The sequence below is a fragment of the Canis lupus genome, chromosome 26 (genome assembly GCF_003254725.2).
Source record: "Canis lupus dingo isolate Sandy chromosome 26, ASM325472v2, whole genome shotgun sequence".
NCBI lineage: Eukaryota > Metazoa > Chordata > Mammalia > Carnivora > Canidae > Canis > Canis lupus.
This window is the reverse complement of record NC_064268.1, coordinates 18,768,481-19,056,838: the sequence shown is the minus strand read 5'-3', so window position 1 is coordinate 19,056,838 and position 288,358 is coordinate 18,768,481. Positions and strand designations below refer to the sequence as shown.

Genomic DNA, 288,358 nt, shown 5'->3' with positions numbered 1-288,358 from the left:
AAGATTAAAGAAGGATACAGAACAGTGTGTTATTTCACCACCTATACCCAAACAGTAACACATGTAATATGTATATAACATTTTTTTTGCAAACAGAACCAATGCACACAGAGGCTTTTTCTAGAGGTTTAAACACCTTGAAGTGACCCTCAATGAATAAAGGATGGGCACTGGTGGATACATACCTCAGCTCCTTCACCCGTCAGTGGAGACAACTGAGAGATGTGGATTGAGGCTCAGTTACCCAGTCATGACCTGCTCATTCACACACACTTGGATTTCCTCCCTTCCCCATTTCTTTTCCCCACTTTTTCACTACACTGCCTGGAATGATCTCCCAAATAAACTTCTTGCACCCAATATTTACCTTGAGGTCTATTTGGGAGGAAACTCAAACTAAGACATTGTAATTGCTTGGAATAGATTGAAAGTAGAATCAGTGGCAGCCTCTGGGGAGGAGAATTGGATAGTTGAGGGCAGGGGTGACAAGAGGGCTTTTCATCATAGAACCTTTGGTATCTTTTGAAATGTGTACTATAGGAAATATTACCAATTGAAAAATAATTTCCCAGTGACACCAATTGATAAATGATATGATTGGAGCCACACAAAGTGTTCTGGGAGCACAAATGGGGCGTGTTGGAAAACCCAAACTTGGCCGGTGAGCACAGTAAACCATGAGCTCTGGAAACTAGCTACATACATTCAAATTCTGGCTCTGCCTACCACTTACAAGTTGCACGACAGGCCAAGTTACTTGAACTCTCTGTACCTTAGTTCCCTCATCTGTATAAATGGGGTTTATAACCATAGTATCTATTTCATAGGGTTGTTGTGAGGGGTATTACACATTAAGGTAAATCTCTTAGTTCATTCAGGCTTCTATAACAAAATACCACAGACTGAGTGGCTTATAAACAACAGAGATGTATTGTTCACTGTTCTGGAGAGTAGAAGTTCAAGATCAAGGGGCCAGCATGGTCAGTTGAGGGTCCTCTTCTGGATCACAGGCTTCTGGCTTTGTTCTCACATGGTGGAAGGAGCAAGTGAGCTCTCTGCAGTCTTTTTTATAAGAGCACTAACCCCATTCATGAAGTTTCCAGCCTCATCACCTAATCATGGCCCGAAAGGCCCCATCTTCAAACACCATCACCTTGAGGGTTAAGGTTTCAACATTTGAACTTGGGAAGACACAAACAGTCAGACCATAGCAGTATGTAGAGCACTAAGAGACCTCGCTGACAATGATCCATCTGTGTTAGTTGGCATTACATTCAGCTATGCAGTTTGATCTTGACCAAGGTCATGGTTTTCCAAGGGAAATTTTCTTTTTTTTTTTTTCTTTTATTCTTTTAAAAGACTTTACTGAGGAAACGTACAGAGGTGGGGACCCAAGGGAAATTTTCTTACTAGGTATTCCTCTCCCAGCAGCCTCCCAAATATCTCCATTCTGTGCATTTGCTCCTTTCAGTAGGAGAGCGTAAACATCCTCTAGGAAACTTCCGGATGGGTTTGCACCATCATCAGATCCGCATGATGGTTGGGCAGAGCCTCACAGAGCCATCAAGGATAATAAAAGCCCCAGGAACCAATCAGCAGTCCAGGCAAGTTGAGAAGAAGAATCCACATTTTGGGCCAAGAATTGTACCAGGCGGCAGTTTTGACAAGAAGCTAAGAATGTGCAGTGGAGAGAGGAATGCAATTGGCTTTGGTTTATGTTGTCTTACAGTTTTTATGTCTGCATTGGAATGAGCTTCCTTTTCTCCCTCTCACTTAAAGAGAACTGCTCTCTGATAATTAAGTGCAAAGTGAGCCAACAGTGTCCACCATGTCACATAAGTACATTTCCAGTTCTTGGTTCTGTTATTTAAAGTGGTGCCATTATTTATTGTACATGGTAATATGTATCTTTGTTCTCTGGTGTCCTCTAGACCCTAAAGCAGAAAAAATGCTTTAATAAAAGTTTGTATATTGCCTCCTTGAGGCTGAGAGGCTATATTATTAAGGATTGCAGAATGGTCTTGGTTTGGGATGTTTTAATGAATTACTGCCTAATATTTCTTTTCTTGTGACACATATATGATTAGTAAATGTTGTCTGCTCACTGATTAACTTTGTTTATTTCCTAATTAGGTTTAGGATCAGCTGTCTAGTGGTTATAGAAATAATTGTTTGATTAATGTGTGGGAATTTACATTTTCATTACACTCCTGAATAAGTTCTGTCCCAATTAGCTCAACGCCCTATGCCGATCTGGGGCACTAGAATTACAGTTTTTACCCATTAAGTAATAACTGTTATATTGATTGGTGATAATTGGGTGCAGATAGTAAATACACATTAGCAGAATTTAAATTATATACCAGTTGGTTCTCTCCATTTGCTTCCAGTTTAGCAAAGTTCTAGAGATGGTTACCTGGGGTTTGGATGGAGTAGGACCTAACATACTTGCCAATGCTTTTTGATCAGTGAATTCCATGAAGTTTCTAGAAGAGCTGTGGAAATCAGTCATCTACTGGAATTTGATCTGAGCCCACCAAGTGAGGATCCCCTTAGATTTCTCTTTAAATACCTTACCTGGCTCACCCTAGTACCTCCCTATTTCTGTCTCAAGAACCATCAATGGCTCCCCATTGCCTGCCATTATAGATTTAAATGTGCTGGCTCGTGCCCAAGAATCTTCAAAATACAATCCTTTCCCATCCATTTATGTTAGGCTTTCTGATATGAATGCATACCCACTCAAGGTATCTCAGGAAATAAGCAAGGATTCACTGGAAGGATATGTGTTGAGTGGAGGTAAGCCACAGAGTCCTTGGAGGTAGGTAACAGGGCATTTCTGCCTGTCTCTGTTTCCCTCTATATGCAACTGTCTTTTTGCCTCTGTGTCTCCATATCTACCTCCACTGTTTCTCTGTCTCTGTCTCTCAACTCCTTTATACACATTTATTCTAGTCTCCTAGTTTCCCACCCAGCGGGTTGGTTTCCCTCTCCCTCACAGCTACAGCCTGCACCTGGCTTTGCTTTGCCGCGGTCCTGACTCAACCCCAAGGAAACTCATCACCGGCTACCACTCCACCTCTCATTTCCAATTCCTGAGGGAGGCATGTGGCCTTGGGACTTCACCATGTGTCAATCATCTGCCTTCTGCTCCTGAATTATTTGCCATAGACTTCTACCAGCTGGGGTAAAATTTACTTCATACATTAAAAAAAAAAAAAACAGTTCCTTGTGAATTTAATATTATTTATCATAAAGGGAATTTTTAATCAGTACCATAAGTGGGAGACAGCATGTTCCTGATATAGACTAAAATAAAAGCATAACAAATTTAAAAATTTAAAAATCTTCTGTGTACCAACTAATATTGTTCTCTGCACATCCAGGGTGAACACCCTACTCCTTGGAAAGCCCTGGACTAGCTCACCTGTTTGAAGCCACTACTCAGTGTCCGCCAGCAGCCTTGGGATTGGTTGCTCCCAGGTCATATGCCCATCACTGTCCAATCAGCTGTGGCTGGGGTAGAGGGCGTGGCCACGGGACAATGCACAGGAGCTGCTGGGTACCAGACTTCAGGGAGCGAGTGGGCTGTTTGAAGTGATAACCTGGCCCAGGACACCTCTGGAAGTCAGGTTTCAAGCCAAATGCTCTACACACACGATTATACTTCGTCCTCACAGCAAGTCCATGGGGAGGGCCATTAGTAGTCATGTTTCTCTGTCCTTTGAAGCCTAACAAAACAGGATAACCCCAAAGGTCCAAGGGAAGCTTGACTTGAAGCCCTGGGAAGGAAGACGCAGCTGCATCTGGCGCCATTCACAGACACTTCCATCAAGAGCTGCATCTCTGCCCCAGAATTCAAGGTCTGCTCCAGTGGCCTCCGGAAAAGGAACTCCTCCCCCCCAAATTCCTGAAAGGTGGAACTGCAGGCAGCCAGGCTACAGCTGTCTGCCAGCGAGGCTTTCCGCAGAGCCCAAAGGAAAAGCGTTGGGTCGTGCTGGGATTGCTGGGAGAACCGCCTGGTGGGGAGACAAGCCCCGTTCCTGGTGGCTGATGCCCACCTCTCAGGACCCCAGCAGACTGGGGTGCCGCCCAGGCAGCGGAGACACAAGGCAGGACGACAGCATTTAACCCAGCCCTGCTCTAAAGGTTATACTGAGGGTGCTCCAGACCACCCCCGTTCTCTCCTCCCCCAGCACAGCCTCCAATTTAAAAAACAAAACACAAAAACACGGTGCTTTGTAAAGGGAGTTGAAAATACTGCGGCCACCATCTAGATTGTCCACCCTGGAGAGGAGACCTGTAGCTGTGATGTTGGCTGCTGTGTCACCAGCACCTGACACACAGGAAAGTCCTTGATTATAATTTGCGAATGGTCGGTGATGCAGAATGTCACTATGGCTGAGCGGAGCACAGCTTCTAGAGTAAAGAGCCAAGGAGGGAGCCCAGAGCCTTCACTTTTAGTAAGGATATGACCAGAATAGAGGGAGTTCCAAAATGGAACAGAGAACCACACAGAGTATCTTTTCTGATGAGATAAAAAATACTGGCTTCCCCCGGAAGGAAACCAGAATCATTTTTAGTTCCCACAGAATTCTTTCTCGGAGGCTCAGCCAAGAAACATACTGTGTAACGCAGTTTTCCAAGAGGAAGAAGCTCTTGCTTTCTTGAGTGTAGCTCACAGTGGTCCACAGGCCATACTCCCCAAAAGGACAGACGCTGGGCCCTGCCCCGTGTGGAGTACAAGTTGACCGGGCAGGTTTTGGAGTCAGACTGCTTGGGATTGAATCCTGGCTCTGACATTAGCTGGCTGTGTGACCCTGGACCATGTGGCTTAACCTTTATGATCCTCCATTTTCCCCAGCTGTGAGGTGGAGATTATAATCATAACTACATTGTAGATATATTTTGAGATAGATGAGATAAGCCATGGGAGACCTCTAGCCCACTGCCTAGCCCTTGTAAGGCCTCAATAGTTGGTAGTGATAAATTCCCACTTCTTCTGGGCCTGCCTGAATTTCTGGATTCGATTGACTCACTCTTCTAAGGGTGGAGAGGTGATATACTGTAACTTTGTATTGCAAGATGGCTGGCTTACATGGGGGAGAGGGTTGGATGTGGAGCAGTGGAGAGGTAGGAAAGGATGTTTTATCCTGGCTTGATCCTAGACCTGGCCCATGCAAGTGATGCTGGTGAAAATGGGCCATAATTGAAACTCAGTATTGGGTAAACAGAGCTGAATATATCATCCCTGTCCTCCAGGAGCACACAGGCTTCTAGAAGCTGAGATACATGTATGTAACCAAAATGGCAGCCTTGCGTGGTTCCAACAACCTGGGCTACCTTATAATTCGAGGTTAGAGTGTTGTTGTAATGTGTCCACCCCCATCAAAAGGTATTAGAATCAGCCTTCTGGCTAATCCTTGGGTGGAGGGTGACTTTCCAGGAGGAATGAAAATATCATTTCTCATTTTCAGGAAGGGACTTATTTTTGTGTTCTAATCATGGGGCCTTTCATGGGATGTCACAGCTTGCTAAAGGCATGGGTTCCTTTTCAATACTTTCTTTATGGTATGCCATGAAAGTTTGCCACATAAAAGATTTTTGAGGATGAGCTGAAAGACGAATGAGGCAGGATCCAGGGCCAGGGCAGGGGGAGGAGTTGGAGGCTGGAGACTTGCAAGATTGTGTTCCATTCCCAAGATTGTCACTCTAATGGTCTGAAGGTGGGTTAGTGCTTGGGAGGGACAGCATTTGAGCCCTAGGGGGACAAGCCTTTTGGCCCAGGGATGGCTCACCCAGCCTGGATTTCCATCATGGCCAGGGAACCAGTGCCTGCCTGGACCTCCAGAACTTTCCTGCTGATAGTCCTGCCAACAGGTAAGTGGCATCAAGGCCCTTCCTATGCTTTGTGCCCTGTTTATCTGCCCTAAAGATACTCACTATGCCTCAGAAGACCCCTAGAAACTCCAGAAATGTGTGGGTACACTTGGAGGAGATCCCAAACCAGCCATTTGGGACTCAACTGAGCACTCAGGCCATCTCAAAGTGTGAACAATGGCTGTCACCCCTGTTGCATATGAAAATGTACTTCAGAAAAACCAAAGAAGGAACACCTGGGTGACTCAGCAGTTGAGCGTCTGCCTTCAGCTCACAGTGTGATCCCGGGGTCCTGGGATCAAGTACCACATCGGGTTCCCCACAGGGAGCTTGCTTCTCCCTCTGCTTATGTCTCTGCCTCTCTCTTTGTGTCTCTCATGAACGAATAAATGAATAAAAATCTTTAAAAAAGAAAAATCAAAGAAATACATGGGTTAATATAACCAAAAAGTCAGAAGGCAGACTGTGGACCAGGTAAAGCTGAATCTAGTAGCTCTACCTTGTCGCCAGCAATCTGATCCCCTGGTTTCTCCTTTCTCTGATTTCCATGTGTTGGCTTAATCTGAACACTGCCTTTCCCTTGAGTTCAAAAGAGGTCTGTTGGAGCCTTTCCTGGGGACCTGGGTTTCCTTATTCATACAGAAGGCAGCTGGAGCTTAATCCCAGGGAAAGGTGCTGGGAAATGGAGTAAAACACCCACCAAAGAACGATTCCACAAAAAGACCAGAGAGCTGGAGTATCTTCTATATATCTACTTGGCTCAGTTGGTCCAGGGCTGCTCCTCCAAGGTGTTAATTCCCCAGCACTTCCTGCAGCAGGCAGAGCAGCCTTCTGGAATCAGGAAGGCCCCTAGGCTCTCCAGCTGTCTGCAGCATGCTGGCTTGGAAGGGCGTGGGGGACACTGGTCAGTGCAGGACTGCCCGGGCCTGTGACAAGGGGCAACCTGAAGGCATCAGTAGAGTCCCTCTTCTGACCTTGGTTCAGCTGGAAGTACATAAAGTTCGTCCCGGTGGCAGTCAGTGGGGGACAGTGAGGATGTTTTAGGAGGGTGGATGGCAGAGTCAGGTGCGCCTTTCAAGACAGTTACACTAGAGGCCAGCTCAAATCTCAGTGTCCAAACCCTGAGATTCTGTGTGGGAATCCTGCCTGGGTCTTGCTGTGTGTGGTACTGTCAGAGAGAGCGTGTGAGTCATGAGCCGGAAGGCAAGGATTTGGCAGGCAGGCAGGACAAGGGTTTGCTGTGGCTTGAGCCTCTCCGTGCCCACTGGAGCCACAGCTAACTGCAAAAAGTCTTTGGGACAGCAGGTATGTAGGCAACCCCCGGAGTCTCTGGGAGCCTCCAGGAGAAGGCAGTCAAGGCTTCATGGGTTCAGCTTTCTTGGGTCCCATCAGGCATTGGATTGGGGGGAAGAATGGCTCTTCTGTTAGGTCTAAATTCATTTCTCCCTTCTCCCACCTCCCTGTGCAAGTGTGTCTGAAAGGAAGACAAAAGGTTTCCAGCCGGCTGTCCTTCCTCTAAGGAACAAAGGGCATAGGAGCTGGGGAGGAGCGAACTAACATGAGGTCTTTATCTCCTGCCCAAAGTGACATGACTTAGGCCAGTGTCTTTGCCTCTCTGGCCTCTTCTGATCTCAAAAGCAGTGCTGTCCAGGAGAGATATTTCATGAGCCACACATGCAAGCCACATGTGTAATTTTCAATTTTTTCATAGTCCCATTTAAAAAGAAGGAGAGGAGTGCCTGGCTGGCTCAGTCAGTGGAGCCTGCGACCCTTGATCTCAGGGTTGTGAGTTCAAATCCCGTGTTGGGTATAGAGATTACTTCAACATAAAATCTTTAACGAGAGAGAGAAAAAAGCAAGTGTGATCAATTCTGATATTATAGTTTATGTAACTCAATATATAGAAAATATTATAATTTTAATATATAACCAATATAAAATGTGAATAATGTGATTTTTTACATTCTTCTTTTTCTACTGAGTCTTCAAAATCAGGCATGCATTTTACATTTACAGCACATCTCAATTTGGATTGGCCACATGTCAAGTGTCATTAGCCACTTGTGGCCAGTGGCCTCTGAATTGGGCAGCAAACATCAGGGTTGCTCAGATCTTGAATTTAGATTGTGGGATCCTTTTTTAAAATTATTTATTTATTTATTCATGAAAGACAGAGAGAGAGGCAGAGACACAGGCAGAGGGAGAAGCAGGACTCGATCCCAGGACCCTGGGATCATCTGAGCTAAAGGCAGGTTCTCAACCACTGAGCCACCCAGGTGCCCAGATTGTGGGATTCTAAGATGGATTGTGCTCTTATTGCAGCAAGAGGGATGGAGGTTAAAAATAGGAGAGAGCTTCGTGTGGGTGTATGTGTATGCATGTATATGCACGCGTGTACATATGTGTATGTGCATATGTATATTGTGTGTGCTTATGTGTGTATGTGTACATGTGTATATATGTGCATGTTTAAGTGTGTGCATGTCCATATGTGTGTGTGCGCACGTACGTGAATGTATGTGAGTCGGGGTGGGACTAAAATGCAGACGCTGGATGCTGAGAAAAGCTGTAGAGTCTTTATTCCACAGAACTGGGTTCAAATCTTGATTCTGCCACTTACTGGCTGAGAGTCTTTGGACAAGTCGGTTAACTTTCTAAGCTTGAATTTCTTTATGTGTCAGACAGTAACGACAGAACCGTAGGGTAATAATGCTGAGAAAATAATATATGTAAAGCACAGAGCCTTGTGTCTGGCACACTTTAAGTAATTATGGCAGAAATTATTATTCCATTGAGGCAAATTTAAAACCAAAATTTCATGCACTGGAGAAGAAAATGTTCCCCTTTTTCTTTCTGTGTGACAAGATACTTTACAACATGGATGGAAAATTTGTGGTACTAGACTCTTATTCTCCCATCATATATCTTGGCAGACATCACCAATCAATCACAGCTTCTCTCCATCTGAGCCTGGGTGGAACCTTAGAAGTCTTCTCAACACAGGCAGCCACTACCCATTGATCTGAATTGGCAAGACATGAAACATAGATGCCATCCCTGCCTTAGATCATTCACATCATCTGGTGGAAGGCGAATGTCAGATCTGGGTGTACCTTTAGTCCCAGCGTCAGGGTGACCCAACCTGCATCCGGTCTCCTGAATCTTGCATTGACTGGACCTTGGGAACCAGCCATCTCTCTGGAATGCCTTCCAGGGCCACACATCTGGGCTAGGGTGGAACCCTGGCTATTTGATCCAGGGAGGCAGGTTCATTTAGCATTCCAAGGGCCCAATTTCTCTTGTGCCAAGTTGCCGGTGGGTAACAAATGACCAGTCATTTCACCAACCGCTCTGCTTCCCCATCATCATTCTTGCTCTGGCCCCAGTCACAGTCACAGAAAGTCTCACCCAGGAGTGCTGTGGAGCCAGCCCATCCATCGCTGGCTGACAGAGGGAAAATCTTCCTGCACCAGCCCAGGGGCTTCTCTCACAAAGATGAGAGAACGAGAGCCAAGTTGACACTCTCTCCCCTAGGAGACAAGACAAAAGAACCAAGAGGAGGTTTAAGACAAATGCAAAGAAAACAGGCCCCATCTGTCTTTGTTTCTTTCTTCATTCTACAAATATTTGCAGGGACCCAGGGCAGTTTTGTGGGACCTGAAAGGAGTGGTTGTAAAGATGGATGGAGCTTGACTTCTGCCCTCAGAGTCTACAGGACACAGGGGAGGCTACAGCAAGTTGATTGATAACTGGAACACCTGATAAATGTGATGAAACCTAAAGGAGGTCACGTCACATCACATCACCCTTGCTGGAAATCCTACATAGGCTTTGGAGGACTTTGAATAAAATCCGATGCCCTGACCTTGGCCTAGGAAACCTGATATATGAGGTCCCACCTACTTCTTGGACCTCTTGACCCACTGCCCTGTACCCATTCTGCTGCAGGTAACAATGGCCAACCGGTCCCCAGCCACTCCCCCTGCCTGTAATGTCCTCCCCCCATCTCCTCTTTGTCAGCTTCTTTTTTTTTATTCAAGTCATTCTTCCAGAATTTCCAGAGCAGCCGCCTCTGATCACACTGACAGTTGCCACTCCTCAGCTTCTGTGACATTATCTTCTATCAATTGTGCTCAGGCCGCTTCTGTCCAGGGGCTAGTTCTTGTTGATTAGTGCCTGTCTCTCCTCCAAAATGGGAACCCCAGGAGAGCAAGGACTTTTCTTTTATGTTCTCAACTACGTCATGTGTATCTGGAGCCCTGCCTGGTAGACAGTCAGTAAAGAGTAGACACGTAGTAGATGGTCAGTAATTGGTAGACACCTAATGGTCAGTAAATATTTGTTTATGTAATGTGTGACTAAGCTTTTAGCTGATATTTTTGAGTACTTACCAGGCATTGTGAAGAACACTCAACATGAATTATCTCATTGTCCTCAATACTGCAGTAAAAGATAGGTGGTATTATTACTTCCATTTTCATGGGAAGGTAAGTCTTCATTTGTGAGAGATTGGCCTACTCCTCCAAGCTCTCAGCTGGTGAGTGGTAGAACTGGGATTCGAACTCAGGTTTGGGTGACCTGAGAACCCAAGCTCTTAAGTGTCTTCCCAGCACTCCTCTTCATGTAGGCATTCCTCTGGCTTAGTTCCTCATCTTTGGCATGGCATGTCCCACTTTGAGGTGGCCTGAAGTGCTCAGTTGAGTCCCAAATGGCAGGTTTGGGGTACTAAAACATTTCTGGAGTTTCCAGGGGCCTTGTGATGATTAGGTAATGTCTTTAGGGCAGCATTCTTACAAGGTAAATGAATAGGGCACAAAACATAGGGGGTTTCTACAGACCCGTCGCTTCAGTATCTGGAGGCTCATGTTTGAGTCCTAAATTGTGGCTGTGGGGTAAGAGGAGCCACATCATATCCCAAAGCCTCCCTTTTGAGATATGTAAGATGAAGGGAGTTGGATGAGGTTGGATTGTGCCACCAAGGCCATCTAGGCCTAGACAATCCTGGCCATTCAGCTCCCACACAAGCAAAGGCTCTGCTGCCAACTTACAGTAGAAACTCCTGGATAGGCCAGCCCCTGGGGTTCCTTTCACATCTCACCTGCCAGCATCTGCTTGATTCCATTTTGCATCGAAACATACATGTGGAATTGCAATAACACCAATCTATAGTTTAAAGTTTAAAACAAATGTTGCTGACTTTTTGTCTCAGTTAATCCTCAAAAAAGGAGAGGCAATAGTTAAAAAATTATTTTCATGTCATTAAGGTTCCATCAAAACAAAATATTTTTCCAACACTTATAGAGAGTGGATCAAGATGAAGGACTTAACACGTGTATCTCTTTCCCTCTTGACCAAAATTCAATGAAAAAAAAAAAAAAGCCTACAATCAGTCTACGACTTTGTGGGGGAAAAAAGGTATTGTTCATGGACCAGAAATTTAAAGTAACTTCAGACATATTTAAATTAGACTGATTAAAGTTAGGACATAAATCTGATCTATGGAGAAGGAAGTCTGGAGAAAGCCATAATCTCTAACCCAGCTCCAAGTTCAGAATGAACACACAGAAGGAGTAAGGGAGACTCTGTGGAGTGATGGGGGATTATTTGTGGGCCATGCTCTGCCCAGTGAGCCTGATTGAGTCCTTCACCCCCTTTACTTTGAGGGCAGTGGAAGTGTGGATACTCTAGTGCATGCTGGTCCCCAGGGAGCTACCTACCCCAAGAGGGACACCAGAGGACAAGTTGCTGACACTCCCCTCCCTGCAGCACGTGTCACCCCCATCCTCCTCAAAGGCAGGCAGCAGGAAATAGAAATATCACTCACAGGCAAGCAAACTGCATCCCAGATGCAAACATGATCAGGAGCCAAGAATCTCAGTATTTGAAAAAAAAAAAGAAACCACTCCTGAAAGAGAAAAATTCTATCCAAGTAAGCAGAGATAACAGAGCCAATAGAAGATGGCAAACCAAATGTGATTGATCAATTTAGAAGGGCAGGACAGGATATTGTATTCCTCAAACAAGAGTGAGGGATTCTGTGATCAATTAGAGTATGTTGACATGAAAAATAATGATAATAGTCACATGGGTTTTTTACATGATTACAAAGATTACAAAAGAATCTCTGCAAATAGTGGAAAATACGGGGGAAAATACAGAACAACAAAGAATCCAAGTCATTCCTATCAGAGCACGGAGAGATAACTCTTATTTTAGTGTCTTTCTTCTCAGTTTAAATATATATGTATAGACGTGAATATATACAAATCCACACATATACTATTTTTCAAATAATTTTTATACAAAAGGCACTATGCTGTTGGTAACGTGTTTTATAAGAACTCCCACACCTAACAATATATTCTGAATATCTTCCCATCATTAACCACTTATCTACATATGAGTTTTAACACATGCTATAACAGTGTATAGATCCCCCCACGATTGATTACCGCAACCCCTTATCTTTGTACAACTAGATTGGTTCCAACTTGTCACACCTGGGAATAAATGATGCTGGGAGAAGCAACCTTGAATGTGAATCTTGGCCCACCTCTGTATGTTTGAGGTGGTAGTCTTCTGAAACCCTTTTAGAGTATGAGGATCATCCTGATGAGAGTAATAGCTAACAGTCACAGAGCATGTTATGTATAGCAAGTGCCACCAAGCTAGTTGATCTGTTTCCAGGCTCCATGTTTGTGCTTGTTCTTGGAACCCACCATTTGGAACCTGGATGGCTGGGTTTAACCACTAGTTAGCCGTGTGACCTTAAACAAATCCTCACAACTCTCTGAGCCTCAGTTATATCATCTGTAAGATGGGGCTAATAATACTACCCAATATACAGACTAATTCTAAGGATCGAGTGAGATAGGACAGGCAAAGAGCACAATGCTTGGGACATAGGAAGAATTCCGGATAGATCCATCTGTCCACGGAGCTAATCAGGAAAGAACATTACTTCTTCCTTCGCACAGTGGGGAGTGCTCAGCCAGCCAACTTGATAATCTCTTTGTCAACCACTGTGCAAGTAGGATTTTTCACTTTTGCTCTTCAAATGTATCTAGTCTGAGGGGAGAGGGGAGGGGGAATAAGAAACTCCCCAGGATTCCCTCCAGCTTCCTGCTGGCTGCAAGAATCCAACAGGAACCTGCTTCTAGAGGGGCTGGCTTCCCATCTGGCTGTAATCACCCGCCTGCCACCCAAAGTGCGAGCACCTCACAAATTAGGGAAATTAGAGGCAACCACTTCAGACAGAGCGCAGGCAGCAGGATGCCGAGTGGCAGCAGAACCACTTGCCGAAGCTAAAATTAACAAGCTTCTTGGGTTGAAGGTTTTAATTAAAAAATGCTAGAGAATTATTTCCCTAATTCAGATACTTCTTCTTAGTAATCACTTTCCTCTGTGCCGCCATGAGATTCTATCTGCTGCTCGTTTAATGGATGTTCTTGGCAGCCTGAGCTGCACAGGACTAGTCCCTGGAGTTTGGGGATGTGCTGTCAGATGTTGTGGGTGTCCTTTGGGGCTCCATCCTGGGGCCCCAGACCTCTTCATGCTGTGCATTCCCTCTGGCCCATCAGCGTCCTCTCCATCAGTGCTGGCCACATTCTGTTGATCCTCCATTGGTTTCATAGCCTGGATGGTCCATGATCTCCCTAGCCACATCCCAGCTGTCTACTGGGAGCCACTACAGGTAGCAATGCATCTAAAATAATCTCCCCCTTCTCCTCCTCCTCTTCCATTTCTCAATTCAGTGCGTAGGGTACTGGATCTGGATACCCAAGCCAGATACCAAAGTCATCTAGGTTCCTGGGACAGACACTGTGCCCCAACCATCTCTCTCATCCTGACCATTCAGGGTACACCAAACAGATTTTATCTGTTGGCGCCTGCAATTTGTGGCCCGAAGGCTACTCTGTCATGTAAATTGGGGCTCAGATGTGATGAGGAATGAGCCTACCCTCCAGAAGCAACTCTCAGCTGATACTAGCAGGAGCTGGTATATAAATACCCCAGCTCCCTTGCAGCCTGAGTAGGATTCCTCTGCAGTCATGGTCTATACTATCACTAGAGCTCCCCAGCAGGATTGGGTGACTTTTGTCTTCAGTGATAGCTGACTAGATCCTTTTACTGGCTACTTTCTCTTCCCCTCTCACCTCCTGACTCTGCTACCTTCACTTCCTAAATGAGACTCTCACTCTTGAATCCTTGTCTCAGAGTCTCCTTGTCATCCTGGGGACCAAACTAAGAATTCTTCTCTCTCCATTGAGTCTTCATGTCCATCCATCTTCAATGGCCTGTCTCCTTCAATATTCTCTCTAATCTGACCTCTTCACTTCCTTCCCTTCACTTTCTGCCTTAGTCCAAGCCACCAGCATCTCTGATATGGACCACTGCCCAGCCTCTCAACCTGTCATCCAGCCCCCTGTCTTGCCCCTGAAATCCATCATATGGATGCATTCAAAGGTGATCTTTGTAGAATGAAATCTGACTGTGCCATGATTTTGCTTAATCTCATCAACTAGACCAGTGTGGCAAATATATCCAGCAATGCCTGCCAACCCCATTGCTGTGACTCACCAGGCTCTTTCTGACCATAACCATCCTAGACAGATCAATATGGGTCCTTTTCACAGTGGTTGCAAAGAAAGCAACAGTAAATTCTGTCCAGGGTGGGTCACCGTGCTTTAAAGGTTTGGGCATAGGCACAGACATCTATATTGTTTCATATCCAATGTTGGCAAATCAAGTGATATTTTTGTAATGACTCTGTGTGAAAACTTCAGAGATGACTTCTTTTTTTTTTTTATTGATCTTCTTGCCAGCTGTCATCACCCTTTAATTGTGTCCCCTCTTCCCTCCTCCCTCCTAGCCTCTCTGACAGATAGATAATAATGATCTGTAAATAAACATGAACATGCACCAGGGGAGCAACTCTTGAAAAGCACTCTGCATGGCAGGAGGCAGACAGACAAGCAAAGCATTGGAGTCATTTACCCCAGTTAGAATCACAGCTCCGGACTTTCTAGACCAGGACTATCCAAGAGAACATTCTGTGTCAGTGCAATGTTCTACATCTGTGCTGTCCAGTGTAGCCGCCAGCCACCCATGGCTATTGAGGACTTAAAGTGTGCTTAGCGCCACTGAGGAATTGGATTTTTAATTTATTTTAACTTTAATTAACTTAAATCTAATATCAACACGTGGCTAGTGGCTACTGTCCTAGACAGTGCAATTTTAGAGGTCCAGTCATGTCACCCCTCTGAGCCTCTACTTCTTTCACTGTCAAATGGAAATAATTTCTCTGCCATCAGGTCAACACCATCTGCTATAACAAACAGGTTCTCTGGCATAGTGGCTCCAAGTTAGAAGTTTCTTTCTTGCCTGTGTAACAATCCAGGGCCATGTCTCTGCCAAGGGATATTCAGGAATTCAAGATTATGGGCTTTGCTTCCTCCAACACAGGATCACAGTTATCCCCAGTCCAGCCAGCAGGAAGGGAAAAACAGCAGGACTCCAGGCTAGGGATTTTATCTTAAGCAATTGAGGTAGCAGTTACACCATCATTTCTACTCTTCCAATCCTTGGCAAGAACTCACTCACATTACAACTCATACCTGCTACAGGAGCTGAAGAGTTAGTCTCCAGCTGGCCAGCTCCGTTCTAGCTAAAACTCTTGCTTTGGGATAAGGAAAGAACACATTTTGGAAGACAGCTATATCCATTGCACCTACTTTGGAGGGTTATTGTAAGGGTTAGATAATATTCTGTGCATAACACAGTACTTATGTATCATTCAGCTTTTGCTGTGGGGAAAAAAAAAACTTTAACACTTAGGGTCTTAGAAAACAACACTTATATCCTAGAACAAGAACCAAGTTAGCTCACAGTTTGGGCTGGCTTCACTTGAGTGGATCTAATCTCAGATGATCTTGGCTTACTCATGCCATTCCAGTAGGTTGCTGAGTTGGGTTGTGCTGGCAGGGGAGCTGGCTGGTCTAGGATGGTCCCAGCTGGACCATCTTGTCTCTGCTCTACTTAATTTCTTATTCTCCAGCTGGTTAGTGACAGAGTTCCAAGATAGTGAGGGAACATGCAAAGGCCTGTTGGGGCTTAGGATCAGGACTGCTCCCCAATCACTTCTGTTACATCCTGTTGACCAAAACATGTCACAAGGCCAATCAAGATTCTGGAGCAGGAGAAGAGACTCCACCTTCTTGATGGGAACAGACGCAGAGTCCCATTGCCAAGAGGTATAGATACAGGGAGGGGAATAATGAGCACCATTTTTGCAAACAATCTACCCTAATTTGGCACGCAATTCATTCAGTAAATGATGCCTAATAGTATATTATTAATCCATGAAGGCAAATGGATTTTTCTATATTGTCCACTCATTGGTTCATTCAGAAATTTATTGAGTATACACTATGATTCAGGCTGTATGCTAAAGATAGCAGCTGGGTTTGCTATGTTGGGCACTGAACTGCCACCAAGAAGACAAGTTAATTTTTATATCATAAAAAGGGAAAAAAATAAACTTCAGAATAAAAGCTGGTTCTCTACTGCTTGGCTCTTGACTGATGCCCAGCTTCCTCTTGTCATTTCCTGGGTACCTCTGATGAAAAGGTAGCTTGTTAATGCTGACCCCCGTTGTTTTGACTATGGTGTGGTCATCTCTCTGGGTCTGGGTGCATTACCAGTGAAGTTTGTCACCGCTTGTGGCTTTGTCTGCTGGAGGGAGGCACTAGAATAAACCTGGATAGATCCAGCATGAACTGACAGTAGCCTTTGGAGAAAGAGAATAAATAGCCCACTGATTCAGAAGGCTATATGAAAGGAATCCTTCTTGCTTCACCGTAAAACGACTTGTCTTGCCTGCAAGATGAATCAGAGGCATAAAGGGTGACGAATAGGAGTGGTTTCCAAAGCACTGGGAAATATCATGGGCCCCACAGTGAAGTTACATCTGGTGACTGCGAGATACATCTTGTGCCCGGTGACATCCATCTCTTCTCTTAGGTAACTGTAGCCCCGGTCCCACTATCTTGCTAACAAACCCAGCATTCTTTTGCAGCTAAGCACCTGTTGGGGACATGTTCTTTCAAAAACTCCCAAACAAAAAGAAAATGCAAAGACTGAATTAAATGCCCAAGGAGGAGACCCTGCAAAAGTAAGCAAGTACTCCAGACCTTTGCCTTACCTCTCTCTCTTGTTTTGGGCAACACAGTGACTTCTAAAAGAAGCACACAGGGACCTTTTGCATCAGAAAAGAATCACTCCTTGGGAAATCTTCTTCCCAATATTTTATTATGAAAAGTTTCAAACCTATGGTAGAGTTGAGAAGAATTTTATCCACCATAAAGATGCTACCACTTAATATTTTATTTTTCTTACTTTATCACTTATCTCTCAATCAACCCAGTCTTCGTTTTTCTGATACATTGCAACCATCAGCACACTTTGGCAGAGGCTTATTAAGACCACAGATGTCAGGAACCCATATCCTGTTCCCTGAATCACTAGCTGGAGCATCTGCGTTTTTCATAAGTATTAACTCCACTTTACAAATGAGAAAATAGGAATTCAGAAATGGGTCAAGGCCTTGTGACCTTAGCAAGTAGGTGCTAATGCCGGGATTTAAACCCACTCAGGGCTGGTATGCTCTGAGCCTGTGCTCTGCCCATTCCACTACAAAGTCTGTCTATGAGGTCTGCTCCTATCAATTCTCCTGGCCTAGAACTGCCCGTTGTAGCAGGAGCTCAGGGCCCCTGGCTTAGTGACTATGTCTGAATTTCCTCAGTGCTTCTGCTCAGAGCATGAGACTGGAGCCAGACCCAGGTATGGAGTCTATGGTTGGGGCAGGGCTCCAACTTTGCTTGTAGCCCTTGAACCAAGAGTTTCTGTGCCTCTTGAAATCTGCAAAATGGGCACAACAGTGGTTTCCAACTCTCAGATTTAGTGAAATGTTCATGGAAATGTGTGAGTGCTAAAAAGAAATAACCTTTATGACGATATTCATGAACAAGTATAGTCTTATAAATCTCAATTTATAAACTCTGGCAGGCACAAAAACAGACTTAATGTTTTTCCTCTGTAACCAAACTTGGTTTTAATTTGGGCTCTTGTTTTACATTAGATTCCTCAAAAACATACCTTAAGGAGAGGATTCAGGTAAAAGTAAAGTCACTTTTGGTGGAAGTGGTCTCAGGAAAATATGATGAAGGTATAGGCAAGTGATACTCCCAAGACAGGGGAGGTCAAGCCAAGCCCCTTGGAGGACAAGCCCTGCTCAGACCTGCAAGGTGCTGGGGACAGTGATGATCACACCTTAGAATGTTCCAGACTGGAGGCACATAAGCTGAAGATTTTTTTAAAAGATTTTATTTATATACTTGGGAGAGAGAGAGAGCACATGTGAGTGGGGGGAGGAGTAGAGGGGTTGGGGACAGAGGGAGAAAGAATCAAGCAGACTCCTTGCTGAGCACAGATCCCAATGCAGGACTCGATCTCATGACCCTGAGATCATGACCTGAGTTGAAATCAAGAGTGGGACGCTTAACTAATTGAACCACCCATGTGCTCAAACTGAATATTTTTATCTCCTTTTCTCTGCCTCTGTCAAGTATTAGTTAAAGGCTTTCCTGGCGCCTTTGAATGCACAGGCCCTTTGGGTTATCTGGGTGGGCAGGGCCTAGGGGGTTCTGGAAGCCTGAGGACAGTCCTGCCCCAAAGAGATGTAGGTTCTGGCCATAGAGAATCAAACACCTGGGGAGTGTGTGTCCATCAAAATTGTAACAGATCTGAGGGATGTAATAGGGGCATGCATAGCATGTGCAATAGACCCCATGCTGCCTCAGACAGAAATCTAGACTAGGTCTCACTGGAGTTACTTTGTGGGGAGGGAGGTGGCATACAATGTACCAAAGTGTGGCAATGAGATAGGGATCATATCCTTCTGTTCTAGTCTGTTCCCTCTGGCAACAGCTGCAACATTCTGACCTGTGTACTCTTGGGGTATCCGCCCATCCGAGTCAGTGCTGAATTGCTGAGTCTGTGTTTCTGACCCCAGCTTAGCCCATAGGAGCTCTTCTGCTGCCTTCACATCACTCTGGGATTTAGGAAACTGTCTCCAGGACCTGCTTTAGCATCTGGGTTCTTCTTCGCTGGCGCTATGCTTTAGCACAGGAACCTCAGATGGGGGAAGGAAGTGTCAGGTTCACATGTCAGGCCTATTCCATGCTGTGCACCAAGAGTTCAGTCTTACCCCTCCTGTCTGCAGGTGACACCCAAGGGAGGGGCTGATGAAGATGACTGCTGCTCTCAGGTACCCCAACCTACATGGGGATCCTTCCTTGGCTTGGGGTTGGAGAGGAGGGTGAGGAGTAGAAGCTCCTTCTCAGGGTCCTAACACTACCTGAGCTCCTTGGTTCTCCTTTACTCTCTTCTTTTTTTTTTAATTTTTATTTATTTATGATAGTCACAGAGAGAGAGAGAGGCAGAGACACAGGCAGAGGGAGAAGCAGGCTCCATGCACTGGGAGCCCGATGTGGGATTCGATCCCGGGTCTCCAGGATCGCGCCCTGGGCCAAAGGCAGGCGCCGAACCGCTGTGCCACCCAGGAATCCCTCCTTTACTCTCTTCTTTCTTGACCCCTGTGGAGCTTCTCAAAAACTAGGACATCTTGTCCTTACTAAACATTCTTCCAAATGGTTCATCGGCAGCCTAAGAGTGCTTCTCAAACTTTAGCATACATTATAATCACCCGGGAAACTTAATAAAAACTGCTGCTTTGTGCAGGTCACAACTCCAGAGATTCTTAGTCAGGAGAAAGGCTTCAAAGCTCTCAAGCCAGGAGCCTGACTGCTTTATTATGTCTGTTCTTCTGTGTCAACTCTTTCTCAGGCAGAGACACCTTGCCAGCCACGTGCCGCCTGAATGTGGGGCAGGAGGTGCTGTTAAGAAATGCAGTCTGGAGAAAAACTCCAGTGAATACTCCAGGGCATGATGCTACTTCATAAGACTTTATCCCAAATCATGAAAGACTTTTAAAAAATTATTATAGGGATCCCAGGGTGGCGCAGCAGTTTAGCGCCTGCCTTTGGCCCAGGGCGCGATCCTGGAGACCCGGGATCAAATCCCACGTCGGGCTCCCGGTGCATGGAGCCTGCTTCTCCCTCTGCCTATGTCTCTGCCTCTCTCTCTCTCACTGTGTGCCTATCATAAATAAATAAAAATTAAAAAAATTATTATAAACTGTTTAATCCTCCACATTGTCCGTGTACAGATATCCCATTGTGATTTTTGTAATTTGGGGTGGTCTTTTCTTTCCCTCCTGTAGTGGCTTCTTTGCCAATTCCTTCCTGCTGTTCTTTATAATGATATGGTGTTAAAAATCCATTTGGCCGTGGGTTCTTCCAAAAACCCGTGCTCATATACAAAATAGATCGTTTGCTCCAAGGAAAGGAGGCAGCAGAGCATAGTGGTCAAGAATGTGGATTCTGGGGGATCCCTGGGTGGCGCAGCGGTTTGGCGCCTGCCTTTGGCCCAGGGCGCGATCCTGAAGACCCGGGATCGAGTCCCACGTCGGGCTCCCGGTGCATGGAGCCTGCTACTCCCTCTGCCTGTGTCTCTGCCTCTCTCTCTCTCTGTGACTATCATAAATAAATTAAAAAAATATTTAAAAAAAAAAAGAATGTGGATTCTGGGGCTGATATCCTGTCTCTGCCACTTTTTAGCTGTGTGATTTCAGGCAAGTTCAATTCTCTGAGTCTTAGCTTCTTCAACTGGAAAATGAGGGTAATAATATCAACCACCACAGAGAGGGGCTGTGAGGACTTAAATGAGCACATGTAGGGAAAGTGCTTAGCACAGGAGATGTGTGGCTGTTGCAATATCCATTATAGCAGGTGTTTCTCGATGCCTGAGGTTTGTCCTAGAAGTTCTCCATTTGGATATCCTTCATTCCCACTTGGGGGATGCAGATGGATTGGGTTTGAGAAGTCTTGGGCATTGGAGAATGCTAGTCAAGGACAGAGGGACAGAGGGACAGCGAAAGGGAGGATTCTAAGCTATTCTAGAGAATGTCCACTTTAGATATTAGACCAGAAGTATCTTGTGGGGTCCCATTGGTTCATACTTGGATTGGTTGGAAATGACATTTGCAAAGTCCAGTATATAGGCAAATGGTGAGGGTGGGCTTAAGTTGGTTTTTAATTTTACATTTTGGAGAAGTCCCCATTTGAAGTCAGGAGAAGGGGCGGGAGGTGTTGAGACCCACTTTATAGCAGCTACCAACTCTGTGCTAAGCTTCCAAGAACTTTACACACATCATCTTGTTTCATCCTGTCTTAGTCAGCTCAGGCTGTTATAACAAAGACCACAGACTGGGCAGTTTAAGCAGTAAGCATTTATGTCTCACAGTTCTGGAAGTCTGGGAAGTCCAAGACTGGGTGGGAAGTCCACGATCAAGGTGGCAGCAGATTTAATGTCTGTTGAGGGCCTGCTCCCTATTTTAGGGACAACTGCCTTCTTGCTGTGTCCTCACATGATGGAGAGAGAAAAGGGAAACAAGCTTTCTCCTCTCTGTTCTTATAGGGGCACTAATACCTCATGAAGACGCTACTCTCATGACCTACTTACCTTCCAAAGGCCCCCATCTCCAAATACCATCTTATTGAGGATTAGGATTTCAACATATGAGTCTGGAGGTGGGGGGACACATCCAGTCTTTCACACATCATTTTATAGCACATCCCTACAACAACAACCCTATGAACGAGGTGCCATTCTGACCCCCATCTGAGAGATGAGGAGGCTTGGCTTAGGAATGGTAACTAACTTGTCCAAGTTCATGTGGCTATTTGGTGTCAGTATAGGATTTGAACCCAGGTCTGGCTCCAGATCCTGCAACCTCTTCACTGCTTTATTCTGTGCTTTCCATTGGCAAGTGAACCCCTCTTCTTCCTCCAAACAACCCTCTAAAGCAGATTTTTTGAGAATCCAATAAAACTCATGGATCCTCATGGATCCTAAAACATTGTAACTCCCAAACCTGTGTCAGTTGGGAGGGCCCAGTTCAATGTCAGTTTCTTCCCATTCAGATGTCTCTCTTAGGGTGTCAGCCTTACCTTACAGTCTTGGGGTGGATAGCACAGGGATCAGAAACAAGCCAAATATACAGGTAAACATTACAGCAGGATCCTCCATCCATTCACTGGGGTTACATTGTCATGACCTTGGCCAAACCATCTGACCTCTTCAAGCCTCAGTTTCCCCCTCTGTAAAATAAAATGGTAATAGTACCTATTTCTAGGTTTCATAGAGTTTTAGTGAGATATGGTATGTGAAGCTTTCACGACAGAGGCTGGAGCATCATAAGCTTTCCGATAAGGATTTGCTGTGATACTATTATTGTTGGCCCAGACACAGTAGTCCCTGTTGCTTTCTCCTTTCTGTTACTCATCACGTTTTTTTGAGTATGTATCTTGCGTCAAGGCAGTGAGCTCTTGAGGGCAGCCAGACCGCTTGGGATTAGATTTCAAATGTATCCCTCTCCAGCTATGTGATCTTGGGTAAGTCCCTTCACTTTCCTGAGTCTCCGTTTCCTTTCCAGTAACAAGGGAATAATGAAAGCACCTGCCCTGCAATATTGTGTGTCTTTGTGCAACATGCTAGAACAGTACCTGGAACACAGTAAGGGCTAAGTAAGTGTTAACTATTACTGTCGTTCTAGCGACTGGCATTATTGTCAGTAATACTGTCCCACTGAGAGCTGAGCTCACAGATTCTGCTCAGTAAATGCTGGTGGGATGACAGGTGCCCCTTCCAGGTCAGACAATCGATGATACTCCAGTCAGTGGGTTTCCTCTTCCTGGGAAGGAGCACAGGTATGTAATACATAAAGCAGCAGACCCAACATCCACCCTGGATGATCTAGGAACAAGACTCCCGGGCGGAAACAGACACTGAAATATGATGCTCCCGGCCCAATAAAATTGTCAGATGGGCTGCTTTGAGCAAGTGCCTGATTAAGCGAATCTAACTGCTGCCGTAGGTTACTCCTCGGCACCATTGACTAGGGGGGAATCGATCGATTGTCTGGGCTGGAAGCAGAGGCGGTGCAGGGAGGTGAGGGTGTCCAGGCAGGCCTCCACTGTCAGAAACAAATTACTTATGTCTCCAGGACTGCCTGGCAGGAGGGTCATAAATCATCGTGGTAATCAATAGCTTGGGGGTAGACAATCGTGAGGCAAGCATGGGGGCTCCAGAGAAGGTGGAAAGACCCAGGTCCCAAAGGGGTTGTATCTGAACAGGTCAGATAGCCCCAAACCCAGCGCTGCTCTTTCTGACTGTGTGAGCTTGGACAAGTCACTTAACCTCATGCACCATTTCCTCATCTACAAGATGGTTCTAGTAATACCTCCTGGGAAGCTTCAGTGAATGAAGTGCAGACAGTCTACCACTGCCCTGTCCACTGTGACAGCCACCTGTGGCCGGCTGAGACCTTGGCATGCAGCAGGTCCAAATTGAGACACACCGCAGATGTAAAAGAACATGCCAGATTTCGGGGCACCTGGGTGGCTCACTGGTTGATCATCTGTCTTTGGCTCAGGGCATGATCCTGGGGTTCTGGGATCGAGTCCCACACTGGGATCCCTCCATGGAGTCTGCTTCTCCTCTGCTTATATCTCTGCATCTCTCTCTACCTCTCTCAAGAGTAAATAAATTATATATGTAAATATTTATATATTATTATATTATATATAATATAATTTATATATATAAATTATATATTTATATATTATATATATTTATATATAAATTATATAAATATATTATATATAAATATTTATATATATATATAAACACAGCAGATTTCGAGGACTTTCCTATGATAATAGGAATGAACAATACCTCTTTAATGCTTTTTCATATCCATTGCATGCATGTTGAAATAATAACATTTTAGACATATTGAGCTAAATGAAATATACCATGAAAACTAATGGCAAATGCTTCTTTTTAGTTTTTTTTTTAATGTGGCTACCAGAAAAGAAAAAGTGGAAAATATCTCAATAACTTTTTATATGGGTCCCATGTTGAAATGATATTATCTCCAATATGCTGCCTTAAATAAAATATATTATTTAAATGAATTTCACCTGTTCATTTTTATTTTTTAAAATGTAGTCTATAAGAAAATCTAGAGTTACATGCATGACTCTCATTATATATCTGTTGAATGACACTGATCTAGTGCTTTCTTTCTCTTATATGTTTTTGTTTCATGAAATCTGATGAGATCCGTGCTCCCCTGGACAAATTACATCACTCTCTGAGTCTCAGTTTCTTTACCAGGCAGAAAGAGAGAAAAGTCAGAGTTAACATTTACTGAGCCTTTATCAGGAACTATTCTGAGTATGTTACATGCATTAGCTCAGTTACTCATCAGAATGACGCTAGGACATAGGCATCAACCCATTTCACAGTTGAGGAAATTGAGGTTCCAGCCCTCATCGAAGTAGTGTAACTAGCAAGAAGAGCCAGGACTTGAACCTAGTTCTATCTTACTCCAACACCCGTATTCTTTACTACTACACTATACTTATTCTTACTCACTTGCTTAATTTAGGGCCAGAAGTATGTCAGGACAGAGGGGCAAGGAGGAATTTGCAAACCCAAGCAAAATTCCTTGCTCAGCCAGCCCTAAGTGCCCTGTATAGTGTCTTCTAAGAGCTGGACAAAGTCCCATTGGGTGGTATTGTGTCCCCTCTCAAGATGTAAGCACTCTTAGAGCCAAATACTGAAGAGCAAGTGGCCCACCTAAGTGGCCTGAGGACCCCCACCTTCCCTAGAGCTGCAGTCTCCCTATTGGCTGAGGAGAGGCTGGGTACTTCTAATCTAAGAGCCAGCCCCAAGTCTTCTCCCACTCACCTCCTACCTGAACATTTTCACAGCTTCCTGAAATTGTTACTCTTATTCCTGAAAGTGACCTTTTCAAATAAATAAGCTGCTTTATTTGCCCTCTTGTCATTGAGTAGGAGGTGCATGTGTTTGTAGTTCTATTTGGAATAATTGCATTAGGTGAGGAAAGTGACTTTTAAGATTTGTATGTATGGGGAGGATGATGGACTCTGGGCAGCCAAGGGGTGGAATGTAGTAGGCATCTCCGTGTGTGAGTACGTGTGCACATACTTGAGCCCTGTACCCCTCTCTCCTTATTCTGTAAACAGCACCATCCCCTTTCTTTAGGGAAATGTCTGTCCCTCCCTCCCCATATCCTGCCACTGAGCCCTCTCCCTCGGATGCCAGGGTAACTGGGTAACTTGGGCTAGGCCAATTAGTCTCTTTCTTGGGGATTTAAATCTTGAGCACATACTCCAGAAACAAAAAGAATGAATTTATTTGTCCTTTGAGGCAGCCCACCATTCCAGCTGCTAAGATTGCTGAGACAGCTCTGGTGACCGGCCTTTCTGTGGCCTGTTGTTTATCTCATATTTCAGTTCTGTTACTTCCATTAACTTCCCAGTTTACCTTCCCCTTGCTTTTAAGCTGGACTCTGTATGCTTTTTTGTTTTAGAGCTGGTCACCAACAGAGAGGAAGGACCCGAACTCTGGATGATCTTCTTTGCCAGGAGGATTGGGGAGGATGGCATTTTGCCGGGGGAGGGTCCCAACATAATGCTAGCTCAGCAGCAGCCTGAAAAATTCAGAGCCCCCCCTCAAGATTTTTGCCAATTTACAGAAGGATTAAGATTTCCGCTTTTCTTGTTTCCACATTTTGTGGTCCCACATCCCTCCTGACATGAAACTCAGCCTCCTGCTTGAGTTCCATGAAAGAAAGAAAGAAAGAAAGAAAGAAAGAAAGAAAGAAAGAAAGAAAGAAAGAAAGAAAGAAAGAAAGAAAGAAAAAGAAAGAAAGAAAGAAAGAAAGAAAGAAAGAAAGAAAGAAAGAAAGAAAGAAAGAAAGAAAGAAGAAAGAGAAATCCAACTGCACAAATTATTTGTGAGGATAGTAGAATTTTCCACAGATTTCAGGCACGGGGTGGAAGACAGGAAAGGTCAACACTGCTTTAAGGAGAACAACTTCCAAATGGAACATTAGGTACCAGGATTTTTCTAACGTCCCTGGATCAACACTTTTTAGGGTTGGCAGTGATGATCAGTGTGATTCAAGCCCCCTTTCCCTTGCTCAGCTCCAGCCTCTCACCATCTGCCTGGGTCTTCTCTGCCTCTCATCTCTTCAGGCTTTCCTAATCTCACTTTCCTCCCCCCTGCCCTGGGGAAAAAAAAAAAAAAGCATCCGTTAGTTTTGTTGCCTAGTACAGAGTCACTTCAGACTTTTCTCCAAAAGCTTTTGGAGATCCGACCCAGGCCTTTGAATCTTACCTTCTGTTCCCGACCCTATGACTTCGGTAGCCAGCTGTTAGTATAATAATATTTTCCCATTTAATTGCGATGATTATTTTTAGCTATGACCACAGGCCAGCACAGGAGCCTTTATCTTAGTGTGTCCCCCTCCTCTGCTCACTGCCTTCCCAGGGCATCACGCCTGGAAACAGGGATCTGTCTATAGTGCCAGGTGCTTGCTGAGAGCATGAGAATAGGTGATGGACATTAGATATCACCATGGGGTGGGGGGAAGGAGCAAAGAGAGAGAGAGAGAGAGAGAGAGAGAACGGATCTGGGGTGCCCAGGTGACTCAGTCAGTTAAGTGTCAGACTCTTACTTCAGCTCAGGTCATGATCTCAGGATCCTGAGATGGAGCCCCATGTCAGGCTCTGGGCTGAGCTAGGAGCCTGCTTGGGATTCTTTCCCTCTGCCCCTCCCCCCTCTCACAAAAGAATGAGAGAGAGAGAGAGAGAGAGAGAGAGAGAATGGCTTCATTTCTTTTAAGGCTTACTTTGTGCCAGGCCCTGAGCCAGGCACTTTGCCCGCATTGCCTTTCTCAGTCTTCATGAGGACCTAGGAGGTGAGGTACCCTCTTCTCAGATGTGGAAACTGAGATTCGGAGGGGCCGGGTGTATCTGGGCCTCCCCTCTCCACTACCTCATCTGTTCCCTGGCTGCAGGTAGAACAGGTTGCAAGCCCCCACCTCCACCCCCGTGTGGCCTGGCCTGCATTCGCCAAATCGGCTTTTGGATCATGTTTGCCCTGCAATCGGCATGGTAATGGCGAGAGCCTAGAGTCCTGCTCTTCACGCTGCAAATTGAATTACATCCATCAGCCGGGCGCCAGCACAATTGTTTCCAGGGCCTTCCCAGCTTTAATTAGAATATTTTTATTTTCCCTGGGAGAGAGAGGACAGCGGATCTCAGCTTCAATAACCTTGCCAGGGGCCAGAATCTGGAACTGCTGGGCTGGTGGGCCATCAGATGGAGCGGCCAGCAGGAGTGGGAGCGGAGGGTGCAGAGTCTGTGTTTCCATGGGGGGGTTGCTCTGCCCCCCCAGCCTCGGTGAGCTGCTGTGATGCTAACAGTGGTGAGAAGGAACCCAGCAGAAAGTGACTTTGAAGAGGACACACACACTTGCATGCATTTGAGTGCACATGTGCATACACACACACACACACACACACACACACACACACACACTTGCTAAGGCGTGAGGGACAAGAGAGTCCGCTCATTGGCTCACAGACTGAAGTCCAAGTGCAGCAACATCAGAAGGACCTCGTGGAGAGGCTGGGGGGGGGGGGGGGTGGGAGGCAACCCTCACGGTTCACCCCAGGCTCCAGGAACCATGTAGCACAGTAGTTGAGGCAGCACTGCCCTGAGAAAACAACACACACTTCACAGGTAATTTAAAATTTTCTAGTAGCCCCATTTAAAAAAGGTAAAAAGAAACAGTTGAAATTAATTTTAATAATCTCTTGTATTTAACCCAGTACATCTAAAAAGTATCATGGAATCAATACAAAAACATTATTTATGAGCTATTTCAAAAAAAGTCTTCAGTATGCTGTGTGTGTTTGACAGGCCTAGCACACCTCCACTCAGACTTGACTGTTTCTGTGCTCACCAGTCATATGTGGCTGCCGTACTGTGGGGCCTGATGCTCTGGGGTCAACCCTGCCCTGGTGTTTGTTTAGGGCATTGCCTAAGTTACAAACCTCTCTTCCTCACCTCCTTTGTCTGTGGGATGTGTGATGATAATGACCTGTAACTCGGAGGTTTCTGTGAGCATTAAATGTAGTAATTCATGCAAACCTTTTAGCAGAGTCCCTGCACATAGTAGGTCCTGGCGTGTCAGCTAGTCAATGGTTCTTCCCAGAAACTAATGACAACCACCATACGGGATGGTGTTAACCAAGCAAGGCCCTTTGCTCGTTCTCTACGCTCTGCATTCTCTACACTCTGCATTCACTGTAAGCCCATCACAATGCTTTGAGGTAGAAATCATTAATATCTATATCTTATGGATGCAGAAACTGAAGCTCAGAGAAGGGCTAGCTTCTGTTGACTGCGCGATGAATCCTTAAATCGGCTGATGAGGGACTTTGTGATCTGTCCCTCTCCACCTCCATGGCTGGGCAGTAGAGTAAAAGCGAGAATGGAGGCTGGACCCAGCTGATCTGGGCTCAAATTCTGTTTCTACCACTTACTATCTGTGTGACACTAGGCAGGTTACTTCCCCACGCTGAGCCTCATTTTCATGATCTCTGAAGTGGGGACAAAGGACTGCATAAGGTCCTTGTGAAGATTTAATGAGTTAATATATGAAGAGTGCTTGCCACAGAGTAAGTAGCATATAAGTATAGGCACTTTTATGATTTTTTATTGATAGCATTTTTCATGATCACCTGTCCCCTCTCTAAGGAGGATTGTTACTAAGGAGTTCTAGCCCCAGATGGACCACATTCTCTCTTTCCACACCGTGGGCTCATTGCCCAGCCTGTTCCTTACATCTGCATTGTGTCACTCCTTTCCCTTATTCCCTTCTGGCTTGTTCCCCTTTTGTCTAGAAAATCGGGACTCAGTCCCCTCCTGGGGCATCCCCTCCCCCCTGGAATGGCTGCGCCTCTTCCCGGGGCAAAAGCTTCAACAGGACAGGAACTGTGGCTGTCACATTGCTCTCTTTTGCCAAATGCAACACTCTTGTATAACCTTGATCAATTTACACAAAAATCCCCAGCACCGGCCTGGCTCGGGGGAAAAGGCTCAGAGCACCTCCGCCCTGAATAAACATCTTCCCAGTCCCTGGAAAAAAGGCAGTGGCCAACCTTTCAGTATTTGGTTCTGCCTGGCTCTTGGTTTATGGCACAACTTGGTCCCTTTTCTCCCTGTGTAACTGGACAAATCACTTTACCTCTTTATTCTTTTCCCTGGACTTTATCAAGGCATGATTTACATACAGTAAAATACACAAATCTTAAGTCCACAGCTTGCTTAATTTTGCCAAATGCAACACTCTTGTATCACCTTGATCAATTTATACAAAAATCCTTCCAGAAGCTTCCCTATGCCCCTTCTTACTCCATATCCTTCCCACAGAGGAGAGTACTCCTCTGATCCCTATCACCATCGGGAAACTGTCTGCCCTGGAACTTCAGGTGCACCAACTTCTACATACATACTCCACGATTTCTGTGTGATTTATCCACGCTGTTGAATGTCTGTGGTTTGTTTATTTATTTATTTATTTATTTATTTATTTATTTATTTATGATAGTCGCACAGAGAGAGAGAGAGGCAGAGACGCAGGCAGAGGGAGAAGCAGGCCCCATGCACCAGGAGCCCGATGTGGGATTCGATCCCAGGTCTCCAGGATCGCGCCCTGGGCCAAAGGCAGGCACTAAACTGCTGCACCACCCAAGGATCCCTGGTTCATTCCTTTTTATTGCTGAGTAGTATTCCGCTGTATAGACCTATAATCACCCCTCTCCCCATTCTCCTATTTGGGAACATTAGGGTTGTTTCCTGTGCAAGTCTTTTTGTTTTCAATTCTCTTGGGTAAATACCTTGGAGTAGAATCAGTCCTATGATAAGAATGAAAAAACTAGGGGCACCTGGGTGGCACTTGGCACTTGGGCGTCTGCCTTTGGCTTGGGTTGTGATCCTGGAGTTCTAGGATCGAGCCCAGCATCAGGCTCCTTGCTCAGTGGGGAGCCCACTTTTCCCTCTCCTCCCTGCTTGTGCTCTCTTGCTATCTCTGTCTATCTTTCTCAAATGAATAAATAAAATCTTAAAAAAAAAAAAAGAATGAGGGATGCCTGGGTGGCCTAGCGGTTGAGCCTCTGCCTTCAGCCCAGGGCGTGATCCCAGAGTCCCAGGATCGAGTCCCACGTCGGGCTTCCTGCATGGAGCCTGCTTCTCCCTCTGCCTGTGTCTTTGTCTCTCTCTCTCTCTGTCTCTCATGAATAAATAAATAAAATCTTAAAAAAAAAAAAAGAATGAGAAGACTCTGCATTACCTTTTATTGGAAACTCACGAACAGATTTCCAAAGTGGTTGTACTCCTTCGTCTTCACGACTCCATTTTTTTCCATTTGCAGTGATGTGGATGGAACTAGAGGGTATTATGCTAAGTGAAATAAGTCAATCAGAGAAAGACAAATACCATATGATCTCACTCAAAATAGATGAACACAGGGGAAGGGAAGGAAAAATAAAACAAGATGAAATCAGAGAGAGAGACAAACGATAGAGACTCTAACTCTAGGAAACAAGCCAAGGATTGCTGGAGGGGAGGTGGGTGGGGAGCTGGGGTAACCGGGTGATGGGCATTAAGGAGGGCACATGACGCAGTGAGCACTGGGTGCTACATGCAACTGATGAATCACCAAACTCTACCTCTGAAACTAATACACTATATGTTAACTGAATTGCATTTAAATAAAACAATTTTAAAAATCAGATTCCTTCCTTTCTGCTGTACCCCTCAGTCATGAAGGCTTTCTAAGGAGGAAGTCAGGAACTTGCAGGCCAAGTGGCTTAGCTCCGGTCATCGTTACTCCCATTTGCTCTCCTGCCGGGTGATTTGCACCCATGGTTGGCAAGTCCTGCGGTCAGGAGGCTGCAGGCCTTGAACGTGGGCACGAAACAGGAGACGGCTCACCTCGCAGGCGCCCTTCCTCAGTGACTCCTCAGCAGGGTTTCATTAACTCCCTGCCCCGAGGCCCTCCAGATAACCGTGATTCTTTGCACATCCTCTGAACCAAGAGGACGGGAGACAAATGGCCCTCGCAGAACAGCCTGCCACCGCCTTGGAGAGGGACCTCCGGGTGCGATCTCGCGGCTGGCATCAACCTCCTTCCTTCCTGGTTTAACTCGGCCAGGAAGGGACATTCTTTTTTTTTTTTTTTTTTTTGGAGGCTTGAAACAACAGAAATTTATTATTTTATAATTCTGGACGTCAGAAGTCCAAAATGGATCTTTTTTTTTTCTTTTTCTCCTTATTTTTATTAACTGACATATCACATAGTATAAATTTTAGGTGTACAACACATTTGATGTATGGATATATTGCAAAATGATTACCATGGTAAGATGAATTAACCTCCATCATCTCACATAGTTACGATTTTTTTCTCTATGATTAGAACTTTTAAGATATACTCTTAATAACTTTCAAGTATTCAATATGGTATTGTTAACTATAGTCATGATGCTGTACATTACATCCCCAGAGCTTGTTTATCTTACCCTTGGAAGTTTGTGCCTTTTTGTTTTCTTTTTTTGTCATTGTTCTATTCAAATTCACATTAGTTAACATATAGTGTATTATTAATTTCAGGGTAGAATTTAGTGATTCATCAGTTGTATATAACTCCCAGGGCTCATTACATCACATGCCCTCCTTAATGCCCATCACTCAATTACCCATCCCTCCATCCCCCTCTCCTCCAAAATAGATTATATATACATATATATATATATTGTTTAAGATTTTATTTATTTATTCATGAAAGACACACAGAGAGAGGCAGAGACACAGGCAGAGGGAGAAGCAGGCTCCATGCAGGGAGCCCAATGCAGGACTCAATCACGACCTGAGCTGAAGGCAGACACTCAACTGCTGAGCCCCCAGGCATCCCCCAAAATGGATCTTAAAAGGCAAAAATCAGAGGCTGTATTCCTTCTGGAGGCTCATTCTTGGCAGAATTTGCAGCTTGTTTCCTGGGGCTTTGGGAAGTGGCATTCTTTGGGCTGTTGTAATCCCGGCTCTGTCACAGTCTCAGCCAGAAACAACCGTTTCCTGGGGATTTGGATTCAGTTGTCAAAGTGGCTCTGGTTTGAAACTCTGCATATAAAACCCAAGCCCTGAAGCCTGTGATTTTGAAGGTGTGTTTCTGTGGGTTTCTGCTGTTTGCAGAACTTCCCATCTACATCTTTTTATATAGGTTTCAGAGGGTCCAGTGGCTCAATCAGATGGGCATTGGTTCAGCTCCTGGCTCTGCCACAGACGATCTGGTGACCTCTGGCAAGCCAATGCCTCTCTTTGAGCCTCCACTTGCCCTGAATTTCAGTTCCTGGAAAGCAGAAGTACTATCAGCTCTGTGGCCAAGATCTCAAATGTCCTGCCCCCACCAGGTAGCCATTCTCCCATTTCCTTCCCTGGCATGGAGTTGGACTCCTGGTTACCTGGAGTGAAAACTTCATTTTCCATCACTCCCCATTGTGTCACTGGAGTAATTCCAGCTGGGAAGATATAAAAACAAACATCACACTCAACTGCCTGGAATGACCCTAAGAGAGAGAAGTGAGCCTTTCTTTGTTCCTGTCTCCTGCCTGCTGACTGGAATGTGGTTGTGATGCAAGATCATGCAGCCATTGTGGACCAGGAGGATAAAGCCACAAGCTGAGGAAGACAGAGCTTCAAGAAAGAAGGAACCCTAGTCATTAGTGTCCGTTCTGGACCCACTGTTTCTGAACTCATTTAACATGCAGGAAAATAAGCTTTCTCCCTTAAGCCATGGTTATTTTATTTCTTGTCCTTGCAACCCATCAGAATCCTAATTGCTACCTGATGTTGAGAGGACTAAATGAGCTCATTTCTGTGAAGATGTCAGCACAGTGTCTGGCTCATAGAAATCATCACTCCATATGGTAGAATATTTGCATTCTTTTAAAGGCAAGAAAGAGGGATCCCTGGGTAGCTCAGTGGTTTAGCGCTTGCCTTCAGCCCTGGGTGTGATCCTGGAGACCCGGGATGGAGTCCCACGTCTCCCTGCATGGAGCCTGCTTCTCCCTCTGCACCCCTCCCCCCGCCTCTCTCTCTATCATGAATATATAAAATTTAAAAATCTTTAAAAAAATAAAGGCAAGAACAAAAGGGATTGGTGAATTGTGGTTGGACAATCTGGGGTATCACTTCTGATTGGACTGAGGTGGAAAAAAAAATTTTTTAAGATTTTATTTATTTATTCATGAGAGACAAAGAGAGAGAGAGAGAGAGGCAGAGACACAGGAAGAGAGAGAAGCAGGCTCCAGGCAGGGAGCCCAACGTGGGACTTAATCCTGGGTTTCCAGGATCACACCCCAGGCTGCAGGCGGCACTAAACCACTGCGCCACCAGGGCTTCCCGAAAAAAGCAATTCTAAAGAGTTCCCTGAGCTGGTGTGTGTGTGTGTGTGTGTGTGTGTGTGTGTGTGTCCTCAGGGACTATCGCCAGAACCTCATAGATGTGTGTAGGGTCTGCTTTGGTCTGGGTAGAGCTGACTCATATCCTCAGGCAACTCCTACTCTGTCTGCTTCTAGACTCTGGTCTCTTCATTTCTAATCACCTGGTCCAGGGCCCCAGCCTGGTAGCTGTGGGCTGTGCTATAATTCCTTAGGTTTTCCTCAAAGCACGGAATGCTCCGCTGATGAAATTGGCCCAAATGATCATTCACTGCCTTTTATATCCAGGAATTAAGGCTCCTGGCATAGCTCCAGAAGAGGCTGGGGAAGGACAAGAAACCAGCCACCCCAGTTCTGATGCCTTTAAAGTAAAAATCTGAAAGCAAAAGCCCTACAGTACCGGGTACAGACATACTAAGTACCTTTGTCTCCCCTGTTCCTGCCAGCTGGGGTGTTTGCTTGGCCCCCAGCCACAATAACAAGGTTCTTACACATTCAGGAAGTGCCTGGCTTGCTCAGTCAGAAGAGCATGCAACTCTTGATCTTGGGGTCATTAGTTCATCCCACATTGGGTGTAGAGATTACTTTAAGATCTTTTTTAAAAAGGTTGTTATGTGTTGAACCCTGCTTTGTGCTAAACCCCTTCCACACACTTTCTCATTTAACCTTGATGTCATACCTGGCATCGTGCCCATTTTGCAGGTGTAGAACAGAGGTTTAGTGGTCAAAGAATATGTCCAGCATCACACACTAGTCTGGAGTTAGGCTCCAAGGCTTGGGCTAACCATGACCCCTCCTTCCTAAATTTGCCTTTTCCCTCTGGATCCCTCTGCCTGGAACTGTGTTCCCAGTGGGTACTAAAGAGGGTCAGACTACCTGTAAAGAGACAGGCAATCATCGCCCTGGGAGAAAAGAATCTCAGACAGGGCTGGCCTCAGAATCCCTCTGTTCTTTCACACTAAGCAAACACTTTCCTTCCAAACAGAAAATGCTTTATCATTCTTTTTTTTATTACAACTATTTATGCTCTTTTAAGACATGCAAATGAAACATAAAGGTGTAGATAAAAGCATGTACTTCCCATCTAAAGAACCATGTACATGAATGTGTATTAAGCCCTCCTGGCTGGGTGTGCTAAAGACAGGGGTGACCAGCAGAGACTTCACGCCTGCTCCCAGGAACTCGTGGCTAGCACCTGGACACAGATCCTTCCAGCTAGCTTTCTATGCAAAGTCACATGACACATATTTTTTTTAAAAGAACAGGGCCATCCTATAGACTTGTCACAATTTTTCTCTTAATATCCTCTAACGATGTCTTTTCCACTCACTTCGTGGAAAGTAGATCATGCAGAGTGTGGATTGCCCAGGGCCATCTGGAAGCAAATGGCTTTGGGTTCGGACTACCCAGGTGAAAATAAAGTTTTCACTCTAGGCGATTATGAGTCCAACTCCAGTGAATACACAAGTTGCTTCCCCTCTCTCTTCCACCTTCCCTATCTATAAAACAAACAGCACTTCCCTTGCATATTCTGTTGAAAAGCAAATAAGATAACACACCCATAGAATAGCACCTGGTACATAGTAAGTGTTTCAAAAATGTTGGACTCCTTCTGCTGTAACTTTATTTTGCTCACAAGCCTAATAGAGTGGTTATATTTTTATTTCTATTTTTTTGAATTTTATGTGCAAGGTGGAGGCATTCATATTTCTTGGCTTATGACACATTCACATTATTGTTTGCAAGCATTTCCCATGTGTCATTCATTCATTCATTCATTCATTCATTTTCATTGATCCTCATGCCCTGTTTTCATCCACTCCTCCCATACACTCCCCATAGGCAGCCAATCTGATCTGTTTGAAGTCCTTTTATTTGTATTTTTCTAGGAAATATGTTTTGTGTGCATGTGTTTTTTATTTACCTAAACGGTACTGCGCTATGGGTTGCATCCTGTTTATTGTTTTCTTTGTGACACTGTGATTTTAAGATCTGCCCATGCTGTCATGCCTACATCTAGGACTGCCACATGGTACTCCCTGGTGTGTGTCCACCATAGTTTACTCATCCATTTATTTAGAGGCAGATACTTGGAGGGACTCAGCATGCTGCCACCACAACACCTTGATCGGCTATCCCCACCAGCCACTCTTAGTGCTATTGATGTGAATATTGATGGTGGTTACAATAACTACAGCAGCAACAACAAAAGAGCACAACTTCATGTTCTGATCATCACCGAGTCTGTGATAATTGCAGTAGCACGACTAATGGAGAGGGAGAGAGAATCCCAAGCAGACTCCATACTGAGTGCATAGCCTGATGTGGGGATCGATCCCAGGACCCTAACTGAAATCAAGAGTCAGATGTCCAACCAACTGAAACCCCCCAGGAGCCCCTAGTTTCTGATTCATTCGGCTGAAAGGATCCTGTCCAACATACCCATCATCCAAGAAAATCAACATTCACATTTTGCTCTATCTCTTCCCGTACTTACTTCTCTATATGTCTATGTTTGTATATGTTTGCATAATAGAGCATAGCATAGTGTAATTTAATATAGTAAATTTGTGATGTTTTAATTTGGCTTATTATCTGTGCAATTTGTTGTTTGTTTCTTCCCCTGCATTTCCCTGTGCCACCTGAGAAGGCAGTAGTGAGTCACAAGCCTGTGGCCTGAGGAAGAAACATTCAGAAGTTTAATTTAAAAAAAAAAAAAATCCTCCGCTGAACCTCTTTTTATGGGTTTCACACCACGAATCCTGTATTGGATTTCTTTCCTGTGTTCACCCTCACCCCTGGCCCTGTCAACATTTTAAAAAGGCTAATGAGTTAGGGACACCTGCATGCCTTAACTGCATGGTTAGGTGTGTAACTCTTGATTTCAGCTCAGGTCATGATCCCAGGGTTGTGAGACTGAGCCTGCCTTGGGCTCTGTGCCCAGCAGGGAGTCTGCTTGGGGTTATCTCTCTCCCTCTCTCTCTGCTCTTCCCCCACCCTCCTTTCTCTAGCTATAAATAAATAAATAAATAAATAAATAAATAATTTTTTTTTTAAAGGCTGATAAGTTGAACAACATGTTTTCCTCCAGTGCCAGTCTTTTATTTAACCTGCTAGGTTTAGCTGGCCTGCCATTTAAATTTTAATGTAGGTGCTCAGTTTTCATTGTTGTTCATGTGGATCCTACTCTACCGGAACAGTATATCTCACTTTTATGGAGTAGATATATATACCTGGCTGCAGACTGGCTTTCTCTAGATCATTCTCTCACTAGATTCCACTTTTTAGTATACACTTGTATTGATACAGTCAACAGATGTTTGTTGAGCACCTAGTATGGTCCTGCCACTGTATTCTCCACAAGGGAAGGCAGATATCAAACAACAAATTGCACAGATAATAAGCCAAATTAAAACATCACAAATTTACTATATTAAATTACACTATGCTATGCTCTATTATGCAAACATATACAAACATAGACATATAGAGAAGTAAGTACGGGAAGAGATAGAGCAAAATGTGAATGTTGATTTTCTTGGATGATGGGTATGTTGGACAGGATCCTTTCAGCCGAATGAATCAGAAACTAGGGGCTCCTGGGGGGTTTCAGTTGGTTGGACATCTGACTCTTGATTTCAGTTAGGGTCCTGGGATCGATCCCCACATCAGGCTATGCACTCAGTATGGAGTCTGCTTGGGATTCTCTCTCCCTCTCCTTCTGGCCTCCCCCCGCTCATTATCTCTCTCTCTCAAAATAAAAAAGAAATCTTTAAACTCATTTAAGTAAGAAAGGGGATTTGTTGTCTCATGTATTAAGTTGAGCGATTTGAAATTGTCTTTGGAAGTCAAAAATTGCCTAATATTGGAATTACATATGGCTCAGTTTGGTAACTGAAAACTCTATTAAAATATTGGCTTCAGGTGTAGTTGAATCCAGGTGCTCAGTGTCAGAAATCTCCCTTGCTATATGACTTAGCTTTCCCTTCTTCTGTGGAGACGGCTTTATTCTCAGGTAAGATCTCCACAGACTAAGGCAAGGCTGGCCACTCTTGGCTTCCAGTCCCTTTGCAGCTTAAGACAAGTTAAAAAAAAAAAAAAAGCCACCCTCTCACTGATCGCAGGGCAATTTCTGGGCAGAACTTTAATTGGCTCCTGGTTGGGTTTGGTTAGGCTCCCTTTCATGAGCCAATCACTGTGGCCAGAGCTGGGATGCTCTGATTGGTCATTTCTGGGTCATATGCTCCTCCCTCCCACCAGCTTGGGAATGGCGTCAGCCCCTAACTACCTGCGTGGAGAGTGAGGTATGTATAGTTTTAGATTTGAGCACTGATATTAGATAAAATGGGAAGAAAATGGCTGCCTCAGTGAGATTTCGATCTTTTCTTTTCTTTTCTTTTTTTTTTTTTGCCTCTCTACTTTTCCTAAATTTCTACACTGAACATGAATTAGTTGAAAAAAAAATCAAGTTATTAGAAAGAAACCCAAAGGTATTGAAAATGGAATTTGGACACAAATGTGGCCTGGCTTTATTCCAGGCCAATAATGGCTTTCTGTGTTATCCCTCCAGGTACGATTTGCATTTTAACCAGAATCAACACACCGTGACTCCGAGGAGAGTGTAATGAAGGAATTTAGGGCACTGAACGAGCCCATGAGACCCCCAAGCCCATTGTCTGCCTTCTCTGGGGCCATATTGCCATGAAATCCGGTTGACCTTGAAAAGCTTTCCTAAGGATTAAATCAATGACCTCAGAAGTGAGGTTCAGCTCTGAAACTCAGTTTCCTCACCTGCCAGATGGGGAGACTGACAGTCCCTTCCTTACAGGATTGCTGTGAGATTAATGAGCCAGCACAGGTAAGCACAGTCCGGAAACAATGGTCACCCCAATTCCTGCCATTCCAGAAATCTCTCTTCCCAGGTAGGCCATGTGGGACTGAGCAAAGCTGAATTCAAAGCCAGCTAAGCCATTTACCAGCCAAGTGGCCTCCCACAGGACGTGAAACCTCATGACATCTGGGTTCCCTCACCTGAAAAACTGGCATAAAATTACTCTCAGTGCAGAATTGAGAGAATCTGGCAGGGTAGCATTTTAATAAAAGAACTTGACCGATAGTGGACATTGAGTAAATGTTTGCTTTCATTCCCTTTCTGGTGTCTTTTGACCTCTTTCCCAGAGGCATCAACAGAAATCACATCCATGTACTTAGAGACTGTGTTTTAGAAATGTATTTACATGTGTGATTGTGATCATTACATAAGGCAGTGAGAAGATAGCAAATTCATGCAGAGTCAGCAAGTTCCTAGACTATGATTTTAAAGATGTTGATTTACTTTTTCTATTTTTTTTAAAAAAAGATACATACCTAGCTATTCTAAATTTTTTTTTATGATAGTCACACAGAGAGAGAGAGAGAGAGAGAAAGGCAGAGACATAGGCAGAGGGAGAAGCAGGTTCCATGCACCGGGAGCCCGACGTGGGACTCGATCCCAGGTCTCCAGGTTCGCGCCCTGGGCCAAAGGCAGGCGCTAAACCACTGCGCCACCCAGGAATCCCATACCTAGCTATTCAAAATGCTAAATTACCAAAGGTGTTCACTTACAAAATTTTATTAAGCATGACTTGGGCTGATATTTCACACCTTGAGTTGTCTGTCCCATCCATTCACCTTTCTTTCCCTCTTACCTTCCTTCCCTCCTTCCTTCTCTTTCCTGCCATCCTCGCCATCCTTCCACCCATCTGTCCATTCATTAATTCATATACTCATCCAATCATTCATCCATATTTCCACTTATACATTCATCTGTCCATCCATCTATCCATCCATCCATCCATCCATCCATCCATCCATCCATCCATCCATTTATCCAGCCACCCACCTACCCATCCATCCATCCATCCATCCACCCACCCAATCACTCACTCATTCATCCCTTCAACACATAATGGATATTGGGTGCCAAGACCTTGTTCAGGACACTGGCCACTCAGTGATAAATAAGACAAACATGGTTCTTGATCTTACAGAACTTACTCCAGGTTCTTGGCAAGTAGAATAGGACTAAAAAGGCTGAGGCTGAGCGCTGCAATTTGGGAAGCTCAGCTTCATCTCTGGGGTCAGGGCAGTCCCTCTGTGACACCAGGCAAGCCACTCTCTGGTGTGGAATCCCCTCACTGTGGATTCCAGCCCTGGGATCCACGAACCACCCAAGAAGGGTCCATTGTGGATGAAGACATGGATAGGGCATTTAAGAGGAAGACTTTGGATGTACCACATGCTTGGATCTTGGCCAATCAACTGGCTCCCTGATCAGTGGGGAGTCTGCTTCTCTCTCTGCTCATCACCCCACTTGTGCTCTCTCTCTTTCTCTCACTCTCTCGCTCTCTCTCTCACCCTCTCTCAAATAAATAAATAAAATCTTTGAAATTAAGTATTTATTTATTTTAGAGAGAGAGAGAATGCACAAGTGGGGGGACAGACAGGGAGGGAGAGACAGAGAGAGAAGTAGACTCCCTGCTGAGCATAGAGCCGTCAAAAGGCTCTATCCCAGGACCCATGAGTTATAACCTGAGCTGAAATCAAGAGTCGGAGGCTTAACCACTGAGCCAGCCAGGTGCCCCCTAAGCTGGTTTTGAAGGCAAAAGTAAAGGAGGGCATTCCTGGCAGCATACACGATGTGCAGGAGCACTGAGAGAAGGCCAAGGGCATTGCCTGCAGTTCTACTCAGGGATGAGATGTAGGACAAGAACAAGGTACATGTATCTGATTCCCACTCTCCCTAGGCACATCAGGCCTTTATTAGCTGGAGAACGCAGACCAGACCTAGCAAAGTTACTCTACACAGACCCATCATGAGCTCTCCCTACCCTGGCTGTAGCTCCATGTGGTGACAGCCTGGACAGGGGCCTTTTTCTGCAAACAGATTACATCATTACATCAAGAGATGCTGCGTTGTGAGCATGACAGTTTTATGGCCTGTAGATCCCCACAACTGGAACCATCTGGACTTTTAAAAGCTTGGTAATGCAACATCATAAAGAAGCCACTGTATGAGTCTCACTGCATGCTGAGATTTAGAGCCAAGCGTTTGCTGTAGAAGGAGCCAGGTCTGATGAGGACTCAGTCTCAGAAGGCTTTAGGCAGAGTGATTTGCTGGGTGGCCCCAGGCAGATGCCTCCCCCTCTCTGGGCTTCACTTTTCCTCCTTTTTTTAAAAAAAAAATTTATTCATGAGAGACACAAAGAGAGAGAGAGGCAGGGGCATAGGCAGAGGGAGAAGCAGGCTCCCTGCAAGGAGCCCAATGTGTGACTTGATCCCAGACCCCAGGATGATGTTCTGAGCCAAAGGCAGATGCTCCACTGCTGAGCCACCCAGACAACCCTTCACTTTTCCTCCTTAATAAACCTGCTTTGGGAATCCCTGGGTGGCTCAGCAGTTTAGCGCCTGCCTTCGGCCTGGGGTGTGGTCCTGGAGTCCCGGGATCGAGTCCCACATTGGGCTCCCTGCATGGAGCCTGCTTATCCCTCTGCCTGTGTCTCTGCCTCATTCTCTCTCTCTCTCTCATTAATAAATAAAACAATCTTTAAAAAAGTAAATAAACCTGCTTTACTCCATGCAAAAGGAGATTTGGAACTAGAAATGATGCACTTGGTCTTTGTTAAACCCTACTCCAAGCCGGTTCTCAAGATCCCAGGGCTTCCCAACATCTTGCCACCCCCAGGTATGGACACTTTGGTTCCAAGGGGCTGGGACGTGATGTGTGTGTCCAGAGTGACAGGGCTGCTCATTGCAGAGTGATCTGCCGGAAGGGAACATAGAAGCATAGCTTCAGAAACACTGGTACACCTTAGGCTCGTGGAGGAAATATTCTCCTTAAAGGCCAAGTCTTCCCTCCATCACAGCACAGTCCTCCTTGCCTCTGGTCCAGGTTTTCAGTACCCAACCTGAAAGAGACAATGAATATACTGCTTTCAGGCTGAGCTGCTAAGTTGTCACCAGGAAAGAAATGTCTGGAGACATTTCCAGGTATGACATGTCGGGGATTTTGGAAGTTTTCCTCTGAGCCCCAGAGCTCAATGTAGGGGAGGAAGTCAAAGGTGAATGATGACAGGCAAGTTGATATCATGTGACCCATGAGGTCCTGTGGCATCCTCCCACAGAGCCAGCAGATTAAAAATAATGATAATACAAAAATATTGTCAATAATACAATTGTGGACACATGGTCACTTTCATGCCTGACTGTATAAACTGGTCCATGTAAGGAAAATTTGCAGTATATATTGAAAACTTAGAATGTACATAGTCTTTGATTCAACTACTTTACTACTATAAATTTATCCCAAGGCAAAAATTGGACAAGTACAAATATATATCTTTATTATAGGGTCAGTTATAACAGTGAAAGCTTGAAAATAAACCAGTGTCTGGCCAGTGAGATTGATTGAGTAAATTATACTTTTGCCCCACAGTGAAATGTATACAGCTAGTTTTTATTTGTTTGTTCGTTTTTCTATGTGCCTGATGTCCTGACATCCTTTTCTAGGCATAGAAATGATAAAGCTATTTCTATTTTGAAAGGTTGGAATATCTGGAACAAAATGATGAAATGAAATGAAATCAAATCTAACCTCCATTCACAGGACTGCTCACTTTTCTCCATACCCATGTTTTTACCCTCAGAGGAGGTTCTTCCCATTCAGTTTCCTGGACATCCCCTTGCACAACGTTTCCAGATCTTTCTGGGGCTTCCAATCCCTGCTGGAACTGAAGGCTTAGTTTTCTTTTTTTTTTAATTTATTTTTTATTGGTGTTCAATTTACTAACATATAGAATAACCCCCAGTGCCCGTCACCCATTCACTCCCACTCCCCACCCTCCTCCCCTTCTACCACCCTAGTTCGTTTCCCAGAGTTAGCAGTCTTTACGTTCTGTCTCCCTTTCTGATATTTCCCACACATTTCTTCTCCCTTGCCTTATATTCCCTTTCACTATTATTTATATTCCCCAAATGAATGAGAACATATAATGTTTATCCTTCTCCGACTGACTTACTTCACTCAGCATAATACCCTCCAGTTCCATCCATGTTGAAGCAAATGGTGGGTATTTGTCATTTCTAATGGCTGAGTAATATTCCATTGTATACATAAACCACATCTTCTTTATCAACTCATCTTTCGATGGACACTGAGGCTCCTTCCACAGTTTGGCTATTGTGGCCATTGCTGCTATAAACATCGGGGTGCAGGTGTCCTGGCGTTTCATTGCATCTGTATCTTTGGGGTAAATCCCCAACAGTGCAATTGCTGGGTCGTAGGGCAGGTCTATTTTTAACTGTTTGAGGAACCTCCACACAGTTTTCCAGAGTGGCTGCACCAGTTCACATTCCCACCAACAGTGTAAGAGGGTTCCCTTTTCTCCGCATCCTCTCCAACATTTGTTGATTAACAAGGCAGGAAGGCTTAGTTTTCTAAACTGCTCTCCCATGTTGTGTTTCATTGTCTGCCTGGTATTAAGGTGAGCTATGCCCATGCCTTACATGCCTTCTTGAACTTGGCTAGACCCATATGTGATACACCTTTGACCCCCAAGGCATGGGTGATTGTAGGGAAGGAATAAATGATGCCTAGGAGCTCCTGGGTGGCTCGGTTGGTTAAGTGTCTGGTTCTTGATTTCGGCTCAGGTCATGATCTTAAGGTTGTGAGATTGAGCCCCTACTTGAGATTCTCTCTCTCCCTCTCCCCCTTCCCTGCTCTCTCTCTCAAAAAATAAAATAACAATACAAATAAATAAGTGATGCCTAGTAAATTCTCTAACATGAGTATGGAGTTTATGTGAGGCACTGCAGTCCATTTCTATACCAAATGCATTAATCTCACTTGACATTCTGGATGGTGTTGCCTTGTACTAGCTCTGTGTCATCATGGTCAGCACCAGCTCCTGTTTGCTGTGATGACTGTGGGGAAGAATCTAACTGTATTATAAATTTATGAAACAGGGACACCTGTGTGGCTCAGCAGTTGAGCATCTTCCTTCAGCTTGGGGCATGATCCTGGGGTCCCTGGATCGAGTCCCATATTGGGCTCCCTGCATGGAGCCTGCTTCTCCCTCTGCCTATGTCTCTGCCATTCTCCCCCCCCTCTCTGTGACTCTTATGAATAAATACAATCTTTAAAAAAAACCCAAATATATGAAACAACCACACTAAAGGGAAAAGGTGCTGATCCAAGTAACTTTGGAAATGTGCAGTCTGTAAGACCAAAGGCAAAAGGAACATCACATAAGCACTGTACTCTAGTTGATAAAGTTGATCTCCATGGGAGTGCAGGCTAACAATTCTTAGATCACTCTACATGTATCATGGAATTGAAGAATTATGTAAATGGATGGTACATGGTGGGAGCCAATCTTCTCATTGTTTGAGTACAAGATGAGCAAGGGTAGGAGGCTGGGTGATTTTTATGGTAATGGATTAGACCTGGAGAGATCAATATGACCTCATATATAGCTTAATATATGTACATATGATTACATGTAGAAATATTTATATCCATGTGTATATACATAGGTTAGTATACTAGCATACATTTCCTTGCTTTGTCCACTGAGAAGGCATAGAAGCAATGACACCCCAGTGGCAACAAGAACATCTAATGCCCAGATTTGGTTTATAACACCATTCTCCTATACAAGGAACCAGGGATCATTGGAAAAATAGTTGACTCAATGACCAGGACTGTAAACACACAAGGTGAGCCTGGAGTATCTTCTGCCAAATTGTAAGAATGTGCTCCAAACTAAAAAAAGAAAAAAGAAAGAAAGAAACTAAGAAGTTGATTGGAGTATGTCAAAGGAACACAGGAACCAACTGAAAAGCTCCCAATGGCCCAAGCTGGAACAATTTGAACAAGATAAATAAAGAATTATTGGATTATAACTCAAAGTATAAAACAAATAGCCATGAGTCCATACTGATATAACTAAATGATTGAATAACTTAATAAAGGGAAGAAAAGACAAATATCCCCTGCAGAAGAATTACAAATAATTTATGTAGATACTCTGTCCTCAAGGAACTCTGCTCCTATGCATGTAACTTGCCTTTAAATTGTACATTCTGGGGATCCCTGGGTGGCGCAGCAGTTTAGCACCTGCCTTTGGCCCAGGGCATGATCCTGGGATCCTGGGATCGAGTCCCGCATCGGGCTCCCTGCCTAGAGCCTGCTTCTCTCTCTGCCTGTGTCTCTGCCTCTCTCTCTCTCTTTCTCTCTCTCTCTACCCATGTTTCTGATGAAGAAATAAATTAAAAATCTTTAAAAAAATGAATGTACCTATTTATAAATAAATAAATAAATAAATAAATAAATAAATAAATAAATAAATAAAGTGGACTTTCTGGAAAGGGGCAAAAGAGTACCCTGACAGTGGAGAAACCTGACAGATATTACCCCAGCCAGATAGATGATCAAGGCCCACATAAGGGTCATATAGCATGTTAATATTATGTACACTTGATATCATGTGATGAAAATTGCGTATTACCTCTGCAGTCTTCATCCCAGAAACCTACAACTCCTGTCAATTCATTAAAAAAAAAATCAGGGGGACCTGGATGGTTCAGTCAGAAAAGCATGCAACTCTGGACCGTGGGGTTGTGAGTACAAGCCCATGTTGAGAGTAGAGATTACATCAATCAATCAATCAATCAATCCTTTAAAATTTTTTTGATACTAATAGAGACCCTCTACAAAATACATAACCAGTACTCCTCAAAGCTGTCAAGGTCATCGAAAATGAGGAAAGTCTGTGAAACCTAAGGACACATGACAACTATATATAATGTGCTATCTTGGGTGGGATTCTGAATTCAAAAAGGAAAGTTGGGCTGCCCCGGTGGCTCAGCGGTTCAGCGCCGCCTTCAGTCCAGGGCGTGATCCTGGAGACCTGGGATCGAGTCCCACGTCGGGCTCCCTGCGTGGAGCCTGCTTCTCCCTCTGCCTGTGCCTCTGCCTCTCTGTGTGTGTGTGTCTCTCATGAATAAATAAATAAAATCTTTTTTTTTTAAAAAGGAAAGTTAGGTGAAAAGTAAGGAAATTTGAATAAAATATGAACTCTAGTTAATAATTATGTATCAGCAGTGGCTCAAATGTACCATATTACGGTAAGATGATACTAATAGGCAAAACTGACTGGGGATATATGGGAACTCTCCATACTCTCTTCTCAAATTTTCTGTCAATCTAAAACTGTTCTATGGGACGCCTAGGTGGTTCAGTGGTTGAGCATCTGCCTTTGGCTCTGGTCATGGTCCCAGAGTTCTGGGGTCAAGTCCCACAACAGGCTTTCCCTGCAGGGAGCCTGCTTCTCTCTCTCCCTGTGTGTGTCTCTGCCTCTCTCTTTCTGTGTCTGTCATGAATAAATAAAATCTTTAAAAAAATAAAACTGATCTAAAAAGTTAAGTCTATCTTTTAAAAAATTACCAATTAGGCATAGATAAAGAATGGTATCTTGGATTTTCTTTTTTTTTTTTTTTAGATTTTATTTATTTATTTATTTATTTATTTGACAGTGAGAGAAAGGGACAGAGAAAGAGAGGGAGAGGGAGAGAGAAAGAGAGAGAGAGAGATAGCACATATGGGAGAGAGAGGCAGAGGGAGAGAGAGAAACCCAAGCAGATTCCATGCTGAGAACAGAGCCCAACGTGCTCAATCGCATGAACCTGAGATCATGACCTGAGGTGAAATCAAGAGTCAGGCGCTCAACTGACTGAGCCACCCAGGCACCCCTTGGGTTTTCTTTAGTTTAACCTTCTTTGTTTACTATTGCACCAAAGCCTTTTCATGTATGTGTTGGCTACTTCTATTTCTTCTTCTATGGATTGCTGATTGTCACAGCCACCAGGGTTTTTGGGGTATTTGTTATGCAGCATTATTGTAGTCATGGCTAACTAATACAATCTCACTGAATTACTACAGCCCTATGAAGTATTATTTGTCAGCTTTCCATTATCCAAATATCCATTTACAGATGAAGAAATGGAGACTCAGAGAGGCTACATAATTACCCAAATTCAGTCTCAGTAAGTGTCACAGGTAAGCTTTGAACCCATATCTGTCTGACTCCAGAATTTACTAACCACTGCCCTATACTGTGAAGTACCAAGTGTGATGATGGCAGGGGGAGGAGAGGAAATCCTGACAACTAGCTAGGTGTCCAGTGATGATCTTTGAATTCTGTGCTTTACTATAGGGATGACAGTACTCCAAAGAGGGGCACCGTGCAGCCAAACTAGAAATGACATAGGAAATCCTTGGAGCACCTGGCTGGCTCAGTCGATGGAGCATGTGACTCTTGATTTTGGGTTGTGGGTTTGAGCCCCATGTTAGGTATAAAGATTACTTAAAAATAAATTTTTTAAAAAGGAAATTATTGAAAGGCTGCCATGGGAAATGGCTCATAAGGGCACTAAACTTCCTCTCCCAAGCAGAGAGACTAGAGTACGTCACTCTAAACTCTGATGAGAACAGCCAAATGGGCTCTCTGGAGGTATGCCTGGAAGAAATATAATTGTCAGACACTAGCAGGCAGTACAATCTCATGTCCTACATTATCATAATTTTGTGTTGGGGCTCTGAAAACTGAAAACTGGAAGGAGGACCTCCTCTCCTCAGAATGCTTAACCAGCATCTAAGCCATGGGGACCCCAATCCCTAGACCTGCCTTTTCAGAGCTTGACTTCAAGGAGCTGGGCTGAAATCTGAAGGCTCTGGGCTCAAGGGGCCAAGTTTGACTTCTCGCTTGGCTGATTATCCTGTGCAGCCATAGGCAAGTCAACTCACCACTCTGGTCCTTGGCTTGTTCGTCAAAAAAGTAGAACCACAGCCCTTGCCCTACTGACCTCACAGAATTTTCCAGAGGATAAATCATAGTACTGACGGCTAACAGTTACTGCACACTCTCCACACACTAGAATTTTGCTTGCATCAACTTACTGAATACTCACAGCAATCTTAATGGGCATGTGCTTATACTATCCTCATTTTTTAGATGGATAAATGGGTCCAGAGGCAAAAAACAGATGTGTTGCTTGTCTGAGGTCACCCAGCCTGCAAAGAGTAAGTCAGAATTTAGAGCCCATCTTGTTCACCAGAGTATGTCACTCACCATAGTCCCATATGATGCTAGAGGGAAAAAATGCTTGAGGGACTCCACTTTCCCTCCACTTTGTCCAGCTTGCCTGGAGAAGCTGACAGGGTGGGCATGGCTACCAGCTGGCTGGCTTGGTCCTCATCACTGGGCGTGCACACAGCGGGTTTAGAGAAGTGAGCTTCAGAGGGAAACCAGCCTGAGTGGACAAAGCTGGCAGAGTGCAAGGCTGAGTTGTAGCAGCTGCCAAAAGTACCACAAATCTGGTGAAGACAGAGACACTGAAAGGGGAGTTTTAGGAAGCTTTGCTCACAGATAAAATCTGTAATCTTCATCCTCTGCCCCTGGCTAAACCTGCAATAAAATCCCTAAGTTTTGTCAATGCCTTCAGAGGTAGATTCAGGTGCTCTTTGGATTTTGACAGCCTGAGACTGGCCATAGAGGGGCCAAGGAGACGGCCCCATCCTGAGCTGCTTGGCATGAGCCCGCTTCAGGCCCAAGACAATCCCAGGGAGTCCACAAGCTGCAGCTTCCAGGAATTCCAGCTCTGGCTCCATCAAGAACAACAGCCTTGGGAATCCCTGGGTGGCTCAGCGGTTGAGCGCCTGCCTTTGGCCCAGGGCGCAATCCTGGAGTCCCGGGATCGAGTTCCCACGTTGGGCTCCCGGCATGGAGCCTGCTTCTCCCTCCTCCTGTGTCTCTGCCTCTCTCTCTCTATGTCTATTGTAAATAAATATTAAAAAAAAAAAAAAAAGAACAACAGCCTGTTGAGGGAGTGAGTTAGCTGTGCCGGTGTTGCATCCTAGCTGGGTCCTGGCCCAGGTGTCTTCTCTAATAGATGGGAGTCAGAGGCAGCGTCATCCTTCTCTTCCCTTTCCTTTCTACCCTTTTCTGTGTCTTTCCTTCTTCCTCTTGCTCTCCTTTTCTTCCTTTCTTTCCTCTCCCTTCCTGTCTTCTCTTCTTGCTCATCCAGCCATCCCTCCATCTTCCAATATTGATCTTTGGCCACTGTATGCAAGACACTACGCACTGCCCAGCATGCAGGAGGAGTGGCATAGTCATCTTTTCCTCTGCCTTACATTTCTCACATCGCCTCCACCAGGCAGTGGGGTTAGGACCCAGTCGCAAATATATAGATGGATATAGTGATATCAATATATAGAGACAGAGATATATATGCATACACATCAGGCCCTGAACCAAAACCAAGAATCGGATGCTTTGCTGACTGTGCCATCCAGGTGCCCCTCCTGGGGTTATTTTCGAAGCATTTCTTCCATGTTGCTTACTCAACCTTCTTCCTTACTACTCTTATGGCTGCATTAATGTGCCCCTAAGTACTCATTTCCATAACCGGCTCCCTATGGTTGAACATTAGGTAGTTTCTTGGTTTTGCATCCTTATAGGTGAGAGTTTTAGCTTTGCCCAGTCTGCCCTGTCTGGGGTTCGTGGGTCCAATTTAAGTGGGGGCATGGGAGGCACGAAGTAGATGGTTTGCATGGTATAGTAGTTTGCCTGGGGTTGCTTCTTGCCCTGCCCTCATCCTCAGGGCAGCTGCGAGTATACAGCAGGTGCTTCATGCATGCTGTTTAAGGATGCCTCCCTGTCTCTCTCTATTGCCATCCCTGGCACACTGCCTCAAAAGACTCTCCATTAAAGCGTCCTGATCCTGCCTGACCATGACCTTCCATAGCTTTTCTATCCCTATGTCCCCAGTGCCTGGCACCAGGAAGCCACTCAGAAATGGCAGGGAAAGAAACAAAGAAAGGAGGAGGAAGTGAGAGAAAGCTTCCTTACTCTGGCCACCCCTCATTAATAGGGCCTGGGATTGCCGTGGGACATTAGTGACTGAACATGTTGACACTGTGTAATTTATTAGCCTGAACTATATAAATTATACCTTCCCCCCGGATGCCCACGACAAGAAGCTGCTTTTCATGAGTTTATCCTGGGGACTCGAATAAATAAGCAGAGAAACAAAAACCTCATGAATTTTTTAAAGACCTTATTGGAATCAAGAGAAAACCTGGCGTTCTGAGGACACAAGTACCTGATAGACCAGCGTTCGGAGTTTCTCTTTACCCTCTGAAGTCTGTTTTAATCCTCCTGCTTGCTGGTGTTAATCCATGTTTTTCCCCCCTGAAATTTCCCTCCACTTTGGATCCTCAGGAGGACAATACCCGCCCATGGAGCTTCCACCTACTTCTCCCACCACCCTGGAGGGGTCAGGGTTCCCGGCACCCGGTGAAGTTGGGCCCTGGAGCCCCAGAGATGCAGGACCCCATCCTCCGCCTGCACCTGCTGGGGTGAGATTACAGGTGTGGGATTGCCACACTGAGACCTTTGCTGTCCTCTTGATAAAAGCTTCTTGGCTATGAGTAACACCTAAGTTTATCATCCCCCAAATGTCAGCCTTGCCGAAAGTTAAGCGGTTTACAAGGTCTTGCTGAGAAATTCCATGTACTAGAAGCTAATAGAAGGTCAGCATTTTCTATTTCGATTTTTTTTTCTTTCTGCTGCCCAGAGTCTAGGTAATGCTCCCTTCGGCATTTTGAAGATGTTCCTACAAATTCTGGCAAGGTAGCTAAGCGCTTGATGGGATTTATCCTCCCCAAAGCCTGTGAAATGAAGGTTGTTACTATTTCCATTTTGAAAATAAGGAAATTGGGTGCCTGAGTGGCTCAGTAGTTGAGCATCTGCCTTTGGGTCAGGTCGTGATCCTGGGGTCCTGGGATCGAGTCCTGCATTGTGCTCCCTGGGGGGAACCTCTTCTAAGAGCTCTCTATGTCTCTGCCTCTCTGTGTGTGTGTCTCACAAATAAATAAATAAAATATTTTTTAAAAATAAAGAAATTGAAAAAAAATAAAAAATAAATAAAGAAATTGAGGCTTGAACCAAGAGGGGTCCCTTGCCTGAAGTCACACACAGCAGATGATGGGGCTGGGTTCTGGACAAGTGTCTGTCTGAATCCAAAGCCTGTGCTTTGATGCACTGTGATTTCTTTCTCCACTTGCCAAGTCAAGAATGCCCCCTCCCTTGCCCCTCTGCAGAGTCTTCCTAGGCCATGACTCTGCAATTGATGCTAACAGCCTGGGATAGGAGTTAAAGAACTACAGCCTTAAGTATGTACAGGGGACATTCCATCTCTGACTTCCTGTAATTTCCTGTGGCCAAGGTCAGCCCTTGGTCCAAATCTGGCCCACTGCCAGTTTGTGTAAATAAAGTTTTACTGGCACACACCCATGTACATTCATTTACTTATGGTCTGTGGCTGCTTTCATGCTACCAAAGCACAGATGAGTAGTGGGACAGACATCATATGGTCCACAAAACCTACGATATTTACTTTGGGGCCCTTAGAGAAAAAGTTTCCTGATTCCTAGAAGGTGCAAAAATCAACATCTGTTACCCCCAAATCTAGGGTAATAGGTGATCACATCAGTCCTGTGATTAGATTGCATTTTTGGAGGGCTAACTAGGAGTCAGGCATTCTGCTAGTCTTCGGTGGATGATCTCCTGGAATCCTCCAGCAATACCATCAGGCAGCTGCTCAGAGAGGTGAGCAACTGCCCATCCTCACAGGCAAGGAGTCTGAGACCCGACCCTGGAGCTGACTGGCAGTTTGCAAACGAAAAAGTGCTCTATGGTAATAAAGGCGTTGATTCCAAATAGACTGCCTACCCAGTGCCCAGCATCATGCTGCATCTTGGGATGGCAAGTGATAGATAACAAGCAAGGGACAGACTCCATCCTTGGAAAACCTGTGAGGTTTTGGGAAAGACAGACCTCCGCCTAGATCAGCTGGCGAGATGAGCAGTTATGAAAGACACAGAGGGATCCCTGGGTGGCGCAGCGGTTTGGCGCCTGCCTTTGGCCCAGGGCGCGGTCCTGGAGACCCGGGATCGAATCCCACGTCGGGCTCCCGGTGCATGGAGCCTGCTTCTCCCTCTGCCTGTGTCTCTGCCTCTCTCTCTCTCTCTCTCTCTGTGACTATTATTAATTAATTAATTAATTAATTAATTAAAAAAAAGAAAGAAAGAAAGACACAGAGCTCCCAGGAGGAAGAAGCATCCAAGAAGGTGACCTTTGATTTACATCTTTCATAATGAACAGAAATGTGATCACTGAAATGGGTGAGGGTGTAGAGGATCCCAGGAACAGGTGAAGCAAAGGCTTGGTTTGAAACAACCGCCAGGTGCCCGAGTCTAGGGTGAGCGAGGGGCAGAAGGAAGCAGAGGGTGGTCACAAATGACAGCAGGGCTTGTTCGAAACCAGAGGAGGAGAGGTTGGGATGAGATGCTTTGGACTTTGAAAATGTATTTCCTTCCCTTCTCTAGAAAGAGCCTCAGGTTTTACCACCCCATTTCCATATACTAGGTAGTAGGTGCTCAATAAATGCTTCCAAGAATCAAATGTTACCCTAGCAGTAGGGAGCAAGCCCACTGTCATCTGTTCTAGCCGGATACTCACATAAAGGCAGGCAGCAGCACCTGCCCAGATGACAATGACTCGTGTTCCTGGGACTACCAGGCTTCCAGAGTCTCAAGTTTGGGGTTGACTCCATTGTCTCTGGAGAGTGACATTCAAGAAAAGAAAACGCTCCTACTTTCCCACTTATGCTCTGATGACAGAACAATGGTCTTGTGCCCTGGGGGACCTACATTTGCTTCGTTGATCATGTGCTTGGGTAGGCGGAGAGGATAGGGAGAGCCTAGCCTTTGGAGCCATCAGACTCCAGCTCTGCAGGTTTCTAGTTAAGTGACCTGGGGCCAGTTCCCTAATTTCTCAGAACTTCAGTTTCTCATCTATAAAATGGAGAAAATTCCTGTGTCCTGTGGTTGCTATGATAGCAAGTAGAGCCTGCCGTGTAGTAAATGCCCAGTATTTATTATTGGCTATTATTTTTATTACAATTGATGATCAGAATTCTGAATTAGTCTTTGCTGCAATCATGCAATAACAACCTGGGATTTAGAAGAGCGTTTATCCGAACAAGGGGTGGTAGAATGGGAGGTGGGCGGGGAGTGGGGGTGACTAGGTGACGGGCACTGAGAGGGGCACTTGATGGGATGAGCACTGGGTTGTATTTTATATGTTGGCAAATTGAACACCAATAAAAAATAAAAATAAATAAATAAATAAGAAAATTACTACATAACAAACTCATGAACAGAAAACCGAAAAGTTGCCAATAAACATTATAGGCTGGAAAAAAAATAGAAGAGCGTTTATCTCTTTTTCGTCTCACAGTTTCATGGATCAGCTGGGGACAGCTCCCCAGGTTGGGTTTCATTTTTGGGACCAGTACCCACATAAGACGTGGTCTTCTAAAGGCGGGAACAGAAATTTCAAGAGGCCTGAGTGAAAACTCAGGTGCCACCTAAGGCTTGAACCCAGAACTGACCTGCAGTTGCTTCAAAATATCCCGTCAACCGGAGCCAGTCACTTGGTCCAGGCCAATAGCAATGGAGCACACTCTGCCCACAATAAACTACAGTAAGGGGGGAGAGGGGAAGAAGAATTGTGTCAAGACCACAACTGCCAAAACTCATAGCATAGCTGTGGGCAATATGATTCCATGACCTCCCCAACACTCCCCTCTATGTTTCTCAAGGATTAACAGGCTCCTTCCCATGGTTGTCTTCAACCACAGAAGATTCTTAGGCATTGGGAAGTGTCCATAGGGACACTGTACGTTGTATTTCAGTGGGTTTCTGATAGGTAGTTCTAGGCTGAATTTCCAGGCAAAGCCTAATTTACTGATGGAATGTGAAGGCAGCCCCCTGCCCCCTGCCCCCGAGTCAAGCATGAGGAAAAATAACAAGACAGCCCCCATGTTGGCTAATGACCACCGACATTCCAATACTCAGCACCCAACACTGCCCATTCAATTTCCTCTGGCCGCTGAAACCAGGGGGGCTGTTTATTCTGGATGCCAATGGCTGTTGTTAGCCACATTGATAAACAAGGCTTCCAAAATCCTCTCAATAGCAGGGACAGTTCATTTAAAACAACAGCAGCAACAACACTGATGACAAAATGGACAAGTTGGTCGTGTGGTATCCACCCTCGCCCAGGGGAGGCTGGGGCTGAGTTGATGGGTATTTTTGGACATAGACAACAGTGGGCCTGGCCCAGATCCACTCATTTCTTCAGTAGCGCTTCCCAGAGAGTTCAAACTATTTCCTAATTTGCTCCAGATACGCCATCTTTTGTGGCTTCATTTGGGCATTGAGGGCATCAGATGATTGACTTGGGCAGAAAGTAGGGGGAGGAAAGAAATTCTTCCTTTATTCCCTCCTTCACTCACTAGTTGACTGAGTGTCTGTAGGGTCCTGGGTTGGGGATTCAGAGCTGAAAGAAGGAGAAGTTCCACATGCTGGCCATTTAGCAGGGCAGATCCTCATTCAATGGATCTTTTCAGCGTAGGTATTTGGCTTCCCATCCACCACTGCACTGCAGATGATTGGCTTAAGCTAATCAATCACAGCGATAGGATTCTCTTGCTGGTAATTAGTCTAGGGGTTAACATGTGACCTAGTTCTGCCCAATAAGAAGTGAGAGTAAGTCTGTTAGTGGCCTTTGAGAAACTTTCTCCCAGGACTAAGAAGGAGCTAGAGGAAGGGATGGGGCTCTTCTCCATCACTTATAGTATGTGTAGATGTGACACCTGCAGGGTTTTTATTTTTATTTTTTGAGAGAGAGAGGTGGGGGGTGAGCAGAGGGAGAGGAAGAGAAGCTCAAGAAGACTCCATACCCAGCCTGGAGCTGATTCAGGGCTCAATCTCACAACCCTGAAATCCTAATCTGAACCAAAATCAACAGTCCCACACTTAACCAACTGAGTCACCCAGGTGCCCCAACAGCTGCAGTTTTGACAGCCATATTGCCACGTGCCAGAAGGTAAGAGATGAAACAAATTCTGACAGTGGCAGAGTGGAAAGATGAGAAGAACTATATCCTCACTGATATCATTGAGCTAAGTTTTTAACTGCAAAGGCTCCCTTGGGCTTCCTGCTCTGTAGGATAATAGATTTCCTTAGTGCTTTAGCCAGGATAGGTGGGGGTTTCTGTTATTTGCATCCCAAAGCATCCTACTCAATGCAGCAGTATTTTTGTAGAACTCTGATTTATTATCTATAAAGGAGCAGGCCCGGAGAAGTCGGTTAACTTGTCAGCTGGGAGACATCTGAATTAGATCGTGAACCCAGGAGCCTCTGCCGCCAGCCGCCTGTCCACATAGGTGACCTCTAGCTGGCCTCTGAGAATAAGCAGTTGGTAAACGATAGACGTTTGACATCCACTGTGGGCAGTGCTGGATGCTAAGCAGGTAGGGAGCTTATACCCAAAGAAAGAGAAAATGGTGACGATCCTGTAAGAAGAGCACAACAGGATGGGTGGCAGTGAAGCCACTTTTCTGGTGCTGGGCTCCAGCCCCCCTCCCAACCCCCTCACTCTCCACAGCCAGCAGCTGCTTTTCCTGGAGCCCTGTGGTACAGTGGAAAGCACTCCCATTTTAAATTCAGATTAGACCTGGGTTCGAATCCTATCTCTGCTACTTCCTTAGCTATGTGACATTGGGTGTGTCCTATCACCTCTGAGTCTGTTACCTTGTGCTTGTTCTGAGGGGTGGACAGATGGATGCACGTTGCTGGACACGTAGAAGATGCTCAGTGAATGAGAGCTATGAGGACGATTATGGCAGGATTGTTAAGAACTTTGAAGTCACCTAGCAGAAAGAGTGCTGTTCTGATGGCAAGAAGACCCAAGTCTTAGTGCCAGCTCTGCTATGATGAGCTGTGTGACCTTGAGCCATTCCTGCCCTCTCTGGTTTGTTTAGTTGCTTCGATCTGTACAATGTTGAGGTTTAGCCTCACCAATTGTTTTCAAACTCTGCTCCATGGAGTTGGAGAGATTCACTGGCTCTGTAATGAGGAAGGGGCCCAGGAGCAGGAATGGGAACCTCCCCACCCCAGCACGGCTTCAAGCACAGCAGTTCTCGTGTTATTTCTTTCATGGGACTGGGTTTTCTGTAAGATGCTCTTTGAAGACAGGCTTCTGCTGCTATAATTAAAAACAAAACAAAACAAAACAAAAACCCTCCCCAAACTCTAGATTAGATCACTAAATTTCTTCCATTTACTCAGTGGTTGACAGCATGAGCTTTGAAGTGCAACCCACCAGATTTGAATGATGACTCTGACATTAACTACCTTCGTCAACTTGGGGAAGCAGATTATTTCCTGAGCCAGTTTCTAATCCTCTACCAGCGGTTCATGAGAGTTTCTTTTCCCCTCATCTCTGCCAGCAGGAGGTGTTATAGCTCTTTAAAATTTTTGCCACTTCAATGGGTACAAAGTGGTATTTATTTCTTTGTTACTTAAATTTGCATTTCCCTATGCTCTAGATAATTTTTTTCAAAGATTTATTTGTTTTAGAGAGAGAACATGTGCAAGAGTCAGGGGAGGGGCAGAAGGAGAGAATCTCAATCTGACTCCACTGAGTGTGGAGCTCAAACCCACCTCAGCACTTGGCTAGATGTGGGGATCCCACAACCCATGAGATCATGACCTGATCCAAAATCACGAGTCACACGCTTAACTAACTGAGCCACTCAGGTGCCCCTAACCTCGAGAGAATTTAAGCATCTTCTCCTATATTTATTTGTTGGCCACTCAGATTTCTTCTGTGAATTCTTACCCTTTGTTCGTTTTTCTATCAGATCATTTGTCACTTGTTAATTTGTGAGAGCTCTTTACTATAGTATGGACATTACCCTAATATGGTATGGACTTTACCTCTTACCTGCATTACAGCTTTTTTCTAGAATTATCTTTTGTTCTTTTTTTTATCCTATAATAATGATCCCACTGCACTGTCTTGTGAGGATTAAAGCATGAGCAGAATTCCTGATATGTACTTCAATAAATTATTTCTGTTATTTACAAGCTTTGGTGTGGGCACAGAATTCTGGAGTTATCAGAATGTGTGTGTGCTAAAAGCCCACTGGTGAGAGCAAGTCACATGTTGAGGCGAGTGACAGAGGGGAAGCACTACAGTCACATGGGCACGGGGAAGGATAAAGAATTGGGGCCACCCTTGGAATCTGCCACAATGGTCTGGCACAGAGGTCAAGATTACAGGTTGTGCAGACAGAAAGACCTGGATTTTGGCGCCTCTCACTGTAGGGGCTTTCATACCGTCCCCAGGCCCCCCCTTAGGTGCCTATACCAAAGCTGTTTTCCCACAAGCCTTTGTTCTCAGCTAGCTACCACGGCCAGAAATCTTTTCTTCAATGTTGCCTTCCAGCTGCTAATACCCTCTCTGTCTTTCAAGGATATTGCATTAAAAGATCCTTGTTGCCTTTTCTGATTACAGGGGAACACATGCTCAGTGCACAATGATCAAGCAAGACAAATAAGCGGGATCCAGCTCTATAATTCCACTCCAAGGGGAGACTTTCCACTGTTAACATATTCTTCCAGAATTCTGAGCCCATCTGAGATTTTTTTGTCAAATGTAGGCTCACACTTTACACAATGTACCTTTGCACTTAACAACAACGTGAGTGCTCTTCTGTAAAGAATGTAGTCAGCGTCTAGGGCTTCAGAATCCTCTGGAAGGAGAATTATCAAATGCAGACTCCCACACCTCATTCTGAGGCTTTGAAGGGAAGTCCAGGAATCTATATTTGTAACTAATGGTAGATCCATCCACAGTACAGGGGACCCTTCAGCAATGCAAGGGTTGGGGCACCCCACACAGTCAAAAATCCACATATTCGGGATCCCTGGGTGGCGCAGCGGTTTGGCGCCTGCCTTTGGCCCAGGGCACGATCCTGGAGACCTGGGATCGAATCCCACGTCGGGCTCCCAGTGCATGGAGCCTGCTTCTCCCTCTGCCTATGTCTCTGCCTCTCTCTCTCTCTGTGACTATCATAAATAATAAATAAAAATTTAAAAAAAAATCCACATATTCAGTTTGGACTCTGCCCAGATAGAAATACTAATAGCCTAACTGTTGACTGGAAGCCTTACTGATAACACAGTCAATCGACACATATTTTGTGTGTTATATACATATTACGTATTGTATTCTTATAACATAAGTTAGAAGAAAGAAAATGGTATTAAGAAAATCATAAGGAAAATACATTTATGTACTGTATTTATTGAAAAAAATCATTGTATAAGTGGACCCACATGGTTCAAGACACCTGGTGTGCCTGCTGCTCCCCTCGGACTCTCTGGCTTTCCCCCAAGCCATCCACTGGAGCCTGGCTCTGCTCTCAAGGGGTGGGGATGGGGGTGGAGAGGGAGGCTCTGTTTCTGGAAGACCTACTGTAATCCCAACCTGTGGTTCAAGGTCAGCTGTATTTGTATTTTAATAGGGTCTCCTTGGCTGGTGCTAATTTTGGGTGAGGGGGGGAGCAGGGGTGGGGAAATACTCCATGAAAGGTAGGATTAATGGAGGTGTCCCAGGCATTGTGACAAAGAGTAGGGAAGACAATGTGGTAGTCCATGCACACACATCACCCCTACACCCTGCCAGCTCAGGAGGCCTGCCTTTCCCGGAGAGAGGATCCTACACTGGCTTTAAGCACAATTTCTTTGGCATCTGCCCAGGTATGGCTCCCTGAGTAACCAATAACCATTGCCAGAGTTCTGATACTTCTCAGCTGTGTGTCCTTGGCCAAGGGACCACCTCCCTGAGCCTTAGTCAGCTCCTCTATAACATGGGAATCAGAGTGTCCACATGGCAGGGCTGTTGAGGGAAGAAGTGACTTCACATACATACACCCACTCCAGGGTTGGGATCACAGTAGGTCTTCCAGAAAAAGAGCCTCCCTCTCCACCCCTACCCCCACCCCATGAGAGCAGAGCGGGGCTCCACTGGACGGCTTGGGGGAAAGCCAGAGAGTCTCTGAGGGGAGCAGCAGGCACACCAGGTGTCCAGATGAGTTAATTATGGGAAATTAGGGCAAGTCAGGTTTCTGCCTCCAGGAATCTCATGTTAAGGTCGGATGATAGTGCAGGATTTTACTCATTCTCCAGGGGCTGGAGACAAGAAAGGCTCTTCCTGCTGGGACAGATGATATGTAGGGGAACCAATCAAAATATGCAAATACAGCTGAGAAAGAAGCTGGGGACACCTCCAGAGAGGGCCAAGGCCTTTTCTGGATGTTTGCTGGCTGGGGACTCTTACCCAGGTACAAACCTGAGAGGGGCCTTCATAACTCATGACCTTAATTCTCTACCCTTCCCTGTATCCTCTCATTTTCCAGTGCGACTTTGCAGCTGCTGCCATGAAGGAGTGGACTCTGTTTCCCTGAAAGCCCCTGAACCTGGGCTGGCCCTCTCACTTCTTTTGGCCTACAGAATGTTCTGGAAGTGACTGCAGTGGTCCCCAGCATGGGGATCAAGAGGACTAGAACACTTGGGCTCTCTGTTTTGGAATCTTGCCCAGCCATCCTGAGCACTAGTTCAAGCTAGTCTGCTAGAGGAGGAGAGACCCCCCCCCACCAAAGGGGGGCACCCAAATATATGAGAAGGCTCAACCCAGCCCAGAGAGCAGAGCCACCTACTTGACTCCAGCTGTACTCAGAGCCATCAGTGAACCCAGCCAAGGCCAGAAGAACCTCCAGCTGACCTGTAGACCATGAGCAAAATAATTGCTTATTGTTTTAGGCTAGGAGCTTTGGGGTGGTTTGTTAGGTGGCAATAGCTAACTGATACAGTGTATGTGTGATGATAATTATATAAGAACAATGAGACTGTAGTAAAAGCTATCATGTACCACTTTTCAAGGACTGTAAGTGATTATATCTATCTGTCTCTGTATCTGTATTTAATTGTCACAATGGCCCTTCTCATTTTATAAGGGAGGAAGCTAAGGCTTGGTAAGGTGTATCTTAATTGTCTAGCATCATTTGCTTTCATTGGAGAAGTTAGGATTGGAACTCAGCTCTATCTGACTCCAGAGTTTGCTTTGTACTGTCTCGGAAGAACACTGACCAATCTATAGAGAAGTTGCTCTCAGAGTAAGGCCAGGTTCCCCAGCTGGCATGGCAGGCCCTCCATGACCTAGCCTCTGATTTCCCTTTTCGATCCTTCTCCAAAAACATTCATGCCTTTGCTCAAGCCATTCCCTCTCCCCAGGGTGACCTTTCCATCTTTTTCACTTAGAAAGCTCTTATGCAACCTTCAAGACCCACCTCTGTATCACCCCTTAGCAGCTCTTATTGGCTCTTTGCAGCAAGTAATAAAAAGTCCCTTTATCAAAGAGGTAAGAAAATTTAATACCCTACATGAATGGAACTCCAGACATGAGGGAGGAAGGAGAGGCCCGGTTTGGTTGAGGCCACAGTACAGGGATATCCTCAAGAACCCCCATCCCTTCCATTTCTTTGCTCTGTAAGCTTCACTCATGGCAGGTTGCAAGGTAGCTGTAGGTGTAGACCTGGCATTGCATCCGGACCCTGCAACATTCAAAGAAATCAAAGGGTTTTTTTTTTTAAACTTGTGTCTCATTTGAGAGTCAAGGAAACCCCTCTTTGCAGCCTTCAGGCAGATATCCCTAAGTCTCCCTGTCCAGGACTGAGTCACGTCTCCTTCTCCGAGCCAGTCCCTGGCAGGAAGAGGACTATATCACTATCATTGGCTTTGACACATCCAATCATCTCTGATGGAGTGGGTATGGGTGGGTCAACCACTATGGTCATGATCCATGTCCCCTAGGAAGCTGCCTCTGACTTTTAAGGCTGGAGTAGGTTCTCCGAGCTTGTCAACCTTGCACATTATAACACAGCATGGCCACTGTGACATGGCCTCCTTCCAGCACAGCTCTGATCGCCAGGTTTTATAGTGGCTGCTTCATTGGTAAGGCTTCCCCTCCCACCTTGCTCTGTCATCCTCATCCACTGTCCCCTGAAGCACCCCAATATGCCCCATATTTAGAATGACTTACCTGGCTTCCTCCACAGAACTTAAACTTCATGATAGCAGGTACAACCACCTCACATACTGCTATATTCCCAGCTCCTCACAGAGTACCTGGCCCACTGAAGTGCCCGGTAAATATTCATTTTGCCTGTGTCTGTTCTGCTAAGACTGGAACTCTGGATCAATGCAGGAGAAGGAACTGCAAGAGAAATATTGCAACGTTGCCTGCAAGGGTGCCTTTATGCAGATTTCCACTGGGAACAGCTCGAGGCTCAGCTGGATGCCCAGTAAGCTTCACCAGCTGCTCAGCACCACCATGTTAATGGCTCTGAATAATAGCCAACAACTCTGGGTGTTCATGGTCCACAAAGGGTCTGCCCACGCATTAGTCCTCTGACCCTTGCAACAACTCCCAGGGTCACGTGGGAAGCTCATTTTGTAGATGACTCCTGGAAGGGTAAAAGGACACACAACTTGGTTGTCCATTGATAGGGCTGAGATTTGCATACTGAGCCTGTGTGGATTTCAAACTGATGCTTTCTTTGATTCATAAAAAACACCAGGGTCCAGCTTCTTTTTTTTTTTTTTAAGATTTTATTTACTATTCATGAGAGAAACAGAGAGAGGCAGAGACATAGGCAGAGGGAGAAGCAGGCTCCCTATGGGGAACCCGATGTGGGACTTGATCCCAGGACCCAGGATCATGCCCTGAGCCAAAGACAGATGCTCCAACTTCAAACTCTGTCATTATCTAGGTAGCTATCCTGGGGTCATATGTCACTGTTGGCACTGCCCATCCTGGATTTTGTGGAAGAAACGTTTTCTCTTACTTATAATATTAAAGACTATTTATTTATTTAGATTTTATTTATTTATGAGAGATAGAGAGGCAGAGACACAGGCAGAGGGAGAAACAGGTTCCCTGCAAGGAGCCCAATGTGGGACTCGATCCCCGACCCCAGGATCATGCCCTGAGCCGAACGCTCAACCGCTGAGCCACTCAGGTGTCCCTTAAAGACCTCTTATTAAACATAGGGTATTCTGTACTATTATACAGCAAGTATTCACTCTCCCCTCTCTGGTCAGTGAAAAGAGTACATTTCCTCACCCCCTGGATGTGGGGCTTGGCCATGTGGATTGACTTGGCCAACAGAATGTGCACAGAAGCAATGATATCCCATTTCTAGGCAGTGGTTTCAGGCATGGCAAGTTTCTGCCAGTTCTTGTTCTTCACCTAAGAGAACAGCATTTCCAGAGAGAAGCTGATCCTTTACCCTGGGGCCCAACATGAGAAGACACTCGGAGCAGACCCAGTTCAGACCCACCTACCCTTCAGACATAGAAGTAAGAAATAACTTTGTTGGAGCCCACTGAGATTTTTGGGCAGTGTTTGTCATACAGCTTTATCATAGCAAAAGCTGACTAATACAAACATTCCGTTCCTGGATTCCTGGATTATGCAAAGCATTTTCCAAGCAGTAGCCTAGGAGGGAGGCTTACAACAACCTCCCAGGGAGGTACTATTAAATCCCTGCTGATCTAGGAGCCCCTTTGCCCAGCCCCTACATCAGCAGAGCCTAGGACACTGCCTGGCACATTGATACAGCCACAATATGCATTCTTAGGTGAGTTAATAAGGTGAAAGTTGGAACCATCTGGCACTTCTCTGCTTTGTGACCAACATCTGAGTAATCATAATGAATTACTATGTGCCAGACATTGTTGCTTTTTATTTAATAAGAAATTATTTCAATTGGGATGCCTGGCTGGCTCAGTCAGAGGAGTATACAACTCTTGATCTTGGGTTGTAGGTTCAAGCCCCATGTTGGGTGTAGAGATTACTAAAAATAAATAAATAAGCTTAGAAAGAAATTATCTCAACAAATACATACCAAGTATATACTTCATCCTGGGCATTGTTCTAGGTGCTAGTAGGAAATAAAATAGATAAAACCTCTGCCCTCTTAGAGCTGAAATTCTATTCGGGTGAGATAGACAACAAACAAACAAGATATGTAAAAAAAAAAAAAATATATATATATATATAACCAAAATCAGAAGCAGGGAAGAAAGGGAAAAAGCAGGGAAGGAGATGAAGAGTGGCAAGAGTGGAGTTGTGGTTTCCAACAGGGTGGGGAGGGAGGGTCTCTTGGTGAAGGTGGCATCTGAACAAAGACTCAGAAAAGGTGACTGTGTGAGTCATCAATGTCTGAGGGAAGACCACCCAGTGGGAATAACAATTATTACTCCATTTTATGGATGACAAAATGGGCTTGGAAGGATTAAATTGCTTGCCCATTGTTAGATGGCAAGTGACAGAGCTGGGACTTGGGCCAGTTTTCTGACCCCGGGTAACCTGACCCCAGTGCCTGTGCCCTTAACTATTTTGTAGAGGGTCTTAAGGGCTCTCAGACCAGGATTGCTCTGACTTAGCTGTGGGTTGGAGAAATCTCTGCAGGATCCCAGGGCCTCCACCCTGTGCCCTGAGCTGTATCTTCATCTGAATTTCAGCCGATGACAGCAGGGAAACCACTTTGGTCCCTAATGGATTCAGCACTCTCTGAATGCTCTGTCCTATTAACCATGGAAATAGGCTTTGTCTGGTCCGGGAGTCATCACTTGATGACACTGAGCAGGCACTCAACCTCCCTAAGCCAAAGGTGATTTAAAAACATTGCAAGAGAGACACCTGGGTGGTTCAGTGGTTGAGTGTCTGCCTTTGGCTCAGGGCATGATCCTGGAATCCCAAGTTTGAGCCCCGTATCGGGCTCCCCAAGAGGCGCCTGCTTCTCCCTCTACCTATGTCTCTGCCTCTCTCTGTGTCTCTCATGAATAATAAAACCCAAAACCCAAAAAGCATTGCAGGAGCCAGCCTTAGATGAGGCTTACATAAACAATCTGTTTAATTTGTTGGTGGGGGGTGGATCTTGTGGCTCTCCCCATGGCCCTGGGTCCCTGCTGTGAGCGGCTGGTAGGTCAGCATCCACCCAGCCTCCTCTGCTGCTGGTTCATGGGACCAAAGTTAACCTGGAGAGAGGAGACAGGGTCCAGATGCCGTTACCTCTCTGCCAGTGGGCAGAGGCAGAGAACAGGGCTCCAGACCTTTTTTGGAGATGTGAGTCCTGCTTCCTGCTTGTACATTTTCCAAGATTCCCTTCCCATCTTCCTTTTTCTCCTCACCTCTGAAAAGAGGCCTGACCTGATCATCACCAAGCATCTGTGAGTGGGAAGGCTTTAGTCGAATGCTGTGCTGTCCCGGAGTCAAGAGCCGTATGTATCTATGTGGCACTTGAAACGTGACAAGTCCACATTACACATTCCAGGTTACAGTCCATGATGTGTAAGGGTAACATGTGTGCTGGATTTTGAAGACTTAGTGCAGAAAAAAAAAAGTATAAAGTATCTTATTATTTTATATGATTTCCTGTAAAAATGCTAATATCTTTGATAGGGTGGTTAAGTAAAATATTTTAAAAAGTACAATATTTCGGGGCCCCTGGGTGGCTCAGTCGGGTAAGTGTCTGCCTTCAACTCAGGTCATGATCTCAGGGTCCTGGGATCAAGCCCCGCATCATACCGTACCCTGCTCAGCAGGGGAGTCTGCTTTTCTCTCTCTCCCTCTGCCCCTCCTCCCTGCTCATTGTCTCTCTCTCTCAAATAAATAAATAAACAGAATATTTTTTAAAATTGCAATATTTCACGTCACATGTTTGACTTACATTTGTGGCCGTTACCACATTTCTGTTGGAGAGTGCTGGCCTAGCACTTCTGTCTCATTACTCTGTATTAGTTTTTTTTCTCCCAAGGTGCCACCCAGGATCACCATACCAGGTCGACATTTGGCAATCAAATAAAATGGAAAAGAGCTGATGTTCTGGGGGCATTTACTCTTTGTCTAACTCATGGCTTTGCCAACAGTGACTCTATTGACATTCTGTTTCAAAGAATCCTCTGCTGCTGGGGGGGGTGCGGATGTATAGAGGGAAGAGGTCCCGGTGCATTGTAGGACGTTAAGCAGCACCTACACCATGCCAGTATCACCCCCCGACACATACTTCCGACAACAAAAATGTCTCTAGACATTGTCAAATGTCCCAATTGGCCCCAGTTACCCCTTGAATAACTTCTCTGTGAGGTGGTATTATTATTCCACAGAGTGGTGAGGTCTCCTGCACAAAGTCACACAGCTAGTAAATGATGCAGCTGGTGCTAGGACCCATGTCTTTCTGACTCCGGAGACTATGTAATCACATGCAGGGGCTCATGCTGTACATGTACGCGTGTACAAATACAAATTCTGGTTCAGAGCTGGGCTCTACTTCAGAGCATGGTTGGTGGGGACTGACTGGTTATCTGGGGTATACACTCGTGAAAATTAATAAAGGGAAAAACCTCACTAAAGTAGAGTGGGAGCCTGGAAGGGAGAGATGTACCACTCCATGTTAATTACAGGAAGAATCGTCAATTACAGACTCCCGCAGAAGTGTCACTTACAGACCCAACAGAAGAATGGTCAAGAGGTACCATCAATTAGAGGCCCCAACAGGGGAGAGATGTGCTTGTATCTCAAAGGAGAAATCAACGATTCCTGCAACTCAGCCCATGAGAACGGTCATCGCTCTGAACTCTTGATTTTCTCAGGGAACTTTGTTCAAAATAACCCCTTCTAACTTCCTCTCCGTAAAATACTCCTCTTCTTTGGTAGTAGAACTTGCCTATGGTTTTGCTAGAGCATGTCCCAAACTGTAATTCTCTGCTGTTCCTGAATAAAACGTCATTTTGTTGGTAAAATGACGGACTTTTATTTTTAAGGTTAACATACTTGAGGACTACCAGGAAACCTGACTCCACACCTTCCTCTACCCCCATGGCCCAGGGTGGGTAAGACAACAGAGAACTAGGGACACTGCCCCCTAGAAGTCCCTGCCCACATTCTCACCTCCCACCAGCTCACCACCGGACCCTTAAAGCAACAACTAGAACTACCTGCGCAGCTTTTAAACATGGCAATACAGGGATCCCTGGGTGGCGCAGCGGTTTAGCGCCTGCCTTTGGCCCAGGGCACAATCCTGGAGACCCAGGATCGAATCCCACGTCGGGCTCCCGGTGCATGGAGCCTGCTTCTCCCTCTGCCTGTGTCTCTGCCTCTCTCTCTCTCTCTCTCTCTGTGTGACTATCATAAATAAATAAAAATTAAAAAAATAAATAAATAAACATGGCAATACGCAGGCCACACCTGGATCTATCCAATCAGGATCTGGGGATGGGGTCCAGGTGCTTGCATTTTCTCTGGGAAGGCTCCCCACTGGACTTGTGGTGGGCTGACTTCCTCTGCTATGTGCTCCCCTCTGCTAAAAGCTCCCTGCACCCTCACCCTTTGAATTGCCAGAGCCCAGCATGGTGCCTAGCACATGGTCAACACTCAGTATAGATTTCAGGGCAAACAAGCTTCTGCTCAGCACAGGCTCCCAGAAGGCAAAGCAGTTGTAGCCAGAAGAAACCCAAGTGATGGATTGATTGCAAAGCCATGGACTAAAGATGTAGGAGCCAGTCACAGGACTGCTTGCCTGCCCCATCCTACCACCTTTGTGAGTCTGGACAATTCAAACGGCTAGGCTCCTAAATAGACTCCTAAAAAATAAAAAATAAATTAAATAAATTAAATAAATAAATAGATAGATAGATAGATAGATAGATAGATAGATAGATAAATTAATAAATAAAAATAAAAAGAAAGAGACTCCTTAGCCTACTCCTTCTGGAATCTCAGAGGGCTTCTAGGTTGGGTGTCCCCAGAAGAGACACTTAGAGATGCAGCAGATCCTTGGGAACAGCAGGAGGTGAGGGGAGAGAGATGCCAGGAAGGGAAGAAAACCAGCACAGCATGTGTTAATGAGCAAGTGAGTGCTGTGGGCAGCCCCACTGCGGGACCTGGGGGCAGACAGGGTATTAATGTGCACAGAGTTGTCCCACCCCAGGAACAAGCACCTAGAACATTCACCCACTTACTCTCATTTGCTAATTCCCAAGCACTCCAGTTGAGAGATCCAGGCTTGCCCAGGAAACTGCCCTACAAAAGGATGATGAGCGCAGGGGAATATGGGCAGGACAGCCGCAGCCACAGCAGGGGCCGAGGGTCTGCTCCCTGTGCCATGAATGCAATCTGAGTGAAAAACCGCTCTGATCTCCAGAAAAGCCCTGCCCCTAGGTTGTTCCTGGGTTCAAATCCCAGCTCTCAGGGGCTCACTGTCCACTTTCTCTGCTGCCAAAGAGGCTCAAACCCAGCAAAGGGAGATCTCAGAAAAAGGCTGAGCCTGACTGGAGGGTGTGGAGGTGGCCTGGTTATTCTTAGCAATGAGTTAGGAGAGGAAAAAGATGCTTTGGGCTGCCAGGGCTGCATAGCACCTTTCAAAAGGAGCAGTCAGACCACAATCCTTTCTGGCTTGCCAAGTTTGGTTGGAAATTCTTTCCACCCCAGGCAGTGGGGAATGTGGGGAATTCAGGGTGGGCCTGCCAGGGCCTTCAGAGCCCCTTAAATAAAATTTCTCCGCTCTGGTGTCAGAGCAGTGGTCAGACATGAAGAGGGGCCGTTCAAACAGCCGGGCCTGGCAAGCAGGACCCCTGAGGCCGGGCTCTTGGCCGTCTGCAGTTTTCCTTCCTCTGTCTGAAAGCTTTGATTCACGCAGGGGCTGCCCCAAGGAGGGCGAGGGGAACTGAAAAGGTACATGTCCTCAGAACCAAGGCAGGAGGAAGGACACTGCCGCAGCCTTGCTGATGCTCCAGCTTTCAAACGTTCAGGAAGAGCTGAAAGCTACTGAGATCTGGCTTTTGGGTCCAAACCATTGTTGCCCTCCGGGAGGGGGACAAAGGCCCTTTTGTGGGGCAGCAGGATGGGTGAAAGCACAGACTCTGGACTCTGCAGAGTTCTGGGTTCCCATCCCGTGTCCTCACTGTGCAGCAGTGGACAGGTCATTTAACGTAAAAATTGATCAAAGGAAATCTCCCTAAACGAGAGTCTAGCTGGGGCCAGAGTATCACTCAAGTATCAATTATAGGATGAATTATCAATTACAGACTCCCAACAGAAGATTCAGGAAATAATCATCAATTACAAGCTCCAACAGGGAAAAGACGTATGGTGCATCCCCTACCAGAAATCAAGGATCCTAGCAATCCAGCAAGTGGGAAACAGCACCCTGAACTCTTGCTTTGTTTAAGGGACTTTCATTCAAAACAACCCCAACTTCCTCTTTCTCCATAAAATGATGCTCCCCTTTGTGTTTTTTGTTGTTGTTTGTTTTTTTTTATGATAGAGAGAGAGAGGCAGAGGGAGAAGCAGGCTCCATGCTAGGAGCCCAACCTACGTTGGGCTCGATCCCAGGACTCCAGGATTGCGCCCTGGGCCAAAGGCAGGTGCTAAACCGCTGAGCCACCCAGGGATCCCCGATTCTCCCCTTTGTTGTACTTGCCTATGGTTTTGCTGCGTTGCAATTCTCTGTTATTCCCGAATAAACCTGTATTGCTGTGAAAGAACAGTTCTATTTTTCAGGCTGACAGATGTTAGCGTGCCTCAGTTTCCTTAAAGAATGATCCCTACATTATGGGGGGGGGGTCGCAATATGGGTTAAGTGAACATAGGGATCTTAAGAGCAGAGCCTGGTTTACAGAAAGTACTTGATAAATAGTAACGGGTGAGCCTGGCATATGGAAAGTATTCCATAAATAGTAACCATCACGGGGACTGGCCGCTTTTCCTTCCATCCATCCAGTCTGTTGTGGAGCGTTTAAGAACTACAGATGTGAAAGAAGACAGTTCTGACCTGGAATCTCTTGATTTGCTCCTTATTAGCCATGTGGCAGGTGGTTCCGGTTCCTCACCTGTAAGATAGGAATAATCGCAGGAGCCACCGCACAGAGTTATGAGGAGGATGAAGTGAGTAACTGAATTGAAACTGCTTAGCACACCGTGTGGCACACAGCGCACCATCCTTTTTGTTAGTATTCGTTATTTTTGCTAGAATTATCCAACAGTCTGCATTCAGTCATTGAACCCTTCTGTTGCAGGTGTTAGCTCTGGGAGGAGAAGAATCCAATGTGCTATGATCCTCAACAGGCAAACTCTCAGGATCCACGGGTCCCCTCCTCAAAGGGGCTTGTTTCCAGAAGGGGAAAGAGAACAGGAAGCCAGAAGCTACAGCGCCCGCGCTGGCTCCTAGATGATCGGGTACCTTGTGAGGATGAGCTGGTACTTAAAATGGACATATTCGCGATGCCAGGAAGCAGGGCTCCTATCCCCCTTTTCGGACTCTGAGTCGCTAACTGTGCTGTCTGGACAGACAGGGGCTGCAGGGTAGTCCGTGGAAGCAGCTGCATGTTCTATGGAGGGCGGAGCCTATTTCCCATCCTGTGGGCTGGGTCCCTGGCAACCTTGCAGCTGTGCTATCCAACAAGCAGCTTCTCCCCAAGCAGGCCCCGGACCACTTTCTATTGGACCATCCAGGAAAACAGGTGCACTCTGATTAAATACGCCTGGGAAACCGGTCTCCTCATTTGACACCAAAAGGGAGTTAGTGTTTGAAGGTCCTGAGAAATCCCCCATTAAGGAAGGCGCTCTTTTAATTTAACCCATAGCTCCCTTGTAACACCTACTAACCTATGTCCCTATAACTTACTAACTTACTAATGCCAGCACAGGCCAATGCATTCGAGATCTTTGGGCCGCAGAGGAGTTTCACAGCTTGAAGAAAAAGCTCTTGTTTCCACCCCCAGCCTTTTGGAAACCCCCCTGCCTCTGTGTCTGCGTGGGCAGGGCCAAGCCTTGCAAAGCAGCTCCTGCAGCTGGTTCGGCTGAGCGGAATAAAGTGGCAACATTCAAGAAAAGTCCTGCTGCAGGCCTTTTCAAATTACCTAGACTCTCAGGAGAAACCAACCAGTGGGGTGCGTGTAAGGGGGGGGGGCGGGGGGGGGGACAGGGGGGAGAGGCCCAGAAATTGAGGGAATGTAATGCATAATAATAACCACTGGAAAAAAAACAACCGAGGAAAATAATTTGGAGAATTATTGAGTGCCAGAACCCCAAAGCTATAAACAGGATGTTTGAAAAGATTTCAAGCATAAAGGTCACAATCTGCAATTTAAATGGATAGTTTGTTGCCTTTTTTTCTTGGTTATGGTTGGGTGCCACCAATTAGTTGAAGTGTGTGTGTGTGTTAGAGGTTTTTCAAAGAGCGCTTCTCAATCAGGCTGGGTTGGTTGACAGCCTCTAAGCCCACACAGGGGTGGGCACATCCTTTATAGCATGAGAACAAGCAGAACTCATGCCACACAGCAAAGGCCTTCTTCCTCTTTCTGGAAAAAAACCCAACAAACATAGCATAAGCCCTTGATCATTCTCCCACTCTGCAGTGGTTTTATGATGAAGAAATGAGTCACTAATAAATCATCCCTGGGGTGGCATTGCCCCCAGGGGCCAACCTAGTCCAGCAGTCATTATTAATCTGAAACTGACTTACCACCTTGGTGAGTGCAAGGGGCACAGTTTGTTCAGCTGAAGGTGGGTGGTGGTCCTTCAAGCCTTTGCTTGGTGGACAGAAGCCCAGGGAGGTTGTTATTTTGTGGTTTGGGGAGAGGTCAGCGAGCTGATGGGCAGGCGAACCTGCATGTCCTTCTCATGATTAGAACCCTCTCTGCTGCTCATGGGAGGGTGTTTGTGACAGTGTTAGGCAGAGGAGCTAGACTCAGAGTGGCCGTCAGGACAGGGTTTCTTCAAATAATATGCCCGTGAATCCCTGGGCATCTTTGATGAGCACTTCGCTACACTACTTCAGTTTCTCTGCCTCGGCCTCTACTCTGTGTGGCCCAGTGGCCTGCAGAGGCCTTGGATTGATAGGAGCCTCTTCTATGGCCACACGCCCTAAATTAACAATCTGCCATCATAAGTAAATGTAAGTTCCCCATATGAACCCTCCAAAGGCCCTTGTGATGAGCGTGGTCTCTTGCCTCCCAGGTCCATGAGGCTTACAAAAATGCCACTCTTTTTGTTTTGAACTGACCAAGCTAGCCCTAGACTGGGAACCCCAAAGCACTCTCCCCATTGACTCTAATAAAATCATTTGATCCTTGTACTCTGCATGGACCTGCCCTCTTGGGCCCTCAAGGTGGCTGACCACCTCCTCCCTGACAGGTGGGTACTGAATGAACTCTGTTACAAACCTTGTTGTCTTTCTTGTTTAACTGTGGCTTAACACCCAATCACCCCTCCCCCGGCACTCTTCCCCCCACAACAAATATTAATTTAGCAAAGTCTCAACAATCTACTTGAAATGCAGATTCTGACTCAGTAAATCTATGATGGAATTTGAGATTCTCCATTTCGAGCAAGAAGCCAAATAACTGAACTCTAAATTTTATTTAATGATTTTAAATTTCAATAGCTTAAGAGAGGCTAGTGGCTACCGCATTGAAAGCACAAGTGAGCTCTGTATGGGTAGTGACCCTGCTTTTCTCTCCTCTTGGGTCCCCATTAGCAGAGTGCCTGGTCTACACTGGGTCTTTAATAAATATTTATTGACTACATTATTACATAATGTTGAAGAATGAGTTTTATAGTTTTTTAGAAAATATTTTATTTATTTATGAGAGACACACAGAGAAGCGGAGACATAGGCAGAGGGAGAAGCAGGCTTCCTGTGGCGAGCCTGATGCCGGACTCTATCCCAGGACCCCGGGATCATGACGTGAGCCAAACGCAAATGCTCAACCACTGAGCCACCCAGGTGCCCTGAAGAACAAGGGGTTTTGTTGTTGTTGTTTACATTTGTTGTTATTATTTAAGTTCTATTTGCCAACATATAACACCCAGTGCTCATCCCATCAACTGCTCCCCTCTGTGCCTGTCACCCAGTTACCCCATCCCCCCACCCACTTCCCCTTCTAGAACCCTTTGTTTTCCAGAGTTAGGAGTCTTTCATGGTTTGTCCTCCTCTCTAATTTTTTCCCATTCAGTTCCCCTCCTTTCCCTTATCATATATATAAGAAATATATTTCTTATATCCCCTGTATGAGTGAAACCATATGATGATTGTCCTTCTCCGATTGACTTATTTCACTCAGCATAATACCCTCCAGTTCCATCCATGTCAAAGCAAATGGTGGGTATCTGTCCTTTCTGATGGCTGAGTAGTATTCCATCGTATATATACATAGACCACATCTTCTTTATCCATTCATCTCTCGATGGACCCCGAGGCTCCTTCCACAGTTTGGCTATTGTGGACATTGCTGCCATAAACATCGGGGTGCAGGTGTCCCGGCGTTTCACTGCATCTGTATCTTTGGGCTAAATCCCCAACAGTGCAATTGCTGGGTCCTAGGGCAGATCTATTTTTAACTCTTTGAGGAACCTCCACACAGGTTTCCAGAGTGGCTGCACCAGTTCACATTCCCACCGACAGTGCAAGAGGGTCCCCCCCTTGTCCGCATCCTCTCCAACATGTGTGGTTTCCTGCCTTGTTAATTTTCTCCATTCTCACTGGTGTGAGGTGGTATCTCATTGTGGTTTTGATTTGAATTTCCCTGATGGCAAGTGATGCGGAGCATGTTCTCATGTGCTTTTTGGCTGTGTGTGTCTTCTTTGGTGAAATTTCTGTTCGGGTCTTTTGCCCGTTTCACGATCAGATTGTTTATTTCTTTGCTCTTGAGTTGAATATGTTCTTTATAGATCTTGGACACTAGCCCTTTGTCTGATAGGTCATTTGCAAATATCTTCTCCCATTCTGTAGGTTGTCTTTCAGTTTTGTTGACTGTTTTTTACCACCCTGAACATGCCCGATCTCATCTGAAGAACGAGTTTTAAACCTTGTTTGTTAGAACACTTTCATTGTTAAGTGACCAAAATCTACCCCATGGTTTAAGACCAAAACCCATCTTGAACTTCCAAAGACTTCATGGGCTCTTATGACCCAACTGCAGAAAGATCAGGGGTGTAGCCAATCTTGGGGAGGGTTTCAGCCAGGAGCTAAGTCAGCAACATGTTTTCTCTCTAGTCTTTTGTCGGTGTGCTGGTTCATTCCGTTCAAGCTGGTCATTGTCACTGGACTCAAACCAATATAACCGGTAGCTCTGGACAGCTAAACACAGAACCTGCTGACCACATGAAATAGGATTGTTTCCCACCAACTAGTCAGAAAACTCCCAGAGAAGTTTTCTAACTGGCTGAGCTTGGGTCCTGTACCAATCCCTGACCAATCACTGGGGTTGGGGCCTCAGGATTCTAAGATTAGCCAAGCAAGATTCAAAGGTGTCCCTTTCTCAGTCAGGGATGGCTTCCTCCAGACACACAAGATTGGAGTAGGAAGAAGCAATTATCACAAAGTTGGGGTGTGCTTTTCTGGGCAAATAGAACGGTGTGGGGAGAAAGGTGGAGGGAGGGTTCACAGCTTCTGCAAATGGTTGTTGAGAGGCATTTCTTTGAGCTAGATCGAAGATATGGTATTGCCTCCTCTGATATGTCAAAAGGCATAAGGAAAACAAGATTCCATTGGTCCAACTGGTTTCACTTTACTCTTCTGTCCCTGTTATGTTAGTGGAACCATGGCATTCTAGAAAGCAAGGCATCTCAAGGAAAGGCACCATTTGAAATTGAAAGATGAGCAGGACTTGGTTGAATAGAGAAGTGGAAGGAGGGAAAGAACATTCCAGGGAGGAGAAATAGCATATTCAAAGGCAAGGTGGTGAAGGAACATGCCATGTGAGGGAGGAATGAAGAGTCTGCTACAGAGGGTAGACTGGAACTGCGACAAGGGAAGCAGGAAGTGGATTGGAGGCCTGGTGGCAGAAGGCCTTGGGTGCCAAGTGAAGGAGTCTGGGCTTTCAGCTGTGGGAGCCATGAAGCCATTTGGAGGTCTTAAGCAGGGGGTGGTGTAGTCAGAGCTGTGTATGTTCTAAGAGATTGCTGTGGCTGAATTTGGAGGGTGGACAAGCTGGTGTTAGGAGGCAGGGTGCCAAGGATGAGGCTGTCCCAATATGTCTTTAAGGAACTGCTGCCTCCAGGGTGGATGGCAGCACACCAAGTTTCCAGTTCAGGCTGCTGGTGTCCTTTCTCCCCCTCTTTTGCTCAGACCTTGACCTGGCTGGATCCGGGTCTCTGCTGTGCCACCTTCCAGCACTGGGCAGGTTACCTTATTTCCTTGAGCCTATTTGCTCATCTGGAAAACGGAGGGAGGCATACCCTCAGTGCACAGTGTCCGGGAGTCTGGCAAGCTAAAATGGATGGGATAGGCCTCAGACCAGCAGACCCCAGACCCACACATCATGGGAGATCAGCAAATGTTGCTGTTGTTATTCATGGGTGTGACTCCTGAGTTTATTTGCATGGAAAAAGCTTGAACATGGAAGACATGGGAAAGAAAGGACATTCAAAACACTGAAGCTTCATGGGGCACCTCTGAAACCAGGGCAGGCTGACTTCTCCTGAACTCCAAGGTCAAAATCCTTCAGCCCACAAGCCCCTGGCTCTCTCTCCTCCCAGGACACTCATGTGTCTAAGTTGGAACATCCCAGAAGAGATTGGTTTTCAAGAGCATTTCCCTGCAGGCCAGGCAGGAGTCTCTGGGGAGAATGAGGGCATTGGGCTACATTTTAGACTACACCTTGGACTCATTTGTTTTGCCGGGCCTGACAGACACGTCCCAGTGGAAAAATCCCAGTGTAGAGCCAGGACAACCGAGGCCTGAAACCTCCAGGTTCTGCAAGTTCAGGAAAGTTGCCTCACCGTGTTGGGCCTCAGTTTCTCCATTTGGAGTGTGGGAACAGTACTGCCCACATGGGCCGTTGTGGGGGTTAAATCTACTAGTGCATGTGGCACATGGTCACACAGATTTGCCTCCAGTTTGGGATCAGACATGTGCATTTATTGAGTCCTTATGATGTGTCAGCTCCTGGCCCAGGGCTAGCAACTTACAAATAAGATACAGATCCTGGCCCCATGGAGGTAGGCTTGGAGCACAGATAACCCAATACCCAGGCAATGATGTTATAAGATAGGTTTTGCCTCGTGCTACCCTTCTCTGTGAGACATATGTCTATGAATGTTGAATATGATTTTTTTCCGTGGACGTAAATGTCCACTCAAAATGATATTCGTGTCTCGGAGCTAAGCCATGGCCCGAGGATCTCCCTGCACAGACCTCCTTCCTTCCTCTGGCCTTTCCCAGGTAGCAGACCTGCATCTAGCCCAATCTTGCTTCCTCCCTTCCGCCTCTGCATTGATTTCCACCATCAAACCCATGCGCTCCTAATGCCATCTGCGTGCCTCCCTGGCAGAGGACCTGAACTCATCGAGCATCCCATGGCACTGAGGCTCACAGTGATGACCACAGGTGAGTCACTGGGGTAAGAAATGGGAAATAGCACCCCTGGTGTTCAGACCTGGGAGGCTCATTGAACCCCCTCTGCCTGTTTCCTTGGCCGAAAATGGGAGTCATGATATTCCTTCCTAGGGCTGCTAGATTAAATGAGATAAGCTTCATCCGATGGCTCAGAGCTGAGTCCGTGAGAGAGCCTAAGCACAGGACCAGAAGGGGACCTGCCTGGAGCCCCGCAGGGGCCAGATCAGCTTTACCTTGCTGGGGCCTCTGCAGACTCTCAGAGGGCTCTTACCATTCCTCTTGCAGAAATGAGACCCTGGGGTGACACAGGCCTCTCTCCACTCTACCCACACAAATGGCTCCAGGAGAAGAGTCCACCTTGTGGGTATTTTGGCTGGGATGTGTGGGTCTCCATGGCGGTTTGACCATTATCTGGGTCATCTGATCCCAGGAAACTGCCAAATCAGATAATTTGCCTGTGTCTCTGGATCAGATGTCGTGAGTAATGGCCCTTGTCTCCACCTGGCTGGGTCCTCGGTGGACAATCCCCCTTTCAGTGAGCCTGAAATGAAAGCTGGTTTCAGCTGGTACGTTCAAGGTCAAGGCTTAGGAGAGGTTGATAATTTAGAGGCCCACAGTCGCCCTCTATATTATATGACTCCGTCCGTGATGAGCATAAGTATCGGTAACTAATAAAGGTTAAAATACTGCATTTGGTAAATTTTTTTACATTAAACAACATTTTACTTGAAATGTAATATATGACTATATATTACATATATAATATATGACTATAAGTGTGTAAACGATACATGTATAGCTTATACATTTTCACAAAGAACACACCCTTGAAACCAAGACCCAGATCAACAGAAGGGACACCACCAGTCCCCGGAAGCCCCCCTCAGCCCGCTTCCAACCTTCACTGAAGCATAACCACTATTCTGACATCTAGCATCCTGGTTAGTTTTGTGATTGTTGAACCTTATGTAAATAGCAGCAGACAGCAACTTTGGGTCTGGCTCACACTGTTTGTGACATTCATCTGTGTGGTCGTGGTGACAATAGCATGTTCACTCTCTTTGCTGGATACTGTCTTGTTGAATGAACGCCACGCTCTCCATTCTTCCACTGATGGACATTTGAGTTGTCTCCAGATTGGGGCTATTACAAATAGTGCATTCAGGTTTGTGTATTTTTGTGAAGATCTATGCCTTTGTGTGTCAGGCATCAGATTTTTTTTACTATCTAAAAAAATGTAAAATAGAACATTATTCTTCTTGATCTCTTTCATGGTGACAAAAATAGGTCTTGGGATCAGGAAGGGAAAGGGTAAAGCCACATTAGGTTCCATCTTGCTGCCTCTGGGTTCTGTGTCCCTGGTTTAGCGGGTGACCCATATGACTATTGCTGTTTCCCTGGAAGGAAATGAGGGTTTCTGCAGGTTTTGTGGGAAGTGCTTTGGAGTGGAAGCCCCACACAGGGCCTTACCCAGAGTGGGCCCTCCACACACCTCCCATCCTTGGTGCTACCTTCCACACACCCCACGGCCTCAGACAACGTACCCAACCTCTCTGGTCTCGGGGGTTTCATCTCTGAAGACTGGTTAGAGATGGCTGATCTTGGGGGTCCCTGGCACAGTCAGTGGAGCATGTGACTCTTGATCTCAGGGTTACAGCTTGTAAGTTCAAGTCCCACGTTGGGTGTAGAGATGACTTAAAAATAAAATCTTAAAAAAAAAAAAGAAAAGGCTGATCTTATTGGATGTCTCCAATTCTCAAATTATTTGAAATTAACTGCTATTGATAATTATGATATGAATAGTTATCATTTGTTGAGTGCTTCCATTGCTTTAAACAACTTATACCCATGATGTCATTTAATCTTCCAAGATTTATTATCCCTATTGTAATGTTGAGGAAACTGAAGCTCAGAGAGATTAAATCCCTTACTCGAGACACAGAGCAAATACCCAAACAGGGGTAGGAATTAGGCCTTCTCTCTCAGCTACTACCTCAGTTTTTTTTTCTTTAATAAAATATTTCAGGCGTACAAAAAAAAGTTCAGAAAACCATAAAACTTCTATGTATCTACCAAACTGCATCAGAAATAGATTATTAAAAACACAATTAAAGCTCTTAGGAATCTTTGAAACCACCCCCTCCGCCCCCCAGCAATAACCTCTCTCCTGAACTTGGTGTTCACCATTTCTATGCTTTTACTCTACATGTATGTGCTCATGAAAACATGCTGAACTGTTTTTCGTATGGTTTTAAACTTTATTAATTGGTATTATCATGTATATGTCCTTTTGCAACTAGCATATTTATTTCACAACTAGCTTTTTAAAACAATTTTATGTTTTTACTCAATGCTATAATTTTTGAGATTTATCTAAGCTAATTCATAGAGTTCTAGTTCATTAATTTTCACTGTTGTTTGGTACCTTCCCTTTAAGAATACACTAGAATTGATCTCTCCGTTCTCCTGTTGTTGGGCATTCAGATTCTTTCCAGCGTCCTGCCATTAAAAGTGACTGCAGTATACATTCTTCTACTTTTATGGACCTTTGCCTCTTTCACTACATTTTTAATGGGTGAATTCTCCTGGTCATACCAGGTTTTCTTTTAATCCGGACATATCTGCGGTAGTACTGGACAGTTTTATTAATTCATCAATTTTTTTTCAGAGCACCTAGGCTGTAGGCCGAACGTGTCCCTCCAAAATTCATACACTGAAACCTAATCTCTAATGTGCTACTATGAGCAGGTGAGGCCTGGTGGGGGGGGGTGAGTAGGTTATCCGGGTGGAGCCCTTATGAATGAGATGCTTGTCCTTACAAAAGAGACCCGCAGAGGAATCCCTCGGCTCCTTCTGCCTGAAGAGGACACAGCAAAAAACTGGCTGTCTGCGAACCAAGAAGTGGGCTCTCCCCAAACCCTGAGTCTCTGCTGGTGCCTTCATCTTGGATTTCCCAGCCCCCAGAACTGTGAGAAATAAACTTCTGTTGCTCATAAGACAGTCTTTGGTAAGATTTTACTTATTTATTCATGAGAGACACAGAGAGAGGCAGAGACACAGGCAGGGGGAGAAGCAAGGCTCCCTGTGGGGAGTGTGATGCAGGACTCAGACCTGAGCCAAAGGCAGATGCTCAACCACTGAGCCACCCAGGTGCCCCCCAGTCTTTGGTATTTTTGTTATGGAAGGCCAAGTGGACTAAGACAGCCTACAAGGTGCCCAGCACTGTGTTGAGTGCCAGGGACAGAGGAATGGCTGAAAGACACAGCTCTTGGACTCTGCGAGTCTGTATGGCAGGCCAGCCACTATCAGACAGGATGGAGGAATGAGGGGAACTCACAAAAGGGCTCTGAATGGAGGGGCCAGGGAGTAGAGAGAGATTCCACGCAGAAAACAGAAATGCAGGGTGGTGGAGGGAGTGACCAGCCCATCCTGGGCAGCATGCCCAAACTCCTTGCAATGAAAGGACCTCCCCCACTGTGTATTAGCACCTCGTACAAAGTCACAGTGACCTTTGCGGTCCCCTTTTCTCAATCTTACTCTTTCTTCCACACATTAACAGCAATGTGTGAGTCAGTTATTCAGTGGCTAAAAAAAAAAAAAAAAAAATCAGATTCTGGGAAACCCACACAGGCTTGAATTCTGAAATTCTGTCTGGAGCCCTGAATGAGTGGCATCCATATTTTGCTGCGGATTTGTCCTCTCCATCTAGAACCCTTATAATAATAGGTCATGGCTCATGGGAGTAATACATGTGCAGGTGGCACTGTGGTACACAGTCTATATATGCCTGTCATTTAATATATGCAGATCCTCCTTAGGTTGGAACTACTGTTCTCCAGCTTTTAGAAGATGGAGGCCCAGAGAGGTTACTTAATTTACCCAAGGCCACCAAGGAGGGTGGTAGCAGGGCTGGGGCTTCATCCCAGCTCTGGCCGACTCCAGCATCTTTCATTTAACCCTCTGAGCTCTGTTAGGAATTGCCTGACATTTCTGGAGGCAAGTCCCCTCCTTTCTACATTAGAAAAATACCATGAAGGGGAAGTTACTTACCACCTGACACAGCCCGCTCACTACTCTAACACTCTCCATCTACACCTGCTACTCAGGAAATTAGAGCAAATCCTATTTTTAGACACTGTGGTTCAAGGGACAGTGATGTATTGGTTAGTGACTTGTTCTACGAACGCAGCTTGGAGGTGTTACCTGATGTTGTGCACTGAAATTCTCTTACATCACTGTTTTGGTCTTTGTAATTTATTTCAAAGATTACTTTGTCTCTTCGCTTTCCTCCATGAGTCCTGCCACAGACTTGGGCCCAAAATGGTTAGATTCTAGCTGAAATAGAAGGTGCAGAGAAAAGAAGAGGTTTTTTTCAGAAACCCGATACACAAATGATGGCCAGGCTAAAGGGTGAGCAGAGAAAGTCCTCGGCAGAAATTAGAGTTTGTCCAATGGTTGGGTCTAGAGGAAGGGGACTTGTCCCTTCCTGCCAAAATTGACTCTCTGTGTGTGTGTTAGACAAAAATCCTACAGTTTTACTACTTACCTTTTATAGCTAATCATAATCCCTTGGTTTCAAAGGCCAGCAATGGGGCTAAAACAATGTTGGGAACAAGCCCTGACAACCCCAGGAATTAGGCAAAGGAGGAAAAAGCAGAACCAGCTCCCCTCTACCCACATGGTGGCCCCAGAGAACAGTGAGGGGAAAGGTGCTTCTTTCAAGAAATGGTTTGGGTCAACTGGACATCATATGGGGGAGAACAAACCTGTCTCCAGAGCCCCCAGTTTTCACTGCTACAAAATGCCATGATGCTGTGTTCTAGCGTGCTTGTATGATGCCTGCAACGACTCTGATGTTACGGTTGTGTGTTTGCAGATTGTGCTACTCTCAAGGTGTTTTTCCAATCCATATTTTCCCCCAACAACCCTAGGAGTAATCAGGGAGGATGTTATTAGTCCTTTCATGGATGATGAGGTTGACTCTGAAGGGTGAGTGACCCACCCACAGCACCTGACAAGTGCTTGAATTTTAGTTGCCTGATTCCAAGCCTGGGGCTCTTCCCACTTGTCCACAAGCTCACTGCCTATTCCTGACCGGGTTTAGGGGCAGGTGGGGAGAAGTGGGCTTCGGTGGAGGGGATGGGGGTAGATGGAAACCACTAGCACTGTCCTCAGACCCCCACCACCTTGCAGTGGGCTCCCTGGCCAAGTTAAGTATCAGCCCCTACATCTCTCCCAGGAGGACATTTGTCCCCCAGACAGAGCAAGAGGGTTCTGAGCTGGGGAGGGATGAGGAGGACTTAGGAAGTCTACCATTGGCAATTGTGCTGGCAACTGGGTGGGCAGGTGTACCATTGGCAATTGTGCTGGCAACTGGGTGGGCAGGTGTACCATTGGCAATTGTGCTGGCAACTGGGTGGGCAGGGGCAAGACGAGCTGAGATCTAATCCAAGCTCACTCTGCCATGAGCTTGCCATGTACCCTTGGACAGAGGATTTCATCTCTCTGGGCCTCAGTTTCCTTGTCTCTAAATTCCTAATACCTACCACCCAAAGTTGTTAAGAATTCATGCACACCATGCCTGGCACTTAGCAAGAACTCAACTCAATTATTGGCAACCAGTATTAGGGTCATTCAGATCACTTCTCCTCACTGATAAAAAGCAACAGCTGCCATTAATTCAGCATTTACTTGTCTTTATCTCATGTAATCCTCACAACGACTGCAGAGGGTTGGTGTTCTTTATGCCGCATGTTATAGACGTGAAACAGAGGCTCAGAGAGGTGACAGCTGCTTGGGGCAGAGCCCAGATTTGAACCTAGATTGCCTGCACCTTTAAGATCTGGTACTGCCTTTGTCCCTCTGGGGCTGGCACGCTGGGAATGCCTTGTTCCTGATGGGTTTGGGCAGGCTGGAAGGTATGTGTGTGATATCAGTGGTCTCTGTATCCCAAGCAAAGGAATGATTTGGTTTTCTAAGAGGGAGACACAAAAACAGTGGGAGAAGGGAAAGCATCAGAGCAGGGCTTGTCCAATGATAACTGGGTGAGATGCACAGATGTGCAGCCTGGTTGGCTCTCCATTGGACCAGTGTGGTGACTGATCTGGGGTTGTTGGGGGTCTGGGGAGCTGGGGGTCCAGCCTTAGCAAGGGTGCCAGACCCTCCCCATCTCCTGATACAGAATGGTGTCCATGGATGATTCCATTTGTGCCAACTGCCTTTACGTGTAGGTATAGAAAAAAGATTGGGGAAATTACATCAATTAATCATCATTACTTCTGGGTGATGGAAATAGAGTTGATTTGCTTTCCTTCATATGTTTCAGTATTTTCTGAAATATCTATGTTCGACAAGAGTTTTTGTTTTTTTTTAAGATTTTGTTTATTCAGGAGACACAGAGAAAGAGGCAGAGATATAGGCAAAGGGAGAGGCAGACTCCCTGTGGGGAGCCCAATGTGGGACTCGATCCCAGGACCCCTGAATCACGGGGTGAACCAAAGGCAGACTCTCGACCACTGAGCCACTCAGGTGCCCCTCGGTAAGTCTTTTATAATTGGGAAAATAACGTGCTCTAAGTAAAGAAATGCAGATGTGAATTCATGTTGTTCATCCTAAAAAAAGATCAGGCCACATTAGGGTTTCTTCTTCAGCCCCAAGCTTAACAGATACAGGTTTTGGAGTCAGATGGCCCAGGGTCTAGCTCCCATACTTTTTAGCTGCGCTAACTCGGGTGAACTTCACCTCCTGGGGCCCTAAATCTCTCATCTGAAAAATGGAATTGGAACTAGCTGCCTTCTAGAGTTGTTTCCATGACTTAACGAGATGATGTATTTGAAACTACGCTGGATAGGTGCCTGGCATTTGGGAGACACCCTCTCTCAATGGGGGCTCTCAGGAGAGCAGCTCCCTTCCCCGACGTTTGCTGGAGATCCTCTCAAGGTGGGCAGTATCTATCCTCCCCACTTTACAGATGAGGATGCAGAAGTTCAAAGGGATGCTGAGATCCAAGGTCACCGAGCTCAGAAGGACTCTTCTGCAACAGGCTGCGAGAGAGGGTAAGTGACTAGCCCGAGGCTACACAGCTTAAACCTACTTCCTGTTAACACGACGGACTCAACACCAACAAACCAAATTGCCCTCGAAAGGGGTAGGCTCTTTGCAAGGTAGCGTGTGCTCAGTGTCTTGAACTCGGCAGCAGCGGCAGCAAATGCTCTGCCCTTTGCTGGGTGCTTCCTCAGTGCCTGCGGCGCGCCACTTTGCAGAATCCGTTGGCTCCGCCAACTGTGCGGGCCACCGCCCTCCCCGGACGCGGGTCTGCGAGCCCACTGTAGAGACGAGCAAAGCGAGGCCCGGGGCCTGACGCCGGCGGCTGGCTGCGCGGGCGGCTGCGGGAGGGCCGGGTGGCACGCAAGGAGTTAAGCGGCGGCCGCGCTGTGGCTCCGCGCGAGGAGCGCGCCCGGTCGAGGCGCGCTGCTGGCGGCGGCGGCGGCGGCGGCGGCGGCGGCGGCGGCGGCGGCGGCGGCGCGGGGAGCTCGGCCGGAGAGGGAGGTCGGGCGCGGAGCGAGCGGCGCGCGGGAGGCGAGCGGGAGGCGAGGCGCGCAGCCAGCCCGGCGCCCGGCGGCCGCCCGCGCCCGCGCCCGCACCCGCGCCCCCGGCCTCGACCTCCCCGGGCCGGGTGGCCGCGCGGGGCCTCGTCGCGGCGGCGGGGCCCCCGCAGTGCCGCCCGCCCGGGCGCCGGGCTCGCGGGAGCCGGGCTTCCCCTCGGCGCCGCCGCCCGCTCCCCGGCTCGCCGGCTGGCGTCGCCACCGCCTCCTCGGCCGGGCCGCCGCCGCCCGCTGCAGTCCGGGGCGCACACTCTTGCACTTTGCCGCTGGCGGCGCGCGGGGCGCCCCCTGCACCAGCGCGGAGAGCGCGCCCCCCGGCCCGGCGGAGGCGGCTGGGCGGCGAGAAGGGAAGCCCGGGCTCCGCGTCGCTGGATGCCGCTGCAGCCCCGGCGGCCGGGGAGGCGCCCCGGAGCCCTCGGAGCCCCCGGCGCCCCCGGAGCCCCCGGCGCCTGCCGGGCTCGGCGGGCGGACTTGCAAGTGGCCGCGGACCCCAGGTGAGGGCGGAGGCGCGGGGCCCGGCGAGGGCCGCCGGGGGGAGCGGGGCGCCGAGCCGCTGCCCGGCGATCGCCGCCCGATCCGGGCTCCCAGGTCCCGCCGCCTCCCCGCGGGCCGGGGGCTCGGCGCGCAGAGCCCGGTGAGGACGGAGCCCGGAGCGGGGACAGCCCAGCGCCGGGTGAATGACAAACTTTCTCTCCTCTGGCGCAGGGCGGGCGGTTGCGGCTCATCCAAGCGTCCTTCCTGCGGGCATCCCACTGGGTGCCCCTCCTGAGGCTGAGCTGGGCCGGGGGCGAGGCGCCGGGCCCCTGTAAGTCACGACTTCCCCTTGCTCCGCCGGGGCAGAGTTCCGGAGGAGAAGGGGCCGGTCATATTTTCGAGTTGGCTTTGGGAGGTGCTTGTTGCGGTGATCCTCGGGTGCATGCGTTGTCCTGGCGTCTGGAGGCAGCTCCCAGGGCTGCCCAGGGGATGGGCTTTGTGGGGAGTGCTTTGCAGGCTTGCTTCAGCCCATTCCCGCGTGTGTCTCTGCGTGTGTCAGGACGAGGAGCGACAACGGGAGCCGGGCCCCCACTCAGACTGCCTCTGGCCAAGCCCTTCCCACAGCCCCAAGTGTCATCACAGGAGCCCACTCACTTCTTTGGCAGAGACGGCAGCAGAGGTGGGGATCACCTCCCATCACCTGCAGCTCCTGAGATGAGCAAAAGATTTGGGGGAAGTTACCTGGGCCACTCGAGGAGATCATTCACTGGGGAGGCACAAACTTTGTGCGGAAAGAGGGGCTGGAGTGGACAGTTGGATAGAGAGAGGCTCTGGGCGTCTTGGTCTGTGGCTCAGGGTGTGGATAGTCCTCACCCTTTCCAGGTCCCTAGAGGCTCTGCAGAGCCCAGCACATAGCTCATGAGTTTGGCTGAATTCTTCTTCTTCCTAATGAAAAGCAGGCTCCAAAGAGCCACCTGGTCTCTGAGGAGCATTTTGGAGTCACCCCTGTGGCCACAGCCTCCTAGATAGCATCGTGCTGCCTCAGGGGGGTACAGCCTAGGGTTGGGGTCATCTGGATGGACTGCTTGGTCAGTAAGGCAGGCGGTGAAAGTGCTTCTGACTGTGACTTGAAGTTTGAAAATAGTGTGCTGGTCCTGCTGGGGCTGAGCATCTGCCCCTGGGGACTAGCATTGCTGTGTGGTCCTGGGCCAGTTCTTGGGGTGTGAGGGTAGGGCCATGCTAGGAGCTGCTTCCCTAGGCTGCCGAGACCTGAGGTCAGAGGCTGGTGATGTCCTGGGGAAACCTCATCTCTGGGGCAGAAGACTGAGCTTGGAGACTGCTGGCAATGTGCTGTGTGACTTCGGGCGAATCACTAGACCTCTCTGGGCTCTGGTGGCTGCTTCTGCAAAATGAAGAGATTTCACGTGTCTTCAGAGGTCCCAGTTCAGGCACTTCTCAGACACAGAGCGATCATCACTGACGAGATCTTCAAAATCCTGTAATGTGGTGTAGCACTTGAGAGGCGTGGGATGCATCTGAGGTTGACCAGTCACTTCACCCTCCAGACCTCGGTGGGCCTCCGTAAGATGGGGAACTCATGGTTCCTGGGAGGAAGAGTGTTGGGGGTGGGGGGTACCGACTGGGATGGTGCATGGGAAGTGCTTACCGTAGAGTCTGGTGAAGACTGGGTCTCCGCCGGCTCGGGCATGCAGCAGCAGGGCTGCGTTTTTGGGTGTTGTGTGTGAGCAGGCGGTGCTGTTTCCCCAGGGAAGCTCTCTGGGTCCCACCTGAGCACCAGGTGATCCTTGGGGGGGGGGGCCGCGGGGGCCCTTGTTCTCTCCAATCAGCTGACACCTGCAGTCCCCACCCCCTTGCTGCTTCCTCATAAAAGCTCTGCTGGGCCAGCAGCTCCTAGAGAGGAGCTCAGGGCAGTTAGGGAGGGCCTGTGCGCCCAGCTGCTGCGTCGCCATGACAACAGAAGGTGGAGGTAAGCTGTCTCCATGGCTTCAACTTTGCAGCTGTGCAGGGACCCAGGGCCCAGAAGTTCAGTATGTCTGGGCGTCAGGCGCCCAGGCTGCTGAGGCTGTTGGAACGGGCGAAGCTGTTGTTCCCTAGAGGAACAGCTGCGCTAGGGAAAGTGCCGTGTGTGCACACACGCGCACCTGTGCGTGCATGCGTGCCTGGGTATATGTGTGCATGCATGAGCGTGCGTGTTTGGGGTAAGGGGGTATGGTTGCTGAGATTATGGGGAAAGGCAGCAGTTTTGGTCAGTCTTGTTTATTTCTGAGTGGTTCTGAGGCTTGGGACCTCTGTGTCCTTACCCAAACTAGGGGTCCCCTGGGTCCATGCGGAACCCACCGGTGGGGAGGGCAGACCTCATCTTGGCTGCCACGGAGTGAGTTCCTGGGCTTGCGGTAGGGACTGGGGCAGAAGCAGTAGGCCAGGTGCTGGCTCGGCCTGTGGGCTTGACTTTTAGGACTCTGAGAACATGAACGGTTTGCTTTCTTGGTGGCGTACGATGTGGACGTGTGTAGGTGCCTGTGTGTAAATGAGTGTAATCTCATGCAGGTCTGTGCCCACGTGTTCATATGTCTGACAGAATATAGAAACCTTATGCGTGTGTGTGTGTACACATGTGAAGAGTGTCGATCTGGGTGTGTACTTGTGGCATTGCTTCTCTGTGGATTTCTGAGTGTGTGCGTGTGCGTGTCTGCAAGGGAATGTGTGCCTGTGTGAGTCACAGCAAGTGTGGGTACGCATACACGCTTGCGAGTGTTGAACAGTCGGGTGAATATGAGTTGGATGTGTGTCTGTGACCAGGTAGGTGCGTGGCTGCACTACGGCACACATGTGTCTGGTGGGGGAGGCGGTCTGGGTGGCGAAACCCGTTTGAGAGGCTGGGCAAGCCTGTCTGGGTGCCTGCATGAGCAGCCGTGTGTGCTGTCTGCACGTGTCTGGGTGTGTGTGAGTGCCTGCATGCGTGTGCAATGCTGTGAGCGTGAACCTGTGGTATGTGCTTACAGCCTCCAGGTTTTTCAGTGTACCTTTGTGCCCACGTATGTATAGCATTGCACATCTCCTTGCAAACAGGTGTGTGTACCTGTTTGTAACCCCTGTGAGTATCTCCACATATATGTGTGCTTCTGTGGGTGTATCCCTGTGTGTATGGCAGGGTAAACTTCCTGTGCATCTCTGTATATATGCCTGTGTCTCTGAGTGTGCATTCCTGTGTGTAGCACTGCATGCTTGCTTGTGTCTCGTGTGTGTTTCTGAGTATGGGTATCTGGTGTGTTGGTTGCTGTGCGCATTGGAGGGTGTCTCCACGTACATGTGTCTCTGAATGTGTGTTTGTGGGAGTTGCAGTATAACTTTTGTGCATGTCTCCTGCGCATGAGTGTGTTTCTGAGTGTGTGTGTGCCTGCAGCATGTTTGCCTGTCTGTGGGGCAGTGCAACTTCTGTGCGTGTCTCGTGTGTGTGTGTGTGTGTATTTCCACAGGTGTGTCTGTGTATCCGTCGCAGAGGTGTAAGAGCGTGTGGGGTGGATGTAAGCTGAGAGCTTCCCAACAGAAAACCTCTTGGAACCTTTGAAGCCACTCTTCGCCCCGCTGCTCGGGTCAGGACTGTGTTTGTGCTGTGCACACGCCAAGTGTTGACTCGGTGATCTGTGCCAGCTCCGAATAGGTGGTGGGGATGTTGTGTGTGCATTTTTCCAAGTGCCTTTGCTCTGAAGCCCGTGTCCCCCATGGCCCGGCCCCCTGGGCTCCCACAGCACCTCCAGCCTCTCTCACCGAAAGCCTGCACGCAGGACAGTTGCCGAACAAGCTCACAGATGTTAAGAGCACAGGTATAATTTTAGGCAGAAGGTCTGAAAATAGACAGCCCAGGACGCACTGAACATCTCGACAGCAGTGCTTCTAATTAGGAGCAACTTGTTTTCCTTAAATAAACAAATCAAGTGAGGAAAGAAATTGCCCGAGATTAATGGCTCCCCGGAGCAGGTCCAGATGTTGGGAAGATGGGGATGGGGTCCCCAAGGAGTGCCATTGCTAGCACTCAGGGTCTTTTGTAGATTTGAACCACACTCTGATGAGGCAGAGGGGCCGAAGAGGAACCTGGTGAGGGGGGCAGGTCCAGTGGGGCCCCCTTTCCAAGGGTTGGCTGGTGTTTGGTGATTGTGGTGGAGACGCCACTGACCCCAGTTCCTCCCTCCTGCATGCCCCCCTGCGCTTAGCTGGGAGACTTTGCCATTTCCCTCACTCAAGGGGTGGCCGGGTTTATGCCCCTGCTCCTTCATGTTGGGTTTGGCCATGTTGACTGGCTTTGGTCTTTAGTGTGAGGTGGAAGTGACGGTGGGTTCGTTCCCAGCTTAGGTCTCGAGGGCGCCCTGTTTCTGCCATGAGTTGGGGAGGAGCTTCCCCACGGCAGCTGCCACCCACTCAGAATGAACATGTGTCCAACCACCCTGAGCCCAAACCTCAATAAACAGCCTAGCTCAGTTAGGCTCCTGCTGGCCACAAACAGCTTAGTAAGGGAAATGCTCCTTCTTGTACGTTCCTGGGGTTTAATGGGTGTTTGTTACGCACCATTGCTGTGGTTCTAGCTAGCTTGTGCAGTTACCAGCATGCGTATGTATCTCCTGCTTGGCCCAGGTGCTTGTTCAGAGCTGCATAATGAACACTTAAACTTCTCAGCCCGGATATCCCGTCGCTACCTTGTTTCTGCTCATCAACATCAACAGTGGTGATGATGACAATGTATACATGTTTTTGGAGGCCTTAGCTGACTCCGTGCCCCATGCCCTCAGAGGTGGGCACCGTCTTCTGTTGTAAGCTGTGAGGCTCAGATAGGTGAGTTGGCCGGTCTCATCACACGGCCCAGAAGAGGCATACCTGGGGTTTCCACCCGGATCACCCGACTTCAGAGACCACATTTTTAATATGTTGTCATACTGCCTCCCCAGTGCCAGCAGGTGTATTTTGACAGAAATGACGGCATAACCTATATTTGACATTTTCTGCTTACCTCGCCTGGAGTTTGGATAGGCAGGAAATAATCATGTCATAGAAATGGGAAGTGTCTGTCCAGATTGAGGGATGATTCATTCATTCACTCATTCATTCATTCATGGGCATACTCATTCATTCAACATGAGTGATCACTGATGATCAGTATTTGCTCAGAACCTTCTAATTATCATACCGTGTGCTGGACACTAAGGCCATTCAGGTGAGAGACCCCAATTCTGTCCTCAGGAGCTTACAGTTTGGAGAGAAAGAAGGAGGCAGATTAGACTGGGATCCAGTCCAATCTTGACCCCTTCCTGAGAGCGGCTTCATCCCTACCATCCTGGACTGTTGGAGAATCAAAGGAGGTCGTGTTGACCAAGCCCTTCACACGGTGCCTGGCACATGGGAAGTCACATAGGACCTTCTGCCTCCTATTCTTTTTCTTTCTCCTCTTCCTTATGGAGGAGACAGTTGAATGTCATAGCTAGACTAACACTGAGATGGGAGAAACTAGGGGTCACGGGATCCCAGATAGGGTGATAACCATTTTGTTTTGTCCGAAACTGTGAGGTTTTTCAAGATGCAGAAATTTTTTAAAAAATATTTTTATTTATTCATGGGAGACACACAGAGAAAGGCAGAGACATAGGCAGATGGAGAAGCAGGTTCCCTGCGGGGAGCCCGATGTGGGACTCAATTCCAGGACCCCAGGATCACAACCTGGCCCAAAGGCAGGTGCTCAACCACTGAGCCACCCAGGCGCCCCAGGTTGCAGGATTTAGTGCCAAAACCAGGAGAGTCCCATGCAAACCAGGAAAAGTTAGTTACCTTTGTCCTAGAGGAGGTGCTGGACCCCGCTGGGAATGATTTAGAACAGGGCTTGGTAAACTATGGCCCACAGGCCAAGTCTAGTCCCCTGTCTGCTCTTATAAATAAAGTTTTACTGGGACATGGGGTTAGCCATTCATTCATGTATTGTCTATGACTGCTTTCCAGTTACAACTGCAGAGTTGAGTAGTTGTGACAGAGTCCATACGGCCTGCACAACCTACAATATTTACTATCATATCCTTTACAGAAAAAAAAATTGCTGACCTCTGAGCTTAGAAAGCCCAGCCAGGGTCCTGGGCATTGGCCAAGAGTGATGAAGCGAAAAGTTGGTGCGCTTGGCTGAATCACTGGGTCAGGTGGTGCGTGAGGCTTGGATCCAGGGGGTTAGGAAGAGGGTAGCACCTCCAGAGACTCTCTGACTTGGTGAACCAGGAGAATTCTGAGATGGGGAGATGGAGACCCAGAGAAGGGAAGAGAAGAGAAGAGCCTCTGGATGGGAAGTGAGGCATCTGGGTCTCCACTCTGCCACCCATTGACTTTGTGGCCATGAGCAAGTGCCTTTCCTTCCCCATTCAGGATGGCCAGTGTGGGTCTGTGGGCGAGCCCACAGTCTGGGTGGGCATGAATGACTGGAGATGGCCAGAGAATCCGCTTCTAGGCCTGTGAACAGCAGCCAGCTTACATGGGTCTGGGCACAAGGGCAGTGTGCACTGGGCTCTGGCTTTGTGGATTCAGTCCCAGAACCTCCAGGAAGCTGGGGCCACACGACATTTGCCATGATGACCCATGGAGAAGTTTCTGGGGATGGCAGACCACTCGTGTTTCTCCTTCCCTTAGACTGTCCCCAAGGTGAGCCCCATTGGGCCAAGATGGCCCCAGTGTCTCCCTGATAAGGTGTCAGTCAATAAGCCACTGGCCTGGATTCTTTGTAGTTTGAATGCCTACCTCTTGGACAGGGAGAAAATCCAGAATTTCTGGATCAATCTAACTTGCTTTCATTTCTGTAAAGCTTTAACCATCATGATTGCAGGCCTTTTGTCCTAGAAACTCAACTATACATAAAACGGAACAAAAAAGTCATCCCATGTAATTGCCACAGTGTCCATATCAGGAAAGAGCCAATATTTCTCACTCAGAGCCTGTTTACTCTTAGTTTGCACACTATTCTGATAAGCTCAGGAACCTGACTTACAGCCTGGGCTTTTATAGCCTACAGAATGAGCAAATCAGACCTATATGGGATGGTAGATAAAGCATGGTGACTACAGCCAGGAACGACAGCTGACAGCCTGAGAACAAGGGTACAGATGAAGAGGTTATCAAAATAAGCACGAGGGGCACCTGGCTGGCTCACTTGGTAGAACGTGGCAACTCTTGATCTTGGGGTCATAGGTTCAAGCCCCACATTGGGGGTAGAGTTTACTTAAAAAAATAAAAGTAAAAATCTTGAAAATAAGCATGAAAACAAAAAGAATCACAGCCTAGGGGGGATTTAGCACAGGGATCAAGTGCCCCCTCATCCCAGTAGCTTCTGCTCCTCTCAATATTACAGAACCGTGCAACCAATTATACAACAGTGTGATGCAGGGTGCGGTATTAGAGGACGGCAACAATGTGGGCTCTGTGATGGCGCTAAGAACCGGTGAACCCCATTCAGTAGGCAGGGTGAAGGGTCAAGAATAATTCATTGTATAAAATATTTCCATCCCTGTGGTTAAGCTGGTCAACGTTTCTGTGTCTGATGCCTCAGGTGTCTGAAAATTCACTTACGTAGAACTCTGTTTCTTATGGTGTCGGGTGAATGATACCCTGCTGTACCTAGAAAAGTATCTGGCGCATGGTAGGCACTCAAGAAATAAACATTCTCTGCAGGCAGGCAAATCTGGGTTCAGATGCCAGCCACTTACCAACAGCGAGTAGTCCCCTCTCTTGCCTCAGTGTTCTCATCTGTAAAATGGGGACACCCACGGAGGAGCTAAAGTGGCTGCCAAACACCAGAGCACTCTGTCCGCGCTTGGTGTCTGGGATGTTTGCTTCCCATCTTGTTGATCTCATCTGGAAGCCAGCCACCTGCAGAAACCAGGCTGGCACGAGCACTAGGACGCGGGGTCTGGCTATCGGGTGGCTAGTGCACAGGAAGGCCCGCCAGCACCGGGCGCTGGGATGGACTTGAGTGGCGAGCCAGCTTCGAAGGTGCCACAGTCTCCAAGAAGTACAGTGGCATCTTCATACGTGCCCAGTGGCCTGCCTGACTCCAGTCTGACTCAGGAGTGGGGACCTTGGCTTGCACAGTTGAATAGGCTTGTGTTCGCACCGCAGCTGTCTCACTCACAAGCTGAGTGAGCCTCAGGAAGTTGTTTGAGCTCACTTTGCCTCCATTTCCCCACCTATAAAACAGGAACAATGATGCTTGCTGTGGCGGGTTATAGGGACTCTGAGGAAATGCCCTGCGTATATTAAGTACACAGTGATGATCATCCAAGCCAGAAGACGTTTTCTCGAATGGGCATAACTTAGATTCCTTCCAGCATCATCAAAGTATCCATAGGCCTCTGGTTGGGACCAGGGATGAATTTGCCAATTTCTTCATCGTCCTCAAACCAGCCAGGGCATCTCTGGGCAGTTTTCTCTTTGAACTTGAGCTTTCTCTTCCATTCAGAAGTATACTTGGGTATCCATTCATTTATGCCAGCACTCCTTTATTGGGTGCCTACCTCCTACCAGAGCTTCCAAGTTCTGTGCTTGGCCCTGGAAGGAGACTCCCAACTGACAAGCCATCTAACCAGAAGAAAGAATGAGAAAGGAAGGAAGGAAGGAAGGAAGGAAGGAAGGAAGGAAGGAAGGAAGGAAAGAGAGAGAGAGAAAGAAAGGAAAGAAAGGAAAGAAAGAAAGAAAGAAAGAGAAAGAAAGAAAGAAAGAAAGAAAGAAAGAAAGAAAGAAAGAAAGAAAGAAAGAAAGAAAGAAAAAACGCACATCTAGAGAGGCACAGTCTAAAGTAGCAGAGCTGGGATTTGAACATGGGTCCCACCCTAGAGCCCATACTCCGTTCTCTGCACAGCATGGTCTATTGCCTAGGGTGTCATGCACACCCAAAGGTGAATGTGCAAGCAGATTTTTACACAAGCTGGGAGAGAATGGGTTGGGGCTTAGGGTGCAGTAAAGGAAGTCCAGGTGTTGAGAAAAGCCATGGCATGCTGATATTAGGCCCTCACATCCATCGAGGTTCACCCATTTGTTTGCTTAAAAAATTCTTACCGAGCACTTACTGCGTGCAAGCCCTGTGAAGACAATGGAGAAAAAAACCAAGGTGCTCTCCTGCATATAATTGCAACTCAAGGTAACTGTCAGGAAGGGAAGTGTCTGACACTGGGAGGGTACAAGTTAGGGCATTTGAAAGGAAGTCTGCCTTGAGACAGAGAAAAATTCAGCTGGTATTTGAAGGATGAGCAGGTTTACCCAGGTGAAGAATGGGAAGACAGAAGCAGCATGTGCAAAGGCCCTGGGGTGGGAAGGAGAATGGCATGAACCAAGGACATGGACACTAGGGCTTTTGGGTGGGTGGGAGGAAACTGGTACACAATGAAAATGGACGATTCCCAGGGCCTCGTGGGCCTCCTATGTGTTCTGGCCTTTATCCTTCTGGCAGTGGAAAACCTTGTAAAGATTTTAAGCAAGAGAGTGAAATGATTCCATTAAACCCTGGTTGGAGCAACAAGAAAAATACCCCGCACCCCCATGTGAGGTGGGAGCCCATTGAAGTCCCAACAAAGAGGGAGCTGAGCAGACAGCAGTGATTTCAGGAATTCAGGCTCATTATGCAAAACACATGGCCTTCCAAGGGAGAGGTGAGCTTTGGAAAAAAGAGTCAACAAATTAGTTTTTTAATCTGCTTTAAGTTGCTGAAGTGCCCTGTCTTCCTTCCATTGTCACCTGATGGCCTGTGGGCTATTTTAACTTTTATTAGAGAATTTTTTTTAAATTAAAGGAGTTTTTTTCTTTTTGAAAAACAAATCCCAGCCGTGTTTTGATAAGATAGAATTAAAAATGGCACTGGGGAAATGCCACGGTAAGCTTTGATTTTTCTCCTTATGGCATCTGAACTGATTTAAATAATAATTATATATTTCATCTCAGTGCAGCCTCCTTTCCTCCTTTCTGGCCTCCCCAACATACTACCAGCAGCTCTGAACATGTGCTGTTCCGAAAACCCCCAACTTTTAGCTCCTACAGGCACATGGACAGCCCATTAAGAGACCTACAAGATTTCTGACTAAACTGCGTTAGGTTTAGACTGAATCTCAATTCATGTGCTACTGATTCACAGCTGTGTGACTTTAGGTAATTTATTTCAGTCCCCTTAGCCTCCAGTTACATATGTAAAATGGAAATTAATGACAGTATTTATATTCAACAGGATTCTTTGGATTGTAAGACACACAAAATCCACCTTAAATATCATTACACTCTTATTCTCAATGTATTGCCTTATGTAACTAGCAGTCTGGCTTCAGGAGTAGCTGGATCCAGAAGCTCAACAGTGTTCCTGCTCTCTCTTCTTTCCTCATAGCTTTTTGACTCTCCTTTTCTCTGTGTGGGCTTCCTACTCAGACTGGCTCTGGCTGTTTTCTTTCTGGGCACAGATGCCCATCAGTAGCTCCATGTCTCCATCATGCCAACTGCAAGCCCAGTTCCAGCAAGTGCTGGAATTGAGCCTTCAGGCCTCTTGGAACCAGTCATTATGGACCCAATCTAAGTCACATGATCCCTGGGGCCTTGTGACAGGTGAATACTCTCTGCAGCTTCCTGAGCCACAAGACCCACAGTGGGAGAGGGATTGGTCCTCAAAGGAAAATCAGGACCCAGTTAACTGAAGAAGGGGAAGCAAATGCTGGTCAGACTAAAATGACCTCTTGGCAGGCTGTCCAGTTGGCACCAGTGCTGCAGGGCTGAAATGAGACCAGGTGTGCCAGGTGCTCAGGATGTGCTGACTCCTCAGCACTGCCACGCTGGTGATTGTTACTGGCTAATAGAAGCCAGGCCGGGGCTCCGCAAGTAGTTGGGGCGACGGGAGACACCTCTGACCAGAATGCTTAGCCTGGACATCCTGTTGCCTGCTGTGAGCCTTGGACCTGTCACTTCCCTTCCAGCTTTGGTTGCTGAAAGCCACTGTCCCCAAACAAGCCCCACCTCATGTGTCAATACACCAGCTAAAAGCTGTAATGCCTCAAAGGAGGCGGGGAGAGGTTGTATATCTAGACCCTTCCAGGGTAGTAGGTCCCATGGGAGGGAAACTGAGCAGAGGGACCTCAGTGAACTAGAGACCAGGTGCCTTGCCTACAAGGGCTCTTGCTTCTAATTCCTGCCCCCTGTCACCAGGGAGTGCTGAGTCCTGGGTACCCGCATCTTTCTCGATTATTGTTTCCAATAGGATTCCAGGGTTTTATGCAAAATTCACCCCCTTATAAATGATCACCAATTCAGGTGATCTTTTTTTTTTAATATTTATTTATTTATTTGTTTGTTTGTTTATTTATTTATTTATTTATTTATTTATTTATTTATTTATGATAGAGAGAGAGAGAGAGAGAGAGAGAGGCAGAGACACAGGAGGAGGGAGAAGCAGGCTCCATGCCAGGAGCCCGACGCAGGACTCGATCCTGGGACTCCAGGATCACGCCCTGAGCCAAAGGCAGGCATCAAACCACTGAGCCACCCAGGGATCCCCTAATTCAGGTGATCTTAAAACACAGGACAGACCAAGCAGGCTTGTCTGTGGGTTCGTTCAGGCCAATGTTGTAAAGTCAGGTGTCGCCAGGGAGGGGGATGTGGAGCTGGTTCCGCCCTCACCGAACAGAGCTCATGTTGTGGATAACCTCAGAAGACATACCGGCCCATTATTCTAGAAACCTGGGTCCTGGGCAGTGTGCTTTTGGCATTGCTGTGGTTGGCCACGGAGGAACCTTTTCACTCTGAACTGCACCATTTGTAACGGCTCTGTGGATTGGGTGGAATTTGGTGAGAGTGACCGCTTAGAAGGAGTTCATTTTGCTGCCTGAGATTATTAATGTTCTCTCTGATTTCCTGCTTCACGCTATTGATTTCCTGGTATAAAACTTTCTATGCAGAGGCTAAGAAGATATTCAGTGGCCATCCCTCCAGGTGAGGGAGAATTCAATCCTGGCTCCCACCCTCTGCTGTGTGACTAAGGGCAGCTCACTGTACCTCTCTGAGTCTCCGTGTTCTCACTGGCAACATGGGTGTCCTCGTAGCTCCTGCCTCCTAAGGAGGTGACGGGCACATAGTAGGTACTCAGCCAAGCTTAGCTTCTCCTGCAAAACTATAGCCCTAGCAACCTGGGGAGATGGTCATGCTCCTTATATGTACTGAGTACCCACTCTGTGCCAGGGCCCCTTAGCAACATGGAGTCTAGATCTAGCTCTCTTGGCCTTTTTTCCCTAGCTCTCTCTTTCTTTTTCTTTTTTTTCTTTCTTTCAAGACAGAAACTTTTAAAAAAAATTTTTGTATATTTTTAAAAATTTTATTTATTTTAGAATGTGTGAGTGGGGAGAGGGATAGAGGGAAAGCAAGAGGACCTCAAGCTGACTCTGTGCTGAGCACAGAGCCTGATGCAGGGCTTGTTGTCATGACCCTGGGATTATAACCTGAGCTGAAACCACAAGAGCTAGATGCTTAACCAACTGAGCCACTCAAATGCCACAGAGAGGGAGAACCATAAGCAAGACTCCACAGACATGGGGTCCTATGCGGGGCTTGATCTCTCGACCCTGAGATCATGACCTGAGCCAAAAATCAAAAGTCAGATGCTTAACTGACTGAGCCATCTAGGCACCTCTCCCTAGCTCCTTGAACTCACCTTAATGCCTTCTACCTCTGGGCCTTTGCACATGCTGTGCCACTTGGCTAGCATGTTTTTCCCTCTCCATCTCTACCCTTCCTTCACCAGATTATTTGCAACTCCTCCTTCCGGATCTTGGCTGAAGTACCGCTTCTAAGAATTCCTCTGGAGCTCCCTTAGACCAGGTCACATCTCTCCTGCCATGAGCGCTCCAAACTCCAGATCATTTCTTCAGAGTTTGTGATTACAGCACTGTGTGATGATTTAACTACCCTGTATTGCCCCTACCAGGCTGCCTGCTCGGGGTGGGAGTGGAGGTGCGGGTGGGGTCAGGAAGCTATTGAGCTCCCTTCCCGTGCTCACACTCCAAGCCTGCCACATGGTGCAGCAAAAGGTTGTGATTAATAACTGAAATGTAAAAGGAGGTCTGAGGACCCTCATGCACTGCCAGCGGGAGCATGAATTAGCACAACCGCTTTGGAAAACCATTTGGTGGTATTTACTGAAGTGGCTTAAGACCACCTCTAATCTGCTCTTCCACTCTGAGATACAGACTCAACAATAACCAGGATCTGCGTAGGTATTCTCTCTTTCTTCAACTGGTAGGACTACTATATGACTGTATGTATGTAATAATATGTGTCTACTTATATAATAACACACTAGTGAGAAAACCAAAAACTACCTGGATGTCCTTTATGATAGAATAGACAAGTAAAAGGAAGTTCCAACACACCATGGAGTAGCAGACAGTAGTAAAAAGGAACAAGCTGCAGCTACATGCTGGAGAAGGATGGATCATGCACAAAATAATGCCAAGCAAACAAAGCAGACATACAAAATCATACAGTATCTAATTCTCATTAGAAAAAGCTTGAAATAGAAGCTAAACCTGAGTTTAGGAATGCCTACTTGCTTTAGGTCAACATGTAAAGTGAAGCAAGGGAAAAATGGTTGCAGTAGTCAGGGGGCAGTTACTTTGCGGGGGGGTGGGAAGGGGCCTGGAAGGGGCTTGTTCTCTGTCCTGCCCTGAAGGTGAGCGTGTGTTCATTGTGTAACAGTTCACCAAACTGTTCATCTTTGTTTTGTTTTCATGGGTCCCACGAGAAGATCCCCTGAGCTCTCCCTGATAATTATATCTGGGGGGGGTCCCCACCTGAAATATACCCCTTTGCCCTTAATCTACAGAGGACCCCCTCTGCTATCTTCTTTTAAGCCTCCCCTTCCAGTGCAACAGATTACTTCTGGTGTGGAGTGTGCCCCCTGTGTGTCCCAGAATCCTCTTAGAGCTCCAAATTTACAGGTGCAGGAACAGCCCAAACAGCTTTTGTCTTGGCACAGAGGCCACCTGGCTAGAGGACACGATTAGCCCCTTTTTCCAGAATGTGATAAGGATGGAGGGTTGATTGCCCCAGAAAAAGTTAAAAAAAAAGAAAAAGAAAGAAAGAAAGAAGAAAGAAAGAAAGAAAGAAAGAAAGAGAAAGAAAGAAGAAAGAAAGAAAGAAAGAAAGAAAGAAAGAAAGAAAGAAAGAAAGAAAGAAAGAAAGAAAGAGAAAAATAAAACCCGAGAAGCATTTTCAAGTTTCTAGTTTTGCAGGCTACCCAAAGACAGGGAGATAAGCTGTCCTGGATGGAGGGTCAGATAACAGGGCTGGGGCAGTGTAAGAATAAGGAGCTGGGGCCCTGAGGTGGGGCAGCTGAGTGCTGCCCAGGGTGGGCTGGCCTTTCGGTCCAGAAGAATTAGGTCTTTGGACTTGCCATCCTGGCTGTTTGCCCATGGCCTTGACCTCCCTTTCTTTACAGACAGGAGGGTGGGCCTGGATCCTGATCTTGAATCTGGGCCCTTGCTAGAGAGCAGAAACACTATGAATTTTATAGGACCTTGGAGCTTGGAGCAGAATGCAGTGGGGTTGAGGTCTTCCAGGGCCTTCCAGAAGTCTGGCTGATGGTTTTGGATTATTAACTCCTTGATGAACTTCATCCATCCATTTAGGAAACATATGTAAATCTCTTACTCCCCATTCTATCAACAAATGAGAATTGGGCTTACCTTGGACTAGACTCTGTTAAGCCTCAATAATACAGTTTGAGCGATCAGCTGGGTTTGGTTTGTCTGGATTTTCCAGTCTAAGCATCTTGGGGACCCCTCAGTCCCAGGCAAACCTAGATGGTTGGCCCATGGTAAGAGAGATGCTTCTCATGCCCACTCTCACAGAGTTCATGGCCTGGTGGAGGAGGCAGGGAGTTACAAACCAGGAGATCAGTGTTTCAGTGGAGGAAGTAGAGGGTGGTGTGAAAGCCCAGAGGAGGCCCCTTACCCAGCAGAGGGTGTCTAGGAAGGCTTCCTGGAGGAGGTAACATCTAAACCGAAGCCTTCAAGAGGAACAGGGTCAGGCAGGAGTGAAAGGTGGGTGGGTGGGGGAGTGAAAGATGGGATTCTTGACAGGCGGGATAGGTGAGAGCCTGGTGTGTTGAAGAGGTAAATCAGGTGTGCTGTGGATCACTGAACAGCCGTTGGATGAATGAATGAGTGGGAGGTGGTGGCCTGAGCGAGTAGGGAAAGCAAGGATTGGGAAACAGTTAAGTAGTAGACTTGATCGATAAATAGAGCTGCCATCGTGTTTGTTACAGTGATGATCCTGGTGCTCTTCATAATCCTCTCCAGGGCTTGTACTCCTTCCATCATATAACAGAGGAGGGTCAGAGAGGTTAAATGATGTGAGTAAAAATCTCATGGTAATGGTGATGGAACCAGGCTCAAACTTGGGTCTTAGACACCATATTCAGAGTTTTTTCAAGCATCAGATGCCCTCATAGGGCATTAACTGCCATTATTGAGCATTTGCTACGGGCCAGCCACTACGTTTTGGATGGATCACCTTATTAATGCCTCTGACAACATCATGGATTACTGTCATTATCCTGCTTTTACCAGTGGGGACTCTGAGGATCAGAGAGGTGGAGTGAGTTGCCTGGAGTCACACAGCCAGGGTGGAGTGGACCCATGTGATTCTGGAGTCTGAGGCTGACTTCTAAGCAGGGGACAAGGAGGCACAAGCCCTCCCCACCCCACTTCAGATAATAGCCTCACCCCTGAGAGTCTTTCCTTTGCCTTTTGTCTGCTGAGGACAAATGATCAAAGGGCTCCCACTGACACATTAATTATCAAGACTGCAGTTCGAAGCGTCCTGCTGGAGACCCTGTAAAATTCACCAGGCCCCCCAGCCGTGAGAAACCTCTCCCTCCTTAGCCTTGATCTCAATAAGCCCAGTGGTAGGGGTGGGGACTGGGCTGAATGGGGCTAGGGGGTTACAGCAGACGTGCAGGCGAGGTCAAGTCAGCAAACCCCTGAGCAAATAGAGGGTCTTTTATTTCTTTTTTGGCCAAAGACAGTAGGACCCAATGTTGGCTTAATTCAGTACTGGGATGGAAGATGATAACAATGGCTTTGCAGGTTTTGTTTTGTTTTTTAATTCCCCCAGATTTTAATCTCCTTCTCTCTCCCTCTCTGTGGAAGCTTTCCCAGGGTCCTGGAGTGGAAGCATGTAAGAGGCACCCACATTGCCTGAGCTTTTGCCAGCTAGCCCCCAAGCCATGTTCACAGCCCATTTTACAGATGGGGAAGCTGAGGTCCAGCCTTCCTGAGAGACAGATGGGTGCCCTCTGGAAGCCCAAGTATGTTGCATATCTCTTTGTATAGCCCCAGCTAGACGGTGTTTCCATTTATGTATCCTCCCCGTTAGGCTGTACATTCCTTATGTGGAAATTCAGCGAACAAGTACTTATTAGTCACCTACTGTGTGCCAGGGACTGTCCTCAGTACTTTACGTGGATGGTGACCTGTCCTGAGTGTGGCCAGGCCAGGCATATACTCTGAGCAGACCTCCCTGAGCTCTGAAAGAAAAGCCCCTTTGTTGGAGCCACAAACCAGCCTTCCAGTGTAGCCGCTAGAAGTTTGCAGCGTGGCCCTCCGTCCCCACCTTTCAAGCCCTCCTTTGACCTGTGTTCAAGGGATAGCTGTACACATAACCTAACATTTGCCATCTGAGCCATTTTTAAGCATATAGTTCAGTGGTATTAAAACAGATGACCTTGAACAATTCTGAGGTTGGGGTACTGACCCCCTTGCAATATTTTTTTTATTTTTTTAATTTAAATTCAATTTTTTTTAAGATTTTGTTTATTCATGAGAGACACACAGAGAGAAGCAGAGACATAGGCAGAGGGAGAAGCAGGCTACTTGCAGGAGCCTGACGTGGGACTCAATCCCTGGATCCTGGGATCACACCCTGAGCCAAAGGCAGACCCTCAACCACTGAACCACCCAGATGTCCCTGCAATAAATTCCTTTAAAAATTTATTTATTTTAGAGAGAAAGTGTGGGGGGAGGAACAGAGGGAGAGAGACAAGCAGACTCCACACTGAGTTCAGAGCCTGATGTGGGGCTCCATCCCAAACCACCAAGACCATGACTTGAGCCAAAATTAACAGTTGGATGCTCAGCCGACTGAGCCACCCAGGTGCCCCTTTTAACTGGAATTCTTAATGATTAAAAGTCAACAGCTGGTTAGCACATACTTTGTGTGTTATGTATATCATATACGGTAATCTTCCAATAAAATGAGCTAGAGGAAAAAATTGTTAATAATGAAATCATTGGGAAAAGAAAGTACGTATATATACCGTATTGTGTATTGTATTGAAAAAAAATTCTATGGATTTACGAAACTGTGTTGTTCAGGGATCAACTGTACATTTGTAATGTACCATCACTGCCATCCAGCTCCAGAACTCTTTTCTGAGAGGTTCTTGCTCAGAGGTGGATGAACCAAGATCATCTCTGTTGGGAGGGACTTGCCCAGGTATGCAGCCAGTTAGAACCAAATTCCGGGGTCACATCCAGGCCTCCCTGTGCCTGGCAGGCCCTCCTGGGTGTCTCTCCCAGACACCTCCCACAATGCCTTGCAACCCTGGGCACCATGTGCATCCCGAGTGACCCTGTGGCCTCTGGGGACTCCCCAGGACTCACCCAGTTCCCTTCCTAATCTCTGAGAGTTTTGGAGAGGAAAACCTACTCCATAGACTAATGGCCAGTTAACTGCTCTCTTTGGCCAGATAACACTTCTCTTTTTCTTTTCTTTTTTTTTTTTTTTCTAGAAATTTTGTCTGTTTCCCCTGAGGTCTGACCAGCACTTTCTGATAGTTCCCATCCCTCTGTCGCCACCCTCCCCCTGCCCACACTGGGGCCTGACTGGGAGAGCTGCTCAGTGATAAGAGGGCCGCAGATCCCCTTTCCCGGGTGGCGCTGGCCTCCTGGACCCATCTCAAGGCGTCTGGGAGCTTTGGTTTCCCCCGACAATGAGGGCATTGAGCTGGACTCGCCCATCCTGGGATGCTCAGAGGCAGAAACCAGAGGAATAGCCGGGAGGAGAAAGAGAGGAAACAGAACCCGGCAAAACTGCCCATTCCAAAGGCCATGCGCTGGGAGAAGGAGGCCTTGCCAGGTCAGATTTCAGAGATTTTTTTTTTTTTTTAGGAAGTGCCTCTGCATGGCTTGTTTTCTCCACTGCTGGGCTGATAGGGCACAGTGCCCAAGGAGGAGCAGAGTCAGAGGCCCCATTCAGACCAGCCGAGGCAAGGGTCCAGCCCGTGCAGGGCGGCATGGGGGCCGGGGAACAAGGGCTCTGTGTTTCTGGGCACAGGGCTGGGGAGCACATGCTTCCCGGCTCCAGCCCGCACTGGACGCAATTAGAAATCCATGGTGTGGCTGGAGGAGCACGGGCTTGGGCAGCACCAGGGCTGTGTGATCTAGGTGTGCGCGAGTTTCCTCGGTGAGCTGCGTTTGGGATGAAGAGTTCTGGATGGCCAGGCCTGCCCTGGGGTAAAAATGATTCCATCTCAGGAACCTGGAGGGGGAGGAGGGGGCTTGGGCTTTCTTCCCCTGGAGACAACGAAAAGCCCAGGGAAGGGGTGGCAACTCTAATGCCCTTAGGTGCGAGGCAGGTGAGGTGAAGGCCGGTTTGTGGCAGACCTGGCAGTGCGGGGATCCTGTGCCACGTCCGATGGCTCTGTTTCCTATGGCCGATCAGAGAACTAGGTTCAGATGCCAGCTCTTCCACCTGCTGGCTAGACAGCCTCAGGCAAGCAGTTTAATCTTGTGCCTCAGTTTCCCTACCTCGAACTTTGGGTCAGTGCCAGCACTTGGGAGGGTTAAACCATTTAACACACAAAAGCACTTAGCACAGTGCTGGTTAATTTTCTCAAATTTTAGGATAAGCGGGGACAGGGTCCCTGGGTGGTTCAGTCAGTTAAGCATCTGCCTTTGGCTCAGGTCATGATTCCGGGGTCCTGGGATTGAGCCCCACGTTGGGCTCCCTGCTCAGTGGGAACCATGCTTTTCCTTCTCCCTCTGCTGCTCCCTCTGCTTGTGCTCTCTCTCTCTCTCTCTTTCAAATAAAGAAATAAAATCTTAAAAAAACAAACAGGAGCTCGGGTTTGTATTCAAGAGCTCCAGATCATTAACTGTTAGTAATGAATTCAAATAGAAAAATAGGTAGAAAAAAGAAGAAAGAAAGAAAGAAAGAAAGAAAGAAAGAAAGAAAGAAAGAAGAAAGAAAGAAAGAAAAGAAAGAAAAGAAAGAAAAGAAAGAAAGAAAGAAAGAAAGAAAGAAAGAAAGGTAGGTAGATACAGTTTGTCCTCTGGCTGTCTGCAGCTGACGGCCTGCAGGCCACCCTGGCGAACTGTGGCCAGGGGTTTTGGACAGACCTAGGCTCCAGCACTGGCTCTTCCCTTGCCTGGTTCTGGAGCCTGGACAAGTGACTTAATTTGTCTCTGCCATGTTCCCATTGTCTGGGGCATCAGTCGCGAGCTTAGCAGAAGTGATCACTCACTCACGTTGGGCAGTGGGTGAGAGTTTAATGGGGGGGGGGCGCGATGTGGGGAAATCACAAGGGGTGGGGAAGCACTCCAGAGTTAGTAGCAGAGGGAGCTATTCTGAGTAGTGACGGGAAGTCAGCTGTGTAGAAAGGATCACCTACGGGAGCTGGAGTCTTCAGTAGAGGGGCTCAGCCCGTCCTCGTGGCCCCACAGACAGAGAGAGAGAGAGAGAGAGAGAGAGAGAGATGCTGGAGGAAGGAGTGCCCTGGTCATTCGCAACCCACCGTCTCCCCTCCTGCTCTCCTACTAATCATCGTCAAGGGGAAGCCAAAGAACCAGAGGGCCTGTGGATGTGGTCCATGCAGACCACTCCCCAGGCAGAGATCCTGGCAGAGAAGGGAGAAGACAGGTGATGTCCCTGGCAGCCTCAGTTCTGGAAGGCTTTCCTTGGTCTAGGGGAAGTGCGATGCCCGACACATGGTGGTAGCAAGAGCTTGAAGGTACTCCTGTTGTCACAAAGGAGGGAAGACTGGTGCACTTCAGGGGGGAGCAGATGGCCCCCCACCCCTGGTGTTGGAAGGTGTATTTCCTATTGTGGCCGTAACAAATTACCACCAACTCGATGCCTTAGAGCAGCATACGTTTATTCCCTTACAGTTCTGAAGGTCAGAAGGCCAAAATGGGTCTCACTAGGTTAAAATCAAGATGTTGGCAGGGCAGGTGCCTTTGGGGGGCTCTCGGAGGAGGTCATTTCCTCACCCATTCCTGCTTCTAGAAGCTGCCCACGTTCCTTAGTGCATGATCCCTTTCCATCTTGAAAACCAATAATTGATCATGATGTTCTGTGTCTGCTTCTGTTGTCGTATCTGCGTCCCTGACTCTGACTTTCATGCTTCCCTCTTCTGAGGACCTTTATGATGACATCTGCCTGCTGGATGATCTAAGATAACCTCCCTAACCTCAAGACCCTTAATTTAATCCATTTGCAATGTGCCTTTAGCCCTTGAGGTGACAGGGTCACAGGTTCTGGGGATTAGGACATCTTTGAGGGCCACTGTTCTGCCCACGACTAAAGGGTTCTAGAAGCTTCTCAGATGGAAAATATATTCCCACTGCCATGCTCAGAAATCCCAAATCTCCTCCATTAGTGTCTCTTTTTTGGACTAATGATGTCCTCAAACTCCAATACTTCTTAATCTGCCCTCAAGAATTTTCCCAGAGCTGCACATTTGTCTTTAAATGGATCTTATATACACTCACTATTTTGCTCCGTGTCATCCTTAAGTGACAGTACATGTAAAGTCGAAGTCTGATGCTCAATTCTAATTTTTCTAACAATTCCCATTAAAACAATTACATAATTCTCAGCACTTCAAGGACAGTTGGTATGTGAGCCACCTAAAAGTGCCTCGTGGAGTACTATGAGTATATGTATACCGCACAGTGGGGAACTCTGGATCACCATATTAAAAGCAAATGTGTTGCCCGAATGGCAAATATACCCTGAATCCCATCCTGCTGGCTGCACTGTGATTGCATTAGGCAGGGTTCTTCTTAGAATGTGTGTGTGTGTGTGTGTGTGTGTATGTGTGTATGTGTGTATATATATATCCACATATATATGTACATGACAGAGGCAGAAACACTGAGAAATTTAATGTAAGAAATTGGCTCACGCCATTATGGAAGCCGAGAAGTCCCCCAATTTGCGATGGGCAAGCTGGAGACCCAGGAGAGCCCACGGTGTAAGTTCCAGTCTGAGTCCGAGTCTGAAGGCAGAAGAAACCAGGGGGCGAGTGAATGCACCTGTCCTCCACCTTTGTGTTCTACTGTTGCCTTCAAAGGATGGGCTGAGACCCACCCACCCTGGGGAGGGCAATCTGTTTTCCTCCATCTACCAATTCAAGTGTTTATCTCACCCCCATAGACACCCCCAGGGTAACGTTTGACCAAATGTCTGGGCACCCTATGGCTGGGTCAAGTTGACCCGTAAAATTAGCCATCACAGGGACGTTGTGAAAAGAACTCGGAGTGGGGAGTTGAAGGGACCTGGGTTTGGGTTCTGGGTCTACTCTGAATCATTGGGCAAGTCTCATTCCATTCCAGGGAGTGTCCGTTTCCTCATCTGTGTGATGGGGATCATTCCTCAGGTTCTCTCTAGTTCAGACATGTAAAGCTTCTGCTGTTAGCTGCTTGGTATCTTAATTATGAGAGAGCAGAGTGTGGGGCAGGCCAGCTTTGACCTGGACAGCTAGTGTAGAGGTTATTCAGAGGCACCGTAGGGAGCCACCCCATTCCAGGGCCAGCATGTTGTTCCTGGCCCTCAGCTCGCACCATAGGCACACATCCATCATGGCTCGTAGCAGGGAGACCCAGCTTTATTCAGCCTTGTGGCCATCACACCAGCCCTGGAATAGGCAGGCAACATATTTACAACTTGTTGAAAGACCAGTTGACTGGCATGACAGTTCCAAGAGGTCAGCACTGACTGGAAGCCCCCAGAAAACTCAGTGGTGAGCATGTAGCCTCTGTGAATCCGACGGACCTGGGTTCACATCCCAGAGCCACCACCGAGGAGCTGCCTGGCCTTGGGCAAGTTACTTCACCTGAGCCTCGGTGTTCTGATGTACAGTAAGGATGCCAATAGAAGCGAGTTCCTAAGTGTGTGCTGAAATTTTTAAAAAGTCTATTTTATTGATTTATTTGACAGCAAGAGAGTACAAGCCAGGGGGAGGAGCGGAGGGAGAGGGAGAAGCAGGCTTCCTGTGACGCAGGGGCTCAATCCCAGGACCCCAGTATCCTGACCCGAGCTGAAGGCAGCTGCTTAACTAACTGAGCCACCCAGGCGTCCCCGTGTGCTGAGATTTACATGAGATAATCTACACAGAGCACCCAGCCCAGCACCTGGCACATAGTTCGTGCTGTAGAAATAACAACTAAAACTGCTATTATTACCCTTGCCACCCACGTTGTCTGGGGAAGATGTTGATGATCCGATGAGAGCCCGCGCCTCTCCTGGGCCACACGGGGTAAGTGGGGAACTTCTGTGGAGACTCTGTATGTAAGGAGGCACGTTGGGGTCTCCGAAATTTGTGCCGATCCCCCCATCATTCTGCACCAACAGCTTCTCGCTGCAGCTCAAATAGTGTTCGGATGTAATATTCTGAAACTGTATTTAAGACGGTTCTTAAATGCCTGCCAAAACTAAAAATCCCCCGTGAACAAAAAATATCATTGTTAATTGGCTCTATGTTGCACGAATAGATTGGGGATGGAGAGGAAACGGAGGCAGTAGATTCAGATCGTCACAAAGAGGAGGAAGGCTGTGTGCTGGGTACATACCTCGCTCTGCTGCTTATGACGCGGTGACTCAGGACAGCCACTTAGTGTCTCTGAACTGTTGGCCCCTCTATGCAACGGGTCACTCCCACATTGCCCAGTTGGGCTAGCTTGGTACCTAGTAAACGCAACCAACAGTAGCTGTTAGAGTGCTCAAACAATACTGGTGAAGCGGTTGGCACACAGTAGGGAGCTCCTAAGTGGTGGCTCTGGGATTTGAACCCAGGTCTGTCTGATTCACAGAACCCATATGCTCACCGCCGAGTTTTCTAGGGGCTTCTGATCCCACGAAGGGCTTTTCTGGAAGCGTTGACCTCTTGGGACTGTCATGCTTTTTGTTCCATCAATTGGTCTTTCAACAACTGGCTGACTATTGGTTAGTTTCCCTGTAAACCGGACCCAGTAGCAGAGGGATCAGTGGATGAATTTTAGTTGGATTTGAGCAATGCCTTTCCAAGAATGGGTTGAAATCCACCCCATCTGTATATCTCAAGAACCAGCACACTTAAGAGTCAGGTTTGACAAAGCGTTGCGTTCCAATGAGGCGGACAGGTGTGGGTGGCGGGTATCAAGGAATCGGTTGAAGCCAACAAATTCAGGTTTACCAGAAATACCAACTTTCTTAAATCTCTGTTAAGCGAATTCAAGTTAGATGTGGAGTCTCTACTGACTTGCAAGGAACCTAATTTTCATCCTTGCTGGGGCTCCTTCACCGAAGGTGGGTAGATATCCCCCAGGGACTTACCCTGTCCACCTGTCACCACCAAAGCATGCACTCATCTTGCAGGTTTTCTCCAAATCTGGAAACTTGGCCAATTTCTGAGCCAGCCCTGGAGACGGGAGGGGACCTGTGCCCAGATTGCTATTTCTGGTATCAGGGGTCTCCCCACTTTCCTCTGGCACTGCTGTGACTTTGCAGATGGGCAGTTGTTAAGATTGGATGAGAGCCCCCCATCCCCGAGATATTTCACTTTTGCTTGCTGGGTTTGTGTGCTTATTTGCTTAATTAATAGACTTTATGTAGGAGTAGGGATTTTTAGGCTTATAGAAAAATTGACCAGGCAGTACAGAGTTCCCATATACCCTTTCAACCCTGCTCCCCCCACACCCCTGCCCTGGGCTTCCTCTGATAAATATCTTACATTAGTGTGCTTATTTGTTACAGCTGATGAGCCAATACTGGTACGTTGCTATTATCTAAAGTCCATAGTTTATGTTAGAGTTCACTGCGTGTTGTACATCCCGTGGGTTTTGACAAGTGTGTAATGACCTGTATCCACCATTACTGTCTCATACAGAATAGCTTCATGCCCTAAAAATCCGCTGTGTTCCCTCCCTCCCCCCATCCCCTAGCAACCACTGATCTTTTTACTATCTCCATAGGCTTGCCGTTTCTGTGTTGTTTAAATTAATTAGTTTAGCTTCCAAGATGAAAAAAAAAAAGCAGAATACTTTACATAAAAACCCAGATGTCCAATAGCTCGTGAAGAATTGGGGTATCCTCAGTAACTTCAGGCTGGAGCTGAATACAAGTAGCTGCCCTCTCAGAAGGGAATGAGTGGCCCTCCTGTTCTTTCCTCCGTGTCCTCGTACGTGTGGTCCCTCTCCTTTTGGTGGCCCATCTCGGCATTTGAGTTTGCCACCCTGCCCTGGCCCCCTATGGAAGACCAGAACAGCCTCTGGTTTGTGGGTGGCTTCTGTTCTCCTGCCCTGCAAATGCATCCCTGAGGCCAGGTCTTGCAACAGCCTGGACACCTGCTTGAAATTGGGAAGAGAAGAACTAGGGAAGTAAAACACAAATTTATTCCCCTGGAAATTATCTTGTAACCTGTGGGAGGCTCATCTGAAGCCATGCAAATACCCAGCTGAGGCCAGAACCAAATTGGCCAACATCCTACACTCAGCAGATTGGTGTATTGGTTTTTTTTTTTTTTTTTCTGTGTTCTCTGTACAACCTGAAACGGCTGGTTGTCTGGGGCTGTGGACTCTGGTGTGGGCTTTGCACAGTCCTTTAGTGGTGGCCACCGCACTGGGTCAATTATTTATGCTAATGCTGCAATTCAACCTACTGACCTGCTTTCCTGGAGTGTGTCGGGGAACTGGACACCCAGAGATTAAGTTGCCCCGGGGAGTGGCAGGTGGGAGAGTGGAGGTGGTGGGTGCCTGGGGAGACTCTGGAAGCATCAAGGCCAGAGCGTCTCTGAGACACAGAGATGAAGATAGCCTTTTAACCCAGTTTTACTTTGGAGGAAAACCTGCATTTCTGAGCAGTGAAACGTGGGTTGGCGTGATGGGAGTGTGTTCCCTTCTCTCCCCACAGCAAGGCCCTCTGTGATCCTTATGCTCTGAGCCTCCAGGACAGGTCGAGGAGTGGTCAAAAGAGCACTTAATGTAGAGTCCAGTGTCTGCTCCCTTTGTGCTGTCATCTTAGCTAAATTGCTTTGTCTCTTTGAGTCTTCATATCTGTCTCTGGATGGAAAAAAAGAAGGTGGCAATACTGTGTCAGGGGAGCGTAAATGGGGTTGTCATATCTCAGGGGGTCTTCCGTCTCCTGCCGCAGGCCTGCATCCCTCCCCACAGCACTGACGTTCTGCTCCTCTCCCTCCATGTTCATTCAATCCACAGATATTTACTGAGCGTGTACTGTATGCCAGGCACTGTCCTAGGCTCCAAGGACACAGTGGTGAACAAGATAGACCCTGTCCCTGGCCTTGGAGTGTCTCATCAGTGACCTTCTCAGTGTCTTTATCCTCACTTCAAAGTACCCTGACCCGGGCCACCCCTGTTTCTTGCCTGGATTCCTGGAACATTCTCCTCACTGCAGCCAGAGTTTTTCCTGAATTGCAGATCTGATGAATCCAGGGCTCCCTGCTGCCCCTAGAATAAAATGGAAACTTACAGTCTTCTTAGTCTCCTTTCTGTCCCTGCAACTGATGGATTCCCCCCCACACCTCTGAATGTTTGCCTTTGCTGTCTCCCTCCACTTGGTTTCCTGTTCTTAATATGATATTGTCTTCTTTTCAGGTGTCGCTTTTGGCACCTTATTGTCCAGCCAGCCCTCCTTAGCCCTCTCTGTTTACCCATCACAGCCCTGATGAGAATAATAGCCAACACACACACTGTGCTTTCTGTGTATCAGACTCTGTGTCCATTTTACAGATGAGAGAAGCAAGGTACAGAGAGGAAAATGTCTTTGCTGGGTTCCCACAATATTTCAGTCACCTCTGGCCATTCCATCACGAGTCCCTTGGAGCAGAGACTCTGTCTTGCTTGTCTTTGCATCTGCAGCACACAGGACGCGGCACACAGTAGGTGCTCAGTAAACTCTCCTTATAGGATGAATGACTGTATTGATAAACAAATGAGCTCATCATGGTCAAAGCCCTACTTGAATTGCTTGGGACTGCCTGCTCTAAGGGGTTCTTATAATTCCACTTGGACTGTGAGTTGGTTCAGCCAAGGGGAGGAATCCCGTCTCCTTGCTCCAGAGAGGCCCTGGCTGCCACTGAAGCATCTCTCGCCAGGGAATGTGGGTGTGGGAGGAAGGTCCTTGCCATCATTTGTTTTCCTCAGACTATTTTGCAATATAGACTGCCTCTGGCAGGCAGTGGAGTCCAGAGATATGATATCGTTGGGGAGATCTCTGCCTACAGGGACTCCTAAGGTTTCCCCTTTGCACTGAGACACAGGGAGTTTGCTTGGCGGTGGCTCTGCTGGGGCCTAATGGGGGTATCAGACGCGGGTATGGCAGCGTAAGAACCGCAGCTCATTACAACCTCATCGTTAATTTAGGAGCTTGCTGGACCAGGCGTGAGGGTTACTGGGTCTTTGGAGGCTGCTGAGCGTTAGGCTGTTTTCAGGACCCCGAGTGAAAATGAACCACTGCGAATTCTGCAGGAGGATGGCTGGTAGGGCAGGCAGGGGAGAGAGGGATGTTGGAAGGACGCTCTTCAGAGCCTGAGGTCTGGCATGCACACAGCTTGCTTTAAATCCTTTCCTGGTTATGCTGTAGCTAGAGATGATGTGATATGATGTGTAATACAATATTCTCCACTTTATTATTAATACTATGCTATCTGTGCTATACTGTCTACACTACACTGCACTATTTATGCTAAACTTTAGTATGCTGTATGCTATCCCATCAGTGCTATCCTATCTGTGCTATACCATGTTACACTATCCTATTATATTATACTGTACTAAACTATTTATATTATACTATATACTATACTACCTGTACTGTACTATCCTATCCATACCATATACTGAACCATCTGTACTATGCAGTATGCTACCTTTACTGTACTCTCTGTGCTGTGCTCTCTATTCTATAGTGTACCGTCTATACTGTTCTATACGACCTGTACTGTTTTTTTTAAAGATTTATTTATTTATTTATGATAGAGAGAGAGAGAGAGAGGCAGAGACACAGCAGGAGGGAGAAGCAGGCTCCATGCCAGAGCCCAATGCGGGACTCGATCCTGGGACTCCAGGATCGTGCCCTGGGCCAAAGGCAGGCGCTAAACCACTGAGCCAACCTGTCCTGTTCTATGCCATCTGTGCCACACTATTGATACTAAACTATCCATACTATACTATATATTATACTATCTATACTATACTGTATTATCTATTCTATACTATGCTATACTGTACTATACTGTGTGTACTATGCCATGTAATAAACCCAGGATTTTTCAAAAACAGAATGGTAAAGTGATCACACAAACTTGGGAGGTAGATGTCCGGTTTCAAATCCCAGGTCTGCCCCCTGGTGAGCTGTGCAATCCTCAGCTTTGTCCCATTGCCTCTCTGAGCCTGAGTCTCCCCATCTGTAAAGTGGAAATATTATTTCCAATCTACCTTGGTAGAGCCGTTGTAGGAAAATGTCAGAATGCATTTTGGGGCTGTGACAGGCTGTGTTGTGTTGTGCCCCACCCCCCAAATTCATAAATTGAAATCCGAACCCCTCAGTAACCTCAGAATGTGACTTTATTTGGAAAAGGTTCATTGTAGATATAATCCATTAAATGAGGACGAGGTCATACTGGGGTAGGGTGGGTCCTAATCCACTATGAGTAGTGTTCATAAAAAGAGGACATTTGGACACGGACACACATACAGGCAGGACGCCATGTGGATGTGAAGGCAGAGGTTGGGGTGGTGCTTCTATACTCCAAGGAATGCTAAAGATTGCCAGCAGTCCACCAGAAGCTGGGCTTGGAACCGGCGAGAGGCATGGAAAAGATTTTCCCTCACAGCCTCAGAAGGAACCGGCCCTGATCTTGGATTTCTAGCCTCAGAACTGTGAAAGAATAAGTCCATGTTGGGGAAGCCACCCAGTCCGTGGTAATTTGTCAGCAGCCCTAGCAAATGCATCCAGGGCCCTTAGCACAGAGCCTGGCTCAGAGTGAGAGCCCACTGCAATAACGGTGCCTGCCGTTGCTACTATTACTAGTATGTTCTGCAGTGCAGTTCCTGTGCAGCTCACTGCAGATCAAGGACTGGTCAGAGCTAGGAGATGGCCCCTTACCATCTGTGTGACTTAGGTAAGTCACTTTCCCTCTCTGGGCCTCTCAGTTCCCTAACGTGTAAAGTGGATGCTCTACGTGATTAGAATAATGGGACTGCTTGCATGCAGAGTGCACTCCGGCTCTCCCTGGGCCCTGTCTTCCCAGACTCTCCAGTGACCCCTATCATTGCTGCCTTCCACATTTGATAGATGAGGACACTGATGCTTACAGAGGGAAGAAGTTACCTGCCCAAGGTCATGCTGAGGCCAAGTGGGGTCAGACACAGACTGTCCATGCTATGTCCTTTGGCCATGGAGCTCTGGTGAGGGCAGTAAAGAGAGAGGATGATCTCCGATTCCCTCCAGGGGTGAAGATGGGATTGACCCTGTTTCTGTCATTTCCTCCTTTGGGCTTATCCTGTGTCTCCCTCGCAGCCCCCATTACTCCCCAAGCTCTTGGAGTCCTGTCCATTCACTGGGGAAGATAAGGTGGTGGGTAGGGTGCAGGGGGAGTCACAGATCCCTCTTCAGATTCACACATGAAATAATCACCTGGATTCACCTTGCAAAGGGAATGGGGGGAACTTCAGCCCTTCTAACCCATTTCGCACACAGATAAGAGCCACATCTTTGGTCCCCAGGCTCACGAAGCTTTCTCATTCCAACTTTATGAATGTGCCCTGCACGTGTATGAACCAAGTTCTGCTTTTTTGAGGAAAGAAAAAGAAAAGCTATTTTGTTCTGCGCCTGGGCATCTGTGTCCCCCAAAGTACCAAGGAAATTCCACTTCTGATAAACAATAGGCACCCACCAGAAAAGCTAAGATGTGTATTCCCTGCTAGGGGAGGAATTCGGCTCAGACCCTCCCCCCAGCATTCTGAAGAACACATTCCATCCATTTTCTGGAAGGGCTGGGAGCTAGTCCTTCCCTTCCCTATCCCCAGATAAGCTCTGCCCAGACTCAGGGACTTCAGTAACATTTCTAAAGAATTCTAGAGTCAGACAGGCTGGAGAGATAAGTGCCCAGACCTTAGTAGGTGGCTTTTTATTTTTCATCAATACCATTCATTCATTACACAGCAAAAACCATCAACAAAATGAAAAGGCAACCTACTGAATGGGAGAATGTATTTGCAAATGACCTCTCTAATAAAGGGTTAATACCTAAGATATATGAAGAACGCATCCAACTCAACACCAAAAAACCCCAAATAATCAGATTTAAAAAACGGGCAGAGGAACTAAAAAAGACATTCTTACAAAGAAGACAACCAGGCAGCCAACAGACACATAAAAAGATGCTCAACATCACTCATCATCAGGGAAATGCAAATCAAAACCACAATGAGATCACCTTACATCAGAATGGCTCATATCAAGAAAACAAGACATATCCAGTGTTGGCGAGGATGCAGAGAAAGAGAGAACCTTGTGCACGTTGGTGGGAATGTAAATTGGTGTAGCCACTGTGGAAAACAGTATGGAGGTTCCTTAAATAAATTGCAGCTGGAGATACCATAGAATCCAGGAATTCCACTACTGGGCATCTACCCAAAGAAAATGGAAACACCCATTTGAAAAAATATATGCACCCCTGTGTTTATTGCAGCATATTTAAAATCGCCAAGATATGGAAGCAAACGTAAGTGTCCATCAATAGGTGAACGGAAAAAAAAAATAGGTGAACGGATAAAGAAAATGTGGCATGCGTGCGTGCACACACACGTGTACACACATACACGCGCACACCACAGTGGAATATTTTCAGCCATTAAAAAAGACTGAGATCTTCCCATATGCAACACGGATGGACCTACAGGTCCATAAGGTCTAGATGGACCTTATTAGGCTAAGTGAAGTCAGTGGGAGAAAGACAAATACTATGTGATTCACTTCCATGTGAAATTTAAACTCTTTTAAAAAAAGATTTTATGTATTCATGACAGATACAGAGAGAGAGGCAGAAATATAGAGAAGCAGGCTCCCTGTGGAGAGCCTGATGTGGAACTCGATCTCAGGACCCTGGGATCATGCCCTGAGTCGAAGGCAGATGCTCAACCACTGAGCCACCCGGGCATCCCTACATGCGGAATTTAAACAACAAAACAAAATGAAAAACAGAGACACACTCATAAGTACGGAGATGAGACTGGCAGTTGCCAGAGGGGGGGTGGGCGGGGGGTTGAGGGAAATAGGTAAAGGGTACTAAGGCACACAAACTTGAATTATAAACGGAGTCACAGAGATGAAGAGTTACAGCACAGGAAATACAGCCAGTGAAACCATAATACCGTTGTATGGTGACAGATGGTGACTACATTTACCGCGGTTGAGTATTGAGAAAAAAAAAATTCATTCATTGAACATCACTGAAGATACACAGGCTACTTACCAGGCGCTTCCAGTGAACCGGACTCCATGCCAACTGCTTCCCTCATCACCTGTTCTCCCGGCAACCCAAGGGAAGTGTAGTCACGTCCAATTGTATAGGCAGGCAGATGCCCCAAAGAACATGAAGATAATAAGTGGTAGGACAGGCAACTGAACCCAGATGGGTCTGACCCTATTCCAAAATCTATGCTCTTAAAAAGTCTATGCTGTTCTAAATGAAGTCAACTGAATAAGGCATGCCCCCTCCCCCACCCCCACCTGCCAACCAGTCCATGTTCTGGTCTCTTGAGCCCATGAATAGGCTACATGACATGGTAAAAGGGACTTTGCAGAGGTGATTAGGTTAAGGATCTCGAGATGGGGACATTATCCCGGATTATCTGGAAGGGCCCAATGTCCTCTTAAGGGTCCTTAGAAGAGGGGGGTGGATTGGGGGGCGGTCAAAGTCAGGGAAGGAGATGCAATGACATTTGCCAGAGGCCAGACAGATGGCAGGAAGGGACCACGAGCCAAGGACTGCAGGTGCCCCTCTGGGGGCTGGGAAGCAAGGAAGCAAATTCTCCCCTAGAGCCTCCAGAGGAAACAGCCCCGCTGCCCGATGCCTTGATTTTAGATTTCTGATCACCAGAACGCTAATAGAATAAATGTGTTGTTTGAAGCTGCTGTTTGTTACTGCGGTGATAGGAAATGAATTCACTAAGCAGAGAGAGAGAAAAAAATAAAAGGTACTAACTACAAGCATAAAGGATGTCTTGAGAGCTCGTGAATGTAGGCGCGTGGTTTCCCAGCTGTATTAGATGATTGAATGATACATGGTGACATTAATGCTGGCCTGTGGGACACCCCAGTGGGCTCACGGTCTTCTTCCAGCCCCTGGGCCCAGTGAAGGAGCAGTTGGCATTCCCATTGTGATCTAAGTCTTTCATTTTTTTTTTTTTTTTTTTTTATTTATGATAGTCACAGAGAGAGAGAGAGAGGCAGAGACACAGGCAGAGGGAGAAGCAGGCTCCATGCACCGGGAGCCCGACGTGGGATTAGATCCCGGGTCTCCAGGATCAGGCCCTGGGCCAAAGGCAGGCGCCAAACTGCTGCGCCACCCAGGGATCCCCATTTTTTTTATTTATTTATTCACAAGAGACACAGAGAGAGGCAGAGGGAGAACCAGGCTCCCCAAGGGGAGCCTGAGGCAGGACTCGATCCCAGGACCCTGGGATCAAGACCTGACCTGAAGACAGACGCTCAACCACTGAGTCACCCAGGCGCCCCTCTTTCATTCTTTTAGTGTTTAACCCTTGACTTTCGGTGGGGGATGGAGGGGGGGGAGATTGGGAACTTCGTATGGAGGTACAACCTGCATACAATAAAAGTAAAATGTTGATACATGTTACAAATCTTATAGAACTGTATCACCATCACCAAGGTCAGGATGAAGAATATTCTCATCACCCAGGAAGTTCTTTGGCACCCCTTCCTAACTGATACCCTTCAGGGGTGACCCGTCTCTCTGATTTCTGTCACCAGAGATTACTTTGCCTGTCCTTGAACTTCATATAAATAGCATCACGTGGTGTCTGTTCTCTTGCACACGCTCCCTTAGCTCCACATTATGTCTGTGAGATTTACCCATGTTGTTCCATGTTATCAGCAGTTCAAGTTTGTCTGCTTTCCTGTTGAAGGACAGGTGGGGTGTTTCTCCAGCTTGGGGCCATAATGAACAGGTCCGCTAGGAATGTTCTTGCACAAATCTTGTGGTCGATAGAAGCACTTATTTCTCTTAGGTGTGTGCCTGGCAGTGGCATTGTGGATCATAGGGCAGGTGGGTGTTTAGCTTCAGTAGATACCCTGGTTCTCAGGGGCACCTGGATGGCTCAGTGGTTGAGCATCTGCCTTTGGCTCAGGTCATGATCCTGGAGTCCTGGGATTGAGTCCTGCATCAGGCTCCCCACAGGGAGCCCGCTTCTCCCTCTGCCTGTGCCTCTGCCTCTCTCTCTGTGTCTCTTATGAATAAAGAAATAAAATCTTAAAAAAAAAATCTCTGTCCTGGAGGGAGTCTCAGGAATGCCTTCTCTGCTCACATCAGCTTTGTTTTAAGAATGTCCATTTTCTATCTCTGGAAACTGGTATTATGCTGGTAATGGGGATTATGAGACCAGGAACTAGGATTATGTGACAAGGAGGTGCAAGGGTCCCTCTCTTCCTGGCCAGAAAAGCATCATCTGACCTGGTGGTTTAGGGTGGGTAGGACATGGGTGCAAGTGGAGAGAAAGGGGGTGGGGACCACTCTCCTTTTCACTCAGGGTGATTCTTTCTATGTTGGAGACCTCTCTACCCCATTTGGTGAGTTGGTAAGGCGGACGTTTGGGGTCAGCTGAATGTGTGGTGATTCCTCCTAAAGTTACCAGCACACCACCTTTGAGATTTTTTGCCACATCTGCATGCCTTTCTTTGGATTGATTTATCTTTTTTTTTTTTTTTTTTACTAAAAACTACTTATTGAAGGAGTTAACTTACCTGCAAATATGAAATCAATAGGACTTTCCCTAAGCAGAGGTTAACCACTACAAACGCTATAAAAGCAAAACAAAGTTGATCAATTCTGGGCAGATACTGTTGCCAGCCTGGGGCCATACCCCTGAGGCTTCCCTGTGTCTTCACTGCAGATTGGTGAATATCAGGGAGGCGAAGCATTAAAGAATTATTAGCGCCGAAGTGAGGCTCTGTTTTGATGTAATCAGATACATTGAAAGAAAAAAAGGAATAACTTTCTCACTTTGTGATTGAATGTTACATAGTGCTGGAATCTTCTCTCACGCCCAGGCCGGGGTCCACACTGGGCCTGGTGAACACTGGAGAAACACTGGAGTCCCGGAAAGTGGTCTCTATTTGGATCCTACACCAGCTCTGTAATATTGAATCAGTGACTTCACCTCTCAGCTGCCTCATTTGTGCAACGGGAGCATCACGACTTCTGACTCGGAGGCCTGTGGGTTCCCATTGAGTGACCCTGGTCTTGGTGTTATCACGATGTTGGACATCTCATGAATCTTGTGGCTGGCAGCGGGAATGAGCACCCAGGACAGCCCAGCATTACAATTCTCTTAGGGCCCTTGTGCTGAAGCAAAGTCACCTGTTCGCTTCAGCAAAGTCCTCTGCCATTCTGGGGGAGTGTTTACTGCCCTTGGGATCCTGCCAAGGTTAAATGGAGAATACAGTCCTGGTGAAATTCACATTTGTCATTTGTTCACAGGCACAGGCATTAAATCCCATCCACTGGAGGGTAAACAGGACCTCCGCATGCACCTGCTATCAGGGAGGTTGTGATGTTGGGAGGGGGTGTCCCTATCAGACCCATCTAGGGTTCCAAGCCCAGTTCCACTGTCTACTCACTCTCTGCCTTGGGTAGCCACTTCTCTCTGGGTCTCAGTTTGCTCTTCTGCAAATGGAAATATTCACCCCTACCTCATCAAGAGATAAGAATTACCAGATTAGGGGTACCTGGGTGACTCCGGGGTTGAGTGCCTGCCTTTGGCTCGTAATCCCAGGGCCCTGGGATAGAGTCCTGCATCAGGCTCCCTGCAAGGAGCCTGCTTCTCTCTCTGCCTATGTCTCTGCCTCTGTCTCTCATGAATAAATAAATTTAAAAAAAAAAAGAATGACCAGATAAGATAATGTACAAAATATAACAGCCAGATATTTAAGAGACAAACTATTATAATTATTCTTTCTCAAGGAAACCATGGGTTGCATTTAAATTCTCTGCAGAGCCTCTTCTGCCTCTTGGACTTCTGATCATCCCAAATCTTTGTTTTAGAAAGCTCTCCCTTTCTATTGTAATTCTATCCTAGATTTCTGCTTCCCACAGCCTAGACCACAGATTTTCACAAACCTGGGTGGAAATTCTGCAAACAGCTCTGACTCAGGTAAGACTTTATAATGTAGGAGTGGCAAAAACACAACTCAGATGACTTACTAAGAAAAGAGTAATTTATTTTGGCTCATTGACACCAAAATCAACAAGTATGTTTCTATGCTTCAGGTGTGGCTTGATCCAGGCTCAAACAAAGACCATCAGATCTTAGTTTCTTTGTTTCTCTACCTTTCCCTAGTCTTTGGCTTTCTGATAGTAACAAGATGTCCTTGGGAGCCCAAGATCACTTCTACTAGATGCTGAATCCACTGGGAACCAGGACCTCTGCCACCCAGTCTTGTTGGTTCTAATTAGATTACTTGCCTGTTTCTGAACCAGCCAGTGGTAAAAAAAAAAAAAAAAAAGTGGGAGATGGGCCATGATGATTGGCTTCAGCCAGTACAGGACCCATTTTTGGAGCTGAATCTAGAGTTAGCCCTACTCAAACGACACCGGTTGGAAGTTGATGCTGGAAGAAGAGAGTGTGGGGTAGAAAAGGATGCTGGGATGGGTTGCAATCAGCCAGCATCTTGACACTTTTCTGAAACAAAGCAATGAGAGATTTTCTGTTAGGGATCTAGCAATGCAGTAGGATTGAAGGAACATCTCTCTCTCTCTCATTCCCAGTGCTGTGTGGCCTGAAAATAACAAGGTTGGAGCCAGAGTGATGAATGGGGCAAGATTGACTCGGCACTAATTTTGCCTCGAAGCTGTAGCTATTTTGGGTCCCTGCTGAGCCCTGGTTTAGCTTAGCTGGTTAGAGCAGGGCTCATGAGGTCAAGGGTATAAAAAGGGAGCAAAAACATGGGACTGAAGCAGAAGTCTTGGGGCCTAATCATACTCTGGTACTTTTGACTCGGAGCCTTCAGGTCAGTGATCTACCCTCCCTGGGCTAGCATCTCCCCATCTCTTCCAGCTCTCCTTTCCTTCTGACCCCACCTCCTTCACATCTTGGGTCACTGCCAGATTTATCCCAGGACTGGGTTGGTTGCCCCTCTGTGTGCTTCCAGAGCCTTAGGCTTTTGGGTGGAAGTCCCATTTCTCCCAGCTTCTCAATGAATGAGTTGGGGTAAATCTGTCAACCACATAGTGCCTCAGTTTTCTCATCTGTCAAGTGGGGATAATGAGAGTGGTACCCATCTTGGGGTTGGTGCCATAATGAACTTGTGTAATTTATGTAATAAACATTTAGGAGCTGGTCTCAGTAAACACTAGTTTAAAATAGTAATGATTCTAGGGCACTGGGGTAGCTCAGTTGGTTAAGCATCCGACTCTTGATTTCAGCTCAGGTCATGATCTCAGTGTCATGAGATCGAGCCCCATGTTGGGCTCCCTGTTCAGTTGGGAGTCTGCTTAAGATTCTCCCTCTAACTCTCCCTCTCCCCCTCCCCTTGCTCACACTCACACATTCTCTCACTCAAATAAATAAAATCTTTAAAAAATAATTAAAAATAGAGATGATTTTGACATCCAGGGGAAATATTAAGTAAGGAAATCAAGCTCTAGTCTCCTATCATGTAAGATACGTGAAACTGGGGTTTTATATCATTCTCCCCTCTCCCTTATTACCTAGCATCCTTTCTGGCATATAGTATGTGCTCAATAAAAATTGTGGACTATAAATGCCCCAGGTTCCATATTCTAGGGAATTCCCCTAGCTTTGCTGAGAGCCCAAAATCATGCAGTTGGGTTTGTCCACAGGTCTTACCAGAAATGTCAAGCTCGAAAGGCTGGTATAAACTGAGAGCAGGAGGCTTCCGTAGAATGGTCAGAGTGGTGCTAAAATTGTTTGCCTTCTCTTACATTCCAGCCTCTGTTCTTTCCAGGCCCCACGCACCCAAAGCCTTGACTTTTAGGAAAGCTCTGCTAACACCCAAACACCTGGACATAAATCCACAGTCACCAGGGTGTCACTGACTTGAAAGAGTTAATGAGAAGAGCAGTGTGTGGTGGAGGTAGGACACTCAGCTGGTAAATTTTGCGGGGTCAGGGATGGAGGAATATGAAGGAGTCACCGAGAGGCTACCTCCCTGGCTGAGGGGAAGGTCAGCCAGAGAGGGCATCTCTGGTTCTGCCCAGAGCTTGACCTGCAGTGACTCTATATAAAGTGGGCTGGCAGCAGTGCTGATGGTAAATAAATAGAGTGCCCCAAACAAGGCCCCTTCTGTTGCACAGACCATTAAGGGCCCGAGGGAGGTTATTTCACTTGGCAGCTTACCCCCTGGTTGGCCAAGAAGCTGAAGATGGAGGCTGTGCTCCTTGAGACTTCTTGTACTGGGAAGGAAAAAAACTCCACAGGACCTGTGGTGGCTGGCTTCTTTTTCTCTCCCCCAAGGCAAGCACAGAGCTGTGTGCTGGCAGTGTTCTTTGGCCAAAGAAAATGTCCTGGGTGTGTGTCTGAGTGTGTGTGTGTGTGTGTGTGTGTGTGTGTGTCCCCGTCTGTCCGTCCATCCTAAACAGGAATCATCTTTCAGCTTTATCTTTATTTTGTGTTATTGATTGGATTCAAGTCTATTTATTACTTAGGTTAAGAAGCTTGCTCAATGTGGGCCCTGCACCTCTGTGCCCAGTGCTGCTTTGTGCTCACAGCACATATGGGGAGGCAGAGGATGAGGATTTCGGTAATAACATCAGTGGTGATGATTAGAGTGATGGTGATGATGTGAATGTCAGATGATGATGGTTCTGGGGACAATGATGATGACAATGATGGTGATGCTGACGATGGTGATGATGTTGACAGTGATGACATGACGATGGTGATGATGGTGATGGCTGACAATGACTGATGGTGATGACAGTGATGACGATGGTGACAGTGATGGTGATGGCTGACAATAGTGATGATGTTGACATGATGACATGATGACAGTGATGGTGATAATGATGATGACAATGACAATGATGACTGTGATGGTGACGGTGAGGACAATGATGTAAATGGTGATATGATGTCAATGATGATGATGGTGGTGATGGTGACAGTGATGATGGCATGAGCAAAACCTTATTGAGCTCACTAGGTGCCAAGTTCTCTTTGAAGTGCTTTCATTTAGCATACTAATAGATTTAACCCTCACAGCCACAATATGAGCAATCCATCATCTGCTAGCTGTGTAATGCTGGGCAAGTGATTTCATCTCTCAGATCTCAGTTTCCCTATCCATAAAATGGCATGTCTTTGGAACATGCTCAGTATTTGACATAAGTGTTGAAGAGATAAAATGATTCTTTTTTTTTTTTTTTTTTTTTAGGTTTGTCTATTTGAGACAGAGCAAGCTGGAGAAGGGGAGGGGCAGAGAGAGAGGAAGAGAGAATCTCAAGCAGATTCAGGGGCTGAAGATGGAGCCCCATGCAGGGCTCAATCTCATGACCCTGAGATCATGACCTGAGCAGAAATCAAGACCTAGATGCTTAACCGACTGAGCCACTCAGGCGCCCCAGATACAGGCAATTCTTAGAATTCTTTATTGGGCCCTCCTATCAACCCTGTGAAGGAGGAGGTGTCATATGACCCCAATTTTACAGAATGGCGCAACTCTCCTAGGCAGGAGTGGCTGAGCTGGGGTCTGAAGCCAGGCATGGACTGCCAGTCCCATTGGCCTATGGAAGCAGTTTCGGTTGTCCTTGCAGGGTGCTTTCGGATCCACGGGGTGCCCACGCTAGGTGCACGTGAGCCCAGATCAGCCCCAGGGCACACTGGGCTCAGCACCGTGGGCCCTCAGCTGAGAGGCCTGGGGCTGCCCACAGGGTCAGAGTGGGTAACGCAGGAGAGGCTGGAGCTCTGGGGCACACGGAGTGAGTCACCTGGTACCTGGATAGTCTGGATGCCAGAGACATAGTTTCCCAGTTCCCTTGCTTCCCGCCTAAGGAGGCCATGGACTGGCAGCAGGGATGTGTCTTGATTTGGAGTCAGTCTAGATGCACATAATTTTCCCAGCTCTGGAAATCCGCAGACAGATCTCCAGATCTGCTGAGCTACACCAGCCGGTGGCCCCTCGTGCCTGTTGAGCAGTTGAGATGGGGCCAGTCTGATCCTAGGTGTGCCATAAGTGTAAAATACACACCAGATTTTGAGGTCTTCATGTGAAGAAAAGAATGTAAAATATGTTGTTAATAATAATATTTGAATTTATTTCATCCTGGAACGGCAATATTCTAGATTTGGGGGTTACATTAAAGTATATGATTAAAGCTAATTTCTTCTGTTTTTCCTTTTTCATGTGGCTGCTTGAACATTTTAGGTTATGCATACCGCTGACGTTGTGTTTCTCTGCTTTAGAGCTTACAGTTAGCTGAGACAGTTAACAGTTTCATAGCTGAACAGCTTACTTAAGAGAGTTTCAGACCTGAATTCAGATTTCCACCTAGCTCCTATCCTAACCAGCTGTGTGACCTTGGGTGATTCACTGCCCCTCTCAGCCTTAGTTTCTTCAACTGTAAAATAAAGGTAAGAATACCTACCTCACAGGGTTGTCTTGTGGGTAAATGAGAGACAAAGTGGGCGGTAGTGAAAATAACATCTGGCATCCAGTGAGCGATCCATAACTGGCAGCTGATGTTGTCATTTATTATGAGCTGATATGCGCTAATCCTGTTGAGCCCCTACCTCTCCAGCCCCAAGAATGTTCTTATTATCTGTCTTTTCTGTGACCAGAAATATTTTTGTTTCTTAAACAAATTGCACGATTTTAATTTACTGAATTTTTTTCAGTAAATTAAAACCTACCAGAGATACTGCTATTTTTTTTAAAGATTTATTTATCTTACAGAGCGAGAGAAAGAGAGCAGGGGAGGGTCAGAGGGAGAGGGGAAAGAGTTATAAGCAGACTCCATAACTGAGCGTGGAGCCCGTCTTGGGGTTTGATCTCATAACCCTGAGATCACGACCTGAGCTGAGACCAAGAGTCAGACGTTTGACCAACTGTGCCACCCAGGCACCCCTACACTGATAACTCTTGGTGAGGAATTCTGCTTGTACTGAGAAAAGATGGAGTGTAGTGCTAAGTCAATCCAATTCCAGCTCCCAAACAGAGTTGTATTATTGTTGATGGTTAATGTATAGTTTCTAGGGTCTTGGAAATCCTAACAGGCCCCATGGACCTCTGTGCTACCTTTAGGGATCTTTAAGAATTTGAGACTATGGGAGGGGGAGGAGGACCATGATGTCTTTTAATCTCCTCAATTTAAAGACAGGGGGGCAGATGACCAGAGAGGTTAGGCAACCTATCCAAGGTCACACAGCAAGTTGGTGGCACGTCATCCGGCTTCACGGTCTTTGCTCGTGACCACTTACTGTACTGTGTCATGGCACCTAATCATCATGGCAGTCTTAAAATCCTTCCTATTTAAATATGAGGAAACAGGATCAGAGAGGTTGAGTCACTTGCCTACCATCACCACAGCAGCAAGTAGCCGAAGTGGAATTCAGTACAGCATATACTGGATTAAACAGTGTCTCCCCAAAATTCATGTCCATCAGGAACCTCAGAATTGGACCTTATGTGGAAATAGGTATAATGAGTTAAGATGAAGCCCTATTGGAATTGAGTGGGCCCCAACCCAATGACTGGTGTTCTTATAAGAAGAGGAAACAGAGGCAGACACCCAGAGGGAACACACATGAAGATGGAGACAGAGGTTGGATTGATGCATCTACAAGCCAGCAAATGCCAGATATTGCCAGAAGCCCCCAGAGGTTAGGAGGCAGGCACAGAATGGATGTTCCCTTAGAACCTCCAGAAGGAACCAGCCCTGGCCGACACCTTGATTTTGGACTTTGACCTCCAGATCTGGGAGAGGATGCATTTCTGTTGTCTTAAGCCCTCCAGTTTGGTCGTTTATTACGGCAGCTCTAGGAAACCAATACTTGGGGGGAAGGTGGACTTGCTGGGCCTCACGGTAAAAACCCCAGCTTGTTCTAGGGAGCCGTTGATATGGGCTCTCATCCTGCGTCCCAGGACCCTCCCACCAGCCTGGGGCAGCTGCCCAGCCTCTGAGTGGCTCCACAGACCCCGGGCTGGGAGAAAGGCTGGCTGCGGCTACCGTTCAACTGTGCATCTCGTCTGTTGCTTGCATTGTGAGCTCTTGCAAATTACTGTTTTCAGTTGAAAAGAGGTTCCAGAGAGCTCTTCAGCTGCTCAGCGGGAGCCGTGGATGCTCTTGAATTAACGAGGAGAAGCAGAACCTTCCATGACCGATGGCCTGGAGCACCCGCCCCCACCCCTGTACGCCTTTGTCCTGTCCTGTGGTCAGGCCTGGGAGGGACCGTGGCACCTCTCCGTGCTCCCCAGAAGAGCTGAGAGCAGGTCCATGTCTCTGATGTTTGGTATGTCTGTTTAGGAGGGGTCAAAGGGTGCTGAATTAGGCTCCATAATTTTCAAAGGGTCATCACCTTTCTGATGCCCATGCAGAGGGGCTGGTGTAGGCCTCTGACCCAGCTTGGCAGCCTGTCCTTGGTCAGCACACACAGTGGACCTTCATTTGGTCCAATCGAATGGGCAGGAGGCCATTGAGGAGTGGCTGGCTTCTGGCTCCCTCTGTGTGTGTGTGTGTGTGTGTGTGTGTGTGTGTAGGGGACTCTCTGGGATTTGAACACCCTCACCCTGCTGATTGATGTGATACACTCACTTCTACCTCTGGTACCTCTGGTTTCCACCTCAGCTAGGGCCATTCTCCCCTACGCCTATTTGCACATCCATCCAACCAGTATTCTTGTGTACAGGCTGTTTTCTGGGCCCTAGGAGAGCCCTTTGTAGCATCATCTCATTTAATCATTGCAGAAATCCTGAGCTGTATTATTGTCACTGTCCCCATTTTACAGATGACAAAATCTAGGCTTGGTCCCTGGCCCAAGTTTATAGAGCTGGTAAATGGCCGAGTGGAGTTTGGGTGCTGGTCTGTCTTGCACCAAAGTCCACACTTCCTGACTGCAGTAATCCTGGGAGGATCTCTGCCTTTTGACCACATTCTCTTCCCAGAGCTGGACAGTAGTTGAATGGATAAACGCAGATTTTATTCAGGACTGTAGCAAAAAAGGAGAAAGAGACGCATGGATAGAACCAGCTTAACTCTGAATCCCGCAGAGGTAAATGGGAATTTAGAGCTAAAACCAGGGTGGGGGGCGGTCAGCAGGTGGAAGATAGGAAACATCAGGCTTCTGGGTAAACCAACCCAACAGGATTTGTGCTGCACGTGGGCCGGGTGATCAGACATTACCTGAGGGCTGGCGGGAGAGAAGGAGCCCTGGGGAGGCATTGAAGGTGATCAGATATGGAGGGTGGGGCTTCTGCTAAGCTGACATGACAGGATTCTTGCTAAAATTGGACAATGCAGAGATGCCTACTTGAAGACAAGTTCAAGGAAGGCTGAGTGGAATGTCGCTAAGCAGACAATCACTATTTATTCCCCATCTTGCCCTTAAATATTGAAGGCTTCAGTTGCCTTGAAGGAGTTTGATGATCTGAAGAGATTGGGCTCTGGTGTCACATGTTTCTAGGCCCAAGCCCCAGCTCTGTCGCCCACTAGCTGCGTGCCTCGGGTTCCTGACTTGTCACACGGGGACAGTCATGGACCTCAGTCCTGAGGCCAGGTGCGGTCATGTGGGAACCACCTGGCACATGGTTCTGATCCACACCCGGCAGCCAGAATCTGACCACTGGGTGATGACGTCCTCCAAACCAAGGCACAGCTGGTAGTGACCAAGGATGTCACTCCTGCTGTGATGGTTAGCCCGTCCCACAGATGGCTTCAAGCCTCTAAAATACGAACGTGTCACACGCTGTGGAAGGAGTTGGGGATACAGACGTAAAAAAGAAAGAGACAGTTCTCTCTTTAGGTGGGCCTTGGAAAGTAGAGGGATGCTGAACTGAGCTTGTGTGTGAGTCTTTGTGTGTGCACGGTGACTCTTAACTGGGGGGCGATTTTGCCGCTCCCCCTCCCAGGATATATTTGGCAACATCTAGAGACCTTTTTGATTGTCACAATTAGCAGAGGGGCACTGGTAGGCAGAAGCCAGGATGCTGTAAACATCCTGCAATGCCTGGGACGGCCCCCCGGCCCCCCAACAGCAAAGCATCCAGCCCCAGATCTCGGTAAGAACACCAAGGTTGAGAAATGCTGGTGTGTGCAGGAGGGAGTGTGGCGAGCACTTTGTCACCTCTGCGCAGAGGCCCCAATGTGCTGTGGGACAGAAAGCTCGAGCCTGAACCACCTGCCTTCAGCCTGTGCCCTCTCCCATCAGCTGCCTGCAGCCTGATAATCAGGCCTCCCCACATTGCGTAGAATCCAGGCCGCTAAGGCAAATGTAAAAACAAAACCCTGGGCAAATGTGTTTTTATGTAAACACAGCAGGGGGTGGCTGCTGCCTGTGGAGAAAGTACCCTATGGCTGGTACTTCTCAGAGCAAAAATAACCCTGCCTGTTCCTGCTCTTGGAGCAGAGCAGGCATGAGACTAGGGTCACGTGGACAGCCAGGTGCTCATGGGAGCTGTCCCTGCCCCTGCTGAGCCATCCCTTCCCTCCAGGTGAGCATCCCAGGGGTCTGGGATGGGAAGAGAGCAGGTGTTGATTCTCTTGGAAGCCTCCCTTCCTTCGGAGCTCAGCCAGCACAGGAAAAAGCACAGTTTTTGAGTATAATTTACCTACAGTAAAACCCACCCATGGTAGTTTATAGTTCTGCAAGTTTTCACAAATGCAAGTGGCCCCGTAACCACCTCCAGAATAAAGATAGAGAGGTGTTCGTCACCCTCAAAATTCCTCTGTGCCCCTTTGTAGTCAATCCATCCGCCCCCCATCCTAGCCCCTGGCAACCACCAATCTCTTTGCCTTTGGCCTATTCTAGAATATCCTATAAATGGAATCATATAGCTTTTTGAGCCTGGGTTCTTCCACTCAGCATAATGCCTTGAGATTCATCAATGCCATTGTGTGTATCAGTAGTTTATCCCTTTTAATGGCCAAATAGTACTCCTGTTTGTGTAAAAGCCACAGAGTTTGTCCCTTTATCCTTGGAGGATATTTGGGTGGTTTTTATTTTCAGCAGTGACAAGCTGCTGTTGACACTGGTATACAGGTTTCTGTGTGAGGCTGGGTTCTCCTTTCTCTTGGGTCAGTACCCAGGGGTGGGATTGGTGGGTCGTATGGTAAATGGACATTTAATTTTATAAGAAACCCATCAGACTGCCTGCCAGAGGGTCCACATTCCCTTTTGCATTGCCCTGCAGATGCATGAGCCTTCCGGTTGCTCTGTAGCCTTTCCAGCACTTGGATTGTTGGGTTGCATGCCTGAGCCCTTCTAGTGGATGTGCTGTGGTAGCTCATTGCGGTTTTAATGGAAGTGCAGTTTGTTGGGTGCCGTAGTCCTGGCGCTACCACTTAGGGGAAGCTTGCACCCCTGCCAGCTGGTGAAGTCCATGGTGAGGAGCACAAAGTTTGCAAACAGGTGTACTCCATCCTTGCTGTGCCACTGACTAGCCCTGTGACCTTGGACATGCGTTCTCAGCTGCTCTGAGTCTCTGTTTTCCCTCTGTAAAAGGGGACAGTGCTAATATTTACTTACTCCTGGCTGTGTTATATAGTGTATATGTGTGCATGCATGTGTATTCTATAATATAGCATACCTGGCTTGACGGAAGTCATTGGGGTTATATTTGCTGGACACTCACTGTGTATTATAACAGCAGTAACTACAGGAAGTGGAGCCAGACTACCTGGGTTCCCATCCTGGCTCTGCTGCTGTGTGATCTTGAGCAAGTTACAGGACCTCTCTGGGCCTCTGATTCTTCCCCTGTACCATGGAGATCATCATACCACCTTTTGCGGGGGGCGGGGGGTGGTGGTGGTGGATTTGTATGAGGGTCAAGTGGGTTTAAATGTGAAGGGCTGGTTTCCTCCGTTCAACATTGTTCAGCTTTTTTTTTAAATTTTTATTTATTTATGATAGTCACAGAGAGAGAGAGAGAGAGGCAGAGACATAGGCAGAGGGAGAAGCAGGCTCCATGCACCAAGAGGATTCGATCCTGGGTCTCCAGGATCGCGCCCTGGGCCAAAGGCAGGCGCTAAACCGCTGCGCTACCCAGGGATCCCCTATTGTTCAGCTTTTATGAGGCTCAAGAACATGCCAAACTGATGTCTAGTGACAGAGCAGGCGACTGCTGCTAGAGAGATGGCACCAGGATCCTCTATGCAGTGTGGGGAATGTTCTAGGTCTTGATATGGGTAGGGTCACGTGAATGCGGACATATGTGGACAAATGATTCTGTAGATTCCTGTCCAATTAAGATGTGTGGTTTCTATTGTACTGTTCGCAGATTCTCATTTAAGAAAAAGTCTGAGGTGTTCTAGTGGCTCAAACTACAGAAACATATTGTCTCCTAGTTCTGGAGGCTGGGAATCCACAGTCAGGGTGTCAGAAGGGTTGGTTCCTTGTGAGGGCCGTGAGAGGGGAGGTTCTGTCCCAGACCTGTCTCCTTGGCTCCTGCGAAGCCTCCTTCTGCCGGTGGCTTTGCACCGGCTTCCCTCTGTACCTGTCTGTGTGCAATGTCTTCTTTTAGGAACACGGGTCATCCTGGGTTAGGGCCTACCCTACTGACTTCATTTTAACTTGTTTACCTCTATAAAGACCCTGTTTGCAGATAAGGTCACATTCTGAGGTGTGGGGGTTAAGACTTCAACATCCACATTTGGGGCAGGGCTGGTGGTGGTGGACGCAGTTCAACCCATCACTGTTCGTAGAAAGCACTCTCTGAGGACTGTTAACAGACGTCCACTCCGACATGAAGAAACTGAGGCTCAGAACAGCTTCTTGATATACCCTGTGACTCTTGGGTCCCCATGTGGGGGCTGCGATGTGAATCCAGGTCTGCTTGTCCCCAGAGTCTGTGCTCTCTGCCAGAGGATCAAATCCTGATTTGTCCCAGCCTCTTGTAATTACAAAGTACTTAGAAAGTTTGTAAAGTCTGGTCTCTGGATCAGCAGCAGCAGCCACTGCCTCCCTGGGAGCTTGTTAGGAATGCACATGTCGGGCACCTGGGTGGCCCAGTTGTTGAGCATCTGACTCTTGATTTCGGCTTGAGTCATGATCTCAGGGTCCTAGGATCGAGTCCCCAAGTTGGGCCCCCTGCTCAGTACAGAGTCTACTTGTCCCTCTCCCTCTCGCCCCCGCCCCCCGTTTGCTTGTTCTCTCCCTTTCCCTCAAATAAGTGAATAATAAAAACAAAATCTTTAAAAAAAGAAAAAAGAAAAGAAAAAAGAAAGAAGGAAGGAAGGAAACGCATGTTGTCAGGCTCTCTGCCCAGGACCTGCTGAATCAGGAACTCTGGGAGCAGAGCCCAGTGCCCTCCAGAGGATTCCTGTGCTCGTTCCAGTTTGAGAACCCCTGCTTTGTACCCTGAGGATCACCTGGAAGCACTGAGTTGCCTAAGTGAATCAGATCAAAAGGCCACATCAGATCCCAGACGGAACCTAAAGCTTCAGCCCCAGGTGGCTTACAGCCCGTGGCTCTCTGGCCTTGAATGTCATCCTCTCTCTGATTTGGAAAACTTCAGGAACCAGCGTGCTGTTTGAGCAGTAGCAGAAAAGCTTTGGCTGATGGGGCTGGCTTTAGTGTTTGGGATTCCTTCAGAAGTGGTGTGCTCCAGACACTCAACCAGAACTTGCTGGAAGATTCCATGCCTCAAACTACAAATTAGCCATGGAGATGAAAAGACTCTAAGTCAGAGTCCCCAGCCCTGAGGAGTGCATGTTCCCTTTGGTGAGATAAACTTCAATCCAAGAGGCAGCAGTATCATCAAAAGCCCTTGGGAGCCACAGAGCCCTGGGCTGAAATCCTGGCTTTGCTTCTTGTGAGCTGGGTGACCCTGAGTAAGTCCCTTGACCTATTCGAGCCTCAGTTTCTCATCTGTATAATGGAGAGAATAGTACCTACCTTACAAAGTTATGAGCATTTGAATTTACACATTACAAGGTCTGGAAGCTAACAAAGTGTCATTGTTAGTGCTTGAAACCAACCCAGATCCCAAGATTTTATTTTATTTTTAAAAATTTTAATTCCAGTAGAGTTAACATACAGCGTTAGTTTCAGGTGTACAATACAGCCATTTGATAATTCTATACATTACTCTGCACTTACTGGTGGTAAGTGTACTCTTCAATCCTCATCACCTATTTCACGCCTCCCCCCTACCCTGGACCCCAAGATTTTAAAAGCCGAAAAATCAAGTTGTCCTCTCCCTATTGGCAGGGGCCCCATCTTCTTTGTGGGGTGGAGGGCACCATAGCACTTGGCATGTTACAGGTGTGTAATAAATGCTTGTTGAATGAAGAAATAAAATCATGTTGTGATTTTTAGGGGAGAATTTAGGGAGGTTTAGGGGAGAATATTGGGCTCCTGTGGATCAGAGCAGAGGTATTTTGAGGTGAGGAAGAAGAACCTTTCCCCAGAGATGATGCACGTGAAGTTCCTGCAGGAGAAGGTCTCACCATAGATAGATCCCTTGGTTTGGGTCAGGCCTGTGGGGCAAACCTTGGTTTGGCAGGTGGCTGGGGCTCAGTGAGTGTTGGATAAATCAATGAGTGAATTGTAGTTTGAATGGGAGGAGGGCAGGAAGTAGGAGCCAGAAGACATTTTAGGTGGTTTTTGTGTCTTCCAAAGGAGAAATTGAAGGCCCAGAGAGGATAATCCACTTGCCTGGAACACATAAGCATAGAAGGGGCTTGAAAAGTTGGGGAGAAGGAGGAGGATGGGGAGTGAGAGACCAGACTTGAATCTGAATCTTCACCTGGTGCCTGCACTGGGCTAGGAGCTTCAGTGCTGAGCCTCCTTCCATTTTCACAGCCACCCAGGACCAGTACACAATTGGCAGGGCCTCATGCAAAATGCAGATGCTTCCCTGTTGGATAATTGTTAAGAATTTCAAGAGGCAGCAGCAGAGCAATAAACCAAGTACAAGGTCCCAGGGGACCACACACCCAGGGAAAGCGCCCTGCAACCACTTGGTTTGCAGGCAAGGAAACCCCAGCTCAGACAGGCTGCATATTTCACCCAGGACACCCCACTTGTCCTCCGGTGTCCGGATTTGAACCCACAGACCTTAGTGGTCATCTAGTCCGGTCCTTCATTGTGCTAACCTGCCCCTGAGCCTGCCCCCCACCCCCTGCTGAGGCTGAACATCTGAGTGCCCTACTTGCTTCCCAGGACTCTGGGCAGGGAGGAGAGAAGCTTCCCTGCCCCCAGGGGCCCTATTGCTGCAGGTTGAGCACCCAGCCCGCCCCCTGCCTCCCTTTCCCTCTCAGGATGTAAGGAGACAGACCTCCCTCCTTCCTTCCCGGGGCAGATTTATTCCTGGGGGTGTGTGGGCAGATGCATGTTTGTGTGGGGGATGTTTGTCTAAATTTAAAGACATCATGACAGCAACAGCCTATTAATGTTGAGACTGGGGAGTCTCTCCTTTAGAAGAATCACGAACAAGCTGACAGAGCAGGTGCCGCCCCGGTTCTAACTTCTGCCCCAGGCCCGCCCCTCCCAGCTCCAGCTCTGTGCCTGCCGGGCCCCCTGGCAGCAGGGGGTAATAATAGGCGATGGGGGGGGGGTGTGACGGAGAGATCACTGGTTATGGTGAGCCCTTGGTGATGTATGCAAGTGTTGAATCACCTTATCATACACCCGAAAAAGTGGCCTGTTTGTGCCCATTTTATAGGTCTTGAGTTACGAATTGACAGCTGACGTAGGGTTTCAGGGAGTCCCTTACATTCCAGAACCCCAGTACCCTCAGCCAAGCCTTGGCTGCCTGTGTTGGTTCAAACAAAGTTAGCAATAGTTTTGATTGTGTTGAGACCCAGCAATGTGCCCAGCCCTGTGCTAATAAGCATTTTATGTGTGTTACTTGGGCAAACCCTATATTTCTTTTATTTATTTGCTTTATACAGTAGGCTCCATGCTGGGTGGAGGGCCTGAACTCACAACCCCAAGACCAAGACCTGAGCTGAGATCAAGAGTCGGATGCTTGGATTGAGCCACCCAGGTGCCCCTTGAGCAAAACCTTTAAAACAACCCATGCAAGGGTGCCTGGGTGGTTCAGTCAGGTGTCCGACTCTTGGTTTCAGCTCTGGTCATGATCTCAGGGTTGTGAGATGGAGTCCTACATCCACCTCTACACTTAGCATGGAGTCTACTTCAGATTCTCTCTCCCTCTCCCTCCTGCTCACACACACTCTCTCTCTTTCTCTTTCTCTCAAAAAAAAAATCTTTAAAACAACCCATGCAGCAGGGACCATCATTCATCCTGTTTTATGGATGAGGAGCCTGCAGCTTGGGGAGATAAGAGGCTTGCTTATCTTTTCAGTGCTAGTGATGAAGCCAAGATCCCAGGTCAAGTCTCACTAACCCCAAAAGTCATGGGTTCTCCATATTTCTTTCTTCTTTCCTTTTTTTTTTTAAGATTTTATTTATTTATTTATTCATGAGAGACACACAGAGAGGCAGAGACACAGACAGAGGGAGAAGTGGGCTCCCTGTGGGGAACCTGATATGGGACTCAATCCCAGGACCTCAGGATCATGCCCTGAACCAAAGGCAGACGCTTAACCACTGAGTCACTCAGGTGCCCTTCCATCTCTTTCTTTAAAAAAATTTTTTTAAAGATTTGTATTTATTTATTCATGAGAGACACAGAGAGAGAGGGGCAGAGACACAGGCAGAGGGAGAAGCAGGCTCCCTGCGAGGAGCCTCGATGAGGGACTCGATCCAGATCCCGGGATCACACCCTGAGCCAAAGGCAGACATTCAACTGCTGAGCCACCCAGGCATCCCCTCCCATCTCTTTCTTTAGACCACAGCCAGTCAGAGGGAAAAAAGGAAAGACAGGCAAAAATGACCAAAAAAAAAAAAAAAATCACCTCTACACCTACCCTGCAAGAGGTAATGTCTTTATGTACATTGGTGAGTTTCCATCCAGCTGTTTTTCTCTGCCGAAGGGGACAGTCTTGCTCCAGGCAGCTGACCTTTGGCGTTCTGTAATTGCTGAGCAATTTAGAGATGCCTGGAAATATATAATTTATGTGCACATCTTTCATCCTGGTCACTGGAAGGCAGTGAGGCATGGCTGTCTCCCAGGGAGAATTTCAACCTTGACACGGGAGGGGATGGGATCTTAGGGGCTCAGAACAGAATTTCGTAATCTGAGAACCTGCCAACATTGAAGCTGACCCCAGTACCCCCATATAGAATGCTAGGTGTCAGGGATCCTGGCGTGGAACCTTATAATCAATCTCACGACATGTGCTCGCTTCAGCAGCACATATACTAAAATCTCATGACAGACAATTTTGGGGTAAAATCCTAGAAGTAAGATCTAGAAACAGAGACTAAACTCTGTAAATCTGGAATCAGAGGGTTCAAGGGTGGTCTTCGGGTCCATATCTCTGTTCTTTTGGCAATTCCAGGAGGTAAGAAGCCATGCTTGGTCCGAATGAGAAGCTCTGGTTTCTGGGTTTAGGTGTGACCCTAAACATGTCTGGACTAATCATTACATGATGTCTGCTCTTTGTCATATGTGAGTCAGGATGAAGGTTTCCTGCCATGTGCTCTGAACGGGGGATGGAGAAACAGGTGGGTGCATATGTACATGTGCTGTGAGGGGAGGCGACAGGCATGGGGATGTATGAGGTCATGCATGCGTGCGTCTCTGGTGGTATGTATGCTCACACGCTACCTTCTGGATGGTGTCCAGATGGCGAACCAGGCAGCTGAGGTACTGGGCAGTTTCCAGCAGTGGTTACCCTCATGGAGGGGATGTCTCTGTGTTGGGTGCCAGCAGATCTCCTTGGGCCACTAAAGGCCATGGTGAAGATACCACAGGGGTCTGAGGACCCCCGTACCTTCTGTAAGCCCTCATTCCCAGCTGAGGAGCCTCAGGGGTGGCACCAGCTCGATGAGCAGACCCTCCGGAGAAAGGCCTTCTGGGCCTGGCGGGCTTCAGAATCAGCCCACTCGCCTGCAGCGGTTGAAGCACACTGCTGTAGCCAGAGGCAATGTCACGGGGACGTTGTGATTAAGGTTCTGGAGTCAGACAGGCCCAGGGTCGAGTCTTGCTCTGCCACTCACCAGCTCTGCCTTCTGGCCAGTTGACTGGCCTCCCCAACCTTGATTGCTTCATCTGTAAAGTGAGGTTAAAGCCAACCTGCCGATAGAGCCGCTGGGGAGAATCAGTGACATGGTGTAAGCAGAAGGCCCCAGCACCTAGTAGGTGTGCAGTCAGCAGTTTATACATTGTCCTTTTTCCCTAGGGAGGGCGTCAAGGCTTTCCCCTGGGGTCCAAGAGGCCTGGGTAAGAGTCACCGGCTGACTCCACCTTCCCCTTTGGGTCAAAGTGGGGAAAGTGGCCTGGGGATTGTGAAGGGTCTTCCCTCCAGTTCTGTTGGGCTAAGAGCCCACTTCTTAGTTCTGCTCTAAGACTGGGGTGGGTGGGGTGCTCTGGAAGGGGAGAGAGCTTGAGCATGCACAGCTGGGCTGGGGGCTCAGAGACCCTTTCCTACAACAGACACAGATGCACACCTCCATATACATTTGCACATGCATACTAGACCTCCACACCTACACACACATACATACATACATACAAACATGCATACACCTACATACATACACACCCATGTCCCCTCACAGATACAGATATACAAACATACACGCACCTACACAGACATACACACGTACACATAGATACAGAGGTACAGTCAGACATCTATATAGATACACACATGTACATACACCAAGACATACACAGACACACATGCACACCTACATAGACACAAGCACACACATATTCTCACACACATACACACTAGCTTGGGCAGAAGGACTGGGCTGGAGGTTTGAGGGTGGGAGCGAGGGTTCTTGCTGGGGAAACCGCTGGTGAAAACCCTTCTGTGGTCCAGCTGCTAATAGGAGCTGTCACTGGTCCTAAATTAGATTTTAATCCGCCTTGGCCAGCGGGGGGCCAGCAAGTGTCAAAGGGGTAGGATTGACTTGTGGTGAGGACGAGTGGGGGGAGGTGGCGCGGAGGTGAGGGGGCTGGCAGGGAGAGAGGCATGAGCAGGAGGAGGAAAGTTGTAGGGCAGCGGGCTTGGTTTGGGAACTGGCGCCCCACTGGCCTGGCTGTGGAACCCCGGACAACCCTTGAACCTCTCTGAGCCTCAGGTTCCTCATCTGTCAACCCTCAGACTTGCTCTAACAGGCTTCAAAGGAGCTTTTTACTTCTACGATTCTATGGTAGCATAATAACAATAGTAATAATGATGGGAATAGCGGAAACTTACTGAACCCTTACTGGGGTCCAGGTCCACGGGAGGCGTTGCACACGGATGGGGTAGATTTCATCTGACTGTCCCTGGGCTTCAGTTTCCCCTTCTGTAAAAGGAGACTGTTTCCCCGAGGCCAATGATCTCCAGACTTCTTCCAGCTGTTTGTCACCTGTGCTAAGGAACTTGCTTAAAGACCAGAGGGGGGTCTTTGAGCTCTGAGGACTGACAACCCTATCTATGCCTTTCCCCCTGTGATCTCCACCCCCAGCCTCCATTGCTGATAAAGGGCCAGATAGGAAATAATTTAGGCTTTGGGGGTCACGTGCTGTCTGCTGCTGCTTATCCTCCTCCTCCTCCTCCTTCCCTTCTTTCTCCTTCTCCTTCTCCTTCTCCTTCTCCTTCTCCTTCTCCTCCTCCTTCTTCTTCATTTGTTTTTATTTAAGTTTGATTTGCCAACATACAGTATAACACCCAGTGCTCATCTCATCTTTGCAACCCTTTAAAAACAAAAGCCAGGGATGCCTGGGTGGCTCAGTGGTTGAGCATCTGCTTTTGGCTCTGGTCGTGATCCTGGGGTCCTGGGATCCAGTCCCACATTGGGCTCCCTGCAGGGAGCCTGCTTCTCCCTCTGCCTATGTCTCTGCCTCTTTCTCTGACTCTCATGAATAAATAAATAAAATCTTTTAAAAATATATATTTATGTGCCATTCTTAGCTCTAGGGCTGACAAAAGCCAAGAGACAGTTTGGCTGAGGTCACAGTTTGCTGACCCCTAATAGCGACAAATGTTCTCACTTCATCTAAGTGCTTGACGTCCCGTATGGTCAGGTCAAGACCAGAGCCTGCCCTTCTGGCCAGAGTTTTCCCCTGAGCCCCACCTAGAAAGAAATTCTAGAGCCACCACCGATCCAATGAAGGGCCAGGACCTCAGCCTGCCCTCAGCCCTGCCAGTCAACCAACATTTCTTGACACCAGCTCAGCCTTTGAGAGCCAGAGTCCTGGCCATTGTCTCCTGGGACAGGAGGGGCTCCTTGGAGGCCTCCTCCGCACCTCCTCACTGTACATGGTAGGAAACAGGTGTGCAGTTCTGACCTGGTGGAATGGGGTACACGCTCTCCCCAAGCGGTCCTCTGCACTCTGACCCTGCCCACCTGCTTTTGGGATGTGCTGCGGCTCTTTCCCACTTCCCACTCCACACTATGTCCTCTCTGCCTGTGACATTCTCGCCCCAGATCTTCCCAGGGTCTCACCTTTCTCATTGATCGGGTTTCCACTCAAATGCCTTCTCAGTGGGTTCTCCTGCAACTGCTCTACCTGGAGTGGCTGGCTCTCCCCTGCTATTCTCCATCACTAGGGCTTTCAGATAATTTTAATGGACGTACAGCGAGAACAGCACTGTAGGTTAGGATCCAGAATGTACACGCATGCACACACACACACACACACACACACACAGCAAAAGGTTCACAAAATAATACATCTCCTTTGCTGCACGTGAGGCAGTAACAGCTCACTGTTCCCACCTCTCCCATCCTCTCCCCTCCCTCCCTTCCTCTCTCCTTCCTCTCTGTTCTCTGATACCCCCTGTAGGTCTGCCCCTGTGGGTAAACATTCTGCCCAGAACCACCAGAGCCATCCATTATCTCCCCCAGACAATTAGCAACCTATTAAGGAACTCTATGCAAATGCACACTAATTGACCCACGACAGAGCAGCTCCTGGAGAAGGATGACTCCAGATGGCTTAATGATAGGAATTTAGGGCCTTTCTTTAGAAGTCCCACTTGGGGAGGAAAGTGATCTGGGCTCTGAGGAGGGCTGCCAGCTGCCAGTCTGACAGGGGAGGCCAGGGGATGGAGTGAGCTGCACCTTTGGGTCCCTTTCATTGAACCATTGGTCGAGGGGAGCGGTCCCTTCACCTCTTAACCCTCCTCCCTGCTCTATCCCTTCTTGCCGCTACTCTAGTGGGTCTCACCTTTTCAGGTGTAAGATTGCATTCCCTCTTTTTAATAGACTTTTTTAGAGATTTTATTTATTTATTTGACAGAGAGAGTGCACACAAGCAAGGGGAGTGGCAGGCAGAGGGAGGGGGAGAAACAGACCCTCCACTGAGCAGGGAGCCCAATGTAGGGCTCAATCCCTGGACTCTGAGATCATGACCTGAGCTGAAGGCAGATGTTTGCTTTACTAGCTGAGCCACCCAGGCACCCCAGATTTTTACTTTGTAAGGCAATTTTAGGTTTACAGCAAAATTGAGCAGAAAGTACAGGATGCCTCCTGCCCTACATCTGCACGGCCTCCCTCACCATCGACATCCCACACCCAGGGTAGAACATGTGTTACGATTGGTGGACCTACACCAGCATGGCCCTGTCACTTGGAGCCCATAGTTTACATCGGGGTTCGCTCATTGTGGTTGGTGTACCTTCTATGAGTTTGGACAAACCCATAATGACCTGCATCCACCATTGCAGTATTACACAGAATACTTCCCTGCCCTCAGAATCCTCTGTGCTCCCCTCCATTCTTCCTTTCCCCCAACCCTTGGCAACCACTGGTCTTTTTACTGTCTCTCTGGTTTTGCCTTTTCTAGAATGTCCTGTAGCTGGAATCATACAGAACGTAGCCTCTTCAGGTTGGCTTCTTCCACTTACTAAGATGCATTTAAGTAAGGTTCCTCCATGTCTTTTAATGGCTTGAGAGCTCATTTCTTTTTAGCACCGAGTAATATTCCATTGTCCAGATGGACTGCAGCTTATTTACCTGTTCACCCACTGAAGGACATCTCGGCTGACTCCACATTATTACAGTGATGAACAAAGCTGCTGTAAGCATCTGTATGTAGGTTTTTGTGTGGACCTCAGGGTTCAACTCCTTTGGATGGATGCAAAGGAGCACAATTTCTTACGATGGTAAGGTATGTTTAGTTTTGTATGGCTGCCCTTTGAACACTACCTCCAGCTAACTCTTATTGAGTCCCTGCTATATACCTAGCTCCATAGTAAGAAAAGTACCCACATTTTCTCATCCGGCGCTGTCTCCAGGCCTGGGAGGCTGGCACTTAGCCCTCCGTGAGTCAGGGACCCAAAGCTTTCTTGGCTCCTCTGTCTCAGTCTGTTTTCTTCTTCCTCTCTCTGCAGACTAACTTTAGCTCTTTCTTTGGCCATGTGATGACAGCTTCTAGTCCAAGTGACAGGCAGAGATTGTTCCCGTCTCAAATCCCAGCTCCACATTCTGGGGGAGAGGGGGCAAGAATTGATGGGTCAGTTTTATATCTGAGTCCACTTATGGTCACCTGCAATGCCAGTGGGCATGTTTTATGGTATAATCATGGCCGCTGGAGCCTGCCCCCATGAGCAGGGGGTTGGAAATCACTCACTAGACAGACTCACCCCCCAAAATGTGCCCTCCACACCTACCTTGGGTGGTCAAGATTGATCAAAACAACTCACAGAATCTTCATTTTTTTCTGTGAAGTCTGGGCAAATGGTGTTGATCATGAGAAGTGGGGAGATGCTTTGTTGAGTTGGCCAAAGTTGGGGCAGAGTATGACCACGTACTGAGAAATTGTTACGTAACGCTCAGTGGAATGCAGGATTTGGAGCCAGGCTGCTGGAGAGTGAACTCTGCTCCACCACTTCCTAGCCGTGTAATGTTACACAGATGCCTTAGCCTCTCTAAAACCTCAGTTTTCTCATCTGTAAAATGGGGCTGACCAATTAGACCTTTCTTTTAGGATGGTTAAAAGTGCCCGACACACAGTAGGTGCTCAGTAAATGTAAGTACATCCTATTATACGGTGCTATGTATTTTACACACATTAGCTCATACTTTTATACCCTTCCAGTGAGGCAGTGGAGATTGGCCATATTTTGGTAGGTGAGGAAACTGAGTCTCAAAGAGGCAGACTGCTTGCTGAAGATCACACAACCACCGTATGGCTGAAGCAGGTTCAAACCAGAAATGTCTGCCTCTCAATCGGTTCTCCCCTGCTCGTTTCTATTCACTGTGGCCCAGCAAGTTCTCCACAACAAGTGAAGATGGCCATAAAGTTTGCCCGCAGAGCAAGAGGCACTGGAGTCATTACCCAGGGAAACTAAATTTTAATATTTATTTTTAATGGGGACCATATGCTCCTTTTGATTTTTTTATTTAATTACATCATGGCAGATGGCTGGGTGTTAAAGGCCATTAAGCTAATGGCACTTTGCCTTCTCATTTATTTTCCTGAGTTTTGGGAAAGATGAATGATAATGGACGCGGATGGTGAGCTGTGGATGCTGGGTGATGGTGGGTGAGTCTCGTCCTAGGAACGGAAGGAAGGAAGTATGGGGGCTCTGAGACTCTTCTTGGTGCCTGTGTGAGCCTGGAGCAAGGTTTTGCCCGTGGCCACAGACACAAATGTGCAGAATCTTGGACACTATAATCCCACTTCTAGGACCCCCAAAGCAAGTCTGTATGTACCAAAGCACTCATTGCCCTTTGCACAGAGTGGCCAAAAACGGGGGAGCCAACCCAGCAGGTCCACTGTGGACACAGTGGCATCATTACACTGTGGACACCTATGAAGGAAGGATATATCCCAGGGGTGGGGGGGAAGTCCATGGACCATATAGGGGTGTGAAGTTCTTCCCCAGGGTTAGTTGGGTTAAGAGAATTCTATATTCCTAAAGACCATGAGTGGAAATCATGAGACTGGCAAATAATTTATAATGGTCTATTTGGGGCTATTTCATTACTTTTTACACTTGCCAAAAGAACTTTGATTAGACTGCCAGAGAATTGTTTGAGGGATGGTTTCCCGTGTCTCCAAGCTCAGGAAGGATCCTTCCATGAGGCTGAGATTCCACTGAGAGGGAATGGGTAAGGGGGAGTTAATTGTTCTGGTGCTCTACTTGGTGTGTGCCCGTGTATCACGACACGGAGGTTTAGACAGTTAGGCACTTGAATTCATGCTCCGTGTCTTGCGAGCTGTGTGCTTGGGCCAATCACTTCATCTCTGTGAGCCTTGGCTTCCCCATCTATAAAATGGGTATAATCATAACTGTGTCTACAGCATCCTGACTCTTTTCCTTCCCTGAGTGGGGAAGGAAAGACAGGGAAGGGAAGAAACCAACAGGGTGTGCTGTCAAGTCAGCTATCATGGAGGGAAACTGAGGCAGAGTCCCTCCAGGGAGAGTGAGGGAGTCTCTTTAACTCAGCCTGACAGTTACCCTATCACAGGGATGAGGGAACTGGGGCATTTACACCCCAGCTCCCATCATTGCTTCCAAATGGCATTTGGGAGTTAACTCTCTGGGTTGGGCACATACGAAATCTGTTAAAGATCTCTCAGATTGGTGGGACTCCCTGTCTTTCCTTCCCCACTCAGTGGTTGAGCGTCTGCCTTCGTCTCAGGTCGTGATACCTCGGTCCTGGGATCGAGTCCTGCATCAGTCTCCTCACAGGGAACCTGCTTCTCCCTCTGCCTGTGTCTGCCTATGTCTGTCTCTCTCATGAATATATAAGTAAGATCTTAAAGAAGAAAAGATCTCTGAGATTGGCAAAACTGCAAAAGGCTGACAACGTTAACTGTTGATGCCAGTTTGGAGCAACAGGAAGACCCGTACACCAACTGGGGGGGGGGGGATTGTCAGTATAGCCTTTTGGAAAACCAATCAGCATTTCTTTGGGTTATCTTGAGATGCTCACACAGTAGGCTCTAGGAATTCCACTCCTGGGTATACGTACATCCTTCATTCTTGTAGTCGGGTATTAGGAGACCACAAGTTCCAGTGTTTGCAGCAGCTGGTGAGGGGAATTTATTCTACCCCAGCCATACATGTTAAGAATTGACAGAGAAGCTCTCTGCAGGAAAATAAGGTCCTTCTACCAGAAAAAAAAAGGGCACTGGGCAGGCAAAACCACATACATTACCTACAAATTATTCTGATAAGCAGTAGTGGGTAGGTGACACTTGCCCACATGAACTCATTTGGTCCTCACACAAATCCTGTGAGAATAGTACTATGATTTCTCCCATTCTACAGATGGAGAAACTGAGGTACAAAGAGGTTAATAATCACCTCCAAGGTTCTCAAAGGGATTAAATGGCCCAATGGGGATATGATGCTCAGCACAGTGCCTGGCACAAAGTAAATGCTCAACAAATACTGGTGATTTCTGTCTGATGATATTCTTATCATTAGGCCAGTACTAAAATTTCATCTCTGGTCTGGGCTTCCGGTTTTCTGGAGAGCCCCGAGTGTGTCTCCTACCCAGAGTGCAAAGATATCAAAACTTCACAAACCTGATTTATTGGGAGCTCTCTCTTGGCTCCCATCCAAGCTCGGATGTCTCGGAGGGGTCAGCTGATTCCTGGGGCTGGTGCCCTCAAGTCAAGTTCTAAGGGCCAGAGAGGGGGGGGGCACCCCTGCCCAGACTCACGGGCTTCCAGCCAGACCTACCTGCCCCCACAATCTGGAAGGACAGCTCCATGGCCCCCCCAGGGGAGAGAGCCATGGGGCAGTCTGTACCTCCTATTTTCCCTGCCTGCAGGGCAGCTCTGCCCCGCCAGTCATTTTCTTGGCAGCTCAGCACCAGCGGTTCATTCGCTGCTAAAAATAGGCTGTGTTTAGACACTCTGAGGCTCCAGCTGGAAACACGAACTGCAGTAAGTAACCAAATGCTACCATTCTTGCAAAGGGGGCCTCTAGCCCTCACCCTTGTGGAGACTCACGCCAGCCCTGGGAGGGAGGCAGGCTAGGGATCAGTTCATCCGCCACATTCAGTGGGGAAACTGAGCTCAGAGGATTCTTATGCAGAATGGAGAGGGATGGAGCCTGAGAGCTCATCGTGAACACCAACTCCAGCCCTGTGGGCTGCCACTTCCGACCCTCCCAAGATCCCAAGAAGAAGACTCTCTGGTTGGCCCATTTCATAGAAATCTGCAACTCACAGAGGGGAGGGCACCTGTCGGGGTCTCACACCAGTTAGTGACAGGTGAGAATGTTGCCGGGATTGTGGTTTCCAACACGTAATGGGCACACAGAGACGGAGAGGTGAAGGCCAGCATGTGCCCCCAGCTCAGGGATGTAGATGCGCCGTCTGTGGGCTGGGGAGAACCATCACCTGCCTCGGGGGTTGCTGGGAGGGAGGGGTTTGTGAGAATGTTCGCAAAGTCTTTGAATGCAGTGTCCAGCATGTAGTAGGTGTTCAACAAATGGCACTTGGTTTTGTTGCCCCATTCCCTCTGAGGTTAGAATTTCTGTCTGGAGAGAGAGACAGAGGGAAAGAGACAGAGTAGTCTTCGAGGGTTCCCTTGGGGAGGTGGGGCTGCAGCTGAGTGGGGAACCCTGAACCCCAGGACCACCCAGAGCTGAGAAATGGAAGTCACCATCTCCACAGAGCCCTGAACATTGTCCTCTGAGGCTGTCACCCGTGTCCTGATGTCAGGGTTTCGGTTTAAGCCCCCAGGGGAGGTCAGAGGCCTGACTCTTTTTCAAGAATTTCTGGTACCTCTTGGGGACCTTCAGATGCTGGGGCTCACATGAGGAGAGAACAGACAGGGCCCCCCCACCTCTGTGGATCCCAGGTTCCCGGGGGGGCTCTCCCTCTGGGCCCCTCCCTCCCGGCCCTGGCAGGGGGCCATGCGTGGCTCAAGTCAGCCCTGCCCCCGGTTCCCTGGAGGAGCCCCTCCTCATCGCAGCCCCTTCCCGGGTGGGGCCCCTTCACTCCCCACATCACCCATGCCTTCGTCTCTTCCTGTTCCCTGCCAGCTTCTAATGAGCTCATTATCCTCTTAAAACCCATTTGGCACCCACTTAGAGAAAAGATGTGTTGAAATAGAAAAGAACGAGAAGGGAACAACAAAAAAGGACTAGACCCAGAAATATCCTCAGAGAGACAAAAAGCCACAGGGAACGTAACAGCCAGAATCTCTGCCGTCTCCACGGCAGCAAATGTGCTGCTGAGGCAAATGCCTTTGAAGGCTGCTCACATGTGCCCTTGAGAGGAGTGGGGTGGGGGAGGGGGGTGTGTGCTTTCCTGGAGCACCTACTGTGTGCCAGGCAGTGCCTTCCTACCTTTTAAAATACAGTCCTCCCAGAAGTCGTATCTTTTGGGAGGTGTCAAGATTCTTATGCCCACTCTCCAGGCGAGGCACTTTGGTGGGCAAGAACAGGTGTTGACCCAGTCACATACCTGGTGGGTGGAAGAGGTAGGATCTGAACCCAGATCTGTCCACCTCCGGAGCCCATGCTCTTGGCTGTCTGCTTCTGAAAGGGCTAGTGTCCCCCTGTCTCCATCCCCATGATGGCTGCTGGCTCTTTCTCAGCCTGGCCCAGCTGCAGAAACATCTGGCAGGTGTGTAATCTGCATGGAATACGATGGGTCACCACCCACTGCCTAGCAGTTTTCAAAGCTGATAAGAAATTGAGCTTTCTAAAGTGTCGGTGTGACCATGAAACTTAAGTGGATCCACACGCATACAGTAAGAACATAGTCCAGACTCCCGAGCTTGGTGTTCAAGGCTCCTCACAGCTGTGTGGCCCTGGATAGATTAGCTAATCTCTCTGAGCCTCATTTCTATCTTCTGTAAAGTGGCTATAGATCTCCCTCATATAATTGTTTTAAGGATTAAGTCAGAATACGTTACGTGTTCAGAGAAGTGTCTGGCACATAATAAGTGCTCAGGAAACATTAGCTATTAATATTAATTGCTGCTCTGTGTCTACTACAGGATTTGTCACTATCTAGTATAGTGATTCAGTATGGTGGTTGATTAAATTGCTGTCTCCCTCAGTAGACTGAATTCTCTGGAAGTAGGACCCTGGATTCTTTATTCCCGCATCCCAAGCACACACAGTAGGCAAGCAACACACAGTTTTGAATGCATGGAAGAACAGGTAGAGGGATGGGTGAGGGGAGAGCTGTATGGATGAATGGGCGGGTGTAGTTCAGATGGATGGAGAGGTGAATGGATGGGTTAATGAACAGATGAATGGTGGGTGGTTGGATGGATGGGTAGGTGGATTGATGGATAGATGGATTAAGGAATGGACGATGGATGGATGGATAGATTGTGACTTAATGGATAGATGAGTAGGAGAACTGATGGATGGATGAAGGAATGGACAATGGATGGATAGATTGTGGCTTAATGGATAGATGAGTAGGTGGATTGATGGATGGATTAAAGGATGATGGATGGATATATTGTGACTTAATGGATGGATGAGTAAGAGGACTGATGGATGGATTAAAGGATGATGGATAGATAGATGGCTTGATGGATGAACAGGTGGTTTGATTCCACAAAAGCATGGATATGGGGCTTTTGGATCTGTTTCAAGTGCCTAGAACAATAACTGGTGCATAGTAGGAGCTTAGTACTTCGTCCCGGAATGAACAGAATGGCATATGGAGGACTGATGAATTCTACCTTGAACCACAGTTAAAACTCCCATGCTGCTCTGGTTGGGAGGGGCTGTTACCATTCAGGACCTCCAAAGCCTGCCAGGTAATCCTGTGCCAAGATTGTCACAAGGCCCCCTGCTGGTGATAATATGAAATCACATTGGCCTGAAGGTGTATTCTGTTTCCTAATTTACATTCTGTTTTCATCCTGGCTAATGATCCTTAATGTTTACTCATAAAGCAGTGCCCTTGGGCCTCTGAGCCCATCGCCTTTACCTGAGGGCACCTTGTTACACCTGTAGGTTTTCCCTTCTACCAGAAAGTCTGGTTTGAGAGGTTCAGATCTCCATATGTTACCAGGCTCTCAGGTGATTTTTTTTTTTTTTCCTCAGGTGATTTTGAATCAGATGCTCCTTGGACCACACTCTGAGGGGCCCCCTGTTAAAGAGTGAGCCACTGGGTGACTGGGAGACAGTGGAGATGGGCTGCTGCTTCAGGGCCTCTCTCTGAATCTCCAGGTGATACCCAGTCCATGTGGGACAAAAGCTGAGTCACAAAGGCAGTGGTTGAGAACTGTGGTTTTTGGATTTGGACTGTCCTGGGTTGAAATCCCAACTCCACCACTCACTGGCTATGTGTCCTTAATTTCCTAATCTATGAAGTGGGGAAATTGTTACCTCCCATGGGAACACTGGGAAGAATGAATGGGTGACACATGTAGAGGGCTTGGCACAAAGCTGGACATACTGTAGATGCTGAGTAAATGCAGAGGGAATGACCATGTTGCTAAATAATCCTGATTTCTTTTCCTTTTCTTCCTTGGATAGAAGAGAGAGGCTACAAATTTGATCTCCCCCCTTTAGAATATGAGCCCTGTGCAGGGAGAGAACTTGATGTCTCTGGTTCACGGCTTTATCTCCAGAACTTAGCACAGCACCTGCTACATAGTAGGTACTTGCTATGTATTTGCTGTGGGGGAGAAAATGAATTTGATCTGGTTTAGAATCAGCAGGATCCAGCAGGCAACTCTAGGAAGTACTTTTTGGACTTAAAATAATTCGCGAATTAGTGTATATTTGACACATACGTAGGAAGTGCGGGGCATAAGAACTTGTGTTTGTCCAAGATAAAGCTTGTCTCCAAACATGGGCCCAGTAGGAGTCAAGGCCCCAAATTCCCAGTTTGGTTTAAAGAAAAAGGTGGTATGCTGGAAGACCTGGCATTGCTGGATGCTTCAGCATTGGTTGCCTCCCTTCTCTTGGGCCTCTGCTTCCCCCTTGGGAAGGTTCAGAAACCCTTTGAGCTCTGGCCTCTGTGAGGGGGCTTCTTAAGCCTGTGTCTGTGCTGTTTTGCAGGTGGCAGCCTTGAGGCTTAGAGCTTGAGCTGATGGAAGGTGACCAGCTTCTGTTTTCATGAGGTGGACACTGAGCTTGGCCCCCAGCTTCAGAAGGAGCCAGAAAACTGCTTTGGGTGAACTCATCCAGCCCTCACGGTCCCGAGGAGCTGAGAAAAAAGGCGAGAAGTGAGCTGCAGTCCTGGTGGCCGACCAAGTTCTCCTATGATTGCTGTGGTCAGAATTCTTCAGGAACTCCCTGATACAAAGAACAAGATGTAGGAAAATAAGACCAACTCCTGGGCGTTGGGCCCCTTTTGTGGCCCAGAGAATCTCACCTTGACCGGAGGGCTTCATTCACTTGGCCTCAACCAAGTGCTAGACTTGGCCTCCTCTTCTGGTTTTGGGACGTCACCTTCACAGAGGGAAGAAGACTGCAGACCCCCAGGGGTTCCATCTCTAAGGGAAGCTTGGGAAACGCAGCCCCCTCGCTCCCCTTGTGGAACACTCCCCTCCCACTCCACCCCAACCCCGCCAGCTGAGCCCCAGCGAGCCAGTCCGGAATGATCCTGCTATGGCCAAGCTCTGGCTCAGATTCCAGCGGTACTTCCGCAGAAAGCCCGTGCGATTCTTTACCTTCCTGGTGCTCTACCTGACGGCCGGGAGCCTGGTCTTCCTGCACTCGGGCTTTGTGGGCCAGCCTGCTGTCTCCCAGGGCCAGGCCAGCCCCGCCGTGGGGGTGCCGGCCGAGGGCGCCGAGCTGCCCTTCTTGGGTGACCTGCATCTGGGCAGAGGCTTCCGGGACACGGGTGACGCCTCAAGCATCGCCCGCAGGTACGGACCCTGGTTCAAGGGCAAGGACGGGAGTGAGAGGGCCAAGCTGGGCGACTACGGTGGAGCCTGGAGCCGAGCCCTCAAGGGGAGGATCGTCCGGGAGAAGGAGGAGGAGCGAGGTAAGAGCGGTAGGCAGGGACGGTGGCCAAGGAGAGTGGGGGGCTGAGAAAAATACAGTAACAACTCCCAGGTCTCAGTGTTTAACAGGAACCAGCTGCCATACAGCTAGAGCTACCAGCATGCCAGGGGGTTCACTGTCACCCCCATTGCAGAGGAGAAATTCAAAGCTCAGATTAAGTAACTTACCCAAGGTCATGAAGCTTGTAAACAGCCAAGCATGGATTTGAACCCTACCTCTGTCAAGATTTCAAAGCCTGACACTTCCTTGCAGCCTTTTTAGTCTCGTTAGATAAATACACATGAGGATGAAAGCAGCACCTTCTGAGCACTTACTATGTGCCAGGCACTTTTTTAAGCACTCTGTGTGCATTGAATTGTTACTACAATTCCGTGTGGAAGGTGCTGTGGTACCCATTTTAGGGATGAGGAAACCGAGGTACCAGGATCCCAAGGCTGCATAACTAGTAAGGGGCAGAGCTTGTGTTCTACTATGCCACCTGTCGGTCCGGCTTGCTGGATGGCTTAGGGGATGGCACTTGGAGGGTGTCACTGCCATGGTCATATTTCCGTGCATTTTCTTACCCTTTCAGTCACAAAGCTCTTTGTGAGTGTGGTAACTTGTCTGATTTCCACTGTGCCCCATGGACTTGAGCAAGGAGTGTGATCCTATGCCCAGGTCACACCTCTGGAGACTGAGGCTTGGTGAAGGGAGACCCTTGCCCCCTGATGGTCTCCCAGAGTCTGCTGAGGTCTGCCCATTGTCTGCCAGCATGTGAGAGAGGAGCCCACAACCCTGCAGTTCTTGAGATGAACACAAATGCATGTTTTGGGAATCCAGGCCAGATGGTTTGGGAAAATCCACCACGAATCAGGACAAGAGGAAAACCTCCCCAGCCTCTGTGTTCCCTGCCACATGTCACATTTCCGTGGTGATTCAACTCCTAGAAAACCCCTTCTCTTGCCTTGGAGGGAAGCAGGATTGGTGGCAGGGACTCACTCCAGGGGAGCACATTCCCCTGCTTCGGTCCCACCCTATACCTGGCTCCGAGGCCATCCAGGAGATCCCACCTTCCCACCCTCGGGGATTTCCTAGAATCTGCCTCTTCAAGACCCCAGCATTCACAGGGAGGTGGAGGAGAAGGTGGGGGTGGTGCCAGAAGAGACTGGGGAACTTGGATTCATAGTCCAGTTCCATCCCTGCCAGCTGTGTGGCTAGGCAAATGGCTTTACCTTCCCATGCTTTTGTCATGGGTTTTTTTTTTATTTTTTATGTTTTATTTGTGTGGGGGGCGGGGGCAGAGACACAGGCAGGGGGAGAAGCAGGCTCCCTGTGAAGAGCCTGATGCAGGACTTAATCCCAGGGCCCCCAGGATCATGACCTGAGCTGAAGGTAGATGCTCAACCACTGAGTCACCCAGGTGCCTGTAGTTTTGTCATTTGTAAACTAGGGGCAGCGGCCCCTCCTGTCTGGGGCTTTTCCTGAAAGCTCACTGAGACAGTGGTTATAAAAGCACTTGGCACATACTAGGTTCTTAAAGGTGATCAGGAAATTCCTGTGGATCTACCTGCAGAAGAGACCCCACTTTGTAGGCATGGATGAGGTGTGAGGTGCTGCATTGATGGAGAAGTCATGAAGTGGCTTCTCTTTCCTTCTCCACACACCTGACTTTCCCCCACCACTCTCAACTCCTTTCAGTAATTTGCAAGCTCCAAAGTTTGTTAGAAGCCCACATCTTAGGATACACTGTAATCCCACTTAGGATAGATTCCAGAGTCTCCTACCGTGGTCACCTCTTCAACCTTATCTTGGAACACTCTCCACTGCCCCTCACCACCCCACCCTGCCCCACTGTCCTTCCTCTTCTTCGCTGAATGCACCAAGCCCGTTCCTAATGCAGGGTCTTTGGCCAGTTCTTTTTGTGTGGGATGCTCTTCCTCTGTATCTTTCCATGGAGCCCTTCTTCCCTTCCTTTAGACCCCCAGTCTAACTTTGCCTTTCCATAGAGGCCTTCCTAAGTAAAATGGCCCCACTTTGTATCTGGTCACAACCATATCCCCTGGTTTTATTTTTGTGACAGCACTTACCACCATCCAGAAGCATCCTGTTGATATGTTTGCTTCCTTGTTTGTAGTCTGCCTCCCCTACTTTAGTCCACTACCAGCTCCATGGGGGCAGAGCCCTATTCCCCACCCCCACCCCAGGCTGTTTGTTCAGTACCTGGGACAGCACCCGACACTGACATGGTGATCATACTTCTTGAATGAATGGAAGATTGGATGGACCCATGAATGAATGAGCATCCCTCAGTCTGGAGTGCCTCCAAAGGTCAACTCCACTCTTTCTCCAGCTCTCATCTTTGCTCACTTCCAGGAAATTGTTCCTGATCTCCCACCAGGCTTGATCAAATGATCCTCCTTCCTCTCTGGTCCTTGTCAGGGTCCTTAGGTGAATCTAATTACCTGTGCTTGTCAAGGTTCTGAATAGAATATGAATTCCTTCTGGTGTAGTTGATTCAAACAACACTCACAACACCTCCCAGTTGTTGTGAGAATGAGCTCTCACTGCCACCACTACTAGCAATTACTACCATTTCTTAAATACCAGCGCCACACCAGCCCCTGTCCTGTTTGTTTTTGATGTATTAAAGATTTTAAAATTTTTTTATTTATTTGAGAGAGAGAGAGAGAGAGAGAGAGAGAGAGAACATGAGCAGAGGGGGAGGGGGAGCGAGAGAGGGAGAAGCAGACTCTGTGGAGCAGGGAGCCTGACACAGGGCTCAATCCCAGGACCCTGAGATCATGACCTGAGCCAAAGACAGATGCTTAACCAACTGAGCCACCCAGGTGCCCTGTTTTTCACATATTATTTGAGTGAAATGATATACGTAAAATGCTAATCACATCTCCTGGTTCGTGATAATAGGTCACTTAATAGTTGTTGTTCTTCTCAGTAGTAGTAATAATAGCTACTGTCTATTGAGTGATCATTGTGGGCTAGACCATGTTGTAAATTGCCTTATTTAATTTCACCAATTTAATTTCAGCAATTCAGAATGTTAGAGACCACTGTTATTCTGTTTCACAAATGGGGAAAATTTTAAACTCAGAAACCCAGGTTACACGGGGAAGTGAGAAACTAAGATTTGAAACAAGGTTCATTGAATTCCAAAGCTGGCGAGCCTTTTCCTATACCACACTAACCCCTGTGCCCCCTGGAAATCGTATATATTTTACAAAATGTAAAGAGAGAAGGAAGAGAAAATAAGAAAGAAGCCTGGAGCCTAGAGCTCACAGCAGGCAGCCTTTGGAATCAGGCAGCGTTATTAAGAAAACACAAATCCGGCCTGTCCTTGATTAACTTATTCGGAGTTCAGCGAGGAAAGACAACGTATTAGATTAACGCTAATAAAAACAAGACGCTTCTCTGACCTGATGCTGAACACATTTGGTTTTTCTCTGAAGCTGGCAAGGGCTCTGCTTGATGCAGTGATGCGGGACTTGAGCTGTAAAGGATTCAGAACCCATCACGGGGTGGGAGGGGAGGGAGGCCCTGCTCCCTGGCTGGCCTGGGGCTGGGTGAGAAGAAGTCTGACTTCGCGAGTAGAGCTGGCGCCTACAGTATGCCATGCACCTTGCCGGGTCCTTTACGTAACTGCCCCCCCCTCCGCCCCCCGAGAGAGCCTGAGCAGCCAAATTAGGGCCCAGCTTCCAGTTCTGCAGCTTGCTGACTGCAGCTTTGGGCAGGTCACTTCACCTCTCTGAGCCTCTGTTTTTCTTTTGGGGATGAGAAGTGCATAACAGTAGACGGCTATCAGATGATTCTAAAAGATAAATTGATTGTGTGCTAAGTGCTGGGCACTCTTCCAAGCACTTTGTACCTATTATATCACATAATCTTCACAGCAACCCAGTGAGGTGGACACTGTTACTAACTTCATCTTAGGGGGGAGGAAACTAAGGCGCAGAGAGGTTGAGTAATTTGCCCAAGGTTGTCCAGTAGGAAAAGGGAGTAAACTAGCAATTTGAACCTTGCTGGTCTGAGTCTTAACACCTGAACCTTAACCATCATAGCAGCTCACTTCTCGGTGTACAGGAAGTGCTCAGCACAGAGGCTGGCATTCAGTAAGCACTTAATGTATGCCAGTTATTACTATCAATACTGTAATTCTGCAGAAGAAAACAGAGAAGCAGATGTGACTTGCCTCAGGTGACACAGCTAGCCATGTGCAGAGCCCATACAGAAGCCAAATCCAATTTGATTTTGAAGCCCGGGCATGGGGAGAATTGGTCTGCACTTCTGGGAGGAATAGCAGAGCACCCATTCCTCGTCTTCTTCAGCTGAAGATACAATCTCTGCAGCCTGTCGAGGGTCTAGTCTACATCAGAAACTGCATCAGAACCCTCAGCTTTATACCAGGCAGCAATTGAAGCCCCATCACAGATAAAAAAACAGAAGCTCAGAAAGGTTAAGTGACTTACTCAGTGTCACACAGCTGCTAAGAGGCAGAGGTGACTCCCAATCCAAGTCTGTCTATAGCTCTTATTCTTAACTGCTGAGCTATACATTCCCATCTCCCTCCCTCCCTCCCTTCCTCCCTCCCTCCCTCCCCCATCCACCCCTCCACCCATCCATCCCTCCATCCCGTATTTATCACATACCTAACTCAAGTAAAATGATACATTTGTATGTTTAAAAAATAGCTTTGTTCTGACTCTCAAAATCACACGTGGTCATTGTAGAAAAATCAAAATGCACAGAGAGATGAAAATAAAAATGGCCCAGAGCTTCATCTACCTGCAGCCACAGCCAACACTTGGTGTTGTATCCTACCGTCTCTTTCCTTCATGTTCGAATTTCCCAGGCACATGTTGTATTTATATAGCATTGTATCTTGCTTTTCCCCGTGCTAGCACCTTTTCCTGGTGTTAAAAATCCTTCTACATTGCACCTCAATTATTTCTAATTTGAAAAAGTAGTGGACAGTACCTGGAGAATTGCTTAGAAAAGTGTTACAGTGGGGTGGGCCAGGGGATGTGGCATCCTAAGGGAAGGATCCTGTTCAGCCATGGGGTGTATCATGGCTGCCTTCTTGGAGGAAGAAATTGTTGAGCTGAGTCTGTAGGACTTGTAGGCTTTGACGGGAGTGAAGGATGCCTCCCTTCTACCCCATGGAAGCCTGGGTGTGAGCAGAAAATTTCATTCTCTGCACTGGGAAACCCAGACAGTGCTGGAGTGGTCATCTTGAAGGATGGAGAATCCAGGGTGGCAGAGAAAATGACTCTTGAGTCTCTGTTCTGTGCCAAGGCTCAGTGTATAGGTTAATCCTACTGACAATCGGTTTGAACAGTACCCGTTGTATTACTGCTCTGGGTCTACTATAACAAAGGAGCAGGAACTGGGTGGCTTAAAGCAACAGAAATGTATTCTCTTGCAGTTCTGGAGGCCAGAACAAAATCAAGATGTCAGCAGGGGTGTGCGCTCTTAAAGACACCAGCAGGGGAACCTGCCTTTCTCCTAGCTTCTGTCATCACCAGCAACCCTTAACATTCCTTGGCTTGCGTCTGCAGAACTCCAGCCTCTGCCTCTCTTCACATGCCTTCTCCTTGTAGCTGTCTTCAGATGGCCATCTTTTTATAAGGACACCGGTCCTATTGGTCGCCCTGCCCCCACTCTGATAATGCCCTCATACCTTCAAGAATCACATCGACAATGACCCTGTTTCCAAATAAGATCACATCCTTAGGTTCTGAGCTCAGGGGCTCAGCTTTTCTTTTGGTTGGGGGTGGGACACAGTTCAGTCCATCTCACTTCTTCCTTCCCAGTTTCCACGCAGAAGAACAATACCTCCAACAGCTTAAGTCCCATTGCAAGGCTACTGCGAGGTCAGGTCCAGACCCCAGATTTGGTTGACTCCAGACCTGGGCTTCTTCTAGCACATCGTAAGGCCTCCTGTTTGTGAATCGACTCATGGACAGTAAATCAGAGGAATACAGATCAGTTCATATTTAGTTATCCTTTTAACAAATTACCTTTATTGAAGAGAGCAAAATTTCTTGAAGATTAATTGAAGCCAAAGGAAAAAGGAAAGAGGGGGGAAAAATGCCAAACCACAGTCAGGAGGACTCTTCCAGATGCCTGCGCTCTCCCGGGCTTACCCCTCACAGGGTCCTGTGCTGGAGATGAATAGTACAGCTGGGACAACTCTGCCATTTCAGCAATATTTGGATAGCTACCGAGATGAGGTGATAGATTGTGTGAACTCGGCCATTTATCCCCCCTCAAGTGGCCCATGATTTTTTTAAAGATTTTATTTACTTATTCATGAGAGACACACAGAGGCAGAGGCAGAGGGAGAGGAGAAGCAGGCTCCCAGCAGGGAGCCCCATGCGGGACTCCATCCTAGGACCCGGGAATCACACCCTGAACCAAAGGCAGACCTCAACCACTGAGCCACCCAGGTACCCTCGGCCCGTGATTTTGTCCGTTTCACATACGTCACGTCCCCCTCATCTTGGAGACATTGTGCCACCACAGCAGGATATGAAGGCAGGGCGCTGGGGAAAACACTGAAGCGGGTTGGCAGGAACCACACTGACAAGGTCAGCAGGTGGCAGGTGCTGGATGGGTGGGTGGGGCGGGGGATCATGGTCATGCTGGCTACAGCCTGCACGGAAGGGTCAGTGGGGAGGTACACACCAGCACTTGCCCGGGATAGGAAGGTAACTGATTCAGTGTTTGTTTCCTGACCCACAGAGCTCAGCCCGTCCATCCGGTCAGTGTAGCACGCCCATGTTTCTCCAGGGCATTTTTTTTAAAAAGATTTATTTATTTATTTATTTATTTATTTATTTATTTATTTATTCATTCATTCATTCATTCATTCATGATAGACAGGGTGGGGGGAGAAGCAGGCTCCATGCCAGGAGCCTGATGCAGGACTCAATCTGGGGACTCCAGGATTGCACCCTGGGCCAAAGGCAGGCGCTAAACCACTGAGCCACCCAGGGATCCCCTCTCCAGGGCATTAATGAGGGACCATTTATCCTCTCTCCATCCCGCTGATGAGGAAACAGAGCAACTTCTGTTCCTCTAACAAACCTCTGAGCATGTGCTGTAGGAGACATCGCAGCCTGATGCCTGGCCTGGTGGGAGGGACAGAGAGGAGGTGGCACAGCATTTAAAAGCCCAGGCTTTGGGGCAGATGGACCTAAGGTCAATTCCCAGCTCTCTTCTAGGGGACCCTCTTTCCCCTGCCCTTCCCTGGGTGGTCTCACTAGCAGGGACAGAGATGTCCTCCCAGGCCAAGACTCGCTGTGGTACACAGGAAGGGACAGCTTTGGGAACAGACAGGCTTGGGTATGGATTTGGTCTAGACCCTCACAGCTGGGTGGATTCATCAGCTTAGCTGGAGGACTGACATGTGACTCAGTGCTACTCTGGTGGCAGGAGACAAAAGCCCATCTCGAGCCAGCTTAAGCCAAAGAGAAAATGCATTGTGTCTTGTCACCCAACTACGGAAGGGACTGGCATTTCAGAGGAGTGATTTGTGTCCTCTGTTTCTTTGTGACTGCCCTCTCTGGTTGCCTCATTCTCCCAAAACAGCTGACTCTGGTGCCAGGGATCCTGGCTCTTGGTGGCTCTGGGTTTAGAGACTGCCAGCGCCATCACCTAAGGGAAATAGATTTCTTTGTCCTAGCTTTGATCTGTAGGAGTGGGCCATGTGCCCTTCCCTGGAGTGGTCAAGCCGTCACTGGCTGGTGGGAGGGATGATGTAATTGGCCCTGCCAAGGTTAGGGTGAGTAAGGTCGGTTAATAATAATAATTTTTTAAAAAGGTGGTGCTTTGAAGGTGCAAACAGTATCATGACAGCCCATCACTTCACTCCAAAGAGGACACGTGTACGTACATATACATGTACACTCTCACCGTTGTTTAATTTCATCTAGCACGATCCACTATCTCAGATACAGCCAAATGCCCCTGCCCTCACCCTTAGGTGAGACCATCCAGAGCCACAGCACATGAAACTTCAGGCCCAGCATATCGGAGCAGTAGCGTTTCTCCCCATCACGTCTCAATGTGGCTCTTAATGATCCTGGGCCAAGAGGAAGAGGTCCCTCCCCACAAATAAAACGAGTGAGGACAGACCTGGGTTTAAAATTTGCGAGAGAAACTTACAGGATATAGGAACTTGGGCAGATTTCAAAGCTTCTAATTCTACTTAGAAAAGATGAAAAACAGAAGTGGTGACCAGTCAGAACATATGCCAGATGCCAAAATGCACTCCCTTCTAAGGCAGGCAGGTGTAATTGTCATTAGGATCAGTTTCCTCACCTATAAAATGGGTTAATGAGAAGCGTCTGAGGGTGTGAATTAAAAAAATGCTAAGCAAAGTTAGCCAGAGAAAGACCTATACATATGATTTCACTCCTACATAGAATTTCAGAAACAAAACAAAGGAAAAAAGGTGAGAAAAACCAAGAAACCAACCCTTAGCTATAGAGAACAAACTGATGGTGACCAGAGGGGATGGGGGGGGGGGTGGATGGGGGAAATTGGTGATGGGGATTAAGAGTACACTCATGATGAGCACTGAGTAATGTACAGAATTGCTGAATCACTGTATTGTATACCAGAAACTAATATAACACTGTACGTTAACTATACTGGAAAAAAAATTAAGTTTATTTATTCATGAGAGACACACAGAGAGGCAGAGACATAGGCAGAGGGAGAAGCAGGCTTCCTGCAGGGAGCCCGATGTGGGACTCGATCCCGGGACTCCAGGATCACAACCTGAGCGGAAGGCCACTGAGCCACCCAGGTGCCTTTGGACTTAAAAGTTTAAAAAGTCTAAGAAATTTAAAGAAATGGCCCATCGTAGATAGCATATGGTAGGTGCTCAGTACATGCCCCGCCACGCAATCTTTTGATCTGACAACAAAGACTTCCTGCTGCCAAAATAACCTTTTCCCCCTTCCTCTCTCCCTCCTCCCAAGCCCCTTTTCTCCCCTCCTGCCCTGCTCCCCGTACAATACATCCCAGGACACTGTCCCTCAGGGAACTATCGAGGCCGAGTTGGTGTGATGCCCTTGCCAGAGGGTCTGCCTCTCCCGGCTCGGGTGCGAATGGCACCGACGCCCCGGTCATGGGGCCAGGACTCCCTCTGTGACAGGAAGGACCCACGTTGTAGAAGAAGCAGTGACAGGATGTGGGCTTCTCCAGAGCGGTCACCATGTGATGCGCCTGCTCCAGGGAAGCAATCTTTCTTTTAAAGGACAGCTCTTAGTCTTATAAAAGAAACTCAGAGTGATCAGGACAAGGCCTATCTCCTGATAGGGGCTGACAGATTCTGCACTTAGTGGGCTGGCATTGGGGGGCACGATGCTTGGGAAGGAGCCTACGCTCACTTTTAGACCCTGTTCACTGCAAGTGAGGGGGGCCCAAGCCCATGGCTGAAACAGACGGCGGGTCCACCAGGGAACGTGACCAAGTGGCCTGTAGTATCTTCCTCAATTATTCTCTGCAACGGCTGGCTACACCCTCCAGATACTTCCAAGGGGAGAAATGGAAAGGGCGCTGGTTTGGGGGATCCCCTAGACCTGGGTTTAAATCTTTCTCTGCCCCCAGTGAGCCCCTGGTTTTAGGACAGCCACTTGACCTCTGTGGGCCTGTTTGGTTATCCGAGAGCATGAACTTGCCGATGCTCCCCGCTTCACTTGGTCCTTGCAAGGATCTCTGGAATCCAGAAGAAGTAAGTGGTGGTTCAGAACATAGGCTCTGCAGCCACATCACCTGGGGTCCACCCTGGCTCCCCGTGGACCAGCTGTGTTTCCTTGGGCAAGTGACTTGACGCCTCTGGCCTCAGCTTCCTCTTCTCTATAGAGTGGGAATATTAGTACTTGTTTTTTTTTAATTTTTTTTTATTATTTATTTATGATAGTCATACAGAGAGAGAGAGAGAGAGAGGCAGAGACATAGGCAGAGGGAGAAGCAGGCTCCATGCACCGGGAGCCTGACGTGGGATTCGATCCCGGGTCTCCAGGATCGCGCCCTGGGCCAAAGGCAGGCGCCAAACCGCTGCGCCACCCAGGGATCCCTGAATATTAGTACTTGTAAGGTCATTGTAAAGATTCAGTGAGACAGTATGTGCAAACTGCTTAGCAAAGCACATGTCCCAATTATAAGAACATACAGGGGGAAAAACACTTGCATAAACTGTAAAGCATGGTCATCACGTGTGAGAAGTACTATTTACCATGAAGTACAGGAACATGTTTACTACTTTAAGAAAACTTTGTGTATAGTTTACAATTGGTTTTTTTTAAAAGATTTTATTTATTTATTCATGAGAGACATTGAGAGGCAGAGACACAGGCAGAGGGAGAAGCAAGCTCCATGCAGGAAGCCCGATGTGGGACTCGATCCTGGGACTCTGGGATCATGCCCTGAGCCAAAGGCAGATGCTCAACCACTCAGCCACCCAGGCATCCCTACAATTGGTTTTTATAAATAATTCAAAAATTTTTGGATGAAAGCACTCACCCTGGCCCATATATATAGGCAAACTGTAAAGTACCTGCAGGTGCTGTGAATGGCCGGATTCAGGTTGCACTCATTTTACCTTTGTGCCAATCATGTGCAAGACACTATGGTAGAAACATTTACACCGATCATTCCATTCTGATCTCACTGGGTTAGTGTTTTCATGCCCACTGTGAAGGAAACTAAAACCTAGAGAGAGAACACCGGCCCAAACTCACTAGGCCAGTGCCTAGAAGTAACCAAAGTAGGAAGAGAATCTAGCCTTTGAGGTATCCAAGACCACATGTCCAAGGAAAGGTAAGTATCTTAATGCAGCTTGTAGAAATAACACGCTATTAGCTGTGTAAGCTCTTCAGAGCCATCTTCATATGGGTCGCATCTGCATGGTGCTTCCTGAGTGCTCCATTGTCCCCATAGAGCCCAGGGGCTTGGCCTTAGCCTTGGCCACAGAAGGGTCCCTTCCTCCCCTGTTGGCCTCTGCTGCCCTTACGGGTCTGGGGTCTGCTAGCCCACATGACCTTCAGTCTCTCGTTTCTGCTTTGCTGTTGGAGCTGGTACCAAAAGGTCAAGAAGGCCACACAGCCAGAGGGACACTGGTTGCCACTGGTTTGCAAACCCTTCTCTGCTTTGTCCTCAGCCAGATCTGACTTTTCTCCTCTCCCCAAAGCCAAGTACATCGGCTGCTACCTGGATGACACCCAGAGCCGAGCCCTGCGAGGCGTGTCCTTTTTCGACTACAAAAAGATGACCATCTTCCGTTGCCAGGACAACTGTGCGGAACGGTAGGGCCCTGACGTCCCACGCTCCATTCATTTCAGCCTCCTTCCTTCTGTGGTGTTCTTCCCTTTTCCACGGAAGGGCGTAGTGGAGAATGAGCACGTGGCCACAAGGAGAGGGTGAGGTAGCTGTGTGTGCGTGTGCACATGCGAGTGCAGGATGGTTCTCGAGTTGGCCAGCTGGAGTTTGTGATCGTGTCCTCATGTGACCCCTGGGCCTAGGTGTGAGTTTGTTTGTACCATGTGCAGCATCGGCAAGTCACGTCTGTAAGCTTAATGTTCATACGTCGTAATCTTTAAGTAATAGTGGTTGTGTGTACAGGAGACTCTGAATCTGTGTGCAAGGGTCCATACTTGGGCTCATGTGTGGGAAAGGCCTTTAGGTGTGACTCTGTGTGAGGGAGGCTTGTATGACATCCATGGGACGTCTCCCAGGGAGAAACTATCACCTGAATCTACAGTGTTTTCCAGTTGAAGGAGACAGTGATGTTCTTGATTAGAACACACACTGGGGGAGGGAGCTGACTCTCCAAGGGTGGGCGAGGCCCCAGAGGACTGGCACATGGGGACGGGACCCTCAGTTCAGGCTTGGGCCCCAGCATTGCCGCCTTGACCCAGGGTGGCTTGTGAAGGTGGCCTGCCAACATGCCCACCTTCCGGACTCTAGCTGCCTGGCTCCGAGGTCACAAACTCCAAAGATCTCAGCTACATGGCTGTAATGGAAATGACCACGTGTGTGCCCGAGGGACTCCTCCCTCTGTCCTTAATTAGGAGAAACACCGTCCTCTTTATAATTCTTTCCCCGAGCCCAGGGCCCTCTCCAACTTGGGAAAGACTCTGAGTCCTTGATGATATCGATTCATTAATGTACCAAACTGTGGAGAGACGTAGGTGAGGTCCACAGAGTTCATGGCCCCGTGGAGTCACAGCGTTGACGAGGAGACAGACCTGTAAGCAGAAGAGGGCCTTGTAGTGGGATGAGAGTCCAGACGTAATGAATCGCAGACTGTGGAAATGCAGAAGGGGCCCCGACCTGCCTGGGATGTCAGGAAAGACTCAGAAGAGGGGATAGCCAAGGTGAGCTTCAGAGGATGAGTCAGACGGACTCACGTAATCCACTTCAGCAAATATTTATTGCTGCCCGGAGGGTGTCTGGGTGCTGGTGATGCAGAGATGAGTCACCCGCAGCCCTGCCTTCCGGGGGCTCCCCCGCCAGCTGGGAAGACTGAGGCAGCAACAGGCTTGAGCAGTAGAAGAGCAGGAGCTTACACATGGTAGCCGTTTGCTCCCTGCCAGGCACTGTTCTCAGCACTTTGCAAATATGAACTCTTAGCAAGAGTTCAAGACCCCCAAGACCCCCAAGGGGCAGAAACGTTATGATCCACATTCCACAGATGAGGAAACCAGAGTGTAGAGACCTCAAGGATGATGGGTGCTGGGCAGAGTGTGCTGTCTAGAGTACAGGGGGCTTGTGAAGGTTGATGGAATGGAGGGCTCCAGAAGAGTTACAAAGGTGAGATCTTGAGTTTTGAAGGGTGAATAGGAGTTTTCTGGGTAGTCAAAGGACAGAAAGAACAGCGTGTATGAAGACCAGAACTCCTGAAACATCCCTCAACGCCCAGCATCTCAGGTGGGCAGGGGGAGGGATGCACAGAAAGTCCAATGGGAGTTGTCGGGAGGGAGGGGAAGCTGCGGGGCTGGCTCATGCCCGCGGACACAGAGTCTTGAATGCCATCTAAAGCATCTGGACTGGCCACGGACAAGGGGGAACTGCTGGAGGGCGTTAATCAGGGGATTGGTGGACATTCATTCAACAAATATTCATTAAACACTTTTTGCCAGGTTTTGAAAGGATGAGGTAGGTTGGGGGGACCAGATAATCTAGGACAGAGGTCTTCAGCCTAGGGTGAATATCTGCATTACCTGGAATCCTATAGATTGCTGGATTCCATTCCCACTTTTTTTTTCCCATTCCCACTTTCTGATTGAGCAGGTTGGGGCCACGAGAATTTGCATTTTTCGTGAGTTCCGAAACAGAGACCATACGGACTCTGTGGGTTCTGGGTGCATGGTTGGAGCACTGCTGCTCTGATTTTCACATGCAGCTACACATTAGAATCACAGGGCCGATTAAATTAGACTCTCTGGAAGTGGGAACCAGGTGTGGCATTTAAAAAATGTTCCCCAGGTGATCCTCATAGCTGTCCATGTTCAAGAACCACTGATAGGAGGGTTTGTAGGTTGAACCAAGCCATCTGGAAGCTTCTCTGTGTGCAGTGGAAGCCCCTGGGGGCAGGGGTGGTTTAGAGAGTGGAGAGGTGTGATCTGTTTTAATTCTGGAAAGATTCTTCTGGCAAAGGCCACAGCAGGGACATCAGGATTAACAGCCTGAAGCCCTCCCAGAGACCACTGGAGACCCTAACGACAGCAAGGCTGACTCCATTTCCTATTCTGTTAGTCATCCATCGCTGGGCAATAAATTATCCCCAAATATAGCGTCTTACACCAGCAGACATTTATCATCTCACAGAGTGTTTGAGTGCCAGAAACTGTGATCTGGAAGTAAGATTAGCCAGGTGATTCTGCCTCAGTGTCCCCAAGAGCTCGTGGCCAAAATATGGCAGGGACTGTAGCCATCTGAGGGTATGGACATGTCTGGTGGATCCCCTTCTGAGACAAGCACTCCCAGCTGGCACCCGTGGGTCCTCACTGAATGGACGAGTCCTTACCCCACGGATGTGTCCTCACTGCATGGACGTGTCCTCACTGCATGGATGTGTCCACAAGGCCTGCTTGTGTGTCCTCCCATGGCAGCTGTTCTCTGCCCTCCCTGCTGTGCACCATCCAAGGGAGGGAGCAAAGAGGAGGCTACCACTTGCTCTGGAACCAGAACACCTACTGGAAGGGTTTTTTTTTTTTTCTTTTCTCCTTGGGAATGTTCCTTGTATCATGAGAGGGGCCCAGGGCACCCCAGAACCCAGAATTCAGAGAGACAGGAAAACTGAGACAAGACAGGTGGAGGACAGGCTGGCCCAGCTCCAGGATTTCAGTGGGGTTCAGCCACCCAAGATGCCCATTTGGTTTAAGCTGGTCATGCTGCATCTGCCTGGGTGAGCTTGAGCAGAGGATGGCAGGTGGCACCTGGGCTGCGGAAGTGTGTGGAGGCATGAGTCTGCCCCGGTCCGTCGGTCCATCTCTCCCGTGTCCCTTGGGTGTCCGGAGTGAAGACTTGAGCTGACTGCTCCCCCTTGGGCCTGCCCCGCATGGCCAGGGTTCTGCAGGCTGCTGTCCCACAAGCCTTCCTGGTTCTGAAGAATGCCTCAGAGGCAAGAGGGCTGAACCAGGCTTGTCCTAACCCCCTCTTGTCCTCTGTCCCCAGCCCCTGTAGCCGAGCAGGCGATGTCTCATTTGTTTATAGAATAGGTGTCCACTGAGAATCCTCTTTAGGAAACAGTCCCATGGCTATGGGAAAAAAAAAAAAGTTGAAAACCTTGCAGTGCCTGGATTTTTGTTTGTTTGTTTGTTTTGTTTTAGGGGAAGGAATTTTTTCCTGAGCTGGATATGTGACCTTGGTTTAGCCATCTTCCAAGGGGATCTGAGAGTTCCTGCCTCCTCCCTTTGTTCCAGCTCTTCTCAAGGGGCATGGAGGCATCATCCCTAGGGGATGTTTCCTGGAATAAAGGGGCTGGACTCTACAGATAGAGTTAGTGCGGCTCTACACTGATGGAGCAAGAGAATGGGTTAGAACAGAGGGACCCCAGGCTCTGAGGTGTGTGTGTTGTCAAGTATGCCATGTGTTGAAGTGTATAAGGTGGGTGTCCGTAGGACACGGTGTGGCCACGTGGGTAGGTGTACGGGGAGGAAGGCCGGGGGTGGTCCCTGGGGGGTCCTGAACCCCAGAGTCCTCCCACCTCCTTTGAATCTCCCAGTCCTGGGGTCTGCATGGTGGCAGCTGCCCCCGCCTGACCGCAGCCTTCCCCAGGGGTTACCTGTACGCCGGGCTGGAGTTCGGTGCCGAGTGCTACTGCGGCCACAAGATCCAGGCAACAAATGTGAGCGAGGCCGAGTGTGACATGGGGTGCAAAGGCGAGCGCGGCAGCGTGTGCGGCGGCGCCAACCGCCTCTCCGTCTACCGGCTGCAACTGGCCCAGGAGTCTGCGCGCAGGTGTACGTGAGTCTGCCCCCGCCCCCCCCACGCCCCGCCACGCCCATTCTGCGCCCTCTCCGTGGTGTGCTGCTCCCTGCCCTGCACCTTCCGTGGCTCCCCAGCACCCCCGCAGCCCAGCCCCACCCCAACTTCCACCACAGCCCTTGCAGAGTCCTCTGCTCCAGCTACTTTGAGTGTTTCCCCCCACCCCCACCCATGTCCTCTCCCTCCCACTCCGAGCTGCCTCCTGTGCCAGCTACGTCCTCCTCCTCCCGTCTTCCTCCCTGACACAGTGAGCTAGAGCCTGAGCCCGAGGGCCTTCGTGATGTTCTGAAAGCATATTGCTGTAACGGTGATGCAGACAAGGATGATGACCATACTGATGGCTAGAGCAGGCACTTGGCCTTTTTTTTTTTTTAAGATTTTATTTATTTATTCATGAGAGACAGAGAGAGAGGCAGAGACAAAAGCAGAGGAAGAAGCAGGCTCCCCGTGGGAGGCCATGTGGGACTCCATTCCAGGACCATGGGATCAGGACCTGAGCCAAAGGTAGACACTCGACCACTGAGCCACCTAGACATCCCCACTTGGTCCTTTTTCTAAGTGCCTTATGCGGAGTAGTGCATCCTCACAGTGACCCTAGAAGTAGGCAGTTATTCTCTTGCTCCCATTTTATAGACTGAGAAACTGAAGGTCTGTGTCACATTAGCCACAGAGGATTTAAACCAACTCCTGAGCCTACGTCTTTAATGCTTCCAGGGATGGAATTTCTTTCTTGCTTGTCAATGCTTTGGTTTTGTTGCAAAAACTCTCCAGTTTTCACATGGAGGGAGCGAGATGAGCAGGAGAGCATGAGCGCTGACCCATCTTCTGCAGACATTGTCACACTGTCCCCCCTCCGGGTGCTTAGTAACAGTTAATGTCTGTTGAGCAAGAATCTGCCATGTGCCAGGCACTGTGCCAAGCCTGCTAGGGCCCGATTCCATATCCCTTCTCTACAGCCTCTTCAGGCGGTTATCAGTGTTAATTTTGCAGTGGGGAAACTGAGGCTTACTGAGTTTAAGTAAACCTGCCCAAGGTCACCTAGTCTATTGAAAGGTGACCACAAACCTATGAAAATTGCTAATGGCCTTGACAAAAGATGGAGAGCAGGGTTTCTCCCAGTTACCCTTCTCATGCAGCACCAGGGCAGGGACAGGAACCCATAACCACATCTCTGACCCTTGGGCTAGTGCTTCCTAAATTTGAATGTGCCCGTGAACCCAGTGGAGATGTTGTTACTATGCAGATTCTGTTTCCGGGGGTCAGGGTGAGATTTTGTATTTCTGAGGAGCTCCCAGGTGATGCTAGGTAGCTGGGGCCAGGGACCACGCTTTGAATAATAAGGCCTCAGACCTCAGTGGAGCTGACACGGCCTGCCCAGAATGTTCACCCACCCACACAGGCGGGGTTTGCCTGTCTGCCATGGGAGTGCCATTGTTTATAAAAATTCATTATTGGTTTGCTTCGTAATGTGTTCTGGTTTCCAAATCCTGTGCTTCGGAAGCCCCGTTCAAGATTTGCTCTGCAGTGGGGTTGAGCGTGCTGCCAATTTGCAAAAGTGCTGATTTGCTGCAAGTGGCTGCACTGTCTACTGCCCCAGAGTCATCTCAGTTCACCCGGGGCCAAAGTCCTGGCTGGCAGCAGGCACAGGCGGTGTGTGAAATCCAGGTTGGAGAATGTCCACACAGTGAGTCTCTGGTTTAGCCGTTAGCGTAATGAGGTTTTAATTTGATGGCAGATTTACCATGCTCACACAGATCCCTTTATGCCAATATTTATGTTATTTGATGGTGACTTTGACTATCTGAAGAGATGGCCTTAGAGTCATGGGTATTTAGTGAGAAAGCTGTTGCCACTACAACATCCTCATGGATGAGGATGAGCTGGATAACAAGAATTAGGCCATGTAGGTCATTAGCCAGATATTAGCCAGACCTCCTTTTGGTTAATGTTCAGATTGGCTGGATAATCTGGACATATTCCTCCCCCCACCCAACACTGGCGCTTATGGTCTCTCTCCCTCTCTCACATACACACACACTATTGTGCTCACCTGTTATGAATGACACTGTCACAGGCCATCAAAGATTTTTCTTTTTTAAACAATTTATTTATTTATTCATGATAGACATCGAGAGAGAAAGAGACAGACAGACAGAGAGAGAGAGAGAGAGAGGCAGAGACACAGGCAAAGGGAGAAGCAGGCTCCATACTGGGAGCCCGACGCGGAACTAGATCCCGGGACTCCAGGATCACGCCCAGGGCCAAAGGCAGGCACCAAACCTCTGAGCCACCCAGGGATCCCCAAGATTTTTCAATCAGCTGAAATATACAAGCCTCAGCACACAAAGACCTTAGATTCTGTAAAATAGGATGTGTCTTGCCCCTGTAGCCATAGTAGGGTTGGGTGGATTGTGAGAGACAGCCCCTGAGGCTAGCACAGATGCTGCTGCACCCCTTAGCTTACCCACTTCTGCAATAGCAAAATTACCTGGATGGTGTTTTGTTCCACGTGAGAAAGGAGTCTTTTGTATTGCTGTCCAGGAGGGGAACATAGTCCTGTCTACTGAAGGTGGAGTCGCGGATTCTCTAAGGCCACACGTTGCTCTTCTACCAGGTTTGAAGCTTGGGCACCGTCAGCTGGAGCCTCCAGAAGAAAATTGAAGCCTTATTAATCTCAAGACTGAGTCAAGAATGGAAGTGGCTTGGATAAGGAGATGGATGGTTGATGATGTGTCAGATTGACACTCCCAGTGAGCTCCCATTTGGCAACATGGTATCTGGAGAGAGCATGGGGACCATTGTTGAACTAGAAACTTGACGAGCACCCATATGAATTAGGCATGGCGAGGCTGAGTGGAGAATGAAACACAGTCCCTGTCCTCTGGATGTCACCATCCAGTAGAGAAACAGATCCAACACCAGTGGGATCTGTTCTAGCCTGGGGGTATGTGTTGGGGGGTTGCAGGGACTCTGTCAGCAGGAACCAGTGGAGCACCATTTGAGCTGAATCTCATTCTAAGGAGATTTCCGGGTGAAAGGGAGAGAGCCCTATGAACAAAAAGTACAGGGTCAGCAAAGATCATATGTTGAGTACCCTGTTGGAAGCACCTTCCTTCCTGATGTCCCATCTTACAGCTTTAGAGACTGAAGCCCAGAGAACACAAAGGCCTGAGTTGAACAGCTGTGGGGGAGGCTTCACAGATGAGAGCTGTTTGATTAGGGCCTTGAAAGATGCATAGGATTTTGCCTGGAGTAGGAGAGGATATCCAGACTCAAGTTGCCAAGGGGTGGGAGAGAAATCTAGGCAGAGGGAATGAGTATGCCAAAGCCTAAATGTGAGTTTGGGAAATGCTCAGCAAGCATGATTTTTCCGAGGCCACAATGCTTCTTAGGGACTGGGCATGGGCTGGAACCCAGCCCCTGACTCCTAGTTTGGGTGCCGTGGACACCTTGACCTCTCATATTGGATTCTGGACCTCATATCCTCTCTTTTGGGAGAACTCTTTGTATCTAGCTTACCTCCTCCTTTCCCTGACCTCTGATCTCTCCTCCTGCTCTGTATGCTGAATCCAAGCAAAACAGAATCGCCAGCATCTTTGCTCTGACCCTGTGGCACCTTTGGCTTCCCATTTCTGGATCTGATTTATACACAAATAAATCAGAAAGGGAGGCCTTCCAAGTCACTGGCACACAACACTAGGCAGGGAAATGGGCAAACACACCAGGAAACAGGTATGGTGGAAACCAGACTTAATTTGTAGAGTTATTAGTTGGTATTAACACTGTGTCCTAATTGTGTTTCCCTGAGCAGTGGCACAGAATTCTTAACAATTGGAAAGATCTAAAGGAGGCTTATTATCTCCAAGCACCACTCTGGTTGGGCGTATGCCTTGCGTAGGGAGGCAGCCCACGTGTTCCCGCGGTGATGGTATGCTCCTACAGTAGTGAGAGCATTAAAAGGTTGGCAGAGCAAATGTCTGCAGGCACCCTGCTATTCTTCCTTGACACAGACTCTCAGGCACATGGACTCTTTGCTCTTATTACAAAAGAACCGAGAAATGGACTTCCTTCTTGGTTGGATTACATTTTTCACAGAAGTTTGCTAAATCTGTCAGCAAGTGTAGCTCTCCTCCCAGGGGCAGAGACCTGCCAGTGATTTGAGGATATTAAGGCTTTGTAGGATGTTGCAGGAGATTTCATTTGCCTGGAAGATTCTTGCAAGATTTTGTGTTAAAGGTTTTCTTAGAACTACATTGAACCCCTGTTGGGTGGCTGTCCGTGGTGCTGACCATCCTTTATTGCTTCCTAAAACCTCCAGGACTGCAGACAGAGCAGCTTTTCCTCCTGTGTTTTGTTTTCTATCTTGGTAGAAGTATTATGGAGTATTACAAAGTATTATTATGGTGGGTGTGTTGTGTGATCATGGAAAAAATAGATCCTTGACTTACAGTTCACAATTCACATGGCATATTTTGTCTACTGTGAATTTTGACAATTTTCTGCCTTTGAAAGTTAGAAGGGGAGTTTTGTGTAGGGCTCATGTCATGCTCTTTGATCACTCCATTCCAGCCACTTCTCTCAAGGGCAGCCACAGATGATAGTGGAAAGTCACACTGGATGGGCAGAACATCCCTCGCTCCTCCTTTGCCAGTTCTAGAGGTCTCTCCTTCCCCCTTGTTATGTGTCTTGGACTCCTGAATTTTATAATTTATATTGGTCTTCATAGTTCTGCTGTGTAGAGTCAAGGAGATGATAGCTAGAAAAATTTTCTTTCGCATCATGATGGAGGAGAATTGGTTTGCTCTCAGCAAAGTCCACAGAGGCCATGGGGACAATGTGGGTTTTTTTTTAAAGATTTTATTTATTTATTCATAGAGATGCAGAGAGAGAGAGAGGCAGAGACACAGGCAGAGGGAGAAGCAGAGAGCCTGACATGGGACTCGATCCAGGGTCTCCAGGATCACGCCCTGGGCTGCAGGCGGCGCTAAACCACTGCACCACCGGGGCTGCCCACAATGTGGGTTTTGAAATCAGGCAGACACTGTTTCTATCACAGCTTTGTCACTTACTTGCCGTGTTGACGTTGGCCAGGCTGCTGGCTCTCTGAGCCTCAAGTGCCCCATCAGTAAAATGGGGACAATTCCAACCTTTAAAGATGGCTGTGACCACCAAGTGAGAGAAAATAGAGAAAGCACCTAGCACAGTGTTGTTGAGCAGTTGTGATGCCCTTTTCTTCCTGAAATGAAAACTCCTCAATGCACTCCAAGCAGCACCCAATTCATCCTATCTGAATTTGCAACAGCCCGCAGGAGCCTTTGGTGATGCCTAAAAATAGCTGGTTTGAATTCTCGGACAGTTAGGCTCTTTGTGTAATTCAATCTCTCTCTGATTATAGGTAGCCGTTAACAGCTCCCAGCTCACTGCCTTTCCTCCTTGCTGGCATCTTTAATGCAGTAGAGCCTGGCCTAATTACCCAGGGGGTGGTGGCCTCTTTCAAACCAAGGGGAACTCTTCCACGCCTGCCTTTAAGCTGACGCCTGGTGACATTTACCTCGTTTTTGTGAAGCCCCAGAACAAAGAGATGATAGGACTTCAGAGATACTTGCAGCGGTTCCGGGCTGTTCTTCATCTGCCCCCAGCAAAGAGAGTTGCTGAACAGTTGCTCTGCTCACCTCTTGCTAGTAAAAGCTTCAAGCTGCCAAGGTCATGCACCATCCCAGCTGGCCTGGCAATGAAGAGCTGACATTATCAGAATGTGGGGCATGGGCTTTTGTGATGCCTGGACCCCTACTATGGGGCATGAGAGGGTTTCTGGGAAATTCAGGGGGCTGGCGTGGGATCCCTGGAGCCCCTAGCCATGTGAGAATTGGGCAGGCCTCCTGCAGAATGGCAGAGGGGTGGGAAACCAAGATGAGAGGTCAAGCAGGATTGGGGTCACATCCCAGCTCTGCTCCTCACTAGCTGTGTGCCCTGGAAAAGCAACTGGATCTCAGGGTCCCCATCTACAAAACAGGGTAAGAGTATGGTCCACCTCACAGGTGGCTGTGAGGATTAATTGGGAGGCAACGTGTAACACATAACACTAGTGACGTAGAGCAAACAGCTGATGTCCTTACCATCATCATGTTGGTCATGAGGAAGACCCTACCTGGGGTAACTGCCATTGTCAAGGGGCTGGATATTCACAACACTTAGAGCCCCATTCTCACAGACTGTAAGCTGGGAAGAGCAACAGCCCTCAACTCCATATGGGATTTCCCTTGTGGATTAAAAACGCTCCAAGATCCAAAGATATTTTAAGTTGGGTTTCCCGAGAGGCAAGGATGTGAACCTTGGTTTGTTTGGGAAGCCAGCCCAGGATGTGCCGGGAGAGGAATGAAGAAGTGAGATGAGAGACGGAGGAAGCCCTTACAAAGTCCTTTACAAAGCAAGACACCACTGAGGACAGCTAAAGCTTAATCCCAGGGAGAGCTCTGGGAGATGGTGGCAAATGTGTTTCAGAGGTATCCCAGCAGAGGAGCAGGAAGCCGCCGTATTGACCCCCCCACGCTTCCCCACAGGTTGAGGGTGGCTCCATGGGGAGATGGCAGGTCCAGCCCGTTCCTTCTAGGCCCTAAGACAGAATCCTGAGTGTGTATTGTAAGTCGTCATCTGTCTGTACCGGGATGGGGAGTACCAAAGGCTCGTTAATGGGGCACTGACAGTGTCTACTACATGGGGTCTAGCCACCCTTCACATATCATGGTCAGGTGAAGGAGAAAGGAGCAGGGAAGGACGCTGAGTCCTGGTTGGATCTCAGGCACTGTAAATACCATTGCATGGACTTCCACTCTCATGGTGCAGTGCAGATACGATCCCTGCTTACAGATAGGGAAAAACTGAGGCTCAGGAGGTGAAGACCCCTGCCCAAAGACACACAGCTTAGTCAGTATGTAACCCAGGTCTATCTGAACTTAAAACTGGTTCCCTTTCTGCTGGAGACCAGAGCTTTTTTGTTTTAAGATTATTTATTTAAATGCAACCGAGTGAGACAGCATGAGCAGGTGGAGGGTACAGAGGCAGGCGAAGAAGCAGACTCTGTGCTGAGCAGGGAGCCTAATGCAGGCTCCATCCCAGGACCGGGATCATGACCTGAGCTGAAGACAGACACTTAACTGACTGAGCCACCCAGGCGCCCTGCACCAGAGCTTTTTGCAAACAGGAAGACGTCTACCCACTGCTGTGGAAGTGAAAAATTCTTTCCATCACAGCAGAGTGTTAAAAGGTCAAAGGAAAAAAAAAAAAAAAAGAAGGTCAAGGGACCCAGGCTGGCGGCTTCTCCTTCATTTGCAGACATATAAGTAGTGGGAGGGCCTCTCACCACTGATGGGGAGAACCAGGTGGCCCATTTTATAGATGGAGGAAATGAGAGTAGCAGGAGAGTTAAATGTCTTGGCCACCATGCATATTCTCCATGTTCTGATCACTAAGCCACAATGGAGAGCAACCTGCAAAGAGAAGTGGCCTCCAAAGCATTTCCCAGATCCCTGGGAGCCCCACCTTTCTGCCGGACATCACGAAGCCCTCAGTGACCATGTGGTTTTCCCAGAAAGCAGAATGGGCAGGACTGGTGGAAGACCCCTCATCCAACAGATCAGCTGCTCCTGGAAGCGCCTTCCAACCCGTAGTCCCCTCCTCACCCCACCCCTAGCACACACTTTGCCCAAAGAGAGACTCACAGCAGTGCCTCCTGATCTCATGCTGGCTCCATACCTCCTCTGAAAACCTTACCTTATTTGCTATTCAGGGCATTCAGCTTAGCCCTCCTCTCTAAGCTGGGAGGGGTCAGGGACTCATTAGCAGATGCTTAAATGTCAAAGGAGACAACCTCAGTGGAGCTAGGCTGACAGTCTTCCTTACCCTTCCCACCCTCAGAGTCTGGCTGCTTAAAGATGACCTGGCATCTCAGCATCCAGGCCAGTGGGAGGAAGTCACACGGAGAGGTGGCAGGGAAGAGATTCAACTACTCCCCCTGCCTTTCCATTTAAGTCTAAGGGCAGACGACAAAGAGACAGGTCCACAGAGTTTTGCTGCCCCTCCTGCCCTATTTCCAGCTCCCCAGACTCCTGCATCTCTGTCTCTATGCAAAATCCACCCTGTATCCGCGCCTCCACTTTAGAGATGAAAACATCGAGGCTCCAGAAGGAGGGGAAACTTGCACAAGGGCAAACATCAAGGAAGGGCAGAGCTGCCTGTATGATAGGTGAAGACTCTAAGGTCAAGGAAAGAGAAGCAAAATGGGCACGAGAGCTCATGTCTGGGCACCGAGCTGACTGCTAGGTTTCCGCTCCTTGGCCAGGCAGATCATCCTGAACCTTTCACTCCCAGGGAAGTACTGTGGCTTTCGACTGTGGTGCTAGCCTGGACAACCTATTCTGGAGCCCTTGGGTCAGGGCCAAGCCCCTCAAGGCCACCTGTAGATGCATGCTGATGATGTGGACTCATTAGCAGTTGGAGCCCCAGACACAGGCACCAGGCCGGGGGTGGTGGAGGGCAGGGCATTCGGCCAGCTAGGTCCAGATGCATGTGCAGGCTCAAGGACCCTGAGTGATGCCCTGGCAACCTCAGTTACTCAAGGTCATGTTTGCAAGAGGATGCAGGGGTGAGCCCCTAGCAGTGGTGACCCCAAAGACCACCTTGGGTGGACTCCAGCTCTCACATGTCCACGGGCAAACACACACTGCTGTCCAGAGACTGGCATGTCAGGTCCAGTGATACACAGGACCCCAGACAGATAACCAGCAGTGCCCCTCTCTGTGAGCTCCAGGCTTGCGGGTCCCTCTGCTCTCAGCATCCTAGAGAGAGACTTAGTCTGGGCTTGGCTCCAGTAGAGGGACTGGCCCCCTCCTATTCCTCTCTCTTGCATGGTGCAAGCAGTGGCCTTCCACTGGGGGCACAAACATCTCTGCTGGAACCTAGGTGCTGACTGTTCTGGGGATTTTTGAGAAATGCCCAACCCCTGGTGGCACTGAGCCTGTCTGGTGGGAGGTTGGCTGAGGCTCAGCCGGGCCCTCTGCTAGGAGAGAGGGAGCCTTCCTCTCAGCTATGTGGTTGCCAGGCAACCCAGAGAGATCACATAGGGTTATTTCTCCGCCCCATGGTAGAGGTCCCACGCACAGCCACATGGCCACATACAGGTGCCTACTGTCAAGAGACAGCCTGCACACACAGGGCCCTACATTCCCACAAACACAGACCCACGTGCCCGTGGTGCCCATGTTCGCAGCCTCGGCACTGAGCATCCAAATGCCCAAACAGGAAGATCTGCACTCACATTGCCACAGTCACACATACACACACACTGCCTCCTTGTCACACGCATTATGCACACCTGTCCCACCTCTCAGACACACCTTCACTGCAACTAAGCCCATGGCTAACCTTCTGACCTCTTGCCCCACTGATGTTCAGACAGGTGCCACTCACCCGACAGGTGCCCTGACACCCTTGACCCCATCTAACAACTCTGTCTTCCTGTTCATGGTCTCAAGGGAGGGGTAGAGGCATTCAGGAAGGAAGCACCTGGGGAAGAGGTGGTGGGCTTCAGATCTCTCCAGTATCCCCAGGCCTGCCCCAGTCCCAAAGGGACGTCAACCCCCAGATCATTTCCCATAGCAGCCCTCCCAGCCTCAGCCATGACCCAGGGGTATTATAGGATGATCTTTTGACTAGGATCCTGCTTGGAAAGAGGAAGGTTAACAATTTGAATATGGTTTTGGAAACTCAGGGTCAAGATCTGGGCGTTTTTTGGTACTTAAAGAAAATCTGATTCTAGTGTCGAGATATCCTAGAGCGACAGCCTTGACTTTGTGAATGACGAGAGGTCAAAGTAGAGTGAGTGCGAAGGGCGGGAGAGGCAAAATGAGTGTCATAGTGTTTTTTGAAAATGTTAATATGAGGCCCCATGGTGGCTTCTTAAAGAGGCACGGCCCAGAAAGCGTGAGACCTCTGAGCTCAGACATTCCTGGATCTGAATCCAGAAGCTGCTACTTGTCAGCTGGGTGGCCTTGGGCAAGTCACACTCCCCCTCTGAGCCTCAGTGTCCCCATCTATATAATGGGAAGAGTGAGGCCTTCCTGGTAGGGAACAGGGGGTAAGGTATGTCCGGTGTTTACGCAGTGGCTGGCATCCAGAGAGCAGCCGATCATACCATCCAGAGGGGAGGAGGTGTCTCACTTAGATTGCAGACTCAGCTCTGCGTCTCTACGCTGGCTGACTTGGTCAGGTGGTTTCAGCCCTCTGAGCCTTGTGTCTGTATCCGTAAAAACGCGGCTGCTCCTACCACCAAGGTGATGTGCCTGTTCCACAAGGCCACGTGTGGGAGTGGCTCAACCTCGTTCCTGGCAGATAGCACATGACCAGGACGCGGGAGCCACAGTGATACCAGCCATACCCCGATACCCTTCTAAGCACCTAATTCATAACAGCATCATTCTAATGGACCTGGAAAAAGCATGGACTTGGGAGACAGAGCAACGTGACGTCATTTCACTGTCATTGGACTGCTTCGTGGCACTGGAAGGCAGAGAGACCCCTTAAGTCTTTGACTGTCTGTAGAATGGGAGGAGCCATCTACTGTGATGGCTGGTGGCTGTTGTGAAGAGGAAGGGGATGCCAGGCACCCAGCATGGAGCCCGGCATTGGCAGGGGCTCAATCAGTGGTAGCAAGAGTTGAAGAGGGAAGGCGAGCTCCCTTCTTTCTGGAAGCAAGGCAGACCTGAGCGGGCTGCCAGCTAATGGTTTTCTGGTTAAGTGAGGGTCTGCACACCTGCTTTGGGCCTCCCACCTCATTGCTGAGAGTCTTTAGCTCAAATGCCTGACTCCCCTCCCTGGCCTCACTGTGGATGGCACATCCTCTGAGCATCATTGCATCTTCCTCGGGGTGACTGATCAGTTCGTGGGGCTTCCCTCTGAGCATTCTGGGTCACGGGTTGGGACTCGAGTGGCATTTGGGGTGTGACAGTTCCTCACTTGGGGGGTGGAGTGCCATCCTTTACGGGAGAGAATTGGTGTGGTCTGTGGCCTGGAGGACCACAGAGTGGGTCTGCAGCACCCTGAGCACCCCCAGCTACCACAGCCACCGCCACCTCCCTCACCAGCCTGGAGCAGTGGCCGAGGAAAGCAGGGAAGACAGGATGGGATGGTGCAAGCCTGCGGCGTGCTCTGGAAATGAGCTGTTTACCCAGATTCCAGATGTCTTCTCAGTTTGCTGGATTGCCTCCGCCAGGAACGACTCTGGGCTACTGGGTGCCAGGTGGTAGAAATAATCACTAGGGTGACAGCTGACATTTAGAGCGATCGCTCCCCAACTCCCTCCCTCCCTCCCTCCCCCTCCTCCATCACCCTCCCACTCGGGGAGCAGTTCTGTGTCTTCTCCCCTGCACATAAGCATCAACATATGTGGCTATGCCACCAGGGTGGTTTGACACTCCAGACAGACATAGAGACAGACCTAGATGGAGGTATATGGTTTTTGCAACTTGCTTCCCTTTTGGCCAAGGGCTGACATTCTGTTTCAGAGATGATCCACAGTAACATTTTGCCAGTGATGGGCACTTAACCTAAGTCCCGCTACTCTCAGCTGCAGAGCGAGAGTTTACTCCAGACCTTGGAGAGCTTTGCAGAAGGTGCAATGAGATGATGTTAGTAAAGTTCCCAGCAGAGTAGATCACACATGGTGGGCACTCAGTAAATGACACCTATTTCTGTGCTCCGGGTTTTGATCTGCACCATATGAACGGTGTCCTTGGTTTTCCGTGACAGCTGTGTTCTGGAAAGGTTCATGCAACTCAAATTTGAGAACAGCTGACCTCAATTTTAAATGGGCATCATGAGCCTTTTGATAAGTTTGACAGGGGCATTTAAAAAATTTTTTTTAAAGATTTATTTATTTTAGAGAGAGAGAGCAAGAGAGAGCAAGCATGTGTGCGGAGGGGGAGGATTAGAGGGGGAGGGACAGAGAGAAGCCCAAGCAGACTCCGTGCTGCGTGCGGAGCCCCGTGCTAGGTTTGCTCTCATGACCCTGAGATCACGACCTGCGTGGAAATCAAGAGTCCAACACTCAACTGACTGAGCCACCCAGGTGCCCCTAAAATTTTTTTACATTTGTCTTAACTGTATTAAAAATATATATTCACTGTAGAAAAAGCTAGGAAAGGTTTTAAAAAGATGGAAAGAAAAATTGCCTATAATGCTGCTCCATTAGTCAGCGTTCTCCAGAGAAACAGAATTTGTAGGATATATATATATATATATATATATACGTTAGGGGATTTATTTAAGGAATTGGCTCATGGAGTTGTGGAAGCTGGCAGGCCTGAAATTTGTAGGGCAGACCAGCAGGCTGGGAACTCAGATAGCAGTTAATGCTGCAGCCTTGAGGCAGAATGCCGCCTTCTCTGGGAAACCTCACGTGTTGCTCTGGAGGCCTTCAACTGATTGGATCAGGCCCACCCACGTCCTCGAGGGTCATCTCCCGTAAGTCTCCCTAAAGTCCACTACTTAATAAATCGTAGTCACATCTACAAAATACCTTCACAGCCACACCTAGACATATGTTTGACCAAACAGCGGGGCGCCGTAGCCTAGGCACGTTGACGTATGATGGCCATTATGCTTGCTCTTCAGAGATGACGGTGGGTATCGATGTGTTAGTACAGGTCCTTCTAGAGATTAATACTGAGAGAGAATTTTTATATAAAACTGCTATTTTATCATATGTGGAGTTTCGTCGTCTCAGTTTATATTTAACCTCTTGAACACATGTTCATCTGTCTAAAGTAACCCTGAATACCACTTACGATTGACGGGGGCACAGAAGCTCGTTGTCTTGTCGTTGTGTACTTTGTCTAGTGCTTTATCGTTGGACTCCTAGGCTGTTCCCAGCCTTTCATGTGTTACTTTAAATAAACGCTACGGCGAACATCCTTATTCCTAAATCTTTGTGTTCACCCATGGTGGGTGCCACAGACTCCCACCCCAACCCCCTTTACCTGCTGTGACGTTGGCAGCCGCGGTTCTCACCTGTCCCCTTTTGTGAAAATGCCCCCTGGCCTGAGAGGAGCAGCCTCCTGACAAAGAATGGGGAATGATGTGGCCCCAAAAGAACATCTCTGTGACCTGGGCTGTTGACAGTGATCCCAGGGTTCAGGAGGACACTCTGAATTATTTAGCTGATTAGTCTCCACTTTGGTTCACTCTGTGACCTTGGGCAAGACTCTTGCCTTCTCTGGGCTTTAATTTGAAAGTGCTTTCTCCAGAAGGTGGCTCTCCGGCCGAGATCTGACCACTGCTTTTCCCTCTGTCCCTGCAGATGGAAGTGCGGTGTTCCGAGGCTGCTTCCGCAGGCCCGACAACCTCTCCTTGGCCCTGCCCGTGACAGCTGCCATGCCGAACATGTCCGTGGACAAGTGTGTGGACCTCTGCACCGAGAAGGTGAGCGCAGGGTCCTGTTCACAGGACTCTGAGGAGGGGCAGCATGGAGCAGCTTGCAGGAAGGGGTCTTGGCTGGAGAGGCAGCGGCCCAGCCTGGATAAGGAGGGGGTCAGTTTTGTGATCTGTGACACGGGAGAGGGACATGATGGTTTCATGTGCATCTAAGGGGTAGAAGTGACATGGGGTCGATTTCTTGAGGAAGTGGGTTTGTTCTAATCATCAGGAATGCTCAGGAATGAGAGTGATGTTCTTAAATGGGCCCACAAGCCTGAGTTGCAGATTGTCAGGGAAAGGCAAGGGCAACCCCACTTTGTGACAGAGTGAGCTCCCCATCACTGGAGACATGCAAGTAGAGTCAGGGTAGGCATGGCATCCAGAACTTTGGGTGTTGGATTGAAGTTGGACTAGATGACCCGTGGGTTCTTTCTCAGCCTGAGATCCTGAGATCCTTCCTCCCTAACCAGGCAGTGAACACCACAATAATAGGGGCTGTGCCTTGAACATTGGTGCCTTCTCAATACCTGGAGCAGGACTAGGTGTATCATTGGCACTCAGTGATGTCGGAGGAGCTCCATCCTTTTTTTTTTTAAGACTGTATTTGTTTATTCATGAGAGATACACCGAGAGAGGCACAGACATAGGCAGAGGGAGAAGCAGGCTCCCTGCAGGCAACCTGATGTGGGACTCGATCCCAGGACCCCAGGATCACGCCCTGAGCCGAAGGCAGACGCTCACCACTGAGCCACCCAGGCACCCCTCCATCCTTCTTTTAAGATGAACTCTTTACATGAGGGGCCAAAGAACCACCGCTTCCCCACCACACAAAGGTGGTTGCCCATTTTATTCATTTGCTTGGCTGATAGCTGCCGAGAAGCTTCTTTGTGCCAGGCCTCTGTGCTCAGTGCTGGGAATGCAGAATCCACAGAAGTGGTGTCTCTCCTCAAAGATGCTGGCATTTGCTGGGGGCCTGCTTGTGGCTCCTGCTGGGTGCTCAAGCCTGCACCCCAACTCCCGAAGCCCCACCCACTCTGAGTTGTCCTGCTTGACTCAACCCTCAGCGAGCCTTCTGATCTATAGAGCACCTCGCAGGTCCTCCATGCAGCCCTCTGCACCACAGGCCTCAGTTTAACTTCTCACATGGAGGCTTGGGGTTGAGGATTTTCACGCTCATCTCCCAGATGACAAACCAAGACTCAGACAGGTGAAGTCATTTGCCCAAGCTCACGGCACAAGAGAATAGGGCTGACACCTGGGCCTGACTCCACATCTGTGCTCTGAATTTCTGAGCCACCCCAGAGAAGATTCCAGAGCCATTCAAGGGCAGCCAGGCAACCTCAAGTCACCGAGCATCTCCTGAGTGCTTGCTCTGCTCTGAAGGGGCATCCTGGAAGGTCAAGGGTGACATTTGTAAGATGAGGAGGTTTGACCAGCTTTCTCTCTTGGGCAGGAGTGCCCCTCCCCAATGGTGTCTCCTCCAGGTGGACACTCCTCAGTCCCTGAGGGTGCCGGAGGCTGCAGATCAGCTGCACGTGGCACACAAACATGTGAGATGATCAGGTCACGGGCAAAGCAGCGTAACAAAGGGGCAGACTGTATGCAGGACCGGAGAGAAGCAAGGATGTGTGGGTGGACAGGAAGGCCCCTCTGCAAGCCCCCTTCCAGTTTTTTCTCCTCTCCTTAGGGGGTCACAGGAGAAAAATTGAAGGGAATATGTGGGCGGGGTGTAGCGCTGCCTGTGCCACGGGGTGGAGGGTGTAAGAGACTCAGGAGCTCAGCGGAGGCTCGATATGTATCACCTGTTAGAAATGCCATCAGTCAGGGCCCACGCAGACCCACCTGCGTACCAGCATCTCTCCTCCCTCCCTCCCTTTCTGTCTCTGCTCTTCGGCTAAGAGGTGAAGTTCCTATTTAATACATGTTAGGAAGAAACCAAACCTATTGTGGAAAGTTCGCTGGATTGGCCACAGACGCGTGATTTTGCTTTATTACTAGAGTATTCCTCTCAGGGAGGATTCCGGAGCAGAGGCGAATGGGACAAAGGACAGCCCCCTGCACCCCTGAACCCGAGTCCCCCCTAGCTCCGGCTTAGCTGCTCCACAGAACAGTTAACGCAACCGGGGGCAGCTGTCCCCACGAAGATCAAAGATCGTAGCTACACCTGGGGACCCGCAGCCTCCTTGGCTTAAAGGAACCGGCTCAGACAGCTTTTCCCAAAGTACGGGCTTCGTGTCGCTCTGAGGCCTGGGGGTTTCCAGTGCCAGGGCGCGGGACAGTGAGAAAAGCATTTTCTTCTCCGTTTTCTTTCCAGTCCTCCGGGGGAAAGCTCCTTCTCCACTTCTCCGTGCTCAGGTGTCTGTGACACCTCTCAACCCTCCACTAATCTCCCCTCTGCAGGAAAAGCTAGAGCCCACTGGGGCTCTGAGTCTTGGCAGGCGCAGCGCCTCCTTAGAAAGTAATTACATTGTTTTCTTTCTGTGCTACTTGCCTCTGCAGCGCCGAAATGTAAGAAGGGCCAGTTTTATTTGTCAACTACACCTTAATTAAGCTGGAAAGAAATGAGAGGGTCCGAGGTCCGCAAGTGGGGCCAAACTCGGAAAAGTGAAGTTTGAGGAGTGTCAGGTCGGGGAGGGTGGTGGAGCAGGACGTTTGGAAGCCCAGCCCTGCTCTCCCCGGGGAGTCTGGGCAGCCCCGGCGGGGGGGGGGGGGGGGGGGGGGGGTGCGGTCAGCGGCTGTTTCTCTCTGCCCCCCTCCAGGAGTACCCGCTGGCAGCCCTAGCGGGCACCGCCTGCCACTGCGGCTTCCCCACCACTCGATTCCCCCTCCACGAGCGGGAGGATGAGCAGCTCTGTGCCCAGAAGTGCAGCGCAGAGGAGTTTGAGAGCTGCGGGACTCCCCATTACTTCATCGTGTACCAGACCCAGGTCCAAGGTAGGCCGGGGCTCCCCCAGCAGACTCCCGGCGGCTTCCCTCCCAGAGGTGCCCCTGGCCAGCTGCTTCCATACTGCACACGGGACACAAGGGCAGGGCTGGGGAACTTGGCCAGGCTCGGCGATCCCAAGGGGCCACAGAGCCAGGGCCACCAGGCAAGGGGTGTGGGGCTCTGGAGACCCTCCTCTCTGTTCCTCCTAGGGGGCCCCACCTTGGTGGTGGTTCTCCTGTAATGGAGGCAGTGAGATTGAGTATGAAGTCACCTGGGCTGGGAGTGGGGGACACTGAGGGAACCAGCACAGAGCTGCAGCAGGATCCTGGGCAAGCCCCTTCCTCTTCTGGGCCTCGGTTTCTCCATCTGCAATATGAAGCTGTGAGTGCTGACCTCCAAGAGCCCCCTCCCTTTTTTTAAGATTTTATTTATGAGAGACAGAGACCTAGACAGGGAGAAGCAGGCTCCATGCAGGGAGCCCGATGTGGGACTCGATCCCAGGTCCCCGTGATCACGCCCTCAGCCCAAGGCAGATGCTTAGCCACTGAGCCACTTAGGCGTCCCTCCAAGAGCCCTTTCAATTCTAGAGTTCTGTCCATTTATTTATAAAACCTTCTTTTTCTCCATCTCACACTTTTCACTTCTGTTCCCCTCCCAGTGCTTTCTGCTTGGCTCCTGTTCCGTTCTTGGGGCCACCAGTCTGTGGTGGTGGCAGTGCTGAGGGTCTCTCGAGGACGGTCTTGGTGCCAGAGTCCGTGTGGAGTTCTTCCTTAAACTTTCTCACTGAATCCCCTCTGCTCTCCCAGGAGGTGGGAATAGTTATGCCTGCTTTACAGAGAGGGAAACTGATGCTCCGAATGGTTCAGGGCCTTGCCTGAGGTCACACCACTTGTAAAATTTCTAGCTGAGAACCATTTCCCCTGACCCAGGCATCATGAAGGGTGGGTGGTGCTTACAAGGGTGCCGTGCTCAGTCCGAAGGAAACCCTTTAACGATTACCCCAATTTCAGAATATACTGACCACCTACTATGCATTGGTCACATGCCAAGCCTCAGCTCATTGAATGATGTAAAACCCACAGCCTCTGATCAGGCAACATCATCCCTGTTTTCCAGGTGGGAGAAGCAGACTCTGGGGTTGGGAACTGGCCACAGTTGCACGTCTATGAGAGTGACTTGTTTTCAGGTCTCAGACTCCAAAGCCCTTGCTAGAAAACTGTTCACAGGGCAGAGAACATTCTCCATACCCTCTGAAGCCTGGAGACCCTATACAACACTATTGGGCTAGACCTCCTCTTCATCTCCCAGGAACCAGGCATCCATGTATGGTTGGGCAGGTTGGGCACTGTACAGCATGACCTGTAGGAAAAGTGGTGCCTAAAAGCCAGCCCTTGCTCTGCACTCTGGATAGCAGTGCCTCTGCCCAGAGGGAGGAGAGGGTGCCTTTTTCTGATGGGCACCAAGGTGCTGAAAGAGCTAGTGGCAGCCCCATGAAGAGCTTGTCCCCTCTTTGGCCTGATGAAGGTACTGATGGTAGCCACCTGTGGCTCCTTCCATGGCTCTGAAATCCTGCTAAGAGCCTGGTGAGTGGGAATCTAGTAATTGTGGCTGTTGGCTTTGTTTACAGTCCAGTGAGGAGGGACGAACATTTGTTAGCTTTTAGGAAGTGGTGGTTAGTGTGTGCAGAACCATGTTGTCCTAGCCTAAGGGAGAGTCATGCACAGATTCCATGACCGTGACTGGCTTTGATGTGGACAGAACACATTGGAGCCTTTTCAATAGCAGATAAAGAGCCCCTAATTGATGACTTTGCTCATTCCCTGGGCTGCGTCCCCAGGCCATTATTGTTCTTCAGTTTTTTCCACATCAGGCTTCCAGTCCCTCACACTGGTGAGGTTTGAGAGGCCTGTGACTTATTAGGTGGCCGAGAGCCTGGTGCATCATGGCTCCCATTTATTGTGCATTTGCCGTGTGCTAAACCCTAACATTCCTACCTTGAACAAAACTATTTAACACCTACTGTGTGCCAGGTACCGCGTAAGCCCTTTAGGCCGAATTAACTCCTTCAATCCTCACAATGACAAGACTGCTATTACTACTACTGTACAAACAAGGCAGCTTGGCACAGGGAGGTTGGGTAGCTTGGCCAGAGTCACACAGCTAGGACAGGGCGGATCTGGGGTTCAGACCCAGGCGGTCTGGATCCTGGGTTGCACTCTGAGCCGCAGCATTCTCAGGATACGTTGAAAATGCTTCACGCGGCACCTGGGTGGCTCATTGGTTGAGCATCTGCCTTTAGCTCAGGTCATGATCCCAGGGTACTGGGATCAAGTCCCGCACCAGGCTCCCCACAGGAAGCCTGTTTCTCCCTCTGCCTATGTCTCTGCCTCTCTTTGTGTCTCCCATGAACAAATAAAATCTTTAAAAAAAAAAAAAAAGTGTGGATTTTCAACTGTGCCAGGGGATCATCACAACCCCTAAACCCTGTGCTATTCAAGGGTCAACTGTACTTTGAAATGCATGAAAAAAATAGGATCAAGGGGGGTAAAATGAAGAGGTATAAGAGGATCAAGTCAATGTAACAATGTTGACAAATGTAAAATCTTCCATGAATTATGAATGTTCACGGTGTGATTCCATTTTTTTCTGGAGGCCTGACATTGTTCCCCCGCCCCATCATGAAATATTTGGGCGGGGGGGGGGGGGAACCTGGCCCTTCAATTTCTCCAAAAAACCACATTCTCCATTCAAATGCTGCCTGAGAGGCCAAGACCCACTCCCGAGGTAAAGGCTGTTGTTCTCAGCCCTAAAAAGAAAGTTTATTTGGTGTCTAAGCTCTGTAAATCAAATCAGGTGCTGGAGGCAATACTGCGTGCAGAGCTTTAGAACCAGACAGAGCTGGGTCTTAATGCCAGGGCTGTCATGGCCTAGCTGTGTGAGCAAGATTCTTGCCCACCACTCTCCCCCCTCCCAGCCTGTTTCCTCCCATAACATGGGGCTAATAATCTTACAGGATTAAATGGAGAATACGTGTGAAGCATGTGTGAAGCTCAACCACCAAGCCACTCAGGTGCCCCCATATTTAACTTTTTTTACAAGTTTATTTTTAAGTAATCTCTATGCCCAGCATGAGGCTTGAACTCACAAGCTGGAGACTGAGTTGCATGCTCTTCTGACTGAGCCAGCTGGGTGCCCCTACATTTAAGTTTCTGTGGAGTTCAAAGTTAACTCCTAACAGGCTGCTGTTGATTGGAAACCATGCAGGTAACATCAACAGTTAACCTATACTTTGTATGTTACATATATAATACACTGTATCACAATAAGCTAAGGAAAAGAAAATACTATTAAGAAAACTTTAAGGAAAACCATTTATTAAGGTAGTGTACTGTATTTATAAAAAAAACCTGCATGGAGTAGAACTGCACAGTTTAAATCCATGTTGTTTGAGGGTCAACTGTAAGTTGCAAACATTGTTACATTCATTAATTATAATTCAGTATTTACTGAATGATTTTTTTTTTTAATTTATGATAGTCACACAGAGAGAGAGAGAGAGAGAGAGAGGCAGAGACACAGGCAGAGGGAGAAGCAGGCTCCATGCACCGGGAGCCCGACGTGGGATTCGATCCCGGGTCTCCAGGATCGCGCCCTGGGCCAAAGGCAGGCGCCAAACCGCAGCGCCACCCAGGGATCCCCTGAATGATTTTTAATTCAGTATTTACTAATGATTTTTTAAGTGACCTTTTACATATTGTGAAATGCACAGATTTTAAGGGTGCTATTCAAAGATAACTGGATAATCCATACTCCTATCAAAATAGGAGACCTGAACAAGAAAGGTACACACCTAAGCTTTTTTTTTTTTTTTTTTTTTTTTTTGCGGTGTATTTCCAGGAAAACCGTTCCTAGACACCTACTTGGCTTCAGCAAAGAGAAAGACCAGATTTATTTTTTCTAAAGTCTGTTCTGAACAGATTGAACCTGGCAGGGTGGGAGAAGAGAGCTGGCTCCCTGGCCGGAAGCCCCAACACGTTGAGGGGCATTTGCTTGGTACTCCTAGTGCGTGAGCCCTTTGTTAACACACGCTCCCCCATGTCACCCTCGTGAGAGTACCATGTTGTCAGTAGTCCCATTTTATAGGTGAGGAAACTGAGGCTCAGATCCATCATTTTTCCCAGGGCACCCAGCAAATAGGTGGCAGATTGGAATCTCAGTTGAGGACTTCAGAGCTTTCCCTTGATGGGCTGTTAGGAGACCTCACTGTGGCTCATAGTAAGATCTTGGTACTGACTGGTCCTGCAGGATAGGAAAGACCACGTGAAACCCTGAAAGGAATTCTGTGCAGGGGGGGTGGGATGGTGGGTGGTGCCAGACACTGCGTGGAGTGCTGGGTGGCCACCTGTGCCTCCAGCGGGGGACTGGTTTTATGCAGGAGCCGGGTGGAGCCCAGAGGGGCCTGGCTGGGAGCAAGCAGGAGAAGGTGGGATGGGGAGTGTGGCCAAGCTCTGCGAGAAGTGGGATTGGAATGCGGTGAGGACAGAGCATGGTTCCTCGAAAAAGATTTTTGTAATGATGGAGTGATTTGTTTTTGTGTGAATGCTGATGTGATGGAGCCAGCTGGGTGAGTGGAGGGGGGGAGGATGGGGGAGGAGGGAGGAGATGAGACCAAGGCACGGGAGCACGGGCAGCCCCTCTCCACCCCAGGAGAAGGAGGGACGGGGAACATGGGATACAGAGCAGTCTGGTGAGCTCAGGGGCAGGGGAACCGTGGCCAGGTGAAGACAGGGTTGTCTGCTGTCCCTTTGTTGTAACTAAGGATGGAGGTCATTGGCCCAGAGTGAGGAAGTAAGGCTAGAACCCCCCCCCAACCTAGGAGCCTCCCCTCTTTCTCTTCCACTGCAGAGGCCCCCATGCCAGGCCTTCTCTCAGCTTCTCTTGCATCTCTAGGGATCAAAAGAAATCAGGGAGGTGCCTTCTTAGCTCTGGGGGGGCTGCAGTTGGGAGGTGTTGGGGCTCTGACAACAGTGGCATCCTGAGGACTCTGTAAAGCCAGAGAATCTAGAGAATCAGAATGGTACCCACCTGTCCCCACCCATTTACACATGAGAAAGTCAAAGGCTAAAAAAAAATCTTCCCTTTGAGCACTGAAGCATATTAACATATTACGTGTATAATGACAATCCTTATGAGATCCCTGCCACGTAATACCATTGTTCCTCATCCGTCCCGTCTACCCACCACTGTATCCATCCTTCCACCCACCCAGCCATCCACATAATCTGTCCAGTCATCCATTCAGGATGTTTGGATTATCCCTACTATGTGCCAGATGATATGGAAAGTGCAGGGGAATCTGCAAAAGAACATTATAAGCAAATAATCCTTTAAGTACCCACTGAGTTGAGCGACTAGGAGGGGATGGAGCATGTTCTCGAACCATAGCCCAGCGAATAGGGAAGGTGAGCAGTGCTGATTCAGCAGAGTGCACGGAGAGAAGCCTTCTGCCTGGCAAAGGCATGCGGGAGGCGGTGAAGGCTCCTGCTACCCAAGGTGCTGCTGGGTCAGGAAGGAGCAGAGCATGGATAGGAAATGGAGGGACCCCAGAGGCTGGCAGGTGCGTGGGAGGGATGGGCCTGGGAGATGGCAAGAGCCAGGCCACACATGGGGTCAGAACCAGAGTCAGAACCCTGGACTAGATGCCGTGAGGTAGATGCCATTTGAGGGATTTCATCTAGTCTCCCACGTCCAGGTACTCTTCATGATGGGAAATGCACATCGACGATGAGTGCACAAAAGAGAAAAAGCCCTGCCATGAGAAGTTCACATTCAAAAGATGTAATTGATAAGTACGTTGCCAGATCTGTTGTGTTAGAGTGTTGAAATTTAAGGAGTTAAAGGAGTAAAGATAGGAAAATGGATAGAGGCAAGGAAGGTGGGTGTGGGGTGGTAAGATGAGAGAGTGATTCTCCATGCCAGGCAGAAACTGAGGCAGGAGAGAAGACTCTTCCTCCTAGCTGACGTTCACAGAATCCCTACTGTGTGACCATCCCTTCTCATCTGTGATCTCATATAACCTTCATGTCAACCCTGTGACGGGGATGTGGGCCCAGAAGGAGTTCCATCACAGGCCCTGGGCCACATGGTTGGGAAGTGGTGGGGGTGGGTCTCCGTCCACCCCCGCCCCTGACTGAGTCCTGCCTTTTGCAGACAACCGCTGCATGGACAGACGGTTCCTCCCAGCCAAGTCCAAGCAGCTCATCGCGCTGGCCAGCTTCCCAGGCGCAGGCAACACGTGGGCTCGCCATCTCATCGAGCTGGCCACGGGCTTCTATACTGGCAGCTACTACTTTGACGGTTCTCTCTACAACAAAGGTGAGGAGGCGGAGGGGAGTGGAGAGGACCCCCTGGGGGAGGGCATGGGAATACCCTTCCCGAGTACCTAGTATGTGCCTCTCAGCTCACCAGGGCATGTTTGTGAAAACCTACTGTGTGCTTGATACCCTGCCTTCGTTTATACCCCACAAACCTTGCCTGAGCGGCATCTGTTCAGTAATGGACACTTACCTAGAGCCTACTATGTGCGTCTCTGATTAGGGTGCCATAAACCTTTGCATACCTACTATGTGCAAGGCCCTCTCCAGCAACTCTATGCCATATACAGAGGGACAAAACTAGGTTCATTTGGGGGACATTTATTGAGCACCTTCTATGCATCAGGTATCTTAGCTGCCCTGAAGACAATGATATCTGTTGTGTGGGTACTTTATTTTCATCTAATTCATAGATGTTTACTGAGCACTGCTATGCTCTGGATGTACTTCCAAGCTTGGTTTCCCAGCAGGCATTTATGCAGTTCTGACTGTGCCAGGCACTTCATGTAGGTTCAGATGGCCACGGACAAACTTTCTTGGCCGCCTGCTAGGTGCTACATTTTTATTTAGCCCTGCACAATAGACCTGGGACATAGGATGTGGTACCATTTCCCAGATGCAAACACTGAGGCTTGGAGAGAAGTAACTTACTCCAGGTCACACAGATTGTTTTCAAAGGACTGTTGAGGGTTTACACCCTAGTGTGTTCCAGTTTCAAAGCCTGCGTTCTGACTTCATCACCCAGGCAAGAAAGTCCAGGGGGCTCTTACTGGGGAGCTGAAAATCATGGGTGAAATCCCCATTGGGTGTGAAGCCCCCTCCCAGGCATGGTGGGGGTCATAAGGGAAGCAGGTCTGTTTGGGAGAGGTTTTGTCCATATGTGGGGCAGCCCGTGGCTGTGGGTCTTCGTGTCTGCCAACCAGATGAAGACCCCTTCCTGACTGTGTGACATTGAACAAGTGTCTGCTGCTCTCTGATCCTGTGTCATCATGCACAAATCAAAGATCACAGTATGTACTTTGTGGGGTCATTGTGAAAGTTAACGAGTTGCGACGTGTAATACGCTTAGCATAGAATAAGTGTGCAATAAATGTAAGCTGTGAATACTATGGTCCGGGGGCCAGGCACTGGCCAGGCACAACGTGGTGTTGACAGAGAGCCATCCCTGAATGCCAGCTCAGGGAGAGCCAGGGGGTGTCTATCTGAGGGTAAGAAGTGGGAGGGAGGAAGGTTAAAAAGGATGAAGAGGGACAGGTTGGAGGACGGAGTTAGCAAGAATCCCAACTTCTATATATTGTTTAATTTTTAGTTTTGGTTTAAGCGATCATTTATCAAGCGCAAAATATGCACAAGGCTCCCAGCTGGGGGTTTTGCATGCTTTTCTACCAGGATTTGAACCCAGGCCTGGCTGTCAATGGTATCTGCACGCTTAACCACTGTGTTGTGCAGCCTTTATGGGAGTTCCTGGAGAAGCCCAGGCACGGTCTGGAATCTCTCTGGCTTGTCCTGGAGAGTGGCAGGGAAAAGGAGACTCAGGAAGCATTCCATGGCTGGCCCACATCTAACCTTTCTGGGGCTGGGGCAGCAACCCTATTTAGGGAATTCTAGAATTTACAAATACAGGGATCCTCAGGATTGTTAGTCCAGGGATGCAAAGTGTTTTCATCTCATGTGTCTGTTCCAGTGAATCCCTGTTTTAGGATGAGGTCTTAAGGAGGATTCTGAGGTTCTCTTGTCTTTCAGAAACAAAATGCCTTAATCTAGTAGTGATGCCTGGTTGAGGGTATAAAGGGGGAATGGTGAGCTCTGTGCCAGATATTTACCACCTCTGCTCTAACTCAGCCTCCTAACTTCAAACAGAGGGAAACTGAATCTTAAGATGGAGTTGGGAGGACACCTGGGCGGCTCAGCGGTTGAGTGTCTGTCTGCCTTTGGCTCAGGGCATGATCCCTGGGGTCAGGGGATCCAGTCCCACATCAGGTTCCCTGCAGGGAACCTGTTTCTCCCTCTGCCTGTGTCCCTGCCTGTCTCCGTGTGTCTCTCATGAATAAATAAATAAAATCTTTAAAAAGAAAAAACAAAAGGTGAAGTCAGGAGGTTGAATCTTTAGACTGACCTGTTTGCTTATCAGGTATGGGACCTTGGGCAAGATTTATTCCTCTGAGTTTCAGTTTCCTCATTTATAGTACAGATATGTCAATACTGAACTCAATGGCAGCTTTGAAAATATATAATAAGACCATGTGTATGAGGCTATAGTGTTAAAATACACATTATTTTTTAATGACCTGAAAGGGGGGACAATCAGCTATTAGGCAAAGTCAAAGGCGGGAGGTTGGTCTTTGACTACATAGTAGAATTACCTGGGGAGCTTTTTTTCTTCTTTTTTAAGATTTTGTTTGATCATGAAAGACCCATAGAGAGAGGCAGAGACATAGGTAGAGGGAGAAGCCCACTCCCTCTGGGGAGCCCGATGCAGGACTTGATCCCAGTACCCCAGGATCACGCCCTGAGCTGAAGGCAGACGCTCAACCACTGAGCCACCCAGACATTCTACCTGGGGAACTTTTAAACTCTTGATGCCCAGGTTGCACCCGCAACCATTTCCATCAGGATCCTGGGGGGTGGGGTGGGGGCTGTGACATCCATGTTTTTTTTAAAACCTCCCCAGGTGATTCCAGGGCAGATTCCCAGTATTCCAGAGACTGCTGGGTTCCCTTGACTAGGAAGTCTGTATTCTCACCTCCAGCCCCACCACATTCAGAGAATATGAGATGTATTTTTTTTGAGATGTATTTTTATAAAAGATTTTATTTATTCATGAGAGACACACACAGAGGCAGAGACACAGGCAGAGGGAGAAGCAGGCTCCATGCAGGGAGCCTGATGTGGGACTCGATCCGGTGACTCCAGGATCATGACCTGAGCCAAAGGCAGACAGTTAACCCCTGAGCCACCCAGGTGTCCCTGCTAGATGTATTTTGACTCGAGTCTTGTGGGGGTGGATATCAAGAGTTGATCATTAATGGGGTGAGGCGTATACTAGAATTTTAAAAAAGAAAAGAGAGAGAGAATATCAACTGTCCGTGGCTGTTCCTCTGGCTCACACTGTAGAAAGGTTTCCTTCAGTGCATCTGAGAAAGAGCAGATTGTGGCCTGTCACAGGCAGTGGAAGCCTTTGGAGCAGCTCCCCCTTCGTGAAGGGCTTAAAAACCTGCTTCCTGTGTGCTGAGCCCCAGTGGAGCAATGGTGGGTTGGCCCTGGGAGTTAGGGCCTGGCAGTGGGGTGCAGACACGTGGGTGAGCCCCCTGCCATAGCATTAGTCAGCTCTGCTAACCTCGAATCGCTCCCAACATCACCTCTGCAGCCGAGAGACACTTCAGGAAGTCCCCGAACCCTGCTGGGTCCTGGGTTTGAGAACACGCTAGCCCTGTGCCCATGGGTTTCATCTACCTGGGAGGTCAGGATCCTCCCCTATCCCATCCCATCTGCCTGGAAACCTGCTCCCCAGGCCGCGGGCCACACCCCCTCCACTGCATTGCTGGCAGACTCGCGTGTCCTCCTGCTTTGTCTTCCTTGTACCCAGGGCATCCCTGCGTCATGGCCCTTGTTATAAATCTATCATGTCACGGTTAGCAATGCTAAGCATTGTGGGTGTTTTATTGAATGTCTGCAATGGGATCATGAGTCCAGGGACGCAACAGGGTGGGTGCTTTATATATTCTGTGATTTGGTCCGGGGCAGGGTTGTGCAGAAGTGGACAGGACTCACCCGAAGGGCATGGAGGGAGCCCCAGGCAGAGGCGGAGATGTGACAAGCAGCAGGAGGAGGAAACAGAGCAGTTGGTCAACAACAGGGTTTGGTGGCAGCGTGTTGGACCGTGGGAGGGGTGAGGGCTGTGGCAGTGATGCAGGAAGGAGCAGCCTGAGCTGGGTAGGCAAAGGCCCTGAACCCCATTATCCTGGGGCCATGGGCCAGGCAGGGAAATACCCCTCTGGCCGCAGAGCTTCAGATGGATGTTCAGCTGCAGGGACAGGGGTGGGAAGTAGGGGACGGGGGTGGGGGGACAACGACATCAAGAGCCCACTGACTGGAGGTGAGGGGCCTCAATGATGGCCCAGAGAGGGTGGTTTCTGTAGGATGAGCCCATGCTCCAGGGACTCCTGCTGCTTGGAGTATTTTAGGGTTTCTTCCCTCATCCCTGCCACTAACTAGCTGGATAAGTGGGGGTGCATCCTCCCCCACCCCACACCCAGCTTGAAACGATTTCCTCCTCTGTAACAAGCTGGTGTTGGGTGGGTGACCCCCAGGGCCCTCCTAGGTCTGATGGACTGCCTGGCACTTCCTCTGCAACCTTCTCTCCTCGCACCTGAGCAGGCTGCCCCTCCAAGGGACTGCTAAGGGAGGGAGGGAGGGGGGAAGGAGAGGGCATGTCTGGATGGGTGGCTTCTCCCTTCCCGGAGGCCAAGCGTCTGTACCACTTGAGCTCTGCCTGCCGCTTACCCAGAGACGATGGCCCTTTGTAAAACGTGACTTGGGTCTTTGTCCATCTATCTGTCTGTCTGTCTCTTTCTTGGTCTTGCTGGCTCTGTCTCCTGCTTTTTCCTTCCTTGTGCCTCTGATCTTTTTCTCCTTATTTTGTTTCTGTGTCTACTTCTCTTGGGATCCCCTTCTTCTCCCTCCCTGTCCCCCTCCCCATCTCAGGGACCCCGCTGCCCCGAGTGTAGGCTCCAGCTCTGTGGCAAGAGGGGCTGGGTTGACTGCCCGGAGTTGACCAAGGCCCTGCTAGGCTCCTGGGGGCCCTGGATGCCCCAGGACATTGATGAGGCAGCCTCTCGGCCCCGCTGATACAGGAAAGGATTTCTGAGGACGGCCCCCAAATCAACCCCATTACCCCTGGAGGACCACCAGCCTGCAGAGTGTCCATGTGCAGAACCAGGAGCAGGCCGTTCCTGCCCAGTAGACACCAGGGCATGCAGAAATGTGGGGTTTTTGCCCCTGCCCTTTTCCATGCTGGCTTCCTTAGCTGCAAAGTGCACTGACAACTGTCATATGGAGGATGAGGGGGAAGGAGAATGTATATCTTATTCTGGCCCTGAATCCACAAGTTCGTTTCTCCAAAGCCTGGGACTGTTGTCCAGCTCCTGAGAGTTTCTGAGGCTCACGTGGGTGCCCCAGATAAACTGCTAGTGTGATGATCCCTCAAAGTAATGGGATTTAAATTCTCCCCCTTGATGCAATGGAGGAGCTGGGTCCTGTTTCAGGAGGAGGGGAGGGGGGGCCCCTGGCAGTGGAGGCCAGCAATTCCGCTCTGGCCCTGTGCTTGCATCCCTGATGGCTGTGTAATCACCTAGATGGCCCTCCCTGGAGGATCCTCCAGCCACCATCCCCAGTTCCACAGGCAGGTGGATCCCATGTGGCTTAAAGGCTTCTTCCTAGACATAGAACTCCTCTCTCTGGGAGGCATTGTTCTAAATCTTCTCTACCTCCCTACTTCTCCAGCAGACCCTACAAACTAACTTCTTAGGTGACCCAAATCTGGAATCTAGAGCAGGTCTTTTCTTATGTGCATTGTTTTTGTATCTTGATAAACACCGTGCTAGGCTGACTCCATCACGTAACAGAGAGAAATGTGATCTGAGAGCTGACTTAGACTAGTTTGACCACTCTGCCAGGTTTCTGTTTATTTTTCTTCTCTGAGAACCTGTATGAATTCTTTGTAACCCCCGCATGTGTTTTTCTGTTGCTATGCTCATGGCGAAATGCATTTTGACAAAGATAAAACACAATCCTAGATGGGAAGTTCCTTGTCTGTGTCATGAGGAGCTTTGCCGATGGAATGCCTGATTGCATGCCATGAAATCGTATCCAGTGCCACCTTGTGGGTAAACATCTGTGTCCCAGACTTGTTCTCAAGCTTCCAGACTCCATCCCTCATTGTCGCATGACACTGCATGGTCCATGGGCCTCAAAGGCAGTGGGTTAATATTTCCTTGTGGGCATGGGCCGGGGCTAGACTGGTTCCTGCAGCTTCACTTGGCAAGTGCCAGGATGGAATCTGGCTCTGGAAATGACAGTCCATTCCTGACTCTTCTACCTTGTGACCCTGGTGGGGTGGGTATGGGGGGTGCTATACCTGTCTGAAACCTGATCTCCAGGGACAGGAGTAGGTACCATATTGGCCTCATTTTAATCCACCTTAAAAGCCAAAGTGTAGAGCCTCAGAAACCTTTGTGCAGGGGTAAGGCGAGAAAAAGTGAGCACGGTGGCTTCTTGGCCCACAGTGTCACCCCAAGACTTGTTCTGGTTGAGCAGCCATTGATCTAAGTCCTCCTAGGTACCTCACTGACTTTTCAAACAGCCCTGTGAAGTAAAAGCAGCATGGTCCCATTTTATAGAGGAGGAAACTGAGGCCCAAAGAAATAACAGTGAGTTGAAACACAGCCAGTATCTTGAAGGCCCAGTCCCAGAACATTTCTACTTGGCTTTCAAGATGCCATCCAAGTGCCTTAGCTCCTGTGAGAGCAAGAAGCTCAAGAACTCAGTCTCAGGAGCCTGGGTAGCTTGGTTTGAATCTTGGCTCTGCCTCTCACTCACTCTGTAACTTGGGCAAAATCTTTGATCTGTGCCTCAGTTTCCTTATCCATAAAATCTCTGAGGATCACTGAAAGCGTGGAGTTGCCTAATTACATAAAAGGCTCAGGCCAGTGTCCAGCACACAACTGGCACCAGAGAAACATTCTGCGGCCACCCACAATTTCTCTCAGTTCCTCAGCTGTTGAAATGAAAATCCGATCATGTCCCGCTTTCTTTTGCTTAAATCCTTTTCAGGGCTGCCTAATCTTTGTGGTCTTAGTACTGAACACTCCATCACAACTGCTAAAATCTGATCCAGCTTTACACTCCCTTCTTTCTGCTCTCAGCAGTCACACACATGACATGTTTCTTCTGACCCACCCCAGGACCTTTGCATCTATTGTTCCCAGCACCCTTTCCTTCCTCTCTGGAGCTAGCAAATTCCTCATCCTTCACAAGTTAGCTTAAGCACCTCTTCCTCCAGGAAACCTTTCTGGATGACGCTGAGCAGATCAGTGATCTTGGCTAGGCTGGCTGGGCTGCTCAGCACCTGCCTGTGGCACCCATGTCTGTTCCACGAGTCACCATCTGGGACCAACAGCCTTCTAGCGCATGTCCTTCTCACAGTGATGGCAGGCGCACACAAGAACAAACATGATGCACCTTGGGTCTTTAATAGAGACCCGCTTCTGTCCTCATTCCACTGGCCAAAGTGAGTCATGCAGCCATGCCCAGAGGTGTAGACTCCGTGCAAAGAAGACTCCTCCAGTGCATCACTGTCAGGCGCCTCTTGGGGCACCTGAGCAAGAAATCTATGTCTCTTCTGCAGCACTAGGGGTTTGTTATGTTCATTTATGTCATGATCTGCATAATCTGGCTCCCAAAGACAGCAAGAGCCGTGGATATTCTTGCAGATTTTTATCCCCACCTCTCAGCACAGTGCCTGGCACACAGTAGGTGCTCCGCACATCTGGGGGGAAATGCATGAACGTGGGAGGATTCCTGGGTGGCCCCGGGGAGTGCCCGGGACTCCGAACTCCTTGCACTGACGGTCACATACCCCAACCCGCCCCCCCCCCCACCTTGGGAAGGCTTCAAAGGCGAGCGGGACCACTGGCGCAGCGGCAGGACCATCTGCATCAAGACGCATGAGAGCGGCCAGAAGGAGATTGAGGCCTTCGATGCAGCCATCCTGCTCATCCGTAACCCCTACAAGGCACTCATGGCAGAGTTCAACCGCAAGTACGGCGGCCACGTGGGCTTTGCGGCGCATGCCCACTGGAAGGGCAAAGGTAGGGGGAGGGGCAGGCCCGGGTGTGGGGGAGGTGGGGGAGCAGCCAGTGCTGTCTGCTGCCAGGGATCCAGAAGGGCCCCCCGCCGTGGTGCGCCACCCCACGAGCTGCACCTGGTGGGAGCCTGGGTGATGCCATAGTGCAGCCATCCAGGGCATGGGCTCAAGGGCAAGACTCCCTGGGTTCAAACCCCAGCTCCACCACTACCTTCCTGAACTTAGGCTTGTCCCATCTATAAAACGGGAGCAATAATTGTGAGAATTTTTAACCCTTTACAAACAAATCCAGTAAATGTGACTCCTTATGGAGATGGAGACTCTCACATAATTGATATGGGATGAATAGAAACAGTTTCTAGAGCCCTCTCCTGAGAATCAGGAGACCTGAATCCAGCCTACAGTCAGGGGCTGATGGCCAGGTCACTCAGGAGCTCCTAAGAACTCGCAGAGCATCATTTCCATGAACCCATCCCTAACAACTCTGGGATGTAAGGTTCAGTGACTTGTGCTAGGCTCCACACCTGGGAAGTGACAGTGTTGGCTAACAAGCTGCATTTTTTTTTTTAAGCAGCGAATCTTATACGATTGGGGTTTGAGACTCATTTCCAGCACTTAGTAGATGACAGCCTTGGGGATGAATGTCTCACTCCAGAGCGGTGGCCCATGATAATGGTGAGAGCTCTGGAGTCAGACCCAACTTCTATCAGCTGGAGTATCTTTGACCCCTCTGGCTCTCAGAACCCCATATCTATTATCATCCACATCTCCACCACTGTAATGAGAGTCTTTAAACCCCAAAATGAACCTTGTTTTATAGATGGGACAAGCTAGATTCAGGGAGGTGAAGAGGCTTTTCCAAAAGGAGGTGGTGGACCTGGGGTTTGTCCCCAGACAGTCTTGCTCCTGCCCTTAACCACAGCCCTATGATAACGGATCGGACAAAATATTGATGGATCAGTAAGATCACCCAGTCCTGTAAGTGCTCTGTACGTGTGAGCTCTCTTCACCTTAGCCTCTGGGAGCCAGGCTGCTCCAGGCTCAGCCTTGAGGGGTGCTTTCCACTTTACCCCTTCTAAAGCTGCTTTGAAGCCCCGGCCCCACCCCAGAGAAGTCTGGAGCTTGGCAGCATGGTGTTAATGCAGCAGTCCAGTACTTAATGACCTCATTCATCACAACCCTTGGGCCTCTTTGGCCAGCTGTGCCCTGGGCTCCTAGTTCAGTCAAGGGGGTCCCTTGTTCCTCCCCTTGCTTTACTCCCCCTCTCAGAGGGTGGAAGCTTAGGTGGTGACATTTATTCCCAGAAGATTTGTAGTTGAAAATGACCACTGCTCAGGGCCAGGCTGAGAAGTCTACAGGTGCATGTGGCAGAGGCCTGCCCAGAGCAGAGACTTCTCTGGCCCAGTTGGAAAGGACCTGGGGTGACCAACCCCAGTGGTCCTCAGTCCCAACTACGTATCAGCATCCCCAGAGGGGTGTGGGGAAATCCCACCGGACCAGGACCATTGGTGCAGTGGAACCTGGGCATCGGTATTTTTCTAAAGCTCCCCACTGCTTCTAGGGTACAGGTAGGACCAAGAACCACTGATTAATCCTCTATGGATTAATGGGGAAACTCAGGCCCAGAGAGAGGCAGGGAACCTTCCCAGGTCATTTGGGCACATGGTGGCAGGAGTAGAATCTGGCTCTCTGCCTCCCAGGCCTCCTGCTGCCCCCAGAGAAAAGGGAAGGGAAATCACTTGGGAAGCTCCTAGCACTGTGCATTCATGAGGACATTTAAACCTTCTAAGTCCCTGGAGAGGTGAGAAAGGGTGCCAGTCCTGGTGGCATTCCATTGCACAGGTGAGAAAACCATCCCAGGAGGGGAGCAATTATGTGGCTAAGCTGCCCCCCTGCCCCCACCCTCGGCCAGGCTTCACCCAACTGGGATTGAACCCAGGCATTAGCTACCAGGCTGTCTCTTAGCTTGGGGATGTCCCTGACTTTGTGATGAATTCACAGCTTCTCTCCTGGCTTAGCATCTGGTCTCAGGTTCAGGTAGTTCTAATTCCCAGGAGCCACCTTGCCTCTTTTTCCTTACTCAAGGCAGCTGGGAGCTTTAAAATCAAAGATCAGGAAGGTGTTGGGACAAGCTGTACCATGAGGCTGCAGGGGATGGGAGAGAGGAGGTTCCAGCACCCGCATCTCCTAGCAGGGGCCCCGGGGGCCCCACAGTAGTCTGGGATGGGGAGCCTTCTCCCTGCATCCCCTCCCAGGCCTGACCCAGGTCTGAAGGGCCCTGGGAGCCTTCCCCAAAAAATCCATTTCTCTGTTTGCCCTGTAGACACTGGAGTTTGAGCCCCTTGCTTTAGATTGCCCGCACCAGCCACGGCCACAGCAGTATCACTTGGAAACTGGTTAGAAATGCAAATCCTCTGGCCATACCCCAGACCCTGTAGAAACTCTGGGAGGGCGGCTGGGCCATCTGCGTTTTACCAATCCCTCCAGATGTTTCTGATGCATGCTCCAGTTTAAGAACCACTGCTTTCAACCCCTGCTGTTTGTACCGCTCACAGAGCGGGGCCTGTGTAGCAGTGGCTTCCACATCAGCTGGAAGATTTTTTAGAAAAGCACATCTCTGCCCTCGGGCTCTCTGAACAGGAATCTGCATTTGAACAAGATTCCCAGAGAAGCGAAGCCTCTTGTGCGCTTTGCCTTAGTGTGTGAAGGTCAACCCCTAAAAAGCAGAGTTCCCTAGCAGTTGAGTGCCTCCACCCCCCACCCCCACCTGTGCCCTCTTTCCATTTAGAGCTGGGGCACGGCTCTTGTAACCCTCCCCCCCCCCATTTTTGGTTCTATAACGTTAATTTTACAATCTCCCTGGAGTGGGGCCAAAGCAAAGTTTTATGTGATCTGATTACACAAGGTGAATTGTCCTGGATCTGTTTAATGAAACAGACGGCGTTTAATGATTCCGTGGGGAATTAAGCGCAGTTAAGCTATTAATCAGGCCCTGGTTCCTCTGGACAAGAAGAGGGAGCATGAAGACTGGGGGGTGCCCTGCTGGGCGCACCTGTGTGACCCTTCCGGTGGAACCAGTGCTCATGCTCTGTGGTCTGTGGCTTGGCTTCTTTATGACTCAGTTTGAAGGCAGCAATCAATGACCAGGAATCCTGTGCTAATCAGGACTTCTGAGGGTTTCTTTTTTTTTTTTTTTTCCTTCTTTTCCACGAAGTTCAGGAGCTTCCAGGGAGGGATCGGTGGGGTAGGTGAACAGCTGCTGCCAAAGCAGCCTGGGGAGCTCTGATCCCAGTGATAATGGGGTAGGGCTGGGTTTGGTGGGGATGGGCATCTTTGTGACACCAGGGTGCCACCATCAGGAATCCTCGTGACAGCAGCTGGCATTTAGTGAGCACCACCTGGGTCCCAGGGGTCCCCTGCCGCAGTCCTTGCCCCTCTGCTTCCGTTCTATCTGCATGGCCAGGATGCAGGTCTTAGCACGTTTTGCCAATGGATAAACTGAGTCTCGAGACGGACTGGAGTTCCCAAGCTGCCACAGCTAATGGAGACAGGAAGGGGGTTGTGAATGCGGCTAGTCTGTACCTACCCTCTGTAGGACCCAAAGTCAGCCATGAACAGATCCTGAGTCGTAGACTAACACCCAAAGCGAGCAGTGCTCGACTAGGAGCTGGAGCTGATCGGAACAGGAGCTCTGGAAGGGCTTGCCAGGAGGCAGGAGCCAGGCTCAGTCTGAATAGACTGGGTTGGAATCCTGTCTTGGGCAAGCACAGTGTGGCCTGGAACAACTGGCTTCAGGTCTCCCAGCCTCCTTTATCCATACCCCACCCCCACCACCACCACCCCGTGTGTAAAACTGCTGGTAATCCCCACTCTCCAAGCTTCTTGGGAGCACAGTTCCTGCTTGGGAGCAGAAAATGTGAAGTGACTCAGGCACCGTACACTCCCATCCCAGGACGCTGTGCAGTCAGCAAGGGGGCTGTGCCCTCTGCAGCCCATCTGCACCCAAGGCTAGGTCTACCCTCTGTAGGACCCTGACTGCCATGCAGACGGGTCCTTCCTCTTCCCTTATGACCTCCAAGCTGCAACCCTCACCCCTCCAGCAAATACCTAAGGTTAGTCAGAAATGGCCAAGCTTAAAAATCCAATCCGTGTGCTACCAGGCGACTCAGTACCACCTTCATCCGCCTGGGCTTCTGCTAGAAAGGCAACAGGTGTCCTGAGCCATCAGGAATGCGGTGAGGTGACACAGATTCTGAAAAAAAAAATTACAACAGAACATATACATGCTATATGTTCTTCTAATCACTCAGATACATCTGGTCTTAACCTATTACAACAGTATGGGCCCAATTAGCCAGATACCATTGTAAATCATCTACCGTAAGCACAAAAGATCTCCTTGTCACCCACATCAATGTTTTGCAAGGAGCAGTGGTGTTCTGGGGGTGCACAGGGAAGCAGGAGCCTCACCATAGGGTCTAATGTGTTCTGCAAAGAAAGAGGAGCCCTTTATCATGTCACACTTTGGCGGTGGGGAATTCCAATTTAGTTCAACCACCATTTATTGAGCCCCTGCTGGGGGTAAAACAGTGGGATGTAGGGGGGTGAGGCTACTGCTACCGGAAAAGATCAGGACCTGGAATCAGGTCTGATCTGGATGCTGCTGCCTGGCTGTGTGACCTTGGGCCAGTCACCTTACCTCTCTGAGCTCCCATTTCCTCACTGGTGATATAGGGTCAACAGCAGCCCTTTCCTTTCAGGGTAGTCTTTAGAATTAGAGATCTTGGGTACCCATCACCCAGCAAAGGAGGAGGATTTGGTTATTAACCAGCTGGGACCCCCTAACCCGGCTTGGGAGACTCACAGACCCTCCTTCAATAAGCACATCCCTCTGGACGGTGCAGGGTGGGGTTGCTTCTGTGAGAAGCAGTGGGTCTGGCTTCAGGATTTCAGAACACCTGCCTTGTGACTGTCCAGCGGGGGCTCAGAATCCCTTTCTCCCTTCCCGTCGTCATCAGTGATCACCCCACCTCCCCATCCCCTGCAGCTCCCCAGCTCCCCATTTTGTCCATTTCAGCAGCTCCAGAGCTGGCTGGTGTCTCTTTGAGGTTCTCTCCGGGGCTCCCTAAGGAATCACCCACATTCTTTTGTAGCCTGCCTTTCAAGTCAGAGCATCCCAACACACCTTCTCAATGTTGGTGATGATTCCCCTGCCAGTTTACCATGGTAAGGTAATAAACTCCAAAAATATAAATACACATGATAAAAAGTAGAACAGTAAGGCAAAGATGACAATCTAGATAATCCGACTTAAACTGTACCCCCAGCCCAGTCTACTGGAGAGACCTTCAACAGACATGAGGGGGCTTAGATGGGGAACGCTGAAGCCCAAAGATTGGCCTCCTGCCTGAGTCTGGGAAAACGATTGTCCTGTCTCAGAACAGAGTAATGGCAGGAATAACAATTGGCGGGATCCCTGGGTGGCGCAGCGGTTTGGCGCCTGCCTTTGGCCCAGGGCGCGATCCTGGAGACCCGGGATCGAATCCCATATCGGGCTCCCAGTGCATGGAGCCTGCTTCTCCCTCTGCCTGTGTCTCTGCCTCTCTCTCTCTCTGTGTGACCATCATAAATAAAGAAAAAATTAAAAAAAAAAAAAAAAAAAAAACAATTGGCAACGTTTGCTGAGCCCCTACTGGGTACGGGGTGCCATGCTAAAACCCTTAGAGGATTTTGTTTGTTCCTCGGCAAGTCACTATTTTTTAAATTTAAATTCAAGTTAGCACAGTAGATTATTCGTTTCAGGGTAGAATTTAAAGTCATCAGTTGCATATGACTTACATCGGGTACGTGCATTTAATGCCCATCGCTCAGTTACCCCGTCCCCCCACCCAAACCTCCTGTGCATTTATCCACTTCTCTATACAAATGTCCTATTACCATCCTGTGCATAGATCCCATTACCAAGCAGGATAACTATTACTGCACAGAGTAGCTTGATAGTCTGAAGCCAGACTGCTCAGTTTCTAATCCTGGCTCTGCCCCTGAGTAGCTGTGTGACCTGGAGCAAATTACTTGACCTCTCTGCGCCTCACTTTTTCTGTTAAGTGAAGAAAATGATGATACCACTATTACTTGGTTAATATAATAACCACTATTACTTGGTTAATATAAATGTATATAAAAATACAGTAATATGCATTGTTGGAGGAGTCTGGGCCATGCATGCAGTAAGCACCCGACAAGTGTTAACTGTTCTCCCTGAAGAGAAGGAAAAGCTCAGAATGCTCCAGATAGAAGCAGCAGCCAGGAGGTGGGGAGGAGTCGGGCCAGGCCAGGGCCTCGAAGGAGTGAAGGCTGTTGCCAGTCACTGACTTCCTGTGTGCCCACCACCATCTGACCCTGGTCCCTTGAGTGCCTCCCCTCTCTGACTGGGCCCTGCCTCTTCTCTGCAGAGTGGCCTGAGTTTGTGAGGAACTACGCCCCGTGGTGGGCCACGCACACGCTGGACTGGCTCAGGTTCGGTAAGAAGGTGCTGGTGGTTCACTTTGAGGACCTGAAGCAGGACCTGTTCGTGCAGCTGGGCCGCATGGTCAGCCTGCTGGGCGTGGCCGTCAGGGAGGACCGGCTGCTGTGTGTGGAGAGCCAGAAGGACGGCAACTTCAAGCGCTCGGGCCTCCGCAAGCTCGAGTACGACCCCTACACGGCCGACATGCAGAAGGTCATCTCTGCCTACATCAAGGTGGTGGACGCGGCCCTCAAGGGGAGGAACCTGACCGGCGTCCCTGATGACTACTACCCCAGATGATGCGTTGGGGAGGGGGGAGAAGTGGGGAGGGGCCGGGGACCCCCGCCCCTCTGTCCTCTCCACTTTGAGGACAGTCCCCCAGCTGCTGTGGGCCTTCAGTGAGTTTCCTGCATGACAGAGGAAGCTCCAGGGAAGAGACTGCCTGCCTGGGCCCTCCCCACCCCACTCACAGCCCCCCTTGGAGATAGAGGGGGCCGCTGCTTTGGGGTGTTGCAACCACATGGACCCTTCTCTGTCTCCCATGTCCCTACCCTGCTGCCCTGTGGGAGGGAGGGCTCATGGCATCCCCAAGACCCGGCAGCCCCACTGCTGAGGTCGAGGATCTTGATTTGAGAGCTAGGGGGACTGTTGCAGAAGGAAATGGACCCCGACTGTGTCCCCTCCTGGGCCGAGCGTCCACAGCCTGCCCTTTTCTCCTCCGCCCCGGGGAGGCACTGGCACCAATGTGGACTCAGGACACTTCTGTCTGAAGAAAGGCTTCTGACGTTCTCAGTGGGGTGTGGAGGCACTGGTGCTCCCAGTGTGCTAACTGGCACCACCGTGGGTCACACTGCTCCTGAGAAACCATCTGGTTGCCTGACCACCTCGAGGGCCAGAATTCTGTGCTCTTCTTCCCCCGCTTCAGCCAGGAGGGGACCTTGGCATCTTTGATCCCACTTCCAGGGGTTCCTCAGGCGCCAACGGTTAGCTCCAGGATGGCCAGCCACATGCCAAATCCTAAGATTGACAGCCCCAGTGACCTCTCCATGGTGGGGCCCGATGCATTGATCTTACACTGCCCTCTGACCCCTACCAATGGGTCCTTTGCTATCCGGGTGAGAGAGAAGGGGTGCTCCACATCAGGTTGGACCAGGACCAAAAGAGACCCCCACTACCTTCCTGGACCATTCCCTTGGTCATAGTCCAGTGGGGCCAGCTTCCCTTGGGATGGTTCTTTAAGAGAATGGTTCTTCCATTTCCACACAAACCCTGCTCCCTTGGTGGTAAGACCTCAAACCAAAGGATTCTCAAGGACCTTGGTCGCTAATCCTGTCTTAGAAAGCACTGATTGGGGATCACATCTTTGCCCACCCCACCCCCCGCCTTGGATACCAGTGGCTTCGCATCCGGCCCACACCTGCACCTTTGCCACCATGTAGATGCAAAAGCCATAGGTCACAGATCTTTGCTATTCTGTCTGGAGCAGCCCCCCAGTAGGCTTGGGGTGCAGGTAAATGCTCGTTTCCAAATACCCAAGAGACTACGGAGAAGGCGAGTGTAAAGAGATATATTTTTTTAAGAGGAATATAACTAGTACATTCTGCCCTTTGGCACCTGGCCACGCAGAGGGAAGGGCTTAGGGCCTGGGCCTGTGGCTCTCTTCCCTGATCCCCTCAGCTGTGGGATTTAGGCCACCCCCAGGGGCCAGCCAGGGGCTGCTGAATGTATTTTGTACCTTGTCTCTTTCCCCCCAGGCTAATTTCTAGTCTTTTGAGAGCAGTACAGGGCGTGGCCTCCCCTCCCGCTTCGAGGTCTGTCCCCCGGAGACTCCAGGTCCACCACCTGGGCCAGTTCTGTTGGTGGTCACCTCAGGCCACAGGCCTCTGTCTGAAGATTCCTCAGGTCAACACCATCATTAAAAAGAGACTTTGTTTATTCTAGCACATGGTAGAGCGTTGTGTGAGTGTAAGAGAATTGCTCTGGGGGGAGGTAGTTGTGTTTGTGTCTGGGAAGTACAACGTGCCTGTGTGTGTGAAACTGCTCACCTACCCTTGTATGTCTCGAGACGGCGTCCCCCGTGTGGATGTGATGACTGCCCCATTTCTAAGGGGTTGTGTGGGCTCCTGTGTGTGGAATTGTGCACTTGTAGAGGAGGAAAGGGCTCGAGTGTGAGCCCCGTGCCAGGGAAGGCGCCTGTTGTGGAGATTGTCAGATTGCCAGATTGTCTCTGGTCTCAAGTTGTGTCTCCTGCCTATGCCTTGTCCTTGGCAAGTGTGCGTCTGTGCGGGGGTGTGGTGTAAACGCCCCTGTATGGGTGTGTGCATGTATGGAGGGGGTTCCCTTCTGTGTGAATGTGCAAGGGACATCCCTGGGTGTGGGGCGCTGTGAATTTGTATGTGCAGAAGGGAAGCCAGTAAGAGCAGAAGAGAAGGCTTCTTTGTCTCCCGGGAGGGACCAGCGTTTCCATACTGCCTTGTGGGCAGAAAGGGGGAGGAAGGGGATAAGCCAAGTGCAGACAGGCAGAGGAAGGGGAGGGAGAGACTTCTCCCCATCATGAGGGATTGCTCAGGATGGGTGGGTGAGGACACCTCCCCACCCCCCGCACCCCAGTCCTGGGTTCTCTGAAGTAGGGAGGGCGAAAGAAGAGCTCAGAAAGCGGGAAGAGCAGGAGGCTGCTCCAGGACCAAGGGCAGGGTCTTTCTCTTCTGGGATTTTGTGTTGGCTTCAGAAATCTAGGAGGTCTCACCAGTCCCCGGCCAAAGTCTCAAGCCAAGTCTGACCTGGTCACAGATGGAGCCTCAATCCTGGAGTCTTGATCCTGGGTGACAGTGGAGCCCTAATTCTAAACACCTGCTGATCCATGATCCTGATCTCCTACAGATTCCCACATCGATTCCATCCCCACATCGAGCCTCGGCCCCACCCGTACCAAGTCTTGACCCAAGTCACTGATGGCACTCCAGCCTGGGTCGTAGGCTAAACTCAGACCTGCCCCCAAACAAATGCTGATCCTGTGTGTGGACTGTGCCTGAATCTGCCACAGCTCTGATTCTGGTTGGAAACTGAGCCCCAGTCCTGGCCCTGGAGGAGTCTTTTCCTTGGCCTCTGGGCCCTCATCTGACCTTAGATTGAGCCTTGTCTCTGGTCTCAAGTTGAGCCCGAAAGCCCTATGCCAATTTCTTTTGCCTTTTCCATGATCTCTTCCTCCCTGACCAGAAGCGAAGCAAGCCAGGGCGCATCCAGCCCCACACTCCCTAGACACTGCTGCTCAGATCTCACGGATCCTGTGCCGCGTCCTTCTCCCCATCACAGATGATGGTGGGGAGGAAGGAAGAGATTTTTTTCCAGCCCTTTAGGCTGAGGGTAGGGGTGGGGGGTGGCAAGATGGACAGTTTAGCAACCTCTTCTCTGTCCATCTTTACTGCACTTCAACCGTCTCAAGTCACACCTGTGTTGCAGGCCCAGAAGGAACCAAGGTAGCATCCCCTCATTCCTTCAGCAAATACTTACTGGGCATCTACTATGTACTTGGCACTATTCTAGCTTCTAGAGACTTAAAGAGGAACACAACAGACAAAAAGCCCTGTTTCTGCACAGCTGATACTTCACCAAGTGCTGAGTACATACCCGTAAGTGGTCAGAAAGCTTCTGAGGATGCGATGGCAGGGCAAAGAGGACAGGGGCCCACGGTGGGTCCTGGCCAACCCCGGGAGGTTGTCAGCAACCCCAACAGACAGGAGCGTGGCCCACCGATGCCCGAGATTAGCCGGAACTGGCCTGAGCCCCACCAAGGTCACGGCAGAACCGGGCCAGTCAGGGACTTCTCCAGAAAGTCTCTCTGGCAGAGGGACAGCACCTCTGCATGCATCTGCAGAGGAGGGAAAGCTGGGGAACAGTGGTCGCCCGGTGCAGGGTATGGTACCTGGGGGCAGCTGGGACACCTGGCTCATCCTGCTGTTGTTCCTAGAGGGGAACAGGCCATGCTGGGCATCTGCTGAAGGCTGGGATTGTTCTGGTAATTGGGGGAGGCTGCCACAGACATGTCCCTGGTGGGCAGTCTGGGAGGGGGAGAAGGATGGGGAGGCAGAGGGGTTGCCAGGGGGCATGTCCCAAGGGGACCCATCTCCTAGAAGCCAAGACCCCTTTTCTCTTGCGTTGGTTCTTCCCCATTTTTCTTCATATGCCTCCCAGGTTGCATCTCCCTCTTTCTGGTTTTATTTCCTCCAGCTGCTCATTAAACCTCTTCTCTCTTGTCCTCACCCCCCTCATCCCCCCTATTCATCTTTCTCTCTTGATTTCTGCTGTCTGTGCCAGCATCTCTCCATCTCTTCATCTCTGTCTCTCTGCCTGTCTCTTGCTCGCTCCCTACCGCCTCCCTCCCCACCCGTTTGTCCTCTCTTGCCTCCTCCTCCTCTTCCTGGAGAGTGGGGGCGACTCTGCGGGATGCAGACTCAGGGAGACAAATGCTACCCAGGCCGGTAACCAAGGAAGTGGTTTCCCTAGCAACCGAACTGCAGGCACGTGCTCCACTGCCCTGTCCCTTAGCTGTTCCAGTAAGTCCTCAGAGGGGGAAGGGGGCGCCGAGCCTGGAGACAGGAGTCTGTAAAGACACTGCTGTAGTGACCCTGAGAGGGGACTGTGGCCAGAGACTGGCTCAGTGCCTGCCACTTTGGGGACACTCAAAAATAGGAGGGGTGGGGACAGAGAGAAGCATGTAGAGGAATCCGCAGGACTGGGTGACGGACTGGATGTGGGGGGGAGGGAGGCAGTGCCAAAGGCAGCAGGGGGGCCACCAAGGCTCTGCCTGGGTAGCTGGGCGGGGGGGAGGGAGGGGAGGGTGACAGATGGAGAACTGGAGCTGAGGAGCAGGTGAGGGCGGGAGAGAAGATGGCAAGCTGACACAGCTCCCTGTCCCCAAGCCTTCCCCGTCTAGTTGGGGTGAGACTGGGGGAGGGAAGGTGAAGACAGACACAGAAATATCTCATGCAATTGTCCCTGTACATTGGCAACAAGGAACAGAGAAGGTCAGTAAACTGCTCAGGTGACACAAAAATTGGGTGGCAACACGTAGATTTGAACCTGGGTACAATCCAGAGCCTGTCCAGAAAGTGGAAGACGGAGAGGCTAGAATATGGAAAGAAAGGCAGAGAAAGAGACAGAGAGACAGCAACAGAAGAACAGAGAGAGATTTAAATCACTGATTTGCCACTTTTTCCCCTACCAGGAAAACAAAAATATGTTCCATTTTTGAGAATTGAGGACGGGGAGGGAGTAGACAACAGTGGCCAGCAGAAGGATCGTGGTTGTAGCTATAAATAACTGTCCCCAAAGAAAACACCTGTCAAGATGCATTCCCTTCCTGGGAGAGAAATTGTGTTCCTGGTCCAGGTTGATATTTCAGTGACTGGGGGTGAGGGGAAGGAGGGGAGTGACAGGGGCAAAGGGCAGAAAGTTGATCAATGTAACACGGAAACCTCGCTCAGCTTTTCCCCAAATGCAATAAAACGTGCAGGCGAGGAGAGCTATAAATCTGGATGATAATATCCGTCCTCGCAAAAGCAACATGTTTATTTATCATGTTTGCACGTTTACTATTTCCCCTCAAATTTACAGTCTGCAATCTGCCGGCGTGCAGGAGGAGAAACATGGAAATGAGAACTAGCAGAACATTGAGGAGGAAGAAATGATAAACTATTTATCCCCCGACTCCACCTCCACACCCTGGCACCTTAAATCCAATTTCAAACAAAGGTGGGGACTGATTGGAACGGGCCTGCACATCTCTGCTCTGGGCCTCTGCCGGCTAATTGAAATGAACAGTCCTCACGGAATGGGATGATTTTTGTGTCTTCTGGAGTCATTTGCCAAACAATTACAGGGAACAGTCAACCACAAGTGAGAGGGTCCATTTCAATGGGGACCAAACTGGGATCCTCTGTGCTTGCCGGGAGGCAAAGGTGTGTTTATGGTTGTCTTACTGATGACCACTGGCCCAGGTCTGGGCATCGCTACAGCAGAAGCGTGCAAAAGATTGTTGGTATCATCCACGCATCCCAGCATTTCGCGCATTATGATCTCGGTGACCCCTAGAACTGGCTCAGGACCTGGCACATAGCAGGTGCTAAGCAAATGTATGTGGATTTTTCTGAATATGTGGATTCAGGAATATTAAAGGATATTTAGAAAAGCCACAAGTCATCAGCCAACACAGACCCAAGTTACTATTCCCCTTCTTGCCCTGAATTTTATCTGCAGTAATACTGAATTAATTACTGACTGCCCCCCTCCCTTTTCTTGCATCCTCAAAGCCAATAATGTAGCACAGCCCACTCATACTGGCTCTTGAGAACCAGTCATGTGCATCTCTTCTCAAATTCACATTCAGTGATGCTGTGCCGATAGCCTGATAGGCTGTGGTGAGAATATTTACACCATGGAAATTGGCAAATCAGGCAGATTTGTCTTTCATGGGGGATGGGGGATAGCCAGTCAAGCATTTACCAGCACGCTGCTGCCCAAAGCACACAGGCACAGGCTGTGCTAGTGCTTGTCTTGTATTCATACCACCCCCTCCTCCTGGAAAGGCTTTATCTGGTTAATGTCTTCCCCTCCCTAGGACTTGGCTCAGGCTCTTCCTCTTCCAGGCAGCCTCCCTGGATTATGAAGACCACATTCAGTAACTCTTCTGACCTTGATCATAGCTTTGGATGTGGCTTTTTTTTTTTTTTTTTTTTTTTTTTTGCTATCACTTGAGTAATTTGGAATCTCTCTCTCACCAGGACATGAGCTCTATTAGGGTAGAAACCATATCTTCACCTCTGTATTTCCATGGCCCCCAGCACAGACTAGGTAATAAGCAAATACTCAGCCAATGAAAGAATTAATCACATTTAACACCATCCACCAACCTTAGGGCTACAAACTTTGCAGTGAATGAATAGCAGGATCCACCTGCCCAAACAATGGCCAATAAGGGAAATAGGAAACTACTCATGAGATGAGAGTAGCTAATATTTACTGAGGAGAAATTATATGCTGGGGTGCTTTTATTATATATAAAATTATATGGAGCCAGGAGCCTGAATCACCAGGACCCTGGCAGGCAGAGGACTCAGTCTTCCCATTTTACAATCAGGTAATAGAGGCTCAGGGAAAGTCAGTAATTTGCCCAAGGTCCCACAGCTAGGAAACGATGGAACTGGACTTTGAACTCAGGCAGTCTAACTTCAGAGTCCTTATATTTAGCAGATACACTGCATCCTAGGAGGACAGATGAGCCCCAAGCCAAGAAGGAAGGGACAGGTCTGGCAAGGCGTCAGGGAGAAGACAGACTGTAGCACAGGAGACGGTGGAGGGAAATAAACTATGTGAAGGGGTGGCCTTTCTGGGGCCGAGGACCTGCGGGGTAGGGCAGGGAAGTGAGGCTGCCCCCTGGGAAAGCAAGCAGGGAGGTGGTGTGCCAGGCGTCTCTGGGTTCTAAGCAGCGAGGCTGATTTATAGATCCCCATGGCAACTGCTAAGCAATAATCTCTTACTCCACAGCTCAGTGCTTCTCTAGAAATTCTTTCCTCCTCCCTTCACTGCCACTCCCCCTAGCCCACGGAGGCAAGGTGACAGCTTCTTCCCCAGGAGAAACTGTGCTGGAGAAGAAAGGATGGGCCCAGGAGAAGGGACATTGGAGTGGAGCGGTGGGGGAGGCATAAGAAAAGAGAAAGAGGGGCTTAAGACCCCAAAGGTCCAATCATCAGATTGGAAAAGGATTGCAGAAGGGGGTTTTCAGACCACCATAAAAATCTCACGAAAACCATGAATTACCTCCCTCGAAAAATGTGACCATGCACATATACTCACACATACAGAGTTTTGTGTAGTTTCAGGGAGTGTGTAAATCCCTTGGGATCTAAAGTAGAAAATTTAAAAAATCATCTAATCTAGTGGCTTCCAAATTAGGACAATGGAATCCTATCTTTAATCAAGGCCAAATGTGATGCCTCTAATAGTGGGTTCCCATCAGGGGCAATCTTGCACTCCAGGGGGCATTTAGCAATGTCTGGAGATATTTTTGGTTGTCACAACTGGGGGGAGGGAGAGGTTCTACTGGCACCTACTGGGTAGAGACAGGGGATGCTGCTCAATATCCTACACAGCACAGAACAGCTCCCACCATGATACGAAAGGATTTGACCAAAAAGGTTAGTAGTGCCAAGGTTGATAAACCTTGGTATAATATCGAAAAAGGGGAGCTATTCATTCATTCATTCATTCACTCATTCAGTGAAGTGGATGAGGAGTGGGGGTATGGAGCTCCTCTTGCATCAGACAAACCTGACTCCCATTTGGACTCAGCTGTGACCTGGGGCCAACTGTTAAACATCTCTGAGCTTTAGTTTCTTCATCTCTAAAATGAAGGTTATCATGAAATATAACCATGAGGCTTGCTATACTGAGCACGGGACCATATGCACCCGGGAAGCAAAGAACAAGGGTGTTGTACTCTTTATTGTCATATTATTAATGGTGGTGTGGAAGATTTCACAAGTGAGGGATCCAATCTGTAATAACTCAGAGAAGCATCTCTCCCTGGCTAATGTGAGGGACCAGGGACTGCTAGGGACTCAATGTGTCCTCCCACAGTGTATCATTGTAATCCCCAGTGTGATGGTATCAGGGTGTGGGGCTTTTGGAGGTAATCAGGATTAGATTAAGTCACGATGGTATTAATGCCCTTATAAAAAGAGGAAAAGACACAAGATCAAGATCACTCCACTACTCTCCCTCCCTCTACTATGTGTGAGGGCCCAGCAAGAAGGCAGGAAGAGGATCCTTCCCAGCCTCCAGAACCATGAGAAATAAATGTCTTCTTTAAGCCCCTGTGATGTACTGTTATAGCAGCATCCACAGACATGTTTAAGCCAAGAGGGGTCTTGTTGAACTGAAAACCTAGCACAACAGTGTGACCATGGAACTGTATTCCCCTGTGTAGTTTATAAACTAGCCCTGAAATATATGAACATCTCTCATCAATGTCAAGTGTGACACTTGTCACAAGGACTGCCTTAAGACACACATCCCCTTGTGGGCATGTCTGGTCTGGCAGTTTATAGAAAGCTCCACCTTATAATTGCCTACCTCTACTTCCTACATTCACCAATTAGAATCCCAACATCCATCTTTGGGATGATTTTAATTTAAGAAATCTGTATTGCCTGCGTTTGCTTGGGAGTCTCCTAAAAGCAGAGCCTGGGACAAGGATTTGTGTGCAGGCCATTTAATCAAGAGGGAACACATGGGAGCAGGAAAAAGGAGATAAGAAAAGGCCAATGTTAGTTCTCTTATGAAGGTCTCAGCGGTAAGCCACGGTGGGGAAGGAAAGGGGCGACTCCACCACTCCTGAAGAGTATACAGAATGCCTCCCAGACCATGCACTGAGGAGAGGAGCATCTGCCCATCTGCTCTCCACCTTCTCTGGTCAGGGGTTGTCAGTGGGGCTTTGAACTCTCTTGTATGGGCCCACATGAGATGCAGCAGGAGTTCATGGCACTGGAGAGGCCCAGGACCACAAGTAAGGTGTGTGGTGCACACTTGAGGCAAGGTAGGAAGAGGATGTGAATGGGGGTCCCCTACACAGAACTGTCCACACCAGCCACAACTGAAATCTGAAGTGAGCTAACAAGGGTATGGCACCATGGACATAAGATCCCCTTTCTGGGCTCAAGTCTCACCTCTGCCAATGATGAAACTCTTGAGTGTCAGGGTTCTCTTCTGTAAGGTACGAATAATAGTACCTATCTCATAGAGCTGCTGGGGGAGTGGGCAGAGCTTATGTTTTTGTTTTCGTTTTGTTTTTTTAAGATTTTATCCATTTACTTGAGAGAGAGAGAGAGTGGGAGAGAGAGCATGAGCAAGGGGGTGGGGGCGGGCAGAGGGAGCCTGACATAGGATTCGATCCCAGGACCCCAGAATCATGACCTGAGCCAAAGGCAGATGCTTAACCTACTGAGCCACCCAGGTGCCCCTGAGCTTATGTTTTTTTAAAGCATACAGTAGGTGCTCAGGAAACAGGAACAGTCACCTTTCTGCCTGTGCAGCAGCCCCAACCTGAAAGCAGTTTTTCTTGGCTGTGCAATCTGCCTCACTTTTGTGAACCTGTCTGACATGATTTATGCCACAGAATGAATTCCTAGGAAGCACAATTGGGAGATTCTGAGGGACTCTGAGACAAAGTGTGAAATGGAGGACACGTTGGCAGGGAGGGGTTGGGAGTGAGTCACAAGGAGGCTCTTTGGGGATTAATGCCACCATAATGGTCTTCACTGAGGAGCTCATTTGACACATCCCCAATCCTTTTCTGTGGCTCACTTCTGGAACAGGTTCCAGCTGATGTTGGCTCAGCTAGAATGGATGAAAATCTTCCTTTTTCCACTCTTCCAAATAGAAAAACCACGAGACCAGCTTCAGTAGAAGGTCTCAAATTCACATGCCTAGGGGAGCCAGCTGAATGCCATAAATGAGTTAAGTGTGCAGTAAGTACACATACTGAATACAAAAGAATATTCTTTTTCCATAAAGAATTATATTCTCCTTTTACTTTCTTGAAACATAGGGCTCTCATATCCCTTCTTTAATTTTCACACTTTTACTAGAGACATGTCCAGAGAAAGCATTCTCTACTATAAGAAAAATATACCAGTGCATTATTACATAGCAGCCAACTCGGCATTGGTGTTGGGGAAGCAATAGGGAGAGGATGGGAATTCTATATCCCACTGGTGTCACAGAAAATCATGGAGTAAGCCACTCAAAGAATCAACCTTCACTGAAACCACCATTAACTTGTAAAGACTGAGAAAATAAACTCTGGACAAAAATCAAAGCTTTGAAGCCTAATCCAAGACTTCTGGCAACCAGGGCAATGCTTAATGAAGAAAACAATTTAAGGACTGAATTTCTGCATTTTAAGGAAATGACAGGACTTGGGTTTCTGCCTATGGGAATAAGAAAGGAGACACTTCAGTGACTACACATGACAAGGAATACCATCTTTACAGGGTGGGGCAAAGTGGGGTGGTATGAACAAAATCACTAAACAGACAGTTGCAGCCCCCAACCATCAATAAGTTTAAACTTTAGGGGGAGGGGGAAGAATCTGATTTCCAGAGTTACTACATTATAACACTCAAAATGCTGCCTGTAAAGAATTACAAGGCATGTAAAGAAACAGGAAAGTATGGCCTATCACCCATCCATTCCTTTATTTGCTTGTTCACTCACTCCTTGGAAATTCATTGGCTTACAAACTACTCATCACCACATCCTCACTCACCAGTGAATTCTATTTATCCAACATACTCCACAAACAAGTTCAACCCTCCCTCAGATCCAGGCTATCCCACAAGGACTGAACCACAGAGTGGCTTTTTCAGTGACTCCTCCTTCATTCTAAATCAATTCATTCCACTCTCCCTCATCATGGAACTAAAGTTTGCTTCAGAAAGACCACCTAAACAAGGCTCTCCCTTCTCCAGGTCTCAGTCTCCCCCTCTGCAAAACCAGTGTGCTGAAGTGGGCAATTCCCTAAGGATTTAGTCATCCTGGTAGTGAGAAGACTAGGGGCATATGCAGGACTTGGCATCACACACACTGACCCACTGGGGGAACAAGGCCCAGAGAAAGAAAGGGCCTTTCCCAAGGGTACACCATATTTCATACCTACTTTCCCTGATGTCAAAGCTATGAATCAGAGAACTATCACCCACCATATGCCCCTTCTCTGCACATTGATGGTCTGAATGAACTAACGCCACTATTTCCTGATGGAAAGATGATCTGGAAGATACCATACCCACTTCCTTGCCTCAGTTGGCTCTCCTGGACAGCCAGCCATACCATCCTTCTCTTGCCTCCTAGGGCTGTGTAAAGTGTTTAATTAATAAACACACCTTTAAAGCAAGCTAATGTTAAACAGCAATGTTTAAGTGCTAATTATTGTTATCATAGGCCACTTTCCACCTCATTAAATGCATGGATTTGGTAATTGTTAGTTAATTCCCAAGAAGAAACCAGGAGCCCCTCAAGTGTTAGGGTTGCTTCTTTCCCCAGAAATTCACCCAGTTTCCAAGCCACAGGACGGCAAGCTGGTTTGTCTGAAAGCTCTAATGAGGGCTCCTGTGGAAAGCGTATAGGCTCTGCCTTTATCCTTGCAGGTTAAAGTCTCAGCCTTGACATTTACTTCCCTGATGTGTGTCATTAGGAATGTTGCTCCATGTCTTTGAGCATCTGCTTCCTAGTCTAGAAAAGGAGACAAATGTATGCAGATCATTTGATCCGCTAAAGGGATTTGATTATCAATATTAATATTTCTTTTACCATTAGCTCAGCGTTTTCTTTTGCTTTTTGGTCGGCTTTATTGAAATATATTTTACATATGACAAAAGTTGCCAATTTCAGGTATAATGAGTTGATGAATTTTAATACTCATGATATAATAATATGACTACCATCAATATGATGCTATAGAACATAACCATTTCCCCAAAAAAGTTCTTTCAAGCCATTTGCAGTTAATTTCCTCCTTCCACTGCATTCTCTCCCCTTGGCCCCCTGGAAACCACTGGTTTGCTTTCTATCATGATAATTTTCCAGAATTTCATATAAATGGAATCATACAAGTCTCTCTTCTTTCACCTAATGCTTTTGTGATTTATCCAAAATGTCGCATGATCTGTATCAGTAGTTCATTATTTTTCATTGCTAAGTAGTATGCCATTTATGGACATACTGCATCATTTTTTTAACCCATTCACCAACTGAGAGCAATTTGGCTTCTTTTCACTATGGAGTTATTATCAGAAAAGTTGGTATAAACAGCATATGAGTTTTTGTACAGACATAAGTTTTCATTTTCTTGAATAAATACCTAAGAGTGGAATTGCTATTGGATCACAAATGGATGTTTAACATTATTTTAAAAAAATAAACAAACCTGCCAAACCATTTTCCAAAAGGACTGCCTCATTTTGTATTTCCACTAGCAGTGTATGAGAGTTCAATTGCTCACATCCTCACCAACTCTTGGTATTGCCTTTTTGCTTTTAGATATTCTAGTACCTGTGAGTGGTATCTCACTATGGTTTGAATTTGCATCTCTCTAATGGTGAATGGTGTTGCACATCTTTTCATGTACTTATTAGTTCTATAGTTTCTTTGAAGGGTCTATTAAATACTCTGCTCTTTTTTCTTCAGGACATCTTTCTCATAAAACTACTACTTTCAAGAGAAGGACACATAGCTGACTTTCCTAACACATAAAAACAGACACAGACAGTTGGACAAAATGAAGAGACAGGTATAAGTCCCAAATGAAAGAATGGGACAAAAGTCACAGCAGTAGAGCTACATCAAACAGAGATAAGCAATATGCCTGATAGAGAATATAAAGTAATGATCCTAAAGATACCCACTGGACTTGAGAGTGGAGGATCCTAGGGCAACCCTCAACAAAATGATAAGATATATAACAAAGAATCAGAGATTAAAACAGTAACTGAAATTAAAAATACACTAGAGGGACTAAAGAGTAGAGAAGAGAAAGCAGAAGAACAGAGTAGTGAGCCGCAAGACGGTAATGGAAAGCAACCAAGCTGAAAAGGGAAAAAGGGGGGGGGGGTAAAAAATAAAAAATAGTTAAGAGAATTAAGTGACACCATTAAGTGCAATTATCATTCGTATTATATCCCAGAGGGAGAAGAGAGAGAAAAGGGGGCAGAAAATTTATTCAAATAAAAAGTGACTGAAAAATTCCCAAATCTGGGGCAGGAAGCAGACATCCAGATCAAGGAGGCACAAAGAACTCCCAACAAAAATCAATCCAAGGAAGTCCACTCCAAGACATAATTAAAATAGCAAAAAAAAGTAATGATGGAGAATTTTTTTCCTTTTTTTTAATTGGAGTTCAATTTGCCAACATATAGCATAACACTCAGTGCTCATCCCGTCAAGTGCTCCCCTCAGTGCCCGTCACCCAGTCACCCCCACCCCCTGCCCATCTCCCTTCCACCACTCCTTGTTCATTTCCTAGAGTTAGGAGTCACTCATATTCTGTCTCCCTTTCTGATATTTCCCACTCATTTTTTTTCTCCTTTCCCCTTTATTCCCTTCCACTATTTTTTATATTCCCCAAATGAATGAGACCATATAATGTTTGTCCTTCTCGGTGATGGAGAATTTTAAAGACAGCCAGAGAAAAGTAAATAGTTACATATAAAGAGAGACCCCATAAGGCTATCAGCCACTTTCTCAGCAGAAACTTTGCAGGCCAGAAGGGCCTGGCATGATATATTAAAAGTGCTAAGAGGAAAAACAACCCCACAACCAAGAATACTCTATCTAGCTACACTATCATACAGAATAGGAGAAAGAGTTTACCCAAACAAAAATGAAAGGAATTCATCACCACTAAATCAGCCTTACAATAAATGTTAAGGGGAACTCTCTGAGTGGGAAGACCAAAAGCAGGAATAAGAGAAGTAGGAAGCACAAAATCAGGAAAATTAAATATAGCTATAAAAATCTGTCAAGATATTCACCAAAAAAAGGATGTAAAATATAGTACCATATACATAAAACGTGTGCTGTGAGGACAGGAAGGAGAGAAGTTAAAACTTAGTGATTTGAGAATGGGTTAAAACCTAAGTGACCATCAATTTAATGTAGATTCCTATATACATAGGATATTATATATAAACCTAATGGTAACCAAATTAAAAACCTGTAATAGATATAAAAAAATAAAAAGAATCTAAGCATATTACTAAAGAAAACCATCAAAGCACAAAAGAGCAAGAGAGGAAACAGAAGAACTATAAAAACAACCATAAAACAAATAACAAGATGGTAACAAGTACATACCCATCAATAATTACTTTGAGTGTTAATGGACTAAACACTCCAATCAAAAGAGGTAGGGTGGTGGAATGGATAAAAAAAGAAGCCCAATCTCTATGCTACCTACAAAAGACTCATATCAGGGATCCCTGGGTGGCGCAGCGGTTTGGCGCCTGCCTTTGGCCCAGGGCGCGATCCTGGAGACCCGGGATCGAATCCCACGTCGGGCTCCTGGTGCATGGAGCCTGCTTCTCCCTCTGCCTGTGTCTCTGCCTCTCTCTCTCTCTCTCTCTCTCTCTCTCTGTGACTATCATAAATAAATAAAAATTAAAAAAAAATATTTAAAAAAAAAAAGACTCATATCAGACTAAAGATACATGCAGATTGAAAGTGAGAGAATGGAAAAACATTGATCATGCAAATGGAAGTGAAAAGAAAGCTGAGGTAGCAACACTTTTATCAGACAAATGGACTTTATTGTTTTTTAAAGATTTATTTGTTTATTTTGGGGGGTAGGGGCAGAGGGTGAGGGAGAGAGAGCCCAAAGCAGAATCCACACTAAGCAGGAAACCCAATGCAGGGCTTGATCTCACCACCCTTAGATCACAACATGAGCCGAAACCAAGAGTGGATGCTCAACTGACTGCACCACCCAGGGGCCCCAGACAAAACAGACTTTAAAACAAAGACTGTAGCAAAGAAGGACATTACATACTCATAAAGGGAAAAATCCAATGAAAAGATATAACAATTGTAAATATTTATGCACTCGACATGGGAGCACCCAAAACGTAACGCAGCTATTAACAAACATAAAGGAAGAAACTCATAGGGATATTTTAATAGTAGGGGACTTTGACATCCCACTTACACCAATAGATAGATAATCCAAACAGAAAAATCAACAAACAGTGGCTTTTAATGACAAATTGGACCAGATGGATCTAACAGATATATTCAGAACATTCCATCCCCAAACAGTGGAATATACATTCTTTTCAAGTACACATGGAACATTCTCCAGAAAACATCACATTAGGCCACAAAACAAATTTCAACAAATTCAAAAAAGGTTAAAATTATATCATGTATCTCTTCTGACCACAACACTATGAAACTAGAAACTACTTTCTATGAAACTAGAAATCAACCACAAGAAAAAAATCCGGAAAAAACACAAATACATGGAGGCTAAATAACATGCTATTAAACAATTAATGGATTAAGAAATCAAGGACAAAATAAAGGAGGAGGAAAGAAATCAAGGAGAAAATAAAAAATACATGGAGACAAAAGAAAATGAAAACACAATAGTCTAAAATATTTGGGATGCAGCAACAGTTGTTCTAAGATGGAAGATGAGAGTAATACAGGCCTACTTTAAGAAGAAACAGCTCAAAAAAAAGAAAAAGAAAAAGAAACAGCTCAAGTAAACCTAACCTTATACCTAAAGGAGGTAGGAAAAGAAGAACAAAACCCAAAGCCAGTAGAAGGGAGAAAATAATAAAGATTTGAGCAGAAACAAATGAAATAGAAACTAAAAGAATAATAGAACAATGAAACCAGGAGCTGATTCTTTGAAAACAAAATTAATAAACCTCTAGCCAGAGTCAAAAGAAAAAACTCAAAATCAGAAATTAAAGCAGAGAAATAACAACCAACACCAAAGAAATATAAAGGGTTATAAGAGAATATGAAAAATTATATACCAACAAATTGGGCAAAATAGAAGAAATAAACTCCTAGAAACATATGTCCCCAAACTGAATCATTAACAGACCATTTAAACAGATGATTACCAGCAATGATATTGAATGGGTAATAATAATAAAAAAAACTCCCAACAAACAAAAGTGCAGGATCAGACGACTTCAAGGTGAATTCCACCAAACATTAAAGACTTTATACCTATTCTTCTCAAACTAGTCCCAAAAATAGAAGAGGAATGAAAGCTTCCAAATTCATTCTAATAAAGCCAGCATTACCCTGATACCAAAAATCAGATATACTACACACACACACCACACACACACACACACACACACACACACACACACACACACTCTACAGGCCAATATCTCTGATGAACATAGGTACAAAAATCCTCAGAAAATATTACCAAACCAAATCCAACAATACATTAAAAAAAAAATCATTCATCACAATCAAGTGGGATTTATTCTTGGGCTGCAAGTGTGGCTCAATATCCACAAATCAATCAACATGATACATCACATCAAGGATAAAAATCATAGGATTATTTTAATAGATGCAGAGAAAGAATTTGATGAAGTATAATATACATTCATGATAAAAAACCTTCAACAAAACAGGTTTAGAGAAAACCTATCTCAACATAATAAAGGTCATATATGAAAAATCCAGATATTCAATGGTGAAAAACAGAGCTTTTCCCTAAGATGAGGAACAAGACAAGGATGTCCACTCTTACCACTTTTCTTTAACATGGTACTGGAGCTTTTAGCCACAGCAATCAGACAAGAAATAAAAGGCATCCAAATTGTCAAGGAAGAAGTAAAACTCCATTTTCAGAGGACATGATACTATATATACAAGACTTCACCAAAAAAGTACTAGAACTGAATTCAGTAAAGTTGCAGGATACAAAGTGAATACACAGAAATCTGTTGTATTTCTTTTTTTTTTCTGTTGTATTTCTATATGCTAATAACGAAGTAGCAGAAAAAGAAATTAACAATCCCATCTACAATGGCACCAAAAATAAGATACCATGGAATGAACTTAACCAAGGTCTTTCAACCAAGGTGAAAGACCTATACTCTGAAAACTATAAAACACTGATAAAAGAAATTGAAGATGGGGATCCCTGGGTGGCGCAGCGGTTTGGCGCCTGCCTTTGGCCCAGGGCGCGATCCTGGAGACCCAGGATCAAATCCCACATCAGGCTCCCGGTGCATGGAGCCTGCTTCTCCCTCTGCCTGTGTCTCTGCCTCTCTCTCTCTCTCTCTCTCTCTGTGACTATCATAAATAAATAAAAATTAAAAAAAAAAAAGAAATTGAAGATGACACAAACATGGGACACCTGGGTGGGTCAGTTGTTGAGCATCTGCCGTTGGCTCGGGTCATGATTCCGGGATCAAGTTCCACATTGGGCTCCCTGCAGTAATCCTGCTTCTCCCTCTGCCTGCATCTCTGCCTCTCTCTGTGTGTGTGTGTCTCTTAGGAATAAATAAATAAAATCTTTTTTTTTAAATGAAGATCACACAAACAAATGGAAAGATATCTCATGCTCGTGGATTGGGAGAACAAATATTGTTAAAATGTCTATACTACCCAAAGCAATCTACAGATTTAATGTAATCCCTATCAAAATTCTAACAACATTTTTCACAGATTTACCCCACAGATACAAATGCAATGAAACGCCGGGACACCTGCACCCCGATGTTTATAGCAGCAATGGCCACGATAGCCAAACTGTGGAAGGAGCCTCGGTGTCCAACGAAAGATGAATGGATAAAGAAGATGTGGTTTATGTATACAATGGAATATTACTCAGCTATTAGAAATGACAAATACCCACCATTTGCTTCAACGTGGATGGAACTGGAGGGTATTATGCTGAGTGAAGTAAGTCAGTCGGAGAAGGACAAACATTATATGTTCTCATTCATTTGGGGCATATAAATAATAGTGAAAGGGAATATAAGGGAAGGGAGAAGAAATGTGTGGGAAATATCAGAAAGGGAGACAGAACGTAAAGACTGCTAACTCTGGGAAACGAACTAGGGGTGGTAGAAGGGGAGGAGGGCGGGGGGTGGGAGTGAATGGGTGACGGGCACTGGGTGTTATTCTGTACGTTAGTAAATTGAACACCAATAAAAAATAAATAAAAAAATAAAAAAAAATAAAAAAAATAAAAAAATAAAAATAAAAATCCAAAAAAAAAAAAAAAAGAATTAGAATAGTCCTAAAATTTGTATGGAACTATAAAGATGTCCAATAGTCAAAGCAGTCTTGAAAAAGAACAAAAACTGGAGGCATCATAACCCCGGATTTCAAGATATACTTCAAAGCTGTAGTAATCAAAACAGTATGGCACTGGCACAAAAATAGACACATAGATCAATGGAACAGAATAGTGAGTCCAGAAATAAACCCACAATTACATGGTCAATTAATCTTCGACAGAAGTAGCAAGAATATGCAATGGTTAAAGTCTCTTCAACAAATGGCATTGGGAAAACTGGTCAGCTACATGCAAAAGAATAAAACTGGACCATTTTGTTATACCATACACAAAAATAAAATCAAAACAGATTAAAGACCTAAATGTGTAACCTGAAACCATAAAAATCCTAAAAGAGAGCACAGGCAATAATTTCTCTGAAATTGGCCATAGAAACTTTTTTCTAGATAGGTCTCCTAAGGCAAGAGAAACAAAAGATAAACTATTGGGACTACATCAAAATAAAAAGCTTCTGCATAGCAAGGGAAACCTATCAACAAAATAAAATGACAACCTACTGAATAGAAGAAGATATTTGCAAGTGATGTATCTGAGAAGGGGTTATTATGCAAAATATATAAAGAACTTATACAACTCAGTACCAAAAATCATTAAAAATGGACAGAGGACATGAACATATACTTCTCCAAAGAAGACCTACAGATGGCCAACAGACACATGAAAAGATGTTCAACATCACTAATCATCAGAGAAATGCAAATCAAAACCCCAATGAAACATTCTCACATGTGTCAGAATGGCTAAAATATAAAACATAAGAAATAACAAGTTTTGATGGGGATGTGAAGAAAAAGGAATCCTTGTTAACTGTTGGTGGGAATGCAAACTGGTGCAGCCACTGAGGAAAACAGTATGGGGGCTCCTCAAAAAAAAAAAAGTATCACTGTATGATCTAGTAATTCCACTACTGGGTATTTAAGCAAATAGAGTGAAAATACTAATTCAAAAAGATATATACACCCCTGTGCTTATTGCAGCATTATTTACAACAGCCAAGTTATGAAAGCAACTCAAATGGCCATTCATAGATCAATGGATAAAGAAGTTATGGTACGTACACACACGCGCACACACACACACACACACACGATTACCCATAAAAAAGAAAATCTTGTCATTTGCACCAACATGAATGGATCTAGAGGATATAATGCTAAGTGAAATAAGTCAGAGAAATACAAATACCATATGATATCACTCATGTGGAATTTAAGATACAAAACCTAAAAAGCAGACCCTTAACTATAGAGAATAAACTGGTGTTTGTCAGGGGGGCGGAGGGGAGATGGTTGATACAAACAAAGTGGATTATGAGATTTATCATGACGAGCATTGAGTACTGTATGAACTTGTTGAATCACTATATTGTACACCTGTAACTAATGTAACACTATGTGTTATACTAGAATTTAAAATAAAAATATTCTACCCCTTAAAAAAATTGTGTTATCTTCTTATGAATTAGAGCATTCTTTATATATTCTAGGAATAAGGGTTTTACTGCAAGTCTGCGACTTTCCTTTTCATTTTCCCAACATTATCTTTGAAGAGGAAGAATTGTTCATTTTAACAAAGCCCAACTTATCAGTTCTTCTGTTTCAGTTTGTACTTCTTGTATCCTATTGAAGAAATCTTTGTGTAAATTTCACATACAAACTCAGGCATATTGAGGCCTGATTCCTACCACCTTCCACGAACACCACTGTTTCTTCCATCGTTCTCCCTCCAGTTCCTCCTCCTTGACCTGACTTCATGCTTTGTGTTTTGTCCCTCCAGCCCACCATCAAAAGACATCTACACTCATCTCATTCCCTCTCCCAGTTGGCAGACAGTTTGCTAATCTGTTGCTGGACGTGTAACTCTCATTGTGTCTTTGTTCCTAGTAACTTAAACACTTTTTCAAGGGGATCTGCCAAAGCAAGTGCCTTACTCCAAGAGAATGGTGCTCATGGAAGCATTTTTGCCCAGCCATCACAAGACACTGGTGGGAGCTACTTGGATCATCTCCTGATGCTAAGTTACATAATGTGGGTGAGGCTTCTGATGAGGCCTGACACTGTACTTGGGAATTAGTGTCAGATCAGTAGAAAGTGTAGTGTTGACAATTTAAAGCTAGTAGCTTCTTGATTTCATGGCTGTTGCTCCCATTGTTTACTGTGTCTTCAGACTGGATATCACAAACTGAGGGTTGTTTCTAACACACAGGATGTGTTAGAAGCACCTGATCACATTGCCTTCATTGTTGACCAATGGAGAGTTTCCAATACTGTTTTAGGTTCATGCCTCTTTTGATGATTTCAGACATACTCAGAAGGGGGATTCCTAGCTTTACTTTGTACATGAGCAGAGTGAGGACCAGTGTGGTTAAATGACCTGCCCAGGCTCAGCCAGCCAGATCTAAGTAATATACCACTGATCTTCACATCTCCTCCTGACAATGACGACCTCGAGATCCAAAAGGAACGGTGCCCATACTTCACACAGGCAGTTTTAAATGTCTTACACGATTTGTTCTACTTCTATTGGTCAGCTACTGCCTCAATAATACCACATAGAAGATACCTCTAAAACTCAGTGATTCAGTCTATCAATCATGTATTCTCATTGAGTTTGGGTGTGGGCTGAAATTTGGTAGGGATAGACTGGACTCCAGGCTCTATCCTCCAGACTGAGGGTTGAGTTCAAATGTGTTCCCATATGTGTATTCCAGGGCCTAAGCTGAGGAGGCAGCAACTCCCTGGGGGAAGCTTTGCCCATGGTAATGACAGAAGCACAAGAGAGTATTTCCAAGCATATTTGTGGTCACTGTTTACAACACATCTGCAAACATCCTACAGGCTGAGCAAGCCATACGGCCAAGGTCAAGTGGCAGGCTTTGACTCTTGACTCTTGCAGAATTAGCTGCCAAGTTACATAGCCTGCAACCCAGTAGGGATGAAGGATTGGGGCCAATAATTCAATGTACCATGCCATTTAATCCTGACAACTCGAGGAGTTGACACCATTAATGATTTCTATTTTACAGATGAGAAACCACTGCCGAGTCACACAGGAAGAGAGGGGAATGCTGACAGAATTACACTCAGATATTCTAACCCCAGATTCAAGCTGTTAACCACCGAACAATCTTTGGATGAGATGGTACCCTACACAGAGGAAAATTAAACAATAGGTTTGCTCTCTACGGGCTGCATTGTAGGCATACCAGATCTAGAGTGGGAGGTGCTCTGTCCATGGTTCTGAAACATCATTTATGCCTAAGGAACAACTGTTCCTCTCAAGACTCCCATACTTCAAGCCAACCCTCCTGGGAATTTTAATCCAGGTAAAAGAGAGAATGAGAGACATGAATAAAAATAAGATCCATAAATGCACAGAGGCAGACAGTTCCCTTAAAAGACCAATGAAGTGAAGATAGATTTTTGTTTGGACAAATCTTTCAAGTGGCAGCAGCTCCCAGGAAAGAAACCACATGTGAGCAGGACTAGAAAATCAAGTATATGAAGCAGAGTAAGAACACATGCACCCAGGGGCACAAAGCTGTGTGGGTGCCACACAAAGAAGTCCCTGAGGGCAGGAAAGTAAACCAAGCCCCACACCAAGAGCGCATAATTGCTGTGCCAGCCTCTGTTAGTTATACAAGCATGCTTGGGGTTTTCCTTTTCATCTTGATGAAATTATGCATCACAGAACAAGTCGAACTGCGCCTTAAGTTTCACTATTTTATATGGCTGGTTTCATGAATGTTCGATAGTCCTTCCATGTGTCTGAACTACAAGTCGCCTCCCTCCACTCGAGGTAATTTGAACAGAGATCACAAGCTCTTTGATCCCCCTAGAGCAATGCTTCTAGTCTTCTGCTTAGAGATACAGATGGTGGATAGGTCATATTTATAGTCATACAAATAGCGGAACTGATCAACAACTAGCTGGCCTGAGCATCTGAGAGCTCATAATTTTTGCAGCACAAGCCCTAAGAAATAACCCCCAAAACCATGTGGCCCAGCCAGTGAAATAGAAAAAGCCATCTTTTTAAGGTAGGGTTTAATGGAGATTTCAAGGTCATGTGCTTAAAATCAGGAGGATTTAACTAGAATAGGGCTAGTTTTCTTTTTACGTGTTGAAGTTTTGTGCAGGGTTTCATATGACAAAACAATTACCTGCCCTATCCGTTTGGAATGCTTTGGACAGTAAGTACTAGAATATCTAACTCATAGCATATGTGTGTGTGTATACATATATAGTAACACATATCTTTATATGCATATCTGTATTATATATTATATATTTAAAAGGCAAAAAAAATTCTCATAGAGCTAACTGCCTTGAGGTGCCAACTAACTTATTTCTAGGAATTTGGTGATTCTCATTGGTAATGATGGCTTTTATTATATTTTTCATTTCTCTCTTTAGCTCAGTTACCATAGAATCCTTCTGAGCTTTACTATTTCCCATATAGTTCACTTCAAATATGCCAAGATATTTGATGATTCACAGCAGCTCTACAAGGGAAGTTTTATTCTTTTTTTTTTTTTTTTTTAATTTTTATTTATTTATGATAGTCACAGAGAGAGAGAGAGAGGGGCACAGAGACATAGGCAGAGGGAGAAGCAGGCTCCATGCACCGGGAGCCTGATGTGGGATTCGATCCCGGGTCTCCAGGATCGCGCCCTGGGCCAAAGGCAGGCGCCAAACCGCTGCGCCACCCAGGGATCCCTTTTTTTTTTTTTTTTTTTTTTTTTTAAATTTTTATTTATTTATGATAGTCACAGAGAGAGAGAGAGAGGGGCACAGAGACATAGGCAGAGGGAGAAGCAGGGAAGTTTTATTCTTATCCCATTTTACAGACTGGGAACGAAAACCTAATACCCAGGTGGAGGAGGGTGACTTGCCCAAAGTCACACAGCTTGGAGGTACATGGAATTCAACCTTGCTCTGACTCCAAAGCCTAGGCTTGCAATACTTTATACAATAACTATTAACCCATTTAACAAGAGGGCCAGAGGTAGAGAGTTTCAGGTCCAATTCAATGTTTCAATGAGACCAAGGATTCGAATTTCTTTGTTTTCTTTCTTTCCTTTCTTCCTTCTGCCATTCGTAGTGTGTTCATCTTTTAATGAACTCATGTATGTTGCCTCATGGTCTCAAGATGGCTGCCACAGCCCAAAGCATCAATGCCTGCATTTAGGGTAGGAAGAAGGTGGAAAGGGGCTGCCAACCAACTCTTCTTTCTCTCACATCTGTTCCTTTTAATCAGAAAACAAACTATCTTTCCCAGGATCACATTGCTCTGTCCTTGCAGGCTTCCTCTTATCCTCTATTGGCCAGATCTAGACTCAGGTAAACCACTGCTGGCTGTAAAGGAGGCTGAAAAGAGTAAATATATGGTACAGGAAAAAGGGAGAGGGATGAGAGGCTTAATAGGGTCAAGAAGCATCCCAGGGGCTGGATGTGTTGCTGCCCCAAACAAAATCAAGAGTCTGTAGACAAGGAAGAGGTCAAGAATAGCTGTGGGGTAGGGAGGACTCTGGAGTCTGCTGCCTCCCTTCAATATACTCTTTCAATAAAGGCCATGACCTCAGCTATTAGCCCCTTTAAGGACTGATTCAGCTGCAGAGAGCCACCTTGCCTAAGGCCACACATCCCCTTCCTGGGGTAGCCCACATCCAACAAAACTGACTAATGTTGGGTTTAAAAGTTTGAACACCTTAGCCCAACTTGGGACAACCCCCAAAGGCTATCTGATCTTTCTATGGGGTCAGCTGGCTGTCACTGAACCTGGCATGCAGATTGACCTCTTTCTGTTTCCTTCCCCACCTTCCCCAAGTGGTGATCCAAAAGCATGCTTTAAAGAATGTCCTGCACATTCAGCTCCATCTCAGAGCCTGCTTTTCTGAAAACCCAACGTGTAACAGAACATGTCCCTATATCAGCTAATTAGAGTTTGCACTACACTGGAGTAGATCAGTAAACATTTTATGTGAAGGGTCAGATAGCAAATATATGAGGCCTTATGGCCATAAGGTTTCTGTTGAGACTGCTCACCTCAGTCTTTGTAGCATGGAAGCAGCCAGACAGCACATAAAGGAATGGGTATGGTTGTCAGCCAATAAAACTGTACAGTTGTTGCTTGAACAATACGGATTTGAACTATAAGGGTCCACTTATGCGTAGATTTTTTTTATAGCACAGTACAGTAAATGTAGTTTCTCTTGTGATTTCCCTAATAACATTTTCTTTTCTCTAGCTTACTTTATTGTGAGGATACAGAGTATCATACGTATAACATACAAATGTGTGAATCACTATTTATATTATCACTGAGGCTTTTGACGAAGTTATGTTCAAATTGTGATAATATGTTCAATGAACACTTAAAATGAGCAGGTGTATGTTCATTCTTGCATCCCCCTTTTTCACTTAGGCCTCATAACAGAGCTCCAATTGACTGACAAGGTCAAAGGCACAGTGGGGCGCCTGGGTGGCTCAGTGAGTTAAATGTCCTACTCTTGATTTTGGCTCAGGTCATGATCTCAGGGTTGTGAGACTCCTCCCACAACCTCCTCTCCCAGAGAGGAGTCTGCTTAAGTGTCTCTCTCTCTCCCTCCCTCTCTCCCCACCTTCCATGTCTCATCACTCTCTCCTCCCCTCTCTAAAAAAACAAACACACAAATTTTCGATCAGAGGCATGGTGCTGGGATTTTCCTATAGAACATCCTCCCAATGCTACATTCCTGAATTAACAAAGCCTACCACGTGTCTCAGGATACATGCCTCTAGGAGTTAATATAGTCAGGCTGAGATGAGGCCCAGGGAAGACCATACAGGCCCAGGAAGAGCCAGTAAAGGAGTGCCTACCCAGCAATCACACATGACCATCACTCATTGGAGGAACTGTATGGTGGAGTCGCTGCTTCCTGGAGCATCGATTTTACTAAAATATAAGAATCTTCATGGAGGGGACTGTGATTTTTGGTTCTAGGTACTTTTGCCAACAGCATCTTTGCCACAAATGTTCTCGCTGCATAATTCATTAGCTGTAAGGCAATTTTGCTGTAAAAGATTAAAAAAAATAGTTGGTGGACAGTTTCTTGGTTTCTCCACCGACACAGTGCTCCCATTTGTATAGTCTGTAAATCTCAGCTCTCCTAATGGTCTACACACTGGCACTGAGTTTGGAACCCACATTTCCCACAGAACTTTAAAAGATCTATCAAGGAACATGTGACAATGTGCCAAGAAACAATGGTGTAGATGGCTTTCACAACGCAAACAAAGCTCAGTTACAAATACAAATCCTGATATATGGAAGGTGATACCTCTCTTAACAAAGGAAGAAATTTTAGTGAGAAAAGAAAAAGCATGATGTGGAACATGACAAACCCAGGGGAAAAAAGTATAATACTATTAATGAAAGACTTTGAAGTCAAGTGCTTAGGTACAGCCCTTTAAATAAAATTCATCGTTTCCATAGCATTGCCACGAATCTACACACACTTGAAATGCACTCACATATTTTGTTATTCCGCAATAGAGCAGTTTTAATTTTGTTATTCATTTTTTATGTTTCATGATGTCTTTTTTAATGAATGCCCTCTTTTATTTCTCGTGATTTTATCTTTTACGGCAAAATTGTGCTATGGCCAATTAGTTATATGGAAAAAAAAATGCTTGCAGCAAAAACATCGGGCATGGTTCTTTTTATACCAGAAAAGGCTCGATCGCAGCACAGAGTCAAATGTAAAAGAGCCATAGAAGATAAAATAAAGAAAATAAAGAGAAAATAAAGAAATGCCAGTGAAGGCTCCTAGACTACAAGCATTCCTGGCCCACCTCCCCTGCCAGATGCCCCCACATACCTGTTCTCCGTCCTCCTGCTGGGCTCAAGAAAAGGCAGGTTTTGAGGTCAGACTGACCCCAAAGCTAGCCCCCATCAACCCTCTGCCCTCTGGCTATTCAATATGTGGTCCTCAGAATAGCCTCAAAGCATCACCTGGGAGCCAATCAGAAATGTGAAATCAATTTCAGGTTCTATACCTCCAACCCATGGAATCAGAATCTACAGTCTAACAAGAAGACCCCGGGGATTTGCACCTGCCATCAAGTCTGGGAAGCATGGTTGCAGGCAGCTCCTATTCATTCCTCAAGACCCACCTGGAAGCTGTGAAAAGCGAAATAAAGCAGGGTCACTTATGTCAAAGGGCTTTAAAACAGAGCCAGGGAAGCCATAAGGATGTGGGCCTTATGGCATGTCCTCCCCCAGTGGTGCCATGAACTTTTTGAACCAGGTCAAACCATGATACCTGCAACTTGCTACCATAAGAGACTTGGCTTTGAAACTGATTATAGTCAGCCAAGATTAGCTTTCTGCCACCAACACCAATCAGAATTCCTTATAAACAACATACCCCAAAACTAGCATTCCCTTTTATCTTTAAAAAGCCTTGATTTTTGTTCTGGAGGTGGGTGGGAAGAAACACTATTTGGGAAGCTGCCTAAATCTGTGCTCCCCAAATTGCAATTCTGAGACCCCAAATAAAACCCTTTTGTTTCAGCTCTGCCTCTTTTCTCCATCGACAAAGCTGTCCTCCTAAGCCGCTACTTAGCAAGTGTCATACCCGCTGGCAGCTGCTCCTTTCCTTGGACTGTGATCCCTCCCTCATCCTGACTCTGGTTATCAGCGGCTGCCATTTTGGTGAACCTTTTATGTAGCAGGTAATTAACCAGCACGTAATTCTCGCACTAACCCTACAGGATAGAAACCACTATGATCCCCTTTTATATAAAGCTGAGGAAATCGGCCTCACCAGATTAAATTAATTGCTCAGGATGAGCATGGAAACAGGCAGGGCAGGACTTGAGCTTCACTGGGTCTGAGACCAAGCCAGAGGTTTGCACCACCTGTCACACAGCACAGCAGGTGAGGAAGGAGGTGGAGGAGAGAGAGGCTCCTGTACAATGTGTGGGACAAGGCAGGGACACAAACACACCGGCACACAGTTCCGGGGAAGGAAATCAGCCTTGCTCAGAGTGCTCTAGGGGTCCAAGGAAGCAGAAAATCTGAAATCTGTGACCCTTTTTCTCCAGTTCCTCCATGGTTTGCAGTCCCCAAGCCAAAGCTTCCCTTAATCCAATTAAAACGGACTTGTTTATGCTTATCGGCTCTTTATTTGGTTTGTTAGAAACGTGCAAATTACCCAGAAGCCTCTTTGTCCCCTGAACCAAAAGGCATCAATAAAACTATTAAGTTAAATCCAATTAAACGCAACTGCTGGAACTTGAGTGTGGCAGAGCAGAACAGAAATGAGGGAGGGGAGGGAGGGATTTCACTGGGAGAGAAGGACTCTTCTGGCTTCCTGGCTTTAGTGTGGCTCCTCTCAAGCATCCCCTGAATGCGGGCAGGACAAGGGCAGAAGGTGCCACCACTTACTCTGAGCCTGAGTGTGGACTTGTAGCGGATTATTGAATTATCCCAGTAACTCTGCCGAGTGGCCCCGATGAACCCATTTTGCAGATGAAGGAACTGAGGTTTAGGGAGGCGTTGTCCAGAACGTCACACAGCTGGGAAGTGGCAGAGGTAGGATTGAAACCCTGATCGGTCTAAACCCTCTGCCTGAAATCTTGGAAAACCAGAGTTTATAGGGTCCTTAGAGGCAGTCCTGCCAAGAGCAAGTCTTTGCAAACCCACAGACCTGAGTCTCCGCACCCAGAAAATGTGTATAACCATGCTGGCCCACCAACCAGGGCTTGGAGAGGGGTCTGTGAAATGTTGTGTGTCTTAAGTGCCTGGCACATAGTAGGTACTTGGTATATGCTAACTTCTGATCTCTGAACTCTTGTCAAAGCCATCTCCTGCTTTTCAGAAGGGAAGGCTGAGACCCAGAAAGGGAACAGGACCTCAAGTTTACACCAGAGACCCTGTAACAGAGCTGGAACTCAAACACAAGTCTCCTGCCCCCTGTTGGCTTCTCATTTCAGAACCTGAGCTGCCTCTCCATTTTGCAGATGAAAAAACTGAGGCACATAGAGTAGCGGCCACGCAGTGGCCAAAGTCACCCAGTTGGGGGCTGAGCACAGGAGCTCCACAACCACCATGTCCTGGACTCGGGCCTTGGCACCACCATTCTGTAGCACTGCTTGGGCACATACCTTGACCTCTTTGAGCACCTGGCTCCTCCTCTTTAAAAGTGGGCCTCATTACGCCATCCCAATGGACATCTGGGGGTGGTGTGAGGTCAGCAGGTGATGTGAGAGCCCCATGTAAGCCAGAACAACTACCTGGAGACAGCACAGCACGTTTGAGGAATGGCTGGAGCATCTGTTCCCTTTCCCGTAGCCTGCAAAGGGCCAGCGTGGGTTCCTCATTCCTGGCAACCCTCAGACCCAGGAGACACAGACTGCTCAGGAAGGGAGGGCAGATGCCCAGGATTCCAGGCAATGCTAATCCTATTACAGATGCATTATGAACCTTAGGGGATCCAACGAAGCACCACCCTCCCCATGGAGCTTTTCCAATCCTGTTGCTGGCCCATCCCCAGCTTCTTAGAAGTCTAAGCAATTTGATACAAGTGAGTAGAAACATGATGTGCAACTGTGCACAGGAGCTACTCACAGCCGTGCCAACACCCCACCGGGATACCATGATGCAGCCTTGAGGTGAGAAGATAAGCAGTTTGACGTCAAGACAAAAGTGGCTCCCATGCCCATGGCCACCCAGCTCCCAGCTGGCATACCTTGGGCAGGTGACTCACCTCTTTGAGCCTCCACGTCCCCATCTGGAAAGTGTGGAATCCTCATCAGTAATCATTAAAGGATGGTTAATAATCATCTTAATAGTAATTCTGACTTTTTCATTCCAATGTTTAAGCCCCAAAGCCTGTTGGGAGCAGCACAAGAGTAGAGAAAGAATGGTAATGGGTGGCTTTTCTGGATATTATGAGGAAGCTGTTCTTGTTAGTGTTCTGATCTGGCCGGCTAGCCCCGAGAGCTGGGGAGGAGGGCAGGCTCTGCTACGAAGAGGAACTACAAGGATGGGGGGGCGGGCAGGGTACTCAAGTCAGACCACTGTCTCGAAGGCAGATTTTTCCAATTCCTTTTATTCTCCTTTAACACACAAGAGCAGTGCCTGGAAGGCCAGCTCCTGGATCCTGGCTGGGTGAGCAGCAGACTCCCTTCCCAGTACAACTCTGAGGCTTACTACCGGACAATGGGAAAGCACAGTGCAGACAGAGGAGAAGAAAAGCTGCTGCTTCTCCAGAACCAGGATTTGTAGAAAGGGGAGAAGGATTCTGGAGAGAGGCCTTTGCTTGGCGTTCCCTCTAGCAGCTGTTCTCCTGGTACATGGAGGATGCCTCATCCTCATCCCAGCCGGGAGGAAGGCAGAGCCGGGGCATGGGTTGGGGGGAGGGGGTGGTGGAGTTTGCATGAGAGGGGCACCCAAGGGGAAACTAGTCAGCCATGCTCAGAGCCAGATACTCGTTCCATGGGTTTCCACTTGCCTATGCAGAATATCTCTCTGCACTAGGAGGCAGAGGGCCCCAGTGAATTCTATGCCAGGCTCCAGAGAGATCATACCAAGCCCTGCCCATGTGTCCCAGCTACCCCAGGAGAAAAGCAGGGGAGGGCAGCACCTGGGAGAGAATGAGTATGTTTATCTAAGACTGTCTTAGCTTAGGAACCTGTAAAACCGACATTTGAACTAAAATGTTAAAACTGGTTATATTAGTTTGCAGGGGCTGCTGTAACAAAGCATCACAGATGGGTGGGGTGGAGGGTGGGCTTAAGCAACAGGAATGTCCCATCTCACAGTTCTAGAGGCTGGGAGTCCAAGGTCCTGCGCTGGCAGAAAGGTTGGCCCCTTTCTGAGGCCCCTCTCTTTGGCTTGTCCATGGCTTTCCTCTGTCGGTGCCTCTTGTACATGTCTGCACTCAAATATCCCCTTTCTCTAAGGACATCAGTCATACTGGGTTAGGGCCCACCCTAATGACCTGATTTTAACTCAATTACATCTATAAATGTAGATTTACATCTACATTTATAAAGGGTCTGTCTCCAAAGCAGGTCACATTCTGAGGTGCTGGGGGTTAGGATGTCAACACATGAATGAGGGGGGCAATGCAACCCATAACATAGGTGAAGCTTAATTTTTTTGTTTTGTTTTGTTTCCTGCCAATGTGGGGTGAGGAGTGGGAGGGGTTGGGAGAGACCTTGCAAGTCAGACTATGTGGGCTACAAAGAAATTACATTTTCTTCACATAGCCACATAGCCAGACTGTAGCAAGCATTCAGTGTGCAACCCCAATATATAATTTAGGCAGATTTGTGCAGCCTACTGAATCACTGGCCTGGATTAAGCATGGCCCCCAGAGATAACAAAGCAAATGCTGTCTTGTAGTCCCAGTAAGGGGGAAAACTGGAATCGAACATTGCAACAGCGAGTTCTAACAACTTTTTAAGCACATAATATTTTCTGAGTGCCGTGGTAAGCTCTTTGCATGGATTATTTTACTGAATCCTCCTGCAACCCGACAAGGCTTCTTCTATTAGACTCCCGATCTTTCAAATGGGTAAACTGGGGTTCAGAGAACAACAGTTATTTTTGCCTGATCCAACTGGCCCGATTCCAGAGCCGGCATGTGCGATCACTGCCCACTCCACCAGCCGCTCTTTCCTGAGCTGGGTGATGTCTTCTTAAAGCCTCAAGAACACCTCCCTTTGCTTTGAGGGGAGAAGGGCGTACAGGGAGGGACCCAGAGGCTGAGATAGTGGGCAGCGAGCTCAGGTTAGATCTGTGGGCCACCCAGGGCTTGAGCTCTAGAGAAGCTTCTCCTGGGAGAAACCATCAGGGGATCATAAAAACAACAAAAATATTTCTGAAAAGGAAGTAACCTACATTTCCATCGATAGGAGATTGACTAAATTAACTGTGACACTTCGGCTGGGTCGGCCTGGCAATCAATCAATATTATGTAGGGAAACATTGGATGACCTAATTTAAAAAAAAATGTTATAGAACAGAATATATACACACAAATATTTTTGCTAGATTGATATTGTCGGATAAAAATAGACTAGACAGTAGGCCATCAACTGAAAGGCTAGTAGTGATTATACGTGGGTGATCTTGGGGATCATAAGTGATTTTCCTTTCATTTTTCTTTTCCTTTTGCTCATTCATATATTTTAATACTTTTTGCCAAAGATCATGCATTACTTAATATAAAGAACAGGAGGAGCTTGTTACTCGCAAGGAATAAAGCATTCTGATTTTCTGAGAAAATATTTAATTTCTAAGAGCTGCCCTCCCTCCCCAACCCCCTCTGTAGTTTTTAAACACTCAGATCTGAAAATTTCTGGTTCCTCAAGACAGGAAGGCAAATCTGCAGGCTGATCAATTTACATCTCCTGTCTTCTCTGTGGGAGACGCCACTGGATGCCTGCCCCTAATCCCTTCCCCTTCTTGGGGGTAGAACATGATTGCGTTTGAATGTCCTCTTCTCTCCCATGTGGTTCCTGGGTGGATCCTGATTGGTCTGAGCCATCTCCTTTGCCTGCCACTGATTGGTCCAGCAGCAGCGTGTGAACCAATTCTGGCCAAAGAGATGTGAAGGGAGCTTGCTGGCGGCTCTTGGAACATTCTGAAACCTTCTCTCCCTTCTGGGTGATGTCATGTGCATGGAAACTATCTTATGACCAAGAGAGATGCCATCCTGGGGACAAACCCTAACCTCTGAAGATAGCAGAGCAGAGAGTAGGAAACACATTGCGCCCTTGATGTTATCACTTAGCTGCTGAATTCCCACCTACACATGTTCTCATCGCATGAAGAACACGCCAGACGTTTTGAGTTGAGGTTTCTGTTACTTGCAGCCAAATGCAACCTGACTGATATAATCTTATTTCTTTCAACCTTCACTTGGTTTATTTCACACAGGGAGTCTGAAAATGAATGCCAACCAGCATGGATTATTAGGACTTTTATTTGTGTTATTTCTATATACAGAAAACCAGATACACTGATTTTGTTTCTCTCCTTCTCAAGTTTACAGGGATTGATGTGTCTGAACCAAAATGTGACAAAAGACCAAGCTGTTAAAGGGCGCATATGGTCACGTGTGAGAGCAAGGAACAAAATCACTGGGCATGGGGACTACTGGGTTCTTGCCCTGGCTCACCTCCAATGGATGTGGGACTAACTTCCCTCCCCTGGGCAGGGGTTTGGCTCAACTGACTGCAAGGGCATGATCATCTGCCATATTAAGATTAAATAAGCCATTTCCATCGATCTATCTGCATCCTTAAAGATGCCGTGGCCAGGGGATCAAGACGACAGTTACAATCCAGGATCTAGAAAAGGTGACATTTCAGATGAAAAACCTATTGATCCTATAGTGAGTCTGGAAGGTGACCATGGAACCCCTTCCATTCCAAATTTCTTGTTCTGCCAATCTGCCCGGTTCCTGCAATTCCACCTTGAGCATGCCATTGTCTTGGGTTAAGCATTGCTGTCTCCCTGCTGGTCTTTCAAAGGAGGCAAAGAGCCGTGAGGATCAATCACTGTCCTATTTTGAGGAGTCAGGGAGGGGAGAGCAGTTGCTGACAGCTGCATCCTGGTTCCCAGAATCGATCTCAATTCCCAGCCAAGATGTGAGTTTTCTCTCCCTAACTCCCGAGAGGTTTGAGGCGTTACAACAGAAAGCCCTTCTCTCCATTCTGTACTGATTGCTCTGCACCTAGGTTCTGTAACTCAAAAAGCAGCATACCTAGTGGAGGAGCATAAGAAGCCACAAGGCAACCCAGATGTGGGTTCCAATCCTAGCTCTTATACGTACTAATATGTCATAAGATTTGTGAACATTAGGGCAGTGGCTACTGATGTATCCCCAGAACCCAGCACAGTCCCTGGCACATAGCAGATGCTCAATAAAAATCAATGTGAGGCTATCAGTGTGGTTTTGGGAAATGTCTTCAACCCCTCTGAACTTCAGCGTCTTCGTCTCTAAAGTGAAGATGGTTTTACCCAGCAGGTTTTTATGGAGGATGAAACAAGATGATGGATGTGACATCGCTTCTGGCTGCTTGTCACTGTGCCTGAAAGGCCATCACACATCATTCCTTTCCAATCAAGCACCGGGGTCTGGGCCATCACCGGTGCATAACAAACTGCTTGCCATCGACTAGAAACTCGCCAGCTGTTACCACCCACCAGCCATGGCTGAAACTCCACCCTTTCCCAGCTCCCCATGTGTATGTGACCTTGGGCCACAGCTCCAACATCTGGGAGCCAACCAGAAACCCATTCAGTTATCCAGATATTTGCTGTATGGGCGCCAAACATCTGCACAGTGGGAACCATGGAAAAGATAATCCTGGGGTCCACCTCTCCCAGAATTAGGCATCTGGGTTGTGGGGGTATTCGGGCATCAGGTGTCACTGGACTTTCCGCCCTTAGCATCACCCAGTGCCCACCACAGACCTGGCGCCCAGTTCCTTGCTCCCTCCAGGATTTCTAAGTGGAAGGATAAACACAGGAAGTTTGTGGTCACGGTCCTACCAGCCAAATCCTTAACAGAGTTCTGGTCCGGAAAAGAACTACAAAACAATGCAGGGGCGTGTGGTGGGTAGGAGGGGAGGCATCTGGTTCCTTTATTTTCAGGCTGCAATTAATCAGACAAAGAGGAAAGGGGGAAAAGGCCAGGGGAGATAAAAGCACTGAATGGAAACCTCCTTGGTTTGGGAGTGCTTCTGATGGTATCAGGGCAAGAGCTCCATAGTGGCTTTTCCACGTCTGAACCAAGTGAGCTGGGGGCCTCAGTATCCACATCTGTTAAATGGGGGATTGTCTTCTCCCACACATTTCATCAAGATAGGAAAAAAAGTGTGAGAACACTTTGGAAATTGTGTGCTGCAAATAGTGATCGTCTTTAAACTCGATGATGATGATGATGATTTGAGAAAACCAATGTTAGCTTATGGTAATTTCTCCATGTGCCCAACAAAGGATCATGAGCACGGTTCCTGGGCTGAGCACCACTCTGGGTGCCGAGGATACAGAGGGGCACCAGACAGACAAGGGCTCCTCCACCCTGATGGAGCTCCCGGCCCCATAGAGGGACAGACTTAAGGCAGCTAAAACAAATACATAAACGTCCAGATGGCAGGAAGTAGTGTAATGGATGGAAAAGGGGGTCTGGTAGTGAATAGGGATGGGGCTGCTTTACCTGCAGGGAGGGCTCGGGAAAGGGCTCACTCAGGAGAGGCTGGGACCTGAAGGAGGAGAGGGATCCGGCCATGCCTTCAGCAATCTGGGAACAGCCAACGCAAAGGCAGGGCGGGATGCCTGGGTCGGGAGCAGTAGATGCTGAGGATGGAGGAGGCAGTGCCGAGCCTCTAGGGCTTTGTAAGCCCCTGTTAAGGGGTTTGTCTTGCTGTGCTCTGTGATGGAAGCTCACTCTGGCTGCTTCATGGAGCGTGGGTCATGGGGAGTGAGGCTAGAAGCGTGGAGACCAGTGGGGAAGCTGATGTACTTCCATATGAAAGTGGGTGATGTATGCGAGCCCTACACTTGCTAAGTGCTTATGTGCAACATCTCACTGAATCCTCACGACAGCCTTGTGAGCTCCAGATTCTTCTTATACCCATCTTACAGATGAGAAAATGGAAGCTTTGGAGATGTTGAGTTTCTTGTCCAAGTCATTAGGCATTAACCCGCTGATGTAAGTGGTGGAGCTGGGATCTAAGCCTGAGCATTCTGACGCCTGAGCCCATGTGACCCATGTGTCATAGCCATCAAAATCCCCTTGAGTCAGGCGACAGGGCTGGGATGACCCCTGGGAGTCCTTCCTGAGATGCTGCTTTTCTACTTCCCTCTGAGTTGTTCTCTTGAATCAGATTGAAGCCCCCAGACTTGATTCTGTCCAGAGCACCAAAGGAGGTGGGGAGCCACTCCTGCAGACACTGTGAGCTAATTCATGAATTTTAAATTTTATTTAAGAATTTACTTTTCAAAATACTTTTATTAAGGCATAACTTACTACAGTAAAGTGCAGTAATCATATATGTATAGACAAATGAGGTTTGATGTATAAAGATAGCCACATCACAACCACTACCACCTAGATCCAGATAGCATCGTCACCCATCTGTAGGATGACTGTGAGGGATAACATTTATGCCCCAAATATGGCATGTCTCTGCCTTGTACCAGGGTTTTCCAAGGCCTCCTGCCTTCCCTTTACAGGATCCTGCTGGAAATGCCCCCAGTGCCCCTCAGATCCTGGGCAGGGGTGGTTTCAGGGTAGATTAGCACCAGACTATGAAAAGAGTAGCTCAGTGAATGCCCAGGTCTCTAGAATAGTGGGTGGTATGGGATCTCACATCCCAGCAGTGAGTGAGCTGGGAGGTCCTGCTTCCAACTGCAAAGAGCCTCAGTTTCACCATCTGTAAATGGCGGGCAGGGGCGGGGCGGGGGGGTTGAGAAGGGATGTGGTTTTTAAGATTCCCGGGGCTGTGAGGAAATGACAAGCCCATCCAGACAGCATTTCCTTCCTCCGAGAGGAAAAAGCAATCAGTCAAATCCCCCCCACTCCCACCTCCTTAAGATCTAACACTGGATCGGGAGCATATGCTTGCCTTCCTCTCTCCAGGGAGGGATCTCGTTAGAGGATAGTTTGTGTTTGCAAGTTGCTTTCGAGTCAAACACACTTGGGTTTGAATCCTAGCTCTGTCACTTACTAGCTGTGTGACCTGTGTGATGCCAGGCAAGACGTCACACCTCTCTGAACCTTCATTTCCTCATTTGGAAGTAGGGAGAGGAATGGCTCCTACCACAAAGGTGGTCGTAAGGATTCATCAAGTTAATACAACCAAAACACTTGGAAGATACCCAACCCCTGGGCATGCTCCATTAATATGACCTATTATTATTGTGAGTATTGCTTTCTTGAAGCTTTGGGCACAAAGTAAGCATCCTATACACCTGTGCTTCTTCCATCCTTTACCACCTTTTCTCTTTGCCTCCTCCTGCCGGTTCACCAGGACTCTAGAGCAATAGCTGGCAGCCTTCCAGGGGGCAGTGGCGGGGGCGGGTGGGGTGGGAAGAGACTTCTGGAAGATCCCCAGGACAGAGCTCGGGTGACCTCCAAAGTCAAACCCTAGTCCAAGCACTCAGAGTCTTGTCTGCATAAATTCCCCACAGCCACCACCCACAAAGTGCAGCATTAATGTGCCTCCGATCTTCTTAGGTTAATATATGTATTATTTATAGGGCTTTATTATGTGCTCAGAGGACTCCCCTGAGAAATGTAATTGTGCATTGGGAGGTAAATTTGAATAATATTTACAATTAATTTCCATCAATAAAGCAATGCACCGAGGCCTTTGTGCAGCTGAAACGGCCCTGGGTTGGCTTCCCGCTAACCACTCCCCTGAGAAAGCTTGGGTAGCTTGTAAGCATCTCTAGGATAGTCCACTTCTCTTGAGCTCTACCTCTGCTCCCACTGCACTCACCTGGAGCTGCCCCAGTCTCCTGGCTTCCCCTTCTCCCCTGCCCCAGCCTGTCCTGCCCAGAGCAGCACCCCCCACCCACCCACCCGCATTGGGCATCATTGCAACATGCGGATCTGAGCAGGTCGCTGCCCTGCACGTGGCCTCTGCTGCCCTCCTCTCCATCCTGTCTGCTCTGTGCTCTGCCTACACCCTCTGCTGTGGCCCCAACCCCCTTCAGTCCCTCGCCATCACTGTCCCCTTCCATGCTGTTCCCACCCCCTGGAACATCCTCTCCGGCACCCCTCCCCACTGCCCACCATTGAATCAGCACCTACCTGTCCTACACATCTCAACTCAAACGTTGCTTGCCCAAGGAGGTTTCCCTGGTCTTTGGGCAGGGTCAGATCTCTCTATAATATGTGCTGCTTAGTGTGGTGGTTTCCCACCAAGGGTGTGGTTTTAAAAAAATTATTGGCTGTCTCTGCCACTAAGCTATGAATGACCTCTTAAGGACAGAGACTGTGCATGCCCTGATCATCCTTGCATTCCCAGTGCCCACCACAGGGCCTGGCAAACAGAAGGTATTAAATAGATTTTTATGGAATAGGTGAATGGGTGGATATAGAATCATTATGTAAATCGGTTGGGTGGGTGGATGGTTGTTGGGTGGGTGGGTGGGTGAGTGGATGCATGTTGGTGTGAATGGGTGGATGCTATCTTGAGCCAGTTACTAACAATCTACTGCCTTCGGTTGCTAAGAAATTGAAATAAGTGAAGGGAATGCTTTTTAAAATGCAGATTCTTTGATGTCCTAAATTTGGGGAATGGTAGGGAATTTTGGGCTTCCTCCTGCTGCCTCACAACACTGCTGTGTGACTTTGGATAGCGCACTACACGTCTCTGAGCCTCACCTGCTGCTCTGTGAGGTGAATGAGGAAGGCAAGAGTGTTTTGGAGGGCAGGAATGTCTGGCACAGAGCCCCACTCTTGCCTCAGTCTCTTTATTCAAAAGCAACTTTGTCCTCAAAGGGAGAAAGCAAGCAAGCCCCTTCCTGAGTTATTTCATGGTTGGATAAGTGGTTTCGTGGTTCCCCCTGGTCCTGGGTACCACCCGCAGCAGCAATTTTCCAAATCCAGGGTTTGGCAGCCACAGGACCAGGGGGCACTCTGGCTCCAGCCAGAGCACAGCATGCCAGGGAGGAACAGGAGAGGGAAGGGCTGGGGTATCAGGGGCCACCTCCATCCAAGCAAATACCAACTCTGTTTGCAGCAAAGGGAAGCTCTCGGTTCCCTCATCTGTGAAAGGGAAAGGCCCTCATGGCTCTCACTGTTGGATTCCCTCCTCTCCACCCAGCCTGGCCCCTGAGCCCTCCAGAGCTGACTTCAGGGGCAGGCTTAAGCCAGACTCTTTCCTCTGACTTCAGCCAACACCACATCCAGGTCACTGTCCCCTCCTGAGCCCCTCCTCCATCCTTTTGCTCCCTCTCCCCCCATCCCGTCCCTCTCTCTCTCCTTCCTCCCACAGACTGAAGAAGCAGGGAGCTCAGGCAGCAGCACGGGTTCAAAGCCTGGCTCTGCCGTTTACTAGCTGTGTGACCCTGAACAGGTGGGGTCTGCAATCCCAGCCTCCCTTTCTGCATCACCCATGTGGCTCTGCTGGTCCTCTTCTCATTTTGGGGTCTGATGAGATTGTGATCACCTGACACACAGTAGATGCTTAATAAATGCCAGACTCTTGCTTTCTCTCTATTCTGCATTTCCTCTGTGCTTCCCACTCTCCGGCCTCCTAAACACCACCTTCACTTCTTGTCTTTATGCCTGCTTCCCCGTGAGCCCTCAGTGCCTCCCCCGACCCAGGAAGCAGCACTGACACCCCATTGGCCTGGTCCTGGCCCCAAAGGGGGCCTCTCAGGCACAAAGCACGTTGGCTGCCTGTGGAGTGAACCACAGGACTTTTGTATGAATGACCTGTGAGATCCTTGGAAGAAGCTGCAGGGAAAAGATTCAGGAGGATATCATGGTTGCATTTAAGTATTTAATGGGAAACTCCTGGTGGGGCAGCCAGAAAGAGGCCTGACCCCAAGGAGGAAACAGCTGGTTTGGATTTCACTCCTGTTCATCAACTTCTCCAATGACAAAATGATTTCCTGGCTCCGGGACCTGGCCTGGCCTGCACGCAGCCCAGGAGGAGTGGGGGACCCAGCCAGAGCAAGTAGCACCCGGGGGATCAGAGCCTGAGTGGCTGATGACTGTCTCTGGGGCCTGGAACCTGTCCTACACTGTCTTATGCCTTACTTGCTTTACCTGTGAAGTTGGGGAGGGGGTGACAAGGGGCACTGGGCAATATTTCAAGCTCCCTTTTTGCTTTCAGATGGTCCAAGCTCAGATTTCTTAAAGCCATTGGTCGCCCTTCTTGGGGTTAATTCAGAGCTGCCTCATCATAAGCACAATGACCCAAGGAGGGAAGGAACAGTCTGTCTCTTAATGAGGTGTGATTACCAAACAGCTCATGGCCTTGGGAAGTTGTCCAGAGCTGTGTAGACATTACATCTGTTCATTGCATCTTGTCAGGGAATCAGCTTCACAACAGCAGCACTTGGAAGGGAAGAGGATGTGGACACTCGGAGGCTACATGGCCTCGGGCCCACCAGTGACTGCCTCCGGCCTGGCTGCTTTGCCCTCACTGCCCTCCCTGGAGCTCTCAGGGGGTTCAGGAGATGGAAACCCTGGTGGGCACGTGTGGAGGGATGTCGGGGAACTAGAGGCCAAGTGTGCTTTCTTTGCCATGTTGGGTCATTTTGGAAAACCATTTGCAAAGCTGGCTTATAAGTCATGAACGTATTTACAAGAATCTGCTGAGGAATCAATATTTATGGTCAAACCCCCAAGCTACTCTTCAGACCCTGATTCTGTAGCCTTATTCGATCCAGACAGACCTCGTTTCAAATCCAGGTTCTGGCAGAGATCAGCTGGACGCCCTCAGGGAAGTAACTCAACCTCTCTGAGCTTCAGCTATACCTCATATGTAAAAGGGAAGTAATAACTGTACCTAACTCAGGGCTGCCGGGAGGAATAAATGAGATAACGCATCAAAGTGTTTAGCATAGGGGGTGCTAAATAAATGTAAGCTATCATGACATTCTAGAATATTCTCAATAGATACATTTGCCATTAAAAAAAAATCCAACAACAACAAAAAAGGTTCTGGAGCCAGACAGAGCTGGGTTCACATGTTAACTCTGCTTCTACTGCGAGTCTCTGGGTGAGTTACTTACTTCCCATCCTCCCCGCCCCCCACCCCCGAACTGAGCCTCAGCTTTGTCATTTGTATATGGGACAGTGACACCCTGGCATAGGAGGGTATTGGTCCTAGTTGAGAAAAGGCAACAAGGCTGCACCAGGAGAGGCTCCACGCCTGCAGCACCCCACGGCCTGCATCTCGGGAGCACAGCACAAGGCGTCAGTTTCCAGGCCCTGCTGAGTTCAGAGACTGAGCACTGGGACACGCTCTTCAACTTGCGTGGCACTCCCAGGTTGATTCCCGAAGCTGGTTTGAGCAAGGCTTTGAGGAAGCTGAGGAGCAAGAGAGGCCCTCCTTCTCTGGGCCTCCGCCCTGGAGAGTTTTATTCTGAGCACTTGTAGCCAGAGTCAGTGGACCAGGGAAGGGACAGTCCCCATGATGGGGTGGAAGCTACAGGTGTTGCTGACCGCTGTGACCCAGCCCTGCCTGAGGCGACAAATGCCAGGTGAGAGCAGGGCTGGCGGGGAGGGGCTGGCACCACCCCGATCCCCGAAATAGCTGTGTCCCAAAGCACCATGACCCTGGGAAGTTCTAAGGTGAGGACCTGCAGGCTGCCTCCTTTGAGGGCCTTAGCCCTCTCCCTCCTCCGCTTCCCCAGGCCCCAAGTCCTTATGGTGGCCCCACGTGTCTTGCCTTCATGGAGAGCCCACATGGCCTCTCAGGACCTGTTCTCTGTGTTCCCAGCTGATCTGAAAGCCAAATCCATGGTTCTGGCCATGCACGAGCTCGTATGTCCCTTTCCCCTCCCTCCCTGGTAACCTGTGCATCTTCACTTTCCCAACCCAGAGCAATGGTGTGGGTGGTGGGATTTCTGGCTGGTTGGTGATAGAGGCAAATGGGCTGAGGTGTGATTGGCATCACACAGAGTCTGCTCCAACCTCCCCTTGCTCCTACCAGGAGAAGACACCCTGCAGAGTGTTTGACATTCCAGGGGAGCACACAGTAGGTAGCTTTATCCCTCTGTCTTATTCTCATCCCAGTTCATGGCAGTGACTTTGAGAATTCTCCTGTTTTTGCTTTGTGTTGGCCAAGGCTGGTCTCCCAAGAAGTATGGGATTCTGGTGTAAGTTGGAGAGCGTCATGGCAATGCTCTGTCCACCTTGCCTCTTGAAGAAAGGAGTTTGAAGCCCTGGACTCCCAGCTCAAAACACTGGTCAGCCCCCTGCAGACTACAGTGGGCATGGGTGGATATTGAAGATGTTTCTGCCCTGGTCTTGAGAAGCCAGAGCTTTGGGCCTTCAAGGCTGGAATGTCTGTCCATTGGGGGTTCCCCGCAGAGCTTCAAAGCATGCTGGTCTCCCTGTCATTCATCGATGACATCTTGGTAAAGCTCCTGTGGCTGGGGTAGGAGGAGTGGACCGTGTCCTCGCTCAGAGCATTGACCAAGCGGGAGAAGAGGGCCACCTTGAACTTCTTGAAGTCCTGGCCCATGAAGACATACAGAATGGGGTTCATGCAGCTGTTGGCAATGGCAATGGCCGTGGCCAGGGGCAAGCCCAGGCTGAAGACAGAGCCGGGCATGGCGGCGTGGTGTAGCTCCAACAGGTAGAGCATGTGGTAGGGGCACCAGCAGAGGAAGAAGGTGGTGATGATGGTCACGATGACCTTGAAGGGCTTCCTGGTCTTGGCCAGGCGGTTGCGCCGCAGCTTGCAGACAATGGTGAAGTAGCAGGCTGTGATGATGAGCACGGGGACCAGGAAGCCACAGAGGAAGCGGGTGACGGTCACCACCATGTGCCGGCTGAAGCCCACGGGGTCCAGGCGGGAGTGGGCAGGCCACGGCGCGGAGCCGGACGCAGACAGGCTGAAGTTGTTAAAGCAGGATATTTTCTCGTGCACGAGGGCTGTGTCCCGGAAGATGAGGGACGGGGAGCTCAGGAAGAAAGCCAGGACCCAGATCAGCGCGCAGGCCACGGAGGCCAGCCGCACGCTGCGGTGGTTCTGAGACCAGACGGGGAGGAGCACGGAGATGCAGCGGTCGAAGCTGATGGCGGTCAGCAGGAAGACGCTGGTGTACATGTTGTGGATGAGCAGGAAGTTGCTGATCTTGCACATGGCCGTCCCAAAAACCCAGTGGTAGTCCATGGCGGCGTAGGCGATGTGGATTGGGAGGAAGATGTTGAACAGGAAGTCCGCCACGGCCAGGTTGAGGAACCAGACGGCGTTCACCGTCTTCTTCATCTTGAAGGTAGCGATGACGATCACCAGCCCGTTGCCCAGGATCCCGAGGAAGCAGACGATGCTGTAGACCACCACCAGGAAGATCCTGGCCACCTTGCCTTCCAGGGGAGAAGACTCATCCAAAACCATGATGGGGTCAAAATCATCCGAGTACTCATCGTCGTAGGTGAGGGAGGTGTTGTAATCCTCGTCCCCCATTCTCTGCGAGGGGAGACAGGGGTCAGTAGGGGGACCGTGACTGGAACTGGCTCCAAGAGCTTGGCCAACACCAGCCGGGTTGACATCTGCTCTGCCTGACTCTGAGCAAGGCAGGTTCGGTATCCTGACAGCTTAACTACTTACTTAACTACAAACCCCATTTTACAGATGGGGAAGCTGAGGTCTGGAGAGCCAGTTACTTGCCCAAGGTTATACAGTGGGCAAGAGGTGGAGCCAGGAGCCACACCCCTGCTTCAGAGTCTCTCTTCCTGACAACGCTGTTTGCTGCCTGTCTGGGCCCCCCCCACTAACCACCCCCCTGTCTGCTAACCCCCCCCCCACTCTAGCGAGGGAGACAAGCATTTGTCAGATTCCTCAAATCATGGTAACATCACAATGATGCTCGGTGTCATGAAAGAGGGGTGCATAGTGCTGGGAACTTGGTTCTGGGCATGTTTCCCAAACCCAGGAAATGGCCATGCTGGCATTCTCTGCCCCCACCTCATCATGGGTCCCACATTGGTGCCCTTTGGAGGCAATTGTTCAGCCTGCAAAAGCCCCTCACCGTTCACTGTTAGGGTGTCCGAGGCTCTCCGATGGGGGTCCTTGGCCAGTCAGTGCCTGGGCACAGCTAGAAACACCTGCAGGAAAGGATGAAGAGGCAGCGGTTGGATCCAGGTCTGAGTCAGCGGGCGGGGGGACTCAGAGCGAAAGAGAAGATCTGTGGTCGTCACCCCCGATTTACAGAGTTGAGGAAGCAGAGGTTCAGAAAGGCTAAGTGATGCCCAAGGGTGGAGGCTGGGAAGTGGTGGAGCCCCTCGAACCCAGATGAACTGCCAGGGCCTTCGTCCCCAGCCCCACCCCAGCACACCCACAGATGGGGGCGTGAGTCACGGGCGGGTGCGGGGAAGGCACAGGGCAGAGTGTGCAGATGGCTCGATGCAAGTCTGCTGCCAGGGCAGACCCAGAAAACACCATTCCAGTTGCCTGGAAGACAGAAGAGGAACAGCCCTGAATACCCACTATGTGCCAAGAACTATATAATTCCTTCATTTTGTCTTCCCAGGTCTCTTTGAGGCAGGTGTGGTGCCTCTTGCTTCGGATCTGGAGAACGGAGACCCAGAGAGAGAGAAGCATCCTTCTCACTGGGTGTTCCCTGAGCCCCCTGGATCACACACAGACCCGCTGTCACAACAGTCTGGGGAGGAGACAGACATGAACACATTCGCTAACCACCTACCATGTGCCAGACAACTTAAGTGGCACTTTGGCCAATTCCCATAACAACTCTGTTGGGGATTTTCCCAATCTAAGGAAGAACAAGCTGAGATTCAGGGGAGTCATCAAGCTTGGGACGTCTTGGAGGCGGGCTCATAGGCACGGTTCAAACCCAAGCACTGGGAAATCAGTTCAGTGCTGGCACACAGTAAACCCTCAAAGAATATTAATGATTCCATTAGGGCTCCGGGGGTAAACCACTGAATTCCAAGCCGGGATTTGAACCCAGGGCTCTGGGTTCCAGCCCATGCACCTTCCACCAGCCAAGTTCTTCCCATCCTGACACATGGGCTCCAAACTGGCCAGACTGCCAATCGATGCTTCATTATAGATAACTCCAACCTTCCACCGTGTGCATGGATTGCTGGTCCTTTAATGGGTTCAAGGTTGTATTTTATTTCAGAGAAGTCATCTTTCGCTTTTATTAAATAAAAGCCACTTGGACAATCCCTTTGAGAATCGTGGGTTCAAGAGACTCAGAATTCAAGTATCACCCCACTTGGGTGTCCTCCTCCTCTGCAGGTTGGGGGGATATTCTAGAGGTGCCCAGTGAGGGATCCTCCAGGGATTCCTGTGGTCCTGGAATGCAGAGGGAAGGTGGGAACCGTGTGTGTCTCCCGCCCTTGCCCGTGACTGGGGGCAATGTGACTGGTGTTCGTGACAACGCCTGCCAGGGACTGTGCCCAGCGTTTACCATAGCCAGCCTTGCCCTGAGGGGGGCCAATGAGGCTGAAGGTGATGAAGACTCTGGGCAGGGGGAAGGCAGTCAGAATGTGAACCAGGTCTGCAGAACCAGGGTTCTCACCATCGCCTTATGCTGCCCCCCAAATCACGGTCTGATGACTGCCACCAAGTGTGTCCTTGAGGATGAAATGACTGTGTCCACACTCCCTGTGCCGGGCTGTGCAGGCCCCAGGGACGAGAAAATGGCTTCCCTGGGGTCCCATCCCACAGGGGCTCACAGCCAGTCACAAGGCACAAGACAGAGGCGCTCTGGGGCTGGTGCTAGGCCAGGAAGCCCGAAGACCCCTGGAGGGGGCGTTCCCCAGCCTGGGCATTGGTCCTATGCTGCTTGGGGGAGTCTCAAGCGGAGTCTGAGCTGAGTTTTAAAGGACAGCCCTGAGCACAGAGGCTGAGGGGACATGCCAGGCGGCTCCCCGCCCCGAGCATGCCTCCCTCGTTGGCAGTGGGGGGCGGGGGAGCCCCAAGAGGAGGGTGAAGAGGAGTGGGGATCCAGCGCTTTGCACAGCGTCTACAGAGATGCCCTGGACACAGATAGCGTCATGTCTGGCTCTCCGGCGGGGCTGGGAGCAGCTCAGGGTCACAGGCCATGTCTCCTCGTCTTGGAGCAGGGATGGGGCTTGGCAGGCTGAGGCGGTACAGGGTGGTGCTGACATCCTCTGGGCATGTCCATCCATCCACCCCCTCAGCCTGCTAGGAATTGGGTGAGTCAGTGTCCCCAGTTGGTGTGTGCCCTCGCCCTGAACCCCTCGGCCCTCCCAGGAGAGTGTTTCAACACAGGCCTGCCCTCCACCTGTCCCAACACACATCCCCCTGCCCTGAGCCCATTTCTGCGCAGCCTGGGCACTACAGGGGAGGGGTCAAGGACATAGACTCAGGAGCCCTGCCAGGCTGCCAGCTCCCAAAGCCTGGGTCTGCATGAACCTCCGGTGACCTCGTGCAAGTCCGTTAGCTTCACTGCACCTCAGTTGTCCAATCTCTAAAATGGGTGTGATGGTCACAGTTTCTAATTCATGGAATGGCTGTGAGGCTTGAATATCCCATGTAAAGTTCTTAGAACAGGGAAGGCACTATGCTGTGACAGTTGCTGCTGTGTCCCAGGATTCCACCCTTAAGTGTCTCCTAAAACAGCCTTTACCTGGGACGGTAGGAGGGGCCGGGAAGGCTGCAGGACCACTGTGGTCCTGCCTACCTGTCTCCCCATTTCTGGGCTCAAGGGCAGATCAAGGGCAACACAGGCCAGGATTTTGCTTCTCTAAGCTCCAATCCCTTGGTCTCTCAAATAAAAGTAAGAAAGCCTCCCTCATGTTGTTGGGTCAGGTGAGGCGACCGTGAACCCTTGGCCAATTGTAAACTATAAAGAGCTATAAAATTCTAGTTATTTGCATTTCTTAAACAAATACTCAGGAGGCATCTGAAGACAGTGCATGCAACCATAGCTCCTGATCCATCGTAGGCGTATACCAACATGCCAACGTCACTTGAGCCCTCAGTACATGCCAAACGCTGCTCTGCCAGGCTCCGTGTGATGCTCCCAGCAGCCCTGAGGGGGTGACTCTAACTTGCAGGTGCAAAAATGGAGGTTCAGAGAGGTGAGCAACCCGCCCAAGGCCACACAGCTGGGAAGTCAGATCTCCAGGGACCCCCAGTGAGCAGTGTCTGGGGCTCCCCCTGCTTCCCTGAGGGATTAGCAATCCCCAGTCCTGCCACTCACTCTTCGGAGCTCTCTAAGCCTTAGCTTTGAATCCAGAGGGCTCAGATCCCCATCACATTTTTTATTCTCCTCTGGAGCTGCCTTCCCCGGAGCTACCTTGCCAGGTTTCCCTTCACTTTTCCTTCAAGATGTCTGGAAGGGACTCCACTTGAGAATCACACTTGCGATGCCATGTGTATCTTGGTCTGTGACCCACTACCCACCCACTGCCCACCGCCTCTCTTGGGTGCCCTTTCTGAAGCCCCCTGCTCAGTGAGAAATGCCCAGGAGAATTTAGGGTAAAGAACATTGCTTCCCCTGAGGAACTGGGCTGTTTCCTCATTCCTAATAATCCATATTCTACAACTGATCACATTTCCCTTTTCGATGTGGCCACAGGGAAGCTCAGAATCATATTTGCAGGTCAAAAGCAGCAGCCACATTAACCCTGCTGGTCCTCAACCTTCTGAATTGGTTTTGGTTTCTTCTTATGTCTATATCCAGCTATTCTTTCTATTGCTTTTAGATCCTGGTGATAAATAATCATTGATTGGGTGCACACAATAGCCTGAACACTGTATAAATGCTTTCATTGCATTAGCTCATACATCCCCAGGAAGCCCCGGGAGTCGTTCTGCTGTCACTCCCAACGTAAAGGCGAGGAAGTGAGGCTATTGTCACCCAGTTGGAAAGTGGCCAATTCACACCAGGATGATCAGACTTTGAGCCCTGCCCCTAACCACTTTGCTTTCCAGAAGAGGGAGCACTTCTTTCCACATCTGTTCCCACCCCTCCTTGTGCCTTAGGGCATCCAGCTCCATCTTCTGGGGCACCTCCTCATTGCTCCCCTTTCCCTAGCCCCCCAAGGAATCCACATTCCTCAGTCTCAGGACATCTGGTGGAGGTCCAGGGCACATCGTTCATCATAGCCTAGGCAGGCAGGTGAGCCTGTGGCCAGCTCCCCCTTTCCACCCTCAGCTCCCCAGAGAGCCCAGGGAGCAAATGAGCTGCTCTGGATCGCTCCCACATTCAGCCTGTGAGCCTGAACGTACATGCATTTGGAACTGGACCTTGAACTGGGCTGCTCTGAGGCCCCTGGGACACTCTCAAGGCCACTGTCCCGAGACATGTATGGGACATGTACGAAGGAAAGGATGGCTTTTTATTTTTATTTTTATTTTTATTTTTTTTATTTATTTTTTTTTTGCCTTAGCTCACCTCCCCCCAGCAGCCCTGAGAAGCAGGCAGGGCAAGTGTTATCATCCCCATTTTGCAGGTTATGAAACAGAGGCCCAGAGAGGAGAAACAACTTGTTCAGGTGTGATCTTATCTTGGACCTTCCGGCCTCCAGACCGGTGAGAATGACTGTTGTTCAGCCTGGTAGCCTCTGGCATTCGGCTACAGTAGCAGCCTGGACCAGGCCTGAGCCCTCTCTAGGGCTCCACAGTGATCCCAGTGTAGTGGGGCGGGCCTGAGGACCAATGCTGGGGCTGCTGCGAGGCTTGAGTAGGTGGAGTATGTTCCGGTGCTTGGGCACTGCCTGGGGTGCAGAAGCTCCCCACTAGTAACTAACAGAGCACCTCCCATGTGTTGGACAGTGGGCCGCACACTTCACGCACACCTCACCTACCCCCTACAACAGCCCTGCGGGGGCTGAGACATGATTATACCCACTTACAGATGGGGACACTGAGGCACAGGGAGGCAAAATAAAGTCTGTGAAGCACTGTACACCTCTGTAGGGCCTAAAGCCACTGTTGTCTTTGTCACTGTTGCTGTTGTGTGTGGGCTGGGGTGGGGGCAGCCAGAATCAGCATCCACTAGAGTTTTCTGTCCATACCTGCTTCTGACACCACTGCTCCCTTCATCTCCACTCTGGCCAGCAACCAGGCATCTCCCTGTGATGCTGACCTTGTCCTACCCGATGCCACCCAATACCCCCAAAAGGTCCACAGGACAACAGGCGCTCATTCTTCACCAGCTCCTAGCTCAGTGCCTGGCACACAGCGAGCACTTAGAAAGCATATGTGGCATTAATTGCTGGCATCCTAATTTACTAGACACTTCTGTGTGGCAGGTGCCAAGCCATTAGAAATGTCACAGGTGGGATGCCTGGACGGCTCAGCGGTTGAGAGTCTGTCTGCCTTCAACTCAGGTCGTGATCCCAGGGTCCTGGGATTGAGTCCTGCAACAGGCTCCCCCTCTGCCTGTGTCTCTGCCTCTCTCTGTGTGTCTCTCATGAATAAATGAATGAAATCTTTACAAAAAAGAAGGAAAAAAGAAATGTCACAGGAAGAGTCCTGCAGGGGTAGGGGTGTCCTTCTCTCCCAGAGCTTTGGAAACAGGGAGCGGCATGCCTACTGTAGTGGTCAGCTTGGGCTGCTGTGCTGAAGGACCACAGGCTGGACAGTTCACACAAAAGATGTTGATTTCCTTACAGTTCTGGGGGCTCTAAGTCCAGGATCAAGGTGTTGGCAGGACTGGCTTCTTGGAGGGTCCCCCTCCCTGGCTCATACACAGCCACCTCCTCCCTGCGTCCTACGTAGTCTTCGCTCTGTGTGTATCTGCGCCCTGATCTCTTCTTATAAGGAGCACAGTCATGAGGGATTAGGGCCCACCCTCATTTTACCCTAACCACCTCTTTAGAGACCCTGTCTCCAAATACAGTCACATTATAAGGTACTGGAGTTTACAGTGAACATATGAATTGGTGGGAGGGGGGCAATATAATTCAATCTATAACACCTATGTGTTGTCATTATTGTTAGAAACCTAGCATTGCTATTTGTGGTTCCCTCAGATGGCTTACTCTGAGCTTGGGAGGTCTTATCCCCAGCTCTCTGCCCCATGGCCTCACCCATGCTGGGGCCCAAGCCCCCTCGTTACAATGGGTTATACACACAAATGCAGACATAGACACACACATGCACAGAAGCCCTGCCTCCAGGGCTGCCTGCCTCCAACATACTAATAATCTCCAAACCCATCAAGGGATTGCCATCTACAACGTACAAGAAACTCCTTCCTTCAAAGCCGAAAAGAGAGCAATCCCAACAGAACATGGGGAAATGATACGAGCAGGTAATTTATAAGAGGGAAACCTCCAAACGTCATTGGCATATGACAGATTTATGCTCAAAGACATGCAGAGGAGAACCACAGCCAGATAACGCTTGGCGCCTACTAGACTGTGGTAAGAATACAAAGCTGGTGTGGCTGCCCCTCGGGCTGGCAGGGTGGGGACACAAGCTCTCATGCCACACCGCGGGTAGCCGTGAACCCCTGTGTACCTTCCAACCCTGGAAGGCACCGAGCACCAGAACGCTCATGTGCAGTGTTTGCAGGGGCATGTCTTAGCTTTGGCTCTCCAGAAGCAAACCTCAAATGAGGATCCCTACAAAAGTGATTTATCGAGGAAATGTTCCAGGAAAAATCGGTAAGGGAGTGGAGAAATGGGATCGGGAAGGGAGGAGGCCGGGCAAGGGTGAAGAAGGCGCCCTTGGCCTTGCTTGTGCTCAGTGAACAATGGAGGTCACGGTCCAGGAGGCTGAGTATTTGTATTCCTTTGCCCTGCCCATGAATTCCCAGGCACTCCCAGCCCCTGAGGTTGGTCCTCCAACAAAGAGCTGAAGGTGCTGGCTGTCAGGGGCAAGAGACCCCTGGGAGATTGTGTGTACTCAAACAGTCAAGGTTCCAGAGGATCGGGGGGTGGGGGATGGCACACAGATGTGTCTACTGATGGCAGAAAGCTGGGGACCCCTGAACGTCCACTGCAGGAGAGGGGACAGTGAATGCTATACAGCCGGTAGGAGCAACAGATCATCCAGTGTACACACAGCAGCAGCATCCAGAGCATCTTAAAACCACCTAACCATAATAGCACTTAAGTGCACTGAAATCACGCACGCAAAAAAGCAGCAATGCACACAAAGCAGTAACAAACATTTTGCAAGAACACCACCAAATAACAAGATACACACTGAATGGATTATCATGGCCCCATGGGAGCAGTGGTGGGAGGGAGAAGGATAGAAAACGAGGCTAAGAGGAAACGAGCACCAAGAAGAAAGAGAGGTCAAGTGTGGGGGCTTCCGGAGGAGGCTGGGGATGCGAATGAGGATGGATGCAGGGATACCATTGTGTCAGCTCTCTTTCGTCTCCTGAGGTCTGGAAAAACCCAGAGAAAACAAACAGACACCCCAGATCCCTGGCTGGGGTTCATGCTTGGGCAGTGCCCAGCCCACGCCTATGTCCCTGAATCCCCGATGGAGCCACGCTCGGCCGACCGAGGGCCAAGCAGGCAGCCTGGGCCCTGCCCCGGGCCCTTCAGTGCTCCGCCCGGCAGCCTCCTCAGACTGGGAATGGACTTGGATGAGCCAGTGGAAGCCCTGGCCCAGCTGAAGCTGGCTCTGTGGCACCCAAGGCCTCGTACCTCCTTAGTGAGCCCAGCCCAGCCCCTGCTCAGGACGGATGGGGGCTCCAGTTCATATCTGGTTCCTCCTGCGGCAAAGCACAAAAACCTCAGGCAGATGTCATTGGCTTCGTTTTTATTAGACAAACATGTATCTGGCCCTCATTACATTCTAGGCACTGTTCTAGGCACTGGCACGAAGAGGAAGCCGAGGCCCAGAGAGGGTAAGTAATGTGCCCAAGGTCACATAGCTAGCTCAGGTAAGCAAGGAAGGTCAAATGAGTCATTGTAGGTGTCATGGAGGCAGGTAGCTGTCATGTTGGGCTTCAAACTCAGCCTGCCACACTGCCAAACCCACTCTCTCCTTGTTTACCACCTCGCCTCCCCAGAATATTCTGGAATTCTCTGGTCTTTGCTCCAGTGGAACCTCCCAAAACCCCCATGAGATCAGTCTGGCAGGGTTCATGGTGTGGATTTTATAGACGGGGCAAGATGAGGTTCCAGGTCCCCAGTGATTTCTTTGCCAGCCCCCCTCCCCATGCCCACCCCCAGCCCCGCCTCTAGGTAATGGCCCAAAAGGGAATATCCTGATCCCAGGCGCTGCAGGGAAACACCTTTTGGAGATGGAGACTCATTCACACATCCAGCCCGCAAGCCTGTGCGGAACCTGCTGCTCCTGGGCCCTGGCTTGGAGGCACCACATCGCCCTGTGCCCACCTGGGCCTGCCCTGACCACCACAAGGGTGGCTGTCACCAACCCTGCTTTCTCAAGGGGACGGCTGAGGCCAGAGGGGGTGCGGGTGGGGTCACTTGCCGGAGGTCACACATCTGGTTAGTAGCAGGGCAGAGATTTGAATCTGGGCATCCGAGTCCAAGCCCCACCTTCTCCAGCTGCTGCCCACTGGCCTGCAGCCCCACGGGCTCCGGGGACAGCAGGGCTGAGAGGCATCTGGGCCGCAGCTGTGTGCCCCCTGCCTCCCCTTGGCACCCTAAGTCTGCGAAGATCTCAGCTCCCTTTCTCTGTCGAGGTCTCTCTCTGCTCCTTGTTTTTTCATCTCTTCATCCTTGTCTGTGCCTGTGTTTCTGTGTCTCACTCTCCAGCCCTCCTAGTCTTCTGTCTCCCTGCCCGCCCCCCCACCCCATTCCCGTCTCTTCCTCCCCTCGGAGAGGCTCAGCGGCCCCTCATCTGCCCTCACTCACCTCTGTGCCCACCTGCCCACGGCCGCCAGCAGCCCCTTCCCCTCCCAGCCCGGCACCTTTCGGGTCTCGGCAGGCCTGCCACTCGCCCTCTGGCCACAGGCCCAGCGCAGGGGCCTTATCAGGGCCCGTGGGTGTGGGAGCCCATCAGAGAAACTGGAAGCGCTTCCCTTGGTGTTTGGCCGCAGCGGCCTCCCCCACGGCCCACCCTGACAGTCCAGATGGGCAGCCCAGGTGGGAGGCCTCTCCTCCCACCCCCTCCAACCTCGGAAAGAGGCTGCCTCTCCCCCAGAGGGCAGCCTGGTGCATGGCTGCACAGACTGAGGTCCAGACCGAGGCAGTGACCCTGCCTCCGCCACAGAGGAGAGGGGGTTCTCCTGCAGGTAGTGGGTCCCCAGAGCCTAGAACCCTGCCTGGCCGTCACGTGCCTCATGCCTCACCCCTCTGTGGCCTCACTGTGGAGATCTGCAAATGGAGGCTCACTCAGAGGGATGAAGTGGCCAAGCCAGGCTCACACGGCCTTTAAGCCTTAGCCTAGGGTGTGAACCAAGGACTCTCTGACCCCCAAATCTTGGCTATTTCTACTTGCCCAGGATCACAGCCTCGACCCGCAGCTGAAATGTAATGCAAACCTTCTGGATACCTTTCTTCCTTCCCAAATGGCCCTCCTCAGCAGCATCCCCGCCTCCCCCCACAGCCAGCCTCTGGAGGGTCTGGCGTCTGTCTGCTACAGAATTCCCTGCCTGCTCTCACCTACCATTCCCTGCCCTTCAGGGCAGAGAGCAGGGCCTCTGGGCCCCAACAGATTGCTCCCCCCACAGATCGCTCCAAGAGACACCTTAGGGGTTACAATCCCTGGATCCCCAGCTCTGAGGGACTCAGGAACCTCAAAACCACACTGCACCGCAGATCTTCTAGCCGCAGGCTGGCCGCCAGCCCTGGGACAGAATTAGCTCTGTGTCGGGAGAGAGTTTCCTCCCTGGTCCCACGCCCACACGAAGAAGCTCACGCTGAGTCACTGCAGTGAAGCTGGAAAGTGCTTGGCTGCCTAACAGCCTGTCCCATTTTCTTTTGGTTTTGGATGGGGCCCTGGTTGAGCTTAGGATTCTGTAGGAGCAGGCCAAAGCAAGGAGCGTCCAGCCCTGGACCTGGACAACTCCCTTTGCTCAGAGACCAGAAACCTCCAACAGCGGAGGCACAGAAGCAGGGGACCCCCAAGAGTATCCCTTCTCCTGCCTGGTATCTGCCCCCCCCCCGATTACATCACAGCTCCTTCCTCCCCAGCATGCTCTGTCTGTTGTCCAGGTCCATCCCCCGGTGCTCTGTGTCCTACAGATCCCCCCTGACATCACAAAGCTCTTTGCCCTCTGACTTCTAGTTGGGCTTGATCAAGGAGAGTCCAGCTGGGAGAAGAGGGCAGGAAGAGACGGAGGTCAGGCTACCCAACCCCCCCGCCCCTGCAGGGTCTCCTGGGTCAGCTGCAGCTATACGACCTGGATGGAAGTACAGATCTCTCCTCTGGCCCCCAGCCTGGGGCAGCAAGGTCCCCTTGCAGGGCTGGACCTTGGCCTCTGCACGTCCCTTAGACTGCACCCATCTCCCCCCATCCTGAGCCCTCCGTGCCTAGGCTGTCATGTCTCCTGTTTGAGCTGGGAGCTATCTGTTTCCTGCTATGACCCTAACCAGGCTCTCTGCCACCCCACATCTGTCAGATCCTACCCATTTTGCCCCTAGACAGCTCCTAAATCTGCCCATGACTTCTGCCCACCAGATGCTGTCCTCACCGGACCGTGAAGTGTGGCCACTGCCTAACCAGCCTCTTGTTTCCATTGTGATTTCATGTTCCACTTGGTAGCCAGAGAGATCTCTTCAAAACTCAAACCACAGGGCAACAGTCTCTGCTTAAGAGCTCTCCTTAAAAGCAGTCCCTAAGGCCCCTGCCTCCCTGGGGACTGAGCCTCGGCTGGCCCCCCACCCCAGATGAGAACCTGACTTGGCATCAGGTTCTGGGACCTAGTGAGAGCACAGACACTTCCTTGCAAACCCAGCCCCACTATTTTCTTGCAGACCCAGCGGTCATGCCCCCAGCAAAAGGGTTTGGGTGGACGTCTCTCCTTCCCTGCTGAGAAGCCACTCTGGCCCCATTGGTGGGTCCAATGTACAAATAGTGTGGTTCCTCCAATTATTCAGCTTGTGTCCAAAGCCACCAGGCAGATAGCCTGTGCCTCTTTCCATAAACACTGCCCCAGACCCTGGAGGGGGCCTGTAAACAAAGTCCCGCCCTGCTTATATCCCCCTAGACTCCGGGGCCCAACACCCGACCCGCCTAATCCCCTGAAGTCTGCCTTGAGTCCACTCACGTAAGCAATCCCTGAGCTGTGTACACAGCTCATCTGGAAGGCAGCAGGCACTGGGGTGTTGACATGAGCTGCTCAGGACGTGGTCTGAGAGGTCTGTCAATGGTGGTCGCCCTCTTCACAGGCCAGGCACCAGCCCGTGACATGTGCTTGGGGTCCTGCTCACAGCGTGGGCTTGGAGCCTAGACCCCGAGGGGCTGCTGGGTGCTCCCCAGGAAGTCATCGTCCCAGCCCCCCAGCCCTGCCCCAAGTCCAGGCCAGCACAGCCCACTGTCAGCCCCGAGGACCAGGCTGCACCTGATACTGCCCCCAAGCATGGCTTCACCCCTGCCACCTGGAGACACTTGGGCGCTGGCAGCCAAAGGAACTTTCTCCGTCAGCAGGACCCCCCTCCTGCTGTGGGAGAGAAAAGCAAGCAAGCCAAGCACCAGGCTCCTGTTTCTGGAGCCATTGTTTCCAGCCCCTTGGCTCTGCTCCCTCCTTCTTTCCTCTGCTGCTGCACTGATGAATGAGAACCAAACCTTACCAGACCCTAGAAACTCAGAGCAGAGCCCCAGGGTGGGTATCTGAGACCCAATGGACCATCCTGGAAAGGAGCTCTGGAGCCCAGGAGGTCAGGATTAAATAGGGTTAATAATAATCATCTTAATAACTATGTCTTACTGAGTCCTACTATGCATGCCAGGATGCCAAGAAGCAATTTATGTACATCCCATGGGATGGTGGTCACTATTATGGCCATCTTAGAGTTGAAGAAGCAGAGGCCCAGCAAGAGTGCGTCTTACTCAAGGTCACAGGGCTACTGGGAGGCAGAGGTCTTCACACTTTCACAGGCTCTATGTGGCAGATGTCCTTAGATAAATCCCTGACGCTTTGGGGCCCTTAGCTTCCCCATCTGTAGAAGAAGGAGGTTGGAGTTGACGGTATCAAAGGTTCCCTTCCAGCTTTAAAAAAATGCCATAGTTGAATGAGTCATGTGTCTGTCTATTGCCAGCCTCGTGCCAATAAAAAAGAAGTATGGCTCAGCTCCATGCTGTGAGACCCTGAGCAAATTACTTTGCGTCTCTGAGGAGCCATGGTTGAGCTCTGTGCTCAGCACGGAGACTGCTCAAGACTCTCTCTCTCCCTCTCTGTCCCTCCCCACTTCTCTCCCCTCCCCCCACCGCCGAAATAAATACATAAATAAACCTTTAAAAAAATAATAATGCCTTCCTTTCAGAAAATCAGGGAGTCTGGATAAAGTGATCTCTTGGGACCCCTTACAGTTCTAAGATTTCTGGATCAGGGGTTAAAGTTTGATTTAGAAACCTCCGCTTCTTCACCCCTTGAGCAAGTCTGGGGTCCTTGTCGACTGTGACAAGGTTGTCTCGGCTTATTTCCCCACTCCAGGCTACCCATCGGCTAGGCCACCAGCTTCAAAGGCCCTTCCTAGTCAAGCAACCAGGAACAGATTCTCCTTTCCAAGGCTCAGTGTTCCTGTTTATAAAATGGGGGTGATATGACCTCACCTCCTAGAGTTCTCATGAGCATGTCATGAAGCAATGATGTGGGTGGACACAGTGGCCCCTGCAACAGCAGGTACTCAGCAAACATTTGTAGAGAAAAGTCAGATGGTGACTTCTCTGGGAGAACCAGCAGCATCCCTGCCCCCCCACCACACCTCCACTCCCGGTGAGGAGAAAGCTGGGCTGAATCCAGCTAGCAGATTCTGAACCAAAGCAAAGAGCTGCGCTTCCAGAAACCAACGGAACTCAAAGACGAGCCTGGAATGTGTCTGGAGGCAGAGGAAGGATGGGAGCCAGGCCGCAGCCAGCGGTTCCTCCGAGCCTCCTCCTCCCAGACCAGACACTGCCCTGGCCGGACGACGACGTGTGGCCACTGCCGTGCCTGCCCGGGGCTCGGCCCCATCTCCCTTCCCGCATGCCCACATCCTCTGCAAGAGCTTCGGCAACGCATTCCTCCACTTGGAGAAATCCCTCAGCTGAACCCAAATGTTGTTCTGCTCCGTCTACACAGAGCCGCACGGCATAACCAGGAGATGGCCCCGGCTGGGAATGCTCAGCCCCATTCTCCACGGCTCTGACCTTCCGCTTCTGTTTCTAGGACATGGAGGTTGTCCAATGGGCTGAGAAGATGTAGGAGAACAACCGATGGGATGCACCTCGCACAACGGCCAGCCCCTCGCAGGGTCTCACACGATGCCGATTCCCCCCAATTCCCACTTGACAGATGGGAAAACCGAAATTCAAACAAGTTTTGTGATCTTTCCCTCCCAGTCTATCCCCACAAGTGAGCAATGGGTAGAACCTGGCTTCTCTCCTGGTTTCCTCCTGGAGCCTGGTTCCGCAGCACTTAGAGCTAGGACTGAATCCCAGCCCTGGCCCTTGCAGGCCGCGTGCCCTGGCGTAGGCTACTTCACCCCTCCAAGCCTCAGGCTCCTCATCCCTAGCATCTGGCCCCAGGAGCTGTGAGCCTTCAATGAAATAAGGCTGGCCAAGCCCTGGGCAGAGTGCCCGTCACAATCACAAGGACTTAGGAACTTTATAGACATGGTATGGCTGGGAAATTAATTCTCACTGCCCCCTCACAGAGCTGCTGTTTGAGGGTCCAGGGAGAAGTTGGCAGGGCATGGGCCGTCTCAGAACAGGGTCCGACGTCAGGGAGTGTTGGCTGCAGTGTTGGAACCCCGAGCCCCATTCCAGACTTCTCTTGTCCTGTGTGCTTGTCTCCTGAGCAGCACTGAGGCTCCCGGCACATCTGGCCAAGGACAGCCCTGCCCTGGCCTCTCCCTGGCCGCCCAACAGCCCCGCTCACTCCAGGCCACCTTGTTTCCGAGACTTCCTCTACCTCCGGCCTGGAACCTTCTCCTCTGTGGCCTTGTCACAGGAGGAAGTGTGCTCAGCGTGAGCCTGGAGTTCCAGGAGTGCGGTTTGGCACCTTTGCCTGGGAGAGGTCAGAAAACAGAGGCCTTGTTGGAGGGTGAGGGAGGGGGGCTGGGGCCTCTCCCAGACAGGCTGACTCAAACCCTCCGGGAGGCTGAGAAGCTTCCGGCAAGATGGCCTTGACATTGGGCTAATGGAAAGCTCTGAAGGCCAAGGATTCTTCCCTCCAGTTCTCTGATCCTCCTGTCTCCCTTGCTCTATCCTTCCAAGAAATATTTATTAAACATCTATTAGGCTCCAGGCCTGGATCTGGGTACTGGGGAGATAGCACTTCCCTCGAGATGCTGGCATTCTCGAGGAGGGGTGGGTAATGGAAACATAAATAAATGGTGATGAAGTAGGCAAACACCCCTGGAGCCAGACCGCCTGGGTTTGGGTCCCTGCTCTGCCACTCACCAGCTATGTGGCCTTGGGCAAGTCACCACACCTCTCTGTGCTTCAGCTTCCCCATCTGAAAAATAGCAGTGATAGTAGCTCCTCCCTCACAGGGTTGTTCTAAGGATCAAATAGGTTTACACTGGTAATGTTTTAGAAGCAGGCTTGGTTCATTGGAAGCATTATGTAAATGCCAGGGGAAAAAGTGATCACAATAGCTGGTGGTGATATGGGCTACAGATAAAAGAGAAAGAGGAACAGGCATAGAGATGGGAGAAAAGGTATTATTTTAGGTTGCATGCTCAGAGAAGGTCTCTCTGAGAAGGGGACCTTTGAAAAGAAACCTGAGTATAGGAAGAGGGAGACATGTGACTTCAGTCGTGAAGGCAGTACAAGCAGCAAATGCAAAGGCCCTGTGGCAGGAGCACATTCCACAGGTTCAGGAAACAGCACAGACCTGCGCATTCAAACATCTATTCAAAAGGCTGCCAGTGAACACTTTCTAAGTGCCATACTCCCTGCTAGAAACTCTGGGTATGAGATGGCCCAGTCTCCGCCATCATGTAGGGAAGGTGGGCACAGGGGCATGGTTGATGTTCCTCAGAGCACCTAAAGTCCAGACTTCCAGTGAATTGGCCATATTGGCCTGCATTATGGACAGGATAGGGTTCTCTACAGTCTCCACCCCTCCCTATTATGCCCTTGACTTTGCGGCAATGAGTCAGCTGCAGTTCACCACAGAGCTTGCCTTGGGTCCTGCTGGTGTAGAAATAAGAGCGATCTGGTGTGAAAGATGGGCCAAGTCATTCTCACTTTCAGCTATAGTGGGAGAGTGCCGATCCCTTTGCAGAAGTGACAACATAGTCCCATTGTTACGCATCATGTCCCCTTCCTGGCCCTGTTGGTGGCCAAATTTGTGACCCTGACTCCGTACATAGCAAAGGGAAGTTGGTCAGGGAAATCAGGGGAAGCTTCTTGGTGGAGGTGACATTTGGGCTGAGCCTTCAAAAGTACAGAGCCTATACTAAGTGGAGTTGTGGAGGGAGGAGGCATCCCTGCAAAGAGAACTGTGTGCAAAGGCACAGAGGCTTGATCAAGTGTGGTGAGAGTGTGTGGAGTGGGATGGCAAGAAACAAGGCCATAAGAAGAAGACCCCTGCAGGGTGCCAACTTTACCCTGGGGGCAATAGGGAGCTAAGGATGGTTTCAGAGCAGAGGTGTGTCCATCTTTCTGAAATAACCCCAGTTCAAACTCATATGGCTGATATGGGGGCTGTGCTGGAGGAGGGGAGACTGGAGACAGGAAACCAGCAAGGGACCCTGGAAACTGGGTGAGGATCCTCCTGCTGGTTCCAGGTCCACTGAGAAGTAGCAGTCTTTGGAGGCTCTAGGAATTGGGGCCCCTTAGAGAGCTGGGGAATCTGGTAATCTCTCCATTTTCTCGAGGATATTGTCCTCAGCCCACATGGACAATTTTGCCTCAAAAGCTGTTTCCATGGCAACTGCCAATGCTCTAAGAAAGGTCTTAGATAAGCAGACATGGGGGGACCAGAGATACCCAGCTGAGGCTTCATGAGAGATGCCAGGTCACAGAGAAGGCCCACACCGGCCAGTCCCAGGGTCCCTGAAGACATAGACAAAATCTGGTCACCATGACAATGCTGATTCCTCATCCCTGGATCTCATTGACCTGAGGCCTTTTAACATGAGAGTTGGGGGAGAGAGAGAGAGGAAATGCCAAGGGGCAGCCAGAACCAGCGACTTATGAAATATGCACATCTTAGGACAGGTGTGAGCCAGGTGGATCTGAAGACCCCCCAGGAGATGAGCACAGATGCAGAGGAAGGAGCTGTCTCTGGGTCTGTTTTTGGATTCCAGAAAGGCATCTTCCAACTCCCAAGTCTGGTAAACCCTGCTGTGATGCCTTGAATTCTATCATAAGTGTTCTACCTTCTATCCCCTTCCGCCAATTAATTGTGGTAAAAGTAGTAATGATGATAATGAGTGGCATGAACAGAATGTACCCCCTCTCCTCCAGTTCATATATTGGAGCCTCATCCCTAATGTGAGGTCATGAGAAAGTGGGGCTTCGGGGAAGTGATTAGGTCTTGAGGGTGGAGCTCCATGAATGGGATGAGTGCTTTCATAAGAAATCCCACAGAGAGATCCCCAGCTCCAATGTCTGAAGACCTGGTAAGAAGACAGCATCTATGAACCAGGTGGCAGGCCCTCACCAGCCACCACATCTGCCAGCACACTGATCTTGGACTTCCCAGCCTCCAGAACTGTGAGAAATCGATTTCTGTTGTTTATAAGCCACCCAGTTTATATTTTTGTTATGGCCACCAAGATAGGCTACAGCAATGACTAACATTCACCGGAAGTTTACAATGCACCAGACATTGTTCTAATACTTCAACTCACTAGCTCATGTAATCTAGACAGTAACAGCAGGGTATTACTGCTCTCATTTTAAGATGAAGAAGCTGAGGCACAGAGAGGTCAAACAACCTGCCTGAGGCCACAGAGTTAGGAAGGGGCAGAATGAGGATTTGGGATGTGGGCATCCAGTCTATTCCTCCTTCCAAAACCCATGCTTGCTTGTGAAGCATGCAGAGCTTAGCCCAGTGCATGGCCCAGAGTAGGGGACCGGCAGTGTCTGTTCCCTTCCTCCTTCCTGGTGTATGATCCCAGAAAGGAATCCAAATATAAATCAAAATTGTGCACTCACTCCCCTAACAGCAGAAATGTTGGCCTTCTCTCCAGAAGTGCTCTTCCTGGTAGCCTTCGGCAAACCCCAAGCTTTTGATGAGCAGCCTCTGGAATCGGACACTTTCTGGAGTTCCACTTGCTTCCAGGCAGGGCCCATTCATGTGTTCCTCTGGGAGTGGCCTGAACATCTCTTCTTTGTGGAAAGCCACTCCTCCCTGCCCCTCATCAGGCTGCGGAGCTGGGAAGGAGATGACCCCGCCCCCTGCTCTAAGCCTGGCCAATGAGAACACTCCATTCCCCTAGCCACCAATGATTGCTTCAGGAATTGGGCACAGGGCCTAATGTGGGCCAATGAGAGCTTTCCCTGGGACTCTTGCTACCATACGAGCAGATTCTGACAGGGAAGGACACCAACACAAAAGAAAACAGGCCTCAAAAATCGAGAGAGACCCAGCATGCCTGAAACCCTTGCTGGACAGAGGAGTTCCCCCAACCAATGAATTTCCTTTACTGCTTTAGCCAGTCTGAGTTGGGATTCTGTCCCTGGCAACCAAGCGAACCCTGCCTCACATGCAGCTATCCCAGCTCTGATATCCCAAAGTTGAGGGGGGACCTCACCTGCAACAGTGCCCTGGCCCTTCAAAATGGCAGGCAGCAGCTTGAGAGCGAGACCGAGGGCCTCACAGACTCGCCTGCCTGACCCTACAGTGTCCACTGCTGCAGGAAGGGGGCATCCTTAGGTGCAACAAACTCCAGGGAAGTCAGGAATGCCCAGGGAACCCCCACATCAGAGACCGCTTCTTCACTTGGCAAGCAAGACCAGGCCCTGAGCTGGGTGTCTGATGTGCACATGAACTAGACACCATCCCCACCCTTGCGGGGAGGCAGGCGGAGCAGTCGTGCAAATAGATGCATCGATCAGAGCTGACATTTACTGAGGGCAGAGGCTGTGGTCTGTTTTGGTCACTGATGCATCCGCAACCCCTTAAATTGTGTGACCCATGGTGGGTGCTCCAAAGGATTCACTAAATAAATTTGAGAGCTTCAGATGTGTGTGGCATTTACATGTCACTAGCTCAGACACCACAGTCAGTCTTGGGAGGTTAGAACTACTATTAGCCCCATTTACAGATGAAGCAGGAGAAGCTCAGTGAGGTTCCTCCCAGAGGCTGCCCAGCCCGGAAGCAAGCTGCAGAAGTGCGATTTGAATGGGGCTGTTTGGACTATATGGGGGCTGTGGCCAGTATCTGTATGGGATGTGGCAGGAGCAGGGAAGTGGAAGGGAGCAGTTGCAGCCCAGGGGAACATCCTGGAGGGAAGGCAGGGAGGGAGGACACAGTGAGAGCCAGCAGGTCCGTCTGCAGGGAGTGCTATGTGTTCATGAGGTTCCGGGGGGGGGGGATGCTGGGGACGTTGGGGGAGGCAGCACAGAACAGGGGGCCGAGTGGAGACAAGCCACAAAGAGAGGAAGGCCCTTGACTGTGAGCACCAGTATCTGCTCACCTTGACCAGCCTGCATAATATCAGCACCCGAGGGTCACTGACTCAGGACAGGGCTGCAGGGCCAAGGGTCAGAGGGGGCTACTGCAGGGTCGGGGGTCAGGGGGAGCTCAGAGCCCAAGTCCTTCCAAACCTGCCTGCTCCCTTGTGCACCAGGAGCCCAGTGCCCCCTAGCATGGTGTTCCCGACCTCTGGGCCCTTCCCCAGGAGGCTCCTTCTGCCTGGGGTGCCCCTGTCTCTTTCCCTCTGCTCCTCCCAGCCCCGCTGGGCATTCTGGAGGAATCCAGGCAGAGCACTGGGCAATGATAAGGAGAAGAAAGAGAATACTTTTGCTGGGACAGCCGGGCGTCTGGCTGGGCTCGGGTTTCCTTATCTCCCAGTCTCCAGACAAGGCCCCCAGAGGAGGGGGATTACTATCCTCCCTTAGCAGGTGTTGAAACTAGGACTCTGAAAGGAACCGGATCATGATCACCAGCCATGCCTGGAACTCTGGTCTGTGCTAGTGGACCCCAGTGGCATCCATGTGGCTGGTTAACATGTCCCTCTGTCCAGTCACAGCGCATCCAAGCATCCCCAGGGGTAGACAGCCCTTCCACGGCAGGGCTGTGACAAGCCTTTCCTGTCCATCAGACTTCCCTCACGTCTCACTAGCCAGCCTCCCCCTGGGGACCGGAGGCCCTCTCCTGTCACAGGGTCTCGGGGCGCAGCCCTGGGCCGAGAGTAACAGAATCCGAGAGGCTGCCATGATGATATTAACTCCTACTTCTCAGGTGCCAACTGTGTGCCCAGTACCTGGACTCAGAACAACCCCTCAAGGTGGGCTTTTTTGTTCCCATCTTGCAGATGTAGAAACTAAGGCAAAAAGAAGCAAGACCACCTACCTGCCCAAGATCCCACAGCGAGGAAGGGGCAGAGATAGGATTTGAATTGGGCTGCCTTGTCTTCAGTCCCTGTGACTGTCCCTGATGGTCCATGACCTGCCTGCTGGAGACCCCTCTGAGCACAGAGCCTTGGCTTATGCCTGCCAACCCCACCCATGCCCAGGCCTGGCAGGGTCACAGCGTCTCACACGTCCACAACCCTACCTCCAAGAGCCCCCGATGACCGGACTCACCCACCTCCAGACAGCACAGTTGCCCCTGGCCCGGCAGGCGCTGTAGAGGCCCGTCCAGCCTGGGGGAGCCCTGAGAGATCCTGGAGCCTTGGGCTGTCCAGCTGCACCCTGCCCCGGCTGTCAGCCCTGGGCACAGGGGCCCTGGGGCATCTAGGCAGGTTCTGGCCTCTTGAAATTCTCTGGCTCCAGCCCAGGCGGCTGACAAAAGGGCCTGGCGCTGCTGCCAGCAATCAGGACGGTGGAGTATGAGATCCCACCCTGTTCCCAGGCGTGGGGGGGCGGAGGGCCAGGCTGCCCTCCCCCTCGACCCTGTCACTGTGCCGTCACCTTTCCCAAGGCAAAGCTCAGGCCTTGCCCTAAGGAAGGGTCTTGCTGGGAAAGCTGCCCCTCCACCCTCAACGGAAAAAACAGCTGGTTGAAGCCCAGAGGAAATTCCAGAATCTCCAAAGCTGTTGCAGGAGAGCCTTTAGGATGGAGGGGTCTGTCACCCTCAGGTTAGAGCTTAAGCCTCACCAGGCAGCAGCAAGTCCAGGTGCCCGCACGAGCCTGGCCCCGTACCTGCCGCACAGCCTTGGGCCACGGAGCCATCTCCTCGTCTGCAAGGTGGGTCAAAGTAACAGCTATGTGGGGTCCCAAATGCAGGGCATACAGGAGACCAGTCTTCCAGTTTGGGGGGATGCTCTATGAGGCAGGACTTCCAGAACGTTCCCGACAAATCAGGACGGGTTGGTCAGCCTACGTAGGTAAAGATCCTTGACTCCAATACACGTGCCCCTTGGCTGTTATGTTTACAGACAGAGATTTCGGGAGGCAGCCGATACCAAGCTGGAATTCCAGCTCTGCCACCAGAAGCTGTTTTCCTCATTCGATTAATGTGACAAATGTCTGCGGTGTGCCAGGCGCAGGGCTAGGTGTGGAGATGCCGCAGAGAGCAAAGAGCACGAGGACTCGTGTCATTCTTCTTTCCCCTCCCCACCTCCACTGGCAGGACTTCTAGACAAACCCATCAAGTCATTAGAAAGCGCTTCCTTTTTTGGACTAAGCTGAAGTCGGAGCAATCTGCCATATTCACCTCAAGCCTGGTTCAGCAGCCCCCCGTGTCCAGAGTCACACAGGATAAGCTGGCCCACCTCCTTCCCCCCTGACAAGGGCCACTTCCTTGCTTTTAATGTGGGCCCACACTTCCTCTGCATCATTCTTAACCCCTTACCTTCTGGCCCCCACCAGCTGGGACCGTTCTCTCTCTCCCAGGCAGAAGGAGGAATGCTACAGGATGTTTTTGCTTGCAGGTTTGTCTGTTTGTTTGCTTAGATTTTGGCTTGGTCCAGAAGGGAGGGGGAAAAAAATCTCAAGAGACTCACGTATACAGAGGAACATAAATTAAAAGTGAGAGTGTAAGGAGGAAGGGACCGTGGGTGGAGACAGAGAACAGAGCCAGGGCTGAGGGGAAAAAATGCAGACGATAAGTAATGTCCTACATGCTTAGCTTGGGTGGGCCACACAGCGGACTCCTAGACTCTTAGTTGGGACAGGAAAACCCGGTCCCAGCTGTCACGTGCCCCTGGCTAAAAACAAACCCACTCTGGGGAACGGCAGGCCTTCCTGGGGCCAGGGAGCAGAAGGGCTTTGTGCAGAGGTCCCTGCAGAGAGGGCAAGGTGTGATGTGGTGATCACTGTCCTCACCGGCGCCCTGACTGCGGGCACAGCCTCAAGGCTCTGCACCTTTTAGGACCGACATCCAAATGCTTGTGGCCTGGAGACAGTGCCCTCCCTCTAAGCTGGTGGCCCTGCTCCAAAGTACAGTTTGGGAAGAGCCCCGTTTCTCAGCCTGGCTGGGAAGGAGTGTCTAGACATCCAGGTTTACACATCGCTGGCTTAATCTGAAGACATTTCTAGAATATTTGGGAGAGTGTCTGAACTGTGTGGCTTTCATGGCCTTCTCCCTGACTCTGCTTCTCCCTGAACTGATGTCTTGATATTGTTGGCTAGAGCCAACACTCCCAAAGCCGGGACACTGTTCTCTGTGGCAAATGCTAGAACCCAGCCGTGCTCTCTACCAGCTAGGGGCAGGCCTGGGGTGTGATTATGCTCGGGATGCTGACCAAGACACTCACAACGCCTGTGTAATGGCCCCACATCCCAGCTTGTGCCTCTTATCTCAGTATACTTACTAAGAGTGCTTCTTTTGCTCTCAAAGTGCCCCAGTTTGGACAATCTGGTTTTCCTATTGAAAAATAAGCCTCTCCTCTGCCTCAGAGGGCAGGGGGGCCAGAAGTTTCTGAGTGCTGACCTTGTCTGCCCACCTCAGCTGGGCCCTGTGCTGCGTCATTAACCTTCCTGTGATCCCCATTTGGCAGAGGGGAATCCAGGGGTTTTGAGAGGCTGGGGCTACTATGGAAAAAGATACATGCCAGGCACCTGTATGCAGAATATTCTGAGATTTAGGTACCGTTGGCTCTGCACAGGGACAGCTACTGTCATCACTTCCATTTCACAGATGGAATGACCGAGGCTCTGCTCATAGACAGAAGGGGGTCTTCTGAAGGGGTCTTGCAGGCTCAGACGGATGTCTGAATGTGAGAGGCAGGTCTCCCCAATCCGGGCTCTCAAGCTGTGGGCCCTGGGGCAAGTGATCTGGCCTCTCTGAGCCCTGGCTTGTCTCATCTGTAAAATGGGAGTGAATCCAGCAAGTACCTCCTGTTGTTGCAGGACAACTGCATGGTGGGAGTGCCTTGGAGGCTGGACGCCCGTCCACATGTAGTTACTGGGGAGCAGGTAAGGAGCAGCAGCATGACCGGAAACTGGACCCTCCCAGGAAGTCCACAGCCCTCAACAGAACAGGCTGCATACCTTGGGGAGTCCTGTGCAAAGGGACTACACACGCCCCTTATGCAGAGAGTACTCAGGTTTTCAAGACAGCTACTTTGGGGTGTTAAACCAGGCTCAGGCTCTTCTGAGCCCCTGTGGCCACCGTGGTGGCACACCCATGAAGCTGGCTCTGACCTTCCGCCCTGGGGGGGATTTGGTGAGCAGAGTTCTCCCCACCACAGATCTAGCAGGGCAGCAGTTTGTGGGGTAGACGATGTCAATGGGGGGTGGGGAGGAGCAGGGGATGACACTGCCTTGGACACTGAAGGAGATGAGAGGAGGTAGGGCAGCAGAGTAGATCCAGAGGGAACAAGACACAGAGAAGCAGGGAGGAGGGGAGGAAGTGTCTGACAGGGAGAGGCAGGAGTGGGGAGACAGAGAATTGATGGAGAGGGAACAGAAGCAGCTAAAAGGTGAAAACAGGGAAAAAAGACCAAGGCAGACCAAATACAGACATTCAGAGTCAAGACAGAAGGGCAAAAGGCTGAAAGCAACCTTTCTGCCTAAATCCTGAGAAGATCCAGGAAAGCCTTTTGTACCCACCTCAGAGTGGGCCGAGAAGGGGCCCCATGAGTGGCCATCCTTCCAGGGGGTGGTCCAAAGCAGCTTGGAGAGTAGAGAGCACGCAGGTGTTTTCTGGTGTACTTAGGCACATGCTTAAGAGCATAATAAGGGCAGCCTTGGGCTCTTCCCAAAATTCCCCAAGACCTGAGAGCTAGGAGGAGCAAGGCATGAGCCCTGTAGAAATGTGAGGGGCCTCTGCTTTGGGGTGGAAAGCTGGAGCCACAAGGCAACCAGGTACCACATGCTGATCAGAATGTGCAATGGGAGTTTGTCAGTGTCTTTGGCTAATTTTAATAGGAAATGGCAAGTATCATTTAACATGCCAGCTGATTGATGGTGGGGTGGATGCAGTGTTTGCGGAGGTCCTGGCAGAGAAAAGACCAGCTAAAAGTCCTATCATGTTTTCTCAACTGAGTATATGGGTTTCTAGTCATTATCTTTTCTAGAGAGTCTCTCTGTCCATTGGTTATCAGCATCGGGGAGAGTCTACAGGACATGTTTTTTTTTTTTCCTACAAGCATTTCACCAAGGGTTTAAGAGTTCAAAGGCTCCCATGGAATGAGACAAGCAAGTCTAATGACTCGACCACCCATGGCCTCAGGGGGCCAGCAGGTGACGTGGGTGTTAGAGGGAAGAGTGAGCCCTACATAAAACCCAAATAGGACCCATCCAGGCTAGGTTCAAAGTGAGCCAGAAGGAACCCTCTCCTTGTGACATTGAGGAAGCTGGAATCAGGCAAAGCTAGCCTTAAAAACCCCCAAATGTTCATATGATGGTCAAGAGGATAACGGTGGTAAAAGTCACAGTCATGGCAGTTTAAATAACACTTCATAATAATTCTTACTATTAGTTTAAGATTCTCACTTGGCTTTTGTGAGAAACTTAAATTTTTGATTAGGCAACACAATAACCACCTAATTCGTAATGTTCAAAACCATCTAAAATTATTAAAAAGTTAGAATACAAATCCTTGTTCCCACCCACTCCCCCCTGTACCTATCAGCTTTTGTTTCTCATGTCCCCTTTCAGGGTTTCTTTATGCAAATACAAAGATATATTCCATTTTCTCTCTTGTTTTACATGAAAGACAGTATACTACACACTCTACTTTGCCTTTCTTACCTAACAATACACCTTGGAGATCATTTCACATCAGTATGTGTAAAAAAAAAACAAACAAACAAACAGAAAAACAAAAAAAAAACAAAAAACAACAAAACCTATCCTTTTTGATGATCGCATGGTATTCTGTTTGGGGATTTACCATCACTTACTGAGCCAGCCTCCTGGGGTTGAGTACTTGACTTGTTTCCAGTCTCTTAGTACTACAATTCATTACTGTATATGTGTTACAATATCATAATCAATCATGTTGTGTATATATCATTTCCTACTTATTCTTAATACTGTCTGGGGATCTCAAACCCTGGCCTTTTTTTTTTTTAAGATTTTATTTATTTATTCATGAGAGACACACAGAGAGAGAGGCAGAGACACAGGCAGAGGGAGAAGCAGGCTCCATGCAGGGAGCCCGACATGGGACTCCATCCCAGGTCTCCAGGATCACGCCCTGGGCCTAAGGCGGCACTAAACCACTGAGCCACTCGGGCTGCCCCAAACCCTGGTCTTTTATGATGAGCTAGTAAGTCTTCAGCCCTCACTTTGCACTGGCTATGCTGTGTTTTAATCTGGCAAGAAAATGCTTCAGAGCCACATGGACTGTCAGCCCAAGCCATGTCTGTGGTATGAGGTGTCACAGGAAGTAAGGAAATCTTGGTTTTTATCCCAACTGTCCCAGCTGTTCCAACTTCTGGTCCTCAGTTTCCAGATTTATCAGAGGGAGAGAGCAGTCATTCACAGGGCCAGAAGTGGAGATCAGGGATCGGGAATGGCTTCTGCAGACGCATGAAGCTATCTGCAGTATGAGTGAGACAGATTTGCTCCCTTGCTAACTCCAAAGGGCCCCCTTGCTAACTCCAAAGGGTATATCTAGGTCCTGTGGGTTCCCAGAAAAAAAGTCAGTCAGTCTGGAGGAGGCAGGCTCCACAGAGAACAGGGGAGCGACAGGCCAGTTGGCCTTTTTCCAGTGCTGTCCCCGTCTCAGAGGCTGGAGCCTGAGCTCCTGAGGAGTGTTCTGAACCTGGCTGGGCAGCTGTTAGCAGCCACAAACCACGATCAACTGAAAGTTGTTTTCTGCTTTTATTCCGTTTTAAAATAAATCAGTGATCACATTCCTGGGGTGTAGAGAAACCTCTCCCCCCTCCATGGACTGGCCCTAGCCTTCCTGTCCCCTCAGGAAAGAATCCAAGGTTATTTTCCACCCATTGCTCATGAAGAACAAATCCTGGCAGGCAAGATGATGCCTGTCCCACTTCCAGGCAGGAGTCCTCCTCTCCCTCTATGGAGCTCTCACTTTTTCCCAACTCACCTCCCAGAGGGAGGGCCCCAAGTGGCTGACAGAAGGGCCTTTGTCTCCCTCCTCTGTGCTTCCTCACTCTTCTGCCAAGAACCCTGGCAATGTCTCCACCAGTGCAGGTTTCCAAGGGCCCCCGCAGTGTGTAGCCACGAGCAAGCCGTGGGAACCATCACTGTCAGCCCTCAGGATCCTTCCCATCCTTTACTTTGCTCCAGCCTTCCAATGGCCCTGATTACCACCCCCATCTCCCAGTTGAGGGAACAGAAACTCAGAGGGGCCAAGCAACTTGCCCGAGGTCACACAGCTACAAGATGGAGGAACTAGGACTTGAACCCAAACCCATGTTCAACATGTCACAGTGAAGAAGGCAGGCTCTGGAGCCAGAACATCTGTATTCAAATTCCAGCTCTGCCACTCACTACTTAGTTTGTGGTGCTTTCTCCTGAGTTCCACCAAGAAGCCCAACTGTCTCCAGGAATCTGAGACTCAGGACTAGATATCCCAGGCCTCATATTGCTCCTTCAGCTGCTGAGCTTAAATGCTCTGTGCCTCACTTTCCCTATCTGCAAAATGGAGCAGGAATAGTACATACCTCAGAGAGTTGGCATTAGGATTAAATAAGAGAAGGAGTAGGTTATTGAATAGGATTATGATCTTATGATTCCATGACATATGATTATATTGCCCCAGATATATAGTACAGTCATAAGGGAGTATGATTATAAAACAAACAAACATACCAAAAAAAAACCCCACAACTCTTCTCAGAGCTTCTTTCACACTAATGTATGAATATCTAATGGCGCAATACACATTTCTCGTTCATACATTCAATGTCTTACTGAGCACCCATGATCTTCCAGGTACCAGGCAAAGTGCTGGGAATACAAACACAGTTCTCACTCCTAGGAACCCCAAGCCCAGTGAGGGAGGCATATAGTGAGTGAAGCACAATGCAGCAGGCCCTGTCTGCTGGGAGCACACGCGGCCGTGGTACCAACTCCAGCTAAGTTGGGGAAGGCTGCCTAGGAGAAGTGAGTCTGGAAGGACAAGTGAGAGCTGACCAAGGCACAGCACATGCCAAGGCTCAGAGAGACAAGAACTTTGCACATCAAAGTAACATGGCGGGAGTAGGAGGTTATGGGGTGAGTTCAGGTTTAAAGTTTTGATGGTGTAAATGTAGGCACTGTATGCGGCAGAGGAAGAATTTTAGCAAGAACATATGGACCCTGGTGTCCCCCTAGAATCCCAAAGGGAAGGTTTGGTTGGGGAGCAAACCTGTGCCTCTCTCCCTAAGCCCTGGGACGGACACATGTCACACCTAGTTTTTGGTGCTTTCTCCTGAGTTCCACGAAGAAGCCCAGTTGTCTCCAGGAATCTGAGACTCAGCACGAAATATCCCAGGCCTCATACCACTCCTTCAGCTTCCGAGCTTAGGAAGAGCCAGGCCACCTCCTGGGACCCTCACTGCATGCCTGCTTTCCCAGGGACAAAGCCCTCTCCTTCCTTCCTCCTCCTTCTGCTTTTCCTTCCTTGGCCAGAATCACACTTAATGCACGTGGGCTATCCTTTCCCATGATCCCACCCTCCCAGGAAAGGAACCAGCAGCTGAAATGAGCTCAACACTGAGGCCATGCCCATACCCATGCCAGCGCCATCCACCTTCCTTTCCCCAACCCAGGACACCTTCCCTGATCCAAAGCATTCATATATTCACCCATCCTTTAATAGCAACAGAAGCTGGGGCCTGGAAGCTTTAGCACAGTCATAGCCAAAGAAACACAGTTCAACAGCCAAAAGCACTTATAAATGATTTTTTTTTCCTGCCATCTCTCAAAGAAAAACAGGTATTGTGGTGGATGTTGGTGCCCAGCTCAGATCCCCTTTCCTGGCTGAAGGCACCCAGCCCACACCAGCAGAGAATACTAGACACTCACAGCTCATAGCTGCCCCCTTCTCCTGCCAATTGCCCTGAGCTAAGCAGGGGCTGCCTCTCCCCAACTAACATGGAGTACAGTTCAGCCTCCAGAGCTCCGCATGGGACCAGGCTGAGGCTAGTCTCTACCTGAGACCACATCCTTGCTGAGTTCCTCTTTGAATGCAAATTTAAGATTGTGCCCCAAAATTCACTAACAAAAATAAATAATATTTTAGCTCCATATTTGTAAAAATTTATTTATTCATTTATTTACTTATTTATTTATTTAAGAGGGATAGAGACAGAGTGCCTGAGAGCGGAGGGCAATGGGCAAAGGGAGAGGAGAGAGAAAATCCTAAGCAGGCTCCATGCCCAGCTCAGCTAGGAGCCCAACACAGTGGTCCAACTCGCCACCTCAAGATCATGACCTGAGGCAAAACCAAAGGTCAGATGCTTAACAGACAGAGCCACCCAGGCACGCCTACTTCCATATTAAAAAATAAAATCAAAACTAATGCATAAAATGCATGAGTGAAAGATCAAAATTTTAAATAACGATGGAATCCAACTCTAAACTTGCATAACCCTGTCTCACTTGCCTCCCCCTAATCCCAACCCTACCTGTAAGCACTTCCTCAATACCTCATATATACCCAAATCCTTGCCTCAGGCTCTGCTTTGGGGAAACCCTGCCTAAGACAGACATCCAACTCAGAACCCAGTCCTTTCTCTCCCCACCCACTGCCCTGGCTCTGAGTTATATGCTGAGCACTCACATGGTAACCATTTCATCCTGCTGCCTGAGTTGGGCAACTATTATGTGCCAGGTACATATGTGCCAGGTACATTCTCTGCCCTGCAGTCTGGCCCTAGTTCTAGCTGCTGAAACCTTCCCCTCCATGCCCAGGGCCTGGTCTCTCAGTACTTTCCAATCACATGACCTCAGCCATAACTTTGCCTACCTGGGTATCCCTAAGCTCAAAGGAGCCCGAGAGACTGTGTTAGCTCCATGAACACCAAACTTTGGTGTTTCATGAACCAGTTACACTTCCCAGTCTTGAGACTGTCCTAGAGCTTCCACCTTTCTATGTTTGCCAAGTAAGGGTGTTGCAAAAATAAAATTGTCCTTTACCACTCCCACCATTTCAGAAAAGAAACAGGGTATTAATATCACCAAAAATTGGTAGACCAAGACATCTTTCTCAGCTGAAAACATCTTACTTTATGAAAAAACTCATTCTATTGTCTATATCCTCTTTCTCTCTCTCTGTTTCTCTGCAGACTGGTAAAAACTTGACCATATACAGGTTCTGGTGGGCTGGGGTTGTCAGTCTCTCTGTTTGACATCAGGAGAAACTGAGGCCCAAAGAGTGGCTCTGTCTTTCCCATCCAGACCCTGGGCATTGGACTTTCCCCTGGGGGAAACAGGAATAAACGAGGTGCTGGAGGATGCAAGAGACACAGCTTCCAGTCCCGCTTTGCTCCTAATTTTCCAAGAACCTACACAAATTTCTTTCCCTCTCTGAGCCATGAGCATGTGGATTTTTCCAGATGACCCTCAGCTGGAAGGCACTCTCTGGTCCAGCAGGGCAGGTTCGGGGCACAGGCCCTGCCTGAGCAAATGAGCCAGCTTGGCTGGAGAAACGGGGCTGGACATCAAGCTTCTTTCTCTGACATCATGTTTGGGCAGCCTCAGTTTCCTCTTCTGGAAACGAGTTCTCAGATCCTCACCAACTGACAGTTGGCTCACAGCAGCATAGGAGCCAAGGGCTGGACACTTGGCAAAAGCCAAACCACCTGGAGAAAGAGGCTGGCCTAGTGCCTCAAACGAAAGGCACACAGGCTATTTCCTCCAGAGGGACCCCGCCCAGGCCAGAGGTGCAGAACTCCAACTGGGGAATCCTAACACTTGCATCCTTGTGCCAAACCTTCCCTGTCCGGTGGGAGGGCCCTTGTGGCCCCGGGAGCCAGCTGGGTTCTTGGTGATTCTTCTCTCTGGTTGCTGACTGTGATTAGGGGTGATGCCATGGAAGGAAGTGGGTTTCAGGTGTCTAGGAAATTGCCCCAGCTGCCCAGCCACAGATACAGCAAGGTCGAGGGAAATGGGGCTCAACAAAGTGGCATCTTTGCAAGTGTGGTTAAAGCTGTGGATGCGACTTGGAGTAAGTCACTTAACCTCTCTGTGCCTATTTCCTCAATACACAGGTGGGGGTGGGGAAGAAGACTCAATTGTCTCTCAGCATTCCCCTCAAACCTGACAATCTATGCATTTTCTACCCCAGATGTCTCTAAATGAGCCACAGAGACAGGAAACCAGAACACAGATGAAGGTCCCCTCTATGGAGCTGGCCCAAAGATTTCTGGGGACCACAGTTTTTGTCTTTGAACGCAGGGGAATATTATGGCACTGAATGCAAAATTCCCATGCTTCTTTTTTTTTTTAAACAAAGCGTATGCACTCAAAATACTTTTATGTTTTAAAAATAAGCACACAACCCCAAAATAACTTTAGTGAGGGTTTGGTTTTCCCTAAGGGAAGAAGGGGTCTTCAGGCAATGCTCCCAATCCTGGTCCCCAGGGTGTGTGCGAGTGTGCCCCTCTGCTGTGGGGGCTCATTTGTTCATCCCCTAACTCCTCTTGAGTGCCCACGATGCATGGGGTACAGGGGTGCTGGGTGCCCAGGGCATGTTTCCTGGACAACTGAGGCCTGCTTCTTTTCACGGCATCTTAACTCAGCCCTCTCCAAGAGAAAAGCAGCCACTGAGAACCCAGCCAGTACCTGGAGCCTCGAGGATCCTCCCTTACCTTGAGCTAAGTGCTGGCTTTTGCCCAGAGATGTTCCACTCAACCTCTGGAAGACTTAGAGCACTGGCTACAGAAGAAAGAAGAGAGGAGGGAGGAGAGATGGGAAGAGGAGGAAGAGGAGGAAGAGGAGGAGGAGGAAAAGGGTGAAGCAGTCACAGAGCAGCAATGTACACTGAGAAGACAGGGGCCAGCCCGCCTTTAACCCGGCTCCTCACAGTGGTCTTGCTCTACACCCCATGTCTGGGGACAGAGCCCAGAACCCCATGAGTTCTAGAGCCCCTCAGGAATTTGAGTGTCCCGAGACCCCTGCAGCATTTCCATAGGACATCAAGAGGAGAAACCAGCCAGCCCCCATCACCCCTGAAGGAGCCAGATGATGCCCAGAGAAGCCTTTCATATGGTTCCAGAAGCCCTGGAGCTCTTCTGACTTCACCCCTGCACCTTCTCAACCACCCTCGCAGGGCACCCTGAGTTTTTGAGAACATGGATCTCAGCGAGATGAAGCAACTTGCTCAAAGCCCCACCCCTAAGAAAGCAGGAAAGCAAAAGGGGCAGAGCTTTCTACCAAGTCCGCACCATCGTGAGGGACACAGACTGGACTGGACCCTTGGTGGCAAAATTGCAAACACTGCACACTTATTGAGCACGGGCCCCTGAGCTTGTGCACACCCATTGTGTGGATGCCTGATTCCAGATTCTTGTCTTTAAATAGCTGATTGCAGCAAAGGAAGGAAGGAGGGAAGGAAGGAAGGAAGGAAGGAAGGAAGGAAGGAAGGAAGGAAGGAAGGAAGGAAGGAAGGAAGGAAGAGAGAGAGAGAAAGAATGAATAAGGGCCACCTGGGTGGCTCAGTGTTGAGCATCTGCCTTTGACTCAGGTAGTGATCCTGGGATCCCAGGATCAAGTCCTGCATCGGGCTCCCTCCAGGAGCCTGCTTCTCCCTCTGCCTGTGTCTTGGCCTCTCTCTCTGGGTCTCTCATGAATAAATAAATAAAATCTTAAAAAAAAAAAAGAAAGAAAGAATAAAACATGTCCTCCCCTACAATCCTCTCCCTCCACCCCAAAAACCCTATGAGGCAGTGTCATCCTTGCCCCCATTTTACAGATAAGGAAACCAAGGCCTCATAGCTAGGAAAACAAGGAATGTGAAAGCACGCAGTGGGATTCCAGAAGTGCCCCCAGCCACACCACCCTGACCCTCCAGACACATCTGAACCAGATGGGCTTCTCCCTACATCAGCCCAGCCAACGCCACCCGGCCTCTCCCTGCTGCCCCCCTGCCCTGCCCCCACCCCACCCAGTGCCCGTACAGGGGAAGACAGTTTTACCAGTTCAGTGAGGGTGACAAGGACACCAGGCTCCTCATCCAGGACCCAGGACACGGCCGTGGCAACCACCTCTGGCCGCAGGCTCTGTGAGAAAGAAAGTTGGCAGGCGGGCAGGCAGTATAGACATGGGGGTGTGCCAAGATTGCAACACTTGTCCCCATGGCCTCCCACGCTGGCTCTGTTTCTCTGAGCTCTGCTAAAGTGCAGTTTTGTGACGTTTAAAAAAGAAAAAAAAAAAAGAAAGTCAGCCCAATTCTGGTCACTCTGCCTACAGGACACGTCCTCCCTGGAGGTGTGAGGAAGTTGGAAATACGCACTTCTGTGGACTTGACTCTGTAACTGCCTGGCCTCAGGTCTCTGTAGCGGGGCGGGGCTGCTGCTTGCTTGCCTCTGGAGAAAATCCCTGGCCTAAAAGCTCCCCTCACCCTGAGACCACAGCACCTGAATGCCCACCAGCCCAGACATTCTCCGCTGACATAAGCCGTCGTGCTCACAAACCCCCACTCCCGCAAGCTGTCATCCGCTGCAAATACCTCAGTGGGAAGGAGTTGACTGCTTTGGTTTTCAACTAGACATCTGGATGAGAACAGACTTCTGAAGGAATGGGGCATTTGATTTAAAAAGAAAATGAAAGAAGAGATATGACATAGCCCTAATTTGGAATAGGGAGAGTCTGAGACAGGTAAGACAGAAAGGCCTAGAAATCACAAAGGAGGAGGCTATGAAGATTCTGGACAAAGGGGCCAGGAAAACAGGAAGAGCCCTTGGGGTGTACAGTCAAGTGTACAGGCAGGTGGAGGAGGAGGTGTCAGCAGCCAGTCCCCCTTGGTCAGCTGCTGTGTGTCCTGAGGCAGCCGACCAACCTCTCTGAGCCTCGCCCTGGACAGGAACGTATGGCTGCAAACAGGTGAGGGGATCGAGCGAAACGAGGCACTTAAAAATTCAGTCTCATTTCAGAAAGTATTTACTGAGGACCTCCAGGCACTCATTTGGTTTTAACTCCCTTTACAGGGACCTACTAAGTGCAGGGCCCAGTGCCAAGCCCTTTACGTGGATCATCTCTTTGAATCGTCCCCATGCACATTTCAAAGGCAGGCAGGGAAGCTGGCAACAAATATCGGGTGAAGTAGAGGTGGAAGGGGCCGCTGGGCACACCTCCTCTCTCTGGGCCTCAGTTTCCATGGCTGTAAAATGGGACCCCCGTGCCCCACCTCCATATTTCCGAGGAGTCTGTGATTACCGGCCCCAGAAGACAATCTGCAAGATGGGAAGTGGGACAGGCCAGAAGCGTAGCAGGGACTCAGCCAGTGGAAGCTACCTGTCCCCCGGGGACACAGAAAGCTCTTAGAAGGGGGAACTTTGGGTGATGTTGGCATCCCGGGAAACTCGAGATGCCAGCGCTGGGAGAGGGCCGAGAATGTGGAACTAACAGAAAAGGGGGGGCCGGGGCCAGCTGGGCTGGACAGGGGGGAGGCCCAGGCCCCAGCCGGCCGAGGGCCCCACCACCAGACCTGCCAGGAATGGGTGAGCACAAGGTGAGAGCATCGCCCAGCTAGGCTCCGGGAAGCCGCCCTGCCCTTCCCCAAGCCCTGTTTTGGATTTCCTTCATGGCTGAGGGTTTTCACAGGAGGGGAGGGAAAAACCAGACAAAGAAAGGCCCATTGAGGCCAGAAAGGCCCATTGAGGCCAGACAGGCCCTGCGCTCCCCAGGAGAGGAGAGGCTGGCGATTCAAGGTCCCCACCCAGTCCTGTCTTTTCGGGCCAAGGGAGGAAATGGAGGGTGGGCATGCGGCGAAGCATGACCTTGGCACGGTCCACACTTGGCATTTCTCAGCCTCTCCTGGCTCAGGACTTCCGGGCCCGCCCCCTTTCTGTACTCTTGGAGCCAGGCGCCCTCACCAGAGGCCACAGCCATTTTCAGCACACACCCCCCCCCCCCCGAGCCATACATGATCTCATGGAAGCTGCATAAACCCCCAGCGGCCCCCAATTTACAATGGAGGAAACTGAGGCACAGAGCAATTAAGTGATCTTCCCTGGGTTTCACAGCCAGGCAGAAAAGGGTTTCAAAACAGGTCTGGATGCTGGCAAAACTCCTGTTCTACCCACCAGGTGGCCGTCCCATTCTTACTCCAGGGATAACCTTTTTCTACATGAGCCAAATCCCTGACAGCTGCAGAGGCCCCCTGTGCGTCAAGTCTGCCATAAAAGAGACAGCAAATTGCCCACAGTCCCCAAAGACTCTCTTTTGACGCCAGTCGGCTTGACCTCCCTGCCGCTGGGAGGCCAGTGGACCCTCCAGCGCCCAGCCTGGCTCAGTCTGGCTCCAACAGGACAGTGGCAAAGTGTCCCCGCAGTAAATGAGTCACAGGCCGACCACGGGGGCCAGCCTAAGACAACTTCCTTTAGCCCTGGAGGAAACACCTCGTCTTCCCTAAGCTCCAGGTCTACATCTGTCAGCAAGTCCTGGGTACAGGAGGAGAGGGGACCCATCATTCAGTCACAAAAGCCACCAAAGCAAAGAAATATTCTCTCCTCCAAGCTGGTTTCTGGACCAGACGACCTGGGACATAGAGCCACAAACCCACATGCCCTCTGCCAAGTTGGAATTTCAAACTCAATTAGCTTGGGGTTGTCTGGAATCTTCAATTGTTCAAGCGTTCAAGCTTGAGCATGGAGTTTGGAGAGAGTATGCCTCGAGGACAACAGGATGCTGCTTTGGTGAAGTGGGGCAGCATGGACCACCCAGAAAATTGGGTGTGATCTTCCAAGACCCTGCAGGGCATCCAGACTCCCTCCAGCCACTCCCTGCTTCCACCCACCACACCAGATACCCCTGGCTCATCAAGCCTCCAAATCTCTGTTCATGCTGTCCTCTCTACCGTAAGTATCTTTTATTTCTGGCCAACTTCTGCTCCAGCCAACTTGAGGCCTCCTCATCCAAAGCCAGCTCATCCTTGGAGCCAGCTCAAATCCACACCTCCTTCTCGAGGTGCTATTTCCAGATATTGCCCGGCAAAGAAACTCCAGCAAAGCTCCCTGTCCTTGCAGCACTTTGCACACTGAGTGCAGCAGGCAGGCACTAATGTGAGTGTATTTAATGTGATCCGCTTCCTCAGGGCACCTGACTCTTGGTCAGATTCTAGTGAGGGACCTCTTCTGGGCTGCAAATGGCTGACGTCACGCTGTGTCTCCACACAGTAGAGGGAGGCAGGGGAGCTCCCTAGAGTTTCTTATAAGAGCATGACCTGAGCCTTGGTATTGGCTCAGGTCATGATCTCAGGGTTGTGGGATAGACCCCCAAGTCAGGCTAGGCTAGGTCTGCTTGTCCCTTTCCCTCTGCCCCCCCACTAGCTCTCTCTCACAAACAAACAAACAAACAAACAAACAAACAAACAAATAAAATCTGTTTAAAAAAAGAAGAAGAAGAAAGAAAGAAAGGAAAGAAAGCTCAACAATATGCTTTTAGTCAAATGGCCAGGGTTCACCTACTGATGGTGGGTGGAAATGTAACCGGTGATTGTGACCCAGGAGCAGTTGGCCCCTTGCACCTTCCCATTAAAGCCAACCTTCTGGCTAGAAGGACTCCACTCTGTTTACATACCTGTCTTCCCCCTTGACTGGGAGCCCCCTCCCCCAAGGCCTGTTTTGTCTCGTCCTGGATCCCATGCTCCTGGCACACAGTAGGTGCTCAGTCAATACTGGTGGGATGCATGGAGGCTCTATCCTGGCTCTCTCGCTACCTTCATGGGCTCCTTTAGACATGTCCCTCTCCCTTTCTCAAGCTTGTTCCTCCATCTGAGAAGTGAAAGGGTAGATTAACTCACTCCAGGCTGTGGTCTGAATGTTTGGACCACCACCACCCCCATCAACCCAATTCATATGTTGATGTGCTAACACCCAATGGGATAGCATTGAGATGTGGGGTCTTGGAGAGGTGAGGAGGTCATGAGGGTAGAGCCCTCCTGAGTGGGATTACTGCTCTTATAAGAAACTCTAGGGAGCTGCCCTGCCTCCCTCTACGCCTCCCTCTACTATGTGGAAACACAGCGTGAAGTCGGCCATTTGCAGCCCAGAAGAGGTCCCTCACTAGAACCTGACCATGCTGGCACCCTGATCCTGAACTTCTAGCCTTCAGAACTATAAACCATGAGTTTCTGCTGCTTAGAGTCAGTCTTTGGCATTTTGTGAGACTAAGACACCCAGAAATGACACATGGTTATCTCAGATGACCACTGTCATCCATTGAATTTTAAGGTCAAATTTGGTTGATAGGTTGTCATCACAGATGAGCCCTAACATCACCACCCTCCCCCCCCCATACATGCATGTTACTCCCCCCCATCAAGAGGCGGACTCTGTTCTGTTTCCCTTAGAGTCTGGGCTGGGTTGGTGACATGCTGTGACCAATGGAAAGTGGCAGAGGTGATGCTGTGCCAACCCTCGGCCTAGATCTCAAGAGGCCTGGCAGCTTTGCCTTTCACACTTCCAGAGCCCTGAGGCTCCATATAGAGAAGTCCAGGCAGTGCTGCCATGTGGGAAGAGGCAGCCCAAGTCCCAGCAGGATGTGAGGCCATCTTAAGTGGCCCTGCCGCAGTCAAGCTCCCAGTTGAATGCAGCTCATGAGTGACCTAACTGATACCACATAGGACAAACATGGGCCATCCCTGCAGAACCCTGCGCAGCTACAGAACTGTGAACAAATAAGTCCTTTCAAGCCACCATATTTTAGAGTGGTTTGAACCACAGAGATAAATAACTGAAACCTTTGGGTTCAAATAGAGGGAGAGGCATGACTGGATTTCATGTCTGCCATGGCTTGTAAGTGAGGATTATGGAACTCCATCCCTGGACTAGACAATGTCAATTCAATTCAACGTCAGTTCAAGAAATTTCTTGGGCCTACTGGATATGAAGATTCCAAACCGAGAGGGGATTAACCCATCAGAGAGAAACCTGAACCCCACTAGGATTAAATGAATACAGTGGTCCCTCTTGGGATGTTTAAACAGACAACTCAGAGAGGGTGGAGCAATCAGTAGCAGAACTAGGAACAGAAAGAGAAACTCAGAGACAGAATTGGCGGAAACTGAGCCATATGGGTAGAAGAGCAGAACAGGGAGCTGGAGGGGACGAGATAGCCCCTCCCTTGAGCCACCTCAGAACCTGAGAACCTTCTAGTTGAACACAAGCCTGGCTGGGCACCTGGTACTGCCCCCGCGTTGGCATGCACATTCCCAACAATGAACCCCCTTTCCTCAAGATACACACAGCCCATGACCCAGGCTAGCACTTTAACCCAGCATGGGGCAGAAACAGAAGGGTTCTCCTTTCTAGAAATCACCAGTGCCTGACATAGAAGCCCAGCCACCTTGAAGTTCATGTTGAATCCTTTACCAGGTTCTAGACACTATGCTCCACACATGGGCACCTTCATTTCTTCCTAACCATCACCCTTATCAAGGGCACATTGCCATCCCATTTTACAAATGAGAAGACTCATTTGCTCACAGCCACAGGGTTTGTAGAAATTTGAATCCAGCATGAATGATGACAAAGCCTGGGACCTCAGGCAGGCTTGATGATCACCCATACACCTTGGTACAGCCCCATGGGCTACTCACACCCACATCTGTTCTGACTGGTCAGTGCCCTGCTGAGCCAGCTGTAACTAAGACAGTGGCCATCTGAACTCTCAATTTCCAAATTCAGGAAACAAAGAGATGCGGATCAGTGTTCCAGATGTCCCTCACTGTGGTGAGCAGAATAATGCCTCCTCCCTCCAAAGATGCCCATGTCCTAACCCCCAGAACCTGAGAATGAGTTACCTGACAAAAAGGACTTTGCAGATGGGATTGAGTCAAGGGTCTTGAGATGGGAGAGATTATCCTAGATTATCCAGGTGGGCCCAGTGTCATCACCCAGGTCTTTGTAAATGAAAAAGGGAGCCAGGAAAGTCAGAGCAATCCCATGTGAGAAGGACTCAACCATTGCTGCTGGCTTTGGAGATAGAGAAAGGGACCACGGACCCAGGAGTGTGAACAGCCTCTCAAAGCTGGAAAAGGCAAGGCGGTAGAGTCTCCCCTGAAGCCTCTGAAAGGAGCACAGTCCTGCCAACACCTTGTGTCGAGCCCAGTGCAACCTGTTTTGGGACTTCTGACCACCAGAACTGTAAGATAAGACATGTGTGTGGTTTTAAGCCACTAAGCATGCGGCGATTGTTACAGCAGCAACGGGAAACTCCTACACTGGCTGTCTGAGCTCTTCCTCTCATCCTCAAGAATTCATAGATTCTGACAACTGTTCAAACAAATGCAGATAACAAGGGATGGGTGTATTTCGAATGTCCCCCTACCCTTAATTGCCACCCCTGACCATTTCTTGAGTGCAGATGTGCTTTCCACGACTCTGAGACATGAAGAAACTGAGGCTCAAGAGGTATGGGTTTACCTGAGCTCACCCAGGTGGCTGGCGCCAAACCCAATTCTCTTGTCTTCCGGTCCCTGAGTCCCAGAAGGAAAACCTGAACAAACTAGCCATTGTCTCTTACACCAATTGCTTTACCCAACCATCTCCTTGCATAAGAGTTGTCCTCAGGGCTGGGATTAGAGGACCCGAGTCATGAACCTCAAGAAAGCAGAACCGATTCTGACACGCTGTCTGCGTAGCAGCTGACCCCCTGCTGAGTCAGCTGCTGGCACTTCCAAGCTTGCAGAGCAGCCGGGGTGGAACAAGGCCTGAGCCACCCCACCACCCCAGCCCAGAACTTCTCCACGGGGTGAAGCATAAAGCCAGGAGATGTGGCAAAATGACCTTTTCCAGCCTGGGGATCCAAGATCACAAGGTGCCAGACTTCCACATCAACCCAGACGTGCGAAGGCAAATTTCAATGCCTGCTTTCCTAAGAATAAAAATAGAAATGTCTTCATTGAGCTGACAATGTGCTGTGTTGTGCTTTATGTATACTAACTCGTGTTACCCTGCAAGGATGCTGTGAAGGAGGCATTAAAAGTACACCCACCTTGCAAAGGAGGACACTGAGGTGACAGGAGATTAGGGGGCAGAGATGGGCTCTAAACTCTACAGCAAGTGGCTGTAGAGTTGTGACTATATTACACCATCAAGTGATGCCAATCATGTATTCTTTTTTTCTTTCTATGTAGAATTATTACCTCTTCATTCCACCCAGCAGGGGAAGGAAATTCTACTTTCTCTATCCTGTTGCATCCATCACTGCAAAACTATAGAAGTTCCAAAAGAGAAGTAAATTAACCGGTTTCCTAATTTTGCCTGGAACCAGCATGTCCTGATGCCCACAGGCAGCAAAAAGTGACTGCCAACCAGAAGGCACCTTTCCTGCTTCCCTCTCCCTCAGCCAGGGAAACAAGGATGATCTGGACTGAGAACTAGGAGCCCAGGTCCTACTCCCATCAAGTGACCTTGAACCAATCGGGGCCTCACCTTCCCCCTGTCTACAATGGGGGCAAAAGCAAGGAACCCCATAGGCCCCTCCAAAGTTCCATGAGGCAGGAAGAGTCCTGTTTTTTTCATCATTCTGCCTCACGGAGTGTCAGACACATAGCAGCTGCTAGTTAATGTTTGTTGGGTGAATAAATGAAAGTACATGCTACTAATTTGCCTCCCCTCCCCGAGGGCCTTGAGAACAGAGATTATGTCCAATTCATTTTAAGTCCTCACATTGATGCAACTTCCATTTCTCCATCGGCTTATTCATGCAGGAAAATGTTCCCAACCACCCATGATGTGCCTGACGCAGCCTAGCATCAGTGTCATCCAGACACCCTGGGTCTGTGTCCTCACACACCGTCCCCTTCCCTTTTGTCTGATGAGTGGCTGTAATACTTAGACACACTGAGCACCTCCAGGCCAGGACAACCACCCAGCTGCCTTATGACCGGCAAGTGTGGCCCATTCTAGGGATATGGACAATGATTCCTGCACTTCCACTTCCTCAAGCCCAGCCTTGGAGGAACACAGCCTAAGGAAAATCCCTACCCTAAGCACAAACATGCACATGCACGCACGCACATGCACACATATATGCTTGAACACACACATCCAATGTGCGATGCCACCCTAGGACAGGACAAGGACTTTCTGAGTTCAAATCCCAGCTCTTTTGTCTATAAGGTATGTGACCTTGGGCAAGTCCCTTTACCTCTCTGATCCTCATTCTCTTCACCTATAAAATGGGGATGATAATCACGAAGTCTTTCCAGGTATATAGGGAGATACTGGCTAGGAAAGCCTTGGGCCCAGGAAGTTTGCTGTGCTCAATAAAATTGTTATGCTTGTTTCCTTTCTCCAGGAGGGAAAGAGAATAGCAGTTTCCTAAGTTCCAGGGAAACCCATGTTGACAGGTCTGGAACATGGGCATTTACTCAGTATATCTGATGGGGATTTTCTTGAGGATAGGAAAGTATTTGTGGATTCAACATCACCTTGTTAACTCTATGTTAATGAAAGTTTAGACTTAAAATCAAGAGAATGGGAGAGACCCAAGAGGATACCATATCTGTGGCAGAGACAACTAGCTGTCCACAAAAATCCATTCTTCCCTTCTACAGCATACAACTGAGAAAGAGCCACCCTGCCCAGAACTCCATTTCCCAGTCTCCTTTGGGACTAGACTGGCCACATGACTAGCTCTCCCCTGTGGCAGAAGGCAGTGAAGAAGCAGATGTGCCACCCCCATGCTGTCTTTCATCAGTGGTGATGTCCAAGAGGACAGTAGGGACAGGCATGGAAGAGGACCTCCCCCATGCAGAAATATCTGCCTTATAATAAACATCTGTTTGGTTTGAGCCGTTGTACATGTTTGGGTATATTTGTTACTGCATCTACTACCCTGAGTAATATAACATCCGACCTCTTTGTCCACAAAGGTGATGATTATGAGAGAGAGAGAGAGTGAGAACACCCTGCCTAAGCTCCCATAGCAAATTCCACAAAGCTCAAGAATTTTGGTCTCTTACCAATCTGGAGTATATTCGTCATTTTCAACCTGCCCCACCGAGCTGTAAGAGTGAGGTTCTGTGAACTGTGGCCCAGGGTCCTCTACTTCCATTTCCATTAGAATAACATAACTTTTATCTGTTTTCCAATTGCAGCCCTCCATATATTTTCATTGGAGGAAAGAGCTCTGTTTCTTAAAATAATTCCAAAGCCCACACACTGGGTAATGGCTACCACACTCTGACTTTCAAGATAAAGTTTCACTTCTGCACCATGCCTCCTGGCCTCAACTGCTGACACAGGACATGTAGACTCACAGAAGTACATAGATACTTGCTTAGAAAGGAAAAAAAAATAAACCTCAGTGTGCAATAAACAACCCAGAAACCTGGACAAAGGCAAAAAGAAAAGATGTTCATATGAGCTAGCTGCATGGCCCTCAAGTTTTGGGGCACATCAGAATCAACTGGGGAGCTGGTGCAACATGCAGACTCCCACACCTCATCTCGGAGATTCTGATTCAAAAAGCTGAAGCTTTAGGAAATACTCATGATTATTCGGCATGAATAATATTATTCATGCTTATTCTGATGTCAGCAATCCCATGACTGCACTTTGAGAAGCCCCAGGTCTACCTTGTAGCCTTGAAGCTGGCAGTAATTACTGGCAGTAATAACCACATTCATGCAGTGTAGCTCAAAGCAAGTGAAATAGGCTTTTAGGTTTTTCTGGACTCTGATGGGAACCCGAGCACTAATAACACACTGTTAAAGAAATTAATAATACTCTCTATTTGGCTCAGATGGGTGTCGAAGGTACAGACAGCAGGTGGTATAGAAATGATAATAGAATCACAGCTCGTGTTTATAGAGCTCCTTATGACGTGACAAGCCCTCTGCTAAGTGCTCCACGTGTGTGATCTCATTTAATCTTTATGACATTCCCATTTTACAGATGAGGATATTGGAACATACAGATAACTTATTTTATGTCATTCGGTGGCAGGGAGCAGACTGGGTTCAAATCTACCCAAACAAACTAACTCTGGCCATGATGTACCAGTGCCTCTTGTGGAGGTCTAATGTTGGAACCCCTCCCTGGGGCTCAGTTTCCAAATCTGTAAAATGGGCATATTAAGAATACCTTTATCACACAACCATAGCGAAGATTCAAGAAAATCATGGCAGTAAAGTGGTCTGCAAACTGAGAGGAGTTAATTAAAGAAACACCTAAGGGGTGAGATTTTGTTCGACTCTCCCATCCCATCTTACAGATAGTAGAACCAAGGCCTGGTTCATTTATTTATTCATTAAATATTTACCAAGCACCTACCTACTGAGGATACAGAGAGAATAGTAAATCCCCCAAATCTGGCCTCAAGGAGCCCCCAGCCTAGCAGAAGAGACAGTCAAGACTGGGTACCCAGAGAAAGACCTCTCCAAAGGGCTCAAACCAGAGAAGGGAGTGCCTCACCCAAGATAAGGTTTACCTATTCCCTGAAGTTTTGGTAGAGTCCAGAGAAGGTCCCTGGATACCAGAGAGAACTCCTCCTTGGGCTTCTCAGGGCCTGACACCCCACCACCTGAGCATCCCTGGTTTAAGTTAAGCCTTCTTTCTTGAGGAAATGCCAAGCTGCCCTCCTCCCACCACCGGAGGCCAATCACATTCATCTCGGCAACCCAGGCATATGAAAGTGTCTCTCCTCTGAACGAGTTCGGAGGAAGGAGAAAAGATAGCAAGAACCGCAGGTATGATCAGTCTTCAAAAGGAAGTAAGGGCTGCCAAAAGGGAAGCTGGGGATCAGGCCTCTTAATGGAAAAAAATAAGACAGACCCCCAAACCTGGCCACTTCCTCACTGGCCTATCTGAACCACAAGATGGTTGGAGTGATCAGACTTATATGGAGCAGCAGTTATGATTATGATGATTTGGCAGCCAGCACTGCCAAATCCTTCATATACAAAGAACTCTTAAAAATCAACAAAAGATAAACATGCTGACAGAAAAATGTGGGAGCCGACTTGACCGGCATAATCATAAAAGCAAAATGAACAGTAAGATTACAAGGGATAATCAGCAGTAATAAAGAAATGTCGAGAGAAACAGCCAGAAGCCTCACAAACCTTAAGAACAGCACTCAGTGTTCCGACTCAGTGATTTAGCCTTTGGTAAGGTATCCATAGGCCAGACGTGCAAAGATGAGGTACAAGAGCGGTCATCATAGCACTGTTTGTAGTCATGGGGAAAAAAGGAAAAAAGTAAGAAGGAAACCACCACAGTGAGGAAGGGTTAAATAAACCCCAGGAGAGCCTTTCTGTGCAGCCGTTAAAATGTGTCCTGGAGGAATATAGATAGAAGTTCCCAGTCTGCGGGGAAGGACGAGGTGGGGGTGCCAACAAGACGTTAGCAACCTGTGCGTGAGTCCACACCTACATACTTCTACACGCCTGCCACATCTAGTAGGCACTCAACAAACATCAGAGAAAATCAGTGAGCGAGCGAGCGTGTGAGCGCTGGAGAGGGCCGCCCGAAAGGCCACCTCGGGGAGGGGACCTCTCTGTACTGAGCTGCAGCCCAGGGGCAAGGGCGGCGGGCTGCGCTGCCGCTGGCTTCATGCCAGTCTTGCCACCTCCCCCGCCGACCCAGTTTGTGGTCTCTGCAGCTCTGGGCCAGTGCCTCCCCCTCTCTGAGCCCGCTTCGCTCACCTGTAAAATGAGGACACCTGTAAGATGGAAGCACCTGCCTCGGAGAAGGAAAACACTGAGCTTTTAACAGTAGGGCGGCCCTGCTGTTTCTTACAATTAGCATGCACGACTTCGGAAACCTGCAAATGATGTTTTCATCTTGACAAACATTAACTGTGAAGCAGAACTCCGGGCCTCCTCTCCCTACTGGTATCCCCCGTTCCTGGCCCCTCCGGGCGATGTCAAAGCCAAGCGTGATACCTTGTGGCTGGTCTCCGCCTAGGTCTTCCCAGGGGTTCCCCTGGACTTCAGGCCACTGGAGGCTGTGCAGGGGGCCCCCCGTTGCCCGACTTCTTTCTCGAGGTCACGGTCACACCGTTCTTTGGCTGCGGCTGTCTGTCCAGAAGGCAATGTGTCCATTCATTCAAGATGCCCTGGAACCCCCCTCTCCCCACCAGATTGCAGCCTCCCCTAGAACCCCCTCAACCCTCACTCAGCGGGGGCTCTGCGGGAGACCTCGTGCTGTCCTGAGCTCCTCCAGCGAGCGCAGCCGCTGTCCTGAATGGGACAGGACTCTGCCAGAGAAACAGCTGGAGGGAGGAGAGAGAGGGAGGGCGGGGCAGGAAACTGGGTTGGCCGAGGCTGGGGGCGGCCAGCTGCGTGGAGTGGGGGCCGCGGGGGAGGCTGCCCCTGCCTGCCAGCCGGGCCGGGCGTGTGGGTGGTGGCTGGTGGCTGGTGGCTGGTGCCTGGTGGCAGGGCCTGCTGAGGACGACCCGCCCCTCTGGCGGCAGAGCCCAGCTGGGAGCCTTGCCCACCATCCGGGCGCAAACCAGGAGCACATGCGAGCCCCAGGCAGCTGTGGGAAGTGGCCGCTCCCTGCCAGGGCCTCCGGAGCAGCCGGATGTCCCAGCACCCTGGGCCACCACCTCTCTCTCCGCCGCCCGCTGGGATGCCCTTCCTGGCCGCCTAGGTGCGGCTCCGTGACCTCCTGCTCCCTTCTTCCTTTCTTTGCAAATTAAAACAGCAATGAGATTTATTTTTCTTGAAGTATCAAATGAACAAAGATTAAAACGTCTCATAACGTTTGGTTTTAGTAAATGTCACCGGGAAGCAAAAATCTTATGCATAATTGGAATATACATTGATAGACCGTTTCTGGAGAGCTGTCTGACAACATACATCAAAACCTTTAACTACATTCAGACCCTGTGTTGTTTAAATATAAATCCTGCTTTCTTCCCAAACTCTGCTCCCCGGAGGGAAATATCATTAACACTTTGGTATGAACACACACACACATTCTATATATAAATGGAAAATAGCACAGTCATACTTCGTGTACCATAGTGTAACCTGCTTTTTCATTCAGTGATAGGTGTGTGTGTGTGTGTGTGTGTGTGTGTGCGCGCGCACGCGGACACACCTTACCCTGTTTTAACAGCTGCTCATGATTTCAATGAATCGATGCACTGGTTTGTTTGTTTATTTAATTTTTGTTTCCCAAATGGATACAGACAATTTATCACTTACATAGGCAGCAAGCTCTGGATTATTGAATCCGCACTTTCCTGGTGATTGGTTAGTTTCACTTCATCTTTTTAACTGTAAGATACACCCCATAGCACACTTGTCCAATTATTTTCTTATGCAAAATTCCTATGAATATATATTTATTATTCAGAGGGTCTCCTGCTACCTTTTCAAATCTCAGTTTGGGGACCACCTCCCCAGAAGCCTTCCCCACCGCTGGGGGTTCTGCTCTCGGCCCCTGGGGCTCTATCACAGCCACAGGAGTGTCCCCTCCTGTTAGAGCATCTCTCTCCCTTGCACTGGAAACTCTGTTGGGAAGGGAACTGTCCCCCGCTCTGGCCCCAGCACGAAGCCTGGTGCCTGGCTCGCTGTCCGCATGATTGCATCAGCAGCAGAATAAACACAAGAGCTGACACCCAGACAGTGTGCTGGCTCCTTGCTCCTTAATTCTCAGGGTGACCCTGCGAAGTTGGTACCATTTCTGCCCTCATTTTACCAATGACGAAGTTGGGACACAAAAAGGTTAAGTCAGTTGCCCTAAGC

At 48.7% G+C, this 288,358-nt stretch overlaps 2 protein-coding genes and 2 long non-coding RNA genes across 14 annotated transcripts; 2 read left to right on the top strand and 2 right to left on the bottom strand.

Moving 5' to 3' along the window:
- Positions 1–81,841: 81,841 nt before the first annotated feature.
- On the top strand, positions 81,842–201,290 carry WSCD2 (WSC domain containing 2). 7 transcript variants are annotated; one of them, XM_025474333.3, is made up of 9 exons: positions 81,842–81,975; positions 145,769–146,699; positions 157,914–158,028; positions 162,005–162,189; positions 175,566–175,687; positions 178,441–178,615; positions 184,818–184,982; positions 192,649–192,849; positions 199,298–201,290. In XM_025474333.3, the coding sequence occupies exons 2-9, from the start codon at positions 146,321–146,323 to the stop codon at positions 199,648–199,650; spliced, it is 1,695 nt and encodes a 564-aa protein (XP_025330118.1). In that variant the 5' UTR covers positions 81,842–81,975; positions 145,769–146,320; the 3' UTR covers positions 199,651–201,290. The 7 variants fall into 7 exon arrangements, with proteins under 7 accessions (XP_025330118.1, XP_048957491.1, XP_025330116.1 ...); XM_025474331.3 differs by lacking the exon at positions 81,842–81,975 and adding an exon at positions 82,871–83,018; XM_025474336.3 differs by lacking the exon at positions 81,842–81,975 and adding an exon at positions 83,242–83,329.
- LOC112676738 (uncharacterized) lies at positions 195,725–203,795 on the bottom strand. Its single transcript, XR_003146690.3, has 3 exons — positions 202,978–203,795; positions 196,953–197,097; positions 195,725–196,383 (listed from the first exon to the last, which is right to left on the bottom strand). It is a non-coding gene; the product is annotated as an uncharacterized LOC112676738 (long non-coding RNA).
- Positions 203,796–204,193: 398 nt separating this feature from the next.
- Positions 204,194–212,343, top strand: LOC118352358 (uncharacterized). The gene is made up of 2 exons (XR_004809351.2): positions 204,194–204,738; positions 204,964–212,343. It is a non-coding gene; the product is annotated as an uncharacterized LOC118352358 (long non-coding RNA).
- A 22,865-nt stretch (positions 212,344–235,208) lies between these two features.
- On the bottom strand, positions 235,209–286,990 carry CMKLR1 (chemerin chemokine-like receptor 1). Of its 5 annotated transcripts, XM_035706374.2 has the most exons (5): positions 286,802–286,990; positions 286,547–286,681; positions 274,626–274,709; positions 242,975–243,050; positions 235,209–242,412 (listed from the first exon to the last, which is right to left on the bottom strand). In XM_035706374.2, the coding sequence occupies exon 5, from the start codon at positions 242,407–242,409 to the stop codon at positions 241,312–241,314; it is 1,098 nt and encodes a 365-aa protein (XP_035562267.1). In that variant the 5' UTR covers positions 242,410–242,412; positions 242,975–243,050; positions 274,626–274,709; positions 286,547–286,681; positions 286,802–286,990; the 3' UTR covers positions 235,209–241,311. The 5 variants fall into 5 exon arrangements, with proteins under 5 accessions (XP_035562267.1, XP_035562266.1, XP_025330109.1 ...); XM_035706373.2 differs by lacking the exon at positions 274,626–274,709 and having other exon boundaries at positions 286,547–286,990; XM_025474324.3 differs by lacking the exons at positions 274,626–274,709; positions 286,547–286,681; positions 286,802–286,990 and adding an exon at positions 286,307–286,539.
- Between the last annotated feature and the right edge of the window lie 1,368 nt (positions 286,991–288,358).

Bases quoted from the DNA above. Each gene is read 5' to 3' on its own strand.
- WSCD2 (XM_025474333.3), top strand. From the start codon at position 146,321: ATGGCCAAGCTCTGGCTCAGATTCCAGCGGTACTTCCGCAGAAAGCCC. The intron at 146,700-157,913 runs GTAAGAGCGGTA...CTCTCCCCAAAG, and splicing joins GGAGAAGGAGGAGGAGCGAG to CCAAGTACATCGGCTGCTAC. The intron at 162,190-175,565 runs GTACGTGAGTCT...CTGTCCCTGCAG, and splicing joins CCAGGAGTCTGCGCGCAGGT to ATGGAAGTGCGGTGTTCCGA.
- CMKLR1 (XM_035706373.2), bottom strand. From the start codon at position 242,409: ATGGGGGACGAGGATTACAACACCTCCCTCACCTACGACGATGAGTAC.